Consider the following 279054-nt stretch of genomic DNA (forward strand, 5'->3'; position numbering starts at 1 on the left):
TGGGAGGTAAAAGCAGGCTAGAACAAAATTTGGCTTAGGCACTTAAAGCAGTCTATCACAAGAAGGCAGACTGGGAAAAAAAGGGTAGTGCCATGCCAATGACATCCACCCAACTAGGCATGTCAGTTTGTTGTCATTCTATGCAGACCAGATGCAGATTCCTGCTGGAGAACTTTCATATGGGGAAAATTATTTGTGTTGCTTTACGCAATTCAAGCAAATTAAAAGGAATACTATAGAGTTAGAAATAAAAACACGTATTCCTAAAACTATATTGCTGGAGTGCCTGTTTAGTGTCCCAGTTCCCGTTACTCCCGAGTGGAGTAAAACATTGTTTTACTTACCTTTTCGTAATCGCTGCGGCTGGCACTGTGTCCAGTGGCTGAGGTCATCAATTGTGATGATCCCTGCCAATTGGGCTATTGTGCATGCATGGGAAAATGCCATGTTGCGCCAATCAGCATCTCCTGATAGAGATTCATTGAATCAATGCACCTCTATGATAAGAGTTCAGTCTCCATTCAGAGTATAATAATAATTTGTGGTTTTTATAGTGCTTTTCTCCCTGTGAGACTCAAAGCACTTTACAAATATACAATCATAAAGACATGAAAGTTAGGAGTTTCTGCAGGTCAGCTGAGCAGACTGGAAGCTCCTGAGGAAATCGTTACCAACGAAACGCGTTGAGCACCGAGCACCTGCAAGAACCCCACAATTTTGGTATAGCAGTCTAGTTTTACATGCTTTTTTCTGTTAAAGTATTTGTGCATTCTTTTGCTTAAAGAAAATATCATTGACACTTTGTATGTCCTGCACTTTAGCATTTGGCACTTTACTCAAGCATTGTATAAGTATAGCTGCTACCTCTAGGGGCTCTTGATCCTTTTGTGCATGTTGCACTTTTAGATATTGTCCTAATAAATTGGATTTTATATTTTCACATATGGTATTTTTATGACATTATTCTGAACTGTTCAGTATCATCGTTAACTAGATCACCACACATCTTAATGCTTGTGGCGCCCTGTAGTCTGTACTAGAGTCCAGACTTTGTGTTTATTTTTGAGCAGACTGGATGCCTGATGGAAGAGGTGGGTCTTTAGCTTTTTTTTTTTAAAGTATGTAAAGACGGTGCCTCTCTGATGCACAGTAAAGAGTTCCAGAAGGTAGGGGCAGCGTGGCTGAATGCCCTGGAACCCGCGTCTGTCTTTATTCTTGGCACTGACAGGAGGGTTTGCTGGCTGACCGAAGTGAACGGGATGGAATGTAGGGTGTCAGGAGCTTTTTCAGGTTTTGTGGGCCTTGATTGTTTAAGGCTTTGAAGGTAAGCAGGCCAATTTTAAAATATGTTCGCCATTTAATTGGAAGCCAATGCAGGGAGTGGAGAACAGGTGTTGTGTGGCGAGTTTGATTGGTCAGTAGTCTGGCTGCTACATTTTGTACAGTCTGAAGGTAATGGAGTTATTTTTCTGGTAGGCCCAAGTAAAGTACATTGCAGTAATCTAGCTAAGAGGATACAAATGCATGGATTAATGTTGGCATATCATCCGGTGGAATTAAATGTTGTATCCTGGCTATGTTTTTCAGATGAAATTAGGCAGATTTTATTACAGAGGAAATCTGCTGTTTAAATGAAACTCCGAGGTTTCGTACCTTTGAACTAATAAGTTCAGAGCCTCCAAGCTCCAGGCCAGTTAGGTGATCGTGGGATATGTTTGTTGCATGGGGTCCCCTCACCAAAAGTTACTCTGTTTTGTCCGGGTTCACTTGAAGCCAACTAGCATTCATCCATTCTATAAGGTCTGCTAAACAACTGTTGATGCGGCATGTTTGGTCTGTGGTATCTGGAGCAAAGGAGAAGTAGAGTTGTGTGTCATCATCGTAATACCTTAGGCCATGATAGGCAATGATACCTTAGGCCATGTCGCCTAATGATGTCCCCCAGTGGTAGCAAGTAAATTGTGAATAGCATGGGAAACAAGATGGATCCTTGTGGAACTCCGCAAGCCAGTTCTGTTGGTGCCAATGAGCTTGATCCTGATGTTACTCTCTGTGATCTACTAGTGAGGAAAGATTTAAACCAGTTAAGTACTCTGCCTCCAAGACCACAGATCTACTGCAAGCGCTCTATTAAAATCCTATGGTCAATGGTGTCAAATGCAGCTGAGATATCCAAGAGGATTAGGATGGAGTAATCACCTTTGTCTCTCGCCATAAGGAGATCATTTAGCACTCGGACTAGTGCTGTTTCAGTGCTGTGGCAGCATCTGAAACCTGACTGGAAAGGATCAAAGATGTTCAAGCTTGATAGATGGGCCTCTAGTTGAGTTGCCACTACTTTTTCAATTATTTTCCCCAGAAATGGAAGGTTGGATACTGGTCTGTAATTAGCCATGCAGTCTGGGTCTAATAAAGGTTTCTTTAGAAGTGGTTTTACCACAGCTTCTTTTAGAGGTTCTGGGAAGTCTCCAGCTTTTAGTGAACACTGCACTATTTTCGTGAGGGCTGGGGCGAGTGTTTTAACGCATGCAGATATAAGCTAAGTTGGAGCAGGGTCTAAGTCACACGTAGTAGGGTGTAACCTTTGCATGGTTCTTTTAACTCCCTTTATATCCACATTTGTAAAAGTCGACCATAAACTGGGGCAATCTGGAATTCCATTGTAGTGGTTCTGGTGTGTAACTGTTTGGCCTCCTGCGATAGAGGCTCGGATTGAGGAAATCTTTTCTCTGAAGAAGGTCGCAAATGCTTCATACTTATCCTGAGAAAAGTTGGTTAGGATATGCATGCATGCTGGTTTGCAGAGCCTTTTTTTTTTTACTGCAGTTGCCTGGGTCTATTGTGGGAGAGTGCAATTTTGTGTGAGAAAAATTAAGATTTTTTTTTTTACTTATCTTGAATTGATATTCATTTAGATGTTTGGTAAGAGCGGCTTTATCCTCTGAATCATGTATCCTGCGCCACTTTCTCTTAAGGTTACGACCGGTTCTCTTAATTTCTCTGATGGTGCTATCAAACCACACTGCATTGTTGTGGGTTTTGAAAGTGCGTATGCGTGTTGGTGCAATGCTTTCTAGGGTGTCTCTCATGATTTTGTTGTAGAGTCGGACTAAGCAGCTTGGGTCTTAACAGGTGCCCATTAGTTCACTAAGATCCATATATGATGTTACATCCAATGGTGTCACCCCTTTAAATGAGCGGTGTTTGACCAGGTTCTGAGGCTGGGGTGTGGTACAATGGAGAAGTGAATGGAGTGATGGTCTGACCAAACAACTGGATTTACAGTTACTGGAAACACTTCTAGTCCAGACTGGAAAACTAGATCAAGTGTATGGCCTTTGCTGTGGGTGGAAGTGGCGAAGATTTGTGTGAAGCCAAGTGCACTTATCAAGCTGAGGAGATCCTGCCCAAGCAGGGATAGAGTGTCATCAATCTAAGTGTAGAAGTCTCCCAATATAAGCATCTGGGGTGTTCAAGGATTAAACCTGTCAAAAGGTCTGAGAGTTCCTGAAGAAATTTGTTCCCATCTCCTGGGAGTCTGTATATTAACAGTATCCGGAATCCTCTATCTATTGAGAGGCTGGCAGCTACACATTTAAAAGATTGGGGTTTGTGAACTAATTTTGGTCTGGGATTTAAAGATGATTTCACACAGATCATAACTTCACCTCCCTTGCGATCCTGTCTTGGGCGGTGGAACACTGTGTAATTGCCTGGAATAGCTGCCTCTAGAATCGGCTCCGCATTTTCATCTAGCCATGATTCTGTAATGGATGCTAATTCACATGTTTCAATAACGTCGGCAATAATATCTGTTTTGTTCCTTATTGATCTGGCATTGCACAGGATTGATCTGATAGAACAATCTTGGGATTCTGAGTTTTTGCTCTGTACTTTGGAAACCCTGTTTCTTCTAGTGGGGATTTCCTTGATTTGATGCGGTTTTTGTGGCTTTTAGGTTGAATCACTTCAATTGAGATTGCAGGTAGACAGGGTGGTGGAGCAGCTGTGATAGTGTCAGGAGATTGAACTTTAAGTTTTAATTTTCCTCCACGACAGTCCCTGTCAGTCCCTTTGAAGATGCCAAGTGATTTTAGGGTATCCACTAGCGAGGGACTGAGTGCAGATTTAGCATTTCAGTCTGCATTGTAGATAACATATAAGAAAGCATGCAGGCAGGTCAGATTACAGGAGTTCAAAACCAATGTGTTTTAGTGAAATAATTTTCATCAATTAGTTTTCTTGGTGTTTAGAAATGAAATCTGAGCTTTGCTGAATGGATGATCAAATATAAAACCCAATATACAAATGGAGGTGAGTTTTTTTTTTTTTTTTTAGTTTAAATGTACCTTGTTTGTGGTGTTCAGCTGAAGGTATCTCTTTCTAGTAGTAAGATGATCAAGTGGAATTATATTTCAATCTGTTGTGTATCTCAGTTTAGTAATCCAATCCGTTCAATTTTGGTAAATCCAGTTGTGTGATATGTGGAGTCGATATTGGTCCTTGAAATATTTGTGATGAATTATGAGTTACATAGTTACATAGTTACATAGCTGAAAAGAGACTTGTGTCCATCAAGTTCAGCCTTCCTCACATTTTTTTTTTGCTGTTGATCCAAAAAAAAGGCAAATAAACCCAGTCTGAAGCACTTCCAATTTTGCAACAAGCTAGGAAAAAAAATCCTTCTTGACTCCAGAATGGCAGTCCGAGTTATCCTTGGATCAAGCAGTTTAACCCTACATTGAAAGATTATATACTTGAATATTCTCTTTTTGCAAGTATGCATCTAGTAGCTGTTTGAACATCTGTATGGACTCTGATAAAACCACTTCTTCAGGCAGAGAATTCCACATCCTTATTGTTCTTACAGTAAAAAAAAAACCTTTCCTTTGCCTTAGATAAACTCTTCTTTCTTCTAGTCTAAACGTATGACCTTGTGTCCTATGCAAAGTCTGGTTTGTGAATAGATTTCGACACAATGGTTTGTATTGGCCCCGAATATATTTGTATAATGTTATCATATCCCCTCTCAGGTGACATTTTTCTAAATTAAATAGGTTTAAATTTGTTAACCTTTCTTCATAGTGGATATGTTCCATTCCTTTTATTAATTTTGTAGCCTGCCTCTGCACTTTTTCTAGTGCCATATCCTTCTTTAGAACAGGTGCCGAAAATTGCACAGCATATTCAATATGTGGTCTTAGCAGTGATTTATAAAGAGGCAAAATTATATTCTCATCCCGAGAATAAATGCCCTTTTTCATGCATGACAATACCTTACTGGCCTTGGCCACTCCTGATTGACATTGCACATTGTTGCATAGTTTGTTGTCTATAACAATTCCCAAGTCCTTTTCGTGTGTTGTTATCCATAATTCGCTTCCATTAAGGGTATACGTTGCTTGTGTATTCTTTACTCCAAATTGCATAACTTAGCATTTTTCAACATTAAATTTCATCTGCCATTTGAGTGCCCAGTTCCCCAGTCTATCTAAATCCCTCTGCAGCAAAGTAATATCTTGCTCACATTGTATTATTTTTCAGAATTTTGTGTCATCTGCAAACACTGAAACATGACTTTCAATGCTTTTTTCAAGATCCTTTATAAACATGTTAAACAGAGTGTAATGAGGTTAAAGATAGGGGGTGCCTGGGAGAAAAAATTTTTAGTGGGACGAGACTGCCCTCTATAGACCAAATACTTAAATTGCTATCTGGAAGGTAACCACACCTCCAGTTTTCTATTGGTCTATCACCTAGTGACGAACAGAGAATTTTTCCCTTTAAAAGTTAAGACAAAGGGAAGAGGAAAAAAAAAGGAGTAAGCAAGGAGAGAAGAAAAGGAGGCAAAGGAGTGAGCAGTCGGGGGCAAGAGAGTCGGAAGCAGGCTAAGAATGAAAAGCAGAGTCAGAGCGAGAAATAAACATTCCTTGACACTTAGCTACCTGAGAACATCTGATGAGAATATCTACTCAACTGGTAATTATACTGGTTTCATTTAATTAATCTAAATTAATTTAAACATTTCTAATAGCATGATATATGACTGGATAAATCACGATCAGATTTCGATATTTAGAAATCTTAGTTAACTAAGAAGTATATGGTTATAACGATTCCATTCTGCAGATTGAATTAGAATAATTATGTATTTATGTGATTTATCACATGTTAGCATATCGTGATATTTATGCAGGTGTATTGATTTGCTCTAAAATAAGATAAAATATCTGTTTAGGCAAGTTAAAATTCTGCTTATAGAACATGGTAGATTACTCTTATTGGATGGTTCCAGGAAATGACTAATGAGCTGGTTTAAATGTTATTTTATTTAAAATTACATGAGAATAGGTCTTAATTACCTAGGAGGTCTAACCAGCATTGAAAGGGTTATTCTAACTGTTAGCTAAAGTTTTTTATGGCCTTATGCTGCAAGCGGTGTGAAAGAAAATGTCTCTGTGAAGCCCATCATAAATCATTGTCTTGACAATTGCTGTGTTAGCCATTGGAATGTGTATTGCCATTGTATTGCATAGTCATGTTATACTGAATATTCATTGATTATTATCACGCATGTTACATATTATTATTATTATCTAAATTTTTATAACAAATTGTGATTTTTATTTAAATGGAATACATTTCACTTACACGATAATGATCTTTGGGATCTGAGAATTGAAATAGTGGGCAATTCTCAACTGTTTACTATTATTATCCCATAAATATCCCCACAGGTTGGGCGCTGCAGAACTTTAAGAGCACGACCGGGACCCTGTGGTATCGGCCGGCTAGGAGAAAGTGACAACCAGTCACCATCCAATATCCAATATGTTTTCTATTCCATTGCTATTTTATCATTCTTTTATATAATAATTAGAAAAGCATGATAGTGTCACGTCCTGCTCTGTTCTGTGAAGATTTCTGGTATACACTACTCTTGTTACAATTCTTGTTTAGTTTTTCTTGGTTTTTGGTTTTCTATTCTATGTCTGGTTTTCTTTATGCTGGGATTTCTGGGTTCATTCCTGTAATCCATCCCTGGGATTCCCAGTCTCCAGGTTTCATTTACATGTTTGTTTTATGTTGCCACACCCGTTTGTTTTCCATTATTAGGTCTGTTTCAGTGTTCCTGCAGGCAGCTCCTCAAGGCTTCTGCCCTTTCTTGCAGGTAAGTGCTATATATGTATTTTGGTTGTTTTAGTACATCATTAGGCAGTGTAGGACCTGCCAGATATGGGGCACATTGGCGTTGTTGGCAGGCTTATGCAATGCATGATGATATAGTGTGACTAAATCCCCATGATTTCCATATGTAGTACTTAGTTATTTCTCCTCTTGTTTTGCCTATGTTGTCTTGTTTTAGTTTGTATACCCAGTCCATGTACAGTCCTGTCCAGTCTTGCCCAGTCTTGCCCATGTTATGTTCATGTTTTCCTTGTGTATATGTTCTGGGTTACTATCCTTCTCTGGTTCTGGGTTCCCTTAGTTTTGTCTTGTTTCCTTGTTTGGTGCCCATCTTTAGTCTAGCCTTGTTCCTAGTACTGGATACAATCATGCTGCAGAGCCTCCCTATTAAGCTCCTGGGAGATCTGCTTAATTTCTAAGCTCCTAGTTCCTGGTATCCGCTGAAGCTGATTCAGGGTCTTGGTATGTTGCTGCACAAACGCTGGTGCTCAACACCAGGGGGCTTGCGGTTACCCTGCACCAGACCCTGCTAATCGACCTCCACGCTGAAGACTCCCACTTAACATCAAGCATATTGGGTCCCGGTCCACGTGCCGCCGCCTGGACACTATGTCAGGGTGGTAGTCCGGTGCCCGGAACCCAGACACAATGTCCAGGCGGCGGCGCGTGGACCAGGACCCAATATGCCTGATGTTAAGTGGGAGTCTTCAGCGTGGAGGTGGATTAGCAGGGTCTGGTACAGGGTAACCTCACGCTCCCTGGTGTTGAGCACCAGCGTTTGTGCAGCCACATACCAAGACCCTGAGTACCTCAGGGATCTGTACTTGGACCTATTCTCTTTAATATTTTTATTAGTGATATTGCAGAAGGTCTTGATGGTAAGGTGTGTCTTTTTGCGGATGATACTAAGATATGTAACAGGGTTGATGTTCCAGAAGGGATAAGCCAAATGGCAAATGATTTAGGTAAACTAGAAAAATGGTCAGAGCTGTGGCAACTGACATTTAATGTGGATAAGTGCAAGATAATGCATCTTGGACGTAAAAACCCAAGGGCAGAGTACCGAATATTTGATAGAGTCTTAACCTCAACATCTGAGGAAAGGGATTTAGGGGTGATTATTTCTGATGACTTAAAGGTAGGCAGACAATGTAATAGAGCAGCAGGAAATGCTAGCAGAATGCTTGGTTGTATAGGGAGAGGTATTAGCAGTAGAAAGGGGGAAGTGCTCATGCCATTGTACAGAACACTGGTGAGACCTCACTTGGAGTACTGTACACAGTACTGGAGACCATATCTTCAGAAGGATATTGATACCTTAGAGAGAGTTCAAAGAAGGGCTACTAAACTGGTTCATGGATTGCAGGATAAAACTTACCAGGAAAGGTTAAAGGATCTTAACATATATAGCTTGGAGGAAAGACGAGACAGGGGGGATATGATAGAAACATTTAAATACATAAAGGGAATCAACACAGTAAAGGAGGAGACTATATTTAAAAGAAGAAAAACTACCACAACAAGAGGACATAGTCTTAAATTAGAGGGACAAAGGTTTAAAAATAATATCAGGAAGTATTACTTTACTGAGAGGGTAGTGGATGCATGGAATAGCCTTCCAGCTGAAGTGGTAGAGGTTAACACAGTAAAGGAGTTTAAGCATGCGTGGGATAGGCATAAGGCTATCCTACCTATAAGATAAGGCCAGGGACTAATGAAAGTATTTAGAAAACTGGGCAGACTAGATGGGCCGAATGGTTCTTATCTGCCGTCACATTCTATGTTTCTATGTTTACCAGGAATTAGGAGCTTAGAAATTAAGCAGACCTCCCAGGAGCTGAATAGGGAGGCTCTGCAGCAAGATTGTATCCAGTACTAGAAACAAGGCTAGACTAAAGATAGGCACCAAACAAGGAAACAAGACAAAACTAGGGGAACCCAGAACCAGAGAAGGATAGTAAGCTAAACCCAGAACATATACACAAGACATGAGGAAAACATGAACATAACATGGGCAAGACTGGACAGGACTGTACATGGACTGGGTATACAAACTAAAACAAGACAACATAGGCAAAACAAGAGAAGAAATAACTAAGTACTACATATGGAAATCATGGGGATTTAGTCACAACATATGATCATACATTGCATAAGCCTGCCAACAACGCCAATGTACCCCATATCTGGCAGGTCCTACACTGCCTAATGATGTACTAAAACAACCAAAAGACATATATAGCACTTACCTGCAAGAAAGGGCAGAAGCCTTGAGGAGCTGCCTGCAGGAACACTGAAACAGTGTGTGAACACTGAAACAGTGAGTGAATAATGGAAAACAAACGGGTGTGGCAACATAAAACAAACATGTAAATGAAACCTGGAGACTGGGAATCCCAGGGATGGATTACAGGAATGAACCCAGAAATCCCAGCATAAAGAAAACCAGACATAGAATAGAAAACCAAAAACCAAGAAAAACTAAACAAGAATTGTAACAAGAGTACTGGATACCAGAAGCCATTGCCAGACATCTTCACAGAACAGAGCAGGACGTGACAGGTAGTTTATTCACCATGGTTTGTTCAGTTTTAGATGCTCATAGATAATAAAAACTAAATTGCAAAGAAAAAAAAAAGCAGCTGGCATACTAGCTGGTAAAACAAAAAAAGTACAAATCATGGCTTTTTCTTGGAGCACATTGAATCAAAACCATTATTTACTTACACAATGATGTCCAGAGATTGGATTACACTCACTCCACAATAGACACAGTGTTAAATGCACAGTATGTGTTATTTTAGTAAATGGCAATGTAGCGGTTTTCATGCTGCACTGTATACTTGTCTTTCAAAACTGCCTTTTTGATGACATCACAAGATGTTCTATGCAGTGTGTAAAAATGCCTTTTCGACAGGTCTGAAAGTGCGACCGAAATGGCAGATAGATCTATTGGTTATGCGAGGCTGTGTAACTGACCTTGTGTCCAGCCATAAAGGTATACATGCCTGGATAACAAGCTGCCCATATGCTAACAGGGTTATTCACTAAAAGAAAGAGATTTACTTGAATTAAAAATTCAAGTTCGAGGGGGGCGGGGCCGAACCGCAGAGCTGAGCGGCAGCAATTCTTAACAGCTCCTGCGAGCAGCATTTTAAAAAGCGTGATACCCATACTGAAACGGCACCCAAACGCCAGCTAAGAGCCACCAAGCGATGGGGGACGTCGGGACACACAAAACGGTACATTCCAAGCGACAACCGACCCGACGACCGCCGTTCACACTGGTGAGGCCTACTGGCATGGCGGAAGCAGGAGAGGCGGCCGCTCTCCTGCTGCCAGGATCAGAGGGGAGACAGACTCAGAGCCCACGCTCCCCCCCTATCCTGGTCCTACCCCCCAAGCTTAACCGGTCACACAAGACCCAAGCGACAGGACTACAGAGTCCGGAGGCTGCATACGAGGGCGGCAAAATGGCGGCCTGCCCACGCACCACTGCCACATATCTGATCAGAAAGGAAACTGAGCGCCGGTATGACCTTATATTCCAGGCACTAGGGAAAAAGCTGGAAACCCTCCTGCGGTCCCCGCAAGCGGAAGCCTCACCTGGTGTTATACTACAGAGGCCAAAACGAAGGAGCACTGAGATGGATGGGACACCCCTCGCCCTCAAAATGGCCACTCATAAGAAAGGGCCTGGCCCAACTGCACCCGAAAGGAGCAAAGCTGCGACCAAACCCAGACCGCACAGAGCCCGCAAAGCTAAGCGGACCCCCAAGAATCCACACCAAAGGCAACCTCGCCGAAAAGCTGTAGTCCAACACGGACTCAAGAGGAGCAAAGCTCGCCCAGACGGACCGAGGGGAGGGCGGATGGCCAAGCCCACATTAGCAGAAACCATTACACTGCCACATCGAGCCGGCAACAGCAAGCGACCGCACCGACTTGCGCAATCCACTGCCGGGACCTCAAGACACTCACCAGGCGAACCTGTGACCCTCACCGCCACTCCACTCCTCTGCACACTCGGAACGCGGAACGAGAGCCTCCAGCGCAGGGCGCAGGCTTGCGCTCTGCCCACACGAGGCATCGGCTGAACGGTAACGCGAGAGGGGGACTCTCCCTAGGGTAAATGTGAAGCCAGATACCCACACCTGATTGCACGCTAGCCTGCTTGACTGTGCAGCTTCCCCATAGGAGACTCACATAGGCTGGCAGGACTGCCATTTTTCGCTGACCACCCAAACCCCTTGATAAGCATTTCACACCATCCGTCTTAGTTAAAGGCCCATACCGACCCACTTCTGTCGAGCAGATGACCCTTCGAACGGACCCTCTTTACTTTCCTAACCTGGTATTACCCATGCTATGACTTCCACGGATGGACTCTGAGCCACCTCAGCGGGGTATTGGCTACCCTTCCGGGACCAGCATCATGCCACTACTCCAACTGTGACTGTGGGGTGAACATCTATGTTTTATAGTTATGTTTCTAGCTGCTTATATATTCTTAAGACACATACCCTAGCTGACAGCTATTACATGCATTATTCCAGCATAGATTGTTTTTCATAGTTCAGCCTTGAAATGCATAAACGCTTATGTCTCGAATCACCTAATCGCCACTAACTAACCAGACACGGCAGATTATTGATAAACTCCACAGGGAGCTCCTGGTAAATCAACTTATGTGAATTAATCAGGGATAGGAACACCCCGCTTCAGATTTAACTTCCAGCGGAGTCTTAAGCTAAGTTGCTCGATATGTAACCTGTCCGCTTCATTTAGAATAAGAATAATTTAAGATTTTTCTGCCTAGCATCTGACACAGCATATTAACCCACTATGTAAAAACCAAAACGTTGTTTTTCTTTGTTGTGTTTTGCAATCTCACTAAGCAAAGTTCATTATTACTGTTTATCTCCTTACTTTAAAAAAAAAAAATTTGTGTGCAAGATCTCATGTCTACCCCTATGTACAAATGTGCCTAACGTGCTAGAGGATTGCCTTTGGGGTATCTCATAAGCAACTGTTATCACTGTGCGCACTTCAAAAATAAAGAATTAAAAAAAAAAAATTCAAGTTCGAAAATTATCCAAGTCAATTTTGTGTTCAGTCTGGCTATTTTGGCATTACATTTGACATTCAATTTGAAAAAATACCGTATTTTTCGCTCCATAAGACGCACCTAGTTTTTAGAGGAAGAAACCCAGAAAACAATATATTCTGAACAAACTGTCCCATAGTGTTTCTTACTATGGGACAGTTTGTTCAGAATATTTTTTTTCTCCCCTGTCCCATAGTGTCCCCCCTCCCATAGTCTTCTCCCCCCCCTCCCCATAGTATTCTCCCACCCCTTCCCCATAGTCTTCTCCCACCCCTTCCCCATAGTCTTCTCCCACCCCCTCCCCATAGTCTTCTCCCACCCCCTCCCCATAGTCTTCATCCCCCTCCCCATAGTCTTCATCCCCCTCCCCATAGTCTTCATCCCCCTCCCCATAGTCTTCATCCCCCTCCCCTCCCCATAGTCTTCATCCCTCCCCTCCCCTCCCCATAGTCTTCATCCCCCCTCCCCTCCCCATAGTCTTCATCCCCCCCTCCCCTCCCCTTCCCTCCCCTCCCCATAGTCTTCATCCCCCCTCCCCTCCCCTCCCCATAGTCTTCTCTTCTCTCCCATACTGTCCCCCTCCCCTTGTCCCATAATTACTTACCTGTCTTGTAGCGTTTCTCAGCAGCACAGGGCGCACCGCGGTACTGGAACTTGAATTTCATGTTCCGGTTTCCGGCGGGACTGAAAGGAAGTGCGCACACTGAGCTGAGTGCGCACTTCCTTTCAGTCCCGCCGGAAACCGGAACATGAAATTCAAGTTCCAGTACCGCGGTGCGCCCTGTGCTGCCGAGAAACTCTACAAGACAGGTAAGTAAAACTTCATATTCACTCCATAAGACGCACAGACATTTCCCCTCACTTTTGAGGGGAAAAAAAGTGCGTCTTATGGAGCGAAAAATACGGTACTTTGAATTCCAAGCAATTTTCAGTTTATTAATATTTTTGGCATTTATATAGTGCAAACATATTCCAGAGCATTTAAATGGATACTATAGGCACCAAAACAACTTTAGCTTAATTAAAGGCACCCAGGCACCCAGACCACTTCTGCCCATTGGAGTGGTCTGGGTGCAAACTCCCACTACCCATAACCCTGCAAGTGTAATTATTGCATTTTTTATAAACTGAAATATTTACCTTGCAGGGTTAAGTCCTCCTCTAGGGGCTGTCTATCAGACAGCCACTAGAGGGGCTTCCATGTTCTTAGAACACATAAAGTGTGTTATGCGATGCTGGACGTCCTCACGCTATGTGAGGACCTCCAGCATCAGCAAAATCCCCATAGGAAAGCATTGAATAATGTTTTCTTATGGGGAGGTCTAATGCGCATGCACAGCCATTGCCGCGCATGCACATTAGGTCTCCCCCGGCGGCTAGGGCGGATAGTAGGCGGACCCTGACCAGCACAGCCAGGGACATCGGCGCTGGACTCCGGTAAGGCACTGAAAGATCCTGCAGTGCCAGGAAAACAACTATAAGTACTTTTGCTGTATAGATCTTGCCCCTCCAATCTCAATTCACTGCCATTTAGGAGTTAAATCACTTTTGTTTCTGTTTATGCAGCCCTAGACACACCTATCCTGGCTGTGACAACATGCATGAAAAAAAAAAGTTTTATTTCTAATCACATGTTAACTTCCTTTCAAAGTTTTTATCTCCAGTAAATCTCTCAATATCTTCCAATGAACCTTTGAATGGCTTGTAACCCATTAGGTAATGGCCAGTGTAGGACGGCTTCCAGTTTACAAGGGTCCATCTGAAAACCAGAGGCCGAAATATTATAACCCAAGAACTGTACCTCCGTCTGGTCAAATATGCATTTTTCAAGTTTGCAATAAAGCCCATTTACAAGCAAAGTTTGCAATACTTGTTTCACATGCTTATGATGAGTCTGGAGATCGGGGGAGTAAATGAGGATATCATCCAGATATACTAATACAAAAGTATAAATGTAGTAAATACCTTAGTGCCCTGGAGTCTGTCAAACAATTCTGAGATAAGGGGAATGGGATGAACATTTTTTAGATGATCTTGTTCAAGGCCCTATAGTCAATATAAGGTCGTTAATTCCCCATCATTCTGGGATACAAAAAAGAACCCCGCCCCTGCAGGTGAAGAGGACTTACGTATGTGACCCTTAAGTAGAGATTCTTTGATGTATTCCTCCATAATCCTACTCTCCTGAGGTGATAAGGCATATGCTGTCCCCTTAGGGGTATAGTGCCGGTTAACAGATCTATGGAGTAATCATAAGATCTGTGGGGAGGTAGCATATCGGTGTGATTTTCTGAAATGTAATGATCTCTTTATGTAATGCTCCTATAGTCATAGTCATAGGCGTGCGCAGCACACACACACATACATACACACACATATATATATATATACACAAATATACATAGGTGCAGTGTGTGATTGTGAGCGGTGCAGCGTGTAAGGGGTGCAGTGTGTGTGATTGCGAGGAGTACAGTGTGGTGTAATTGTGAAGGGTGCAGTGTGTGATTGTGAGGGGTACAGTGTATGTAATTGTAAGGGGTACAGTTTGTGTAATTGTGAGGGATTCAGTGTGTGTGGGGTACAGTGTGTATGATTGTGAGGGGTGCACTGTGTGGGCGACAGGGGTTAGGAGGGTGGAGGGGCAAAGACAGGGGTTGGGGGTAGAGGGACAGGAGGTAGGGGGGTGGAGGGGCAGTGACAGGAGGTAGCGGGAGTAGACGGTTAGTGACAGGGGTTAGGGGGTAGAGGGGGAGTAACGGGTTAGGGGGATAGAGGAGTAGTGACAGGGGTTAGGGGGATAGAGGGGTAGTGACAGGGGGTGGGGGAGTGGAAGGGCAGTAACAGGGGTTAAGGGGGTGGAGAGGCAGTGACATGGGTTAGGGAGGTAGAGGGGCAGTGACAGGTGTTAGGGGTAGAGGGGTAGTGACAGGGGATAGAGGGGTAGTGACAGGGGATAGAGGGGTAGTGACAGGAGTTAGAGTGGTAGAGGGGCAGTGACAGGGGGTGGGGGGGAGTGGAGAGGCAGTGACAGGGGTTCGGGGGTGGAGAGGCAGTGACATGGGTTAGGGGGTAGAGGGGCAGTGAGAGGGGTTAGGGGGGTTGAGGGGTAGTGACAGGGGTTAGGGGGGTAGTGACATGGGTTAGGGGGTTAGAGGGGTAGTGACAGGGGTTAGGGGGGTAGTGACAGGGGTTAGAGGGGTAGTGACGGGTCAGGGGGTAGTGACAGGGGTCAGGGGGTAGTGACAGGGGTTAGGGGGTAGTGACAGGGGTTAGGGGGGTAGTGACAGGGGTTAGGGGGTTAGATGGGTAGTGACAGGGGTTAGAGGGGTAGTGACAGGGGTTAGAGGGGTAGTGACAGGGGTTAGGGGGTAGTGACAGGGGTTAGGGGGTAGTGACAGGGGTTAGGGGGTTAGAGGGGTAGTGACAGGGGTTAGAGGGGTAGTGACAGGGGTTAGGGGGGTAGTGACAGGGGTTAGGGGGGTAGTGACAGGGGTTAGGGGGTTAGAGGGGTAGTGACAGGGGTTAGAGGGGTAGTGACAGGGGTTAGGGGGGTAGAGGGGTAGTGACGGGTTAGAGGGCTAGGGACAGGGGTTAAGGGGGTATGGGGGCAGAGGCAGGGTGGGGGGGCAGTGAGTGACAGGGGACAGAGGGGGGTGGAGGGGCAGTGATTAGAAGGGCATGAGTGAATGGGGTGGGGGGGCAGTGAGTAGAAGGGGGAGGTGGGCAGTGAGTGACAGGGGGTAGAAGGGGGGTTTCTAAATACCTGCCCTGGTGGTCCAGTGGGCGCCCTCTCTCTTCAGTCTGCAGCTCCGCCGGGAGTGAGCTGCAGACCACACGGTGAGTCTCGCGATCTCCAGGCAGAGCGTTGCCGCAGCAACGCTCTGACAGGCTGGAGATCGCGAGACACCTCAGTCTGCAGCTAACTCCTGGCGGAGCTGCAGACTGAGGCTGAATCTCCATCAGGGCAGACGGACAGGAGGGGCCTCTCACCCGGCGGCATTGTGGGCACGCCGCCGGGCCCCCTCCTGTGTCGGGTCCTCGGTCATAGACCGAGGACCCGACATGTCAGTCTGCCCAGAGGCAGTGCAGCACGGAGGTGTGATTAGGGTGTGCCCAGGCACACCCGGCACACCCCGTGCACACGCCTATGGTCATAGTTTCGTGGGTAATTAGAGGTTGAGAGAGAGGTCTCCCATCAACGGCCTCGACGGCCCAGGGTGATGATCTCTCCTTGATAGGTAGAAGGTGTTTCCTGACAAACTGTATGTTGATAAAGTTTCCTGCAGCACCTGAGTTCATCAGGGCTTTACATGAAAAGCTCTTATCGTAGCATAGGGCATTAATGTCAAGGAGAAATCTACTTTGGGTAGTACCAGGAGACATATCCATCACACCTAAGACCTGTCCCCTTATGGTTCTTAGGTGCAGCAGTTTTCTGGACGTATGGGACAAGCATTTCTCTTATGTGCATTCTTGACACAGTATAAGCAAAGGCCCTCTCTTCTCCTGAACAGTTTTTCTGCCTCTGACAGTCTCATAACCCCTTACTGCATAGGTTCAGTTTCAGACTGCACTGGATGGCCAGAAACAACAGGACTAGAAAAACGAGGCACCAATGACATATTCATACGTCGGGTCCTATTTCTATTTATCTCCCTGTTCCTAAGTTGATTACCTATATGCATCACGTAAGTGATGTATTAATTTAATCTCCCTGGTAGTTCTTTGGCTGCAATCTCATCAAGGATAGTTTGGGGTATTCTTTCTGAGAATGCAGTGATTAATCCGTTGTTGGTCCAGTCTACCCTAGAAGCCAGGGTGCGGAATTCTATGGCATACTCTGAGACAGACTGGTTCCCTTGCTTGATACGCATTAGGGCAGTGGAGGCATGCTCTCTCTTCCCAATGGTTCAAACGTAGTTTGAATTCCACAAGGAATGCCTGGTAATTATGGGCGACAGTCTTATTACTCTCCCATAATGGATTGGCCCAAGCTAAGGCTTTACTTTGTAGTTGGTTCATTAAGTACCCAATTTTAGCTCTATCAGTGGGGAAAGACCCAGGTGAGGCTTTAAATGGTATTAAATTTGATTAAGGAATCCCCGACATTCCTGATTATTACCGCAAATGCCAGGCATCATGGCAGAGGGCTGCCTAGTGGCCCTCCTCTTAGTCTTAGAGGGGTAATTATCCTTGTGTTTGCGTGTTTGTCACATGGAGACGAAGGGTATGTGACAGCATGATCTATACACCGAAACTGCTTCATTAAGCTAAAGTTGTTTTGGTGCCTATAGTGTCCCTTTAACAATAATACATTGGGTATATAAAACAAGTACAGATATACTAAGAAGTGTTGACAAAGACAAAAGGTGAAGAGGGGCCTGATCAAACAAGCTCACAATCTTAGTGATCAACCCTGAATGTGTTGCTGAAAAGCTTGCATATGTGCTTAAATGTCCTGTATTTTACTACTAATACAGTGTAAGCATATCTAGAAACCCCCGTGCACCTCTGATACTGGGTGATTGGGAGTACTGATACCTACCTCCCAATATTTAAAATAGACAAAGAGGGACAATTTCATTTTAAGGGTGTGAGTGGGGTATGGTCAAGGGCGAGGCTGTCCTGAGAAATTTTAAGTGACTTTCTATTAACAATTTAGAAAACTAAAATGTAATTTAGAACAAGAACCATGTATCTTATTTAGACATACTGATGTCTGAACACATTTATTGTAGTTTAAAGACATATAATTGTGTTTTATTGCTGTGGAGCACTGTTATATACTCTGGCACACACAGAATAATACAAAAGAGGGACTTGAATCCAAAATAGGTACTGTCCCTTCTAAATATGGACACTTGGGAGGTACGCTGTTAGGTAATGTTGCAACTTGACACATCACACACAGGTAAACTGCAAACACATTACACTCACTCTATACCTAGTAACGGTAAACAACAAAACATCTTAAGGAAAACAGAATAGACATGTCACATCCAAAATACCAGATTACTATTATTTTTTCCTTAAGATGATTTGTAGTTTTCCCTTACAGACCAGGCAGGCAACAGGAAGTAACTGGAAATTCCAACACACTAATTATATGGAACAAGAGTACGATATGAACTTTTAAGCATGTGCATGGGGAAAATTTTCGGTTTGGCATTCCGAAATTCGGGACTTTCGCAATTCGGAACTTCGACACTTCGGATATTCGTCAACTTCTGCAAGTTCGACACTTCAGAATTTCGGCACTTCAGGACTTCTCTTGAAGCCGCTCAGTAGATAACTCCCTAATTCCCACGGTAAGTAAAAATGACTTAGTATTAGTACATTTTGCCCCTACTCGCTATACCGCGAGTAGAGGCATGTCTAGTAAACAGTGAGCAGCTGTCCCCCCCCCTCCCGAGCCCCCACCCGCGATGCGCGAGTGGGGGCTTCTAAACTAAAGGGACCTATTGCCTCCCCAGCCCCCACCCTGAGCGGCGGGTGGGGGCCCTAAAGTAAAATGATGGAGGGGAACCTATTGTCCTCCCCCCCCGGCCCCCACCCCTGAGCGGTGGGTGGGGGCCCTAAATACTTATAAGGGGGAGGCCTAATGTCCTCCCCCCTGGCCCCCGCCCCTGAGCAGTGGGTGGGGGCATGGGCGTAGGAACCCAAAAAAATCTGGGGGGGATGGCATTTTTACTCGCCGGGTATATTCTTATTCCGTAAACTAGGAGTTGTTTATCCCATTGTACAGCGCTACGGAATTTGCAGTCGCTATATAAATGATTAAATAATAACATTAAAGGGTCACTACAGGGAAGGGGTTTTACTTACCCGGATACAGCGCCGGGATCCTCCTGATTAGAACCACCCCTACCCCTACCATGAAAATTAGAACCACCCCTACCCCTTCCATGCACAAAAGAACCCCACCTACCCCTTCCACGCATATTAACCCCCCTACCCCTTCCATGCATATTAGTACCCCCCTAACCCCTTCCATGCATATTAGTACCCCCTAATCCCTTCCATGCATATTAGAACCCACCCTACCCCTTCCATTCATATTAGTACTCCCCTAATCCCTTCCAATAATTTTTCTACCTCCCCCCTCCTCCCATCCATATCAGTAGCCACCCTAAACCCTTCCAATTATTTTTCTACCTACCCCTCTCCCCATATCCTTATTAGTAGCCCTCCTAACCCTTTCCAATAATTTTTCTGACATGTTAACTAACGCCAGTGCTGGAGTGCCGCCGTGTTTACATTAAAAGGCCTGCAGGGACAGGCTATAAACACCAGAACCACTACATTAAGCTGCAGTGGTTCTGGGGACTATAGTGTTTCTTTAATGTGAGGTAAATTAGAGATTAGTGCCACGAATAATATGCTAGATTGTCTACTTACAACCAGATGAGGATGATGATGGGCTCTAGCTGCAGTCTGGCTCCACTGGTCTGGTGTAGAACAGGCTCTCTGGAGGCTGTTTGTAACTGTGGTCACAAAAATCAATGTTCTGGGAGAACGGGAAGCAGCTCTATTTTTTGGGGGCCCTTTACACAGCTCAAGCTCTGGGTCCCAGGGTCCACCTTCATGTTCCACCAATGAGTTTGTTCGCAGGGGGTGGAGTGTGTAGGGGATGTCCTGATATGTGTGTAAGGAATGCATTGTGTGAATCTGTGTTTGTATGTGTAAGGGCTGCAAGGTGTGTTTCTGTGTATGTACGGGATGCAGTGTGTGCGTCTGTAAGGGGTGCATTGAGTGTGTGTACGGGGTGCATTGAGTGTGTGTAAGGAATGCATTGTGTGTTTCTGTGTGTGTAAGGGTTGCATGATTGTGTGATTGTGTGTGTGATGGATGTCAATCTCTCTAGCTCCCTTGTCACTTTTTCTCTCCCTCCCTCCCTTGTCACTCTCTCTTTCTCCCCCTCCCTCCCTCCCTTGTCACTTTCTTTCTCCCCCTCCCTCCCTCCCTTGTCACTTTCTTTCTCCCCCTCCCTCCCTCCCTTGTCACTCTCTTTTTTCTCCCCCTCCCCCCCTCCCTTGTCACTCTCTTTTTTCTCCCCCTCCCTCCCTCCCTTGTCACTCTCTTTTTTCTCCCCCTCCCTCCCTCCCTCCCTTGTCACTCTCTTTTTTCTCCCCCTCCCTCCCTTGTCACTCTCTTTTTTCTCCCCCTCCCTCCCTTGTCACTCTCTTTTTTCTCCCCCTCCCTCCCTTGTCTCTCTTTTTTCTCCCCCTCCCTCCCTTGTCACTCTTTTTTCTCCCCCTCCCTCCCTTGTCACTCTTTTTTCTCCCCCTCCCTCCCTTGTCACTCTCTTTTTTCTCCCCCTCCCTCCCTTGTCACTCTCTTTTTTCTCCCCCTCCCTCCCTTGTCACTCTCTTTTTTCTCCCCCTCCCTCCCTTGTCACTCTTTTTTCTCCCCCTCCCTCCCTTGTCACTCTCTTTTTTCTCCCCCTCCCTCCCTTGTCACTCTCTTTTTTCTCCCCCTCCCTCCCTTGTCACTCTCTTTTTTCTCCCCCTCCCTCCCTTGTCACTCTCTTTTTTCTCCCCCTCCCTCCCTTGTCACTCTTTTTTCTCCCCCTCCCTCCCTTGTCACTCTCTTTTTTCTCCCCCTCCCTCCCTTGTCACTCTCTTTTTTCTCCCCCTCCCTCCCTTGTCACTCTCCTTTTTTCTCCCCCTCCCTCCCTTGTCACTCTTTTTTCTCCCCCTCCCTCCCTTGTCACTCTCCTTTTTTCTCCCCCTCCCTCCCTTGTCACTCTCCTTTTTTCTCCCCCTCCCTCCCTTGTCACTCTCTTTTTTTCTCCCCCTCCCTCCCTTGTCACTCTCTTTTTTCTCCCCCTCCCTCCCTTGTCACTCTTTCTCCCCCTCCCTCCCTCCCTTGTCACTCTTTTTTCTCCCCTCCCTCCCTTGTCACTCTTTTTTCTCCCCCTCCCTCCCTTGTCACTCTTTTTTCTCCCCCTCCCTCCCTTGTCACTCTTTTTTCTCCCCCTCCCTGCCTTGTCATTTTCTGTAGTGTGGCCGAGCCCTGTATGATCTGTGGGTACCCGAATGTCTGAATTGCCCGAAATTAGTACAAAATTCATATTCGGACCGAGACGAATTGCACATGTCTATGAACTTTCCTGAGTTTTGCTACAGATAATTCAGTAAGATTTTCATGAGGGTTTTCTGTTGCTTTCAGGGGAAGACTATTAATGTTTTGACCCGGGGCTCAATTACAAATAATGGCCTTTTATCTGCTCGCTATTCACACATTTCATGCTATTAACATGCAATTTATGGATGTAGCAGACACAGACACTAATCTCAGTGACTCCATTACCACCAATGACCTCCACCTTGTGTTATGAATGTCATGAACACTGCCTCATGTCACCTGGCAGTCAGTTGTAAATACCTACAGGGACATCAAACGACAGTGGCAGCCTGGTTACCCCTGGATACTACAGCATCTCAGGAAATATTCTAGTGCAGTGGTTGCCAAACCAGTCCTGACGCCCCCGCTACCAGTACAAGATTAAGTGTTATCCTATTGTGTCTAAGATGTTTTAGAAAAGAAATAAAAAAAAAAAAAACACGTTACAAACAACTGGTTAATCTCTAACTCCTGGACAGGTAGCGGAGGCGTGAGGACTGGTTTGGAACCACTGTTCTAGTGGGGCAGTCCGGATTAATAGACCTCTGAGATGGCCATCCACCAGCCCATACACAAACCTAAATATTACATGGTTGCAACAGTCCTGGAAAAATTGCCTGCTGCCTCGCTCCACCAACGAACATCATAACACACTTCCGGCTCTTAATCTACAGAAGAATTGTGTGAGGCTGTAGTCCGCAACCCTTGTAAACTAATAAGCTTGAAGGCAATTGCCCCACTGCTCCCTGCCTGCCCTCCTTTGTTTGATAATCATGGAACCAGCTAGCACATTTATAACAAGTAGTATATTACAAGTACTGTATACCGTAACTTCTTCAGGGCCATTGACCCATTACAGTCAGCAAAACAAGGGGAATTTCATACAAAATGAAGGCCCATTAACAGTTTCCAACTGAAATGTTCAAATGTGGTAACAAAATAAAAAATAAATACATAAGTTTGTGTGTTTAATTTCCCCAAAAAACTGCTACTCTATTGCCACCTGTTGGTCAGCTGTATAAACAAATATACAGTACTGTGAAACATATCAGAACATTTCACCACTTCGCAGGGTTTTTAATATTACCACCTTTAGTTAAAATATCTGTCAAAAATAAATGCAGAATAAAATGCACACGGCTTTGTCCTAGAACGGAGTGCCTCTTTCTTGGTTCCTAACCTCTCATTGTTTCAAATGCTGTCCTTTGCAGCTGGCAATCAGTATAGAAAACAGAGAAGAAGAGAAATAAAACGGTTTCCTTTTCTCCTCTTTTGCAGTTTGTGCCCTGACCTTTTAATGACTGAACTGGATTGTAATGTCATTTCCTAAATGTTTTTTTTTTTTTTTTTAAATGAGTGCTACTTATATGCTCAGTACTCAACATTTTACCCAATCTTCTTTCATATTGCAAGGTTTTTTTTAAAAGCTCTTACTAAAGCACTAGTCCTCCCCCCTCCCCCCCATGCTCATCTGGTGGGGATACTTTAAATTTTAAGGTTAGACCTAGTGTCCCCTCCTCGGCCCTCACCCATGCTTGTGGATGGGGGCTCAAATATGTATAATAATGGTCGACTGTCCCCTCCCTGGTCTCCACTCATGCTGTCAAATGGGAACTCAAACAGTTATAAAATGGGAGGGAACCTAGTGTTACCTACCTTGGCCCCCATTCATGCTGGCAGGTGGGAGCCCTAATATGTATAATAATGGGGGGTCCCTTCCCTGCCCCCCACCCGTGCCAGTGGGTGGAGGCCCTAATAATTATAAAGTGCGGGGTCCTAGTGAAAGTAATATGTATAACATTACATCTCCACCCCTTACAATTTAATGCATCCCCCCATCCGATGCCAATTAAGATATAGGTGATTACTGTTTTATGAAATGGTGTCATTTTCTCAAAATTCATAAGCTATTGGCAGTGGCATACACACAACCCCTGGGGCCCGGGTGCAAAACTGATCCATGTGGCCCCACCACCACCCCATACAGACAGACACATAATATTGTAAAGCGCTACGGAATCTGTTGCCGCTATATACATGGCAATAATAATAATACACACCTGGGGTCCAGTGGCTCAGGTTGATGGGAGTCAGACTTCCCACTCTGACTCCCTCTCCTTCCTCCCGTGCGGCTCCCGGTGGTTGTTGGGAGGAGTGGCCAGTGCAGTCACTTCCTTCCAGCGTCTGACATCAGAGGGGGCCCTGTCGTGCTGTTACCAGGCCCACTCTTATGATATTTATTTCCATTGGGTGGCCCTAACAGCATGGGCCCTTTCACGTGCGGCCCCGGCAATTATACCGCGCAGCCGGGGCCCCAACACATGGCGTCGGGCCTGGTCGCAGCTGCGAACCCTGCGACCACGCTATGTACGCTACTGGCGTTTTGGGCAGTTCCAACTATCCTCATCACAATAGGTGAGTTTTATTTAATGTTGTGTTTTCCAGAGAAGTTACAGTTCCCCTTATTTGTAAATATTCCATGCTAAGTGTACAGCTATGTGGATCCAGTATGCAAAAGAGAAGGAAAGTTCACACAAATTGCAGAAGGTACAGAATAGGTTTATTTCACAAATTGATCTTTTACATAAAAAATATTTAATACATAAAAAATAGCATGCAATAACCGTGCATTGTTTTGTGTGATACATAAGTTTCATTAGTGCCAAGTTGATGTAATTAGTCACTTTAACCTTTACAACACATTGCAATAGTTTTTCTTGTCCATTGATCGTCATTAATGGCAGAGAGCATGAACCTTGCCACGTCTCCACGAGCCACAGTGTTTGTTATTGGGTAACCTTTTTCATCAGGAACAAAATAGCCTTCATGAGTGATTATTTCTTTTTCTGTAGAAAGAAGACGATGTATCATACAATCAGGACTGTAAGCTCACTGAGCAGGACCCTCAACCCCTCTGTTCCTGTGCATCCAGCTTTTCTGGTTACAATTACATGTCTGTTAATCCACCCATTGTACAGCGCTACAGAGTTTGTTGGTGCCTTATAAAATAAATTAATAATACATATTTTTACAGGCACTGTGAGAAAGTGTGCCCATATTACAGCTCTCAAACTACAAGGTTGACACCTCTAATTAACTAGCTTTCAATTTTTTTTGATAGTCTCTGGAAACAAAAGGGTACTTTAAATGTATTTAATAACATAATGCCTATGCATGTTTCGATAATGCCTAATCTCTCCCCTCCATGCGTGTAAAATTAGCAGGGTTATTCACTAAAAGAATTGTTGGTAAAACAAATGTAATTTCAAAATCAAGGCCAAAATAGAATAATCAGAACGCGTTTATAAATACTTACTGATCATTTTTTTATTGGTATGATAGGCCTTAGTAATGAACTATATACTCTGCAGTTCAACAGTTTGAAGTTATCCAGAACCTTTGACCTCAATACAAATTACAGAAATGTTTGCCTGGCTGAGAGTGCTAAAAGTTATAGTGCACAGCATCTCCATTGTGCTCCATTATACCTTGAGCTGTAATCATATACACAATTATAAACAGTGTTCTAATCAATATGGTTGTCTTTTGAATTAGGCCATCATTATTCTGACACCTGACATTTTAAACTTGAATTTCTTAAATGCCCACAATCTTTTCTGTTGCACTTTCTATACTGAAACATTAGATTACCAATGTTTAACACTCCTGGAACTTTCCCAAAATCATACATTAATTAAAAAGGATCAGTGTATATATAAAGCTGGTGGTCACTCTTGCTTACCCGTGGCAGTAATATTTTGGAGTCCAGGTGGCCGTACAACAGTCCAGTTGAGATCAGAGCATTCCTTTTCCAAGTATTGCTCCATCTCACGCATATTGTTAAGCACACTTCTAATGAGAGGTATAAGTACATTGCGCACAAAAAACGAAGAATTCTGAGCCGAGCTTGCTGTGAAAATAAACACAAACGTGTGAGTTATAGTTAATGGATATATACTACAGGATACAGAATATCAAGTTTCAAAAGTTGTTTGATTAGCACACATACATATACACTATTTAAAGCTTGCTATATTATTTTAAAACAAGACACGGAGGCTCATATTGCATAACCCTTTCTTTACTGTCCACCAATAGCAGCAAAGAATACAAACAGAATGAAAAAATAATGAACATACATTAACATAAGCCCCTCCCTGCTCAGGTCCCAGTATAATAGGCAGCACTTCCTTTCCACTTCCCTCTTTCTTTGCTGCTCCGACACAAAGATAAGAACAGGTCACTTTTGTCATATTATTTCCTATTGACATTTGTTTAATACTATCATTTTCTTATTGATTTTATTATTATTATTAATATTTATTATTCTAATTGCTATTGTACTATATAGCTTCTTTTCTTTATTTTATTTATTAGTTACTGGTATCATTTTTTTCTATATTACCATTATCTCTTGCTTATTCTGTTTTAATTAGAATTCCTTGTTGCATACTTATTTGCTTACTGTTTCCAGGGTCCAGACCTCCCCTGTCATGTTCAGTTGCTTATTGCCTCTGTTTACCTCTTATTCCTGCTAATTCTCTTTGTCCTTGAAACCTTCAGCGCCATTTTACGCACGTTTTTCTCCGGTTTTCGGCTGTGTGCGCATATGAATTAAGCCCACTCGTCTGATTCGTAGCACACACATACCGCTCACCATTCGGCAGATAGGGCTATTCGGCGGTTTGCCGCATTCGCTTATTTTTTGCGAACGGCCCATTCGATAGATTTTACGTTTTTTCCTATACTTACCTATTGTACCCACGAATTCGTCTCTTTTACCTGCCGAACGTTCGGTTTCTTCTATTACTACCAAACTTCACATTTTTTGCCGCGAATCTCGCAAGATTACTGGCGGCCATTTTCTGACTTCCTGTCTTCTTCCCTACCCTCTGTCAGAGAGTGCCACTGGTCTGGGCCCTGGTGAGTTTGTTTTTTGCTTTGTTGCTACCTGTTTGGGTGACTAACCCACACTATTCTTGACAGCTTATTGGGCTTAATTTACTGTTATCCCTAACACCCTACTGTATTATATCCTGCCTAAACCCAGACTAACTTCTGGTTCCCCTCCCTCTGGGGAGTCTGATACCCCACTCAGTAGGGGTGAAGCCCGTCACCTCGGGTAATTCACCTGCTCGCTCAGATAGAACTACCCACTCTGATGGGGCGCAGTTCTTAGCGCTACAGCGCTCTGTGACAGACGCCATTATGGCAGCCATGGGGTCCATGTCATCTACCCTCTCCCACACCATTTCTCAGGCCCTCCTGCCACGTCCTTTGGACGAGCACTACTCGGGCTCCACAACGCCTCTGTCGCGTCCACATGTGGACCCACAGGGAGAAATACCCAAGAAGGCTACCCATAAATCTAAACATCCCTCTGCCTCCAGAAACACCATGACTGACGTACCTACGGTCGCCCCAGAAAGCGTGTCACACCCACGCAAAAGAGCCTTTCCGCGCCAGGCAGAACGGGCGTGGCTATGGAAATGTGCCAGAGCACAGGTAGAGAGCGACTCCGACTCAGAAATCGGGTCAAGCGAGGAGTCTAAGATTGAGTCGGACAGCAACTCTGATGTGGATGCCGCTGATACGGGCTTTGACCTCCTTTCCTCTGCTTCGGCAGAGAAGTCCGGAGGCGAGCCAGGGACTAGGCACTGCGCAACTGCGGACTCCACCCTCGTGGATCCGTCAGGCGTTCCACTCTTCGACCCGGATGACTTACACCATCCGAGATTGGCAGAGTGGCTCCCGGCCAACCACGTTGCCACGTATCTGGAAAATTGGGTGCGACGCCCACTTAGCAAAGCGGCCTGCAACAAATTGAGGGCGGAGTGTCCAAGGCCTGTGGTGCCTAATAAAGTTTGTGACACTCCCAAGGTAGACCCCAAGATGATTACATTTCTTACAAAACTAGGCTGGAACCCCCGTAAGGGGCTTGAATCTGCCTTAAAATCCTGCCAGGATAAACACCTGGATATATTCGGCCCATTGGCAAAATTTGATTTGGCGGAAGACGCCAGAGCGGAGAACCGCATGGTTGACCATGAAGACCTACGTGGTTGGGTCCAGAGAGCAATCTGTATCGCCGGGAGCATTAACACCTCCCTCTCGATTGAACGGCGTAAATTTACGCCATTCTATTTAAGATAGAACCAAAACTGGCCAATCTCGCCCTCATGGAAGCCGGTAAGGACGCCCAAGGTCTTCTCTTCGGCTACTCCTTTATCAAAGATTTGGGGCATTTACTGCCCTGGATAAGGCACAAGCCTCTTGAAGGCGAGTTTTCCAGGGGCGGGTCTCCACCAGGGCCGGCAGATCCAGGAGCCGTCTGTCCGGCCGTAATTATTTCCAATCCCGTGGCACGGGACGAGGCTCTTTTCAACAGCGAACACAGTACCAGGAGACTAACACCCGTCCCTCCTTCTTCCCATCTCGCGGACGCCCGTGGTGATCCAGAGGCTTCCGAGGCCACTCCAGTTCCAGACGACCCTACGGTGAGTTACCTCATACCACATATTTCTTCTTCTGTTTGTGTAGGGGGAAGACTCCGACATTTTTTCCCAGCATCGTCACAAATCACATCAGACCCCTGGGTCCTGACCACTATTCAGGGTTTTTCACATAGAACTGATAGAACACCTTATACACACCCCCCCCCCCCCCCCCCCTCGACTGATCTGCTTTTCACTCCAGGATCGCAGATGGTTCGACGAGGAACTCTCCACCCTTCTTACCAAAGGGGCTAAAAAACGTGCGCCCCTCAACCCCGCATGGGTCATAAGCAACATTTTCCTAGTGGAAAAGAAAGGCGGTCAATTGAGACCCGTCATAAATCTGCGCCCCCTCAATGCCATAGTCCGGTACCGTCATTTCAAGATGGACGGTATTCACCTGTTACGGGATCTTCTCCTTCACGGAGACTGGCTAGTAAAGCTAGATCTCAAGGACGCGTACCTGACGGTACCGATTGCGTTGAGTTCCCGAGACCTCCTACGCTTTCATTGGCAACACGAGACTTGGCGGTTTACATGCCTACCTTTCGGCCTCTCCTCGGCACTGTGGTGCTTCACGAAGCTACTACGTCCGGTGATGGCATGGTTACGCAGTCGGGGAGTTAGTCTAATCGTATACCTAGATGACATCCTCCTCATGGCCCAAGATCGCTCCACTCTCCTTACCCACCTCCAACTGGCCATAAACCTCCTTTCCCGCTTGGGTTTCGTTATCAACTGGGAAAAGTCGTGCCTGACCCCCGCCACTCGCATGGAATTCCTAGGATTCCTCGTGGACTCGGGAGCGGCGACTCTGAGCCTGCCGAAATCCAAGATCCGTTCCATCCACAAAGAGCTACGCAGAGCCCTCAAAATCGGCCCCAGCTCACTTTGCGACAGCTTGCACGGCTAATCGGCCTCATCGATACAGGCGGTATTCCCGGGCCCGCTCCACTACCGAGCATTGCAACGCCTGAAGATTGCACACCTGAGAGCCGGTGCATCCTACGCAGACCTGGTGTCCCTGGACAGCGAAACGAAGGACGAACTGCGATGGTGGATTATCAACCTGACCGCATGGAACGGCAAAGCGATCTTCGGCTCCCTACCGGAGTTCATGATCGACTCAGATGCAAGCCTCCACGGCTGGGGGGCCCATTGCGAAGGAATTTCAACGGGCGGCCGTTGGTCGGTAGCCGAGTCCCGGCTACACATCAACGCGCTGGAACTCCTAGCGGGTTCCTTCACCATCCGCAGCTTCGAAGGACCGAGCCTTGACTTGCATCCGTCTCCGCACGGACAACGTCTCAGCGGTGAGGTATGTCAACCACCTGGGAGGTACGCAGTCGGCAGTGTTGGCCACCTTAGCGAAAGATTTTTGGGAATTCTGCCTAGAACGGAACCTGATGGTCCACGCGGAATACTTACCTGGTCTACACAACGTTCAGGCGGACTGGGGGTCACCTTATCTTTCAGACACCAGCTACTGGAAGTTGGACACGGAGGTGTTCTCCAGTTTATCATCTCTTTGGGGTCCCTTCACTATCGACCTCTTCGCTTCCCGACTCAACACCCAACTGTCTCGCTTCTTCAGCTGGAGGCCAGACCCGATGGCGGAGGCGGTGGACGCCTTCCTGCAAGAATGGAGCGGGGGCCCCCTATACGCTTTCCCCCGTTTTCCATGATCCCACGCTCGCTCCTGCAGACCTGCAGACACCGGGCGGAGTTGGTCATGGTGACCCCCTTCTGGGAAACGCAGTCATGGTTCCCTCAAATACTCGAGATGGCGATGGACTATCCCCGACTACTGCCGTCGTTCCACGACTTACTGCTGGATCCGATGGGACGAGGTCACCCACTCCGGCTGGACGACTCCCTCCCACTCCTGGCGTGGCGTATCTCCGGGGACCCTGGGAGATCCAAGGAGTTTTGGACGCAACTAGATGCCTGTTGGCGGAAGCATGGGCTCCCGGAACTAGACGGGCATATGGGTCAGCTTGGTGAGCTTGGGCTGGCTGGTGCCTGGCTAGGGACGAGGATCCCGTTTCGGCCCCTGTAACCACGGTCCTACAATTCCAGACTTCCCTCTTTGAGGCGGGGAAGGCTTACAGGACTATCAACCTCTATCGGTCGGCCATCTCTGCGATTCATCAAGGCTTTGACGGATGCCCTGCGGGACACCACCACTTAGTATGCTGACTCCTCAAAGGCTCTCGATTCTCCCGTCCACCCAGGCTTCGTTACTCCACGACCTGGGACGTCTCCGTTGTGTTGTCCTTCATCTCATCCTGGCCCGCTAACCCAGCACTCTCCTTGAAACAACTATCTGCCAAGTTGGTTTGCCTGCTCTGCCTTGTATCATGCAAGAGGGTCTCGGATGTCAGAGCTCTGGACTTCGACGCCTGGTCATACACCCCGGACGGGGTAACGTTCAACATCAGTCGACGGACGAAGACCTCTATCAAATCTGTGTCCTATCCAAGTTTCCCTACCCCTCCAGCATTGTGCCCAGTGGCTTGCCTACGCGAATACGAAAATCGCACCAAACTTCACCGTTCAGCTGTATCCCCACAACTATTCTTATCCTTTCGTCCTCCTTTCCGCCCAGTCTCTAGCACCACATTATCACGCTGGGTGAAATGGTTATTGGCCCAGGCGGGCATTGATACCGCGGTCATCGGCGCCCATTCGGTCCGGGGGGCCTCGGCCTCCTCGATGATGACTGCAGGTGCACGTCTGGAGGACCTTATGAAAACAGCCGACTGGTCTAGGGAGTCTACTTTCCGAGAATCTTACTTTCGCCCGGCCCCACATACTTTTGCTGCAGTAGTTGACCAGCTTTAAACGTGCAATATGAGCCTCCGTGTCTTGTTATAAAATTGCATGATTTTGCCATTACATGACGAAAAGTCATGATTTTATTAAAGACACGGAGGCGAGTATTGTCCCACCCACGTTCTATTACTAATGTTATATCATTTCCCTACCCTGTTTTCGAATGTTACCACGAGTTCACATCGAATATATGGTACGGTAAGTGGGGCCGTGTAGTATGGTAAGTGCATGTTGGTTACTTGCTAATCACCCTGTAGTGTGGGACTGTATATATGTGGGATTTTTCCTCAGTTTGAAACTTGACACTAGTTGCAATTATCGACTTTAACCTGTCGGCTCCTGTTCCTTTATGTTTTCACAGCCTGATCTGACAAGATGGCATGCTGTTATCGAGCTTGAGAGGACTCCCCCCGCTGATACTCTCTGGTCCTACAGTTCATTCGGTCGTACTTCCCTGTTGTTGAATTATCCTCTTCAGTTATAAGTTGTCTACTTATTGGACATTATTACCGTTCTTGGTTGGACATTGTCACTACGGTCACATCTTCAGTAAGACGGAAATGGAAGGGAAGTGCTGCCTATTATACTGGGACCTGAGCGGGGAGGGGCCTATGTTAATGTATGTTCATAATTTTTTCCATTCTGTTTATATTCTTTGCTGCTATTGGTGGACAGTAAAGAAAGGGTTATGCAATACTCGCCTCCGTGTCTTTAATAAAATCATGACTTTTCGTCATCTAATAGCAAAATCATGCAATTTAGCTACTATTCTATGGAGATTTTGTAATTCAAGGGACACTGTAGGCAACTAGACCACTTCAGCTCATTGAAGTGGCCTGGGTGCAATGTCCCATCACACATAACCCTGAGCATGCAATTATTGCAGTTTTTATAGACTGCAATAATTACCTGCTATGGTTAACTCCTCTTCTAGAGGCCGTCTACCACACTATCTGGTGTCCCCCACCTGTGGCGCAGAAGGGGTTAAAAACCCCTTCTGAGTCAAGTGCAGATGTCCCTGGCGCTAGCTCAGGCTCCGCTCCTCCGGATGTCAGCCGGCGGGGAAATCTAATGCCCATGCGTGATGATGGCCGCGCTTGCATTAGGGATTTCCCCATAGGAAAACAATATACAATGCTTTCCTATGGGGTTATGGGTAATGCTGGACATCCCCATGCATAGCGCAAGGACGTCCAGCGTCAGTTAGGTGACCAAAAGTCACACAGCGACCCTGGCAGACAGCCCTAGAGGTGGAGTTAACCTTAGCAGGTAATAATTGCAGTTTTTTTTATTAAAAGAACTCGAGTTCCCCCATCTGTTACACCTCACTGCAACACTTGCAATATAGAGACTGATGCTTGTATAAAAGTACAATACAGATACTTACTATCAGTATACCAAGAAGTCATTGTTACAATCCTATTCACTTCACTCTGGCGCATGGCTGCCACGATGGCCGCCATTGAGTCAGTGTATCCACTGATTGACGAAAACATTTTATATGGAAAGCCCAGACAGGAAAGGACAGCATCTTGACCTTTAAAGTGCTCAGCCAATGATTCTGATGAAAATACATTACACTCCACAACCTATGAATCAAGGAGGATAATTGTTAATCAACTAATTTACGCAAATGCGAAAAGACTATAAAGAAAAATATAAAAGTAATCTATATAAAAATATTGTGTTTATTTTTTTTTATGTACTGGTATATTATTTTACCTTCAGTTGATCATTTCTCTAGAAGATTGTCAGCTAATCTATATTTAATGGACACACGCTACTTCATGCTGGTGTGCAGCGCCATGGCCACCATCAGGAATTACAGGCTTTACACAGAGAAAATCTCCAGCTATATCTTTGGTGGGAATTATACCACCACCACCTACGCAATTGGGATTGAGCAAAAAAAAAAAAAAAAAAAAAGTTTTCTGTTTTTGCTCCTACTTTGTGAGTACCTTTTAGTTATTTGTATCTATGATTTTATATCAGTGAGCACTATTTGCTGTTTTATTCCTTTTTATATATCTCTACAACGGTGACCCACTGCTTTTTAGTTTGTAAGTGTGTTTTTATACTCCTTTCAGAGACTGTCAGAAGATACTGATACCGCCCCACCACCTGCTCCCTAGATCCAATTCCCTCACATCTCATCCGTACTCTGTCTTCTTCTCTTTCTCCACCTCTCACTAATATTCTCAATCTCTTTCTCTGCTCTGGTATATTTCCATCGCCCTTCAAACATGCAACTGTAACCCCAATTCTTAAGAAGCCCAATCTTGACTAACTCCCCATCCAACTATCGTCCTATCTTGCTACTGTCTTTTGCATCCAAGATCATTGAAATAATTGTGTATGTGAGATTGAAAGACTTCCTCGAGTCCAACTCTCTGCTAAACCCACTTCAGTCTGGTTTCTGCGCTAAGCACTCTGTGGAAACGGCACTGACCAAAGTATCCAATGATCTACTCGCTGCAAAATCTCGTGGTCACTACTCTATCCTAATTCTCCTTGACCTGTCTGCGGCTTTTGACACTGTTGATCATCAACAGCTTCTTCTCATCCTCCGCAATATCGGTCTACAAGATATTGCTCTCTCCTGGTGCTCCTCCTACCTCTCCCAGCGCTCTTTCAGTGTTTCTTTCTCTGCATCTTCTCCTCAACTCCTCTCTGTTGGTGTCCCCCAAGGTTCAGTCCATGGTCCCCTACTGTTCTCCATCTATACTGCCTCCCTTGGTAAACTCATTAGCTCCTTTGGCTTCCAATATCATTTCTATGCAGATGACACGCAAATCTACCTGTCCTCTCCTGATCTCCTATGCCTCATCCTTCTGTCAGTCCCTACATTGGCTTCCTATAAAATATAGAGCTCAATTTAAAATTCTGGTTCTTGCTTTCAAATCTCTACATAATGCTGCTCCCACCTATCTATCCTCCCTTATACACAAGTATGTCCCGTCTAGGCCCTTATGATCTGCTGAAGACTTACGTCTATCTTCTGTCCGTACTCCCACCACTGATGCTCGCCTTCAAGATTTCTCGAGGGCTGCACCATTCCTGTGGAACTCGCTTCCCTCCTCCGTTAGATGCTCACCCAGTCTCCACTCCTTCAAAAAATTGTTAAAAACCCACTTCTTCATAAAAGCGTATCAATTAAACTGTTAATAGCTCCTGACTGATTCCTCTTTTGCAACTGTCACCAGTCTAATACTATCCTTACCTTTTGTGTCATTTTACCCCACTCCCTCTAGCATGTAAGCTCATTGAGCAGGGTCCTCAACCCCTCTGTTCCTGTGTGTCCAACTTGTCTGGTTACAACTACATGTCTGTTCGTCCACCCATTGTAAAGCGCTGCGGAAATTGACGGCGCTCTATAAATATAATAATAATAATAATAATAATAATAATAATAATAATAATAATAATAATAATAATAATAATAATAATACTCTTGGGTTTTTTCTTTCCACATATCCACTGACCATCACTTGGAATTAAGACTATCCACCAGGCGCTGCTTCTCACCTTTAAACCGTACAGTGTTATAAAGTCTAGACTACCTGGACAGCATTTCAGAGCAGACTCCCTGTTTTTGCAAAAATATCCCGTAAGGTATAGAGTTAAATCCAAGGATCGCTAAATTCTGCTAGTAAGTAAAGTTTCATTAAGCAGAAGAGAAATGTATGTGCACATTTCATAGATAAGATATCCTCTTAGCAGACATAAGTCCTTTTGGTTTATATTATGTTTTAGCCTAGTGACAGGAGTGCAGCAAGAGAGGAACAAGAAACAGGAACTATCTGGACTCAAGATCTTGCAGTGCTTAACTTAATCACTGAATTTAAAGGAATTCTCCAAGCACCAATAACCAAGACAGTGCCTTAGTGAGTTGAGTGCAATAGAAGATTTTATTATGGATTTGTGCCTTGATTATTATATGGCTAGTCAAGAATTCCTGGGAAGAAGATCTGGATTGTTGGTCATTGGTTATAACAATAAGAAACCAAGGTAATGACTATATAGAAATATTTGAAGAACAGTCACTAGTTGCCCAATGAATAATCATAATAGGACTTCATTATTATCGTCCCTGTTTCAGCATGAAGGGTCTAAGACTTTAAACCTAAACAGACCTATATGGAACGGTTAGGGCTGAATAAGCACCACTACATGATTACACGTTGTCGTTAAGTATCAGACTGTCATGGTGACATATTGGGCCATAAGCAATTAAAGGGACAAGCGGGACACATGTGACAAGGTTATACAATTGTTCCAAACCTTTAAGTTGTCATGCTGAATGGTGATTTTGCTGACATTTCGTACAAGAGCAGTCACTGCATGACCCTGTTCCAAGGCTTGGTTTACCAAGTAAAGTCCCGTCTGGCCTGTAGCCCCAAGAATAGACAGCTTCATCTTGGGTTCTTAGCAAGTTAAACCACAAAGTCGAATGTGCCTGGTTTAAAAAAAAACTAAAAAAAAAAAAAACAACAACATAAGAATGAGATACAAGAATGAGATTAAATGAATTGTAGTAACTATAGCAAAAACAACAGTTCGGTATGTTAACGAGTATCAGTCTGTTCTTTGTACCAGCTATTAGTAAATACTGCACCTAGAAATCTGTGTTAGGATAATGAATCATTTATGATGAGGGCTGGAGCGCACTTGCTAGCATAAAAAGGACTTGTTTTATTTATGCCATCTATTCCCATGATACCCACCAGATGGGGTAGCACAGAGCTAAATGCTTTCTAATTTTTGTTAACATTTCAACCTGGAAACAGGACAGGATGCCCATCAATAAATAACCTACTGAGAGAAAGCATTAGAACAGCAAGAGGACACTGCCACAATATTTGCAATCCATGCAAAAAAAAAAAAAAAAAAGTGGGTTCTGAACCCCAGCTTAAGTGATTGATTTTCAGTGAAAGCCTTGTAAATTAGTGCAGATTCTACCAGTCTCTTTCTTGCATTCGTTTGAAATATATATTTTTAATCTCCATCAATGAGCCATTATAGCATTACAGTTATAATCGCAGATTGGATATTTATTGACATGTTAACAGCTGCCAATTAGCACTTAAAGGTCCACTAAGGTCACCTAGGCCTCTTCATCTTAAGAAAGTGATTGGGGGGGGGGGAGCCTGGCTTCCTAGCAGGGTGGACGTGCTACACGATAGCTCCTGCAAACCAGCCACTAAAACGGGGGATATACCCCGAATCACCGCACGCACACCGCTGGGAAGGTGACTACAGAGTGGGGAGACCCAGGACAACGTTTTGATACCACACATGTACCCGCAACTCACCGGGTCCCCACGATTCCAGCTTGAGGCCTCACTGCGATCGAGCCAGGGAGAAGCGGACGCTCTCCTGGTTGGTAACCTTGCAGATGACAACCCTCAGTACTCACCTCTAACCCCCCCCCTCTGGACCGGCAGGGGTCACCCCCGGTCCTCGCTGGGGCCGATCACCCCCACACCACGACCAGCACAGGAGACAAGACCTCAAGCGAGCCGAAGCAGCCCAGGCCCAAACAAGATGGCAGCACAGACACAGTCTATAAAGAACTGCACACTCAACAAGCCTCCCAAGTGCACAGGGGAGTTCTATGACAGACTGTGTGCCAGTCTGTGGACTAGGCTTCACACCCGGAGACATGTCTTCGAGAGGGCGATAAAAGTAGTAAAGGCATGGATCCGCCCGGCAACACGGCGCCAAATAGGCGGGAATACCCCCCGTACCTCCACAGCAGTCCCTCGACAGAGCAGAAACCAAAGACCTGCACGGTGGGCAATAGCGCCAGGTCCCAGAGGCGCCAGCACCCACACCCTCATGCTTTGGAAGGTGACTCACCAACAAGCACGACCTGCTCGCTCCTCAGCGGCTCCAACAACTCTCATCAAGCTGAGCGCTGCCCCACACGCGAGAACCCACAGAGCCGGCCACGACACTGACCGGGAGACAGTACGGCACCACGCCAGCTGGAAACACAGGCGGAGTTCCCCCCCACAGCCCAAAGGAGAGAAAGCGTGGACTATTGGGAGAGAGGTGCTACCAATGAGTCCCTCACAGCGGGACTTTGTGCTGACCTTTTGCAAACCCATCCACAATGACCACTTACCACGAACCGGCATAGGGTGAGAGAGACTGGCTCCCAGACGCATGACCCCCCTTAAACATACCCTCTCCTTCAGCGTAAAAACTCTCAACTGTTGAAATGTCTTGCCCCTAATTATAGCCTCAGCAAAGTTATCATCTGCCACAACTCATTCTATAATACCAGTTTAACCTGCTTGTTTATAGATGTTTCTCCCTAACATTGCCATAACTGCACAGTTCAAATGAAGTTATTCATGTACACAGCAAGCCCCAGTGGTCTTTCACTTTAAGTTTACATAGCTCTTGTCACAGCATTATGACATAGATATATAGCTTGACAGGAGTGAATTGTTTTACTTTAATAAGCATTATGGTGACCATAGCTCACGATTTATACATGCACCTACGAATGTGTGCCTAGACATTTAAATGTATTAACCATCATTGATATTACCTATATAAGCCTGCCTAGCTTAGATTATCAGTTTGTCAATGTATAGAAGCAATTTTAACTGCTGTATGATGTGTCTAAGCTTAAATACACATAGTGTAACTTTTAAATGTATTATTACATTAAGTTACTGCTAACTGCAACCGTGCTTATACAATATGACTACGAATTTAACCTGAAGCCACTATTTAAGCATTTGACTGCACCGATCTCTAATGACAGCTAATATAATCTGTTGATGTTCATACTATATGCTGTTAATCCCCTGTCATAATTCAATAAGCATGTTTATATTGCCTATACCGTAAACAAAAGTGTGCTACTACTTTAATGCCATGCCTGCGAATTACAGTGAAGATGCAGTACTTACCTAAGCTGTCGTGGCATCGACCGATATCCTTAGCTAGTTAGGCAATGTTTAATCATATCCAACCACTACTATATACGCTAGAACCACTGTATGTTTACTGTCTCAAGCTTGAAACCCCCATCGTGACCCACCGTAAAAGTCATACAAAGCTAGCCTGTATATAGCATGTTTAAAATCTTTAAAAGTGTTCCCAGTCTGTTATTTTTCTCATAACAAATGTGCTGTTTATTTCTGCCATGACAATGTATGCCATTGAAATGCCTGGAACTGCTGTTGTGGCGCTGCAGGTACCTCTGTTATGTAATCAAATGCACAAGAAAAATAAAATTAAAATTATAGAATTAAAAAAATAAAAAAAGAAAGAAAGTGATTTGGAAGCAGTGGGCCTTTAGTTTTAACCCTGCAGTGAAAAATGGTGCATTATTTTGGAAGTTGCAATGCTAACATTGCAGGGTTAAGTCCACTCTAGTCGCTGCCATACTGATAATTTATGCAACTAAAATGTAATTTAGAACAAAAACAATGCATTATATCTCTGCAGACTGATTTCTAAACATTTATTGCGGTTTAAAGAAACATTGCTGTGGAGCTCTGCTATATGCTCAGACACACCAACAATATTGATATCATAGAAAAGAGGGGTAGGGGGATAAGTGCCCAAAATAGGGACTCTACCTCTTAAATAAGGACACTTGGAATGTATGCTATGGAATAGCATTTCTTAAAAAAAGCCAATCAGCAGGATCTTCTGCTTAATTCTGGTATTCAAAAAACGCCAACATATTGTGCAGCGCTGTACAAATGGGAAAGAGACAATACAGCATAAACAGACCAATACGAAAAAGGTAGAGGGCCCTACCCATGAGTTTACAATCTAAAGGATGGACATAAATCTAGGAAAATGCGCATTTCTCTAAATTTTGTCATTCAGATTTCAATTTGCGGCCATTTGTAACAAAACCTATTTTTTTCTGTGGTTTACTGTAGTGCCAATATTAGGGAACTTCACATTTTTGGTCAAAGAAGGCAAACTGGAAAAAAATATTTAAGGTCTTAAACTTCAAATTGGATCTAGTTTCCCACATTTGTGAATAATCCTGTTTATGTCTTTCTATTTGACCATTTTCATACTAGCTGCCTGTACAGGAAGTGGGTGACGTGAGCTTTTTTTTTTTGCCAAAAACACAAACACATTAAATAGGAGGTCATTAGGTAACAATTGTGTGTTTAGAGCATGTCTGAAATTCTATCCTCTCTACTGAATCCAAACATTTCCTGTTTTGTTCTGTAGCTGACAGCAAACTACTACGTGGTTTAATCACTTGACCGTGTATTTAAAAACCTGCAAAATGTAGGCTAAAATAGCCAAATTTTAAATAAAAAAAATTATTAAGTCACAGCTTTGCCACATTAGCCTGAATGTTTTAATCTATTTAAATAGTGAATACATCCTTGAGATGTAAATAAGCGTTTTAACCCCTTAAGGACACATGACGTGTCTGACACGTCATGATTCCCTTTTATTCCAGAAGTTTGGTCCTTAAGGGGTTAAAGGTTATTTTCAACTTTTGCATCTGAATTTCTATAGACAATACTTAAATTGAAAGTTCAAAATAAATTTGAGAATTAGCCTTGCATTTTGCTCCGCTAAGGCAAATATGGAGCAAAGTTAATTACCCTTATATGTGCTAAAGAAACATGTCACTTAAAGTACTTGATATATTGTAATTTGGTAAAAATCTAGAGTGTGCCATTGTCATACCTGATACTACAAGCAGTTCATCTGTTTAGACTCTACCCCTTCCTATTATATAATGAAGACAAAAGCTCAGTGCAAAGGAGATTGGCTAAAACCTTGTGGAAGTGGCCTAAAAGTGGTCAAACTGCTTCTGAAATGGGGTGGAGTGATGACAGTCTTGATGTATATCCACTTAGTAAAGGTGGAGCTAAATCATCTTTCCCTTGTTAACATGCACATGCTAAAAACAAACATTTAAATAGTGGTATACAAATCAGGCAAAAATTAACACAAATAATAGTGTGGTTAAAGGGACATTTTCATACTACTGTAGTGGTTATGGTGCAAAATCCACGTGTGTTTAATAACCCAGTAAATCTCTTCCCACTGACATCATTTGGAGAATAAACCATCCAAGTATATGTAAGGTATAAGAATGCACAGCAACTCACACCATCCTAGCCAGCCTTCTCACTTGCAAGATTGTGCTATTATAGTGCATGCACATGCATTGTCCCTACCTGGTTCTGAGCACTGTGTTTTCATGGATGTGTGGAGTTTGGATGCCACAGATTCAATAGAATTATGCAAATGTGAGAAAAGATAACAGGAAGTTTGCATAGATGGCTTCCTTGCTTAAAGGCACACTATAGTGTCAGGAATGCAAACATGTATTCCAGACACTATAGTTTTAAAATCATCATTTAGGCCCCCGACCCCCCTGCTTACTTTAAAAAAGTGTTTTTGCTCACCTTTCTTTGAAGCGCCGCAACGGTCGTGTTGCATTTGGCTCCACCTTGCCTCCTTGGTTGAGATCATCAATCTTGAGGATCAATCTCAATCCAATGCTTTCCCATACGAAAACATTGGGGGGCAATTTTGCACGCTGCAATGTGCCAATCAGCATATTCCTCATAGAGATGCATTGAATCAGTGCATATCTATGGGGAGCATTCAACGAGTGACTGCCACTAGAGGTGTTAATAGGCAGTAATGTAAACACTAACTTTTTCTCCATGTGCCCAGGCCGATAGGGGAGATCCGATTTTCTTGCCATGGGCCCTCTCGGGCCGGTGAGGAGATCAGAGATCTCCCTCACCGGCTCAAAGGCCCTTCGATCGGGTAGAGAGAATGAGGCAGGAGGCATGGGGAGGGACCAGGGAAGCAGTTCTTCCCGTGAGCAGGCTGTGTGGAGCGTTGCTGCACGTTACCATGGCAATGCCCCACACAGCATAATGCGCGCGGGAAGATAGGAGACAGCCTGTAGCCAGACAAGTTGCAGGCTATACAGAACTCACCACCACCGGACCACCAGAGCTGACATTGATTTTATTAATGTAGAGTATTTAATTTATTTTTTAATGTGCTACCTGCACCCCTCAAACTTTGCAACACACACAGCACCCCACACACAGCCACAGCATCTCTCTCACACACACACAGCACCTCCCCCCCCCCCACACACACAGAACCCCCCCACAGCACGTGTGTTTAGCAGTCGGTGTGTGAATGTGTCAGCAGTCTGTGACTGTATTCAGCAGTCTGTGTGTATGTATATATTGCATATGTTGGAGGTAGTAATAAATATAAGCTTAATTTTATCTATAATTTGCATTTTTATTCCTGTGAAGCACGTTATGGGCCCCCGAGCAAAGCAGTGACTGCGGAGGCACGGCCCCAGTGCACCGCTTTGCCCGAGGGCCCATAACGTTGTTAAGATGGCACTGAGTAGAATTAGCTTATAGTGCCTGAAGTGTCCCTTTAAACATAAGTATATGCAAGATGTGTGTCAGCTGTGCCCACAAACACTATAATGCCTGAACAAATTGCATCATCTATGGATAATATAACAGCAGTCAATCTAGAAAGCATAATTAAAACCCAACAACCAATCACAAGGGGAGGTCGGGTGTATGCTGTCTAATGAGTTGGTACATACAAGCAGTGGTGATGTAAAATATAAATGTGTTATTAACATTGTTTAAAAACTGCTGAATCATTTTCCACAATGTTAAAACGACATACAGGCTTTAATGCATGTTAAATGTCAGAAACAGACATCTCTGCCGCAGCTGATATACAACAGTACTTCATTGCCGCCGACATTTGCTGCAAATTAATTTGAGATGAATGGTGGTTTTACAAATGCTTTAACTAAACATCCAAATATAGTGAACTAAAAACACAATTGCAAAACGTAGACAAAAAGTGCTGCTTTGGAAAACAATCTGCAACTCGGGTATAATCAATGCGTAGCTATTCTAGCCTTCATTTTGCAATTTAGTTTTGCAATTCAATACAATTCAGTGTTTAGTGAATAAACTACAAAGTGTCTAAAAAACAAACATTGTGAAAGTGACCATACCACAAGTTTCGTTCAGGGAGCCAACGGCGACATACAACATGCATAGCTGTAAAGTTAACATTCCATTTTTCAAATGGAAAACTCTACAAAACAACCAAAGGAAAAAAAAAAAGCCAGAAGGTAAAGGAAAAAAAACACATGTATTGCTGAATATGTGTGAGCACAGAAAACAGAAAAGCCAAGTTGACATATGTACGCTGAAATCTGACTCAACTTACCTGGAAAAGGTTGGGAGGAAGCCGAGTACTTCCTCGTGAACGGTGGTATCTAGGATATTTTACACTGTCCAAGTGAGGTAATCGTGCAGTAGGAGGGATTGTTACACAACTGCAGTAGGAGAGGTTGTATTCCAATGCTAGACTGTCAGCAACTGTACAGAAACACACCCAGCTCTCTATCTGCAGCTGTTAGTTACACTTCATGTGTCTAATCAATACATCAGGAAAATAGAAAGTGTTGCATTCAGATTTATTTCCTATGTACTATCTCTGTTCTAAAGTGAGAATTCAAAGTGAATTTCAAATTTACAATTAAAATAGCCAAACGGGAAAACTAAGATATGCTTTCACTTCTGCTTCACTGGACTTAAAGGGATACTGGCCAATAAAGGGTTAAAACCCTTTGTTTACTTACCTGATCCCAGCACTGATGTCCCTCGTGGTTTGGTGCTCTGCCTCCTCCGATGTCATCAGACGGGGGACCTAATGTGCATGCGCAATGATTGACTCAATGCTTTCCTATGGGGATTTAACTGAGACTGGATGTCTTCATGCAGAGTGTGAGGACATCCAGCGTCAGGCGACCAAAAGTCGCCAAGGAAGCAGGGAGTGCCTTTAGTGGCAGTCTGGTAGACAGCCACCAGAGCAGACATAGGGCTGCAATGCAACATTGCAGTTTCTCATGCTGTATAATGTTTTGCAGAGCTAAGGGGACTCTGACACTGCACCTAGACCACTCTAATGAACTGAAGTGGTCTGGGTGCCTGTAGTGTCCCTTCAAAGGAACACAGCAACAATAGCTATACAAACATGTATTCCTAAATCTGTAGTGTTCTAGTCCCTATTTAGAACCTGTTTTAGATTAAAGGGACACTATAGTCACCCAGACCATGTGGTGGAATCTCAGTAAAAATAAATTGACTAGGACAAGATTGCCACATGGTATGTGCACTTGCATATGTTGATGTATCGGTCGGTTGGTTACACATAGCTAAGATACAATCAACAGTGTACTGAGCAAGTGTAGGAATACAGGATATACGAGTATTTCCCCTCCTCCATTGTGCTGGGCAAGCCATGAGATCAAACAGGAATTTAGTCTCTATTCGGTTGATGGAAAAGAGTATGTGTAGGTTGAACTGATTATGGGAGGAGCTACATGCCTATATAAGGGACCTACACTGTCTGATAAGGGCTCAGACTTTGCTGTTTTTTGGTGACATTAGTCCCTCTGAGTCCCGGTCGGTGAATTGAATAAAGAATCTCTTCCTTCCTGAAGAAACCTGTGTCCATCTCTCTGTGCTTGGCTTCTGTCAGTTTCTCCGGTATCAACCACTTCAGCTCAATGAAGTGGTCTGGGTGCCAGGTCCATCTAGAATTAACCCTGCCTGCTGTAAACATAGCAGTTTCAGAGAAACTGCTATGTTTACATTTGGGGTTAAGCCAGCTTCTAGTGGCAGTCTTCCAGACAGCCACTAGAGGCGCATCTGCGACGCTGGAGGCATATTATGCCTCCATCACGCAGAGCGTATGGACACTTTGAATGCGCGCGCGGCACTGTCGCTGACGTCAGACGGGGAGCTGACGTCGGCGGGTGAGGAGAGGTAAGGGAGCCCGGCGGTGGAATATGGTGAGTAACTGAAGGGGTTTTAAAAGTTTAAAAGTTATCACTTTAGTAAACAAAACATAATAGACATAATTGCTCAAGTATAAATTATACACTGAAAAAAAAAACCTTTAAACATGCTATGTCCGTCTGAAATTAAATTTCATGTAATTACTAGATATGAATTTCCCTCTTGATTTTCAAACCTTTCCTCAAATCTAAAATGTACGTGTCATGGGTCTGCTACTATTTTATAGGGGAGAGCATGATATCTAAATATTCTAATGCCAAATAACAAGAAAAAAAAATAAAGTTATCACTTCATCTAAATTATGTTGTTATGGTGCAGCGAGGCCCCCAGGGGACACTTTTACCTTAAGAGGTTACACCGTTCTCTGACAGTTAAACCCCAAAGTGAGCCTTCAGCGCCAATCCTTAGGTTCCCCCAGGTGGCATCCGTCTTTTGGAATCTCTGAGCTGACGCTCTCAGCCAATCGATGACTTCCCATTCACAAAACTGGCTTGTGAATGGGGTGTCACTAATTGGCTGAGAGGTTCAGCTTACTGCTCTCAGCCAGTCAGTTGCGCCTATGACCAGCGGCTCTCCGCGTTTCCTGAAACTGAAATTTAAGAAGCCAGGGGGCAGTTATGATTGTCGCTGGAGGCTCAATTTGGGGTTAAGCTGTTTGAGAACAGTTTAACTCCTGAAGGGAAGTGTCACGATCTGACCCTCATCTGTGCCGCCTGACCTGACCCTTGGCTTTCCTCGACTACGAATTTGGTTTACCCTTTGGTACTTCACCTTGGCTGATTCTTGCCTCCTGGACTCCTCCCATCAAATATGTAACAGATGTAACAGTAAGAATACGCCTTGTGGAAGTTGTTATGGTGCCGGAGTGACCTTAAAGGACCACTATAGGCACCTAGACGACTTCAGCTCAATTAAGTGGTCTGGGTGCCAGGTCCTTCTAGTTTTAACCCTGCAGCTGAAAACATAGCAGTTTCACTATAGTGCTCCTTTAACCGTTCAACTTTAGAAATATTTAATCAGTGACTCTATGAAGAAAGTTTAGTGTCTCCATGCAGAGTGTTGAGACAGTTAATGGCAGCACTGCCCCAGGAAGCACCTCCAGCAGCCATCTGAGGAGTGGTCACAGGAGGTATCTCTAGGCTGTAATTTAAACACTGCATTTTCTCTGGAAAGACCGTGTTTACTGCAAAAAGCCTGAAGGGAATGATTATACTCACCAGAACAAATACAATAAGCTGTAGTTGTTCTGGTGACTATAGTATCCCTGTAACTTTCCTCATCCTTTTCTATTTCTTAGCTTACTCTTTGTATATCTGACCCACTTTTGTCCTCTCTTTTTTCTCTTACCTCCTTTTGTGTCTCTTATACCCCTTTTGTTATATCTTTTGCCCCTTTTGAGTCTGCTCACCCCACTCCCAATTAGCACGTCACTGCTTTAGGCAATATCTTCCGGGAGAAGGTTTGGCAGGTGTAACGGAGTGCCTGTACCCAGAGTGGTACCTCCGTTGTAGTTCTCTACCAGATCCTGCGAGGCAATAGTGTATTATAGCTCCTGCATACTCAAACATCAGTCGAGACTTCTGACTACGGCTAAATTCATCTTCTACATCAGAACACTACTCCTAAGATTGGGTTGTATCCATGTCTCGGGTCTTTCATTTAGAATAGGGGCAGCTTCGGTCTCCTTCAACACTGACACTCCAGTGCATATTATTAAAAGATGGAAATCCTCAGTCTACAACCGATATATTCCTCATCCCGAGAAAGAAATGAGAAAAGCTTTTAAAAGTTTGGCTTTGTAGGGGGGCGGGGCCGGACCGCCGAGCTGGATGGTCGCAAGCAACTTCAGCTCCTGCTCTTTCCCACTCTATAAGCCCTTAAAACATGATTTATCCTGGGATAGTAGACCAACAGCACAGACCCTCAGTGTGCTGGGACCACTGGACCCAGGGAGAGGCTGACTCCCAGAGTTACAGTCCCCCAGATGGGGCCTTCTTCGGCGGAGAGCGGGGCGGACGGCCGCTGCCCCGCTATCCTGCCTGACAGGGCCCGGCCGCAGGAGATGACCGGCGTGGACCTGGCCCTGTCCCCCCCTCTGGACCGGGGGGGGGGGGTTATCCCGGTCCCCCCCCTCGGGACCCGACCACCGCAAAACATCTAAGGCGTAGCAGCAAGGCCGCCAAGACCCGCAAGCCAGGCACTGAAACCAAGATGGCGGAGGCCATGTGCGATGGCGCCAAAACCAGAGCCTCCACAGGCAGCACAAAAGGCAGACTGTATGCACCCACGGCACAGATAATTACTGCAGTCATCCATCTGCAAGCACCCTCGAACCCCAACAAGCCACCTACCTCCACCCGGCACTTCCTCCCTCGGGCAGGGAAACAAGCCGTCCTACTGATACGACAGTCGCAACCACTATCACACCGAGGGGTTTACCGGCCCAAGGAGAAGCAGACAAGCAACCGCCCAAACCCCTGTTGTCCGGGAAAGCCTTACACACAGCAGAGAACTAGCCCAGCACCCAGCAACAGGCAACCTGACAAGAATCTGCAGCTGAAGGGGATATCTTCCACCCATCTCTAGAGTGACTACCTTCAACCAAGACTGTCTAGCCTTCAACTATTTTACCCTCAGGAACTCTGCGCCATTATCGAATGAGAACTGCCACCTGGTGATACACTCCATCCACAAGCTTGCCAAAGATCGCCCTATAAACTTGAGTACACATTTTGTCAAACTAACCAGCCTGTCATTAGATAACTGTCTCTCACTGGACTCACAAAAGCATATCTAAGCCTTGTTTACCTACTATAACCAATGCATGCTTATTTAACTCATCTCATTAATGCGATTTAACTAATGATTGCTGCAATATTTGACATATGAACCAAAGGTGTCCTTTCTGTAGGATAAGATTAGCTGGACGGGATGTTACTGGGCGAAATATATATATCCCTCATCTAAGCATAGTTTAGCGTAACTATACCAAGGGTCCGAAGCTAAAACAAGGACGCTCACTATAACTTTTAACCTTAAGCTATTGTTACCAAGCGACAGAATATTTCATTATAACTAACCAGCATGTACCTAGCCTGTTGTATTAATCTAAAAACATGTGCATACCCTCTAAATGCTACCTGGCAGTCAAAAACATGTATGTTCAATGTGTCTAAGCATGCTGTTGTGGCTTTACTGCCATGCGAATGTTACCCATGCACTACAAAAATAAAGAATTAAAAAAAAAAAAAAAAAAGTTTGGCTTTGTAAATTTGATGCAATAAGTGTGTTTTTCTTTAATACCTTTTCACCCTCTTTGCATGAACCCGATTTATATATATTACTAATATGTTTCTGAACATATATATTATATTATTCACTCACTCACTCACTCTCTGGGCCGGCCTAAGACATCATGCTGCCTAGTCCAATGATAAATGACTATGGGGTATAATGTATAATAAACACAGGTTACTGGCTATGGGAGGGATAATGTATAATAAACACAGGTTACTGGCTATGGGAGGATAATGTATAATAAACACAGGTTACTGGCTATGGGGGGATAATGTATAATAAGCACAGGTTACTGGCTATGGAGGGGATAATGTATAATAAGCACAGGTTACTGGCTATGGGAGGGATAATGTATAATAAACACAGGTTACTGGCTATTGGAGGGATAATGTATAATAAACACAGGTTACTGGCTATGGGAGGGATAATGTATAAACACAGGTTACTGGCTATGGGGGGATAATGTATAATAAACACAGGTTACTGGCTATGGGGATAATGTATAATAAACACAGGTTACTGGCTATGGGAGGGATAATGTATAATAAACACAGGTTACTGGCTATGGGAGGATAATGTATAATAAACACAGGTTACTGGCTATGGGGGGGATAATGTATAATACGCACAGGTTACTGGCTGTGGGAGGGATAATGTATAATAAGCACAGGTTACTGGCTATGGGAGGATAATGTATAATAAACACAGGTTACTGGCTATGGGAGGGATAATGTATAATAAACACAGGTTACTGGCTATGGGAGGATAATTTATAATAAACACAGGTTACTGGCTATGGGAGGATAATGTATAATAAACACAGGTTACTGGCTATGGGAGGATAATGTATAATAAACACAGGTTACTGGCTATGGGGGGGATAATGTATAATACGCACAGGTTACTGGCTATGGGGGGGATAATGTATAATAAACACAGGTTACTGGCTATGGGGGGGATAATGTATAATACGCACAGGTTACTGGCTGTGGGAGGGATAATGTATAATAAGCACAGGTTACTGGTTGTGGGGGGACAATGTATAATAAACACAGGTTACTGGCTATGGGGGAGATAATGTATAATACGCACAGGTTACTGGCTATGGGGGGGATAATGTATAATAAACACAGGTTACTGGCTATGGGAGGATAATGTATAATAAACACAGGTTACTGGCTATGGGAGGATAATGTATAATAAACACAGGTTACTGGTTGTGGGGGGATAATGTATAATAAACACAGGTTACTGGCTATGGGAGGGTAATGTATAATAAACACAGGTTACTGGCTATGGGGAGGATAATGTATAATAAACACAGGTTACTGGCTATGGGGGATAATGTATAATAAACACAGGTTACTGGCTATGGAGGATAATGTATAATAAACACAAACACACAAAAAAATAAATAAAAAATAATAATAATAGTAATCTTTACATGAAGATGATGGATACGTGACATATACTACTTAAATGGCTCACCATGATAGTCTTCTATATGCCCCCAAAATATTAATATTCAATATGATGTTCTTTTTAAAAATATACATTTTATTCTAGTCACATTGCAAACACCAGTACAAATTTAAAAAATAAATAAATAAAAACTTGACAGATGGTCCAGCTTAATGATGTTACAGAAAGAGAGATCGTTGATCGAGAGCAAACACTTTTGTCAAGAAAGTCAGGGAATAGACCATGCAGCCCTTTGTCCACTGTTTTATATTGTTATAATGACGTCAGAACCTTTGACTAAACCTCTCTATAAATAAGGAGACCCTCCTAGTATACACCCACTTTCCCTACTTCTTATGGAACAAGATAGTAATTAACCATCTCTTCTTTTTAACCCATTAGACATCCATACCTAATATAAATAGGAACATATGGGCTATGTTATATTCTACAGCATCTTTATATTATGACTGTGTTTTTTGCATGGCTGTATACCCTGGGGGCTTGATTTACAAGTTGCCTGAAAAAAACGTCTATTTCATAAAGTATGACACAGAAAGAGTTAATTTTTTGTTTTTACCAATTGCAGACATGCTCAGTTACATTATACTAGGTAGCTGCACTTGCATGGTACATTTAATAAGACCTAATGCCTAAAGTGTAGAATTTATGTCAAAGATAATGAGCTTTTTAGCATCTCAGAAACCACAATGCACTATCTAATGTTGTTGATGTTCCTACAAATGTGTGGTTTTTGGTCTGGCTGGAAGTTGATTTTAATCTAAGTAGTTTTTTATTATTCTGTAATGATGTAACCGAGATACAGATTTTTTTTTTTTAATTTTTTATTTTTATCGTGCAGGGTGTTACATTATTTGGAACAGCGCCACAACAGCGCACACGCAGACATACATGTTAAACAGTGGCATAGAAACTAGCAAATTTTTTAGTATAAGGTTAAGCTGGGCTTCGTTGGCACAACACGTAATTGAGGCATGGGGTCATCAGCGCTGGGTTAAGTGGGTGTAGTGCACATGGGTGGCCGTCCTTATGAGAGATAGACGCTGTGCACATTGTGCCCATGTCCCATGTGTCCTGCCTCTTTATCGAAATGAATAAAAAAGGAGCGAATGAGTATGAAGCGGCTGTTAAGTGCACCTTGTGAAAGGTAGAATCCGCTTAACTATCGCATTTACCCAAGCTGGAGTCATGTCAGCATGTGTACCCCCTCGAGTGAGTACCGAAGTGTAGGTAGGTGGTGTCATGTAATACGGGAGGGGGGTGGGGGGGGAGGTAGTAAAATTAGCTATACTCTGGGCAAAACTATGGACCTGCATGGTACGAGGCTCCGCAAGGCCTTCCCCCTCTGTGTGTAAGCAAGCAGTATAGGAGCGGGGGAGGCTTGTGGCCCTGTCACATAAGGTGTTGTGAGCTTGGCAATAGTGTATGAGCCAAAAGTAACTGCGGTCGGTTGTGAGAGAGTTGTAACATAAACAAATTAAAGCAAACGTAAAATTAAATCAACAGGTTTTAGGAGAGGTTAAGTCTCTGTGGTGTTAGGGGCCTGATTGGCAGCTCCAAGTCCTGTTCCACGTTCAGGTCCCTGCTTCGGACGTCGATGGAGCATGTGTGGATCTGGGAGTAAATTCTTTTATTCCTACTGGATTTAGTTGAGACATGGACGCTGTGGCCGTTGCGGTCTGGGTGAGCAGGCCCATCCTGTGGAGGATGTCTTCCAATTCCTGCGGTGTGCTTATGCGTCGAGTTTCTCCCTGGGCAGGAAGGGTCAGGGATCTTGGTGGGCCCCAACGATAGGGAATGTCCTTTGCTCGCATGAGCTGGAGGAGGGGGCGCAAAGATCGGCGCCAGGCCAAGGTGTTTTTGGTTAGGTCTGGGAACAATTGCAGGTTAGCTCCCTCAAACTGCAGCAAATTTTGGCCTTTAACAGCCGACAGGAGTGAGGCTTGGTCCTGTAAAGACTGAAATCTGATAATATCTGGCGTGGAGATCCATGGCGCGGTCGCAGGTTTAGGGATGCGGAATACCCCATCTAACTTCACTGCCCTGGCCTGTTTAGGCGGTAGGTTGACGGCCAGAAATCGTCTTATAAAGTGTGGTAGATCCGTTTGGCTCACCGCCTCAGGCACTCCCCGAACTTTAAGATTGTGCCTCCTCCGTTGATCCTCCAGGGCATCCACTCTTTCTGCGGTTGCTTTCTGCTGCCGCTGGAGTTCCTCTAGCTGTTTCTCCATCCCGGAGAGCTTGGTGTCCTGTTTGCAGTGGGAGGCCTCCAGGACTGCGATTTTTCCCTGTGCGCCCTCCACTGCTTTCTGGAAGTGGGCCATGTCACTGGCTAAGTTAGTACGGAGCTCCGTCAGCATTTTCTTTAGAAGTGATGCCGTGACAGGGTCACTGTCTGCTGTCGGAGGTAACCGGGGACCCGTCTGTATGTTGGGTACGGTTCCCTCATCCGTGTCTAGCAGGTTTTCCGAGGAGCACGAGGAGCCTCCATCGAGGTGCGCCATGCTGTCCCATGCGGCCCTCTGGGAGTTACGGAAAAGTTCTCCAATGTCCCGGGCTGGCAAGCCCTTGTCTGATCTGGGTTTTTTGTTTTTCCGTCCCATTTCAGCTTCCCCGAGGTGGGTAAGTATTTTGTCGTTTGTTTTGCTGGTGTTTTGCTCGTTTAGGTAGCTTTGTCAGTATATCTCTCACGGAGCTTGTGGGATCTGCCACAGAGATACAGATTTAATTATATACTTATACTTATATAGCACTCTTTTCCAGACCACTTTACAATTGTGCAAAAATAACATTGGTAATTATACAAACAGTGGATAAATATATAGACACATCTAAAGAAAGGGAGAAAAGAACCCTACCATCAGACTACAGTAAATTAACCTGTAAATTCGATTAGAAACTAACATGGTTTTTTTTCTTCCCAAATTAAATTGTGAAATGTTTCATGTTTTCAGGTTTTGATTGATGCAATAATGATGTGTTATTTTCTTACGTTACCATGGAAGGAACCTCGCCCGTATTGATTTTTTGTTTTAAATAGCCCTTGGTTAAAATTGCAAGAAGTGATCGCTGAAAAGCTCAAGTATAAAAATATGGGAAACATAATGGAATTGTGTATTAGAAATTATGTTATTCGCTAGCTAGTTATATTTCAGTGAACATTTATTTTCAATATCACACTGAAAGAAGTCTAAGCAGTGATTTACAATTAATTCCTTTCAACCTTTAAAACAATTCCTGACCAAGCACATGCTTTATTTTAAACTCAGTTTTATTAATAGAGTGCTAGGGATAGGCTGAGAGCTCTTTGTCTGTTTGAAATGCTGGGAGGTATGGATTTACTGGCACTTGTGTCATTCAGAAGAATACCAGGCCTTCTTTCAGAGAATAGAATAATACATTACTGGCAGAGGCATAACTAGAAAACACGGCGCCCCGGTGCAAAAATTTCCCTGGCCCCCACCCCCCCATACGTCTACCCTCCCCTCCCATACGTTGCCTCCCACACATGCAGACACACATATAGACACACACATACATACATACATACATACATACATACAGACACACACACACACACACACACACATACAAATACACACATACAAACACACACACATATACAGAAACACAGACAGACACACACACATACATACATAGTTATATAGTTACATAGCTGAAAAGAGACGTGCATCCATCAAGTTCAGCCTTCCTCACATATGTTTTTGCTGTTGATCCAAAAGAAGGCAAAAAACCCAGTCTGAAGCGCTTCCAATTTTGCAGCAAATTAGGAAAAAAATTCCTTCTTGACCCGAAAATAGCAGTCAGATGTCTCCTCGGATCAAGCAGCTATTACCCCACTAATTAGAAATGATATCTCTGTATGTTATGTTTTTGGAAGTATTTATCCAATTGCTGTTTAAACATCTGTATAGACTCTGATAAAACTACCTCTCCAGAAAGAGAATCCTTACAGTTCTTACTGTAAAAAAAACAAAAAAACTTTCCTTTGTCTTAGATTAAATCTCCTTTCTTCCAGCCAAAATTTATGTTTATGAATAGATTTCCAGATAATGGTTTGTACTGGCCCCGAATATATTTGTATAATGTTATCATATCCCCTCTGAGGCGTCATTTTTCCAAACTAAACAGATTCATTTTTTTTAACCTTTCTTCATAACTAAAATGCTCCATTCCTTTTATCAATTTTGTAGCTCGTCTCTGCACTTTTTCTTGTGCCATTCTTTAGAACAGGTGCCCAAAATTGCACAGCATATTCAAGGTGTGGTCTTACCAGCGATTTATAAAGAGGCAAAATTATATTTTCAGCCCGAGAATTTATGGCCCTATTTATACATCACAAAACCTTATTGGCCTTAGCAATTGCAGATTGACATTGCATATTGCTGCCTAATTTGTTCTCTATAACAATTCCCAAATCCTTCTCGTCTGTGGTTATCCCTAATTCACTACCATTTAGGGTGTAAGTTGCTTGTGCATTCTTGACCCAAAAGTGCACAACTTTGCATCTTTCTACGTTAAATTTCATCTGCCATTTTAGTGCCCAGTCCCCCAATCTATCTAAATACAAACACACACACACACAGACACACACACACAAACATACGAGCACATATACATACGGACACAGAGACACATACATACAAACAAACGCACACACATACAGACATACACACAGGCAGACACACATACATACACATATACAGAGAAACATTCATACAGGCACACATACATACAAACAAACAAACACACACATATACAAAATGCTTTAGTCACCCTCCTGTTTATTACCTTTTAGATGCAGGAGGGTGACTTTTTCTGGGGTCCGGTGGTGGCTCAGGCTGATGGGAGTCAGCTGATGGGAGCCAGAGGGCACTATAGTGTTAGGAAAACAACTTTGTATTCCTAACACTATAGCTTTGCTTTAAGAGAGTGTGAGCATATATGAAAGTGTTCCTGTGCCTGTAATGCAAGGTAACCTTTGTCATGGAAACTGTTCTACCTGTCTCTATTAGCATGTGTTATTATTACAAAGTCTGTGTGTAATATGCTGTCCCATTTGAAGAAAATACTTTGATAGGTAAGTCATTTAGTATATATTGGGAATTCTCAGCTCCTAACAACTTTGACTGATGAGGAATTGCGTGCAAATAAACAAGGCTGTCAGTGATACACCAGAAAGTCTTTGCTTTTAATATCTGTTATCTAACCACACCTGTTTCTTGGGGATAAGCCTTGTAGATTTTATTAGTCACCTCAGGTGCGTTGCATGGGTTACCGAACCATGTGATTTGTCCCTCCCATTGTAGAAGGGGTCCTGATATCCAAAATATCAGGTCAGTAGATTTCTGTTGATTTAAATGCCAGTATAGGTTTCAGCGCTTAGTTGATAATCCCCTTATTGGTAATAAGGGTGTCAATATATGATAAAAAATGAAACAATGTAAATAAGGTCAAAATAAGATGAAAGAATAAAATAAAAACAACTAAAGTTCAAAATAATTGTGGTAAAATACCAATACAAAAGAAAGTCCAAAGTCTGCAATATCTGAGTGCAAGTCCTGCAAAAAAGAGTCCAATAATGTGGTGGAAGGTGGGGGTCCAAATGTATGCTGAAATACCTTGGATAGAAAGAGACAAAAAAGGTATATAGTGTAACTCTATTATAAATGTATTGCTCCAAGTATAAAAAGGTCCCCGCCAACATAAAAAGCTCTTACACGAATAAAAATATGATACTCATCGTGGAACAGAAGAAAAAACCCATGCTCGCTCGTTGTAAGTCCACACTGAAGCTCCGGTTCCCCAAAGAGGACAGCAGCTGCCTGGTGCACTCAGGAGGGCTGTCTGTGATGGCACTGGCGGGGAAACACTTGCGGTAAATGCGGCTTCTTTCAGGAGCTTATGGAGAAGGGTATTCTGCAGGTGAGATCTTCAGTAGCACCCTATCAACGCGTTTCGCCCTTCTTCCGAGGGCTTTTTCAAGATAGGTGCTCCATACCCAGCTTATCGGTTATATACTTTGCCGGGCAAACGGATTCAAATTTTTAAAGGTATACACCTTTCTAGGACATCAATAAAAAACCAATAAAATGATAAGGAATGGCTACTGTACAGGAAAACCCTGTGATAATACAGTGCTAAATAAACAGATCCTAAGAACTGTAATACAATGTCATCCTTATAAAATTAAGAAATTCTGGTATAATACTAATATGACATAGATATACCAAACTTAAAACAGTACCACCCAGGTCTAATTGAGAGGGCAATCTGAAATAACTTAGAGATACATACATAAAGATACTTATAAAACACATAGGCTCTGAAGCATGCAGATGTAGCAATAATTGGAGTTGCAGTTGGTACATTTGTACATCTTGCTCTAACATTGTAATAATTTGTGAGCTTTCTTAATAAGTGTACAATCATGGCAAAAATGTTTCACTATTGGTAGTTTAGTACATGTTCTTGATGTACAAAATAAATACGTGGTCTTACCTTGAAGGTAGCATTATTGGTAACAAAACAAAATAGATTGTCCAGTAATCCCACCTTTTATCCTTAGGGACACCCTAGAAATCGAACACAATCTAAAGATAATGATTTTTTAGGACCAAGAGGCCAATACCTCAGTCGGTACCAACCAGAGCCCCCACAATCCAATGTCAGAAAAAGAGGATGTGGGGGGGGGGGGGGGGGGGGGGGAGAGATACCGTAGGAGAAAAGAAAATGAGAAGGTAGAACAGATAGGAATTTTCAATTTGTCTGATGCCAATTTAACTAAACAACAAATTAAAGTCCTCAATAGAGGCTTAAAGTATGCCCCCACGATCACATCAGATCCATTTACAGCATACTTAGAGGTACAAAAATATATTAGAAAATTAACTTTCAAAAAATTATTTTTAAATAACCCGATCCCGGTGATGCAAAAACCGGAACACACTATCTTTCATCATACAACTCTGAGAAATAAGTCATCCTTTTGTCCGGCAAATCAGATAAGGGGACCCATGTCAGCTTTCAACCTGGCAGTAGCTGCAGATATAGATAAACTACCAAAAAAGTAGCTAAGCATAAACAAAACTTAAATGTATGGGAAAGTAAAGCACTTAAGGAGCTCAATGACAATATAGATATTACTATAAAACCAGCAGACAAGAGAGGGGGGATTGTGGTCCTGAATACTGAGGACTACAACACAGAATGCAAAAGAATTCTGAATGATCCCCTTACGTATAAGCAGATTAAAGGGGACCCCACCTCCGACACTAAAAAACTTTGTTTGGTATATTGGAGAGATGGAGTTATTTGAATATATTGAGTAAAAAGGAGTTGGAGTTCGTGATGGTTGTATACCAGAAAAAAACAGTATTTTACCAATTACCGAAAATACATAAGAGTCTTTTAAATCCCCCGGGTAGACCCATTATTTCTGGGATAGGGTCCCTGACATGTAATCTATCTCAGTATATAGATGCCATATTACAACCCTTTGTTAAAAGGCTAGGTCGTATCTAAAAGACACTGGAGAATTGTTAAGAAATATAGAAGGCCTGAAATGGGAGCAAGATTACCTAATGGTAACATGTGACGTTACGTCACTGTACACTGTTATTAAACACGATCTGGGATTAAAAGCAGTAAGAAAAACTCTATATGAGGATCCCACCATGTTAGTGGAACAAGTAGAATTTTTGATTGAATGTATTGACTTCATACTTAATAACAACTTCTTCTGGTATGGTAACGATATTTATCTACAAACCAATGGTATTGCTGTGGGGACCAGGTTCGCCCCAAGCTATGCTAATATTTTCATGTCCCACTGGGAAAATATGTTTATTTGGCAAGGGCACCAGTGGGGGGCGAACCTGGTCTTCTATAGACGGTACATTGATGACTGTTTCTTTGTAGGGAGAGGGAAGGAGACAGAACTTATGACGTTTCTCACATATATCAACAGAAATGAATATAATCTATCCTTCACATACAAGTACAGTTCCACCAGTATAGATTTCTTGGATCTGGTCCTATATACGGACCAATACAATACTCTAAAGTCTAAAACTTTTTTCAAAAATGTAGACGTGAACAGCTATATTCTGACGTCCAGCTGCCACTATCCATCTTGGTTATCAGGTGTCCCTTTTGGTCAATTTTTAAGGGTAAAAAAAAACTGCACTGACCCTGATATATGTGACCAACAACTACTGAAAGTAAAACAACTATTTATAGAAAAAAGGTACGACGAGAAAGCACTAGATACAGCCCTCCTTAAAGTTACCAATATAGAACGCTCAAATATCCTACACAAAAAGCAGGAGAAAGCCAAGTCAGACAAAAACACTGAGGACTTATGCCCTTTGGTGTTTAACTACAGTGCTCAAGCATACAATATAAAAAAAAGCATACAGAAACATTGGCACCTACTGCAACAGGATGCCGCTTTAGCCATGCTTTTACCTGCAAAACCAAGAATAATTTTTAGGGGGGCTCCCACGTTACGAAACAGATTAGTGCACAGTTTTAATAAGCCTATAAGACCTAACCATTTCTTGAGTGGCAAAAAAGGGTACTACAAATGTGGCAATTGCTACATATGCAAACTAAGTACTAAAGGAAAAAATTATACAACCTTTCAGTCCTCAATAACTAAACAAATATTCAATATCAAGGACTGCATCACATGTAACATTAAACAGGTTATTTACAAGCTAGAGTGCCCGTGTGGCCTCCAGTACGTGGGTCAAACTAAAAGAACACTCAAGGTTAGACTCAGAGAACATGCCTACAATATAAAAAGAGGATTTGACAAATATTCACTCTCCAATCACTTCAGAACACATCATAACAGTGATCCCACACTTCTTTCGTACTGTGGTATTGAAAAAATAGAAGTACCTTGGAGGGGAGGTGAATTGAGCAACATTTTGACATACCGAGAAATGTTCTGGATCTATAATTTGAAAACTCTTACCCCCTCAGGCTTAAATGCAGAACTGGAACTAGCAAATATATTATAGTTTCTATATGACCTTTTATACGTATTTCCTTTTTAATATATATATACCTTATTTTATATATATACCATTAGCACACATACCTATTCCCGTTGGTTAGGAATCTAGAAATGTTATAATTCACCTGTGATGTGTACTTTTAGAGTAAAGCCTAAGGATATTATAAATTCCAGCCATTATCCAAATACTCTGCTTCTAGGGGAAGTGTGTTTTAGATTTCAGTTTCAATACAGAAAATGATAATGTCCTTTTTGTATTTTTGTTTTTTTTTGTATTTTCGGTCATTTGGGGTGTTTTGAGCATAATATTAAGTACTCTCCCTTTAAGAGATAAACTAGTTACTAAATTTCTGTCCCTAAGGATAAAAGGTGGGATTACTGGACAATCTATTTTGTTTTGTTACCAATAAGGCTACCTTCAAGGTAAGACCGCGTATTTATTTTGTACATCAAGAACATGTACTGAACTACCAATAGTGAAACATTTTTGCCATGATTGTACACTTATTAAGAAAGCTCACAAATTATTACAATGTTAGAGCAAGATGTACAAATGTATCAACTGCAACTCCAATTATTGCTACAACTGCATGCTTCAGAGCCTATGTGTTTTATAAGTATCTTTATGTATGTATCTCTATGTTATTTCAGATTGCCCTCTCAATTAGACCTGAGTGGTACTGTTTTAAGTTTGGTATATCTATGTCATATTAGTATTATACCAGAATTTCTTAATTTTATAAGGATGACATTATATTACAGTTCTTAGGATCTGTTTATTTAGCACTGTATTATCACAGGGTTTTCCTGTACAGTAGCCATTCCTTATCATTTTATTGGTTTTTTATTGATGTCCTAGAAAGGTGTATACCTTTAAAAATTTGAATCCGTTTGCCCGGCAAAGTATATAACCGATAAGCTGGGTATGGAGCACCTATCTTGAAAAAGCCCTCGGAAGAAGGGCGAAACGCGTTGATAGGGTGCTACTGAAGATCTCACCTGCAGAATACCCTTCTCCATAAGCTCCTGAAAGAAGCCGCATTTACCGCAAGTGTTTCCCCGCCAGTGCCATCACAGACAGCCCTCCTGAGTGCACCAGGCAGCTGCTGTCCTCTTTGGGGAACCGGAGCTTCAGTGTGGACTTACAACGAGCGAGCATGGGTTTTTTCTTCTGTTCCACGATGAGTATCATATTTTTATTCGTGTAAGAGCTTTTTATGTTGGCGGGGACCTTTTTATACTTGGAGCAATACATTTATAATAGAGTTACACTATATACACCTTTTTTTTTTTTTTTTTTTTTTTTTTTAATGCACCTCTTTCCCTTTTATTTTAATTCTTTATTTTTGTTGTGCACAAGAATAACAATAAACTTTGGTGCGCCACAACAGCGACATCAAATTAGAGTAGTAAACAATTCGTATAAGTTGTAGCATGCGGTAAGCTGGCACATTTTTGGTATATACATAGTTATGTTGCAACAGTGTTCTCGATTAGCTCAAGCAGAGGGTTAGTAATCACAATTTTATATAAACAATTTGTGTTTAGTGAGGCATTAATTATAAAAGTAAAGCTTACATGTTGACCGGCCTATATATGTCTGCTGTTAATCCAATGACAGTGTTAGCAGGTCGTGTTTGAGGCAAAAATATACAGTGTCGAAGCGTCATGTTAGCAATCGTCGAAGTGAATGTCATGTGGTCATATGGGGCATCGTATTAAGCTTGCATAATTGTACGGTAATAGGGGTAAGGATATAAGTAAAGGTGGACAAGAGTTAGGCCGTCTGGGTTTTTTTCTCGATAATAGTCCGGTTTGAGTTTAGTATGTCGTAATCAGGAATGTGTGGACAATGCATAGCAGAAGCAAGTGTCGCGCTAAGATGTGGTCTATGTGCGGTGGTGTACTGTATTGCTATGGGACAGATGGGAGGTCGATACTCCTGTTGAGGCGGACATATAGTGTGGGTGCTAAACCTTATGTATGTGGGCATCCCATACTCTTAAGCGTTTGGCATGTGTCGAGCTAAGGGCGAAGCCTAGCCTGTCAGTCAATCCGGTGAGTGTCTGTTGGGTTCGTGAGGCTGTGTTGGCTGTATGCATTGCCTGGGCGAGTAGCATGTCAATGCGCTACCGTGCACCTGTAGTTGGGACAGTAAATGGGATCACATTATATAGGCATATGGGTGGGCAATAGTTTTGCAAACAGTTGGAACTATGTACATCAGATAATGTCCCGGTATTGGGGCCGACATGGTTGCAGTCCGCTTCAGGATCGAACACAATTCCAGAGTAGTCCGTTGGCTGCGGCGTGGATGGTAAGTCTGGCGTCTCGACCACCCACAGAAATCTATTCCCTTTGTGAGAGTCTGTGGCTGGTTGGCTGGAACGAGTTGTGGTCTCTTGATAGCCGCGTTTGGGCCCAGCAAAGGGCGGGATAACAATCTGGACGGTGATCAATAAAGTCCCAGAGGTTTTAGGTTGCTCGATGGTGGTGGGTGGTGGGGCCCGGTATTGTCAGGTGAGGGCTCTGTCGGGGTTGAGGTGAATGCGCCTCATTTCGGTTTAGGTGGTAACTGCAGCGTATGTAACTGGCGTGAGGTTTCGAGGTACAAATGGGGCACTGCCCGCTGGATTCCAGCTGTGAGCCGGTGTGGTGGAGGCTGCGGGGCTCGCCTGAAGGATTGAGTCCCATGTGAGACCCAAGGTCTGTAGTAGTTCTGCTGAGTCTTGCGGGTCTTGGATCTTGTGGGTTGTCTCCCCGTGCATTACACGGAGTGAGTTGGGGGTCCGCCAGCGATACGGAATGTTGTGTTGCTGGAGTGTGGTGGTGAGGGGTCGGAGTGACCTACGCCACGCCAAGGTGCCCCCTGACAGGTCCCCGTAGAAGGTCAGCTTGGTATTCTCAAATTGTAAGGGGGTCTTTCCCCTGAGTGCGGTAAGGACCGTCGCTTTGTCCGCTCCGTTATGAAAGGTGAGGATAGTGTCCTTCGTGGCTGAGGTAGGGGCTTTGGCAGATTTTGGGATCCTGAAAATAGCTGCGGGCACGATAGGTGCAGTATTACCTGGAGGTAGTATGCTGGTCAGAAGGCGTTTGACCATGTGCGGAACTTCTGTCTCCGGTAGCTCCGCTGGCAGCCCCCTGACCTTGATATTAAATCGTCTCTTCGTGTCCTCCTGGGCGTCCAGGCGCCGCTCCAGCAGCGCATTTTTGCGGTGCAGTTCCCGCATTTCACTTTGCAGAGTAGCAATGGTGCTCTTGTGTTCCTGAGAGGAGGCCTCTAGCTCAGTGATGCGGCCTGTCAGACCTCGCAGTTCTCCCCTTAGGGCCGTGACGTCCGTGAGGATATTGCTTTGCAGGTCTGCCAGGAGGGCCTTAAGCACCCCCGTGGTCACTAGGTCGGCATCAGGGTCTTTTCTCGTATTGCTGGAGGTTTTCTTTGGTTTCGGGTCCGGAGGTGGGAGGTATTCCTCCTCTGCTTCCTCGGAATAGTCGTCCGAGAAGTCCGTGCAGCCGCCATGGAGCGCCGCCATATTGGCTTCACTCGGGCCGCATGCTCTCCTCCACATTTCCCCGATTGTGAGCCCCGGGGTTGTTATATCTGCCGCCTTCTTCTTATGCTTGCGTCCCATTTGGCTTGTGGGGTACTTGCGTGCAGGCAGCGGTGAGCGGTGGCGGTTATGGCGATATTTAGGCGAGATTTCTCAGATTTTGTCACGGAGCCCCTGAGTAGTGCGTCTGATCACCTCGAGTTGTCGACCGGAAGCTTACACTATATACCTTTTTTGTCTCTTTCTATCCAAGGTATTTCAGCATACATTTGGACCCCCACCTTCCACCACATTATTGGACTCTTTTTTGCAGGACTTGCACTCAGATATTGCAGACTTTGGACTTTCTTTTGTATTGGTATTTTACCACAATTATTTCGAACTTTAGTTGTTTCATTTTTTATCATATATTGACACCCTTATTACCAATAAGGGGATTATCAACTAAGCGCTGAAACCTATACTGGCATCTCTACATAGGAATTGGGAAATTTCTTCTGTTTTAGCTGCTAACATTTCCAGAAATAGTTACAATACTATTTCTATTTGTTATATTTCGACTATACATTGGTTATTACGTTAGTCTGTTATTTATTTAGTACATGCGTTCTCTTTCATATTTTGTATATTGCGTTCTGTTGATTCAAACTACAAAAAACATCTTCCCAACAATCTGAATTTACATGAAGATAGATGGTGTCCGAGAGTTTTAATTTACATGTAGTCTCTTCTTGGGTCAGGGAAATGTATTTTTGCAAATACCGCCGATGGTGACACATCAGCCTGGGAGTCTGGAAATTTAGTGGAGTTATAACTATCAGTTGCTGGGAACCCCCATCTTTGATCTTCAGCTCCTAACGATTTATTGCCAGTAGCCTACATCAGTGCTTTGCACCACATGCATGAGAGTATGATACTGACATTTTTTAAGGATCCTCCAAGGACAAGGACAAAGTAAGTCTCAAGAAGTGATGAAACTTGGAAGTAGTAGCTCTACATTTGTCAAGTTTTGTTGAATTAGGGATTTATCCTTATTTTGTTTTATTATATCATTGACTGCTTTGGAATTGAAGTGAAGTTCCAACACAGTCTTTATGAGAATTAAATCAAGATTTTATCTTCATGACAAAGACGCTTTAAGGATAGCAAGAAGCCTTTTAAAACAGTCTTCATTCAACCCATGTGTCCATTATTCCCACATGGGTTTAATGAAGACTGTGATTTCAACCCCTTCAGGTAATTCCCCTGGATCCATGTAGGTCATACTTTGCAGTGAATTTTCTATTATCTTCCACTTGTAAGTTTTGAGAGTCATTGAGGATGCTTCTCAAGTTCTACCTCTGCCTGTATTGTTTTACATTTATTATTATATTACAATAAATTATTTTTCTTTTCCTTTTTTAGCTGCATCTTCCTTTATGTTTTTTTCACGTGTGGGTGGCCCTCGGATGATATGACTCCTCCTACCATGAGCGATCAACTTTCAGTCCAGACTCCATTATTCACTGAGGATGAAATATGACTACACATAAGCGATACACTGTGTCCTGATACTTGGAATAATAATGTTTTGAATCACATGTCTGTTTTTCTTTATATATTATGTTTCTATTAGTATTTTTCTAGATTGTATATTATTGTTTTTGGGTGAACAAGCAACATACATGACACTTCCCTTTTTGGGGGTCCAGCAATTTTATATCAGTCATGAGGAGCATTGACTGGTTTTGCATGCTTCCCTGATCTTGGGGTTTTTAGGTTCTATTTAATGCCACTGCTTGGACTTCTGATATTATAGTAGGGCAGATTACTGGCTTTCTTCTATTACCATACCCTAGTTCATGACTGGGATGTTCACCATTTATCAGTGTGGTTGTTTCTGTGGGTTATGCGTGTGGGAGTTTATGTGTTTCGTGGATCTGTCATGGTTTATTTTATTTCCTTTTGTTTATATTATTCTTTTTTCCATATTATGTTTTATATTCTATATGTACCTTTGGACACCTCTGGGACTTCCACATATACCTGCTCAGTTGGCGTGGGCACTGATATGTGGGACTTCCATGAGTGTTGATGTTCGTTTCTTCTACATTTGTTCTTTTCAACTTTTGTGTCTTATTTTTATTTAATTTTTTTCGCCCGCTGGAACGCATCATGCGTTCCAGGCGCCATTTTCGCGCATGCGCACTACATGGTTCAGACTTCTCGGCGGTCGACCTGGGTTGGAACGCATGAAGCATTCCACTGGGTGTGTGCCTCCTGTACTTCCGTGGTTGTGACACACGGCGGGGTTCAAGCCTCGTTTTCGATTTACCACCCTAGCGCGGATCTGGGTAAACACTTAGTAGTATTATCCCTATTTTTTTAATATTTTGCTGATCAGTCCTTTGCCATAGTGAAGGGTTACTTTGGTCTCTCTTATGGTCAGGTAAGTTCCCTATATCTCCTTGAGGGACTTATTATATATTACAATCTTTTATATATAACTTTGTTGCTAGATGTGACCTTTTTACTCACTACACAGAATTATGTTTATTTATATACATACAGTTTATGTGATATCCAGCTCTGTGAACTTGGCTCTAAGTTTGAAAGGGTTTTATAAACTTCTGATTTTTCTTTTTGTTTATGTTTTGTAAATTGATTTCCTTGGTAACCATAAGTAACAGCTGTTTATGGTTGGGAGGATTTCAATCTTGATGGGTGGCCACCCATTCTTTCAGGTGTTTTTCATTTTGTTTTCTATTTAGGGGTATATAAGGGTGTTATTCACTCTTTTATTACAGGCTCCCTTGATAAAGGCATTTTGCCGAAACGTTGGGGGTCTATTGGTTAACTCTTGTCCTTCTTCTCACTAGGTCTGGTATATTGTTATTTTTGTGGTTACTTTTGTGTGATTAATTCCTTTTTTGGGGGGGTTTCTGAACTTGGCATCTCATATAACCATTTAGTACACTTACATGTAATTATTTATGCATTATGTAGTTTGCTTACATGCAACTCAAGAATCTATTGATATTACATTGTACTCTTTACTGGGCATTTACTGTCCTTTCTATGCATTGATACTGTGTATGAGAGCCTATTATTTTGACCCATGTAATAAACTTTAATCATATACGCAGTGGAGCGCTGATTCAATAGGAATAGATGAGATTAGGGTAAATAGATAGGAAACCTAACAACCTATATGATAAAAGGCAGATGCATAAATAAAATAAAATAAACCCTTCTCTCTTAATAGGTCATGGAACTGACCTTACTCATACACTCAAATTGAGTAAAAATTAATTTATTCATAAAATGCAGACAAATATATAAAAGAAAAGAAACAATAACTTTTGCATATGATAATATGTCTATGACGAATAACTAAAAAACAGCCACATAAAAAATAGAGTCCAGACCTTATTTGGATGCTCGGCGTCCCGAGTCAGCAAAGATGTATAATGCTGAAAAAAATATGTCAAATAACAGTCCTCTTTGTAATCCAGATGATGGCTGATATCAATGGGAGTCAGACCTCCAGATGATGGCTGATATCAATGGGAGTCAGACCTTTGTAATCCAGATGATGGCTGATATCAATGGGAGTCAGACCTGAGAGAGGTCTGACTCCCATTGATATCAGCCATCATCTGGATTACAAAGAGGACTGTTATTTGACATATTTTTTTCAGCATTATACATCTTTGCTGACTCGGGACGCCGAGCATCCAAATAAGGTCTGGACTCTATTTTTTATGTGGCTGTTTTTTAGTTATTCGTCATAGACATTATCATATGCAAAAGTTATTGTTTCTTTTTACTATATATTGGGGCTGATGTGTATTGTAGTCATTGCAGCTGGTCCAGCATGGGACTAAGCGCAGGACTTCTCTTTTTGTATTTGTATTTACTTTGTATCACACAGCCTGGTTACAATGCTGCTGCCCATCCCATGTGTTCCCTATTAAGGGTTAATAGGTATAGGGGTGTATATAAGGAATACCCCTTTCTGTCTCATTAGAGATATTTTTGCCAGAAGCTCAAGGAAGCAGGCTGAAGGGTCAGTGTTAGGACCCGCTTAGGGGGGTCTGCCTTGACGTTGGCAGGCGGGCCTTACCTCCAATGGCCATTGGAGCAACTAAATGACCTCCATTTGTCTAAATATACATAGGGATTAAGGAGAAAGCGCAAGTAACATTTTCTTTACTTTGGTTTTTACTATATATTGGGGCTGATGTGTATTGTAGTCATTGCAGCTGGTCCAGCATGGGACTAAGCGCAGGACTTCTCTTTTTGTATTTGTATTTACTTTGTATCACACAGCCTGGTTACAATGCTGCTGCCCATCCCATGTGTTCCCTATTAAGGGTTAATAGGTATAGGGGTGTATATAAGGAATACCCCTTTCTGTCTCATTAGAGATATTTTTGCCAGAAGCTCAAGGAAGCAGGCTGAAGGGTCAGTGTTAGGACCCGCTTAGGGGGGTCTGCCTTGACGTTGGCAGGCGGGCCTTACCTCCAATGGCCATTGGAGCAACTAAATGACCTCCATTTGTCTAAATATACATAGGGATTAAGGAGAAAGCGCAAGTAACATTTTCTTTACTTTGGTTTTTACTATATATTGGGGCTGATGTGTATTGTAGTCATTGCAGCTGGTCCAGCATGGGACTAAGCGCAGGACTTCTCTTTTTGTATTTGTATTTACTTTGTATCACACAGCCTGGTTACAATGCTGCTGCCCATCCCATGTGTTCCCTATTAAGGGTTAATAGGTATAGGGGTGTATATAAGGAATACCCCTTTCTGTCTCATTAGAGATATTTTTGCCAGAAGCTCAAGGAAGCAGGCTGAAGGGTCAGTGTTAGGACCCGCTTAGGGGGGTCTGCCTTGACGTTGGCAGGCGGGCCTTACCTCCAATGGCCATTGGAGCAACTAAATGACCTCCATTTGTCTAAATATACATAGGGATTAAGGAGAAAGCGCAAGTAACATTTTCTTTACTTTGGTTTTTACTATATATTGGGGCTGATGTGTATTGTAGTCATTGCAGCTGGTCCAGCATGGGACTAAGCGCAGGACTTCTCTTTTTGTATTTATATATATATATATATATATATATATATATATACGGAAAAAAATATTAACAATATATAGTGCAGACTATCTGTAAATCTTTCTTTTATTATGGCATATGCGTTATGGGGTACAGAAGAGAAAGAGGAGGCATTGTGGGGTAACACAGGTTGGTGGTAACAAGGTGGTGGGCAATACACCTCTAAGAAAGACTGCCATATTTTTTGTTTTTTAGAACGTCGTGTACAGGCTTGGTCAATAAAATAAAAATTAGAATAATAGACATTTGTCGCTTAAACAGTTGTCGCTTAAACAGTTGTCGCTCAAACAATTGTCGCTTAAACAGTTGTCGCTTAAACAATTGTCGCTTAAACATTTGTCGCCTAAACATTTGTCGCTCAAACATTTGTCGCTCAAACAGTTGTCGCTCAAACAGTCGTCGTTAAAACAGTCGTCGCTTAATCAGTCATCGCTTAATCAGTCGTCGCTGAAACCTTTGTCACTTAAACATTTGTCGCTTAAACATGTGTCGCTGAAATAATTGTCGCTTAAACATTGGTCGCCTAAACATTCGTCGCTTATTCATGTAGTAGGTTACATTTGTCACTTCTCGTAGGCATAAAATAAAATTAATAGTTTTTTGAAAAGATAAAACAAGCTAGGTACAGTTTTAAGGCTTATGAATATATAGGCAATCGGTTAACGTAAGCATATTATACACATACACAGCGTCTGTCTAGATAGCCTATGTAATGCAAGGTTTGTGATCTGTAGAAGTGTGGTTAAGCAAGTGGCAGAGCGTTTAATGTGAACACATGCAAGTAAGACGTAGCCTAAGATATATATTTCGCTGCACGTATATGTGAAAATTCTAGATGCAACATTCTAGGCACAGGTTACTACACGGCTATTGAAACTATGCAAGCAATCGTCCGTCCACATGCCATTCAATAATGCTAGGTGTCGTTTAAAAGTCTGCCATAAGCTAAGAGAAAATAAAATATAATACAATAAAGAGCTAGTTAATTCGCCTACTAATTGAGCGATAAGGTTTCAACATTACGCTTTGAAGAACATGTATGCTATAACTAATTACCCAAACCAACAGGTAACTTAGAAGTGAGGTTACAGACGAAAGCCCAGCAAAGGGAGGTCGAGAGGCCGATCAGGTTATGTCCCAACAGTCCTTAACCAGGGGTGGTGGTAGCGAGACCGTCTGTTAGTGGGGTTGGTTCAACCTATCCCGCTGCTGGGTAGAGCCGTCGCTCGAGTCTGAGGAGTGGGAAGGATGGCCTCGGCAACTGGTAAGTTCCACAGGGGTACGACTTGGTGCAGACCGGTGGCCGCTGTCTGCCAGCCCCGAGCCTCTGTGAAGGCCTTCACCTGTGATCCACCGACTCGGTTGCTCAGAGAGGCCGGGTCGTCCCGTCTTCGGGCGCCATGTGGGGCTCGGATGTTCTGCCGCCGCCAGCGGCGGGAAAGCCTCCGGCGGAGTGGTCGGTGCCTTGGAGTCTGACTCCATGTGGTCTTCGGCCCGGGAAGGCATTGTGGGCGGCCCTCAGTACCGCTTCCTTGTCGTTGTGGGCAAAGCTCTGGGCCTTGAGGCGCATCGTTGTGAAAGGAGTAGTGGTCTGTGTTTTCGGGTTCTTGCCCAGGGGCTTCCCTGGACCTCTCCCGCTGTCGCTCCCTTGATGTCCCTGTGTGCTGTCACTTGCCTGCATTCGTGTCCTTGCAGCAGCTTGGCGCTCTTCCACCTTTGCCCAGAAGTTTGCAAACAGTTTGTTCAGGCGAGTATCTAGTGGTGCGCAGGTGGAGAGCTGGGACTCTGGTGCCGCGTGGCTCTCATCAGGCTGTGCGTCCGCCATTTTAGTGCAGCTATCGGTCTGCTGGATCAGTGTGCGGTTTAGGCTGTTGCTATCTGTTGCTTTCCGTGTAGGCTCGCTGGTGTCGATTAGTGGGACCGGGATAACCCCCACCGGTCCAAAGGGGGGAGGGTAAGCCCAATACTTCGGGTGCTGCATGCTTTGGTGGGATGGGAGAGCGGCCGTCTCTCCTCTACCCTGCGTGGTGTAGGCCCCGAGTCTCTGAACCGGTAGCCCAGCGGGCTTTCCGAGTGTGTGAGGTATCCACCCGTTCCTCAGCATTTGGGTTGCAAGGTGAGGTAAGTAAGGGTTCAGGATTGAGCGGGGTTCCCTCGTTTTTTGCCGAAAATCGGGTCCAGGCTCGGGAGCTCACAGATATCGTGTCTGTTCAGCTCCCCGGTCAGGCTCCGCCGGGGGACAGGGTTTTAATGCAGCGTATTAAAGGCTTAAAGGGACCCTATACTCCAGTGCAGACTATCTGATAACACAGCAGGGGAAATACAAGAGTGTGTCTCGGAGTAAACTCACATGTACCAAAGCCCTATCTTCCCTGGCTCTGGGTCTGAATTGCTCCACTTGAGAGGGATATTTCCCACAGCTTACATCAGGACAGGTGACTCCCTTTCATCAGGTATAATACCAGGAGCTTCTATGCAGTATAAGAGAATAGAGAGGCAAGGACCCCAAATTGAATAGGATCTTAGCACAATTCATTACTATCAAAGGTTAAAAACTCTTACTTTAAGTGGTGGGTTTGCCAGCAATACACCCACAACTCGGCAAGCAGAAATAAAATATACACAAACGGTAGCAGCTTGTAGTTACTTCCGGGTTTCGGCAGTGTTCAGATCAAGTGACATCTTGGGACCGCCTCTCGATGACATCAAACGTGATGCATTTCGCCCGCCTACCCGGGCTTCTTCCTACCGTCGGAAGAAGCCCGGGTAGTGCAGCTGCACTGCATATATTCTCAAGCGCTTTGACATTATTTGCTTCTTGTATTCACCATTGGACTGCTATTTTTACATCAAAATTGCTGTGTTTTTCCAAATCCTCTATATAGCTTAAAATGGTAAATTCTCTTTCCATTTCCTAAACATTCCTGATTTGGTAGGTAACCTTGGTTGAGCAGAGTCAGACTTTTTATAGTATTTTGCTGAATAAAACTGTTGTGTTCGTATAACAGGATTAGACTGAACACGAATCTCTGATAATGGTACTCACAAGAGCTAACAGCCCTGACTAAAGTCATACTAGGCTGTCATTTTGTAGCTCAGGAAGTAATTCCTAAACAATTATTGAAATTGCAAATTATGCTAACTATACTAACTGCACTCATACATTGAGTCTAATGTTCAAATCTGATCCAGGGTTAATTGGAAGAAGACATTCCAATCCATAGGAGAAAAAATCGGCCAGGTTTTGGTTATCTTACTTACGTGCATAATCACCCAGGCCACCATTTCTTCAATTTGGCCACTGTTCTTTGTAAGTAGCCAAGGAGAGCATATGAGAGTGGTAAAGAATGGGGTACCAGTAATCGTGTGAATTTACTTATAGAGCAAGGTCTGTCCTCTGCTAGAACTACCAGATGTGCAGGAGAGAACACTGAGATTGATTGCATCTCTAGCCTTGCTGTTGGTGTGAGGCCAGTCTCTAGTTTCCTTTCCCATTGTGCTGTGTTAGTTGAAGAAGGGGCTTCACTGCCTTTCATTGATTTTATTGTGGTAATTTCAACTTTATTTGATATATACACTGATCAGACACAACAATAAAACAATTGAAAGGTTAAGTGAATAACATTGATTATATTGTTACAATGGTAACTGTCAAGGGGTGGCATATATTAGACAGCAAGTAAACAGTCAGTTCTTGAATTTCATGTGTTTTGAAGTAGAAATAATGGGCAAGTAAAAATATCTGAGTGACTTTGACAAGGGCTAAATAGTGATGGCTAGATGACTGGGTCAGAGCATCTCCAAACTGGCAAGTGTTGTGGGGTGTTCTCGGTATGCAACGGACAGTACCCATCAAAAGGGGTGCAAGGACAACCGGTGAACTCATTCAAGCATGTGGGAAGCGAAGGCTAGCCTATCTGGTCCGATCATACAGAAGAGCTACTGTAGCTCAAACTGCTGAAAAACGTAATGCTGGCCATGATAGAAAGGTATCGGAACACATAGTGCATTACAGCTTGCTGCCTATGGGGCTGCGTAGCCGCAGACCTGTCAGAGTGCCCATGATGATCCCTGTCCACCACAGAAAACGCATTCACTGGATTATGGAAGAAGGTTGCCCGGTCTCATGAATCACATCTTTTTTTAAAAGTCAGGTGGATAGCAGGATGCCTGTGCATTTACCTGAAGAAGAGATGGCAGCAGGATACACTATGGGAAGAAAGCAGACTGGCAGAAGCAGTGTTATGCTTTGGGTATTATATGGTTTGAGTATTGTTCTGCTGGGAAAAATTAAGTCCAGAGCATTTGTGTATTATAATAATGATAACAACCATGTTCTATTATGTTGATATTTGTTCATTCCTCTTTTTGTATTTGTAGTATTCCAGAGAGCCACTAGAGGGAGCTTTGTTAGCTTAAAATATGTGTAAGGTTATTGTAACTTTTTGATTTTGTCAAACGTTGAATTGTAAATGGTATTTTTACTCCATTTTTTCCTGGGGTTAAAATCTAATATTTAACATGTATAATGAGTGAGCATTCGGTTTTTCCCAGACTGTTATATGAAAGACCTACTGCTGTGGCAGATATTACTGTTGACTTTTTTTTTTATAATATGAAGTAAAGCCGATGACATTTAGAAATATTGCTGAAAAAATAGCTGTGTTTTTTTACTTTGACATGTACCACCTACCCAGAGGTTGTTGCAGACCACGTACTCCCTTTCATGGCAATGGTGTTCCCTTATGGCAGTGGCTTCTTTCAGCAGGATAATGAACCTTAAATCAACAATGAAAACTTAAGTTTTCTTGAGTGTAGCGCTGGGTGTGATAGAATAATACAACAGTGAATAGTGCTCTTGATTGCACTTACCCTCTTTTACACACTTGTATACATGAAAAAAAAGGGGAAAGTAGACAAATAATTGTGCAGTATATTAAGGTGAATCAAAATTTTTTTAGTGAATTCTGAAGATAGAGTCAAATTCACTCACATTTTTTAGAGCCTTTTACAGATATAAGGCTCTAAACTTCCTGGTATCTGTGTCTTTTAGGGTAGACCACACGACCCCCCTCTCACGATATACGTATACGTGTTCTCCTCCAAGTTTAGATAGAAAAAAGACACAGGTAATCTAATCTGAGCGTAGTATTTTCAAATACTATAAATACCAATGTAAATGAAATATAGTATTGCTCACCTTTTTTAGAGCCTTTGATAACCGGCTCTAAGTATATTGGCCTAGTGTCAATTTGTGGGGTGACACTACCCCTTTCTGGAATCACTTCAACAGGATGCAGCAAAGAAGGTTAAGTATAAAAATATATTTATTATAAAATGAATATTCTAAAATTATGTATACAATTTACTAGAAAATAATAAAATTTGAAATATCATATGTAAAATACAAATGTTGTTGCAAAAAACGCGTTTCGCCGTCACACGGCTTCCTCAGTCGGCTCCTGATCTTCTTCTGAATGAAAACGCTTATATGTCTTTAAATCGACCGCCAAAATCTCCTAATTTTCAGTCCGGTGTGTTTCCAGTGGCTCGGGTTGATGTCGTCGCGTCACTTCCGGTCCTTCGTACTACATCTCCCATGGTGCTGTGCGGATCTCGGCGTCACTTCCGGTGTGCGTCAGCGGTGTTATGGGGAACTGAGTCCAAAGTGATATCGTTGAATAGTTCGTTTTTAGTCCGTGATTGCATTTCAAGCATATAGATCATATGTTCCGGGTAGAAGTAGAACGAGATAATTGTAACGTTAATATTCAAGAACAATTAACAGCAATGTATAAATATTAAGATGATGGATATAAATAAAATAACAATAAATAGAAATAAAAATAAAAATAAAATTAAAATTGAAAATGAGAAAAAAGTGTGATATATCAGAGATTTGTCTATATTTGGTATGTTGGTTACTTAGTTTAGTATCATATTTCCACCCCTGCAGGTTTGGCTGTGGGCTGTTTTTATCCTTAAAATTAGACAATAGAAGTAGAATACAATAAAGATGCAATAGAAGCAATTGGACTTCCTTATATTTCTAGCAGCATAGATTCTAAAGGTTCTAAGGGTCACAAGTTATTTGTGTTTTAAATAGTATGAAATTCGTGATTTGTTCTGACATTAAAAGTCCCTGAGTCTTTTCAATATGGGTTGTGATCATGTAGATGTCCTTAATTGTTATTAAGTCAGGGATAGGGATGAAAAGTGGATATTAGTAATACAATTTATTAGTAATAAAGTTTATAGAAAATACAGTCTATTGAAGGAATATTTGACTTTGGATTGCTCGTTGAGTTTATTTTAAAGAAATTTTGTTTGGTTGTGGTGCAAACTACTGTAGGCATAAAATTCTTAGAAGGGTTTAATTTTTAAAAAATTCTTTTATATAAAAATATGAACTGGACCTCATCTTTAAAATTAATTAAAAAGTCTAAAAGGTTGAGAAGTTAAAGGAAATGGCAAAGTTCGAAATCCGCATTCAAACCATGGGGGGCTAAGGTGTTCAAATTAAAAATCCACTTTGTCTCGATTTTTCCTAGCTTCTTTATTTCATCCTCCCCTCTCCAATTCAAGGTGATTTTCTGTATAGCTGAAAAACTTAGAAATTGGGGATCGTTGTTATGTACCTCTTTAAAATGATTTGAAACGCTATGTTTATCATACCCTCTCTTTATGTTTCGTATATGTTCGTTTATTCTTACGTATAAAGGACGCTTGGTTCTGCCCACATATAGAAGATTACAGGAACATTGTAGTAGATATATCACTCTCTTTGAAAAACATGTAGTCATTTCTCGTATTTTGTATTTGTTTTCTTTCTTTGAATCCGAAAATTCTGTAACGTGTCTTTTCACACTCTTTGTGTTTTTACAGGCTGAGCATAGCCCACAGCCGAAAAAACCTTTATTTTGAAAGAAAGGGGTGGGTTTTTTGTCTTTTATATGGTTGTGTACCAATTTTTGTTTCAGATTAGGTGCTCCCCTGTATATAAATCTAGGCTTCTCTGGTAGAATTGAGTACAGCATTGGGTCGTTCCTTAACATTGGCCAGTGTTTACTAATTATTCGTTTTATTCTATTGCTCTCTTGATTAAAATTACTGATAAAAGGTAAGATATTGTGTTCTTTTGTGGTTTTCTGTTTATATTTCAATAAAGAGGATCTATCCATTTTTTCTATTTGTTTAATGGTGTTCACAAGGGATTTTTCTTCATAACCCTTCTCTATGAACTGTTTTTTTATTCTTATGGCTTGGGTTTCAAACGTGCTTGTGTCTGTGCAGTTTCTGCGGATCCTCATTATCTGTGCTTTTGGGATATTTTTTAACCAGGGTGAAAAGTGACAGCTGTTTAAAAAAATGTAATTGTTCACATCTACTGATTAAAAAAAGGTTTTTGTCTTAATTTGGTTTTCTTCTATAAAAATTGTGAGATCTAAAAAATTTACGCTTACTTTACTGTATTCTGTGGTTAATTTAATTCCCCAGTCATTGGTGTTTAAAAAAGTTAAAAATGACTTTAAAAGATCCTCTGAACCCTTCCAGATAAAAAATATGTCGTCTATGTACCGCTTATAGGAGACCAGGTTCGCCTCCCAGTCCTTGTTGTTATTTATGAATCTCTCCTCCCAGAATGCCATGAAGAGATTTGCATAGCTAGGAGCGAACCTGGTCCCCATAGCAGTACCGACTTTTTGTAAAAAGAATTCGTTGTTAAACCAAAAATAGTTATTATTTAAAATGAGTTCTATTCCCTCTGTTATAAAATTAATTTGTTCATCAGGATAAAAGTCATCATTCTTCAGAAAAAATTGTGTGGCCTCTATTCCTCTAGTGTGTGAGATGATTGTGTATAGTGAGCTAACATCTGCGGTGACTAGAATGTAGTCTGATTTCCACTGTATTTCATGTAAAATTTGAATAATATTGAGTGTGTCTTTGAGGTAGTTTTTAGTTTTTTGTACGATTGGTTGTAAGCACTTGTCCAGGTATTCCGATAGTCTACTCGATACCGAGCCTATGCCTGAGACTATCGGTCTACCTGGAGGATTGGTAGCATTTTTGTGGATTTTTGGTAAGTGATAAAATACAGGGATTTTTGGTTTCATGATGTTGAGGTATTTGTATTCTCTTTCATTTAATATCTCTATTTCTCTTCCCCTCTGTAGTAAATTTTCAAATTTTGTCTTAATGTTAAATGTTGGGTTTCCTGATAACTTTTCATATGTGTCTCCATCTCCAACTAGTCTTAGGCCTTCTTGTAGATAATCTTCCGTTCTCATAACTACAATCCCACCCCCCTTATCGGCTGGTTTAATTACTTTTTCTTTATTCTTCTGAAGTGCTTTTAACGCTAACCACTCCTCTTTGCTTAAATTCATGTGTCTCTTATCTTTGGGTTTGATTTGATTTATTTCCTGCATGACCGCATTCTCAAACGAAATCATCTCTTTGGATACAAAATTATTTGGAAAGAAAGTGGACTTTTCCTTAAGGTCAGTGTGTATATATCTTGAAGGTGAGGTCTGATGTGTTAGTTTATCTGTTCTCATAAAACATTTCTTTAGACACAGTTGTCTTTTGTATTTATTCAGATCTATAAAAATGTCAAATTTATTTAGGGGTTGTGTAGGAACAAATTTTAATCCTTTGTTTAGAACCTTTTGTTCGGCCAATGGTAGGGGGTTCCCCGTTAAATTAAAAATAATTGATTGTGATTGTACTGATGTTTTCCTTATCTTGTTGTGTGTCTTTCCTCCTCGTGTACCCCTCCCCTTAAATTCCTTTGTCTTTTGGGGGGGGGGTATTCTGAGGGGAATTTGTATTTTGTGGAGATTGTGCTGCTTTGTATTTCCCTTTTTGGCGTCCCTCCTGAGCTTTGTTAGCTTAAAATATGTGTAAGGTTATTGTAACTTTTTGATTTTGTCAAACGTTGAATTGTAAATGGTATTTTTACTCCATTTTTTCCTGGGGTTAAAATCTAATATTTAACATGTATAATGAGTGAGCATTCGGTTTTTCCCAGACTGTTATATGAAAGACCTACTGCTGTGGCAGATATTACTGTTGACTTTTTTTTTTTATAATATGAAGTAAAGCCGATGACATTTAGAAATATTGCTGAAAAAATAGCTGTGTTTTTTTACTTTGACATGTACCACCTACCCAGAGGTTGTTGCAGACCACGTACTCCCTTTCATGGCAATGGTGTTCCCTTATGGCAGTGGCTTCTTTCAGCAGGATAATGAACCTTGCCACACAGCAAAACTTGTTCAGGAATGGTTTGAGGAACATGACAAAGAGTTCAAGATGTTGCCATGGACTCCCAATCCCAAATATCTCAATCCAATTGAGCATTTGTGGAATCCAATCCAAATCCAATCCACGGAGCCCCATCTCACAATTTGCAGGACTTAAAAAGGATCTGCTGCTAATATCTTGGTGTAGCATGAGGGGGCCCTACACAATACTAGGCAGGTGGTTTTAATGTTGTGACTGATCAGTGTAGTTGCATAATAATATAGGCTTAACAAAAAAAAAAAAAACAGTTGAATCAAGTTGAGACTTTTCTCACAGCTATTATGCTGTTAGGAAAATGAAGACATAAAAACACAATTCGAATCGATTTGCAATTTTGTCACAAAATAAAAAAGTCAGATTCCTAATTAGATCAGCAAGATGTTATCCACATATTAACTATTATATCTTGAATGTGCTGTTTCTCCGAAACAAGCATACTTAGAATTTTTAGATTGATCTGAATTAGCACACCATAGGGGGTTACCCTTCATTTAGAAGTGGGCACAAATATGTGTATGTAAGACTTTTGAAAATGAATGTGCTACTCCTGGAATTTAAATTTTGCATCTAAATGCTTGATTCAAGACAACTATTGATTTGAAACTTTAGTTCATATAGTTGAGTAATCTGGTTAATTTGTTTCCTTCTGCAAAGGGAATGTAACAAATGCGTCATATCTCAAAAAAGAAAAAGAAAAAGAAAAAAAAGAATGTAATAGATGTGCCAGATTTAGAACATGTAATACTTATTATGTGACATTGCTTTTAAAATAAGTAGGTATTCTATAAAAAAAAAAAATATTATCTGTGCAAAAATTAATCTCTCAAAGTCCATCTTTCATAGCGATTTTATTCTTTGGAGTGAAAAAACAAAACAAAACAAAAAACAGTACTTTGCTGGAATTTTTGTGAGAACATTTTTGGATTAGTGTTCTTTAAAGATTTATAAACTGCACATATCTAAAAAGACGTTATTTAACCCCTTAAGGACCGGCCTGTTTTTGCGATGTTTGTACGTTAAGGACTAGAGCAGTTTTAACACTTTTGTGGTGTTTGTGTTTAGCTGTAATTTTCCGCTCTCTCATTTACGGTTCCCATACAAGTTATATATTGTTTTTTTCACGACAAGAAGGGCTTTCTTTACATACCAGTATTTATATTATGTCATATATTGTATTTAAAAAAAATAATAAAATATGGTGAAAAATAAAAAAAATACATGTTTTTGGACTTTTACTTGAAAAATCTTTTACTTATCTACAAAAGCTAATGAAAAAAAATGCTAAATAGATTCAAAATTTTGTCCCGAGTTTAAAAACACCCAGTGTTTACATGCTTTATTGCTTTTTTTTTGCAAGTTATAGGCCTATAAATACAAGTAGGAAATTGCTGTTTCAATATATATATATTTTAAATGTATCAATAGTGACATTGTTACACCGTTATCTGTCATAAATCCCCGAAACACACCTAACATGTACATATTTTTTAAAGTAGACAACCCAGGGTATTCAAAATGGGGTATGTCCAGTCTTTTTTAGTAGCCACCTAGTCACAAACACTGGCCAAAGTTAGCATTTATATTTGTTTGTGTGTTAAAAATGCAAAAAACGCTAACTTTGGCCGGTGTTTGTGACTAAGTGGCTACTAAAAAAGGCTGAACATACCCCATTTGCAATACCTAGGGTTGTCTTCTTTTGCAAATGGTATGCCATCATGGGGCTAATTCTCATTCCTTGGCTACCATACGCTCTCAAAGGCAACCTAACCAATCTGACAAATTTCAATAAAAAAAAAAAAAAAAGTAAAATCAAGCCTTATATTTGACCCTGTAACTTTCACAAACACTATAAAACCTCTACATGTGGGGTACTGTTATACTCAGGAGACTTCGCTGAACAAATATTAGTGTATCAGAACAGTAAAATATATCACAGCAATAATATCCTCAGTGAAAGAGCTGTTTGTGTGTGAAAAATGCAAAAAACTTCACTTTCACTGACAATATCATCGCTGTGATATGTTTTACTGTTTTGAAACACTAATATTTGTGTTCAGCGAAGTCTCCCGAGTAAAACAGTACCCCCATGTACAGGATTTAGGGTGTCATAGAAAGTTACAGGGTTAAACTGTCAGGGTACCTGTGGTCTCTACCACCGAAAGAGGTAGAGACTTAGCAGTTCCTTCATCCGGACGGTCTGATGGCTTCCTTCCTCGCGGTCTGTCCGGTCGTGCAAAGCCGGCTGCGAGGGAGTGACTGCCTTTTACAGCTTCTCGTCCGGAAGTCGTCAGGAGACTACCGGAACGACCTGTCAGTCAAATGCTGCAGGACCAATCAGGACGCCTCAGAGGCGTGGTTACTTTTCGGAACAGGGTATTTAACGGAGCTTCTCTCGTCAGCTCATTGCCCTGTCGTGGTTCTAGCTTGTTCTAGTCACTCAGTGCTTGTGTTCTGCTTATTCCCTTTGGTTTTGACCCGGCTTGCTTATTCTACTCTGCTTACCTCTGTATCCTTGATTCGGCTTGTCTCTCGCTCTCCTGCCTTCTGTTACCCTCGACCTCGGCTTGTCTTTGACTATTCTCTCAGTACTACTTACGTTAGTCCGGCCATTCTAAGGTCCGGTATACGTATCTGGCTACTGTTTGTACTCTGCGTGTTGGATCCCTGTCCCGATCCTGACATTACGACAGGGCCAATGGATCCTGCAAGTACAAACAGTCAGCTTGCTTCCCCTGATCCTAGGTTTGAAGCCATGGATCACAGAATGGATCAGATGGCACTTGCGCTACAGGCATTATTATCTCGTGCCAATAACCCACCAGAGGAGATACGTAATACCCCTATTTCTCCTGTCAGTTCTGGTTTAGAGGTAGCCACAGTGGGTGCTTCTTCTCACATTACCCCCCCAGTACGCTATGGTGGGGCGCCTGAGAAGTGTCGTGGTTTTTTAAACCAAATTAGTATCCATTTTGAATTGCAACCTCGCTCTTATCCTACAGATAGGGCAAAGGTAGGATTTATTATCACCCTACTTATTGAGAAGGCTCTGAGATGGGCCAATCCACTATGGGAGAACGATAACCCATTAGTATATAACTATAACGCATTTGTAGCTGCTTTTAGAAGAACATTTGACCCTCCAGGTAGAAAGGTTAATGCAGCCAGATTACTGTTGCGCCTGAGACAGGAGAACCGAACACTTGTGGATTATGCACTAGAGTTCAGGTCTCTGGCGTCAGAAGTCAAGTGGAACGAGCCGGCGTATATGGATGTATTTTTGAATGGTCTATCTGATGTAATCCTTGATGAGGTTGCTACTAGGGAACTCCCTGAGAATTTAGAAGATTTAATTTCGTTCATCTCTCGTATAGATGAACGTTTAAGAGAGAGACAGAACACTCGAGAGAGGAATCGGAGACCTTCTTTTAGGTTAGCTCCCTCTTTTCCAAGTCCTGACTCCACGGTATCTTTGCTTCCTGAACCTATGCAGATAGGGTATACCCGCCTCTCTGAGGAGGAAAGACAGTACAGAAGAAGAGAGGGTTTGTGTATGTATTGTGGAGCCAAAGGTCATTTACTCTCGAACTGTTCTAACCGTCCGGGAAACGCTCGCACCTAAGTCTTTCTAGAGGACAGGCCTTGGGTGTTTCGATTTTGTCCTCTACTCCTAATTATAAAGATCACAGGCTTCTGCTACCAGTTTCCTTGACTTAGGAGAGGGAAGTAGTAAGGGCTATGGCATTGATAGACTCCGGTGCTGCGGAGAATTTTATCGACCAGGCCTTTGCGAGTAAAAACAACATCCCAACCCAGCTAAGGGAGACACCCTTGGCCGTTGAGGCCATAGATGGTAGACCACTACTAGACCCTGTTATCTTTCGTGAGACCATACCCATTGATTTAAATGTTGGTATCCTACACGTTGAGAATTTATCTCTTATGCTCATTTCGTCCCCTTCCGTTCCCATAGTTCTAGGGTACTCATGGTTGAAGAAACATAACCCTATTATTGATTGGGAGTTAGGGGAGATACTCTCGTGGGGCCAGGGCTGCCAGGAGAGGTGTTTAAGCAAGGTTTCTCCCTTAGCTAATATTAACATACCGGAGAATTCTACTCAGTCCACAGAAAGACAAATACCAGACCTTTACCTAGACTTAAAGGCAGTATTTGACAAGAAGAATGCCGATTCTTTGCCGCCACACAGGTCATTTGATTGTAAGATTAAGCTTTTACCAGGGACGATGCCTCCAAGGGGCCATGTATATCCTTTGTCTGTTCAGGAAAACTCGGTTCTGGAGGAGTATATTTGGGAGAATTTAGAAAAAGGATTCATTAGGAGGTCTTCTTCTCCGGCCGGGGCTGGGTTATTTTTTATTAAGAAAAAGGATGGTACGCTGAGACCTTGTATCGATTACTGGGGCTTGAATAAGATAACTGTCAGAAATGCCTATCCTATCCCACTGATTACTGAATTATTTGATCGTCTTAAGGGCTCCAAGATCTTCACCAAGTTAGATCTTAGAGGGGCATACAATTTGGTGAGAATCCAGCATGGTCACGAGTGGATGACGGCATTCAATACCCGGTATGGCCACTACGAATACACTGTTATGCCATTTGGACTTTGCAATGCTCCTGCAGTATTTCAAGATTTGATTAATGAGGTACTTAGGGAGTTTCAACATGATTGTGTTATTGTTTACCCGGACGACATACTAATACACTCTAAGGAGATTGAGACTCACCATAAACAGGTCAGAAAGGTATTACACAAACTTCTGCAACATGGCCTATACTGCAAATTGAAGAAATGCAGTTTTGATCAGTCTCAGACAGACTTTCTTGGGTACGTGATTTCTGGGGAAGGTTTTAAAATGGACCCTGGAAAACTCCAATCTATTTTAGACTGGCCTTTGCCCAAAGGACTCAAGGCTATCCAGAGGTTTATTGGTTTTTCCAACTACTATAGGCGCTTCATTAAGGGATACTCCTCTATCATTTCGCCTATTACCAATATGACCAAACAAGGGGCTGATACTAAGGTCTGGTCTAAGGAGGCTCTTGTTGCTTTCAAAACTCTCAAGGAACTTTTTGCCTCGGCTCCCATTCTAGTTCATCCTGATACGACTCTGCCTTTCTTGCTCGAGGTCGATGCCTCTGAGACAGGAGTTGGGGCTGTTCTATCTCAAAGGTTAGGAGTGGATAAACCGTTACACCCTTGTGGTTTCTTCTCTAAGAAATTATCTGGGCCTGAGAGCAGATATGACATCGGGGAGAGGGAACTGTTAGCAGTCATTAAGGCTTTAAAGGAGTGGAGACATTTACTCGAAGGGACATTACACCCTGTTACTATATTAACGGATCATAAGAACTTGTCTTATATTGGGGAGGCTAAGCGCTTATCCGCCAGACAGGCTCGCTGGTCCTTGTTCCTCACTCACTTTAATTATGTACTTACTTATAGACCTGGTTCTAAGAACTCTAAAGCCGATGCTTTGTCTCGTCAATATGAACCATCCACTATAACCGAACCAGTCCTGTCCTCCATAGTTCCCAAGGGAAATATCATCGCAAACACGAATCTTAGGATTCACTCTCCATTGCTTTCCGAGATCATGAAATCTCAGCATTTGGCACCCAAACAGACTCCTGGGGATCGACACTTCGTTCCTGCCACTCTCCAACTGGAGGTGCTACGCTGTCTCCATAACCGCAAAGTGGCGGGGCATCCGGGCATCCGCAAAACATATGCTCTGGTCTCTAAAGATTTTTGGTGGCCGGACCTACGTAAGGATATTAAAGAATTCATAGGGGCATGTGAGGTTTGTACCAAGACTAAGCAACCTCATTCGCTTCCATGCGGATTTCTGCATCCTTTAGAGGTCCCTGAAAAGCCATGGTCCTGTTTGGCCATGGACTTCATTGTTGATTTGCCTATCTCTAAAAAGCAGACTGTTATCCTCACTGTGGTGGACAGATTTACTAAGATGGCTCACTTAATTCCCTTACCTAAACTCCCATCTTCGCCTGAATTAGCGGAGATATTCGCTAGGGAGATTTTCCGTTTGCATGGGATACCTTCCCAAATTGTCTCTGACAGAGGCTCTCAATTTGTTTCCTGTTTTTGGAAATCTTTCTGCTCCCAACTAGGCATCAAATTGAATTTCTCCTCTGCCTATCATCCTCAGTCCAATGGAGCTGCTGAACGTACTAACCAAAAAGTTGAACAATATTTACGTTGTTTCGTTTCTGAACACCAGGACGATTGGGTCGGTTTGATTCCTTGGGCGGAGTTTGCACATAACAATCTCATTTGTGATACTACGCAGTCTAGCCCTTTTTTCTTGAATTATGGCTTCCATCCTTCCATCCTTCCTTCGGAGTCTTCTTCTCAAGGGATACCGTCGGTGGATATTCATGTTGCCAATTTAAGGAAGTTGTGGGATCAGACTCGACAAATCCTTCTGCACAATTCCATGCTGGTTAAAAAACACGCTGACAAACGTAGAAGGGCAGCACCGGTGTTTGTTCCAGGCGATAGAGTTTGGTTAAGTACTAGAAACATTCGGTTAAAGGTGCCGTCCATGAAGTTTGCTCCTCGATATATTGGACCTTACAGGGTACTGTCTCAAATTAACCCAGTTGCGTATCGTTTAGCGTTGCCTAATGCCTTGCGCATTCCGAATTCGTTTCATGTTTCCTTGCTAAAACCACTAATATGTAACAGGTTCTCCTCCGCAATCGCCCCTCCTCGCTCTGTGCAAGTGGAGGGTCAGGAGGAGTATGAGGTCAATTCCATCGTTGACTCTAGAGTCTCCCGAGGGAGACTGCAGTATCTGGTCGATTGGAAGGGTTATGGTCCTGAGGAGAGAAGTTGGGTACCTCAGGAGGAGGTGCATGCTCCCCGTCTCCGCAGGGCGTTCCACTCTCGCTTCCCTTCTCGCCCTGGTGTCTTCCGCCCGGTGGGCGTATCTGAGAGGGGGGGTACTGTCAGGGTACCTGTGGTCTCTACCTCCGAAAGAGGTAGAGACTTAGCAGTTCCTTCATCCGGACGGTCTGATGGCTTCCTTCCTCGCGGTCTGTCCGGTCGTGCAAAGCCGGCTGCGAGGGAGTGACTGCCTTTTACAGCTTCTCGTCCGGAAGTCGTCAGGAGACTACCGGAACGACCTGTCAGTCAAATGCTGCAGGACCAATCAGGACGCCTCAGAGGCGTGGTTACTTTTCGGAACAGGGTATTTAACGGAGCTTCTCTCGTCAGCTCATTGCCCTGTCGTGGTTCTAGCTTGTTCTAGTCACTCAGTGCTTGTGTTCTGCTTATTCCCTTTGGTTTTGACCCGGCTTGCTTATTCTACTCTGCTTACCTCTGTATCCTTGATTCGGCTTGTCTCTCGCTCTCCTGCCTTCTGTTACCCTCGACCTCGGCTTGTCTTTGACTATTCTCTCAGTACTACTTACGTTAGTCCGGCCATTCTAAGGTCCGGTATACGTATCTGGCTACTGTTTGTACTCTGCGTGTTGGATCCCTGTCCCGATCCTGACATAAACACAGTGCTAGCAAATTAAATTATCTGGACTTTTGGCCTGGGTTGGCAGGCAGGTCCCTCAAATTGCAATCATTAAAATTACTTAATTAGGTAAAAATATTACATAAATATGCACGTAGAATTTTAATATATATACATATTTATGTATTTGACGTCTACGTGTATATTTATGAAATTATTTATGTAATTATGTATGTGGACATATGTATATTTTGTATTATTTTTATTTATTTATTTATACATAGATATATATATCATTACATTCAAAGTGTATTTTGATATAAATATATATATATCAATATCAAAATACTGTTAGAATAAAATTGAATATATATATATAATTTTTTTTTAATTATTAAAAATTATTTTTATTTTTTGTTATTTATTTTTATTAACATATTATTTGTATTTTATAATAATATATATACCATATATATAGTTATTATATATATTGTATATATTTGTGTGTAATTTAAATATAAGTGTATTTTTATATTAATATACGTATATATAAATATAAAAATACACTTAGTGTGACATTATATATATTATATATATACATATATTATATATAGGTATATATAGATATAATACATGTATATATATCATATATATATACACATATTATTATTTTTTTTACACTGATTTCTTTTTTTTTACACTTTATTTTATGATTTTTTACTTGCAGGGAGACTGCCTGTCAGCACAGACAGTCCCCCTGCAGGCAGATACACAGACCCCTATTGCGGTCATGTGATCGAGTGATCACATGGCCGTGGGGTCCTGATCTGCCGAGGGGGGACTGCCCGGGCAGACAGGCAGTCCCCCTGGACCGGGAGGAGAGCTGATCGCCGCCGTGGGACCGACGGCGATCAGGTAAGTTGCCCAAAACCGTTATGACGGTTCAGGACCGTCAGCGGTCCAAACACACGTTTTACCGCTGACGGTCCTGAACCGTCAGCGGTCCTTAAGGGGTTAAAAGAGGCATGTTTACTGGTCTACATTGAATACCTTATTGTTAAATATCCAGTATTCAAAAACTACACACTGTCAGAAAGAATTACATGATTATTCACTAAAAGTGTGAATTGTTGGGAATTCAAAGTGAATACGTTTTTTTTTTTTTTATTCAAACAGCCAAACAATCATACAGCTGACTTGGCTATTAGTGTAAAAATCAAATGGAACAATTTAGGCAGTGGTAGTTGATTTGGCAACATTATCCACCCTTCTCTATAATTACAGCTGGCCTATTTTACCCTACATGTCATAATTCTGTTAACAGTTAACCACATTCCTAAGTTTAACAAATAACTACATTTAGCGAATAACCATGATAGCAATGTATTACTACATATCATGTACCTAGATATTGCATGGTGTATTAAAAGATATAGCGTGCGTTAAAGAATTGCTACAAGCAGTGCAATGCTGTCTTATTAGCTGAGAGAAACCCGACTAGGATTTAGTCTTAAGTTTTTGACGTTTCATTAATAGTTTTAGTACAGATTTTTAGTCTTTCTTTGTTGCACTTCGGAACTGGGTTCCAAACTGGACATCTTGCATCTTGTTTAAAGTATTGATAACGCGCTCCGGAAGAAACCTAGAAAATGAAATATAATACTTAGCATATGCAGAAAAAATTACATATTTGTTTATATATTGACTTAATTATACCAAATTGCTGCCTTTAAATTCACTTACATGATGTCATAGCTCTACATTAAGTATGCCTGAATCAACACACATTAGTCTATTTGGCATACCAAAGACAACTAAATTGAAACATACCTTTTGATGAGTGCATTGATAACAGGGGAGGATCTCTATTGCAGTATAGATTATAAATAACCAAAAACAAATCACATAGCAAAGCAAACCAATTGGTTTTCTAGTAGATGATTTCCCTTAAGTTTTTGTATTAAAGAGATACTATAGGCACTGTAACTTCTAGATCTCATTGAAGTAGTTATAGTGCCTGAAGTCCCCTGGTGCTATCCTTCCATTTAGTGTTGAACCATTTCTAATGGTATAATGCTAAACAAGAGTCCCCTTAAGCCCATCACCCCTGCAATGGGCATTGAGATATTTTAAAAGCCGTTAGCTTACACTCTCAGAAATTCACAGCCACCCATTGCTCCTCGGAATAATGCTTCCTCATTAGTCAAAGCAGCTGTTGGGGACTCGTTTAGTGTTAAAACATTAAAAATAGTTTAATGCTGAATGGAAGGATGGTGCCATGGGACTCCAGACAATAACCACTTAAATGACCTGAATCAGGTGAGTGCCTACAGTCTCCCTTAAAGACTTTTGTACAAACTATTCACATTATCAGGTGTTCTTTAGTAATGTGATATCCCCTCTTCCCAAACTATTATGCCTTTTCTAGTCACCATAACCTCTCCCTAGAAAGGTTCATTTCTGTTTCCTATGTATGCAAACATATGTGAAACAAATAAACATTGTGCTTTACAGTGACCAAAACACAACTAACTACGGTTGAGTGCTAGATATTCAAAGGTATGTGAAACACACCCTTCCACATATAGAAGATGTTCTCAAGAACCACAAAAGGAAATAAAAGAAAAAAAACTAAACACCAAAATCTAGTGTAGTACTGTTGGACAATAGACACACAGTATATTTCAATGCAATGGCGAATTGCCCTCTCATATAAATAGAGCTTATGAGGATTGGCTAAAATCAAAAGAGCTTCTGCCTCTTTTGTGGCAGTGCACCATCTGTTTTCACTAATGATGGTCCCACATTACCAAAAACAAAAGATCATAAGAGAAATCACCAATCATACAGTATATCAGATGTAGTAATAGAGCAGATAACCTATATTTGTAGTGCTCACCTTATTTGGGGACTTGTAAGACCTGTTCTAGGCTCAATTGAGAGCCAATAAGGGGTGGCACCTAGCCCGTCTTTTATCTAGATGTAAATGCACATGCAAGATCCACTTACATTGTTACCATAGGCGTGCGCAGCCTATTGCATTAGGGTGTGCACCCCAAAGCACAAACACACGCCGCATGTATATGTATATGTATATATATATATATATATATATATACACACACACACACACATATATATACATACACTGCTGTGTGTGTGTGTGTGTGTGTGTGTGCTGTTAGTGTGCTATGTGGGTGAGGGTGTTTGTGTGTGTGTGTGTGAGGGTGCTGTTTGTGTGTGAGGGTGTTTGTGTGTGTGTGTTAGGGTCCTGTTAGTGTGCTGTGTGAGGGTGCTGTGTGTGTGAGGGTGCTGTTTGTGTGATGTGTGTGTGATGGTGCTGTGCGTGTGAGGGTGCTGTTTGTGTGATGTGTGTGGGTGTCATGTATTTCTGAGGGTGCTGTTTGTGTGTGTGTGTTTGCGAGGGTGTTGTTAGTGTGCTGTGTGTGAGGGTGTTGTGTGTTTGTAAAGGTGCTGTGTGTGTTTGTGAGGGTGCGGTTAGTGTACTGTGTGTGTGAGGGTGCTGTATGTGTACTGTATGTGTGTGGGTGCTGTTTGGGTGCTGTGTGTGTGAGGGTGCTGTGTGTGTGCTGTTTGTGTGAGAGTGCTGTATGTCTGTAGGGGCTTTTTGTGTGTGGGTGCTGTATGTGTGTGTGTGTGCTGTATGTTTGGACAGATTGTGGAGGTGGGGGCAGACTAGTAAATATCCCCCCTCCATTCTTACCTTATGTAGGGAGGGGGGATCCTTGCTGCCATGTGCCATCCCTGGTGGTCCAGTGGAGAGTGAACTCTAGCCTGCGGGGCTAGAGTTCACTCTCGTGAGATGAGCGTTGCCGCGGCAACGCTAAGATCTCGCCAGAGGAACCTGGCGGAGCTGCTGTCTAGAGCTCCCCGGGTCCTCTCCTGCCTCCCTTCATGCTGCTGTGGGCCGGTGAGGTAGATCTTTGATCTCCCCGCCGGCCCATGGAGGCTTAGAGCAGAGCCGACACTCAGCGCTGGTTCTGCTTGAGCCGACAGGGGAGAATAAAGTCCTGGGGAATAAAGTGTGGGAACCAAGATTCCCAACCTCCAAAAAAAATAATATACACTCCAGTGTGTGTATGTATATGTGTGTATGTATATATATATATATATATATATATACACATATACACACACACACTGACACGCATACTCAAACACACACACATACACTCACAGACACACACACACACACTCATACATTCATGGACACACACATTCACAGACACACTCATACATTCACAGACACACATATTCACATACACTGACACACATACACATTCACAGACACACATACACATTCACAGACACACATACACATTCACAGACACACATACACATTCACAGACACATACACTCACACACACACATTCAGACACACACACACACTCACAGACACACACACATTCACATACACACACACATTCACAGACACACACACACACAGACACACACACACACACACTCACATACACACACACACACACACACAAACACACACACACACACAAACAGACACACACACACAGTCACAGACACACACACACACAGTCACAGACACACACACACATTCACACACACACAAATTATTATTTTTTTAATTAAAAAAATGTCCACCCAGCCTCCCTACCTGGAGTGCTGGCGTGGACTTGTCCCTGGGGTCCAGTGGGTCGGGCGGCTCTCTCAATATCAGCCGCGGCGAGGGAGCTGTGAGCTCTCTGCTCCCTCTCGCCGCGCGGGCTGTCTGCTGTAGCTGGGAGCCGGAATATGACGTCATATTCCGGCTCCCAGCATCAGCAAGCAGCGCGCGGCGAGAGGGAGCAGAGAGCTCACAGCTCCCTCGCCGCGGCTGATATTGAGAGAGCCGACCGGGGGGGGGTCCATAACCTCTTGCCCCCCCCCCCTCCCATCCATGACAGGGGGGACATGGGGGGAGGAAGGGGGGCGCTGAGTGCCTGCAGGAACAGCGTTCCTGCACAAAAAAAGTGCAGGAACTCCATTCCTGCAGGACTCAATCCATAGGCGTGCCACGGGGATTAGGGTGTGCCCAGGCACACCCGGCACACCCCGTGCGCACGCCTATGATTGTTACATAGTTACAAAGCTGAAAAGAGACTTGCGTCAATCAAGTTCAGCTTTACTCACATATGTTTTTGCTGTTGATCCAAAAGAAGGCAGAAAACCTAGTCTGAAGCGCTTCCAATTTTGCCACAAACTAGGAAAAAATAATTTCTTGACCCCAAAATAGCAGTCAGATGTCTCATTGGATCAAGCAGCTATTACCCCACTAACTAGAAATTATATATATTTTTTTATAAATTACATATATATAATTTTATATGTATGTTATGTTTTTGAAAGTATTTATCCAATTGCAGTTTAAACATCTGTAATGACTCTGACAAACCCACCTCTTCAGGCAGAGAGTTCCATATCCTTATTGCTCTTACTGTAAAAAAAACTTTTCTTTGCCTTAGATTAAATCTCCTTTCTTCCAGCCTAAATGTGTGACCTCGTGTCCTATGTATAGCCCTGTTTATGAATAGGTTTCCAGATAAAGGTTTGTACTGACCCCGAATATATTTGTATAATGTTATTATATCCCCTCTCAGGTGCCGTTTTTACAAACTAAACAGATTTAATTTTTTAAACCTTTCTTCATAACTAAAATGTTCCATTCCTTTTATTGATTTTGTAGCTCGTCTCTGGACTTTTTCTAGTGCCATAATATCTTTCTTTAGAACAGGTGCCCAAAATTGCACAGCATATTCAAGGTGTGGTCTTACCAGCGATTTAGAAAAATGCAAAATTATATTTTCATCCCGAGAATGTATGCCACTATTTATACATGACAAAACCTTTATGGCCTTAGCAACTGCAGATTGACATTGCATATTGCTGCCTAATTTGTTGTCTATAACAATTCCCAAATCCTTCTCGTGTGTGGTTATCCCTAGTTCACTACAATTTAGGGTGTAAATTGCTTGTGCATTCTTAACCCCGGAGTGCATAACTTTGCATTTCTCTACGTTAAATTTAATCTGCCATTTTAATGCCCAGTCCCCCAATCTATCTAAATCCCTCTGCAGCAAAGCAATATCCTGCTCACATTTTATTACTTTACAAAGTTTTGTGTCATCTGCAAACACCGATACATGGCTTTTAATGCCTATTTCAAGATCATTTATAAATATGTTAAATAGAAGTGGTCCCAAAACAGAACCCTAAGGGACACCACTTACCACTTTTGTCCAGCCTGAAAATGTACCATTAATGACAACTCGTTGTACTCTATCCTTAAGCCAATGTTCTACCCAAGAACAAGAATATTCATCTAGACCAATTTCTTTTAGTTTGAAGACTAACCTAGTGTGAGGAACCGTATCAAATGCCTTGGCAAAATCCAAGTAGATCACATCCACTGCAACACCCTGATCTATACTTCTACTTACTTCTTCGTAGAATGCAATACGATTAGTTTGACATGACCTATGTTTCATAAAACCATGCTGATTATTGCGAATAACAAAGTTCTTCCAAATGAATTCCTGAATAGTATCCCTTAATAGCCCTTCAAATATTTTCCCAGTTACAGAAGTTAAGCTCACAGGTCTATAATTTCCAGGCAAGGATTTTGAACCCTTTTTAAATATAGGAACAAGATCTGCCTTCTTCCAATCCTCAGGTACAATACCTGAAACAAAAGAATCTTGAAAAATTAAACACAGAGGTTCACTTATTTCCCCACTTAGCTCCTTAAGTACTCGTGGGTGAATACCGTCAGGTCCCGTAGCTTTATTTACATTAATTTTCTTTAATAGCTGTAGCACCTTGTCTCGAGTTATCCAATCACAAGTTATTTGCAAGTTTTTTGCAGCAATCATTTGCATCTCTCTTGCCATAGGATCCTCATTAATATATACTGAAGAAAAATAGTTATTTAAAATTTCTGCTTTTTCCTGGTCTTCATTAGCTAATAAACCCAACTCTTTTTCCAGTGTACTTACACTACCATTTTTTTTTTTTTTTTTAGAATTGATGTACTTGAAAAAAAGTTTGGGGTTGGCTTTGGCTATCAATTTCTCATTTTCTAGTTTAGCCACTTTAATTGCCTTTTTGCAAGCGTTATTGGCTTCCTTATATCTTAAATAGGATGCCTCTGATTTGTCTGATTTAAATGCTTTAAATGCCCTTTTCTTATTTTTAATCTCTTGTTTTACTTCTCTACTAAGCCACATTGTTTTTGATTTGTTTCTTTTATATTTATTACCTAATGGCACATACTGAGAAATGTACCTTTCTAATATTTGTTTGAATAGTAGACATGTGCACCAATTAAATTTTCATTTTCTACGAAAGATTTCGTTGTAAATAAAAATTTCATTCATCAATCCCGAATTTCATCTTCAAACCATTCATTTTCGGACGAAAATTGTTAAAAAATGTGTTCGTTTTCATCCATTAGGATGAAAACAGCACTGCGCGTGCGTCATTATAACCCCCATATTAATAAATGGGAGGTTAAATCCTCCTGAATGCCCCTATTCGCGGCATTGCTGCGAGTAGGGGCATGTCAACTAAACAGCGAGCAGCCAGTGGCTGCTCACTGTCATTACACACTAATTATAAATCAATATGGGGGTCCAGGGCCGGACTGGGAAAAAAATTAGGCCCGGGCATTTTTCAATCAGAGCGGCCCCCTAAGAAGGGGGCGGGGCCAGAGAGGGTGTGTTTTGTCTTCACTAATGACAAGCACGCCCCCTTTCAAAGTGAGCATGTTAGTTCAATGCGCAGAGCCCCGCTGAAGAGCTCTAGCATTAGAAAAAGGCCCTGTATTTGTTCTGCGCAGCGCAAGCAAATGTAATAACATGCTTGCGCTGTGTTTGCTTTTAAATAGTCTCTGGTGTCTCCACAAGTGGGATACCAGAGGACAAAAGGGCCAGGAAAGTGTATGTTGTTGGAGCCTGCTTGTGGGATTGCATGTGTGTAGAGTGTGGTTTGGTATTGTGTAAATAGGTCAATTTCATTTGTGTTTGTGGTGTAATATGTGTAGCTATGGGCTGTAGAGAGTGTGTGTATAGGGGGCATAGTGTTATAGGGGATGTAGCGAGTGTGTGCATACGGGCTGTAGTGTGTGTGTATAGGTGACGTAGTGTGTGTAGGGGTTGTAGAGAGGGTGTGTTTAGAGAATGTTGTATGTGTTTGCTGACAAGGAATGTAGTGTGTGTGTAGGTGGTGCAGTGTGTGTGTGTAGGAGATCGAGTGTGTAAAGGACCCAGAGTGTGTATAGGAGATTGTGTGTGTGTGTGTGTGTGTATATATAGAGGATTAAGAGTGCATATAGGGTAAGGGATCTAGCGTGTATCTGGAGCGTAATGTGTGTAGTGGTGCAGTGTGAGGGGTGCTGTAGTGTGTGTGTGTGTGTATATATATATATATATATTTTGACGTATTGTATGTGTGAGGGGCGCAGTGTGTGTGTATGTAAGAGGGGTGCTGTGTGTGAGGGTGTTTTCATCTGCCGTCACATTCTAGCTTTCTAATTTTCTTTGTCTGTTAACTCACTGAGGGTTATTTTACATATTATATATATAATATAAAATAACCCTCAGTGAGTTAACAGACAAAGAAAATATATGTGTATATATATATATATATATATATATATATATATATATATATATATATATGTGTGTGTTTTGTGTGTGTCAGCGAGGGTGCTGTGTGTGTCAGCGAGGGTGCTGTGTGTGTCAGCGAGGGTGCTGTGTGTGTCAGCGAGGGCGCTGTGTGTGTCAGCGAGGGCGCTGTGTGTGTCAGCGAGGGCGCTGTGTGTGTCAGCGGGGGCGCTGTGTGTCTCTGGGGGCGCTGTGTGTCTCTGAGGGCGCTGTGTGTCTCTGAGGGTGCTGTGTGTCTCTGAGGGTGCTGTGTGTCTCTGAGGGTGCTGTGTGTCTCTGAGGGTGCTGTGTGTCTCTGAGGGTGCTGTGTGTCTCTGAGGGTGCTGTGTGTCTCTGAGGGTGCTGTGTGTCTCTGAGGGTGCTGTGTGTGTCTGGGGGTGCTGTGTGTGTCTGGGGGTACTGTGTGTGTCTGGGGGTACTGTGTGTGTCTGAGGGTGCTGTGTGTGTCTGGGGGTGATGTGGGTGTCTGGCGGTGATGTGGGTGTCTGGCGGTGATGTGTGTGTCTGGCGGTGATGTGTGTGTCTGGGGGTGATGTGTGTGTCTGGGGGTGATGTGTGTGTCTAGGGGTGATGTGTGTGTCTGGGTGCTGTGTGTGTCTGGGGCTGCTGTGTGTGTCTGGGGCTGCTGTGTGTGTCGTGTGTCTGGGGGTGATGTGTGTTTTGGGGTGATGTGTGTGTCTGAGGGTGCTGTGTGTGTTTGGGGGTGATGTGTGTGTGGGGTTGTGATGTGTCTGTGAGGGGTCTGTTAGTGGGATTTTTTATTTAAATGTAAATATTTTTTTGTTAATAAAAAAATAAAATAAAATAAAAAAGTGATATCCCCCCCCTCCCCTCCCTTCTTACCTTTAGCCTGGGGGGGTGCCGTGGTGCCATTGCCATTCCCTGGTGGTCCTAGTGGTGGTGGGGCAGTTGCTTAATATCCCCCCTCCCTTCTTACATTATGCCTGGGAGGGGGGATTCTTTCTGCATCTTCCTTCCCTGGTGGTCCAGTGGTGAGAGTGAACTCTAACCTGCAGGCTAGAGTTCACTCTCGCGAGATCTGAGCGTTGCCGCGGTTACCGCGGCAACGCTCAGACCTCGCGAAAGGACCCGCCAGAGCTGCTGGATAGAGCTCCGACGGTCCTCTCTCCTGCTTCCCTCACTCCTCAGCCCCGGACGGCCGCCTTTAACAGTGTCTCTGGGCCGGTGATCTCCCCACCGGCCCAAGGAAGCACACAGCGGGGCTGGCGCTCGGGAAGCGCTGGCCCTGCACGGGATGGCAGGGGAGATCCTGTGATCTACCCTGCCGGCCTCGGCCCCATGACCATCGCGGCCCACCGGGCATTTGCCCGGTATGCCCGATGGCCAGTCCGGGCCTGTGGGGGTCACTCTGCCGCGAGTAGGGACATTGGGGAGGGTTTTACCTCCTTTTTATCAATATGGGGGTCCTATTGACCCCCATATTGATTTATATTTAGTTTTATGACAGCGAGCAGACACTGGCTGCTCGCTGTCATTTAAACTTACATAAAAGTAAGAGAGTTGGTAAGAGTACCGTGGGAAAAGTAGCTATTTAGATCTAAATAGCTACTTTTTCCTATTGCAACATTGTTATAGTTTTACTATAACATTTTGTTACATGTACTCTCTCTTACCATAGCTCTCACTCACTTCTATGTAAAATACTGATTTAAATGACAGCGCTGTTTAGGCGACATGCCCCTACTGCAGGGAGGGGGGGGGGAGATGCTGGTACAGGTAGGGGCAGCAGGATTTTACCTGTGCCAGCCCCCCCCCCCCAATTTATTGCACTAGTGACTGGGCAGCAATAGCTGTCCAGTCACTTGTAATTTTAAATTTGTTTAGGCAATATGCCCCTACCCGCGAATAGGGGCAATAGGGGAGGATTTAATCTCCCTGTTATCAATATGGGGGTCAGAGCCCCATATTGATTTATAATTAGTGTGTAATGACAGTGAGCAGCCACTGGCTGCTCGCTGTTTAGTTGACATGCCCCTACCCGCGGCAATGCCGCGAGTAGGGGCATTCAGGAGGATTTAACCTCCCATTTATTAATATGGGGGTCATAGAGACCCCCATGGATTTTAATGCAGGGCGGGTAGTAATAATTTTTTTTACAAGGAGGGAGCTGGTAGAGATGCCGGCTCCCTCCTTGCTTTTTTTTTTTGCGCACGCTAATGGAAACGAAAAGGTAATCATTCAGCATTTCCACTTTCCTTTCGTTTCCATTATTGTATGTTGCTCTTTCGTTTACGTTTCTGCGGACGAATACGAAAACCACAGGAATTTCGGCCGAAAACGCTTTCGTTCGAAAACGAATGCACATGTCTATTGAATAGTTTCCATTTATCCTCAGTGTTTTTATCACTAAGGAGTTTATGCCAGTCGATATGTTGTAGAACTGCCCTAATCTTATTGAAATTGGCTTTTTAAAAATTAGATGTTTTAGTATACGCCACTTGCTTTTGCTTTTTTGAGTTTATTTCAAAATTTACCATATTGTGATCACTATTTCCCAAATGCTCCCCTACTTGAATGTTGGTTAAAAGATCAACATTGTTTGTTATAACGAGATCCAGACAAGCATCCTTTCTAGTTGGTGCTTGTACCAGTTGTGACATAAAGGTGTAATTTAACACATTCAAACGCTTGATTCCCTTTGCTGAAGTACTAGTCCCTCTATCCCAATTCATGTCTGGGTAATTAAAATCTCCAATAATTAACGTGTTACCTCAATTTGCAGCTTTCTCAATTTGCTCTAACAGCTGTTCTTCCTCAATAATATTTACATTAGGTGGTTTATAACATATCCCAACCAATTATTGATTTCCCTTTGTTTGCCCCAAGCAGATATCTACCCATAAAGCCTCCTCTTTTTCCTCGTCACACTCCACATGCCTAAGATTTGACTTTAACTCATGGTTGACATATAAACATACCCCACCACCCTTCTTGTTTTTCCTATCCTTCCTAAATAACGTGTACCCATTTAAATTAACTGCCCAGTCATGTGTCTCATCCCACCATGTTTCTGTAATGCCTATTATATCATTATGTTTAGTGTATGCTATTGCCTCTAGTTACCCCATTTTGTTATATAGGGTCCTTGCATTAGTTAGCATACATTTAATATTATCATGAGTCTTTTGTACTTTTTGTGAATTATCAATATTACCTACCTCCTCTGTTCTGAGCTTTCCCCTCCCCCCATCTCCACCCCCTTTGTTCTGAGCTAAAGCCCATCTCCTTTCCATCCTATCTCCAATTTCTAGATTGCTTTGACCCTCCCCCCCTACCACTAGTTTAAAATCTCCTCCAACCTTCTAGCCATCCTATCCCCCAGCACAGCAGACCCTCTTCCGTTTAGGTGCAATCCATCATGACTATACAGGTTGTACCCAAGCGCAAAATCGGCCCTGTGCTCTAAAAACCCAAAACCCTCTTTCCTGCACCAAGACTTTAGACACGCATTGACCTCTCTAAACTCCCGATGCCTTTCTGCTGTAGCGCGCGGGAGATTAGAGAGGTTAATGCGTATTCAGTGGTTGTTTGGGGAGGGGGGAGGGGTAGTGAGCGTGAAGGTCAGCTCCTGGTCAGCTAGAAGGGCTTGAGCCCTTATGGTCTTTTAAGTTGTTGGTATAGTAACAAACTGTAAAACTAAATATAGCAACATAAGCTGTTATATTAGGAAACTATTAAAACAGTGAGCTCGAAGGGCTATGTGAGTTCCAAGTCAGGTGGTAATGGCAGCGCATGAGTCCAAGGTGGCCCATCGCGGGATTAACGGGGTGCTCCTAGCCATGTCCCAGGTATGCGATGCTTGGGGAGCCGTGTGATTCTACAGCTGGGTAAGCAAGTCTAGGGGTAGGCTCAGGTCTTGCAGTAATGCCGCTGAACCCTGGAGATCTTGTATGGTGTGTGTTGTTCCTCTTCTGCACTAGAAGTGTACATGACAGGTGCCAGCGGTTGCGGATTTCATGCTTTTGAAGCAGGGAGGTGAGTGGTTTCATCGACCTTTGCCAGGCCAAAGTGCTGCTTGAGAGATCTGCATAGAATGTCAATGACATATTCTCGAACTGGTGCCTCAATTCCTGCACCTCTTGCTGAAATGTGGCTATTTGCTGCATGCTTGATTGAGAGGTGCTTCCCAGTGCTCCCATGCGACCTGTTAGGCCCCGCAGATCACTGCGGATAGCTGTGACGTCTGCCAGGATATTCTTCTGCAAGTACCAAGGAGGGCCTTCAGGACCGCGGTCGTCACCGGGAAGGCATCTTGGCCCAACATGGCCTTCGGCACTGGAGCCAGAGCAGGTAAATAATCCTATTCCGATAGCTCCTCGGAGAAGTCAGAGCAGCCGCAACAGAGCGTAGCCAGTAGCGCTATGCGCTTGCTTCCACATGTCACCAAGTGTCAGCTCGTAGATAGGTTTATCAGGCTTCACTTTTTTGTTTTGCGCCCCATTTAGCTCCGAACTATCAGGGTGGTACCCCTGGCCTGGTAATGAGATTAATTATTTGTAAAAACACCCGTTTTTATCGTGAATAACCAGGAGCTGCAGGCTAGTGCGATCGCTCGTTGCAGAGGTCAAGCTCCACCCCCAAGTTATTAGCTATTTTATGCAAAAGTATGTATCTGATTTCTGATAATCGGAGGGTATTTATGTCACAGCCCTGCCATAATATAACTAACAATACCTAGACTATGCTGCCCAACATCCTGACAGAATTACTGACTTGGATCCAGTTGCAGTTTTTTTTCACTGATGTCTTGCTTCTCAGAACACCAGAAACAAATATCCAGAAATCATAAGTGCAAAACTAAAGGCACTCGTGGCTGCTAGAGCCAAGCACACAGTGGGTTGACTGGCAAGGTTACTGTAGTGGTTATAGTGCTTCTTTAAGTCCTCCCCTTATTTTTTAATAAGAATAGCTGTTAAACTTACTGTTGAAGCACCAAGGAGTGTTTCACCGAAGAAGGGACAATCAGCATTTTTTTATTGGTTAAAATACCATCCATTAGACATTTTACCACATATTCAGGATTCAGCACTGGCCATAATCTGAAAAAGAGATGATTAGTTATCAGGAAACAATGTACTGTCAAGGTAGGACTTTTCCCCCAGATTTTGCACGAAAACTGGACTATTATACTGCTGTTAGAAGATTTTGGTCATCATCTGAGTATATTATTTAAGCACTGGTTTTGACTGATTTTAATGTGTACAAATGTTCACAACTGATGGAGGCACGCACAACTCACTAGAGGCTGCTGAGACAGCATTGTTTTAAATCAAAATAATATAGGCTCCTATTATGGGATCACTGGCATGGGGGTTTGCTGGTATGAAATGCATGTTTGACATACAATTACACATACTCACTTATGAGGATACCCCCTACCACATCTATAACTTGAAAAATTGCCTCTGCACTTGATCCATAGGCGGGGATTATTCCGCCCAGGCGCATACACTGGAGCTGTATTGAAGCTCCAGGAAAGTGTGAATGCACATCTTTTATTTTATTTATCACCACTACAGTTTTAACACTATTAACACTACTACACTATTATTCCTTCTCTGGTTCTCTTCACATATACCTTGTCAAGGATTACTGAAGCGCTGCACCTACCCCCTTGTTTTTGCAGTAAACGCTGTCTTTTCAGAAAATAAATGTGTTAACATTACAGTCTAGGGAAACCTCCACTGGCCACACCTCAAATGGCTACTAGAGGTGCTTCCTGGGGCAGTGACATTCAGTGTCTCCACCCTTAGCATGGAGACACTGAACTTTCCTTATAGAGATGCATTGATTCAATGCATTTCTATGAGGAGATGCTGATCAACCAGGGCTGTGTTGACCTGTGCAGGCTCTGCCCCTGATCTGCCTCCTTAACAATCCAAGCAGGCAGATCAGGGGTAGAGCCTGGAAAAAAGGTAAGATTTACTACATTTAGCGGGGGGCTAGATAGTGTTTTCAACACTATAGAGTCGGTACTACGTATTTGTGTTCCTGACCCTATAGTGTTCCTTTAAATTTCATCTTTAAAAACTGCATTACACAAGGGTGTAACATCTGGTATGGTGTTAAAATTGTACAATAAACTTTATTCCCACATTAAATTATATAATGAAGCTGAAGACCTTATCCATCACTCCTCTGTTGATACAAAACATTAACATGCTTATTATGTTTCTGATATGGAATATTATGAGGGCTTAGAAATGCAGACATCAACCATTTTAAATGAAGAGTCACTCCCAAGGATTTTTAATATTGTGTATACTTATTTGACAAATATGTATTTGTGTGATTTGAAAGCCAAAATGAAATGTAGAATTCCGAACGTCTTTATTTACCTTTGTGCAGGAAGTGGGCTTCTCCATCTTGGCTCTCTGTTATTGTTATAAGCTCTGCTCTTTGCACCTGCAAGTCCTGCAGAGAGCATAGAGAATAGGAGATAAAGAAGCAATGTTTCCGTTTCTCCTCTAATGCATTGTGTGCCCTGAATGCAGGGCCGGCACATCCATAAGGCGGCACAGGCGCGTCCATAAGGCGGCACAGGTGGCCGCCTTAGTGCGCATCGGCCCCGGGGGCGCTAGATTAGAGTGACTTGACAAAGGAAAAGTGCCCAGCGCCTTCTCCTGACAGTCACTCAGTGTAGCGTGGCCGAGCGGAGTGGACTGCAGTACAGGTGGCTTGGTTTCCTGTACCCAGCTGGACTCACAGGAAGAGCTCACTGAGAGGGGGATGGGAGGTACTAAGAAACAGGTAAGGAAGGAGAGGAAGACTAAGGGACAGGGGAGGAAAGGGAGAGGAAAACTAAGGGACATGGAGGGAAGAGGAACACTAAGGGACATGGAGTGGAGAGGCACACTAAGGCACAGGGAAGAGGACCACTAATGGACAGGAAGGGGAGAGGACCACAATTGGTACGGGGAGGGGAGAGGAGAGGAACACTTAGGGACATAGATGGGAGAGTGGCACACAGGGGGGCCTGCGTGGCGAGAAAGACACACAGAGAGACATGAGGGGGGAGAAAGACACACATATGGGCCTGGGGGTAAGAAAGCCACACAGAGTGGCTGGGGTTGAAGAGACACACATAAAGGTCTAGTTGTGGAAATACAAAGGGGATGGGGGTAAAAGAAACAAAGCGGGCCTGGAGAAGTGGAAAAAGAGACACAGAGGGGCTGGGGGGAGTTAGACACACAAAGGGGGGTTTAAGAGATACACAAGGGAGGTGTAAGACACACAATAGTGCCTGAATGTGCCAAGACTGAACTGGAGTGTGATGCCACTGCTAAAACCTTCATGGAAATTTAAAAGAAAACAGTGAAAAAAAGTTAAAATGTTATTTATGATTTATACACAAGATATACAGTTGCAAGAAAAAGTATGTGAACCCTTTGGAATGATATGGATTTCTGCACAAATTGGTCATAAAATGTGATCTGATCATCATCTAAGTCACAATAGACAATCACAGTCTGCTTAAACTAATAACACACAAAGAATGAAATGTTGCCATGTTTTTATTGAACACACCATGTAAACATTCACAGTGCAGGTGGAAAAAGTATGTAAACCCCTAGACTAATGATATCTCCAAGAGCTAATTGGAGTGAGATGTCAGCCAACTGGAGTCCAATCAATGAGATGAGATTGGAGGTGTAGGATACAGCTGCCCTGCCCTATAAAAAACACACACCAGTTCTGGGTTTGCTTTTCACAAGAAGCATTGCCTGATGTGAATGATGCCTCGCACAAAAGAGCTCTCAGAAGACCTACGATTAAGAATTGTTGACTTGCATAAAGCTGGAAAGGGTTATAAAAGTATCTCCAAAAGCCTTGCTGTTCATCAGTCCACGGTAAGACAAATTGTCTATAAATTGAGAAAGTTCAGCACTGCTGCTACTCTCCCTAGGAGTGGCCATCCTGTAAAGATGACTGCAAGAGCACAGCGCAGACTGCTCAATGAGGTGAAGAAGAATCCTAGAGTGTCAGCTAAAAACTTACAAAAGTCACTGGCAAATGCTAACATCCCTGTTAGCAAATCTACAATACGTAAAACACTAAACAAGAATGGATTTCATGGGAGGATACCACAGAGGAAGCCACTGCTGTCCAAACAAAACATTGCTGTACATTTACAGTTTGCACAAGAGCACCTGGATGTTCCACAGCATTATTAGCAAAATATTCTGTGGACAGATGAAACCAAGGTTGATTTGTTTGGAAGAAACACACAACACTATGTGTGGGGAAAAAGAGGCACAGCACACCAACATCAAAACCTTATCCCAACTGTGAAGTATGGTGGTGGGGGCATCATGGTTTGGGGCTGCTTTGCTGCGTCAGGGCCTGGACGGATTGCTATCATCGAAGGAAAAATAAATTCCCAAGTTTATCAAGACATTTTGCAGGAGAACTTAAGGCCATCTGTCTACCAGCTGAAGCTCAGCAGAAGATGGATGTTGCAACATGACAATGACCCAAAGCATAGAAGTAATTCAACAACAGAATGGCTTAAACAGAAGAAAATACGCCTTCTGAAGTGGCCCAGTCAGAGTCCTGACCTCAACCCGATTGAGATGTTGTGGCATGACCTCAAGAAAGCGATTCACACCAGACATCCCAAGAATATTGTTGAACTGAAACAGTTCTGTAAAGAGGAATGGTCAAGAATTACTCTTGACCTTTGTGCACGTCTGATCTGCAACTACAGGAAACGTTTGGTTGAAGTTATTGCCGCCAGAGGAGGTTCAACCAGTTATTAAATCCAAGGGTTCACATACTTTTTCCACCTGCACTGTGAATATTTACATGGTGTGTTCAATAAAAACATGGCAACATTTCATTCTTTGTGTGTTATTAGTTTAAGCAGACTGTGATTGTCTATTGTTGTGACTTAGATGATGATCAGATCACATTTTATGACCAATTTGTGCAGAAATCCATATCATTCCAAAGGGTTCACATACTTTTTCTTGCAACTGTAGGTGATTGTCGACGTTTTAATTAATTTCCAGGAAGTGGCAGTTCCCCTTTATACTTAATGATGGAGAGATAAATTGACAATTTTGCCCACTTTGTGTTTTGGTGTCAAAAGTCCAGGTTCTTGTTAAAGTGATTCACTGGAAAGTACTGGGATAGAAGCCAGTGCTATGAATCTTATTAGAAATATGCAATTTTATGCCAAAACAAAGAGAAATAAGCTCAAATAATGTTCCTGTCAGAACATACAAAAAAAATATTAAGGTTGCCAACAAAGTTCTCCTTAGGTTTTTCTAATTTTTTAATCAAATGGGTAATCTGTAAACTTGGTTCACTTACTAACCAGGTTATTGTTTTTCTAAAAGTACATCACTTGTAGCAATTTCAAATATGTTTGTTCTTGTTCAAGATATGCTTTCTATATGTGGTCAAAAACTGATGATGGCCCCATGGTCTATTTTTAGTTTTGTTCTCTCTTTTCTTTGAACTTGGTTTCTAAAATGTTTTACCTTTCTGCTATGTGCCTTGCCTTATTACTGCCAAGGAGTGACTAATGTTTGTGCACAATATCAATGAGCAGGCTGGGTGACCAGTGGTTGTTAAAGAACACTGCTACCCCTACATCATAATTAGTAGAACCATAGCTGCCTTACGAGCAGGATAGGGCTGCAGGTATAATCCGGTGGCATTTGGGTACAAAAAAGTTAAAGGTTATACTCCAAGCATCATAATCACTACAGCCTTCTGGCCACCTTCTGCAATGACAGGTCAAATTATTTTGAAGTGGTTTGCCCAGATACCTGGGTCCATGCCTGGTATGATCTGATGGTCTAACGGTCTGATGAAGCACATCAGGCTTTTGCAGAGCTGCAGAAGCTACATGCCGAGCCCCTCAGCTTTCATTGGCTGAGAACTTCAACTTCCCACTGTCAACCAATGAATACAATTCTGTCAATATAAATATACACAGAATTGACATTAGCTAACAACATTGAGTTCAAATAAGTTTGTGAATGTGGTATACCATCCTATTCATAAAGGTTGCCACATCTCCACGTAGAGTGGTACCAAAAATACCAAAATAGGGAGTGTCCCAGTACGGTTAAAATTCTTGAAATCATGCAGTGAGATTTAAACCCTGGAGCTGGACTTTTCCCAATATTCAACAATAAATTCAAAAACGTACGTAATAGTCCTCACATACATGGGTAATCTTCAATGAACCACAGAGAAAAACAGAAATATGAAAAAAGTGCACTTTTATTGATATAAAAATATGAACACTCTAAATACATGGCATCAAACTGTCCTGGCAGTCCTCATAGTTGCTGGAGGTTGGAAAATCGGAAAATATATATTAAAAAAAATTACAAAAAACGGTACTTCCTGCATCTGCCAGACAGGGGAGAGACCACCCACACCACTACCCAAAAGAAAAGGTTGAGTGATAAAGCCCTGGATGCGTTTCGCACCCTCTTGGTGCTTTCTCAACCTTTTCATATTTCTGTTTTTCTATGTCGTTCATTGAAGATTACTCATGTATATGCGATTGTGCAGACTATTACTTACTTTTTGGAATTTGGCATTAGCTAACTCTTGTTTCAGGCTGGCTAATGTTGCCACAATGACGCTGCAGAATGTGTAGTTACACAAAGGGGTTCAAATCAGTATGTGCAGTCTTTCATAGTCATGATGTTTGGAATAACCCTTCAAGGCTGTCATTTGTTTCAGCTATATAATTCATGGTTCCAAGGGCTATTGTCTAAGTCAGGCTTCTAGATGTTGCTGAACTACAACTGGGTATAGTGGTATAGTGCCAGGAAAAAGCAGTACAACCCTTTAAAGGTTTGCTAAGTTGTTAAAAGTCAATACTTTATTAATTCCAAAGCTGAAAAATACTTAGACTCCAACCTAGTTAATACTAGAGTAGGTAAGGTATGACTGCCAGAGGTAGAGCTGCTCAAAAGGGAACCCTGTTGCCTGCAGTATCTTCACAGGTAGCCCGAAATGGGAACCAAAAGAGTGAATATTAACCTAGTGCATATAATTAGGCAAGCAGTAAACTCCATCTATATACATTGAACAGTCTCAAAAGACCTGGTTATCTCTCTATCTAAGGCTCCATGCTGACAACTAAATGCTGCCCAGACTGACTCCTGTTACCTCAGCAATAGCCTCATGCTAATGCCTACCAAAACTACTAGATTAAATAAAAGATCGAAGTCCAAGTTCTACCACCCATAACCCCAGTGCATAGTGAAAGAAATCAAAATAAAATTAAGAAAAAAGCCCGACGCGCGTTTCAGCGTACCTAGACGCCGTCGTCAGGGGCAAATACAAAACGCTATCGCAATTCCCACTCCTTAAATAGCCGGTATGTAATTAAACATACCGAACAGCTGATTCCCATGTAGCGTTCTCGCCTATTGGTAGTCTGGACGGAGAAACCCGCCCACTCCATTCACATACGTCCCACGTGATAGCTACGTCATTGCCAAATCACGTGGACGGAGGGGGAAACGAAGGGGGTGGTGAGCTTCGATTGAAACCCCTCCTTATACACTGATAGTAACGAGTGAGTCAATACAGGGTGACAGAATACGTGAAACCCCCTCGGAAAATATATATTAAAAAAAATTACAAAAAACGGTACTTCCTGCATCTGCCAGACAGGGGAGAGACCACCCACACCACTACCCAAAAGAAAAGGTTGAGTGATAAAGCCCTGGATGCGTTTCGCACCCTCTTGGTGCTTTCTCAACCTTTTCATATTTCTGTTTTTCTATGTCGTTCATTGAAGATTACTCATGTATATGCGATTGTGCAGACTATTACTTACTTTTTGGAATTTGGCATTAGCTAACTCTTGTTTCAGGCTGGCTAATGTTGCCACAATGACGCTGCAGAATGTGTAGTTACACAAAGGGGTTCAAATCAGTATGTGCAGTCTTTCATAGTCATGATGTTTGGAATAACCCTTCAAGGCTGTCATTTGTTTCAGCTATATAATTCATGGTTCCAAGGGCTATTGTCTAAGTCAGGCTTCTAGATGTTGCTGAACTACAACTGGGTATAGTGGTATAGTGCCAGGAAAAAGCAGTACAACCCTTTAAAGGTTTGCTAAGTTGTTAAAAGTCAATACTTTATTAATTCCAAAGCTGAAAAATACTTAGACTCCAACCTAGTTAATACTAGAGTAGGTAAGGTATGACTGCCAGAGGTAGAGCTGCAGGTAACTTCACAGGTAACCCAAACGGAAAACTAAAGAGTAGATATAGACCTGGTGCATGTATTTAGCGAGCAGTAAACTCCATCTATATACACTACACAGTCTAAACAGACCTGGTTATTACTCAGTCTAAAGCTCCACGCTGACAGCCAAATGCTGCTCAAAAGGGAACCCTGTTGCCTGCAGTATCTTCACAGGTAGCCCGAAATGGGAACCAAAAGAGTGAATATTAACCTAGTGCATATAATTAGGCAAGCAGTAAACTCCATCTATATACATTGAACAGTCTCAAAAGACCTGGTTATCTCTCTATCTAAGGCTCCATGCTGACAACTAAATGCTGCCCAGACTGACTCCTGTTACCTCAGCAATAGCCTCATGCTAATGCCTACCAAAACTACTAGATTAAATAAAAGATCGAAGTCCAAGTTCTACCACCCATAACCCCAGTGCATAGTGAAAGAAATCAAAATAAAATTAAGAAAAAAGCCCGACGCGCGTTTCAGCGTACCTAGACGCCGTCGTCAGGGGCAAATACAAAACGCTATCGCAATTCCCACTCCTTAAATAGCCGGTATGTAATTAAACATACCGAACAGCTGATTCCCATGTAGCGTTCTCGCCTATTGGTAGTCTGGACGGAGAAACCCGCCCACTCCATTCACATACGTCCCACGTGATAGCTACGTCATTGCCAAATCACGTGGACGGAGGGGGAAACGAAGGGGGTGGTGAGCTTCGATTGAAACCCCTCCTTATACACTGATAGTAACGAGTGAGTCAATACAGGGTGACAGAATACGTGAAACCCCCTTCTCCAACACTGATAATATCTAGTGAATCGCTAGGATGTCACTAAATGTGAAACCTATCCATACACGTTCGTACTGTGAGGGGGAGATTCACATAAATTCAAATTCATCTTTTGAGATTAATTCCATATCAATGGCACTAGTCAAAATAGTACGTAATTCAACCAGAAAGAGTGAGGTTGGATCCTTCTTGATCACATGGTATGTATTGTCATCTAATAATAGGCGTTCTGCAATCCTAACATAACTGTCCCTGTCCATAACGACCACATTCCCTCCCTTATCGGATGGCTTAATAACCAGGTCCATCTTAGCTTGGAGCTGACTAATAGCCATCCTCTCTTGTTTCGACAGGTTACATAGAAACATAGAAACATAGAATGTGACGGCAGATAAGAACCATTCGGCCCATCTAGTCTGCCCAGTTTTCTAAATACTTTCATTAGTCCCTGGCCTTATCTTATAGTTAGGATAGCCTTATGCCTATCCCACGCATGCTTAAACTCCTTTACTGTGTTAACCTCTACCACTTCAGCTGGAAGGCTATTCCATGCATCCACTACCCTCTCAGTAAAGTAATACTTCCTGATATTATTTTTAAACCTTTGTCCCTCTAATTTAAGACTATGTCCTCTTGTTGTGGTAGTTTTTCTTCTTTTAAATATAGTCTCCTCCTTTACTGTGTTGATTCCCTTTATGTATTTAAATGTTTCTATCATATCCCCCCTGTCTCGTCTTTCCTCCATGCTATACATGTTAAGATCCTTTAACCTTTCCTTGTAAGTTTTATCCTGCAATCCATGAACCAGTTTAGTAGCCCTTCTTTGAACTCTCTCTAAGGTATCAATATCCTTCTGAAGTTTGGGTCTCCCGTACTGTGTACAGTACTCCAAGTGAGGTCTCACCAGTGTTCTGTACAATGGCATGAGCACTTCCCTCTTTCTACTGCTAATACCTCTCCCTATACAACCAAGCATTCTGCTAGCATTTCCTGCTGCTCTATTGCATTGTCTGCCTACCTTTAAGTCATCAGAAATAATCACCCCTAAATCCCTTTCCTCAGATGTTGAGGTTAGGACTCTATCAAATATTCTGTACTCTGCCCTTGGGTTTTTACGTCCAAGATGCATTATCTTGCACTTATCCACATTAAATGTCAGTTGCCACAGACCGTAATTGATAGTCACCACTCGGCAAGGAAACAATTACCCTGCAGACCATATCTAAGAATACTTCCAAATTCCTGTAGTCTTTAAACGGTGGGGGTGAATCTGCTTTTAGATCTCAAGTTAGTGTGGGGAACACTGTTCCTAATGAAACCATCATTAGATTCCAATAATTCAACAAGCATTTGGAGACAGTCTAAGTCTTTAGGTGCTAATCCCAAATTCTGAGCTTTAGCTTCTTTGCGTAGCTCATGATATTTATGTAGGGCTAGCTTCCGTACAAATAAATGGACATCCTTCGTCCAAGTGAACTTATTGAAAATAGGTGTAGGAACATAAGATAACCCTTTGGATAATACGCTCATTTGGGCGTCAGAGAGGGTGGATTTGGACAGGTTGATAATCTGCAGGGATGGTTTAGGTACTACTTCCGGCGTCTCTGGCCTCGGCCTCTGTTCCTTGTCCAAGGGCCCTGAGACAACTCTGCCTGACGTAGGCCTAAAAAATCCACCCCTTTCTTTAGGATACTTTTTGGTGGATTAGTCGATATAGGCGTATGTGAGGTGGATGGTCTATCAGATTCAGTATCAGTGGATTCATATTCTGATGTGCTCACGTAGTCAGAATCCACTCTATTCCTCCTTTTAAAGGAGTGATAAACCCTCCCCCTCTCAAAATCTGATACGTCCCGAAGATATTTCTGATGCTTTCTGACCTTAACCTGATGTGAAAATGTATCCAAATTTAATTTTAGCTTTACTTCCAAAGGTTTAAATTGGGGGTCAGCTTTCACCTGTTGGACCTCCTCTATTTGTTTATCAAGTTCTTGTTGTACGGTCTCTAATCTCATAGATTCGTACTTACAGATTATATTCATAAAAGTGTTTGAACAATTGGTAGCTGCTTCTTCCCACTCCTTATTAAATTCTTCTAAAGCCATCTGTCTCGCAGGGGGTACCTGTACTCGTAACCCCCTAGGTATGATGTTTTTAGAGAGGTATTTTTGAAGTGTGGATATCTCCCAACTCATTCTAATTTGTTGCCTGAACAATTTGTTCAGTTTATTGAAATGAGAATGGATATTAGGAGGGGATAAGTTTTGCATAGTGAGGTCATTGCTGAAAACTGACTCTACATCTGCACACCAACTATTAGCATCAGGTCTATTGGCAAGAAACCCAGCCATGATTAGAATGGCAACAAAAAATGCCAAATTGTAAATCAAAGTAACAAGGAATAGGTAATGGTGACTTATGGTGATAAACACCTGAAGAAGTAATTGTCTATAGGTAGACTCCGGTTCCGGTTGGTAACCTGAAGTCTGAAAAAGGAAAGTTACGCCTATTTTCAATAAGTTCACTTGGACGAAGGATGTCCATTTATTTGTACGGAAGCTAGCCCTACAAAAATATCATGAGCTACGCAAAGAAGCTAAAGCTCAGAATTTGGGATTAGCACCTAAAGACTTAGACTGTCTCCAAATGCTTGTTGAATTATTGGAATCTAATGATGGTTCCATTAGGAACAGTGTTCCCCACACTAACTTGAGATCTAAAAGCAGATTCACCCCACCGTTTAAAGACTACAGGAATTTGGAAGTATTCTTAGATATGGTCTGCAGGGTAATTGTTTCCTTGCCGAGTGACTATCAATTACGGTCTGGGGGTAACCTGTCGAAACAAGAGAGGATGGCTATTAGTCAGCTCCAAGCTAAGATGGACCTGGTTATTAAGCCATCCGATAAGGGAGGGAATGTGGTCGTTATGGACAGGGACAGTTATGTTAGGATGGCAGAACGCCTATTATTAGATGACAATACATACCGTGTGATCAGGAAGGATCCAACCTCACTCTTTCTGGTTGAATTACGTACTCTTTTGACTAGTGCCATTGATATGGAATTCATCTCAAAAGATGAATTTGAATTTATGAACCCTAAAGAACCTATTTTGTCTACCTTTTACTGCTTACCCAAGATTCATAAGTCTATGTCTGATTTAACAGGTAACCGATTGTATCTGGATGTGGTAATCTCACTCAGAAGGTGAGCGTGTTTCTCGATAAGGTTTTATCCCCAATGGTACAAGAACTACCCTCACACCTTAGGGACACCAAAGAATTACTTGGATTTTTGACCCAGACTGTGATCCCTAATCATGCTAAATTGTGTAGCTTAGATGTGGAGGCATTGTATAGCTCAATTCCTCATGAGTTGGGAATTGAACACTGCAGACTGTTCCTCTCGCTTGATCCCAAGTTACCTGAGACGTATATTGGGTTTATATCGGACTTATTAAAATGTGTGTTAACTCACAATATATTTCTCTTCAATGGGAAACTCTACCAGCAGATCAGGGGAACAGCCATGGGGTCACCATGTGCACCATCATATGCCAATTTACATCTGGTTGGTGGGAGAGAGTAGTCAGGGAGGACCCCAATCTCAAACAGTATATGGACTATGTCCTATACTGGAAGAGGTACATTGACAACATTTTTGTCGTTTGGTTAGGTACCACTGAACACTTTGGTGATTTCGTTGTAGCCCTTAATGACAATACCTACAATTTGCGCTTCACAAGCGAGATGGGGGGCTCTAAGTTATGCTTCCTGGATGTGTCCCTGGAAATAGGGGTAACAAATAAAGTACACACTACTCTCTTCAGGAAAAAGACGGCTACAAACAGTCTTTTGGACTGGTCTAGTCATCATCCCACCCCATTAAAAGCTGGAATCCCTATTGGCCAGTACCTTAGGTTACGGCGCAATTGCTCGTCCTTAGATGACTTTAAATCCAAAGCAAGAACATTGAGACTGTCATTTAGGGAAAAAGGGTACCCCAATAGGGTGTTGAAGAGGGCATATGCGAGGGCCCTCTCAACAGAACGCCAAGTCCTTATCGATGACAATGCTGCCAAACAGGAGACGCACGCGATAAGATGTATTGGAACGTTTGATGCGGGTTGGGAAATGATGATGGGAATTTTTAAGAAATATTGGCCCATCATATCCTCGGACAAACATATTAAAGGGGTAGTGACTACATATCCCTCCATAACCGCACGTAGAGGGCGGAACTTAAGAGATTTACTTGTTCCTAGCCATTTTTCCTCGTTGTCCATACCAGGACCCTTTAAGAATTATTTACCTATTGGCACAAACCAATGTGGCCATTGTAGTGCCTGTCCTTACATCAATAAGAACTCTAAAGTATGTGCCAATTCTACCAACTCAGAGACATTCAATCTTCGTTCCTTTATTAACTGTCGTACCACCTGGGTTGTCTATTTACTCACCTGTTCATGTGGCCTTATGTATGTAGGAAAGACCTTTCGACCTTTCAAACTCAGGATTAGGGAACATGCAAACTCGGTGAGGAGACGTCTAGAAACTCCCATATCAAGACATTTACGTCCTTTTCACAACCACTCCTCGGAGGGAATACGCTTTACAGGGATTGTGTCAGGGTGGTAGTCCAGTGCCCGGGACCCAGACACAGTGTCCAGGTGGCGGCGCATGGACCGGGACCCAATATGCCTGATGTTAAGTGGGAGTCTTCAGCGTGGAGGTAGATTAGCAGGGTCTGGTGCAGGGTAACCGCACGCCCCCTGGTGTTGAGCACCAGCGCGTTTGTTCAGCCACATACCAAGACCCTGATTCAGCTTGTGCGGATAACAGGAACTAGGAGCAAGGAAATTAGCAGACCACCCAGGAGCTGAATTGGGAGGCTCTGCAGCAAGATTGTATCCAGTACTAGAAACAAGGCAAGACTAGAGATAGGCACCAAACATGAAAACAAGACAGAACTAGTAGAACCCAGAACCAGAGAAGGATAGTAAGCTAAACCCAGAACATATACACAAGACATGAGGAAAACATGAACATAACATGGGCATGACTAGACAGGACTATACATGGGCTGGGGATACAAACTAAAACAAGACAAGATAACATAGGTAAAACAAGAGGAGAAATAACTAAGTACTACATATGGAAATCATGGGGGTTTAGTCACACTATATGATCATACATTGCATAAGCCTGCCAACAACGCCAATGTACCCCATATCTGGCAGGCCCTACACTGCCTAATCTATGCTAAAACAACCACAGATTAAGAACACATATATATAGCACTTACCTGCAAGAAAGGACAGAAGCTTTGAGCCGCTGCCTGCAGGAACTCCAACACATAATGAAAGCTGGAAACATAAGGGTGTGGCAAATAAAACAAACATTTAAAGGAAACCTGGAGACTGGGAAATCCAGGGACGAACTATAGGAATGAACCCAGAAATCCCAGCATAAAGAAAACCAGACATAGAATAGAAAACCAAAAACCAAGAAATACTAAACAAGAAATGAAACAAGAGTACTGGATACCAGAAGCCAAGTCCAGACATCAGAACAGAGCAGAGCAGATCATGACAGATTGAACATATCCCTCAGCCCCCACGGAAAGGTGGTTGGGACATTAAACTTCGCCAGAGGGAGGCATATTGGATTTTTAAACTTCAAACATTATCACCAAACGGCCTTAACGAGGGGTTTTCATACACCCCCTTTATCTAATTAATAATCTGTATATAGTAACTTTATGGGTTTTTTATTGCTAATTGTGAGATCAATTATTATTTAATCATTTTTGAAGCTTTAATTTATCATTTTTTCTGTTAGTGTTTATTATTTAGGGATCATTTAGCTATATGCACATCTCCATTGATAATCCCCCTTATGCTGTATGAGTCACTGTTATATATTGGACCATTTCTAATATGGGTTTCTTTATTGGCTTCTATATTTTATCCCTACTATATTGTAGGGGTGGAAGATAGAGTGGACCATTTTTGAACATCATGGATACATTTATACATATACACACCTTGTACATATGTGATTAATTCTCCCTCTTGGCCAGATGTAAACCGTTTTTATACTTCATGAATTAACAGTGCACTTAGTTAGTGAATCTCCCCCTCACAGTACGATCGTGTATGGATAGGTTTCACATTTAGTGACATCCTAGCGATTCACTAGATATTATCAGTGTTGGAGAAGGGGGTTTCACGTATTCTGTCACCCTGTATTGACTCACTCGTTACTATCAGTGTATAAGGAGGGGTTTCAATCGAAGCTCACCGCCCCCTTCGTTTCCCCCTCCGTCCACGTGATTTGGCAATGACGTAGCTATCACGTGGGACGTATGTGAATGGAGTGGGCGGGTTTCTCCGTCCAGACTACCAATAGGCGAGAACGCTACATGGGAATCAGCTGTTCGGTATGTTTAATTACATACCGGCTATTTAAGGAGTGGGAGTTGCGATAGCGTTTTGTATTTGCCCCTGACGACGGCGTCTAGATACGCTGAAACGCGCGTCGGGCTTTTTTCTTAATTTTATTTTGATTTCTTTCACTATGCACTGGGGTTATGGGTGGTAGAACTTGGACTTCGATCTTTTATTTAATCTAGTAGTTTTGGTAGGCATTAGCATGAGGCTATTGCTGAGGTAACAGGAGTCAGTCTGGGCAGCATTTAGTTGTCAGCATGGAGCCTTAGATAGAGAGATAACCAGGTCTTTTGAGACTGTTCAATGTATATAGATGGAGTTTACTGCTTGCCTAATTATATGCACTAGGTTAATATTCACTCTTTTGGTTCCCATTTCGGGCTACCTGTGAAGATACTGCAGGCAACAGGGTTCCCTTTTGGGCAGCATTTGGCTGTCAGCGTGGAGCTTTAGACTGAGTAATAACCAGGTCTGTTTAGACTGTGTAGTGTATATAGATGGAGCTTACTGCTCGCTAAATACATGCACCAGGTCTATATCTACTCTTTAGTTTTCCGTTTGGGTTACCTGTGAAGTTACCTGCAGCTCTACCTCTGGCAGTCATACCTTACCTACTCTAGTATTAACTAGGTTGGAGTCTAAGTATTTTTCAGCTTTGGAATTAATAAAGTATTGACTTTTAACAACTTAGCAAACCTTTAAAGGGTTGTACTGCTTTTTCATGGGAGTTGTAGTTCAGCAACATCTGGTGGGCTAGTGTTTAGGGAAGCCTGGTCTAAGTGATGGGACCCATGAATCTAACTACATTGAGGGGGTGTCAGGGAACTCCTGGCACCATAAACACTACAGCGCGCAGAGTTGTTATGGTTCTTGAAGTGTTCCTTTAATTTATTTTCTATGCCTTGAAAACCAAAGTAAACATTGTCAAAAGAAAAGAAAAGGAATACAGGTAAATAAGCCAAGATTACAAGACCCGAAATTCTAAATCATGTTAAAGAACATAAGAATCAAATTAACAACACAAGGTAAAACCAGGATATTTGTACCATATACAGAAAAGCATTATTGGACTAACTAAAACCTATAATAGGCACTGAGTGACTGGAGTACATGACTTATGCATGAATAAATTTTAGAGCTATAGCAGTAAAAATATTAAACACAGTGTCCTGAGATACTGTATTAAATGCACATTTTTTGATTTTAACCAATTTTTATGTGTATGGATAGATCAGATCCACCCAGATATTAGAAAAGGGAATATCATCCAAAAATATGCCAAAGAGACCATGTGGATGCACAATTTGAAAACATTTGGGAACATGGGTCTTAATATTGATTTAGATATTATAGCATTTATGTGTTGATAATAAAGGAACACTATAGGGTCAGGAACACAAACGTATTCCTGACCCTATAGTGTTAAAACCACCATCTAGCTCCCCTGCCTTCTTTCTCCTTCTAACTATAGTAAAATCTTAACCTTATTCCAGTCTGCTGCTGCTGGCTCTGCCTCTGATCTGCCTGCTTGGCTGACATCATCAGAAGTGTTGATCAAAGTCAATAAGAATGCATTCCCAAAGGGATGCATTGGATTGGATAAGACTGTCAAAATGGCAGATCAGGGGCAGAGCCAGCACAAGCCAAATGTAGTCCTGACCAATCAGCATCTCCTCATAGAGATGTGTTAAAACAATGCATCTCTATGAGGAAAGTTCAGTGTCTCCATGGAGAGGGTGGAAACACTGAATGTCAGTGCTGCATAATGTGCACCACAGCCCCAGGAATCACCTCTAGTAGCCATCTGAGAAGTGATCAGTGGAGGTTTCCATAGGCTGTAATGTAAATACTGCATTTTCTCTGAAAAAAGTGTTTACAACTAAAAACCTTGGAGGGACTGATTACACTCACCAGACCGAATACAATAAGCTGTACTTGTTCTGGTGACTATAGGGTCCCAGTTTTTTTTTAATTGTTTCTCATTTTGTCGCTTGCCCACTTTTTACAAATCTGTTCCAATTATTTTGCTGTATGGTTCATGGTTTATGGTTACTTGTGTGTAATTTTTATATCTATATTTATTTATTCTACACCTTTATGGTCCTTTATATGCTTTTATGAGTATATTCTATAATAAGCCTATAAAATTGTTGATAACTGTGTAGGGACGTATATTAAAGATAATGTAGGATTTTTCATTAATTGTTTTGTCATCATATCATCATTTTTTTTTTTTTTTACATTTTCAATATAATTTTACTTTTTTATTCTTTACACATCTTTATTCCCTACATTTGTTTTTTTTATTAACGCATATATATATATATATATATATATATATATATATATATATATATATATATATATATATATATATATATATATATATAGTTGGAATAGACAACAATAGCGACATGATTTGTATTTTGGTTATTTATGCCTTCCACGTTTTACTTTTTCCAATATGTGTATACATTGCCCTCATAGTTAAAATCCTGAATATGATTGTCGGCGCTAAACTGCAAGGATTTTGGTCGCCTACATGAATCCTGGTGGCCATCTTATTGGTGGACCAATGTGAGTGGAGCTGCTTAAGGTGTTTTCTGGGTATTAGATGCATCTGTATCGGCGACTGGGCTACCCAACTCCCTACCATACAATTTGATTGTCCAGGAGGTGATTTTACCGCCGGACTTTGACAGCTTTTGGGGTGGCTACTCATGTGGCTCAATTAGGATGATAAGAGTAGGTGGTAAAGAAGAGCGGTAGATGGGAATCAGATTATTACAACATTTATATTTATCCTTACTCACTTTAATTATTTATTTAATAATTTTGATTAATTTTCTTTTAATTTACAGATCCAGCAAAATTGATTTGGGTGGTGGGTCACTCCTTTATTCAAAAGCCCAGAAGAGGATGGAGGAAATAAGTTGTGGTCTAATGTTGTAGAATGTGTAATATATTGTGTAATATATTTTATACTTTTTTGTTCCAAACATATGTTCAGTTATCCGGATATCATTATTCTACATGTAGGGGCAATAATGTAGGTAGCACGAAATTTTTACCGATTGTTTAATGCTTAAAACATATTTCTTTCACAGTTCAAGTTATGTTTGAAAATATTTGTCTTATTTGGTCTTTAATCGTGCCACGTCTGGCATGGCTGCACAGACGGGAGATGCATGTTAGTGAGTACCAGGAAGAAGCATAATTTGTCAATTTCTTGATTAAAGTTTTTGTTTAATGGCTGAGTTATTGCCTGATTTGGGGGAAGGCGATGAAGCTTTATTTTATGCTGAACCGATTTATCTTACTGCTATTGGTAGTGATACCTTTAACATTGGCTTACAGTCAATAACTGATAAGGCGGTGGTGTGGACTGCCAAAATAAAGGTTTAATTCCTTTTACGGCTGTGGGGTAAGGTTATTCTTTGTCAAGGGAGAACAGACTTATCTGGTGGGTTTGCTTTAACTTAACAAAAATAAAGCCAAAATGGAGACGCCATGTGTGAAAAACTAAGTACAGGACATATTGGTTTAGTTCTGATGTTTTTAATGACCCAGGCACAGGGAGCTCACCCTATAGAATGTTTATGTTTAGGGGCTTATAGTTGACTGGTAAAGCACAGTGCAAGGTGCTATATCTGTGTGCAAATCATTTATATAAGGGAGAATGCCGCAGTGTTTATTTGTTGTACAAAGTTCAATATACAGTTTTAACATCATCACATTTATTCATTTTTAAAATTTATGTTCATTATTTATTTTGTAATTTACACATTTTTAGTAGAGAAGAGACAAAATAATAAAACTACATTTATAATTGATGTTAAATGTTGTGGTGTGCCGTTTGCAGTCATGTTATTCTCTTTCAAGGAAGAATAGAATTATTTATCTAGTGAGTCTGCAGTAAGTTAAAGCAGTCAATCTATGTAGGTTAATGGCTAGGTGAGACGTGTATTATGCTAATTAAAGTTTATTTGATTTATGTTATGTATATTTTATTAAACTGCTAATAAATTCACTATGGCCTTGTGGCAAATGGTATTATATGGTGTTATGTGTGTGTGTGTTTGTTTATTTATTTAGTTAGTAAAGTAGGCACTGCATATGGCATAAAAGGATTAAAGGGAAACTATAGCTTCCTCCTTCCTTGCACCCCCGCCCGGCTCCCCCTCCCTTGGTCCAGAAGGGGTTATAAAACCCATTTGACACTTACCTCAGTCCAGCGCCGCTGGCTTGGGTCCGCCTTCGCTCCTTCCCTACCGACATCAGCAGGTGGGGGAGATCTAATGCGCATGCGCGGCAATGGCCGAGCTCGCATTAGGATTTCCCCATATGAAAGCATTATACAATGCTTTCCTATGGGGTTGCTTGGCCCCATTTACCATCCCTTTAAGAGGCAAACTGGAAACCTGCTTAGAGTTCTGTGGGATCTTTCCTAATCTTTCTCTAATCTGAATTATCTGCTTGTGGACTGGTTTATAAGGTCCAATATGCGCGACTTGTTTTTTTCTGACTGTGACATAAACTTTTTTCCAAAATAAGATTTGTATTGAAAAAAAATGCTGTGTTGATGTAGTCAGAAACCTTGCTTAAATGAAATGCAATCTAACATTTCAGAGCAAATGTAAAAAGCTGTGAAAGCTGCTGCAAGTCATCAAATGTCAGCTTGTTTATATTTCCACGAGAAATATTCAAAACATTCAAAACAAATCTGCACAACCATCTTGGACCATATTTGTTAAGACTTTTGTCTCTATGTAAAGTATATTTACAGTGGAAAAAAGCCATGTTAATAAATTGAAGGAAAACTTTGAGGAAGATAAACTCTTATTTATATTGAATTCTGAAGAACATTTTTAATTAATCTAGTAATGACAGAGAGACATTAAAACATTTTTTGGAAAACTGACAACCAAGCTGATTGTCAAGCAGTTTCTAAGTTGGTTAAAACGGATGATTCCTGGCAATCAAGCCCACCTCTTTAGGGGTAGGCATTATAATGAGAAAGTTTCACTTACTTGTTGTTAATTCACATATACATACCTGCCAACTCTGGCAGTCCGAGAATCTGAATACTAGTGGGAGGGGGGGGTGTGCCAGTGGAGTGATTGCGTCACTGGCTTTGCACAAAAGTAGCATACGACTTAGGGCGCAGTAGGTCTGTGGATCTCATCCATGCGATTAGACATGACTTGGCTGCTGGGCGGCGTTGTTTCAAGGTTTAACATTAATTTGGTCTGACATAGTATCTAGGTCCTGTTGGTGCACGTTGCCGAATGCTGGGGGAGTGGGGCGTAGTAGGCACAAGCTAAAAGTTTCAATGGGTAAATTTGTGCGTCGCCACACAATTGGAGGGGGACAAATCTAACCTCATGTGCAAGTACCTCTCGCTGATAGGGTTGGATATCTTTAATGCCGGCCTACATGCTGGTATCGCTGTCTGCAGGGGGAAGGGGAGGGGGAGCAGTTAGGTCGTCACAGCGGTAGCGGTAGTCCTGGCCAGCGCAGTTAAAAATGGAAGAAGGTGCCCTAGCGGCTTGGGGAGTCGCAGCCTGCTGAGAGCTAATGGCGGGGGCAGGCTGCTCCGGACTATTGGTTCATGTTGTTATTATTATTATAACGATAATGATATTTATATAGCGCCATCAAATTCCGCAGCGCTTTACAATGGGTGGACGAACAGACATGTAGTTGTAACCAGACAAGTTGGACACACAGGAACAGAGGGGTTGAGAGCCCTGCTCAATGAGCTTACATGCTAGAGGGAGTGGGGTAAAATGACACAAAAAGGTAAGGATAGTATTAGACTAGTGACAGTTGTAGAAGAGGAATCAGTCGGTAGCTATTAACAGTTTAATTGATACGCTTTTATGAAGAAGTGGGTTTTTAACGATTTTTTGAAGGAGTGGAGACTGGGTGAGCATCTAATGAAGGAGGGAAGCGAGTTCCACAGGAACGGTGCAGCCCTCAAGAAATCTTGAAGGCAAGCATCAGAGGTGGGGGTACGGAGAGAAGATAGACGTAAGTCTTCAGCAGATCGTAAGGGCCTAGACGGGACATACTTGTGTATAAGGGAGGAAAGATAGATGGGAGCAGCATTTGAAAGCAAGAACCAGAATTTTAAATTGAGCTCTATATTTTATAGGAAGCCAATGTAGGGACTGACAGAAGGGTGAGGCATGGGAGGTGCGGGTGGACAGGAAGATGAGCCTCGCCGCCACATTCATTATGGACTGGAAAGGCGCAAGTTGGGAGCACGTAAGACCACTGAGAAGCGGATTACAGTAGTCAAGGCGAGAAAGGACAGTGGAATGGACAAACACCTTACACATCTGGCGTTAAGTAGGGGCGGATGCGCGCAATATTTTTGAGATGACAGGATTTGGCGATAGATTGAACATGAGGCTTGAAGAAGAGGTCGGAGTAAAAGAGAACACCTAGGCAGCGAGCCTGCATGGTGGAGCTGATGGTAGCACTGTAGACTTGGAGGGAGACAGACACAGGGGTACAACACTTGAGGGAGGAAAGACCAGAATTTCAGTTTTGGTCGTTTACTTTAAGGAAGTGGGCAGCCATCCAGTTAGGAACAGCAGAGAGGCAGTCAGATACACTAGTCAAGAGGGACGGGGAGACATCAGGAGAGAATAGGTAGATTTGGAAGCCAAAGGAGCTAATGAGTTTACCAAGGGAGGCAGTAGAAATGGAGAACAGTAGGGGACCAAGGACTGAACCTTGAGGGACACCAACAGAGAGGAGTTGGGGAGAAGAAGCAGAGCCAGAGAAAAAAAAACACTGAAAGAGTGCTGGGAGAGGTAGGAGGAGCACCAGGAGAGAGCAATATCTTGTAGACCGATATTGCGGAGGATGACAAGAAGCTGTTGATGATCAACAGTGTCAAAAGCTGCAGACAGGTCAAAGAGAATTAGGATAGAGTAGTGACCACGAGATTTTGCAGCGAGTAGATCATTGGATACTTTGGTCAGTGCCGTTTCCACAGAGTGCTTAGCGTGGAAACCAGACTGAAGTGGGTCTAGCAGAGAGTTGGGCTCAAGGAAGTCTGTCAATCTCGCATACACAATTATTTAGAGGATCTTGGATGCAAAAGGCAGTAGTGAGATAGGACGATAGTTGGATGGGGAGTTAGGGTCAAGATTGGGCTTCTTTAGAATTGGGGTTACAGTTGCATGTTTGAAGGGCGATGGAAATATACCAGAGGAGAATTTTAGTGAGAGGTGGAGAAAGAGAAGATGTTGGATAGAGCTGTCTGTTGGTGACAGAGTTTAGATGCTAGCAATAAGTTAATATTAAAGCTGTGGCCATTGCCCTTACCCATATCAACGGGTTGCTGGGTTTTCTGGTCAGCAGTCAGGTTTCACTTACTTGTTGTTCATTCACATATTTATACAGTCCATATCTGCCAACTTTGGCAGTTCAAGAATCTGGATACCAGTGGGGGGGGGGGGGGTGCCAGTGTAGTGATTGCGTCACTGGCTCTGCACAAAAGTAGCGGGTTCACCACAGATCCTGGCATGAGAACCTGCTGCAATCACACACCAGGCTGCCTGCCAATCTTGCAATGCCAGCCCATTCAAGGCAGACCATGCAAGGAGGACTCTTTCATAGAAACATAGAATGTAACGGCAGATAAGAACCGTTCGGCCCATCTAGTCTGCCCAATTTTCTAAATTTTTTCATTAGTCCTTGGCCTTATCTTATAGCTAAGATAGCCTTATGCCTATTCCACACATGCTTAAACTCCTTCACTGTGTTAACCTCTACCATTTTAGCTGGAAGGCTATTCCATGCATCCACTACCCTCTCCGTAAAGTAATACTTCCTGATATTATTTTGAAACCTTTGCCCCTCTAATTTAAGACTATGTCCTCTTGTTGTGGTAGTTTTTCTACTTTTAAGGGGTTAAATATAGTCTCCTCCTTTACTGTGTTGATTCCCTTTATGTATTTGAATGTTTCTATCATATTCCCCCTGTCTCGTCTTTCCTTCAAGCTATACAAGTTAAGTTCCTTTAACCTTTCCTTGTAAGTTTTATCCTGCAATCCATGAACCAGTTTCAATGCTCTATGCAGGGTCCTAGTGCCCTGACCATCTAAAGATGTGATTGCGCTATGCTTGTTGCGATCAGTTCCCTTGGGGGTGATTTTCGGGTCCTGTCCTGCTGAAGTTAGGAATATCGGGAGGCCTGCAGTTTGTGCATGTATTGTTGATCACTCAGTACAACAAAATACAAAATATTAATGCTCACTTGAATGCTTTCATACTAGTTATCTACATTTAGGTTTTTCTTACATCGTTATAGGTAAATAGCTGCTGTACGCTGTTGCTAATATCAGACAGTAGCTTGTAGTGGCAATAAATTACCAGTATTATTGCTCAATTTTTGTAGCCTTTCGTTAATTATGTCTGGCGCTCAGGGGCGTATTAGCCGCGAGGCAAACAAGGCATTTGCCTTGGGCGGCATTTTCCAGGGGGCGGCAAAAAACGCCGCCCCCAAATGCCCAGGGCAAATGCCTTGTTAGCCTTGCGGCTAACTGGGCTGCCGGTCGGGCTGCTGGGCTGGTTGCTGGGCGGGCGGCTGGCGAGGGAGCTCTTCCTCTGAGCTGTCTGCTCAGCTCCCTCGCGCGCCGCACAGTGAGGCTGGGAGGCGGAGCCGGAATATGACGTCATCTTCCGGCTCCCAGCCTCACTCTGCGGCGCGCGAGGGAGCTGAGCAGACAGCTCAGAGGAAGAGCTCCCTCGCCAGCCGCATGCCCAGCAACCAGCCCAGCAGCCCCACTAGACCCCAGGGAGGTAAAGAAACCCCCCCCAGCATTCCCAAAGGTAAGGAGGCTGGGGGGGTAGATTAAATTAATTATATTATATATATATATTATATATATATATATATTATTATTATATATTATTATTATATATTATATATATATTATATTATTATATATATATTATTATATATTTATTATTATATATTATATATATATATATATTATTATATATATATATTATATTATATATAATATTATATATATTATATTATATATTATATATATTATTTATATATTATTTATTATTATATTATATATTTTATATTATATTATATATTATTATTATATTATAATATTATTATATTATATAATATTATATAATATTATATTAGATAATATTATTATTATTATATATTTATATATTACATTATATTATACATTACATTATATTATATTATATTATATATTATATTATATATCAGAGAGTGTGTGTGTCTGACAGAGAGTGTGTGTGTCTGACAGAGAGTGTGTGTGTCTGTTAGTGAGTGTGTATGTGTCTGCTAGTGAGTGTGTATGTGTCTGCTAGTGAGTGTGTGTGTGTGTGTCTGTTAGCTAGTGTATGCGTATCTGTCAGTGAATTTGTGTGTGTGTGTGTATTTAGAAGACGGGGGGGAGGGGAAGTGTTGGGTGGGGGCGTCGCGCGGGGGAGGGGGCGCCTGAGTTTTGTCCTGCCTAGGGCAGCACAAAACCAGGATACACCACTGCTGGCGCTACAGATACCAACCGCTGTCAGATTAGTGGCTTGCTGGAAATGAGTATTTACACTTTACCCTGTGTGGCCTGTAGCCACATGCAAGTAGCAAAGGACCAGTTTTTGTTTCGGTAGGCTTTTTCATATGTACCCCTCTGTCACGACTACTAATGTGATCCAACACGCAAAACTATGAATCATCTACATAGAATAGAAAAATAGACAGAACGTAAACCGGTCCTTAGAATGGCCGGATTAATTCGTTAAAAGACAGAGAATGGCCAAGGGAAAGCTGAGGTCAAGGAAGCCAGAAAAACACAAGATCGATAAGAAATCCAAGTCAGGGAAACCAGAGATCAGAATAGTCAGGAATAGCCAAAGTCAGAATACCGGGTGTGGCGAAACCGACCTCGCCACGTGTCCTTGGAGGGGGCTGCTTGCCCGCCTCTTGCCTTTAGACTATGGCCCCTGTTCTTTTTCCCTGCAGAAAGGCTGGTTTGTGCCTTTCTGCGGACTGTTAAAGCCATGCTACCCCAGATAGCTATGCCATGGAGCCCAGCCGTATACTGAAAGACTGTATGAAAGACTTTGGCTACATGGCGATTGAACTGTATGTATGTGATCTGAGCGCCATCCGGTAATAATGTGCGCTCAGATCTAAGCTATCTGGGGATAGGTAGAATGTCTGTATTTTATGTAATAAATGTAACCTTGTGTATTTTATTTTATTTTTATGTCTTTGATTGTCCTTTGTCTGCCATGTGGCTAATGGAGTTTCGCCTCTGTCCTTGGAGATAATTGGATTACTTCTCAATTATCTCCAGGATAGAAGACTCTGTGGAACTGGTTTTGGGCATAAAAGCCATGCTTCATTTGGTCACAAAGGACTTAGATCTATCTTTGGAACCAATGGACCAATTTGGATGTTTTTGACATATGTTTGTATTTGGAGTATGCTGCTTATGAAAATGTATGTTTTATGTTTGTGACATGTATATTTTAAAAGTTATAAATATTGTTTAAAAACTGTATTCCTCTGCCTGTGATAATGAGATTACCCATTGTGTTCAGTAATCATCAGGCAGAGGGGAGGATTTTGTGTGGGAGTGTCTGTGTGTATTGTACGGATTGATTGGTTGTTCTGTAATACCCTGTGGGTTGTACTGTGGTTGTGGATTGGGAATAAAAGAGAATGTATGTGCCAGGACAGTCAGATTCTGCTTAACCCTCAAAACGAAGTGTCGTCTCGTTATTGGGGGAATTGGATTGTATGCTGACTGCCAGGAGTGTAACCCTTTCATATGGTTTTCCTGTTCGGCTGCTTCCTGTGTTCGTGTGTCTCTTGTTCGGGGTGAATTCGTGCAGTTTGCAGTTCGGGAGATTGGTGATTGCAGTAGCTGCTTGTCTATCTGGAAAGGGATTATCGCCTAAACGTTTTTTAACCTCTGGTGAGCAAAACGGTCCGTTACAATTGGTGGCAGTGGTGGGATCCGACCTTACAGCCGAAAAGCAGTGTTCGTGTAAATTTAAACTGCCGAACAGGAAAAGGGAATGGCAATTAGAATACGACGGAAGAACCGAACCCAGAAGTGAATGGATACAGATTATTCTACATTAAAGCAGTGGGATCATTTCCACAGCCCAGAAGGACAGCTACAGGGCAACACCATTCCTTGGATTACAAATTGAGGGCAACGTTAGTACCCGTACCCTATCTACAAAAGGAACCAACTTCAGCAGAGCAAGCATGGCGTCTGACTACACTCAGGAGGAGTTTGACAGAGAGGTTAATGAGGTCCTGTCTGTCTATGGACCCAACCCCCCCGGAGAGAGCCGTGCAGCTCGCCAGGAAACTAGTAGGAGAGTTCCTGCTTAACCCTCAAAGTGAAGTGTCGTCTCATTCTTGGGGGGAATTTGATTGTATGCCGATTGCCAGGAGTGTAATCTGTTCGTATGGCTTTTCCTGTTCGGCTGCTTCCAGTGTTCGTGTGTCTCTTGTTCGGAAGTTGGTGAATTCGTGCAGTTGAAGGGGATTATCGCCTAAACGTTTTTTAACCTCTGGTGAGCAAAACGGTCCGTTACACCGGGAATATCAATAACAAGGACAAGAAAACGCACTCTCGGGAACCAGGTACAGAAACCATGACAGAGCAATGAACTAAGGAAATTCAGGGGTTTAAATATCCCTCCTTGGGCTGTGATTGGTCAGTGCTTGGCCTCTGACCCCAGAACGTGCTTGTGCATCAACGTTGTGAGGTGGAGCTACTAATGGCCACGACCTTGTGGTTGGCGCCATTTTGGATCACGCGTGTGAAGGGGACGGACGCCCCAGTGGGTTGGCTCCCAGCTTGCTGTTGAACAGGTAAGCTCCTCAACCTGTCAGTGTGGTCGCACCAATCGGGTGCGCCCACGTGCAGCCGCGAGCCGGGGGACGTGACACCCCCATGTTGAATGTTTAATATTTTTTAAATGTTTAATTAATTGGTCTGGTTTTCATATAGTGTTTTATGAAATCATCTATTTGAGTTAAATTTTATTAGAGTTTATTAAAAATTATGTTTTACTGATAGGTACTCAAACCACTTTTTTGTTCTCTAACATTCTCAAATAATTCCTCTCTCTTTCTATATTCTTCTCATTCTTTTAAGTGGGCTTTGTGTACATAGAGAAAGTGCTATGTCCCGAAGTATATGTACCTTTATGGCTTTATTTCTCTATTAACCCCTTAAGGACCAAACTTCTGGAATAAAAGGGAATCATGACATGTCACACATGTCATGTGTCCTTAAGGGGTTAAATACCTTGTTAGCACACTTTGCACCAGCATTAACCACTTGCATCTGAGTTTTTGTTTGCACTCATTGTAACACATTCACATTGTCTAAAGCAAACAGTGTGCTAACTATTTGGCAGCAGCGGGTAAATACCTATTAACTTTTCGATACAGCAGTCACCTACTCCCACTTATTTTTTATGCCTGCTTTTAAACACTAATGGCTTCCTATATTGATTTATATTCTATTTCTCACATTATGATCATTGGTTTTGCTCATCAATAACAGTTAATTAATTAAAAATTAACAATAAGAAATCCAAACAATGTATATATGAAAGAAAGAAGTTGTGTCAATAAATCATGCTCAATATTGGAATTGTACAAATATACCTGGCAAATAGGTCATAGAAAATGTTCCCTAGAGATAGAAATTTGTTTTTTTTAAATTTTAATCTAAAAATGGCTGAAATAAAAATTCTGAACAGTGTTCGAGAATTTGTGTACTCAATTTTCATTTCCCATTTCTTACCTTGTGCTTGGGTTTTGAACAAATCCAGTATTTACAAACACGGGACACAAGCAAGTGGTTTTAATGCCATGATACCCCAGAGCATGAAGTTCTTCTGTTAGGGCTGTATGAAAACCAACTGCCCCAAACTTGGTGGCACTGCAATGCAATAAAACAAATATATATAATATTATCAGTAGATAATTGAGATTATTTATGTAATTAAGTAAACTAATTAAGCAGGGCCCTCCACCCCCTTTGTTCCTGTACGTCCAGTTGTCTGGTTACAATTACATGTCTGTTAGTCCACCCATTCTACAGCGCTACGGAATCTGATGGCGCTATATAAATAATAATAATAATAATTAAGTGAGAACCATCAAAATTTTTGAGTGAAATAGTAAAATGGAAAGTCTTTGTTTTTTTTCTCCCTTATTTGGTGGAATTGTCCAAAAAATATGCAAGTGACCACGTTTTAGCTAATATAATCATTTGAAGTTTAATAATGAGATTTTAATACAACTTTACAGTGAAAGTGTGCTAAAAGAACAAAATGTGTATATGCTATAGATATTCACAGCCTCGGACATTGTGTAGATTGGGAAGCTGTAATCTTTATTGATGGAATAGCGTATACCCATTTGAGTACCAACCTCTTGATGTAGAAAAGGACTCAGGATTTTTTTGATGGCATCAGATAGAAAAATAAAACAATTACAATGTTTCTTCACCTCAACAATCATGTTGACCACAAATGCTACTAAACCTTGGCATTTGAAAAGGCGGTTGTTTGGTGCAGAGAAAACTTTGGTTCCAACTACAGTAGAAGTATATTAAACCTCTATTTCTTCCTTACCATGGCACTTTTTTATGCCCAGTCACATAACCTCTTATCACTCCTCACTGAAACTTAGGAGACTAGATGGTAAACAATGTACTTTTACATTTGATCCTACAAAATTAAAGCACCACTATAGTGCAAGGAAAACAAACTGTCAGTGAGACAGCAACTAGAGGCTGGATTAACCCTCAGTCAAACAAAGCCGTTTCTCTGAAACTGCTATGTTTTCAGCTGCAGGGTTAAAACTAGAGGGACCTGGCACCCAGACCACTTCATTGAGCTGAAATGGTCTGGGTGCCTATATGACATGTGTGACATGTCATGATTCCCTTTTATTCCAGAAGGTTGGTCCTTAAGGGGTTAAGTCAATTCTTACATAACACACTGTTTTTACAGAGCATGTGGGATCTTCCCTAGCATGCTGTGAGTTTAGGCTCATACAAACCTGGCCATAATAAAAAAGCATCCTCGAGACAGGGACAGGCTGTTATTCCATTACCTTCCTAGACCACTTCACTTTCAATTGACATTATTTCCCAAAATGCTTAAGCTTCCTGAACCATTAACCTTCACTTACACAATTTGAAAAAGAGTAAAAAGGTTCTGAAAAGGTGTCACTATTATATATTCCAAATTTTAATTAAAGAAACACTGCAAACACCCGTAGAACTTAAGCTTGTTGAAGTGCTTTATGTATGAAGAGTGGGTCTTCATTTTACTAAAAGTGCAGATTCCAATAGAAATTGCCACTTTAATAAATGAACCTTGTTACACACCCTGGCTGTCAATCATGAAACTGTTCCTGTTACTTCCCAGTTTGTTTAACTCAGTGGAGCTTAACTCAAAAGGCAGGAATTGTCCACAGCACCTGCCTTACAAAGACTTATCTGTGCTGCATTGGGAAGTCTATGATTGGACAACCACAGAATGTCTGGGCGGAGTTAGAAGGGGAGGGCAGATATCTTAATAAGGTGGTCTCGTGGAAAATTGTTAAGATCACCATTATTCCCTCCTGAATTGGATATTTGGGAAATAGCTCAGCTCATAATATGCTCCTGATTAAATAATTCACTACATCTTCAAAGCTACACAGGGCACTGGAATATGCACTCTTTCATATCACTGATGTCAAATGAGTTTGAGTAAAGCTATAAATGAATTAACAGGGCAGTTAAAGGAACATGCCAAACTTGTAAAACACTTCAGCAGAGTGCCCTCTCTTTCACACTTTATTAAAGTGCTGATTTCAAGAAAAATGTGGCACTTAAAAAATTTGAAAAGCAGCTATCTCCCAGCTGTCTGATTGACAGTGCTCTTCTGGATTGCTTTGCGCTCCAGTACTAGAGACACATTGCCGGTAAAGCACCATAATTACCTTTAGGAGATACACTATTTGAAAATGGTATAACCCCAAAGTTGGAACATCTGTGACTTGTGCTTCTACCTCCTGGTTTTCATTACTCTAGATGGGTGACAGTAGGGTGGCAGTAGATAAGCTGAGAGCATCGAATGGCAAGGGTATGTGCCATTTTTCTCAGTGGGTGCCAACTGGCAAAACTACTGAATTTCATCCTAACAGAATGAGTACAGTTTGTCTATTTGTGTTAGGACGCAATTCGGTACTTTTTGTTCAGATCGGAATTTCATTCGAATGAATAAAATACTAATCCTATTCGTGCCGTGGCTGCATCTTGCAGCCGCTTACTAGATAGCTCCCTAACTCCCACGGTATTACGGAGCTATCTACTGAAATTGGTCTTTCAGCTAAATTTACTAATGCTAAGTAAAAACTACTTAGTATTAGTAAATAAGGGAGATTAACATTGGGCGGCACTTTGCAGGGGGCGGCTTTTTTTGCTTGCCTTGCGTCCTGGGGAGGTGGTGGGTGGCGGGCAGCGGGCAGTGAGGGAGCATACTCACCTGAGCACTTCCTGCTCAGCTCCCTCCGCACCGCTTAATGAAGCCGGGAACCGGAATATGACGTCACTCCGGCTCCCTGCATCACTAAGCGGCGCGCGAGGGAGCTGAGCAGGAAGATTAAAGCTCCCTCGCCGCCTACTCTGCCTGTGCGCCCCTTGCCTGCCCAACCAGCAGCACCACTGGACAAGTAAGCAATGGTAAGCAGGGAGGCTGGGTGGATTTAAAATAAAATAAAAATAATAATTTGTAAGTTTTGGGAGAAATGTGTATTTGTCTGTAAGTGTGTGTGTGTGTGTGTCTGTAAGTGTGTATGTCTGTAAGTGAATGTGTGTGTGTCTGTAAGTGTGTATGTCTGTAAGTGAATGTGTGCGTGTCTGTAAGTGTGTCTGTAAGTGAATGCGTGCGTCTGTCAGTGTGTGTCCAAGTAATAGTGTGTGTGTGTATGTCATTGTTTATCAGTTTATATGAGAGTGTGTGTCTGTCAATGAGTGTATGCGTCTATCAGTGAGTGTGCGTTTGTCAGTGAGTGAGCGTCTGTCAAAGTGCGGCCTTGACAGGAAGGGGTGGGGAAAATTTAAATTTGGTGGGTGGAGGGGGGGAGGGGGTGTCCGAGCACCGTCCTGCCTAGGGCAGGCCAAATCCTAAATACACCATTGCTTCTCCCCTATACAGGGAATAAGCCTGTGGCTGCTCACTGTTGTAAAAAAAGAAAAGACCCCCCCCCCTTCCAATAAAGTGCACCATGGTGCCACGGTGGGGCACCTATTAAAATAACTAGCGGGAGAACATAGTATCCCCCAGCCCTGTGAGTGGGGTCTATTCAACTAAACGGAGTCCCCCTTGGCTCCCACCCATGAGCAGCGCGTAGGGGGCCTAAATGACAATAGGGGAGGACCTATTGTACCCATGGGGATGGAATTGTTCCTTTAAAAAGAAAAGTACCCCCCCCCCCCCCGTCCTCCTTACTCCTCTTTCTCCCTCCTCTAGTTTCTATTTTTTCCAAAACAAAGGGCATTCATGGTACTATGATTTTACCTATTTGTGCACTCTGTTCTTTAGTGGCTTTACTGTTCTGTGCTATTTGCATTTGTTGTATTAAAAAAACACTCCACATATGACAACAAAGCAGTATAATGGAAAAAGACGAACCGCTGAAAAGGCTATTAGAAATAAGATTCAAATTAAAGTTTGAAGTGGATGAGAAAAAACCCTGACAAAAACTGTGTGAGCACCAACGAATACTTCTGTGTCTCACTTTGTGTGCCAATATTAATTGTTACACATTTACAAGAGTGTGCAAAGATGCTAACAACTATTTGCAGAGTTTTGTCTCTTTCTGACAGACTTGTCACTCATGTTATACAAAAAAGATATTCCAGCATCACAAAAATAGTTACATAGTTACATAGTTACATAGCTGAAAAGAGACTTGCGTCCATCAAGTTCAGCCTTCCTCACATATGTTTTTGCTGTTGATCCAAAAGAAGGCAAAAAACCCAGTCTGAAGCGCTTCCAATTTTGCAACAAACTAGGAAAAAATTCCTTCTTGACCCCAAAATAGCAGTCAGATGTCTCCTTGGATCAAGCAGCTATTAGCCCATTAATTAGAAATTGTATCCCTGTATGTTATGTTTTTGCAAGTATTTATCCAATTGCAATTTAAACATCTGTATAGACTCTGACAAAACCACCTCTTCTGGCAATGAATCCCATATCCTTATTGCTCTTACTGTAAAAAAAAAAACCTTTTCTTTACCTTAGATGAAATCTCCTTTCTTCAAGCCTAAATGTGTGACCTTGTGTCCTATGTATAGCCCTGTTTATGAATAGATTTCCAGATAATGGTTTGTACTGGCCCCGAATATATTTGTATAATGTTATCATATCCCCTCTATGGCGCCGTTTTTCCAAACTGAAGAGATTTACATTTTTTAACCTTTCTTCATAACTAAAATGCTCCATTCCTTTTATCAATTTTGTAGCTCGTCTCTGCACTTTTTCTAGTGCCATGATATCCTTCTTTAGAACAGGTGCCCAAAATTGCACAGCATATTCAAGGTGTGGTCTTACCAGCGATTTATAAAGAGGCAAAATTATATTTTCATCTCGAGAATTTATGCCCCTATTTATACATGACAAAACCTTACTGGCCTTAGCAACGGCAGATTGACATTGCATATTGCTACCTAATTTGTTGTCTATAACAATTCCCAAATCCTTCTCGTGTGTGGTTATCCCTAGTTCACTACCATTTAGGGTGTAAATTGCTTGTGCATTTTTAACCCCGAAGTGCATAACTTTGCATTTTTCTACGTTAAATTTCATCTGCCATTTTAGTGCCCAGTCCCCCAATCTATCCAAATCCCTCTGCAGCAAGGCAATATCCTGCTCACATTTTATTACTTTACAAAGTTTTGTGTCATCTGCAAACACTGATACATGGCTTTCAATGCCCATTTCAAGATCATTTATAAATATGTTAAATAGAAGCGGTCCCAAAACAGAACCCTGAGGGACACCACTTACCACTTTTGTCCAGCTTGAAAATTTACCATTTATGACAACTCGCTGTACTCTATCCTTAAGCCAATGTTCTACCCAAGAACAAGAATATTCATCTAGACCAATTTATTTTAGTTTGAAGACTAACCTATTGTGAGGAACCGTATCAAATGCCTTGGCAAAATCCAAGTAGATCACATCCACTGCAACACCCTGATCTATATTTCTACTTACTTCTTCGTAGAATGCAATTAGGTTAGTTTGACATGACCTATGTTTCATAAAACCATGCTGATTATTGCTAATAACAATGTTCTTCCCAATGAATTCCTGAATATTATCCCTTAATAGCCGTTCAAATAATTTCACTTACCAATAATCCACTAGGTAACATATGCCAACGTGGCCCGCTACGGAAGCCACTGTAACGATGTGCCCTCGATTTTTCTTCATCATTGCAGGCAGGAAACATTTTGTGGTCTTACATTTAAAAGAAAAATAATATGTTGCACAATTAACCATGCACAATACCACTCTAAAATACGTCCAGATATAATCTTTCAACTCTTTCTCACTGGCATCCTCCTCCTCTTTCTTCAACTCCTTGTGCTTCACCTACCAAGAGTATTGTCCTACCCCAACAATAGAAGCATTGTTTAATTTTGCCTCTTCTCTGTATGCGTTCTCTGCGCTGACTGCCAGATGCAGAGGGCAGAGCAAACAACAATGATTGAGAGGGAGCTAAGAAGGAAGAACTCATTTGCCCAATAAAGACATGTGGATTTCAAAAATGTATTTGAATGTTATTTTCACACCTCACAGATACATATTTGTTAAATATATAAGATGTCAACATAATATTAAAGGGACACTATAGTCACCAAAACAACTTTACCTTAATGAAGCAGTTTTGGTGTATAGCTTATGCCCTTCCCTGTTAAGGAAAGGAAAAGCTACAACTAAAACAAAGTATTTGACTTGTGCTACCTATAACACTCAATTGCCAGATAAATATAAAAATAAGCCCTGTAGCACAATTGCCAACGATATAGATGAGTTAACCCAAAAAGCTGAAAACTTTGTTTGTGAATTGACTTCAGGAGAGTCTGAAGCAGACCTTTGCAGACCTAAATTCTATAAAAAGGAAAATACAACCTCTATGAAATTTAGCTTATTGAAGCAGTTTTGGTGTATAGATCATTCCCCTGCAGTCTGACTGCTCAATTATCTGCCATTTAGAAATTAAATCAATTTGTCACTTAATCACTTATGCAAGCCAAGGCACACCTCCCTGTATGTGACTTGCACAACCTTCCTAAACACTTCCTGTAAAGAGTCTTCTAATGCTTATACTTCCTTTATTGCAAATTCTGTTTCATTTAAAATTTCTGCTCTGTTAATAGCTTGCTAGATCCTGCATGAGCCTCCTGTATGTAATTGTAGATTATGCTAACGTAGTGTACCTATAATCTTAATTTTAATAATGACAGGAGGCGAGTATTTTGCATAACTTTCTTTACTTATGCCTCCAGCAGCACAAGACAATCAATCAAAACTTTTAACAAATCATAGGCCAACATAGCCTGTATATAAGTCCTTGATGGGCGTGTCTATTCCTCTTTCTTTGATGTGTTAAATCCTGTAATGTCAGGGATATGATGACATTTCTAAACTTGAACACTGTTAACTTGAACGACCGTAACTTGGATCGAAGCTTGAAGGGGTCCTTTTAATCCGACTCCCGAATCATTTTATGCTGAAAAAAACAGAAATAGGTGAAAGGTGGTGGAAATTAACTATTGTCCAGGGAACACTGGTAAGACTAGTGGATGGTCTTGCGACAGTGCTAGTAGGTCTGGGAACCATGCTTGGCTCTTCCACAATGGTCCGATCAGTATCAGCGATGTCCTTGATCCGCGTAGGTGATGGAGGACTCTTGCCATCATTGAGAATGGCAGGAATGCGTACGCACCTTTCGGTGGTCATTGTTGTAAGAATGCATCCACCGCTTCGCTCTGTGGGTCCGGGAGCCAACTGTAGTACCTCGGTAGTTGTGTGTTCGTCCGTGATGTGAAGAGGTCTATGTGTAGGGCACCTCTTAGCGTTCTCACCCTGTGGAAGATGGCGGTGTCTAGGCACCAATCGCTGCTGTCTCTCCAGTGTCGAGAGAACCAGTCCGCCGTGAGGTTGTTGACTCGAGATATATAGATATTTTGCCCTGATCGTGATGTTGCGGGGAAGGCAAAACCGATAGATGTCCCTCGTCGCTTCTGTTAGGGCTCGCGCCCAAATGGTTTATGTACTGGACTGCTGATATGTTGTCCATGCGTAAGAGTATGCAGCAGTTGGACATGTGCTTGGCCAGACTGCGTATCGCAAAGGAGCCTGCTATCAACTCCAGGCAATTGATGTGTAGGAGTTTTTCTTCCTCTGACCATGGGCCTCCGGTGGATGCCTGCCTGCAGTGGGCTCCCCAGCCCCATAGGCTGGCGTCCGACTCCAGAACAAAGTCTGTTTTTTGTCCAAATATGGCTCTGCCGTTCCAGTCCTCCATGTGGGGGAGCCACCACTGGAGTTCTGTCCGCACTTCTGCTGACACTGGAATCCCGTGGTCATATGTACGCCCCTGTCTCAAGTGGTGGGCCTTCGCTCGTTGCATGGGCCGATAATGGAGTGGTCCCGGGAAGATCGCTTGTATGGAAGATGATAATAGGCCTACCATTCTGTCCAGAAGGCGGAGTGGTATTGAGTCTTTTCGGAGTACCCGGCATATCTCTTTCCGTATTGTCACAATTTTTGTCATGAGCAGTCGCAGGGTGCACGTTCTCGAGTCTATTTCGGATCCCAGAAATTGTACCACCCTGGCTGGATGGAGCGAGGATTTTTCTCTGTTTACGATGATTCCAGCAATTTCGTTTGAGATCGAAGTCTGGATGCAGTCTCGCAGAATATCAGAATGTCGTCCAGATATATTAGGCAACGGATGCCCTTCCCCCTCAGGTATGCCATTACCAGCTTCATGAGCTTTGTAAAGCATCATGGTGCTGAGCTATGGGAGATAAGTAAATTTGCAAGTAAGGCTTTTCCAGGTGCAACGGAGGAAAGGTCGGCTGACGTGGGCAATCGGTACCGATAGATAGGCGTCTTTTAAGTCTAGCCATGTGAACCAGTCGTGTTTTAGTAATAGGTCTCTGAGGAGGTGGATTCCTTCCATTTTGAAATGCCAGTAGGTAACGAATCCGTTCAGTTGTCGTAGGTTGATGACCGGTCTGTAGTCTCCCGTTTTCTTTTGGACCACGAAGATGTTGCTGAAGAAGCAACTTTGTCGAACAGGGCCTGGATCTCATTGTCTATGAGTTCGGTGTGCAATGCTGACGCTCTTATTGGTGGTGGACGACTGTTCTGCACCGGGGTGTCTGAAAACTCGATCTCGTAGCCCGCTACCGAATGTAGGATCCAGTTGTCCGAGGATATCTTTCCCCATTCCTGTGAAAAGAGAGACAGTCTGCCTACAGTCATATGAGAGTATAAAAACGTTGTGTTGGGAGTGTTCACCTGCATTGAAGCGTCCGCGGGTCCGCACCCGCGGACGCTTCAATGCAGGTGAGCACTCCCAACACAACGTTTTTATACTCTCATATGACTGTAGGCAGACTGTCTCTCTTTTCACAGGAATGGGGAAAGATATCCTCGGAGTCACGTACCTCTGGAACGGAATGACCCTCGCGGGAAGTTGGTTCTTGAAGACGGGAAGAACGCTTGAGGCGTCTGGTTTCTGGGGCCTGTGGGCCAGAATCGGCTTGTGGCTCGACCCCTTTGGCGACCAGCCCTGCCAAAAACTCCACGGTGTGGTGTGGTATTGCGAAACACTTGTTTGATGGACGTCTGTGCCTTATTTAGTGTAGTGAAGAGGTTCACGTGCTTTTTTAGCTCTGTTATAAATGAGTCCCCGAAGAGCTGGCCGTTCGCCAGTGGTCCCATCTCTTTCTTTCCCAGCTCCATTAGTTTGGAGTCCATTTTCAGCAATGCTGCTCTGTGGCGTTCTGCGCACATTGCCGCGTTAGTGTTGCCCAGTATACAGATAGCCCATTGCACCCATTCTCGTATAATGTGGGCATCCAGTGCGGCGCCCTGGGAGAGGGCTAGGTCGGCTAGGTATAGTATCTTTGCCAGAGGGCCTAGTATGTCCAGGAGCTTGTCCTGAGATTCCTTCAGGCCCTTCTCTATACCTTTCCGTGGGTCTCGGCCCGCGCGGGACATGAACAGGAGCACGGTAGTGTCGAATTCTGGGGTCTGTACAATTTTGTCCGGCAGTATGGGTCTTTGGCATTCTGCCCGTAGCCTTGCCCTCACTTCTTTTTCCATCGGTTTTCTTAGCCAGAAATGGATGAACTGGGCCAGATGTTCTGGTAAGCCCCATTCTGACGACCTTGGATGTCGGATCGTGCGGGGATCGAACATGGTTGCCCCTTGGGGGTCTATAAAGGTGCCTTCTTCTTGTTTGTCCCGTGAATGATGAGAACTCTCTTGTTCGAAGTACGTGTCTTGGTCGTACGCTGTATCATCCATTGGGATGTCCTGCCACTCCTCGTCTTCCGATAGCAAAGCCTCCGCTTTCCACTCGTCCATAATTTTGAGTGATGGCGGAGGGTTGTGGTCGTCGTCCTCCGAGGACGGGGTGTGTGGAGGGGATGGTCCCCTTCTGTCTGCCTGATGGCTCCTTTTCAACTGAGCTTTGCCTTTTGGTTTTTGGGTGCCTGAGCCGGCGTCCTTCCATTGCCGCTTTATGGCGGGGAAGTCTCTGGGGAAGGCAGGCTCTTTCGATTCCGTGGTTGTTTTCGGTGGCAGTGTCCGTTTTGGGGTTCTGCACCAGTAGTTTGGCAATAGCCTTTTCCACTGAGGCGGCCACCGCCGAGTTAATCATTGACTGTAAGTCAGACGATGGTGAGTGTGGTGAGTCACTCATTATGAGGCAGTGGGGTAGTCTGTCTGTGGAAGACAGGAGAACGTCAGGTACCGAAGTACGTGAAATTTAATACATTCCACTTAATTTAGGCTTCCACTTACGACTGGGGGTCACCCAGTGTTACTTGCCCCGAGTGGTTTGGGGAGGGGGTCACCCTCTGTGCGACCGGGATGAGCCGTCGTATAATTAGGCCGTACCCGTCAGGGGTGGAGGGCCTGTATGATTAGGGGTCAAGTGGTATGAGGAGGGGGTCACCCTCTGTGTGACCGGGATGAGCGGTCGTATAAATGGGCCGCACCCGTCCGGGTGGAGGGCCTGTGGTTTTGGGGGTCACCCAATACTGTTTGAATTGTGGAGCCTGTTTACTGCCAAATTTTCCACCCTCCTCGGTAAGGAGGTATGTGGACCACCCCAGCCGTATTGGGGGTACCATGCATAGAGTCATATATATATAATGATATAGCAGGGTATGAGCCTGCTTGCACTACGACTCTTGAGCCTGTGGGGGTCGCCCCCTATGGAGGGGTCCCTCTGGGTAAATTCTGCACTGAGTGCAATATGGCTCCACTTGGGGGTCACCCCTGTAATAATGGCAGTAGTGTGAGTGGGGGGTCACCCCTGAATGAGAGGTGTCACCTCTGTATAACCACTTAGTAGCAGTGCCACATATATTCCAGGTTTGTTCACAATAAAGTTCCAGTGCAGGATGGTTGAAACTGTTTTATGCCTTTAAATATACCAGTGAATGTTGAGCGGATTGTGTGAATCACGACCGCTAGGGGCGCAAATGGCCGCCGTGGGTCTCGCGGGTGCGAGATCCAAGATGGCCTGCTTTCGCGCCAAAACGGCAGCGCGGTTCGCGAACACGATCGCAGCCCGCCGCCGTGAATTAGAGCCGCACAGTGAGGTATTCTAGCGGCCAAAACCCTCAATCTCCCATTCCCACCTCCCAGGGAACCCCTATGCTAACTCAGTGCCCCGAAAAAATGTTTGCGGTCGCGGTAAAGTGCCGGGATCGCGGGTAGGGCAGATAGATAGAAGGAGGATACAGTACAGGGATGAGAGGATAGGGAGAGTAGAGGGTGAAACAATTGATTAAGATATGGAAAACAATGCAGTATTATAAACAGTAATAGGTAATAATTCTGAATGAATCACTCTGACCTGTGTCTGTCTGGAAGCAGCAAAGAAAGAGGAATAGACATGCCCATCAAGGACTTATATACAGGCTATGTTGGCCTATGATTGGTTAAAAGTTTTGATTGATTGTCTTGTGCTGCTGGAGGCATAAGTAAAGAAAGTTATGCAAAATAGGAAGCCTCCTGTCATGTGGTAAAATTACAGTTGTATTTACAGAGGAGAAGATACAAACTTTTACAGTAATGTCTCGTTTCCACTGAGCAGAACGGTTCGGGTCGGTATAGTTTGGAAGGGTTAGAATGGTCCAGCCTATTCAGGTGAGCGTTTCCACTGCAAGCCAGACTGCCAGCGGGCATGCACGGTTTATTTTTTTTTTTTAAATATGTGTTTATTGAAGTGATATGTTCATTTAGTCAACTTAGAGTAGGCATGCACGGTTTAAACCAAATGCCTAGTGTGTCATTTTTCGTGAGCATTGACGTTTTCATGTCAATTAATGGATTGTATAGTGTGACACTAGTAGCTCCACCCTAACCGTATCGTACCATTTCCTATAGACCTTCATCTGAAAGTGTGCCACTTTCATAATGGAAACACTCAAAATAGCGTACCAGACCAAACTGACCCGAACCGTACCGCTCAGTGGAAACGGGGCATAAGTTACACCTGATTGAAAATAAAACCATTTTTTTTAATGCAGCTTGTGTCAATCACAGCCACAGAAAGTGTGGCTAGGGCGGCATAAACAGAAATAAAAGTAATTTAACTCCTAAATGACAGTGAATTGAACAGTGAGACTTCATGGGCAAGATCTATACACAAAAACTGCTTCATTCAGCTAAAGTTGTTTTGGTGACTATAGTGCCCCATTTAAAATCAGTGAGAAGTGACATTTCCCATTTAACTTGCTTTGGTGATGCCAACAGGATTGGGGAATCAAATGTTAAAAATATTGTTTTCATCACTTGCCACCTGTGTGCACCTCTTCTTAATAATGAATAGGCATCCAGATACAGTGTTTCTAAATTAGTAGTATGAGTATATCACTGGGTATTTCTGGCAGGGCTGCGAGAAACCTGTTCAAGAGGGTTACAATGTTTGGCAAGAAACTGTTGCTGTTAGAAATACTTGTCTAAAGAATGGGTGATATCGTGGGTACTCAGGTTTGGCTGGAGAAATCTACTGTGAGAAGACATGAATATAAAAATAGTTTTCAAAAATGTACTAGACAGCCATTCTAGAAAATCCAATTGTTTCACTTTGCTGTATTTGCAATACATAGGTCCCAAATGACAAAAAGACTTTACTAGTTCCTAGATTGTTTAAGTAGGTTTGTCTTCAGTTCTTGTTTCTGTCAACATTATTTTTTATGTCAATACTTGTTATTTTATGTCCCATCTGTATAATTGTAAATTGCTGCATAAAATAAAATGAATATATGGACGCTATATAAATGCTGATAATAATAATAATGATAATAAGATAACTAGAAGTATCTAAATCTGTTATGAGACTGATACACAAAACATGTGAAAGCAGTGCACATAAACACATTCAATAAAGTGAAGTAGATACATATTTAATATAATATCTTGATTATGTCTGTTGCGTTTACCCAGAAATGAGCCAGAATATTGACGTCAAATATCTTCTCGATTTGGTGATCCTGGAGCTGCATGAATTCTGTTCCAAATACCACTCCCGCATTATTTACTAGAATGTCAACATCTCCAACCTCCTTCTTAACCTTTGTGAAGCAAGGAGAAAAAAATATATAGATATGGAAACATGCTGGATGTTTTTTGAATAACAATGTTGCTATTAGAGACCTAAGACGGCAAATGAATATGTTAACATGACTATAAATAAATGGTAGGGTATCTCCCTCGGTTTAAAAAGGTCACTAGAGGTATGAAACTTTCCCAATGCTTGAGAGATGGGTAATAAACCATTGGCTAAAATAGGAGCTTACAACTAAAATGTTCTTCATATCAACTAAGTAAAAATAGGGAAAATTTACTCAATACTTACCGTAATATTCTTTTCCTGGCTATTCTTCATGGCAGCATCACTCATGGGTGGCTCCTCCCCAGCCAACACAGGACAGGAAAAATAAACTACCGGTAATTCAATTAATCAGACTTTAGGTATAAAGCCCAGTCCAATTATAAAGCCAATAATTCCTTTATAGCCCAGTCCAATTAGAAAGCCAAGGAACATTAAACCATGAAGAATAGCCAGCAAAAGAATGAAGAATAGCCATGAAGAATAGCCAGAAAAAGAAAATTACAGTAAGTATTGAGTAAATTTTCCCCGTTCCTCGCCAATCATGGCATCATCACTCATGGGTAATACCCAAGCAACAGCTTCTTGGAAGGATTGGGGAAAAAACGGACTTATAAACCAAATTTCTGCAGAATTATAGCAAATTTAATGGATGGACATTACTGAAGACAACACAACCCTGCCAAGTTTACAGTTGCAAGAAAAAGTATGTGAACCCTTTGGAATGATATGATTTCTGCACAAATTGGTCATAAAATGTGATCTGATCATCATCTAAGTCACAACAATAGCCAATCACAGTCTGCTTAAACTAATAACACACAAAGAATGAAATGTTGCCATGTTTTTATTGAACACACCATGTAAACATTCACAGTGCAGGTGGGAAAAGTATGTGAACCTCTAGACTAATGACATCTCCAAGAGCTAATTGGAGTGAGATGTCAGCCAACTGGAGTCCAATCAATGAGATGAGATTGGAGGTGTTGGTTACAGCTGCCCTGCCCTATAAAAAACACACACCAGTTCTGGGTTTGCTTTTCACAAGAAGCATTGCCTGATGTGAATGATGCCTCGCACAAAAGAGCTCTCAGAAGACCTACGATTAAGAATTGTTGCCTTGCATAAAGCTGGAAAGGGTTATAAAAGTATCTCCAAAAGCCTTGTTGTTCATCAGTCCGCGGTAAGACAAATTGTCTATAAATGGAGAAAGTTCAGCACTGCTTCTACTCTCCGTAGGAGTGGCTGTCCTGTAAAGATGACTGCAAGAGCACAGCGCAGACTGCTCAATGACGTAAAGAAGAATCCTAAAGTGTCAGCTAAAGACTTACAAAAGTCACTGGCAAATGCTAACATCCCTGTTAGCGAATCTACAATACGTAAAACACTAAACAAGAATGGATTTCATGGGAGGATACCACAGAGGAAGCCACTGCTGTCCAAACAAAACATTGCTGTACATTTACAGTTTGCACAAGAGCACCTGGATGTTCCACAGCAGTACTGGCGAAATATTCTGTGAACAGATGAAACCAAAGTTAAGTTGTTTGGAAGAAACACACAACACTATGTGTGGCGAAAAAGAGGCACAGCACACCAACACCAAAACCTCATCCCAACTGTGAAGTATGGTGGTGGGGGCATCATGGTTTGGGGCTGCTTTGCTGCTATCGAAGGAAAAATGAATTACCAAGTTTATCAAGACATTTTGCAGGAGAACTTAAGGCCATCTGTCTACCAGCTGAAGCTCAACAGAAGATGGGTGTTGCAACAGGACAATGACCCAAAGCATAGAAGTAAATCAACAACAGAATGGCTTAAACAGAAGAAAATATGCCTTCTGAAGTGGCCCAGTCAGAGTCCTGACCTCAACCCGATTGAGATGCTGTGGCATGACCCGAAGAAAGCGATTCACATCATACATCCCAAGAATATTGCTGAACTGAAACAGTTCTGTAAAGAGGAATGGTCAAGAATTACTCCTGACCGCTGTGCATGTCTCATCTGCAACTACAGGAAACGTTTGGTTGAAGTTATTGCTGCCAAAGGAGGTTCAACCAGTTATTAAATCCAAGGGTTCACATACTTTTTCCACCTGCACTGTGAATGTTTACATGGTGTGTTCAATAAAAACATGGCAACATTTCATTCTTTGTGTGTTATTAGTTTAAGCAGACTGTGATTGTCTATTGTTGTGACTTAGATGATGATCAGATCACATTTTATGACCAATTTGTGCAGAAATCATATCATTCCAAAGGGTTCACATACTTTTTCTTGCAACTGTATAATGTTTTATAAAGGTCACTGAGGAAGTCCAGGTTGCTGCCCTACAGAAATCCTCGTATGGCACCTCTGCCCAATTAGCCCATGACGTAGTCAGTCTGGTCGAGGTTACAGCTACCAGGAATAAGGTTTTCTATGTAATCAGAGTAGAGGTCAGACTTTCTAAAGGAGAAAAAGGACTTTCAGTCAGGGCGTAAAAAAAAAACCAGAGGAAGATCCCAAGGATAAAAGCAATTCCTTTTAGGAGGTCTGATCCTTAATGCGGCCTTAAAGAATCTTGCAATTAAAGGGTCAGAAGACCACGAAATTTTGCAAAGAGCTGACAAAGTCGAGGATTGTACCTTTAAGGTACTAAGGCTCAGACCCCTATCAAGTCCTTCTTGGAGAAATTCCAAGACTTGCAAATTTGTGGGATTGTTAAATTCAACATCTTCAGAAGATGCCCAATTCTTAAATGTATCCCAAACTCTGTGATAACATACCTGTGACGGAGCTCCAGTACTCTTTCAGGCTTTCCACCAAGTTTTCTCTGTGTACTCCCCTCTCAATATCTTCTTCAAGGTTTTCCAGCCAGACCTTGAGAGCTCTAGAAAAAGTAGTCAAGGCTACTGCCGGGTGTAGAGATGAACCCAAAGACAAGTAAGCTTTAATCAGGTCTGCGGCTAACCGTTTCTCCATTGGCTCACTCAGGTATGCCATTAATTTAATTGGTAAGGTTGTTCTTTTAGCCATTCTTATGACTGCAGCATTGATTTTTGGAATGGAATCCCAAGCCTTACAGTCGCCTGAAGCATACGGGTACACCCCTGGAGATCTTATCCTACAGAGTGGATTTTCCATTCTTGAAAAATCACTTCTTTGATTGCAGAATGGACTGGAAAAGTAGGTCTGGTTGATTTCGACTCTTCAAAATATCTGTCCGCTTCCTGCGTATCAGGTCTTTCTTCCTGAAGTCTTAAGGTCTTCCTCAAGAGCGTACTCAGCAAGGGACGTAGCATCTAAGGATTTTGGAGAATGCGGGGACTCCTCTTCCTCATCATCTGAGAATTCCAAAACATCTGAATCTTCTTCTGATTCTGATGACTGGTGTTCAGTTCTAGATCTTTTACTGGACGGTCTTTTCTCAGTCGTACTTGTAAAGCCCTCAGCTATAGCCTGAGATATCCACATCTTCAGATCTTCCCGAGGGCATCTCTTACTTATTACTTAGATTCTTCAGATACCTCCACCAGGCATGATCTACACAGCTTTTTCCCTTCAGGAGCAGAGAAATTGCAATTTATACATCTATTGGAATTTTCTTTGCACTTCCTGGGTGGAAGTGCAAAGCCCAATTTAGCACTCTTTTAACCCCTTAAGGACCAAACTTCTGGAATAAAAGGGAATCATGACATATCACACATGTCATGTGTCCTTAAGGGGTTAAGAACGCCCTTATGGAAAAACATTTTTGGCTCACCTATTTGTTCTAGAGTCAGATCTTCTAGAGGCAGAGGGAGAAGCTATACTATAATGAAAAATACTAAAATAAGAATCTTATATAGCATTCCCATAATTACTTCTAAGATTTAAGATCAGAAAGGAATTGAGCTCACAATACCTGAAAAGTTGATACCAATGCCCAGGGCAGCAAAGCCGCAAGTCAATCAAGCTGGAAACAGTCTCTGAGGCACACAGGAACAGTCTGCTGAATTTCTTAGCCAAAACTAGCAATTTTTAAATTTGGCACGATATAGTTCTGTGCGTTCCAGCACAGAACTAATCGTGTCATAACCCCGGAACCAGTCGGGAAGCCGAGCTGCTGAAGCAGCTCCCCCTTGTCTCCCCTTACACAGGTTACTCTCTTGATGCTACTGCCTTTACAAATTCAAAGATAGGAGAAATAATCCCTATTGAAAGAACTAACACAGTTATAAGTAAAAGTGAAAGGATTTTGGCTCCCATGGACGAGCAATCTATGAATCAAGAATGTTTATGGCTTCCCCAAAACTGCTGCCCTTAGAGATATTATTACCAAGATGGAAAAAGAAGGGAATAAGAAGTATTTTTTGCAGGGGTAATTTTTAAGGTAGTCACCAACCCCTTCTGCATAAGTATTAAAATGATATGTATCCAATCTCTTATGTGCAGTGGTTCAGGTCTATCCTGAGCCTAACTCAGTTAGTACTGCCCGTGCAGGCTGTTCAAACGAAGAGAGGCTGAACTCTGTTTGGAATACCCACGGAAACGCAGGAAGGTGGCCTGAGGACAGGAAAAAAAGACTGGGGTATGAATGGAGGACGGACCTTTATACCTATAGTCTGATTAATTTAATTAGTTTATTATTGCTGTCCTGTGTTGGCTGGGCAGGAGCTACCCAGGAGTGATGCTGCCATGATTAGCCAGGAAAGCCAAATATCTGGAGTAGGGCTGGTAAAACTAACCATTTATCCAGGATCGGTCTTGCTTGGATGTTTTATTCAAGCATATTTTCTATATTTTTTTTTATTACACCGAGGAATTTACATTTTAGTAAGTAGTAAATAATGTTGAATCAGAAATGTGATTGATAAATCGTTTCCCAAACAACCAAGTTAGAAATATGTAAAGTTAAAGATGTTTTCAAAAGCAGTTGTTTTGGCCTTAATTTGCAATAGAAATTGATCTAATTTCACAGATAAAATACATTTATAATAGTGTTACAACATTTCTACGTATAGCCATTATTTATTGCCGATTAAATCCAATCCAATTAAACATCAGATTATCTGAAACTCTAAACTGTATTGAAGATTATATATAACAGGTATTGTGTTTACTTTAAATATTTTTTTTCTTTCAAATATTTTTTATTACATTTTGTTTTTAACATATTATGTAACAAAAAACCCTGTGAAGAAATAATAATTAAATGGGGAAATACATGCATCCAATATAGGAATATACATATATAATAAAAATACTTTTGCATTAGCAATACAATAAATATTGTCTCAGAATAACAGCATTAGAGTGATAATTTGCTCTAAAAGTATGTTACAGGTCGGGCCTTACCCAATACATCCATTAATGTGCTACAACAGGTCAACATTTTAGAGAAACCATAACATCTTTAAATTAATACATCCATTAATGCGCTACAAAAGGTCAACATTTTAGAGAAACTATAACATCTTTAAATTAATATTTAAATGAACATAGCCTTGGTTAGACTGAATATGCTTTCTGTATCTAATCTTCCCAAATGTTCCAAAAGATTTTAAGTTCATCATTCACCGGTGAATATTGTCTTAGTACTATCTTACAATATTTGTTTTCTAATACCAAATTCGACAGCACTTTAAAAGATGGAATCTCATCTGATTTTGAGTATTCAGTGATACAAGAAGATGAGGTTCCATCTTTTAAAGTGCTGTTGGATTTGGTCCTACCATGATTTTCTCAACCTTCGACATGTTGTTTGGAAATCTTTTAAAAAGAGATAATTCTGGAGACAATTCTTGGAGTTTCCGGACTGGACCACAGACTTAATAAATTGTAGATGACACATTTAGAAAATATATATTTCTGCAATCCAGGGTGAAAATATCCATATCTGTTTGTAATTTAACTGAAAACTTCAAGTCTACTGTTAAGATGGATTTAATGATAGTGTGGGAGAGAAATATTAAAAAAAGAATACGACCTGGAAGACAGGTTTGTTTTTTGTTGAATTTAAATATATATCCATATTTGTTCAGGTGCTTCTTCATATTTTTCCCATATTATTTCTCACTTTGCCTCGTTCATCATTTTTTTTCATTCTATATTTGTTCTTTTTTGGGGGGTTTACAAATTTAGTTGCTTCCAGTGTAGAAAAAGAGACAAACCTGAAACCATACATTTTTTCCAACACTGTCAGAATAATGGGTTTTATGAGAAAGGTTAGCGGACTCCATTTATTTCTGCTAACCTGACTCATAAAACCCTAAAAATGATTCTGACAGTGTTGGAAAAAAATGTATGGTTTCAGGACATTAGCATTGATAAAGGGCTGCTGCCCGAAAAGTTTGTATTTCGTCCTTCAAATAAAATGTGGTAGCACCAGGGGGTGCACATTCCTCTCTTGCAACTGTCATTAGTCTAATACTATCCTTACCTTCTGTGTCACTTTACCCCACTCCCTCTAGCATTTAAGCTAATTGAGCAGGGCCCTCAACCCCTCTGTACCTGTGTGTCCATGTGTGTCCGTCCACCCACTGTAAAGCGCTGTGGAATTTGTTGGCGCCATATAAATAATAGCATATTAATAATAATAATAATAATAATAATATCAAGTTGCGCAAGACTCCTATTTTTTCTTGTTTGTAATTATAATCTGAGGTAAATTGTCAGGAAAAAAAGAGGCCTCAAAAATCTAAAAGAGGAATAAAAAGTGTTTGAAAGATAGATTATTTTGTAACAGTATAGAGAAGGCAGAAAAAAAAGTTGTAAACGTATAAAGGACAGTGTAACAAGTTTATGCGTAAGAAAGTTGTGCATGCACAGAAAATTGTAAATATGACTTTTTTTTTTAAACATAACCTCCTCAGTTGACATTGACATCAGTATTTGCCAACCTTCTCAGCAGCACTGTAAATCTCCAGTCGCTTACTACAGTCCACCACATATACATGTACTGTAGCTCCTAGTCTGCGGCAATCTTCAGCTGTTTCGTCTAGTCCTTGCTGTAAAAAAAAAGATATAGTAAGTAGTACTTAAGTCTGTGACGAAATCTCAATGTCATATGCAGACTGTTACATGTCAGCCTGGAAAGCAGGCTATGAAAGTAAAAAGAAAAATGTCCAGTTACAGGGTTCACACAGTAAATGATCATGTAGAAAAGTAACAAATTTGAGATATTATAGATAACTACTCAATTACATTGATTGTTTAAAGATGACTGGAAATAGACTATACATGTCCTTCCTTTGAGTGTACTATGGACAAAATAATTAAATATTGCTGTTCTGCAAAACGTGAAACTTTATCATGGTATCACACATTGTCAGGATAGGATATTAAAGACCAAACTACAGGACAGAGGCAGAAGCGTAGATGATAAACATGGTCTTGTGATCAGCCTTCCAAATAACAAGATGCATAGCACTCTCACCAGTAATGCTAGTTCAGCTTTATTTAACAAAACTATAAAAACATATACCTATACAAAAACATAAAAAGACAAACAACAAAGTGATAAGGCTAGAGAATATATTGGGAATGACTATTGATAATAATATTAATATATAATAATAATAATAGGAATGACTATTAAAGATGAGTACACCGGTCCCCAGTTAAAGGATGGCAATGTTACATTGGATTTTATGATAGAATTAATGCAATTTTATAAAGATCAGAAAATGCTTCACAGGAAGTGTGTATACCAGGTAAATACATGTATCCATGTCTGCTTTTGTTGTAGTAAGACTCTTCAGATATAAACTGTCAACATTACCCCTACTTATACCCTTTGTGTCACTAAACCCCACTCCCTAAAGCTAAAGTTGTTTTGATGACTATAGTGTCCCTTTAAGAGAAAACAGAGCATCACATGAAAAACGTTAACACAAGTTATAGATCATTTTCAATGGTGTATAAAATAGAGTAATTTCCAATGAAGTATCAGTTTTGTTTTACACTCTAAATATATTCTCACCAGATTGTGTAACCATAAGAATCTAATTAGTCACCTGGATAATTCAAGATCAAATCCTGAGAATTCCAAAGTATGGACATTTGCAAGTGCCTCAATATTTTCAATAGTTTTTATGACTTTCAATTACTTCCTCCCTCGGGCTATCACAGTGGGCTAATTCTCCCACCCATGTAGCTGGCAATACCCTTGACCTCATTTTTTCTTATGCATGTACAGTATCTAACATCTGCATCACTCCATTTCCTCTCTCTGATCACCACCTCTTATCGTTTCCTCTCGTGTACCCCCTCACCCAACAACCTCAGCCTAACCCCCTCAACTCAGGAGGAACCTTAATTCTCTTGATCTCCAGCAGCTGTCAGTTGATATTGATTCACAACTGCTATCCATCCCTTCCCTCTCCTGTCCTTCACTGGCCATCTCCGCATATAACACTACCCTCACCTCGCCTTGAAGCTGCAGCACCGCTCCAAACAAGCACCTCGAGGAGGACACCCCCACAACCATGGCATACTAAATCAACACGCTACCTGCAAAGGTCCTCCCTTTGTGCTGAACGCTCCTGGAGGAAGTCTCGCACCCAGTCAGACTTTCTCCATTTTAGATTCATATTGTGTTCATACAGCGCAGCCCTTGCCCTCGCCAAACAGTCCTACTTTTCCTCTCTCATTAGTTCATGCTCCCGCAATCCCAGGCATCTCTTTGACACCTTTAATTCTCTTCTTCGCCCTGTTGTGGCCACCCCCCAAACTAACCTTACTGCTGATAGCTTTGCATGTTACTTTACCTTGCCATTCTCTTTCTCAACTACACGTAGATCATGCCTTTCTTACCCTTTAGACGTTCTCCCCGGCTACTGACCAAGAGGTGGCTGCCCTTCTCTTTTCCTCTCGCCCCACCACTAGCCCGCTCGATCCTGTCCCATCTCATCTTATCAGATCTCTCCCCACTTGTCTCGTGCCTTCCTTAACGCACATCTTCAACTGCTCTCTCTCTTCTGGCGTTGTCCCTGCTGATCTTAAACATGCCACTGTAGTACCTATCCTGAAAAAAACATCTCTTGGCCCATCCACCCCCTCTAACTATCATCCTATATCCCTGCTCCCTTTTCTCCTCAAAGCTTCTGGAAAGACTACATTGAATACCTGTCTCCTACTCTCTCCTAAAGGGCAGCACTCTACTCTCTCCTCCAGCTCTGCCTCACTCCCCTTATTTGATTGCAAATTCCTGTCCTATTGTGTTTTATAGAATGTAAGCTTGTTTGAGCAGGATCCTCTTCAACCTATCATTCCTGTAAGTTTTTTGTAATTGTCCTATTTATAGTTAAATTCCCCTTCTTATAATATTGTAAAGCGCTACGGAATCTGTTGGCGCTATATAAATGGCAATAATAATTATAATGATAGTTAGTAAATGACAAAACTACATGCACCTGACATTTCTCAGATTATCATTACTGTAATCAAATTAAATGGGTGCTTAAAGGGTGCTTAAAGACTCAAGGTGTGGACTTTATATTCAATATCTACCCATGATTGCATGCTTATTAAATGGTGAAACAACCAAAAGTTTTACCATCAATAAAAAGATGTATTTAATTTTAAAAGGCTGTAATCAAGTAGGTTCATCAAGGACAAGCAGGAAGTTTCAGTTTAATGCTTTAAATCCAAACCAAACAAATTTCACAACAGACCGATTAAATATCTTGAAAAACTGGCATTGTACAATTGGTTTTTAGCTGCTTTGCTACATACTGGATGTATGATTAAGGCAGTTTGAAACCTGATCACAATTGGTCCTGCTCCATATTTCAAGAACAAATATGCTTTCCTAATCTTCTTACAGAACGTGTGAGCAAAGAACAATGAAATGGACTCTGCTCTCACAAGCATATGTGTATGCAGTTAAAAAAACATATGTGTATATATATAAATGTAATTAGTTGCATTTGTATTTATGTCTCTAAATTAATTTAAAAAAAATGAATCCAATTAGGTGTTTGACCTTCATATGGTTTCATTAAAAAAAAAGAGGAGTCACTGCATTCAAAAAGGGGCAATGCTGTCAAGAAACTAAGACAAATACAATTTTGCTTGTTATAATTGGAGAGATTTATCCAGGTGTTCTGAATAGTGGTGGACACATTTTGCCATTTATATTTGAAAAGTGACCTATTATATTTATTAAAGTGATCTAAAATGATCTAACGTCATGATTCTCTTCATAGAAACTAATGCTTTTTCTATGCATAGATTTCCATTTCAGAAGAACACCAAAAGTAGATGAAAAAAAATCTAAAAGATTTGAATAGATGAGACCAATAATTCATCAAAAAAATATAACTGAAGCGTGAGTGAAAAGTGTTGATGGCACGCAGATAAATTTTCCTCATTGCCTTCAGACCCACCATCCTCTGAAAATGAATGTAGAGTTATATCTTGGTCTATTCCCCTTTTGGAGCATCTTTAGATAATGCAAGTGGATTGGTAGCATACATAGGTGTATATGAAGGACATAGTTGGGCTAAAAGCAGCAAATTATGTGGATCAAATAAATATTATATATAAACTTATTTCATTTGGTCTGGACGTGATGCAAAAGAAGATATATGGCTGGGGATTTAAATGCATATGGTTTATGTTGGGTTTTTGTTTTTTTTATATCAGTGGACCTTGTGATTCCCTAAGGAAGTCAGACCTAATGGTGAAATTGTGTGGAGAGGATACATTTTTATTGCATATGGTGACCATACTGCTTTTGAACTCCTCCCACTGGAAGTGATATCATCCAACAACTTGAGTTGTTGAGTTGTTTTTGCCGAGTTCCACAAGATGGAGGTTATGATCACTGATCATGTTGTACTATTATTAATTTATATTTTTGAGCAGTATTCAAGCAAATGCCCACTGGAGATAAAATATTGAATGTAATAAAGCCTCACTGCACTAGATTTTGTGATGATTAAGGCCATGCAATATTTGAAGGTCTAAAACTTTACCAGAACACATTTTCAAGATGCCCGATGCTTGCATATGATGTCAGGATCACTTGCATGCTTTGTGGTCAAATAAGCCATGCTTTGAACCAAAGAGGCTTAAAGATGGCTACTTCCAAAGAACAAGGGATAGCTAGGAGGTAGAGAAATGAAAATAATGAATTAGACTCTCCAGGAAAGGAGGCTCAAATCTGGTTTTGAAACAAGGTCAAGGACAATAATGATTAATGGTAAATGGTAAATCAGCACGGAGTGGTATTACTGGGGGTGACCTGACCTAATTGATCACAAATAACCATTCCAAAGAGGTGCCAAAATTAATAGACGCTTTATTATGTAGAAAAGAGGCACTATAGATGGAACAAATTCAGTGAAACAAAAGAAGGGACAATGATAGTGTCTATATAGAATTATAAAGTATAGACCATGGGGCAGTTACACATAGAATAAAGGTAATCCATGCCAGTAAAGAAATTGGCTGGTAAGAGAAAATCTGCTAAATGGTAATAGTACACATATCAAAGTCTATAAAGGAGGTAATGGGCTCATATAGTTAAGGACGCTGTAGAGGTTAATTAGGAAAGGGAGGCTCTAGACAAAATACTGCAGTGCTACAATCCCTGTCAGCTCCTAAATAGAGCACCTTAAGGGGTGTATTATGCTGTCATAATGAGGCTCTAAAAACCCACTTGGCAAAATAAAAGAAGTAAGCTGTCTGCTCTTGAATCGGACACCTTTAGAAATCCTATATACTGGTTGTGTAGAAATCTTGTATACTAGAACAGGCTCCAAAAACAAATAGAACTAAGCTAAACATGCCTGTCAACTCCTGAGACAAACATCTTCAAGGGTGTTCTATACTTTCTCTAATAAACTGAGAAACTTTTCTCAAATCATCCCCCAAAAAACTGAATAAACTCCGGCATTAGAGAAAAAAAATATAGAAGTGCTAAACACCTAGTGCTACCATCAGTGAAAAAGAAAACAAAACAAGAAAGTGTTTAGCACTTCTATATTTTTTTCTCTAAAGCCGGAGTTTACTTTTTTGGGGGATGATTTGAGAGAAGTTTCCCTTATTTTGTTTCACTGAATTTGTTCCATCTATAGTGCCTCTTTTCTACATAATCAGGGCCGGCGCGTCCATAAGGCGGCACAGGCGGCCGCCTTAGGGCGCACCGGCCCGGGGGGCGCAAATGTCGGGGTGACCGGCAGGAGGGAAGCGCACAGCTCCCCTCTCCTGCCGGTCACTTCTTGTAGCGTGGCTAAGCGGCAGCAGCATCCCCACAGACCAGTTTTTCTTCCTGCCGCGGACTGTGTGGAGGGGGCGGGGATATGAACACGTCATATCCCTGCTCCCTCTGTAGCACACAGCGCGCCCAGCAGGGGCGGTGCTACCGCTGGCCACCTTCATGTGAGCATGGGAGGACTTCCTCCCAAGAAGACTGCAGATAGGAGGGGGGCTGGGCAGGACTAGCTCCAACTCCCAACTACCTGAGCCAGCAGTCCCCAGGTAAGCCACCCTCCTGTCTTTGGCTAGAAAAGTGTATTTTTTGATCAGCATGTGTGTGTGTGTATGTCTGTCTGTTAGTGTGTATTTGTGTGTGTGTGTGTGTATGTCTGGCAGTGTGCCTGTATGTCTGGCAGTGTGTCTGTGTGTTTCTGTCTGTCAGTGTCTTGTGTGTTTCTGTCTGTCAGTGTCCATGTGTGTATGTCTGTCAGTGTGTCTGTGTGTGTCTATATGTCTGTCAGTGTGTCTGTGTATGTCTGTCTGTTAGTGTGTCTTTGTGTGTGTGTGTGTATGTCTGTCAGTGTGCCTGTATGTCTGTCAGTGTGTCTGTGTGTATATATCTGTCTGTTAGTGTGTCTTTGTGTGTGTGTGTGTGTGTATGTCTGGCAGTGTGCCTGTATGTCTGTCAGTGTGTCTGTGTGTGTTTCTGTCTGTCAGTGTGTCTGTGTGTGTATATATCTGTCTGTCTGTCAGTGTCTTGTGTGTTTCTGTCTGTCAGTGTCCGTGTGTGTATGTCTGTCAGTGTGTATCTATATGTCTGTCAGTGTGTCTGTGTATGTATGTCTGTTAGTGTGTCTTTGTGTGTGTGTGTGTGTGTATGTCTGTCAGTGTGCCTGTATGTCTGTCAGTGTGCCTGTATGTCTGTCAGTGTGTCTGTGTGTGTTTCTGTCTGTCAGTGTGTCTGTGTGTGTGTGTATATATCTGTCTGTCAGTGTGTCTGTGTGTGTTTCTGTCTGTCAGTGTCTTGTGTGTGTATGTCTGTCAGTGTCAGTGTGTGTATGTCTGTCAGTGTGTCTGTATGTCTGTCAGGGTGTCTGTATGTCTGTCAGGGTGTCTGTCAGGGTGTCTGTATGTCTGTCAGGGTGTCTGTATGTATCTGTATATGTGTGTCTGTCTATCTGAATGTGTATCAGTTTGTGTATCTGCATATGTGTCAGTGTGTGTATCTTCGTGTATGTGTATCAGTGTGTGTGCGTGTGTGGCAGTGTATGTGTATATGTGCATACATCTCAACATTCAAACACCAACACTACACACAAATAACCACCTGCATGCAAACTTCAACACTACATACAAACACACCCCTGCATTCAAATGTCAACACTACATACAAACACACGTCTGTATCAGACACCAAAATTCTATATAAACACCTGCATTCAAAAACCCAACACTACACGTAAATGCATGCTTGCATTCAAACGCAAACACTACATACAAACTCACCCCTACATTCACACAAACATACTCTATACAAACACATGCTTACAGTCAAACACACAAATACTGCACCGTGCTAAATACAATCCTGCAAGCATGGGGAATCAGTAGAGCCCCAGCTTTCAAAGCATTGTTGAAGTTGCACGACAGATGGGGATCTATCTTTTAGCCATCCTGTGTACATACACAGACCGTCATACAGTCTGTATGTCTCTGTATGACGATCTGTATATGTATTCAAAAGGAATAAACGCAGGCAACACTATAATAGTAATAATGGTATATTTATTGATAGGTGAACCACCCCAAAGAAAGTGCAACGTTTTGGCTCAGCAGAGCATTATTGCATGATTAAGGCTCTGCTGAGCTGAAACGTCACACTTTCTATAGGGTGGTTCACCTATCAATAAATATACCATCCTTACTATTGGAGTATTGCCTGCGTTTATTCCTTTTGAAGACTTTACCGGTGGATCCAGCGATGACTGCCTGACACGGAGCATCTATCACTGTGGATGGCCGGAGCATTTACACGGTATCAGTGTGCAGGGTTCTTTGTTTGTCTGTGTATGTATGTCTCTGTATGCCTTGTCCGTATGTCTCTTTATGACTGTCTGCGTATGTATGTCTCTGTATCACTGTGTATGTAATTCTCTATATGACAATCTCTGTTTCTTTGTCTGTGTCTGTATTTTTGTGTGTGCCTGTGTCTGTATGAATGTATGTTTGTGTTTGTACGACAATGTACCTGTATGTGTAAATTTATTACTGTGTTTGTTTGATTGTGTGCCTTTTATGACTGTGTGTCTGTATATCTTTGTGACTGTGTGCCTGAATAATTATGTCTGTGTGCTTGTATGGCTATGTGTCTGTATGTTTGTGTATTTGTGCATGTATGTATTTTTGCCTGTATCTATGTCTATGTCTATATGGGAGAAAAAGAGAGATAGAAAAGGACTGGGGGGAAGAAAGGGGCTGACGGGGAAGAAATACATAAGATGGGTTGTATGAGACACACTAAAGGGGGGTGCAGGCACAAAGGGACCAGAGGGGTAAGAGAGTGGATATGCAACACTAATGGGGGTAACATTCAAAAGGGGGGCTACGAGACACAGAGGTGAAGATGCATTGGATTTTTTTGGGTGCGGGGGAGGGGGGCATCAAAATGCATCTTCGCCTGTGTAGTCAAAAATCCTAGCACCGGCCCTGTACATAATAAAGCGTCTATTAATTTTGGCACCTCTTTGGAGCGGTTATATGTGATCAATTAGGTCAGGTCACCCCCACTAATACCACTCCGTGCTGATTTACCATTTGCCTATAGTATATATTTATAATCATTTTTTTTCTTGACCTTGTTTCAAAACCAGATTTGAGCCTCCTTTCCTGGAGAGTCTAATTTATTATTTTTGTTTCTTTACAATATCTGGGGTACAAGCCCCTTTTGGTGGATCTGGAACCACCATACTGACCTCTGTGCGTTCGATTCCCACATTGTGTGAGATCGATACACACAGTCTCTTTCTTTTCTCATACTGATAGCTAGGAGGTACATTGAAAGTATGTAGTTATATTTAAAGGGACTCTATAGTCACCAGAACAACTACAGTTTACTGTAGTTGTCCTGAAAAGTATAGTCAGTCCCTGCCGGCATTTTAATGTAAATACAGCCCTTTCATAGAAAAGGCAATGTTTACATTGCTCCCTAGGGACACATCCAGGGGACAATCCTCAGACAGCCACTACAGGTGCTTTCTGGGTCAGTGCTGCACAGTGTGCAGCACTGACATTCAACGTCTCCACGCTCTGCATGGAGACGCTGAACTTTCCTCATAGAGATGCATCGATTCAATGCATCTCTATATGGAGATGCTAATTAGCCAAGCCAACTTTTGGCCCTGCCCTACCTCCTTCACAATCTCAGCCAATCAAATGCTTTTCCTATGTGAAAGCACTGGATTGGCTGAGATGATCAATTCTGATGATGTCAGCCAAGGAGGTGGATCGTTGGCAGGGTTAGCGCATGTGAAGCCGTGTGGTGCTGGAAATAAGGTACGTTTTCTTACTTTTTAAGGGGGCAAGGGAGGGCAAGTCACCTAAATTATGGTTTTAACACGATAGGGTGAGGAATACACATTTGTGTAGCTGACCCTATAGTGCTCCTTTAAGCATTTCCAAATAATACACATATATGTAATATTTTATTTCCATTAACAATAACAAATTATGACAGATTTCCTTTTTTTTTTTTTTTAATTCTTTATTTTTGATTGTGCAGATGGTTACAAGATTTCCACGGACGCCACAACAGCGTATTACAAGCGTAATAAAAGATAAACAGTGGCATGATGATTCGCACATTTTTATATTTTGCATGCTTAACTAAACAGTTAGTTTGTAAGAGTAGGATAAAATAAAATAAAGATGTTAGATGCGTAACCTTGCTAGTTCAACTGTTGTAGAATTATTAGGCCCCATACATTTCTGCCTTAGGCCTCATAGTTCAAGTCTTACAAGAATGCTTTGTTCGTAGAAATTGTGTGTCAGCGGAAATGTTAGGTTCCTGTTGAGTGAAACATTGTAGCAGCTAGTCTTAATAAAATGTGAAGTTACTAAAAGCCTTGAGAAACTAACCTTGAGACTAACGTGCCAACTACTCAAAATGGCTGCCAAAGCCCCCCTCCCATCGAGTGAACTCCTCGTGCTAACAAGATGGTGCTGGAATCCGGAGGAGAACTTCATGACGACAGTAATGACATAAGATGGTACACCCAGTAGGGAGGGAATTTAACTAACCACTTAACACCTAAACCAATTAATAATGTTTACTTGTTGTTATCTTGAATTCTATAGTGATGTAATTATGCCTTTATAAGGGTCTGCGCAACCACTTTTTAACAGATGCCATTAAATTTCCTGAAGTTCTTTCATTAACCTGAACCTTGTGTCTCAGTGTGAATTTACTTCTGCGTGCACGCAACTTTATTATTTTTAATTTGGACAGGAACAGATAGTCATTCAAACTTATTGGTTTGCATAAAAGAAATCCACTACAATTTGGCGCCCAACCGTGAGGCTCTGGGTTATGCCCTACTAGGGCAGCCGTCCAAGAAGACGCTGGGTGGATGAATCCTGGGGGAAGGAAGGAGTCTGATCACCTCTGAATACACGGTAGAGATTGCTGCAGCACCTAGCCGGTATGTTACCACCCCTGTGATTAACCTGCCCCAGTGTCTGAGACTGCTGCCGAGAGGACATCAAAGTCAGGTAATAGCTTGCCCAGAGACCCTACATCTTACCTGTTAATACTTAATTGACCTGCAACTGTTGGCTGTTACCTGGGTGTGTTTGTATTGGTTTGTCCTTAGCTTAGTGCCCGGGTAGAGTGATTGCCTGTTTACCCCTTTTAGGTGCCACGTGGCTTTGGCAGTAAGGAAAGAGGGGGTGGATCTGTGGAAGTTTTCCTGGGGGTCCTCTATTGCCTGTTTACCTCTTTTAGGTGCCGAGTGGCTACGGCAGTAAGGAAAAAGAGGAGGGGGGATCTGTGGAGGTCGGTGTAGACTCACTGCTTCCTGGGGGTTCCCCATAGTGTCGCTTTGACAGCTTAGCTAGCCTCATTGGACACTACTTTACTCTGCTTGCAGAGAGGTGGAACACTTCAGCCTCGAGCGCTGAAGCTGGTAGTGTTCCGAATGTGGCGTGTGGATTCGGGCAGGCATTGCTGTCTCCATCACCACGTGGTAGTGAGACTTGCGGGTGGGTCCGCAGGGACACTACGGGAGTGAGGGAAGAGGTGGTTACGGGTCCGAACCACTGTAACGAGGGAGGCGTACGGAACTCGGGCTGGTGTTTGCTGTTTTCCGTCGCCGCCAGGTAGTGGGACATATAGACGTCATTCCCCGAGCGGGGCCACTACGAGGTTGAGGGAGGTGGCTTCGTCCACACGAGTAAAGGAAAGGGATTACTGTTGATTTTATTTGAACTGTGATGCATGCACTGTATTTACACTGAAATGTTGTCTTAATTGTCTGTCACACAGATTTCTGTGCTTACTTTTATCTTACTCTCTGTACTATTTACACTTTCCCCTCCTATTTCTCTTTGTTGAGAGAAGTGATTGGTCACACACTTCTTGCCACGCTCCAATCCGCGGCTACCTCGGGTAGGCGGAATTAGTGACTAGTCTACGTTTTGGGAAGACGTACGTAGGAACCCACTCTTACATAGCAGTCGAGCACTGTAGACCTTCTTTTCCGTTTTTCTTTCCCTATATCTGGGACGCCTTATATAGGGAGGATGGGACAGAAGTTAGATAAACCCAATAAGGGTTGGTTAGCATGTGATTTGGTAGAAGATAGAGAAGGAGAAGAGATGGTTAAGAAAGTTGATAAAATTGCTAAAGTGTGTGGAATTACCGTACCTCCGTGCGGCAGATAGCAGCCAGAAAGCTGGCGTAAGCTACTGACAGAAAAGAAAGGGAAGCTGTTGGACCATGATTTAGTCCGTACAGCAGAAGCCTGGTACCGAGTAGCAAAAGCTATTCAGCAAGAGGGATGGATTGAGGAAGAGGTTAATCACAAAGGTTTAAGATTGTTTGTATACTATAAAAACTATGTTGCCGGGAAGTTCTCCCAGCCGGCGCCCAGTTATGGCGCACATGAGGTGGCCACTCCCAGCATCACGTCAGCAATGACTGAAATGCAGCTGACCATGGCTCCCACCCCTGGTCCCTTCCCTATTACTGCCCCCGTTTGCCCAGTCCTGAATGCTGATGGATCCGTATTCTCCCCCCCATCAGTCCCGCAGCTCCCATCATCCTCATCCCATCCTCTACCCCGCCCATCTCCCTCCAGCCCATTTCACCCCTCCAATATGCCCTCCTTCCGCCCGTCCTCCCTTGCTGCATCACCTGCATGCCACCTTGCCTGCCCATCTTCCTCATCCCCTCCCATTGACCCATCCCCTCCATCCGTCTCCCCTCCTACTGCTCCCTCACTTTCCCCTCCTGCATCTCCGGCTCCTCCTACTCCACCTTCTCCTCCACCTACTCCTCCAGTCCCTCCTACTCCACCCTCTCCCCCTCCTACTCCACCCGCTTCCCATCCCTCCCCTTCCCCGTCATCATATCCGTATCCTCTATATCCTTCCACCCTTCCTAATTCCTACCCATCGCCACCGCCCTACGCCTACTCCGCCCTGGCGCCCGCCCAAATGCCTTGGCCTCTCACCTATCCTCACTCCCGCCCTATTCAGCCATCTCCCCTGTACCTCCCATAGTCACGCAGCCGACCCCGATCACACCTACCCACACCGTGCCCACATCCAACATGGCCGCCACTTCCTCACTTAACCCAAACGCCACTTCCTTCCACGCCTCCAATATGGCGTCCCCCAGTAATCCGGCACCTCTCATGCCAGTCCTTCCGAATGATCTGCTACCACCAACTCATAATTCACCAGCAGCCCCGGCTGGTGGTGTGCCTCTTCTACCTCCAGCCTTGACACCACAGGTAATACACCCTCCGGGAGTCCGGGTGACACGTGCAGATGAGTCTGACACAGTTAGCTCTCATGGTTACCAGATCCCGCCAGAATCCAGGGAGGTATCGCCCCAACCACCCCGTCGTTCTATAAATGACCCTTTTGGTCGCCGGACTCAGGGAGACAAGGCTCCTATAATGTATGTCACTTTTAACCCAACGCAGGCCAGTGCCCTGATGAAATCACTTCCTGACCCTGAAAAGCAGCCCATGCCCTTCTACAGAGCAGTAGTTCAGATTCAACAAACCTATTCCGCCGCATGGCGAGATTTATTGAGCCTCTGTGCCATTAAGGCTGGAGATGCCTATTGGCCTAACATTGCCCGCCACCTCTGCACTAATTGGCTAGTCAGTGATACTGATTATATGTCTGGAATTGAGTTCTGTGACCAACTGAGAACCTGGGCTAAAGATAAGCTTGCGGACCTAGCAGCTGGCCTTAATGACATTATCCAGGAAAAAGGTGAATCCGTAGAGAGGTTTCATGCTAGGCTTTTCCAAGTATTCACAGACCTGGGGTTTGACCTCAGCAACAAAATACACGCTCAAATGCTTTCTGGTGCCTTTGTTCAGGGCATCAAAGACTCTATACGCAAGGGTATTATTGCTGCACGCCCTGAGTATAGAGGGGTTCCCCTTGATAAGCTACTTCTGGTTGCCAGAGGACTAGAGTCAGCACAGATTCCAAGAAGATCTAATTCCACTCCTATTATGGTATCACGACCACCGGTCCCTAAAGGCACCAAGCCTGCAGATGGATTCTGCTTTAACTGTGGGGAAAAGGGCCATTTCAAGAGTGATTGCCCTGCACCCATTAAATACCAAAAAATCATATGCTGACAGGGAAGTATCCAGGCCTACAGCTACCACAAAGGCCCCAAAACCTCCTTCACCTGATTCAGCCCAAGAAGACTAGGACATCGGCAAGCCTGTGTCATTAACCCCTGTTATGGCAGTGTCTTCAGGGGAACAAGGGGGGCCTCTAGCTACTGTAACTTTACCCATTGAAGATCACCCCACCACTTTCCTTGTTGACACAGGTGCAGCCCGAAGTGTTCTGCGAGAACAAGACCTGCCTGACACCTCATTCCTTTCCAATATTGATGTCTCCTGTGTAGGAGTGGATGGCCTTCCAAGGCAGAGTCCCCTGACTACTCCTCTACGGGTTGGCAACTGCCCCAGTCTGCTTGCCCCTTTTGTGGTGTCATCCACATGCCCCATTAACCTGTTAGGTGCTGATGTTCTCTCTTGCCTGCAGGCATCTATCACCTTCACACCAGACGGCCAAGTGGAATTATCCTCTGCTCTGTCTGATTCAGACACCTCAGCACTGTGCTCCTTACCTTTGATGCTTCATCTAGAGAAACCCCATGGTGATACAAAGGCTCTGCGGGACAACTTCCCAGAATCTTTAATGAACAGTGTCCCTAAGACACTATGGTCTTCAGGCCCAGAGGATATAGGCCATCTTAAAGTCCCACCCGTGATGGTCAAGCTCCTTCCAGGAGCCAAACTGCCGAGGAAGTCTCAATATCCATTGAAACCTGCTCAAGCTGCAGCTATCACTAAACAAGTCCAGGCACTACTAGAGAAGCAAGCTCTTGTCAAGTGTGAATCACCGTGCAACACTCCATTATTTCCTGTTAAGAAGAAAACACCCAAGGGTGAACCAGAGAAATATCGAATGGTCCAGGATCTCAGAGCAGTAAATGAGGCCACAGTTCTGGACACCCCAATTGTGCCAAATCCACACACACTCCTCTCTGGCGTTCCACCCTCTGCTAGATACTTCACGGTGATTGACCTGGCCAATGCATTCTTCAGTGTTCCCCTGGACCCAATCTGCCAGTATCTGTTTGCCTTCACACATGAAAAGCAACAATATACATGGACTGTTATGCCCCAGGGGGCACAAAACTCTCCAAGCCAGTTTGCAAAAGCAATGTGTTCCATCCTTGACCCCTGGCAATCTGACCACCCTGAGGTTGTCCTACTCCAATATGTGGATGACCTACTCCTTTGTGGAGACGACGTCCCCACAACAGAAAAATGTTCTCTGGATCTCCTTTGTTATCTTGCAGATCAGGGATGTAAGGTGTCTCTTGTCAAGCTTCAATTTTGTCAACCTACTGTAATTTTCTTAGGCCATTGCCTGTCCCATGGCACCAGACATCTCACCCGTGATCGTGTCAGAGGAGTTTTGGCCATTCCACCTCCAAAGACTACAAAATCCCTTCATGCCTTTCTAGGCCTCATCTCATATTGCAGAGCATGGATCCCTGAGGCTTCTCTGCTCATGCAACCCTTGTATGATTCTCTCAAATCAGACCCGTTCTGTCTGTCATCAGAAGCATATGACAACTTCTATATTCTTCAGCGTGCAATTGCCTCTGCCCCTGCTCTTGGCCTACCAAACTACGACAAACCTTTCAAATTATTTGTGTCTGAAAGAAAAGGCCATGCTACAGGTGTCCTCACTCAAGCACATGGTCCTGGCGGACGCCAGAGGCCTATTGGATTCTTCTCCTGCCAACTGGACATCGTGGCTAGAGGAACTCCCTCCTGCCTTCGCGCTGTCTTTGCTGCTCAAGAACTTATTGAATGTACTGGGGACCTGGTTCTTGACCACTCTCTTACTGTTTTGATATTGACTGTATTGATATTTCGGCCATAATTAACCAGGTCCAGATCAAACACGTTACTGCTGCCAGACACCTTCGTCTCCAATGTCGTCTACTGCTACCTGACAACGTCACCCTTCAACGATGCCAGGTTTTAAATCCGTCCACTCTTCTGCCACTCCCTGAGGGGGTAGCTATTATGGATTCATCATGGACGAAGGATATGTCCTACTTCTTACACACACCATTGGAAAAATGCACCCCAATTTGCTCTCCTGCGACGGGCCAGAATATGCCTTCTGCACCATGTGGTACAAGCCAACCATCAACCCCGACCCTCATTACGAAGATGAACTTTATCAATTGGTTGAGGTAATGCTCATCTTACAAGATTTTTACTGCGATACTGAAGGCAACAGTATGGCTTTAGTCCAATTACCACATGAACTTGAACATCTGTACCATCATTGGGACACAGCCATTCCACATGTCCGTGTAACCAAGTCAAAGACTAAGTCATGGGGTGATCTTGGGCCTATGGCGAAACTATGGGCCACCATGAACGATTCACAGCTCCAGGAAATAGGCGTTGTCAAATATCCATCAACTGAACCTGAACATGTAAAGGCATGGCCACGCTACTTTCTGGAAGAAGAATTTGAAGATCTGGTCATAAAGCACGACTATGACCCAGAAACACCCCATGACTGTTTTGAACAGATGAAAATGGAAACAACACATCTACCAACCGTGCATGAGGATCCACTAATAGAACCTGACTTCACCCTGTTTGTGGACGGCTCGAAGTATGCTGATGAAGAAGGAAAATACCACACAGGATATGCCGTCACCACAACAGATGAAATTATTGAGTCATCATCTTTACCGTCAACAAAGTCTGCGCAAGAAGCTGAATTACAAGCCCTAACTTCAGCATGCAAGATCTCTGAAGGAAAGCGCGCCAATATCTACACAGATTCAAGATATGCACTGGGCGTGGCTCATGACTTCGGACTAATTTGGAAAACAAGAGGATTTCTTACCACTGCCGGTACACCAGTCAAGCACAGTTCTGCAATCAAGGAGCTGATGGACGCCCTCCTACTTCCAGAAGAAGTGGCTGTTTTGAAGATAAAAGCACATGGGAACTCGGATGAAGCAAAGGGCAACCATCTGGCTGATCAGGCTGCAAAACAGGCTGCAAGAGAACCACAGGAAGTGGAAAGAAGAGTGTCCGGAAATGAAGAAACTCCCATATTTACTCTGCAGACTCTTCCAACTGATCTAAAAATCCTACGGGAACAAAAGGCTGCAGTTGCCCCTGAGGAAATACAAAAATGGAAACAGAAAGGGGCAGTTCTAAAGGATGGAGTGTATTACAACAACCTCAGATTCTGCCTCCCTAAGAATATGTACCCAGCAGTTGTTCAATGGGCACATGGTCCTGCACACTTATCAAAAGACCTAATGAATGCTCTGGTACAGAAGTACTATGAAGCTCCTGGGATTACTACACTAACCAATAATTACTGCAAGGCTTATGTCATCTGTGCTAAATGCAATCCTGGGAAAACAGCCAAAGTCCCTTTAAAACACTTGGCTAAACCCATGTATCCATTCCAAAGAATTCAGATAGATCATATCCAGATGCCAAAGAGTGGTTGCTATGAATATGCACTAGTGATAGTTGACATGTTCTCAGGATGGCCAGAGGCCTATCCGGTGATCAACATCACCGCTAAGACAACGGCAAAACGTCTGCTTACAGAGATTGTATGTAGATTTGGACTCCCCGAAGTAATTGAAATTGACCAAGGCCCAGCTTTCACCGCATCAGTAACCAAAGAAATTTGGGCTGCTTTAGGAGTAACCCTTGCCTTCCATACACATTATCACCCACAGAGTAGTGGCAAAGTGGAACGTATGAATGGCACCTTAACAGCTAGGATGTTAAAAATGTCACAAGAAACAAAGATGCCCTGGCCAGAAAGCCTGTCAATAGCTTTATTCAGCGTCAGACATACACCTAGAGGAAAACCCTCATTGTCCCCATACGAGATTCTATTCGGGACCGCACCTAGGCTAGGTTGCTATTTTCCTCAACAATTACAACTTCAAACTGACGTTTTAGTAGATTATGTGACTGAACTTGCAGGTGCTTTAAACAAAATCCATGCCCAAGTTTTCTCTTCAATTCCAGATCCGGACTCTGACACAGGAAATCACAGTCTGCTTCCCGGTGATTGGGTCCTAGTCAAGAAATTTGTGCGGAAGCATACCTTGGAACCAAGATTTGACGGACCGTTCCAAGTTCTACTGATCACATCCACCTCTGTCAAGTTGGCTGGAAGAACCAACTGGATCCACGCCTCCCATTGCAAGAAGACACCTGACCCAGAGGAAGCCGACTCTGTACAACCATGTACTTCTGGTAGATTATCCTCTTGATTGGCCTCCTTAAAGCCCAGCAAGTGGCCATTACTAAAGATGCTAGTGGGTACACCTTCTGGTATAATTCAGCATGTACCCGTGTAGCCACATTCACCTTTGATTACTGTGACATTGTAGATTGCCCATTTCCCAAGTCACAGATCCAAACCATTTGTAAAGATATACCACAAACAAAGGACCCCTATGTTTGTGTGGTTGACAAGCAATGGGGGCACAATTGTAACCATTGGGGGGCTGCAGGATGGAATGCTGGTCCTGCTTGGGGTTACAAACCCAAAAGTGCCTTATCTAAGGTAGATGACCATGGTAGATCCCTCCTTCAAAGAATGACTTTAAGAAAGCCTGGAGGAGGTACACCTATGAAATTGATGTTAAATATTGAACATCCTGCCCAAAGGATGCTGACCAATATGTAATGGGAATGTATTGGAAGAGAGGTTCCTATAACAAGTTAGGTCATTTCTATCTTAAAGATATGTGCCACTCTCCAGAGTGGCAAGGGGCTGATCATATGGTCCCAAATCCGCTGAAACCACATATCCAGTCCTTTAAGGACATGATGGCCATTGCTAACCCCACCTTCGAAGATACTATGGCAGCTGAAACTGGCTTTAATGATATTAATTTGTGGTTAGAGTGGATGAGATATAATGCTAATAAGCATAATAGAACTGCATGCTATGTATGCGGTGGTGCCCGACCCCATCTTGGCACCGTTCCCTTAACTATCCCATTGGAAATAGAGAATTGTTTTCTAAGTCTTTTTGCCAATCACTATGATTCTAACCAGTCCCTCTGCAAAACATGGACAGCAGAGTACCCTCTCTTAGTTGGAAATGTCAAATCCCCAGATGGAGTTACGATTTACAAAGGTAATTACACTTGTTATACTAACTATGACAGAACTGGTAAATTTGTGGGTAACTTTTCCAATGGTTATTGTGCCACCTACAGAACTGTTCCTATGCACCTGCTACAACACCATACCAGGTCACTAGGGGATATTTACTGGTTATGTGGGGATTTACTGATAAGATCCAGGCTAGAGATTGAATGGTGGGGTGAATGTGCCCTAGCTAAAGTTATCATGCCCATTCATATTATTTCTGATAATCATTCCGACACACCCGGTCCTCCACATACACCAGCCAGAGTCAAGCGTGAAACCCCAGTAAAAGGCAGTTTTGACCCACACATTTACATAGATGCCATTGGGGTGCCTAGGGGGGTACCCAATGAATTTAAAGCCAGGGATGAAGTTGCAGTAGGGTTTGAATCACTGTTTACCATAGTCACTGCCAACAAAAACCTTAATTGGATAAATTATATCTATTACAACCAACAGCGCTTTGTTAACTACACCAGGGATGCCCTCCAGGGCCTGGCCGAACAATTACAGGCCACATCCCAAATGACCTTCCAGAACAGACTGGCCTTAGACATGATTTTAGCCGAAAAGGGGGGTGTATGTAAAATACTACCCGATACCATAACTTGTTGCACTTACATTCCAGAGAACACAGGTCCTAATGGTAAGGTCACCCTGGCCATAGAAAAATTGAATAAACTCTCAGAAGAGTTGAAAAGGAATTCTGGGGTGACAGATCCCTGGGAAAGATGGTTTGGTTGGATAACTGGTTGGCAGAAAGTTTTAGTCCATATTGGTATGGCTCTACTAATTTTTCTTTTTGTTCTCGCTCTTCTCGTTTGTTGTGTCCTCCCATGCCTCAGAAAATTCCTACAGAAGACTGTAGACCAAACAACACCAACCTTTACTCATCTGGAGATTGGTGATCAAGATCTCACATCGCCCTGTATTCCGCTACAAACTCTCCCTTATGCCGATGAAGTGCAGAAATTCTAGGAAGGGACAGCTTCCGTCTGTATGGGTTAATCTACCATGTGGAGATGTGGTGGACAAGCCACTGCGGGATACCCATGGAGTGAAGTGTTCGAGAGCCATACTGACGGATGAGCTGCAGCCTGTTAGGGTCAGAGAAGGGATAGACTTACACTTTGCACTAACACCAAGCTAGCGGCCACAGGGTTTCTGTGTCTTTGGGTTAACAAGTTTTCTGATATTAACAAATACATTTTATCTTTTAGTAATTAACATTTAAGGGGGGACTGTTGTAGAATTATTAGGCCCCATAAATTTCTGCCTTAGGCCTCATAGTTCAAGTCTTACAAGAATGCTTTGTTCGTAGAAATTGTGTGTCAGCGGAAATGTTAGGTTCCTGTTGAGTGAAACATTGTAGCAGCTAGTCTTAATAAAATTTGAAGTTGCTAAAAGCCTTGAGAAACTAACCTTGAGAGTAACGTGCCAACTACTCAAAATGGCTGCCAAAGCCCCCCTCTCATCGAGTGAACTCCTCGTGCTAACAAGATGGTGCTGGAATCCGGAGGAGAACTTCATGACGACAGTAATGACATAAGATGGTACACCCAGTAGGGAGGGAATTTAACTAACCACTTAACACCTAAACCAATTAATAATGTTTACTTGTTGTTATCTTGAATTCTATAGTGATGTAATTATGCCTTTATAAGGGTCTGCGCACCCACTTTTTAACAGATGCCATTAAATTTCCTGAAGTTCTTTCATTAACCTGAACCTCGTGTCTCAGTGTGAATTTACTTCTGCGTGCACGCAACTTTATTATTTTTAATTTGGACAGGAACAGATAGTCATTCAAACTTATTGGTTTGCATAAAAGAAATCCACTACACATCTATGCTAAAGTCAGTATAGTGTGAGCACGTTTAGAATCACAGGCGAAGAACTGTAACATTATAGTAGATGTCAGTATTTGAGTAAAACAATAGTAGTGGCTCAAGATATGGGCACCGTAGTGTAGGCAAGCGCAGACTATTGTGTCGGTAACATGGAGCTTGAACATATATAGGCTGGTCAAACCGACAGCGGGGTGAGTGAGATTAACATGAGTAACAAGTATGTCACAGTCATGCACATTGACATGTATGTAGTCATCTAGATTAGGCATAGACATTTAAACTGGCCTACCCTGCCTGTTGTACAGTGTAGCTAGCTAGGTTCAGGCTTAGGCAATCATTTGAGGATCATTAGAATAAACATGTTAAGCAATGCTAGTAGGCTTAGTAGTACTATTACCACTGGATGCCTCTGGTATTGGAAGGTAGTGAGGCTACATGTGGCCTTTCCCTGCAGTAATGAGGTGATTTTATAATATTAGAGTCCATGGCTGCAGGGGAGAGATGTTATGTGCTGAGGTGTGCTCACCCTACACCTGTAGACTGTGTGCTGTGTTCTGCTGGGCTGCAGTGCAGGACAGCTGCTGTTGTGCATCGTCTCTTGAGGATGTACGTCCTTGCTGACCTCAGCCGCGGAGTCTCCTGGGCTCCACTCCCCCAGTCGCCATCCTCCCCAGGTTGCCTCTTTCCGGTGGCATATTCTGCTCCCGCATGGGTCGCTTTTACCGGGATGCTGCGTGGATGTGCATCGGCGGAGCCGGAGGGTAGGCCCTGACAGCTTCAGCCCTCAGTTGCTCCGCTTCACTGCTGGAGTTGTCCGCGAGTCAGACCGTGTTAGCCAGCGTGGAGGAGGTGAGAGGTTTTTTTTCCTTGGGCGGCACTCTGCTCAGGTAGGCGTGCTCGTTGAGCGATGTGAGCTGGGCTATTCGGGTCACCCTGAGGGGGTCCCCCGTCACCCGGTGGTAAGCTTATTTTGTCCCTCTTGTGCTGGGGTCGGTGGTGCAGCGTGGTCCGCTGCGGTGGTGAAGTCTTCCTTGTGGTTGCGACCCGCTGAGCCTCTTTTCGGGTTGAAGGCAATTTCTTGGCAGGGAGGCTTCTTGGCTGTTGTGAGGCAAGTGGCTGTGTTCTGGCCTCCAGCTTGCGCCAGAAATTGGCGAATATTGCATCCAGCCTTTGTAGGGATCTATGCTGTGGATTTGTATGATCAGGGTTGCTCGTGGCATCCGCCATGTCGGGTGTTGCGCTGAGTTGTTGGCGTGTATGTGTTGTCTTACTCTGTGCTCCCATTAGTCCATGTCTGCCTCCCTGGTGTGGACCGCGATCACCCCCGACGGTCCAGGGGGGGGGAGTAACGGGGCTCTTGCTTGTCATGTGTTGGCATCTTGCGGCCCCTGCCCGGGAGATCGGCCACTTCTCCCGCCCGGTTGGCATTAGGCCTCATGTTGCAGTTAACGCTGTCTGCAGGCTTCAGATGGGTCAAAGATCACGGTATCGGTTCCTTTCCCAGTCGTGGGTCAGGTAAGTCGATTTTTGTCGTCAGTTACAGGCTTTTTAGGGCTAAAATCGACATTAGTTGCCCTGTTTTCTGAGGAGCTCTGTTGAGGCACGTCTGTCCTCCATGCTAGTTAGGCCCCGCCCCCGACAGATTTCCTTTTAATTGTTACTATGATAATTAATCATTGCACATTTTGCTCAGTATCATAGCTATTTTTAAAATAAAATTAAAATATGTTCAATATGTTTACTTTCATTTTATAATGTTAAAGCACACTTTCCCATGAAATATGTTAAACTTTTTGTTATTGTTCCTGGTCAAACAATTCATAAATAAATAGTGTATCCCCGTAAGGACTGAGCCAATTGTACAATTTGTGATCAAAACAAAACGTAAGCAAAACCTGGAATTTGAGCTATAATTCACCTCTTTCATATTACATGCACCCACGCTTATTATATATAATTTTGTTCAGGAGAAACAGGGCTTTAATTTCATATCAAATATTTATATATAACATAAAGTATGAGAAATTAGGAAAATGTGTTATTTTTCAAATTCTGCAAGCAGTGTTGTATTTAGGATTTGTGCTGCCCTAGGCAGGACGGTGCTCGGGCACCCCTCCCCCACTAATTAAAATTTTCCACACCCCTTCATGTCAAGGCCACACTGTGACTGATAGACGCTCACTCACTGACAGACGCTCACTCACTGACAGGCGCTCACTCACTGACAGACGCTCACTCACTGACAGACGCATACACTCACTGACAGACGCACGCACTCATTGACAGACGCACACACTCACTGACAAACGCACGCACTCACTGACAGACACAAGCTCTTACTGACCGACACATACACACTCACTGACCGACACACATACATTCACTCACATAGACACACATACATTCACTCACATAGACACACATACTTACATACACACACACACACACACACACATTCACTTACAGACACACACACACACACATTCACTTACAGACACACACACATTCACTTACAGACACACACATACACACTTACAGATACACTTACACACACACACACACACACATGCACACTTACAGATACACTTACAGACACACACACATACACACTTACAGATACACTTACAGACACACACACACACATACACTTACAGACACATACACATTTCTCCCAAAACGCACAAATTATTCAAAAACAAAGTGTCAGCGCTATATATGATAACTTTGCATTTAGGCAATCTATAAAAAATGTGGAAATCAACAACTTATCTCTGTGAATTAGTGATATATATATATTAACACCTATATATCACAAAAAGTTAGATCACACACATAAAAAATATTAAAACTTGCTTAAGAGTCCAAAAGTTCCGAGTGGGAGTCTTTAGAGGGTTAATCTTGTGCTGCAGCAGAAAATGTAACATCCATGGATACACTGTAGCTCTATGCAGATTGTACCTTAAAAGGATACAAAAAAGCCTTTCATAGTGTAAAATTGCTTTTATTAATAAAAAAAGATTCCCTTCCTCCAAATAGAAACCCTTACATTAGCAAGTTGTGATACTTGTCTCCAAGATATCACAAACACATTTTGACAGAATCAGAGTCTGAACAACCGTTTACCGTCCACTGGTTTCAGCAGTTCAAAACTCCCGCCCGATCTCAGCGCTGATAAGGTGGAGTATAGCATGTGAACTGAAAATCTCGTGGTCGATGGAAATCAGGCTGCCGTCATCAGTCCTCTGTATCCTGAATGCCAATAGCACCTCAACGCGTTTCGCCCGCTATACCGGGCTTTTTCAAGATAGTGTATCGGCTGTGGGGAATGTTCTTAAATACGTTCCTGTCTGATCAGTTCATAATAGACCGCTGGTGATATCATGCTTTATACACATTGAATACAAAGAGCATCTTCTATTTAAAACATAATACATTCTGACAAGTTATATTCTGTCTTAATAAATGTATCTTATCAATAAGTTATTTAAATAGTCATAAAATACATAAAATACATGATATAAAAATAAAGACTATTATACATAGACTTGGCAATTAGCATATATACTAATACAAATACAACAGGATACACTGTTATAAATTTACAAAATGAAACATAATATTCATAAAACTGTTATAGAAAAACGTTATTACAGGCATACATTACTGACACTGCAGGTGAGCTGATTAACTCTTTCATTCACATTATATGAATGTAATGAGATATGAACATTTTCAATATTAGTGTTAAATAATTTATACCTATTCATCTGTTGATTAGTGCAGACTATGAACGTCAAACGATGCTACCATGTATATCATCTAGTTAACTCTCTAGTGTCCGTGGTATATAGTCAAATATGTATATTCTCCACATTGGTGCTTTATATTCATCTGTCTATTAAGGCAGAGTGTGGAAATTATCTAGTATAGCCCACACTCCGTCCCTACTTTACAGGTGAACCAAAAATCCCACATTTTACAAACAAAGAGCAAAAAGAGGAAGAGTCAGTGTCTGCATGCCATCATTTGTCATATCAGTGCCCCCAAACATAGTGAAGAGCAAACTCCCTGGAAAAAGTCATCATCAATCAAGGGATGGGTGATGCAACTAATGTGCATATTAGGGCAAATATCCCATGTTAACCCTTGCAACTCAAAAATTCATTCATAATACTGAAAAAAAAAAACATTCAGAGTGGTAAAGAGAAAATTGCCCCCCAAAAAATCAAGGGATGGGTGATGTATTTAGTACATAAATTGGGTCAACTGTCCCATATTAACCCTTGTAACTCCAGGGTTCATTCATAATAATGTAGAGAACATAATAATGCATTCAAAGGGATGAAAAGAAAATTGCCCGAAGAAAACCAGGGATGAGTGATGTAATTAGTGTGCACATTGGGGCAAATGTCCCAAATTAACCCTTGCAACTCCAGGGTTTGTTCATGATAATGGAGAAAACATATCAGTGCATCCCAAAGTAGTGAGGATAAAACTACCCGAAAAAAATCAAGAGATGAATGATGTAATCAATATGCAAATCAGGGCAAATACCCCATATTAACACTTTTTTTTTCTTTTATTCTTTATTTTTGCACACGATAGGCAAGGCAAGAATAATACAACTTTGAGGCTTGCGCAGAAGCCAAAATACAAAAGATCAGTCTTGTAAACACAATAATTGACATCAGCCCATATGACAAGCCACTTTATAAATTCTATACAACTTGCCTCCCATCGAGGATTTTGTGTTTTTTTATATCCAGTCTATGTGACCTAAAAAGGGGCCCAAACGCTGACCCTGTATGATTGTACTTTAGGCTCCCCCAATTCTCCTCCAATATGATCAAACCTGAGTGAGAAAAAAAAACAAAAACAAAACCTAAGACATTTAAAGTAAATGAAGGCTAGTAAGAACAAGACCCTAAGATACCAAGGGTATAGCAATCAAGGCGTGCAAAGAAAGGAAACAAGGCAGGAAAAATAGAGGGGAGAAGAGAGAAATTAGGAAAAAAGAGAAAAAGGATGCAAGAAGAGAGGGCAGGAAAAAAGGGGTGAGAGGGGGGGGGAGGGGAAGGGTGAGCGGGGCTAACGGGGTCCACTCCGACACTAGTCCGCGCAGTGCCAGTTCACCACCCATACCAGATACCCAGCTCCTCAGCCACTACCGGAGCCCATTACGCTCATATCCCATGGTTCCCAAATCTTCTGGAAATTTGCGGTTGTTCCTCTTGATCTTGCGGTCAGGTCTTCCATGAGCCTGCCCTCCCTCACTCTGGAGATCAGCCCCCTGAACTCTGGGCCTTCAGGTGAGAGCCACGCCGCTGCTACCATTCTGCGTGCACTTAAAGTTATCGCCCGTACCAGTTTCTGCTCTCTTCTCGTCCATCCCTCAATACTTCTGTTTAACAAGTAGATCCATGGGTCTAAAACTAGGGATTTGCCGAACGTCTGTGTCAAGAGGTCTTCAACAGATTTCCAAAATCCTTGGATTTTCGGGCATTCCCACCACATATGGAGGTACGTGCCTCGCGATCCACAGCCCATCCAGCAATCGTCCGTATCTATCTTAAGCATTTGATACAAAGTTACCGGAGTAGTATACCACCTGAGCAAGGTTTTCCATGCCTGCTCCTGTTGCGTGACGCATATGGAAGCGCTCTTGGCTGCTTCCCAAATCTCCTGCCACTCAATCCCTTCCAGTTCCTCCCCCAGGTCTGATTCCCATCTATCAGTGTACTTTAGTCTACCCCATTCCTTAGTTTCAGTGCTGATATGAGCATATAGAAGCGTAATCTTTTAAGACCGGCCGCGGCGGGCCGGTCCTAATGCTGCAACCGCCTGAGCACTCTGTAAAAAGCCTCAGGCGGCTGCAGTTGCTTCTCCCCTCCCCTCCCCTGTAGCGTGGCCGAGCTCCTCTCCGGTTCGCGGAGCCCGGCCGGGGTGATAGGAAGGTGACCACTCAGTGTGCACTTCCTGTCAGTCCGGCCGGTTACAGGAAACAGAAACTCCTGTTCCGCGTGCCGTTTCTGTTTCCTGTAACCGGCCGGACTGACAGGAAGTGCACACTGAGTGTGCACCTTCCTATCACTCCGGCCGGGCACCATGAACCGGAGAGCAGCTCGGCAACCACGCTACAGGGGAGGGGGTAAGAAGAAGGGAGGGGGGAGTAAGAGGGGAGGGGGGAGTAAGAAGAGGGGAGTGGGGGAGTAAGAAGAGGGGAGGGGGGAATAAGAAGAAGGGGGAGTAAGAAGAGGGGAGGGGGAGTAAGAAGAGGGGAGGGGGGAATAAGAAGAGGAGGGGAAGGGGGGAGTAAGGTGAGGGGGAATAAGAGGAGGGGGAGTAAGGGGAGGGGGGATAAGAAGAGGGGGGAGTAAGAAGAATGGGGGAGTAAGAAGAGGGGAGGGGGGAGTAAGAGGGAAGGGTGGGGAATAAGAAGAGGGGGGGAGAGTAGGAAGGAGGGGAGATAGGAAGAAGAGGGGGAATAAGAATAGGGGGAGGGGGAGTAAGAAGGAGGGGAGATAAGAAAAAGAGGGGGTAAGAAGAAGAAGGGGTGAGTAAGAAAAAGAGGGGGGAGTAAGAAGAAAAAGAGGGGGGAGTAAGAAGAAGAAGAGTGGGGAGTAAGAAGAAGAAGGGGGTAAGAAGAAGAGGGGAGAGTAAGAAGAAGAAGGGGAGAAAGAAGAAGAGGGAGTAGTAAGAAGAAGAAGGGGGAGTAAGAAGAAGAGGGGGGAGTAAAAAGAAGAGGGAGTAGTAAGAAGAAGAAGGGGGAGTAAGAAGAAGGGGGGATTAGAAGAAGAAGATGGGGTAAGAAGAAGAAGGGGGAGTAAGAAGAAGTAGGAGGGTTAAGAAGAAGAAGGGGGGAGTAAGAAGAAGAAGATGGTGGTAAGAAGAAGGGGGGAGCAATAAGAAGATGGTGGTAAGAAGAAGGGGGGAGCAATAAGAAGAAGGGGGTAAGAAGAACAGGTGGGGGAGTAAGAAGAGCAAGGGGGGAGTAAGAAAAACAAGGGTGGGAAGTAAGAAGAACACAGGGAGGAGGGGGGTAAGAAGAACACGGGGGTGAGGAGAACACATAGAGGGAGGAGTGAGAAGAACACAGGGAAGGTGGAGGGGGGATGAGAAGAGCACAGGGAGGGTGGAGGGGGGAGTAATAAAAACACAGGGGGGTGAGGAGAACACATGGAGGGGGGGGTGAGAAGAACACGAGGAGGGTGCAGGGGGGAATGAGAGGAGCACAGGGGTGGTGAGGAGAACACATGGAGAGGGGGGAGTGAGAAGAACACAGGGAGGGTGGGTGAGTGTGAGAAGAGACCGCTAGGGGAGGGTGGGCGAGAGGAGAGACCACTAAGGGGCAAGGGAGAGCTCTAAGGGACAGAAGGGACAGCTCTATAGGACAGGGGGCAAGACAGGGAGCTCTTTCACACTACGCGCACATACACACACAATGCATCCCTATACATACACAGAAACACACAATGCATCCCTATACATACACAGAAACACAACATGCTTCCCTTACACACAGAGAAACACACAATGCATCCATTACACACACTCACAATGCAACCCTTACACACAAAGACAATGCATCCTTTGCACACATACACAGAAACAGACAATACAAACCCTTACACACACATGCAAACACACACACACTGCTTTTCTTACATGCACGCAGAAACACAATGCATCTCTTACACTCAATGCACACACATACAGACACACACCTTGCATCCCTTATGCATACAAATACAGATTCACACAATGCATCCCTTACACACAACCAGAAACACATAATACATCCCTTATACACAAATACACACTGCTTCCACTATACACAAACACACTGCATCACCTGCACAAACTGTTATCCCTATACACTACATACCATAAGCACACATATTAGATCCTCTACAATAACACATAACACATCCCCTACACACTCCACTCCCTGTGAGCGAACTCATGGGTGGGTGGAACATATAAGTGGACTTATGAGTGGGCCTTATGGGCATACTCACCGTCAGGCCCTGGGGCCCAGACCTTGAGCTGTGTAAGGGGCCCCCAAAAATGGAGCTGCTTCCAATTCTCCCAGAACATTGAATTTTGTGACCACAGTTGCAAACAGCCTCCAGAGATCCTGTTCTACACCAGACCAGTGGAGCCAAACTGCAGCCCATCATCATCCTCATCTGGTTGTAAGTAGGCAATCTAGTATATTATTAGTGACACTAATCTATAATTTACCTCACATTAAAGGGACACTATAGCTTAATGAAGTGGTTCTGGTGTCTATAGCTGGTCCCTGCAGGCTTTTTAATGTAAACACACACTGTGTGCAGCACTGGCGTTAGTTCATATGGCAGATCATATGGGTGGGGCATTGTGATGTCACATGGGGTGGGGGCGGCAAATTTTTATTTTGTCTAGGCCGGCAAAAATCCTTGCACCGGCTCTGATCCTGGGCAGGTGCACCAGTCTACTGGTGACCCACAGGAGGGGAGTGCACTAATTGCACTGCACTCTCCTCCTGCCCAGACCCGTCTTTACCGCAGTGCAAGTGCCCTCTGCCCTCTGCCCCTAATTTACAGTGGCTCACACTCAAAACAAGCAGTGCCTGGAGCCCTTTGCAGAGACGGGAACAAAGAGGTTCTGCGGCAGCTGGCCGTCCTGCAAGCATTACTTTAAACAGCTGTTCCCCATGCAGGTCACAGGTGGCGCTGCATTGGAGAATGTGATTACTCTTCACTTCCTCCCAGCCTACAGTCCAGAGCATGGGAGAGAGAGAGGGGGAGACATGATTTCATCTTACAATAAATCCTCTAAGCAAACCTTTATAAATTTGGGGGGATCAGCTCTGTTTCCACAGTTTATTGGTGTTTACTCTGATGTCTGTATTAATATTGAGGGATGTCTAAGTAGAAACATCAGTGTGTGTCAGCAGGGCCAGCCACTGGGGTGTGCAAGCTGTACGGTCACGCAGGGTGCCATGACAACAGAGGCACCCGGCGGCCAACACAGCTCACAAGTTGGGTACACCAGCATTTTCAATGTAAACAATTCGCTGGTGGTCCACTGGTGCACACCAGCAGTAGGTGCAGTCAGATCAAATCCTCTCCCTTGTGGTTCCGGCGCTCAGATAGTGAGTCAGAGCACAGGCTCTGAGATTCTCAGCCTGCGCTCTGACAACATTGAAAGTCAGAACCGTGAAGGAGCGGGTATGGCAAAAAGCTACTGATTAGCATAACATCAATATCCGTTATAAAACCAGGAAAAGGTGGGCATGGATGGTGAACTGATTTGGTGGTGCAATGGGCCACTTGACTGGTTTTTCCCCCCCAGGCCTAGGGCTGCCAGCCCTCCCCTGAGCGTAATCATACCTTTGGGGGCAGAACCATCCCTACATAATCTCTCAAAGAAAGTAAACTGGCCCTGTGCTGCTGCTTTAATACAGGGTTTTCTGGCGAAGTCCCTGATCTGGACATATCTGAAAAAATCGGCAGGAGTCAAGTGGTTATTTTGTTGGAGGTCTTCAAACGGTAAGATTTCCCCGTTTCTATACAGTTGGTAAACACGTTGCAACCCAGACCGTTCTATGTTTCGGAAGTTCCTAGGTGCCATACCCGGTGGGAACTCTCTGTTTCTAAGTATCGGAGCCAAAGGGGAGGGGGAAGAAGCAAGACCAAATTTGACACAGTTCGCATCCCATAATCGAAGAGAGTTAAGGATGGCCGGGCATGTCGCCCTTATCATTGGCCTATGTTCTCTTGGTACCCATAATGTGAATTGAGGGACATCGAGGCCCACCATCAAGGATTCAATTTCCACCCATCTCCTTTCCCCAACAGGGGAATGCCACATGGCCACCTGAGACAGTTGGGCCGCTAAGTAGTAATAATACAGGTTTGGTAGGCCCAGCCCCCCTCTATCTTTACGCCTATACAGGATTTGTCTGGCTATTCTATGTCTCTTATTGTGCCACACAAAGTCACGGATTGCCCTCTGCAACGGCATCAGTTGAGATTTCGTGACCCGGGCAGGGAGAGCCTGAAAGAGAAATAATATGCGCGGGAGGATATTAATTTTCACAGAGTGAATACGTCCTAGCCAAGAGATAGGTTTGTCTGACCATTTTTCCAAGTCACCTATCAGGGTCCGCAACATGGGGTCATAGTTGCTAGAGTATAATCGACCCGGATCTGCCGTCAGATGGACCCCTAAGTATTTTAAGGAGTTCGATTCCAACCGTATTTGGTACGTGTCCTCTTATCAGAGTTTCCTCGGCCGCCTGTAAGCCCACAGGCATCGTGCTAGATTTCTGGAGATTCGCCTTGTATCCGGACAGTCCCCTGTACTCTTGAATGACTCCTTGCAATACCGCCATCGACTCCATCGGATTCGTGACAGTGAGGAGGACATCGTCTGCATAGGCAGATACAGTGAAGTCCTCCCCTCCAACCCTAACCCCCCCCTATGTTTGGATGCCTGCGTATCGCCTGTAATAAGGGTTCCATAGCCATTACGAAGAGGAGGGGGGAGAGAGGGCACCCCTGTCTGGTTCCATTGTGCAGACTAAAAGGAGTCAATGGAGCCCCCGCAATCCGTATCTGCGCCCTCACATCATGATACATCGCCCTCGTGACCTGAATGAAGCCTTCCGGAAAGCCGAAGTGTTTCAATACCAAGAACAAGAATTGCCACCGAACCCTATCGAAGGCCTTCTCTGCGTCGATGGAGATCACTAAAGAAGGCGTTCCGTTTGTAACTTGTTTCCAGGTGAGGTCTACATTCCGTCTGGTGTTTTCGAATAATTGCCGTCCCTGTATGAACCCGACTTGGTCAGCGTGGACCAGCGAAGGTAAAAGCGGGTTCAGTCTAACCGCCTGTACCTTAGCCAAAATCTTTAAGTCATGATTAATTAACGATATGGGCCTGTAGTTCTCAGGGCAGAGCAGGTCCTTATCTGGTTTGGGTAACAGTACGATCGTAGCTAAAGCCATCTCTGGACCTAGGCGTCCCCCTTGCCTTAAGTAGTTGAAGAGTGCCATCTGTTGGGGCGTGAGCTCTTCTCTAAAAGTCTTGTAGTCCCATCAAATCCGTCTGGACCTGGCGTTTTGTTAACCTTCAGATTCGATATTGCTCTGTCGACCTCTTCCTCACTAATTTCCGCAGCTAGGCTTTCCGCTGCCTCCCCCGTCAATTTGCTCAAACCCAAACCGTCCAGGTACCGCAAGACGTCGTCTTCCCCTTGCCCCTCCCGGACTTGTCCGTCCGGTGTGTGATTGTACAGTTGTTTGTAGAAATCCTCAAAGACCTGCGCGATATCCGTCGGTTTTGTTTTCGTCGAGCCATCGGTGTGTCTGATGGCCGTGATGTGGGGCCTATTTGGCCTGGGCCGCAACGTCCTGGCCAGGAGCATATCCATTTTGTTGGCCTCATCGAAATACGTACGTTTGGACCACGTCATGGCCCGAGCTGTGTCATCCAACAGAAGGGTACGTACATCCCGCCTAACTGCCTGCAGGCGGCCGAGGAGCTCATCGTCCGGGGCAGCTTGGTGTTTCTGCTCAAGGTTCCTTAGTTGTTTCAGTAGGGTTTCCAGTTGGTGATGCTTCAGTTTCTTCTTCCTCGTGGCAAATTTGATCGGGTTCCCTCTTATCACAGCTTTATGCGCCGCCCATACTGTGCTAATGGTCATGTCCGGGGTGACGTTTTCGGCAAAATAATCAGTTATAGCCGTCCGAATGTTTTCGGTTATCGTCGTATCCCGCAGCAATGACGTGTTCAGTCTCCAGGACCAGGGACTCGCCACATATAAGTTACCCAGAACGATAGAGACATCCGCATGGTCTGACCAGGAAATGTTTCCAACCTCCGATCTAACAATCCTGGACAAGCCCGTTGCTTTAACCAGGAAGAAGTCTATCCTGGAGTAGGTTCCATGAGGGGCCGAGTAAAATGAATAATCCCGGGGCTGCGTTAAAGTCTCCCCCCACGAGGATCATACCATGTGGCAATGCAGCAACCTTGCCTCGTAACATAGTCCAGAATCCAGCGTCCGGTTGATTCGGGCGTATACATTTATCAAATGGATGGAATGCGAATGCAGGGTTCCCGATACTATAATGTAACGACCCTCCGGGTCAGCATCTTGGGCATACATCTGAAAGGGGCAAGTACGGTTAACAATAGCCACTCCATTCCGTTTACAATGTGATCTAGCTTCAAATGAGGTCGGATATGTATGGTCCCGCAGTCGAAAATTAGCCTGGGAAGGTGGGTCTCTTGTAAGTAAGCTATTTCCGAATTCATCCTTTTTAAGGTCCGAAACATAAGACGTCGCTTCTTAGGAGCGTTAAGGCCCTTAACATTCAAAGTGGTAAGCTTAATCTCCATCTCGAAGCATGTTGAACTCTGCTAAAACTGTTTCGCCCTTGCATATAATTTGTGGATGCGTTCGAGCGCTATAACCACCCCCCGGAATTAACAATTTGTTCGCCACCTCCACAGCCCCCGAAAGGAAGGATACAAAAGGACAAAGTAGGGAGAGAAAGAAAGGAAAGCAAGAAAAGAAGAACAAAAATGGCATCCAGACAACGTCCGATGCGGAGAAGATTCTGGTCTTACTAGTCGCCAGAAAGTAGTGGGTAGCGTGCGCCCACTTCCCAAACACGATCAACGTGCAGAGGGAACTGAGGGATCCTAAAGCCCCACCTCCCACATGACCTAAACAAATTAAGGTGACCTCGAGATTCCGCTGCCAAGCATCCCCCCATCCATCCCGGAACCTAACTACGGTGTAAACTACTGTGGCGTCCTCCGTAAAATGGCCTGGGAACTGAAACTTAGAGTCCCCTCCGAGTTCAGGGTACGTGAACACTGGGCATTATTCTAGGGCCAAAGGGAATCACAGCACCACAACCACGACGGCCCCTGTGGGGTGGCCTGCCTCTGCCTGTCATTTTTTTTTCGATGCGTGCAAGCTACTGTGACAACAGATATGAGTGGCACTGTGCACTGGCAGAAGTTGGCAGAGTAGAAGCTGTAGGCCTGACACACAAGCTTGCAGACAACTAACTGCTATTCAATCTATTACAGTCAAAATTGTATATATTTTTTTTAAATGTACACTACTGTTACACCAGATATGAGTTCCACTGGTGTGACACTGTGCCCTGGCAGGCCCTGAAACGCACACGTGTGAAGGAAACTGACTGCTATTATATTACAGTCAAAAAAGTTTTTGTTTTTTTAAATTCAAGCTATTGTGACACCAGATATGAGTGGTGGCACTGGGCAAGTGGGCACAGTATACGCTGTGAGCCTGACACACACGCTGGCAGGCAGGCAACTGCAATTAAATTACACAGGAAAAAAAAAAAAGCAGACTGATGTTCTAGCCCTAAAAAGGGCTTTTTGGGGTGCTGTCCTTACAGCAGAGATCAGATGAGTCCTTCAGGACTGTAGTGGACACTGAATACACTAGCCTAGCTATCAATTTCCCTATTAAATCAGCAGCAGCTACACTGTCCCTCCTCTCACTAAGAATGCAGCTTCCGGGGGGCGGGGCCTAGCTGTCATGGAGGAAAGATGCACTTTGTGTGAGCTCCCTCAATATCTCACTTTAAGCAGCTATCAACAAGCGAATTTCACCCCTGAAGCAATGTTGCTCCTACCTGACCAACCCGACATGCTTAATAGCGGTCAGCAACTCGACAGAGTCTTACTTACCTCCGCGTGGCAAGTGTGGCCTGGTGCTCACCGGGCGGGAGAGGCGGCCAATCTCCCGATCCTGGGATGCCCAGGAGCAGCTACTTCCCGGCAGGAGCTCCGTTACCCCCCCTCAGACCGGTGGGGGTTATCCCGGTCCACCCCTGAGAGGCTGTCTGGAGCTAATGGACGCACAGAGCACAGCCGCCCAGCATGGCAGGATATTGAGTCTAAGCTGGACAGACTCTTTAATCAATTTTGGAAGCAAATAACAAGCAGGAAGCCCCAACAAGCTCCACCACAGCCCCAACAAGCTCCACCACAGCTAAGCGAAGCAGTCCCCATTAAAATCCACCAACGCAAAAGGCGTCGAAGACGGGACCGGAGGCACAAACAGAAATGCAGAGCCTGCCCCACGTCAAGCACTCGCCTCCACCTTAAGCCACCACAATCCCGCACCGGACGTGAAGCACCACCGGGACAGATACGACCACCCGACAAAACAAGCTTCCACCACCTCAAGCTGCGAACCCGGCACTCAGCCAGAGACTTGCCTTTGTTGTTCCAGGTATCAGGGACTCCCAGGGTCTGCACCTGGCACCCAGAAGGGATCGGATGAGCACAAGCAGTAAACAGCAGCCTGACAAGCATGTCCCACTATAGCCGATCCTCCACACCATGCCTTTGATCACATGAACTGCTCTCTGCACATTAACTAATCGTAAAGTAGCAAGCGTTTAAACATGTCATTATTTCACCTCCTAAAGAGTTTATTGTCGTAGTTCCGTAGAGGGTGGTGAGGCTGAGGGTGGTGAGGGGCTGAGGGTGGTGGGGAGGGTGGTGAGGATGGTGGGGGGGTGAGGCTGAGGGTGGTGAGGGAGGGTGATGCTGAGGGTGGTGAGGGAGGGTGATGCTGAGGGTGGTGGTGAGGCTGAGGGTGCTGAGGCTGAGGGTGGTGGGGGTGCTGAGGCTCAGGGTGGTGGGGTGCTGAGGGTGATGGGGAGGGTGGTGAGGCTGAAGGTGGTGGGGAATATGGTGAGGTTGAAGGTGGTAGGGAGGCGGAGGGTGGTGAGGCTGAGGGTGGTGGGGAGGGTGGTGAGGCTGAGGGTGGTAGGGAGGCGGAGGGTGGTGAGGCTGAGGGTGGTGGGGAGGATGGTGAGGCTGAGGGAATTGGGGAGGGTGGGGAGGCTGAGGGTGGTGGGGGTGGTGAGGGTGGTGGGGGGTGCTGAGGCTGAGGGTTGTGGAGAGGGTGGTGAGGCTGAAGGTGGTGGGGAATATGGTGAGGTTGAAGGTGGTAGGGAGGCGAAGGGTGGTGAGGCTGAGGGCGGTGGGGAGGGTGGTGAGGCTGAGGGTGGTAGGGAGGCTGAGGGTGGTGGGGAGGGTGGTGAGGCTGAGGGTGGTAAGGAGGCTGAGGGTGGTGGGGGTGGTGAGGCTGAGGGTGGGGGGGCGGTGAGGTTGAGGGTGGTGAGGGGATGAGGTTGAGGGTGTTGGGGAGGGTGGTGAGGCTAAGGGTATTGGGAGGGTGGGGAGGCTGAGGGTGGTGGGGGGTGCTGAAGCTGAGGGTGGTGGGGAGGGTGCTGAGTGTGGTGGGGAGGGTGGAGAGGCTGAGGGTGGTAGGGAGGCTGAGGGTGGTGGGGAGGGCGGTGGGGAGGGTGGTGAGGCTGAGGGTGGTAGGGAGGCTGAGGGTGGTGGGAGAGCGTGATGAGGCTGAGGGTGGTGAGGCTGAGGGTGGTAGGGAGGCTGAGGATGGTGGGGAGGATTAGGGTGGTAGTGATACCGGAGAAACTGACGGAAGCCAAGCACAGAGAGATGGACACAGGTTTCTTCAGGAAGGAAGAGATTCTTTATTGGATCACCGATCGGGACTCAGAGGGACTAATGTCACCAAAATACAGCAAGTTCTGAGCCCCGGACAATAGTGCAGGCTCCTTATATAGGCACATAACTCCTCCCATATTAAGCTCCACCCGCACATTCTCTTGACCAATCAATACAAATAAGAATTAACTTCCTGCTTGACCGCATGGCCTGTCCAGCACAATGGAGGAGGGGAATACTATATCCTGTATTCTTGCACATGCTCCGTACACTACTGATCGTATCTTGCCTCGTGCAACCAACTGATCGATACGTCAGCATATGCACGTACACATGCCACGTGGTAATCTCGGCCTACTAAATTTATTTTTACCGAGATTCCACCACATTCCCCCCTTTGATGCCTCTTGATATTTCACAATTACTTGAGGCATCACTTAACCTTGGTTTGCATACACCGCAAGTTACCTTGAACCAGACCAGACTTATCTATGATGTGAATCTTCAACACTCATCTTCCTGCATTGGTTCTCCCTGATCTAGAGCCTTATATTTATAAATTGCCATTATCTGTGCAGCAGCCTTCCTCTCTGCTATATTTTCTATCAGGCTTTGCACAGACCTAACTACTAAGGGTATAAGACATGGCAGGAGTAGACACAACATTAAAATTAGTAGGACTCCACCTACCACTGCCTTAAGCCCTCCGAGCCACTCATACCAGCTACCAAACCAACTACTTGGATTATACCCTTTCCATACCTGAGTAGGCACATGCGCTAGTTTAACCATATGGCTAGTAAGCTCAGCTATTGCTTGCCCTTCGTCATCTATTTGAAGACAGCAATTGCTCAGGTTAAACTTCCCACATACACCTCCCTCTACTGCCAAAAGGTAATCCAAGGCTAATCTATTTTGGTATACTGCTGTCCTCATCCTGGTATTGTGCTTCGCTAGAAGATTGAGCGCTTGTGATGTCTCGTTAGTAATGATCTCAACCACTGCCTGTAATCTTATAATACGGTTGAGCATATAAATTGGGGTTCTATAACCAAAGGTACCGTCCTCTGCCCACGTGGCTGGCCCATAGTAATCTATAATACGCTGGGGAGGCCATTCATTATCTTCCCAGGCGCCTATCTCTATGGGTCCCCTTTTCTTCCTATGATTCACATCATACACTTTAACACCTAAAGTCTCACCTGTTTCAATAGGTAACAAGAAGAAGGATGGTTTGAGCATACCCAACACACATGCCCCTTCCCAGTCCTGTGGCAACTCCGAATAGGCTTTCTTACCACAGACCCAGTACAAATTTGCTGGGGCTCTCCAGGTAGATGTGATGGATAGATCAAACCACACATCCTTTAAATTGGCGTATCTAGCAAACGGGTTAGATGGTTCTGAGACATTTGAAGCCGACCACCAAGTTGTATTCTTTGTATCATCATCATAAGCTTTTTGCCCTAGACAAGTTAATTCTCCTACAGAAGTATTATACATCATTCCTTTCCTCGCTATGCAAACATAACCTATGATGGAGGTCTTTAATCTCCACTCAGATTTACCTCTAACACTCATATGATAATCGGCTTGTGTAGATATTAATTGGTCAACTGCCTCAGAACCGGACATTACCTCCTTTGCTTCCCAAGGCCATTGGTCTCCCATGTTAGTACCTCCACACACATAGCAGTTGGTAACATTAAGACTACCGGCAATACTTTCGGCTAAATCAATGAACAGGTTTTTAGCATTATGGGGGATCTTATTATCTATGCTCATCTCTTCATAAAAGGAATGGTATACTTGATGAGTTTGGGAGGATACCGTATCAGTCTCTATCCCTATAAACAATACTGTCCCAGGATCTAAACCCGTCCCATATATTTGAAACCCAAATAAATTACCATATTTATCTAAGAACTTGTCGGGGTTATTTATAAGTATATGGACTGGATTGCATTCCATAGACTTACAATATGGACTAGTAGGCAACTTAGTCACAATCATGTCCTTGTCTACTGTCTGTCCCCAAGTTGCCCACCCCACACAAGACCAATATGGGCAAAAGTTATAATCTCTATTTGGGCATCTAGGGCTCACATACTTATTTTTACTACTGGGACAAATATATTTATCGTTAGACCCATACGTCCTCTCCCATCTAAGATCCCCACATACATTCCACGGCTTTCTACCACTTGATATCGCCTTACACGCATCAAATAGCAGAACACCCGAAGAATGTACGGATTCTAATACCGTCTTATTAATTAGGGTCCCCTGAGGATCTCCATTCCTGAGAGTCAACCAAATTGTACGAGGTTGATACTCTGGACTGAAGCACTTAGGTTCTCCTACTCCTAAATGGCACACACTATATTCTATATTTAGGTATCTACATCTTGATACATCTCCTTTACACTCGTATTGCGAATGCCAAATTAGGGTTTGTGAAATATGGTTACCTGTTCTTGTAGTCTTAATGCATACCTCACAGCTAGGGGTGTCGGTACCTCTACCTTCCTGAATATAAAAATACACATATAAAAACATTATCAGAAACACATCTTTCGTCGTCATCCTCAGTCTTCGTCCGTGCGAAGGCACCTCAGCTTCCAGGATGTAAGGGCTGCAGGGAATGGAGTTCTGCTCGTCTTCACAGGGGTCCCTTCGGGACTTTTCCTGCCTTATACACTCGTTGGTGAGCGGACAGGCTTTATTATGGCCTTCTCACTCACTTACCAAATCTCTGAAACAATAAAATTTGTAATCCACAAGGTTCCTCGTCACTCCGACTGAGTCGTGCGCTTTAACCGGATCTTGCAGGGATTCTCTGGATCTGCTGTAGCTTGCCAAGAATCGACTGCTGCTGGTTTAACCCTGGAGTGATGTATCCACGGAGTCACTTCGGCTACTTTTATCGCTGTAGGGGTAGACAAAAGAGCAACATAAGGACCTCTCCACTTGGGCCCTAACGGTACATTATTCCACTCTTTAATCCACACTTGGTCTCCTGGGTGGTAACTATGAACTGGGGGATAAATATTCACAGGTAATCTATCTTGTACCCATTTCTGTACCTCCTCCATAGTCTTACCCAACTCTACAACCTGCTGCCGGGTAATTCCTTCTCCCAACTGACTCAAATCCCCCCTTAAGTTACCAAGTACGGGAGGTGGTCGCCCATACATGATTTCAAAAGGAGAGAGGCCCATCCTTCTGGTAGGTGTACTGCGGATTCGCAATAGAGCTATGGGCAAGAGAACGTTCCACTTAAGTTGGGTTTCCTGACACATTTTAGCCAACTGATTCTTAATAGTTCTATTCATTCTCTCTACCTTACCAGAACTCTGGGGTCTATAAGCCGTATGAAGCCTCCACTTTATACCAAGCATATGAGTCAGTTGTTGTAGGCACTGATGAACAAAAGCTGGACCATTGTCCGATCCTATAGAGCAGGGTAGTCCATATCGGGGTATTATTTCTCGTGGCAGGAATCTCACAACTTCCCCTGCTTTCTCTGTACGAGTAGGACATGCTTCTACCCAGCCTGAATAGGTACACACCACTACCATCAGGTAGCGATGTCCACCAGATTTAGGCATTACTGTATAGTCAATTTGTAAATCGGACATGGGGAGTCCCCCCATAAACTGGACTCCTGGTGGTTTTACTGGTCCTTGCCTTGCATTATTTTTAGCACACGTTACACATCTTCGTACAATGGCCTGAGTCAAGTTGGACAATCTTGGTATGTAGAAATGTTTTCTGAGAGATTCTTCTGTGCTGTCTCTCCCAGAATGTGTCCCGTTGTGATAGTTTTGGACAATTTCTACCGCTAGTGATGCTGGAATGACTATTCTTCCATCTTCTAACTGATACCATTTGTTCTCCAAATACTTTCCAGGTTCAGTCTTTAACCACTCCTCTTCTTGAGCTGTATAAACTGGAGTCCATTGAGACAGTGGAGTTGGTATAAGAGCAGCTATATGCCCCACATACTCCTGTCTTCCCGATTCAGCGGCACGCTTAGCTGCACTATCTGCCATCCGATTTCCTTTGGTTACATCACCATCTCCTCTCAGATGCGCTCGACAATGTATAATACCGACTTCTTTCGGCTCCCACACTGCTTCCAATAGTTGTAGGATTTCAGCTGCGTACTTGATTTCCTTGCCTTCTGAATTCAATAGTCCTCTTTCTTTATACAAAGCTCCGTGGGCATGAGTGGTTAAAAACGCATACTTGGAGTCCGTGTAGATGTTCACTCTTAAACCTTCAGCCAATTGTAACGCTCGTGTCAGTGCTATCAATTCTGCCTTTTGTGCTGATGTTCCTTTTGCCAGTGGCCGAGCTTCTATCACCTTGTCTATCGTTGTTACTGCATATCCTGCATAGCGGATCCCTTCTTTCACATAACTACTGCCGTCGGTGTAATATTGAACATCGGGGTTCTGGATGGGAAAATCACGAAGATCTGGTCTCCTTGAAAATACTTCATCCATTACTTCCAAACAATCATGTTGACTTTCAGTAGGTTGTGGCAAAAGGGTAGCTGGATTTAAGGTATTTACAGTCTCTAAATGCACTCTTGGGTTTTCACACAACATTGCTTGATACTTGGTCATACGGCTGTTACTAAACCAATGATTTCCTTTGTAATCCAACAACGTCTGTACTGCATGTGGGACTCGTACATAAAGTTCTTGACCCAGAGTGAGTTTATCGGCTTCAGCTACTAGCAGGGCGGCTGCAGCTACGGCTCTTAGACAAGGTGGAAGTCCGCTGGCCACTGCATCCAGTTGTTTAGACATGTAGGCAACAGGTCTTTGCCATGATCCCAAGTACTGTGTCAATACTCCCACAGCCATTCTTCTTTGCTCATGTACATACAGGTAGAATGGTCGTGTGTGATCAGGTAGACCTAATGCTGGGGCACTCATCAAAGCCTTCTTCACATCTTCAAATGCCGTTTGCTGTTCTTGAGTCCATAAGAAGGGGTCGTGCTCTGTACCTTTGATAGCTGCATACAGAGGTTTTGCCAGTATCGCGTAGCTGGGAATCCATATCCTACAGAAGCCTGCTGCCCCCAAGAATTCTCGCACTTGTCTTCTATTCTTGGGTATCGGTATTTGGCACACAGCTTCTTTTCTCTCTGGCCCCATAATTCTTTGACCTTCAGAGATATGGAATCCCAGATATTTGACAGTTGGCAAACACAACTGAGCCTTCTTTCTAGACACCTTGTATCCTGCCTTCCAGAGAATGTGTAGTAGATCGTGCGTTGCTTGCTGACATATTTCCTTTGTAACTGCTGCTATCAACAAGTCATCTACATATTGTAACAATACACACTCTCCTGGGATGGACTCGAAATCCAGTAGATCTTGACTTAGAGCTGAACCAAATAGGGTAGGTGAATTTTTAAACCCTTGGGGCAGTCTTGTCCAGGTCATTTGGCGCTTTGAGCCCGTTACAGCGTTTTCCCATTGGAAAGCGAAGATACATTGACTTTCTGCGGCAATTCGGAGGCAAAAGAAGGCATCTTTGAGGTCTAGGACTGTTAAGTAAGTAGCCCCGCCTGGAATTAAAGCAAACAGGTTATATGGATTGGGTACAACTGGATGTATACTAACAACCGCATCATTGACTGCTCTCAAGTCCTGCACAGGTCGATACTCATCTGTACCGGGCTTTTGAACAGGCAGCAATGGGGTGTTCCAGGGGGAAGTACAGAATTTTAGGATACCATACCGTATGAACTTATCCAGATAAGATTGGATGTTCTTCTTAGCCTTCTGCGGGATGTGATATTGTCTTAGGCTCACTGGATAAACCCCAAGTTTTAGTTCGATTTTAATAGGTGGAATATTGCGGGCCAGTCCTGGTGGGTTGTTCTCTGCCCAAACTCCTGGTATGTTGAATAAGGATTCATCACTCCTAGGGTTTTGGATAGTCAACGCTGTATAAAGTCGCCACTCTTCTTCCTTTGGTACGGATAATGTCATAATACCTGAAGGTCCATTAAACTTTAAGGATGTTGTTCCATTTGGTAGGAACGTAATCTGCGCTTGTAACTTAGATAGCATATCACGTCCCAGCAATTGGACTGGACATTCAGGCATATAAAGGAATTGATGTTTTACTACGTGGCCTCCCAATGTACAGAGTCGACTTTTAAGAACCGGTTTTGCAGCACTTCTTCCAGTTGCTCCTATTACAGTAATAGTTCTTCCAGATGGAGGACCAACTAGGTCAGTCACCACCGAATGTTCAGCACCAGTGTCGATCATGAACGCACTCCTTTTTCCCCCTATTGATACATCGACCATAGGCTCCGCTCGACCAAGGGGGATGGAGCCCGGTCGGTATCAATAGTACTCCATGACCGTGTCAGCCAATCCTACAAAGTCCCTACCTTCTCTATCGCGGGACCTTTGCGCTGCTGGATAGTACCTATCTTCCCTTACACTTCCTCTGTTCCCATTACTCCCTCTATTACCATTGCTCCCTCCGGGGCCTCCTCTACCTCTCGCTCTGCCTCTAAAGTTTCCGTAACCTGCCCTGGGTAGGTCTCTCTCGTACTGCTCTCTTTGCGGACACTCGTTTCTCCAATGCCCTTCTTCCTTGCAATACGCGCACTGATTCCTACTCAAAGACTCCCTATTCCATCTACTATCGCCTCTATCTGGGCCCCGTCTATCTACGCCTGCGATCGCTACCGCTAGCATATCAGCCTTTTTACGCATCTTGCGCTCTTCCTCTTTCTTTGTCTCTGTTTCCCTGTTCATATATACTTTATTTGCTACCTCCATTAGTTGGGTGATAGACATTCCTGCAAACCCTTCTAACTTTTGTAGCTTGCGCTTAATATCTCCGTAAGCTTGGCTGACAAAGGCGGAGTTTACCATTCGGGAATTATCTGCGTCTTCCGGATTAAAGGGGGTATACAAGCGGTATGCCTCCAATAATCGGTCATAAAAGACACTGGGCGCTTCATCACTTTTCTGAATCACCTCAACTGTCTTCGACATATTAATAGCTTTCTTTCCTCCGGCTTTCATGCCAGCAATTATAGCGTCTCTATAGGCTTTGAGTTGAACCATATCTGCGCCATTAACATTCCAATCGGGATCGGTATTAGGGTAATGTGTTGCGGCCCATGCTGCCGGATTGGCTTGATTTAAAGCACGGGCTCTATCCTCTAGCGCTTTAATGGCCGCTTGGTTAATCCTTGTCCTTTCCTCATTATTAAACAATGTCATTAATAACTGCTGGCAATCAGCCCATGTCGGATTATGTGTCTGAACTATCGAGGTGAACAGATCGGTCATAGCTTGTGGTTTCTCAGTGTACGAGGAATTGTGGGTCTTCCAATTCAAGAGATCGGTAGTCGTGAACGGGACATATACGAAGACTGGGTCAGCATGTGCCATTTGACCTGCGGCATCTAGATAGGCTGACCCAGGATTCAGACGAAGAGGCATCTGATAATGTCTAAGTTGTTGGGTACCGGTCAGTTGTCGGGTTAGTATAGGGCTACGTGGAGGGGCGTCAGTTATGGGTTCCAGTCGGGAGGTAATAAGGCATGAGGATGCGGGAGCTTGATTTTGGGAAAAGCTAGTAAATAGAATACTCCCAGCCGAGCTAGAAGAAGCTTGACCGGAAGTTTGAAGTGGCGCCAAATCAGGATATTCAGATCTAACGGGGGTTGGTTCTGGTTCCGGAAGGGGAGGTTTAATACGAGGGGGGGTGGATTCTGTACTGGAGGAGGAAGCGGAAGTAGATGAGGGCAATGAGGGGAGGGGTATAGAACTTCCTGCACTCGCGTCACCTCTTCCTGTAGGGAAGTAAGGGGGCGGCAAAGGGATCTCGGACTCAGGGGGCGTGTCCAAAATGGGCCTAACCACAGTCCTAGTGGACAAACAAGTCCTGGCCACCATGAGGCGACATTGCTCCTCGTGGCATATCTGAATCCATTTTGGCGAGTCGTTTACGGCCTGTCTCCAACAATCAATATATGGAAACTGTCCGTAAAGTTCAGGCCTACCTGACACAGCCACGTGTACACGCTGTATCAGGGTTGGATCCAAACTACCACGTGGCGGCCATGCCGCAACCAAAATAGGCCACTCCCTAGTGCACAAAGTGACCAAACGTACAGGAGACATTTTAACCCCAAAATCACATGTTTTAAATCCCTTTTTAAAATGCTTTACCATACAACCTAAGGGATCCAAAATCGTTGACTCCGACGCGCCCATACTTATCAATGGAACGTCGTTGACAACGAATACTATGCACGCGTTCTATTCAACAGTCACACCCGTTTCCTCTGGCAACAGCACCACGTGGTACGTTTACCAAGTGAAACGTACACAATAACACAATAAACACTCAGGGAATTCCCGTACACACACAGCTGTTACACCAGTCACTAAATAATCAATATTATGCCCTTTGGCGAAACTATACAGTCACCCACGCTATAATTCTCTATATACGAATTACCCGTCTATAACACACCCCAGTAACATCGTCTTTTACAAATAGCGGTTACAGTACGGTTAGCATAGGTCAAAGCACAATTTAAGGTCACAATACAATTATTAGTGGTTATGGTGTTAAACATGCAATGGACGACAATGATTAGTACTTATATACAGTGTCAGTAAATATACAGGGTTATGGTACCGTGCACTATGATACAGCAACACACTATTAACACTCTCGCTAGACGGCTGAGCTCGCGCTATCTAACAAGATATACACTTTACTAACAATCTTTAACACATTTACAATCCCAACTAAACTATTGGCCAGTACCTTGAATGGACTACCTAAAACTATGTACACCCGTTTTGGTTAGCCACACTGCACAAGCACCACATATAGCGAACTAGAGGGCGGAATTTACAACAGAACCCTCTTAGTCTATTTACTCTATCAAAAATCTAGTGGGTTCCAAATTTACACGCCTTCCCACTTAGCCAAGATAGGTTGAGATCTAGCGAACCGAATTTACACAGGCGCCGCTTAGTCTCCCGGTCCCTCCGACCTAGCGAACGTAATATAACCCTAGAACGCTAGTCTAGACAAGACACCGGTGTCCGGCTAGGGCTATTTACACAGGACCCCGCCTGACTCCAAACCAAATCAAACGGTCTTACTAAAGAGCCTTCGCTCCTTCCCTCCGACAGAGGGGGCAGATTCCATACACAATTCAAACCCCTTATGGGCCTACCGCACAATCGGTATACCCCTAGTGGGTCTGCCGTTTAAAACAGCAGTTGTCTTACCTCCTCGTTCCTGAACCTGAGTTCACACTCATCGACGGGGACACCCCAGCACTTCTTACGTAGAGGCCGATGATCTCCTGGACAACAGACCAGTGGCGCCGAGACGAAGGGAGGTCCACGCAGAAGTTCAGGGGTGCAGCCGTAGAGAACGTGGGCAAAGATAGACCGTCTCACGCCTCTGCCTCTCAGCTACCGTTGAACGATGAGCTTCCCGGCCAATGCACCAAATGATACCGGAGAAACTGACAGAAGCCAAGCACAGAGAGATGGACACAGGTTTCTTCAGGTAGGAAGAGATTCTTTATTGGATCACCGATCGGGACTCAGAGGGACTAATGTCACCAAAATACAGCAAGTTCTGAGCCCCGGACAATAGTGCAGGCTCCTTATATAGGCACATAACTCCTCCCATATTAAGCTCCACCCGCACATTCTCTTGACCAATCAATACAAATAAGAATTAACTTCCTGCTTGACCGCATGGCCTGTCCAGCACAATGGAGGAGGGGAATACTATATCCTGTATTCTTGCACATGCTCCGTACACTACTGATCGTATCTTGCCTCGTGCAATCAACTGATCGATACGTCAGCATATGCACGTACACATGCCACGTGGTAATCTCGGCCTACTAAATTTATTTTTACCGAGATTCCACCACAGTAGGGAGTCTGAGGGTGGTGGGGAGGGTGGTGAGGCTGAGGGTGGTAAGGAGGCTGAGGGTGGTGGGGGTGGTGAGGCTGAGGGTGGGGGGGGTGGTAAGGCTGAGGGTGGTGAGGGGGTGAGGCTGAGGGTGGTGGGGAGGGTGGTGAGGCTAAGGGTGTTGGGAGGGTGGGGAGGCTGAGGGTGGTGGGGGGTGCTGAAGCTGAGGGTGGTGGGGAGGGTGCTGAGGGTGGTGGGGAGGGTGGAGAGGCTGAGGGTGGTAGGGAGGCTGAGGGTGGTGGGGAGGGCGGTGGGGAGGGTGGTGAGGCTGAGGGTGGTAGGGAGGCTGAGGGTGGTGGGAGAGCGTGATGAGGCTGAGGGTGGTGAGGCTGAGGGTGATAGGGAGGCTGAGGGTGGTGGGGAGGATTAGGGTGGTAGGGAGGCTGAGGGTGGTGGGGAGGGTGATAAGGCTGATAGGGAGTCTGAGGGTGGTGAAGCTGAGGGTGGTGAGGCTGAGGGTGGTGGGGGTGGTGAGGCTAAGGGTATTGGGAGGCTGAGGGTGAGGCTGAGGGTGGTAGGGAGGCTGAGTGTGGTGGGAGAGGGTGATGAGGCTGAGAGTGGTGGGGAGGGTGGTGAGGCTGAGGGTGGTAGGGAGGCTGGTGAGGCTGAGGGTGGTAGGGAGGCTGATGGTGGTGGGGAGGGTGATGAGGCTGATAGGTAGGCTGAGGGTAGTGGGGAGGGTGGTGAGGCTGAGGGTGGTAGGGAGGCTGAGGCTGGTGGGGAGGGTGATGAGGCTGAGGGTGGTGGGGAGGGTGGTGAGGCTGAGGGTGGTAGGGAGGGTGATGAGGCTGAGGGTGGCGGGGAGGGTGGTGAGGCTGAGGGTGGTGAGGCTGAGGGTGGTAGGGAGGGTGAGGAGGCTGAGGGTGGTAGGGAGGCTGATGGTGGTGGGGGGTGGTGAGGCTGAGGGTGTTGAGGCTGAGGGTGGTGAGGTGATGAGGCTGAAGGGGGTGAGGGGGAGGGTGGTGAGGCTGAGGGTGGTAGGGAGGCTGAGGGTGGTGGGAGAGGATGATGAGGCTGAGGGTGGTGGGGAGGGCGGTAAGGAGGCTGGTGAGGCTGAGGGTGGTAGGAAGGCTGAGGGTGGTGGGAAGGGTGATGAGGTTGATAGGGAGGCTGAGGGTGGTGGGGAGGGTGGGGAGGCTGAGGGTGGTAGGGAGGCTGAGGGTGGTGGGGAGGGTGGTGTGGCTGAGGGTGGTAGGGAGGGTGATGAGGCTGAGGGTGGTGGGGAGGGTGGGGAGGCTGAGGGTGGTAGGGAGGGTGGTGAGGCTGAGGGTGGTAGGGAGGGTGATGAGGCTGAGGGTGCTGGGGAGGGTGGTGAGGCTGAGGTTGGTGGTGAGGCTGACGGTGGTAGGGAGAGTGATGAGGCTGAGTGTGGTGGGGAGGGTGATGATGCTGAGGCTGGTGGTGAGGCTGAGGGTGGTAGGGAGGGTGATGAGGCTGAGGGTGGTAGGGAGGGTGATGAGGCTGAGAGTGGTGGGGAGGGTGGTGAGGCTGAGGGTGGTGGGGAGGGCGTCAAAGGGATCTCGGACTCAGGGGGCGTGTCCAAAATGGGCCTAACCACAGTCCTAGTGGACAAACAAGTCCTGGCCACCATGAGGCGACATTGCTCCTCGTGGCATATCTGAATCCATTTTGGCGAGTCATTTACGGCCTGTCTCCAACAATCAATATATGGAAACTGTCCGTAAAGTTCAGGCCTACCTGACACAGCCACGTGTACACGCTGTATCAGGGTTGGATCCAAACTACCACGTGGCGGCCATGCCGCAACCAAAATAGGCCACTCCCTAGTGCACAAAGTGACCAAACGTACAGGAGACATTTTAACCCCAAAATCACATGTTTTAAATCCCTTTTTAAAATGCTTTACCATACAACCTAAGGGATCCAAAATCGTTGACTCCGACGCGCCCATACTTATCAATGGAACGTCGTTGACAACGAATACTATGCACGCGTTCTATTCAACAGTCACACCCGTTTCCTCTGGCAACAGCACCACGTGGTACGGTTACCAAGTGAAACGTACACAATAACACAATAAACACTCAGGGAATTCCCGTACACACACAGCTGTTACACCAGTCACTAAATAATCAATATTATGCCCTTTGGCGAAACTATACAGTCACCCACGCTATAATTCTCTATATACGAATTACCCGTCTATAACACACCCCAGTAACATCGTCTTTTACAAATAGCGGTTACAGTACGGTTAGCATAGGTCAAAGCACAATTTAAGGTCACAATACAATTATTAGTGGTTATGGTGTTAAACATGCAATGGACGACAATGATTAGTACTTATATACAGTGTCAGTAAATATACAGGGTTATGGTACCGTGCACTATGATACAGCAACACACTATTAACACTCTCGCTAGACGGCTGAGCTCGCGCTATCTAACAAGATATACACTTTACTAACAATCTTTAACACATTTACAATCCCAACTAAACTATTGGCCAGTACCTTGAATGGACTACCTAAAACTATGTACACCCGTTTTGGTTAGCCACACTGCCCAAGCACCACATATAGCGAACTAGAGGGCGGAATTTACAACAGAACCCTCTTAGTCTATTTACTCTATCAAAAATCTAGTGGGTTCCAAATTTACACGCCTTCCCACTTAGCCAAGATAGGTTGAGATCTAGCGAACCGAATTTACACAGGCGCCGCTTAGTCTCCCGGTCCCTCCGACCTAGCGAACGTAATATACACCCTAGAACGCTAGTCTAGACAAGACACCGGTGTCCGGCTAGGGCTATTTACACAGGACCCCGCCTGACTCCAAACCAAATCAAACGGTCTTACTAAAGAGCGTTCGATTGAGCGGTGCGCCTTCGCTCCTTCCCTCCGACAGAGGGGCAGATTCCATACACAATTCAAACCCCTTATGGGCCTACCGCACAATCGGTATACCCCTAGTGGGTCTGCCGTTTAAAACAGCAGTTGTCTTACCTCCTCGTTCCTGAACCTGAGTTCACACTCATCGACGGGGACACCCCAGCACTTCTTATGTAGAGGCCGATGATCTCCTGGACAACAGACCAGTGGCGCCGAGACGAAGGGAGGTCCACGCAGAAGTTCAGGGGTGCAGCCGTAGAGAATGTGGGCAAAGATAGACCGTCTCACGCCTCTGCCTCTCAGCTACCGTTGAACGATGAGCTTCCCGGCCAATGCACCAAATGATACCGGAGAAACTGACGGAAGCCAAGCACAGAGAGATGGACACAGGTTTCTTCAGGAAGGAAGAGATTCTTTATTGGATCACCGATCGGGACTCAGAGGGACTAATGTCACCAAAATACAGCAAGTTCTGAGCCCCGGACAATAGTGCAGGCTCCTTATATAGGCACATAACTCCTCCCATATTAAGCTCCACCCGCACATTCTCTTGACCAATCAATACAAATAAGAATTAACTTCCTGCTTGACCGCATGGCCTGTCCAGCACAATGGAGGAGGGGAATACTATATCCTGTATTCTTGCACATGCTCCGTACACTACTGATCGTATCTTGCCTCGTGCAACCAACTGATCGATACGTCAGCATATGCACGTACACATGCCACGTGGTAATCTCGGCCTACTAAATTTATTTTTACCGAGATTCCACCACAGTAGGGAGGCTGAGGGTGGTGGGGAGGGTGGTGAGGCTGAGGGTGGTAAGGAGGCTGAGGGTGGTGGGGTGGTGAGGCTGAGGGTGGGGGGGGTGGTAAGGCTGAGCGTGGTGAGGGGGTGAGGCTGAGGGTGGTGGGGAGGGTGGGGAGGCTAAGGGTGTTGGGAGGGTGGGGAGGCTGAGGGTGGTGGGGGGTGCTGAAGCTGAGGGTGGTGGGGAGGGTGCTGAGGGTGGTGGGGAGGGTGGAGAGGCTGAGGGTGGTAGGGAGGCTGAGGGTGGTGGGGAGGGCGGTGGGGAGGGTGGTGAGGCTGAGGGTGGTAGGGAGGCTGAGGGTGGTGGGAGAGCGTGATGAGGCTGAGGGTGGTGAGGCTGAGGGTGATAGGGAGGCTGAGGGTGGTGGGGAGGATTAGGGTGGTAGGGAGGCTGAGGGTGGTGGGGAGGGTGATGAGGCTGATAGGGAGTCTGAGGGTGGTGGGGGTGGTGAGGATGAGGGTGGTGAGGCTGAGGGTGGTGGGGGTGGTGAGGCTAAGGGTATTGGGAGGCTGAGGGTGAGGCTGAGGGTGGTAGGGAGGCTGAGTGTGGTGGGAGAGGGTGATGAGGCTGAGAGTGGTGGGGAGGGTGGTGAGGCTGAGGGTGGTAGGGAGGCTGGTGAGGCTGAGGGTGGTAGGGAGGCTGATGGTGGTGGGGAGGGTGATGAGGCTGATAGGGAGGCTGAGGGTGGTGGGGAGGGTGGTGAGGCTGAGGGTGGTAGGGAGGCTGAGGCTGGTGGGGAGGGTGATGAGGCTGAGGGTGGTGGGGAGGGTGGTGAGGCTGAGGGTGGTAGGGAGGGTGATGAGGCTGAGGGTGGCGGGGAGGGTGGTGAGGCTGAGGGTGGTGAGGCTGAGGGTGGTAGGGAGGGTGAGGAGGCTGAGGGTGGTAGGGAGGCTGATGGTGGTGGGGGGTGGTGAGGCTGAGGGTGTTGAGGCTGAGGGTGGTGGGGTGATGAGGCTGAGGGGGGTGAGGGGGAGGGTGGTGAGGCTGAGGGTGGTAGGGAGGCTGAGGGTGGTGGGAGAGGATGATGAGGCTGAGGGTGGTGGGGAGGGCGGTAAGGAGGCTGGTGAGGCTGAGGGTGGTAGGAAGGCTGAGGGTGGTGGGAAGGGTGATGAGGTTGATAGGGAGGCTGAGGGTGGTGGGGAGGGTGGGGAGGCTGAGGGTGGTAGGGAGGCTGAGGGTGGTGGGGAGGGTGGTGTGGCTGAGGGTGGTAGGGAGGGTGATGAGGCTGAGGGTGGTGGGGAGGGTGGTGAGGCTGAGGGTGGTAGGGAGGGTGGTGAGGCTGAGGGTGGTAGGGAGGGTGATGAGGCTGAGGGTGGTGGGGAGGGTGGTGAGGCTGAGGTTGGTGGTGAGGCTGACGGTGGTAGGGAGGGTGATGAGGCTGAGTGTGGTGGGGAGGGTGATGATGCTGAGGCTGGTGGTGAGGCTGAGGGTGGTAGGGAGGGTGATGAGGCTGAGGGTGGTAGGGAGGGTGATGAGGCTGAGAGTGGTGGGGAGGGGTGTGAGGCTGAGGGTGGTGGGAAGGGTGATGAGGGTGGTAAGGAGGCTGAGGGTGGTGGAGGGTGAGAGAGCCTACCTACTCCCTGGTGGTCCGGTGGCCACTGCTCAGTGACCGAGGACCTGACAGTCTGCCCACAGGCGGTTTAGGCGGCCGCGAGGCCCCAGCCAGTGCGAGGCCTTAGGCGGCCGCCTAAACCGCCTAATAAGAGAGCCGCCTCTGCCTTTACCTTAACCGTTCATGTATTATGTTATTCACTAGTCTCATCTCTTGGGGCGACTCACACTTGATTTATAATTAGTGGTGGAGCTGCTGATATAAATACAAAGTTGATAACGTGCAAGCTACATCCTAAACATGACAGCCATCTTTCACAACAATGTACTGCTATATACTCATACCCTCAGTGCAACTAGCCATGATATACGCACGTTCAGCCTAGCATGCTCAAATATAACACACTTTAGTCTAAAAAAAATAAAAAAATAAATTTAAAAAAATAATAATGCAAAAAAAAAGAATGCAGCTTCCGAATGAATCTAAAATGGATGCTGTCCAGGAGGTGGGATGGTCTGGGAGGGAGGGTCTGCTGCTGATTAGCTGGAATGTGTCTGCTGACTGTGAGGTACAGGGTCAAAGTTTACTCAATGATGACGAATAGGGGGCGGACCGAACATCGCATATGTTCGCCATCCGTGGCGAACGCGAACAAGCTATGTTCGCCAGGAACTATTCGCCAGCTAACTATTCGGGACATCTCTAATTAAGACAATTCCCCCACCCTTGTCAGCGGGTCTGATTATTAAATCTTTATTGTCTCTCAGTTCTTTTAAGGCTTTTCTTTCTTCCACTGTAAGATTGTGATGCCTATTAGGGATTTTGTTGGGGATTCTTTCTAAGTCTTCCAATACCGCTATATTGAACGCATTCATATGTGCACTCAATGGGTTTGGAGGACAGAATTTAGATTTCTGCTTAAGAGCTGTATGCAGAAAATAATTATCTTGTCCACTATTGGCAATATTAATGGGGTTATTCAAAAAGAAGCGTTTCAAATTCAATGTCCTCATAAATTTCTGGACATCTAAAAAATTGAGAAAAGGGTCAGACTTCGTGGCAGGGGCATATTTCAGTCCTTTATTTAAAAGTTTAATTTGATTAGGTGTCAATGAGATGCCTGATAGGTTAAAAATACCCACGGGTTCTACCATTTTGTTCTCTTTCCTTCTCTGTACTCCTCTGCCTCCTCTGCATCCCCTCTGAACGGTCTCTTGAGCCGTTCTTTTGGTTTTGTGTTGTGAAATCGATGATTTGTAAACATTTGGCGGGGTCCTAAAAAATCCTTCTCCCCAGTGTGATTAGAGTAGTTATTGGATTTGTCATGTGAGACATCCTCTGTTTGTGCCAGTACTTCAAATCTATTTGACACTCGTCCTGTTTTAGGAGGTTTTTTATGTTGTTGTTGTGGTGTTTTATAGTGAATGTTGGATGAATTCCTACGCTTCTTGTTGGTCACCAACGTCCAGCCCTTCTCTCTAGGTGTCTTTGGGGTGGGGTTAGATGATCTAAATTGAATTTTCTCCTGATGATAATGATCCATATTAGATCCATTATCTATCCTGTTAGGATTATATACACCCCTATTTCCATTATTTTTACGTCTATTATGGAAGGTTGAGAATTGGGTATTACATGTTTGTTCCTTTTTATGGTAGTTCCTTACCCTATTCTCCTGAAAGTCTTGTTGATCACTCTCAAATTTATTTTTCTTAATATTGATCGTTTCTTCAAAGGTTCTATCTAGCTTTTTTTCTATCCTTTCTATTAGTTGAATGCATTCTGGGAGTTCTAGATATGATGTTAAAATTTCTTTCAAGTTGACTATTTCTTCATCTAGTTTAGATAGCATTCTCTTCCTTTTGCAAATAATATGATTAATGAGTTAAAATGAGCAGTGATCTAGAATACGATCCCAGACAACATTAAATTCAATGTCGTCCTTATCAGCTGCTGATTGAAGCATCAATCTCAGGCCCCTTGGTATAATACGATTATCCCAGTATTTTTCCAAGGCTGCTATTTCCAGCTTAATTTTCATCTCTTTGATGATACATTTCTCCAATAAAAATACATGCTTTCTCCAATGATTATTGTCTCTACTAGAAAACAGTACTCCATCTTGCTTTAAAGCCAAGTCAATCTTACATTGATCCCTAAAAGTAAAATGTATATGTATATACATACATATACATACATATATATATATATATACACAAATATATACAATTACTGTATGTATATATTATATATATATATGTAACTCCATAACCATAATAACTATCAATATAAAAATACACTTATTATGGGATATATATATATATATATATATATATAATAGCAATGATGAGGTGCACTCCTGGATTGAAAATAAATGCTCAATTTATTGTGCAAAAAATAAAAGTTCAGAAGATCGACGTTTCAACCTACATAAGGTATTTTTCAAGATCAGAACTGGTTCTGATCTTGAAAAAGACCTTATATAGGTCGAAACCTGCAGGTAAGTTGCTTGGGTCTGCTCTGAGGGGACCAGGACCGGTCGGGGGGGGGGGGGGAGGGGAGGTAGGAGTGCTGCTGGCACAAGCCCTGAGTTGAAGCACGAGGGGATCGCCCACTTTCCCCTCAGCCTCATCCCAGTAGGCCGCAGGCTCCCAGCCTCAAAGTGTAGGGTAACACTTGGGTGAGTCAGCAATCGATTAGCCCGAGGTCTCCTGACCAGAGGTACAGCGAGGAAGCCCCAAAATCAGGTACAATACCCTAGAATTAGTAAAAAAGTCAGGAGCTCAGGCTTTCCACGTTTGGTTAGTTCGGAGGTCAGGCTCCATCCCCAGGTGTACCCACTTTTCTGAGCTACTGTATATATATATATTTTTTTTTTCCCTCTGATTGCTTGACTAACATTTTTTTCACTTTTTCCACCAGCAGGGGGACTGCCGGTCAGTTTAGGCAGTCTCCCTGCAGGCAGCTATGCCTGCCATGTAATCGATCTTTGAGAGTGACCACAAGGCCCCTGGGGGCCTAAATTGCCGAGGGGGGCTGCCATGCAGTACCCCAGAAGCAGATCGCGGCGCAGGTGAGTACACCTCGGGCGCTGGGGCTCAAAGCTGTTAGGGCATTCTATGCCGCTGTAACAGCTTGAAAGCCTGTTACAATGGGGACAGCATAGAACTCAATAACGGCGTTAACGGGTTAATATAAATTGAGCTGTAACATTACACGCAACAAGTCATATAGCTTAAGCCTAGATTAATCTAAATCCCAATTATTTAGATAAATTCAAAAATGAGTGCATAACACCACAAATGTGTAAACAGTATATATTGTAATGCATACCTTTCATGTGTCCCTGTTTTCTGCAAAAACTGTTCCTTCTTGTCCTCTCTCGGTAGGCAATCAATATCGCAGCCACCTCCCACCTCATTCAGCCTTAAGGTAGTTCTTAATACAGGGTGGCCCGTAAGTAGGTTAAGAGCAGGCCCGTCGCTACCGGGCAGGCAAACCAAGCAATTGCTTGGGGCCCCCAAGCTGGCCCGGGGACCCAAGCAGAGCCGGCGCTTCCTATAAGGCTGCAGCCGCATGAGCGATCTATATAGAGCCTCAGGCGGCTGCATCACTCCTCTCTCGTCACCTCCCCTTCCCTGTAGCGTGTCCGAGCTCCTCTTCCTCCTGGCTGTCAGTCCGGTCAGTCACTGAGTGCTCACTTCCTTTCAGTCCGGCCGGGAACAGGAAACTGAATCTCCTGTACCGCGCGGACTGACAGCCAGGAGGAAGAGGAGCTCGGCCACGCTATAGGGAAGGGAAGGTGACTGGTGAGAACTGAGAAGAATATAGGGGGGTAGAGGGGGAGTAAAAAAAACATGGGGAGGGGGGGAGTAAAAAGAACATAAGGAGAGGGGGGAGGGGAGTAAGAAGGACACGGGGGGAGGGGAGTAAGAAGGACGGGGGGAGGGGAGTAAGAAGGACACAGGGAGGGAGAGGGGGGAGTAAGAAGGACACGGGGAGCAGTTTTAGATAATTTGCACATGTTTGTGAGAACTGAAAATGTTTAATGTGAGTGTGTGTCTGTTAGTGTGTGTGTCTGTTAGTGTGTGTCTGTTAGTGTGTGTGTGTGTGTCTGTTAGTGTGTGTGTGTGTGTTTTAAGTATGTTGGATTTAGTTATTATGCACTTTTTATGTATATTTGATTTTATGGTACAGTGGTGTTTTTTGCAAATGTTCAATTAATGAAAATGTTCACATTTTATGCACATTATATGCAACAGCAGTATTTGCACTGTAAACATTTTGTATTTATGTACAGTATATGCAACATCAGTATCTGCACTGTAAACCTTTTTTATTTATATAAAGTGTGGGTGAACTTAAACTGTATGGCTATGCTGTGGTTCCTGTAGGCTTTGCGTGCGTGTGGGGTTGGGGGGGCCTCCATGTCCATTTTGCTTGGGGCCCCCAAATTCCTTCAAACTGCCCTGGTTAAGAGTATTGTTTATTTGCATGTTATTATAGTGTTTATTATTTGTTTAACACTATTTAATCTCATATGTGCTTAAAATGTCTTGTCCAGTAAATGGTGACACACAGTACGACACAAATTCCGGTCTGCATCAATGTCCATAAATGCTTCTGAGATGAACTCTTTTAATTCGTCCATTGTCGGGGGCTTCCTCTCAAAATGCTTATTCTTTACTACACCCCCCAAAAAAACGGATGAACATGGGCGCCATTCAATGTGGATACGTTGTCCGATCCAATGCTGTGGGAAGGTGTTGTAAAGGTGGTCCCTTACTATAAAAGCATAATGAGAAGATGCCCCATCTTGTTGGAAGTGCAGTTGTGTTTGCCCTGTTTCTGGGTTGTGGCACTGGCAATAACACGTCATGCAACAAGTTTTGGTAATTGTTACTATCCACAGTTCTATCGAAGAAAACCGGTCCTACAACACCTTCATTATGTCGCATTATGTGTCAGTGTGTATGTGTACCCATACAATCTGTTGTGATTAATTTAATTGATTCTACTGTATACCTACTTATGGGCCACCCTATATCTAGGTAGAATCCTGGCTCCCCCTCCTTCTGTCCACTTTCTCCGTTCATTCTTTATTACCACTCTCATCTTGTTCACTTCTTACTGGTACATATACTACATCCATGGTTTCTCTCGCTTCCTCCTACATACCTCCAAAGTGTCCCTATTTTGACCCAAATCCCTTTGTCCCTCTTTTTTATCCTATTGTCACACTGTTCTAGTAGTTCAGTATTCTTGGTGTGTCTGAATTTATACCAGAGCCCTACATCAATAATACTCACAGTAGTGTGTCTTTAAACTATATTAGAAATCAGTCCGTGTAAATAACATATTTTGTTTTTGTTCCAAATTACATTTTAGTTGCATGAATTGTTATTAGTAAGTCACTTGAAGTTTTCTCAAAAAAATCTCACCTCTGGCTACACCCACACTCTCACCCTTAAAATTAAAGTGCCTTTCTTTGTCCATTTAAATTTTTTAAAAGGTATGTTAATGTAAAGCTACACACATGTTACATGCATGTCATTCTGCAGATTTTGCATCACAATACTAATACATAAAGTAATGTAGAGTAGAAGTAACAAAGTCAAGGTCCAAGGTCAAAAATATTCTCAAACGACAAACTACAATCTGCATTCTTAATATTTACTTTTCGGTTAACTTTTTCTTGGCAGCTCAACAGAGCAGATAGCAGCAAGGCAATGTCCTTCAAGCTATTGATTTGTTGGAAATTCAATTAGACTGACTTTAGAAGAAATGCACAAAAAATTCACTCCACAATGCATTATTACTGTGTATGAAACATGCACTAGTCCCAGTACATCAAAAAGTATGCTAAATAACAGAAATGCACAAAAAATTCACTCCACAATGCATTATTACGGTGTATGAAACATGCACTAGTCCCAGTACATCAAAAAGTATGCTAAATAACAAAATGCAAACATTGGTTCAGGGGTATGAATTAACTGGTCATATGAGCTTATACTCAAAATGGTAACAAGTCAGGATGATTCATTTTATTGACACAAATAATGTTTTTTGTAAACTGTTTTTGAGCCGTTTAAATAAAAAACACTGTTCTTTGCAGCATCCAGATACTGCTGTCTCCCAGCCATGTGGAAAATATAGAATTTACACTTTTAATCTATCATCAGTATCAGTTTCATTCAAATTGGATGTAGACAAACATTGTAAGGAGGTAAGGAAGATGAGTCTGGCAGCAAATGGTATTTGCAGAAAATGTTCCTGAGGAGGAGCAAAGTCATTCTATGCAGCATACTTTATAGGTACCATTTAAATCAATGGAAGGACATTTGCTAGAAGGGAAAACTTACCCTTTCCTGGCTAATCATGGAAGCATCACTTATGGGTAGCTCTGCCCCTAACCAGATCAAGACAGGACCAACCAATACAAAAAAAGAGAGAAAGAGACTGGAGGCATAAAAGGTCCTTCCTTCTTCCATACCTCAGTCTTTTTTTCCTGTCCTTAACCGGACAGACAAGTTAAAATTTCTGACCTAAGAAGTTGTTGTTTTTTTGGCCACCTTCCCATGTGTACTGTCAGTATATTTATCCTGGCAGACATTTTGTTTTAAGATAGAAATTAAAAGTGTATACTGTAAGTCACCATCAGAAAAGAGGTGACTCCATTTTGTAACAGAATGCTAAGACAGACACAAAATATATCTATCTGTAACTCTATTCATTCACGTTTGAGCTAAGAAATGTGACTTATGAAAACAAGACAAGAGCATGATGTTTGCAGCAAACGGGGGGTTGAATGCTACAACCTAGAGAGAAATATATATATTTGTCTAAATATATATATTTGTGTATAAATATACACACAATATCCACATATAACTTACTATATTATCTTAATTATATATATATATATATATATATATATATATATATATATATATATATATATATATAACTAAGTTAATAATATAGAATATTCATGGATATAATATCAATGAAGAAATGTCCTGTTATTTACTAATGTTAGTGGAATATGTGTAATCTTAACTACAGACAGGATCACATAATGATAGATAACACTAAGTAATTAATTTTACTTTCTAAAAACTAATGAAATTTTACAAAGCTGCATTGTAAGGAAAGGTGAGATTAAGGCTACATATGTCAATTCTAAAATGATGACACTAAAATGCAGATGCTCTGGCTGGTTAAAAACCAACCAAAGCCTTTGAAGATGACAGCTTCTGTGATGTATAGTAGCCATAAGAGAAAATTAGGTCAAACGCATCACGAAATACTGTTAACCCATTATACAAAATGGTAAATGGACCCTCTGACAAGAATTTTCGGTGATGTAATTGCACCACCTACTGATTAAAATCTAGATAATAGTCTGTAGGGAAGACATGCCCACAGTTTGCTATTGGTTACTATTAACTAGTGACATGTAGGGAACTAGTCCTTTAAAAAGTAAGGACATAGGGAATCTCAAACACTCTCATGGACACATTCTGACTCTTGGACTGGACTCAAGACTCCCACTCTCAAACTCTCAAACACTCAGACTCATGCTCTCTAGACACTCTCACTCTGAGAATGCACTCACATCTAACAGCTAAGATCTGACATCTGGATCCAAAGCTGGACACACCTAATTATTTATATTTTCCAACTAACACAACTTCAGAACTAAAAACTTTTGTATATTTACATAAAATTATCTAATCATACTTGCATTCAAAATTCCTGGGACATACCTACACATATGATAGAAAATCTACAACCTAACTGGTAATTATGCTGGTTTTGGAATAAAGATAACAATATATTAAAGGACCACTCTAGTGCCAGGAAAGCATACTCGTTTTCCTGGCACTAGAGTGCCCTGAGGGTGCCCCCACCCTCAGGGACCCCCTCCCGCCCGGCTCTGGAAAGGGGAAAGGGGTTAAATCTTACCTTTTTCCAGCGCTGGGCGGAGAGATCTCCTCCTGCTCTCCTCCTCCGATCCTCCTCTTCTCCTCCCCGTCGGCTGAATGCGCACGCGCGGCAAGAGCTGCGCGCGCATTCAGCCGGTCACATAGGAAAGCATTCATAATGCTTTCCTATGGACGCTGGCGTGCTCTCACTGTGAAAATCACAGTGAGAAGCACGCAAGCGCCTCTAGCGGCTGTCAATGAGACAGCCACTAGAGGACATAGGGGGAAGGCTTAACCCATTCATAAACATAGCAGTTTCTCTGAAACTGCTATGTTTATGAAAAAATGGGTTAACCCTAGAAGGACCTGGCACCCAGACCACCTCATTAAGCTGAAGTGGTCCGGGTGCCTAGAGTGGTCCTTTAATGGTAAATTTGCCAAATGTTAACATTCCAAATTTTTATCAAGAGGTATTGACTTGTTCTGATATCAAGGGTAATGAAGTTAAAAGTCTGCAAACGTAAAATCTGATTAGAATTATTCTTATTGGATGGACATAAGAATGGTGAATGATCTGGTATGAGAATTATTGTAGTTGTAAAATAGCAATATAATAGGATATCTTGCCTATGAGGATTGCAGCTAGCAGTGAAGAGTTAATTCAGCGTGATTTGACTGTCAGCCAAAGTTTTATTGCTTTACGCTGTGCTTCTGTGTTCTGTGCTATGCTGATTTCTAAGTGAAGTGTCCTGTTGTAAATCTTAAACTGCAAACAACTGTTGCATATATAACTGTTGATTTTAGCTGTCTATATTGTGTTAAAACCACTGCCATATTGTATATGTATGTTATGCCTAAATATTCACTCATTGTCACGCATGTTACATATATTATTTTTATTATTATTGTCACAACAAATTATATTTTTATCATTAATTTGTGATTGATGTGTGGAATAAAATCTTCTAATGAAAACTTACTCTAGGATCAAATTAAAATAGTAGGTAATTCTCAGCTTTAAATAATTAATCGGGGAAACAGTGCCAATATATCAATGTTTGATATAATAAAAATGACTAAATTAATTTTTTGATAATTTTTATGAAAATATTATTTTAATATTTATCACCCCATAAATATCCTCACAGTATTATGTGTCTCCCAGGCACAATTCAGCCTCTCTGTGCCTGAAGGACCCAGTAAACAGCCTGCATAAGCAGGACTAACTGGGTCAGATTCAAATTAGTGATTTAAATCTGCTTTGAGCATAAACATTCTACATGCTGAGGACTATGGCTCCATTGAATCTTCAGAAGCCTTATTTATTCCCCCTGCAGAACTTAGGTCTATCTCCCAGATTGCCTCTTTCTCCTCTTCACATACCTGAGGAAATTCAGGAGTTTTTTCTTCTAATTATATATTTTTTCCACAGTTCATGTACTCACGGGTTCAGTAAAATTTAGGGATGTGCATGTGCAAAAAATTCGGTTCGGCATTCCGAAATTTGGCACTTCGACAATTCAGCACTTCAGCAATTCAGTTTGGTTCGGCGCTTCCGGAATTTGGCACTTTGGGACTTAGGGTAAGTGTAGGGTTAGGAGTAGGGTTAGGAGTAGGGTTAGGGTTAGGTTAGGAGTAGGGTTAGGGTTAAGAGTAAGGTGAGGGTTAGGAGTAGGGTTAAGGTTGGTTAAGAGTAGGGTTAGGGTTAGGATTAGGGTTAGGAGTAGGGTTAGGGCTGGGTTAGGAGTAGGGATAGGGTTAGGGTTGGATTAGGAGTAGGGTTAGGATTAAGAGTAGGGTTAGGGTTAGGAGTAGGGTAAGGGTTGGGTTAGGAGTAGGGTTAGGGTTAAGAGTAGGGTTAGAGTTGGGTTAGGAATAGGGTTAGGGTTGGGTTAGGAGTAGGGTTAGGGTTGGGTTTCGTTTAGGGTTAGGAGTAGGGTTAGGGTAGGGTTAGGGGTAGGTTAGGGTTAGAGGTACCCTAACCCTACCCCTACTCTTTACCCAACCATAACCTAAACCCTACTCCTAACCCTACCCTAACTCTTACCCTACTCTTACCCTACTGTAACGGCACCCCGGGCATAAAAGGGGTTAAAAGCCGTTTAGTAGACCTTCCCTTCCAGAGACACAGGCACAGCTACTGCAGAACACCAAACTCCCGAACTGAATACAAGGGAATGCTCCAAACTCCCGAACTGCATACAAAGTAGCACTCCAAACTCCCGAACTGGAACCTCACGAATAGCTGCTAGCAGACGAATAGGAAAAGCACCCAAGCGGCTTACACTCCTGGCAATCAGTCTCTAACAGCATACAGTAAATCCCCACAAAGACGAGACAGAGCTCTGTGTGGAGGGTCAAACAGTGGTCTGGTTTAATGTGGGCTACCTGCCCGGTATTTATGCAGGTCTTCCACCTGGTGGACACTCCCCTAGGGGACCAGATGGAAGACTGGGACACAAATGGTAAAATGACCAATCACAGGTCTACAGGGTTAAAACACTCCCACCGTACATTAAATCCCTCCCCTCTATCCTGGAGATAATTGGGAAGTAATCCAATTATCTCCAAGCACAGAGGCAAAACTCCATTGAGCACATGTTAGTAAAAAGACACAAAAATACCCAATGTTGCAAATAATGAATAAAACATATACATTCTACCTATCCCCAGATAGCTTAGATCTGAGCGCACATTATTACCGAATGGCGCTCAGATCACATACATACAATCGCCATGGAGCCAAAGTCTTTCCCATAGTCTTTTGTTATACGAATAGGCTCCATGGCATGGCTATCTGGGGTGATGCTGTTCATACGGTTAAACTACCGAATGAACAGGCATTCGGTTAAATGACCGAATGCAGAAGCAAGGAGGCTGACGGCTCAGCAGTGTTCGCGCAAATAAGTGTCCGTTTTCAGTTCCATAGTTTGGGCGCTGAACACCGCTGGCCGTTCGGGACTAAAATGGCCGCCGCCATGTGTTCGGCAAACGAACAAAGGCCACCCAGCATTCGTCAATTAAGCTGCGGTTAACCGCAGCTTCTGGGAGGTCAATTGTTGGCACACTCCAGCTCCCCGGTGGTCCAGTCATTCATGCATTTGTTTGGTACATTGAATTTACCGAACACCATGGCAGAAAGGCATGAAGAAGCCTTTCTGCAGGGGAAAATACAAGGTTTATCATGGGGCCATAGTCCAGAGGCAACAGGCGGGCAACCAGGCTCCTCCAATGCAATGTTGCGAGATTGGTCTCGTCACATAGCCCAACCCTAACCCTACTCCTAACCCAATCCTACCCCTACCCCTACCCTAACCATACTCCTAACCCAACCCTAACCTTACTCCTAACCCAACCCTAACCCTACTCCTAACCTAACTAGCATCAGTTAGATTATACAGTTTTCTCATAAATTGGCACGAGCTGATCTAGTAAAATGGCGCGACGGCTCCGCGTTCTCCTGAACAATCTGCACACACGCAAAGCTCCTTAAAGGGACACTATAGTCACCAAAACAACTACAGCTTATTGAATTTGTTCTGGTGAGTAGAATCATTACCTTCAGGCCTTTTGCTGTAAACACTGTCTTTTCAGAGAAAATGCAGTGTTTACATTACAGCCTAGTGATAACTTCACTGGCCATTCCTCAGATAGCTGTTAGAGATCCTTCCTTGGTCATGGCTTCCTAAAATGCGTCCAAACATCCAGTGTCTCCTCCCTCTGCATGCAGACACTGAACTTTTCTCATAGAGATTTATTGATTCAATTCATCTCTATGAGGAGATGATGATTGGCCAGGGCTATGTTTGAATTGTGCTGGCTCTGCCCCTGATCTGCCTCCTTGTCAGTCTCAGCCAATCCTATGGGAAAGCATTGTGATTGGATCAGGCCACCACTTCTGATGATGTCAGCAGACAGCTTGTTTTTTCTGAGGCAAACAGCATGCAGATCTACAGCTCAAGGCTTGAATACAGTAAGATTTTGCTATATGTATGGAAGCATGAGGGGCCCAGGGGGGCTAGATGGTGGTTTAACACTATAGGGTCAGGAATACATGTTTGTGTTCCTGACCCTATAGTGATCCTTCAAATATACATATTTTTTAGTCAGTTATTAAAGTGACAAGTGCTTCTGTTCCTAAAGAAATATCTTTTTCATTACTGCCAGTATAATTAATTTCCTTAAGGAAAAATTTTATTTTTCTGCTCACGACTGGATGCTAACTCCGCACCTTTTATTATACCTTTTATTATTTATAGATGTCTTCTCCCTCTGCCTCCCACTGCTCAGGTTCAAAGAAACATAGGTGAGACAAAGTTTATAGGGGAATAAAAGAGTGCCATATGGGCCCCATAGTTACTTGCATGGCCTTTATTTTTTGCAGCCCAAGCATGAGCTGGGATAGATCCCCCAGGAAACACAAGGAAAAATCTAATCGCTGCTTGACCTGCAATAAGACTGCTCTAGCGGGTAAAAACCTATGCCTCATCTCTATGACAGAAGTGGCAGACATACAGCCCAGTAATAGTTCTCCTCAAGAAGAACTTAAAACATTGATATCCTAAGCCATTGCTGAAGGCTTTAAGACTTCTAATAAAACACCACCTCACAAAAAACATCAAAGCGCTGAATCCTCTTCTCCCTCATCTGAGTCTGAGCTGGATATTACTGAGGATATTACTGAAGAAGAGGATGAGGATACGGAGTATGAGCCTAAAACCTTAGACTCCAAATCTGTCGAAAAACGTATCTTCCTAATAAGAAATACCCTAAACTTACAGGAAGAAAAGACAGAACCCTAGAATCTAACAAATATTATGAAGACCTCAGACCTTCCAAACCCTCGTTTCCTGTGCATCCTTCAATCAAGGATATGATCCTTAATGAATGGGCCAGCCAGAGAAAAAAGTTACCCTAAAAAATAAGAATCCTAGGATCTACCCCTTCGCCTCCAAGGGTTGCAAAACTTGGACTGCAATCCACAAAAATTAATGTGGGTGTGATAAAAATTGCGAAACGTACTACGCTTCCCATTGACTCCATGGCATATTTACGGGAACCTATGGAGAAATGACTGGATGCTAACTTAATAAAAGCTTATCTGGCTCTTGACTCAGCTTTACACCCAGCCATTGCTCTTACCACCTTGTCCAGATCCATGAAGGTATCCTTAGACAACCTGGAAGAAGATATCGAAAGAGGTGTGAGAAGAGAACACCTCCTGGACAACATTAGGTATTTCAGACTCACAGCGGACTTCAGCTCTGAAGCATCCCTGGATATCTCTAAGATGATTGCCAAGAGCATGGCATTATCTGTCTCAGCCAGAAGAGCCCTGTGGTTACACTCTTGGGGAGCTAACTTCTCTTAAAAAATCTCTCTTTGCTCTCTTCCCTTGCAGGGTGATCTTTTTGGGAAGGTCCTAGATGAGGCTATCCAAAAAGCAGCAGACAGCAAGAAAGCTTTTCCACATGGAAAAGAACTCCATACTCAACCTCCTGAAAAAACAGGTTTCGTGACAGGTCCTTTTGAGACAATCATACCGTTCAGGTAAAGAATACAACAGATATGCATCTTGGAGAAATCAGCCTCCTTCATCTTCATCTAAATCCAACAAGGAAAGGGAATCAAGAGTCCCTACTAAAAACTTCTAATGGTTTACAGGCCCATACAGACTCCCTGGAAGGAAGACCTCATCATTTCCGATCTGTCTGGGCCACAAATTCATCAGACTCCTGGGTCATATCTATCCTTAATCAGGGCTACAGAATCAAATTCGACTCCTTTCCTCCAAACAACTCCTTCATAACGTCAAGAAAACTTTAATGGGGAAAAAGGGTAAGCCATGATATCCGGTGTCAGAAAACTACTTCTCCAAGGTGTCATAGAAGAGGTGCCTCTTTCAGAAAGATACAAATTTATCTATTCAACAGTATTCTTGTCCCCAAAACCCAACGGCAAATGGAGACTGATTATAGATCTGAAGAAAACCAACATATTCCTGAAACACCTTTCAATCAAGATGGAATCTATATTCACTATTATTCCCAACATCAACAGAAAGGATTGGCTAACGTCCATAGACCTAAAGGATTCATATTACCACATGCCCATCTACCCTCTTCATCGCACGTTCCTCCGATTTCCTATTATGGGACAGCATTTTCAATTCAGAGGCTTCCCTTTCAGCTTAAGCCTTGCTCCAACAACCTTCTCAAAAATCTTAGTGGTCCTGAATGCACATCTAAAGAAACAGGGGCTAGTTATCTTACACTGCCTAGATGACATTTTAATAGTTGTGCCATCTCTTCAAAAAGCTTCTCGTCACACTGTATGGGCCCTGGACTGTCTACAAGAACACGGTTGCATTATCAACAGGGAGAAGAGTGCCCCTACTCCATCTCAGCAAGCTTAGATGCTTATTTTGGCACCGTAAAAGCAAAGGTCTTCCTATCACAAGAAAGGATAAGCAGAGTGAAATACAAGATTCTCTCAGCCCTCCCCAAACCTTCCATCACAGCCAAGGAGTACATGAGCATTCTGGGCTCACTAACCTCAACTATAGGATTAGTCCGCTGGGCTCAATAAAACTCAAGAACAATCCAATTCAAATTCCTGAATCAGTTCAATCACTATCGCAACAAGTGGAAGCAAATTATTTGACTTCCTCGAGTAGTAAAAGATCAGTTGGTGTGGTGGTTACAGCGAGACAATCTTCAGAGAGGTTTTCCTAAGAAGAACCACCATAGCAAGTTTTCACCACAGATGCGAGCATGACAGGATGGGGTGCTCACACAGAATCAATTTGGATTCAAGGCACTTGGAACCCATCAGAAAGATGCCTTCACTTAAACTTGCGGGAATTGAGGACCATTTACATTGCAATACAGAAACTCCACAGAGCTCTCAAGAGTCCTTGGCTATCAATATGGACGGACAACAGAGCAGTGGCTGTATATATCAATCACCAAGGAGGCACAAGAAGCAACCTTCTCTTACAAGAAATAACTTCACTGATGTCCTGGGCGCAACTTCATATCAAGGGTATGAAAGCGATCTACCTAAAAGGATCGGAAAACATTCTGGCAGATTTCCTCAGCAGAACTCGCATATTGCCAGGCAAGTGGAGCTTAAATCCAAGAGTTTTTCAGGTTCTGACAAAGAGGTGGAGCATACCCCAGGTAGACCTAATGGCCAACAGATGGAATGCTCAGGTAGCAGCCTACTTTTCCCTCTCCAAGGACCCTCTAACTTTGGGTCAAGTTGCCCTTTCCGATCCTTGGAACTTCGACCCTGGGTATGTGTTCCCTCCTCTGCCTCTGATTCCCCAGGTACTGTGGAAAATTTGGAAAGAATGAAAGATGGCCCAAAAGAGACCTTGGTATTCCCTTCTACCGAGAATGTCTCTGACCCATCCTTGGTTACTTCCAATCTCCCTGGACCTTCTAATCCAGGGATCCAGGAACCAGCGACCCATCAGTTGGAACCTGTGGGCCTGGCTGTTGAAAGGAGATCCCTCCTTAACCAAGGACTATCCAAGGCAGTAATTAATGTTCTCCTAAAAGCAAGGAAACAGTCTACATATTCCTGCTATTAAAGAATTTGGGAAATCTTTCAAAAATGGTCAGTAGCACAATCTTTGGATTCTCAACACTCTACTCACCTCCATATTCTGGAATTTCTACAAGGCCTGGACAAAAGCCTCAGCACTTTGAATGTGCAGTCCTCAGCTCTATCTGCCCTTTGCAATACTTAATGGGCATCTCATCCTCTCATCTCAAGGTTCTTTAAAGTGGCTTTACACTTACGCCCTCCAGCCAGAAATACAGCTCCTCCATGGGATTTACCAATGGGCCTGAATGCCTTAACAGAATATCCATATGCACCTCTGGAGGATATCTCTATTCAACACCTCTCTTATAAAACAGTGTTCCTGGTGGCGGTCTCCACGGCCAAGAGAATCTCGGAACTCCAGGCATTCTCTAGTGATGAGTCAAACACGCATATATTTCATGACCGGGCGATCCTGAGACCTAGTGAAGACTTCCTTCCAAAAGTCGTATCTAGATTTTATCTGCTCAAGGAAGTGGTTCTCCCCTCTTTCTGTTCCTCCCCGTCTTCTCCAGAGGAAGAGCGATGCACTCGATGAACTCTATGTGAGAGAACTTCTAATCAAGTAAAAAACAGAAAACACACACACACTAAAGACAACAATATGGAATACGTAAAACTAAATTTGTTTTAATTGACTGTATTAAGCTATGTCCTGTTTGTTATTATTATAGATCTGGTATTGGTCGTATCCTGGTTCATATTTCCAGGTTGTTAAAAAAAAAAATTATATACGTATACTGGGTGCTTTTTCCCACTTTTCTTTGTTCTGGACTTCTAATCAAGTACCTAGTTGTTATTTCTGACAATAGGAAAACCAAAAAGTTATTCATCCTTCTTTGGGGCCTTCGCGAGGGCGAATCAGCCTCTTCCTCTACCTTAAGGAGATTGATAGCTTCGGTCATAACGGACTCCTACCTGCGGAACAAGCTGACTTCTCCAGTCAAAATTAGAGCTCACTCCACCAGATCCCTGGCTACATCTTCAAAATTTGCAGCAGGATTTCTGCTTCCAGTGCGGATCGGTGAGCCAAAGAGAGCGAAGTGCAGTTTTCTGCACATTCGGCTAAGTTTTAGAGGATGGTAAGACTGGTTTCCCTGCTCCAGGGTCGTGAGTATGCTTGCACTCACACTTATGATGCGCAGACAGAGCCAGCAGGAAGCAGTGGGTCTCAAAGGTAAATAGTGAAGTTGCTCATGGCAGTGTTAGAGCACTTCCCCCCTGCGCAGGATTCAGGGTCTACACCGGGTCCACAGGAGGGTCCCCTCCCTGTCCTGAGATATGCCTTACAGGAGTTATGGATTCAGGATCAGAGTCCTGAGTTATGGATTCAGGACGGTAACCTTTGGTTGCTTTGGTGACTCCGTGTAGCCCAACCACTTTTCACCGAAGAAGTGTTAGAAGGTCACAAGAAGGGCATCTGTAGGTGATGTAGCAGCTGTCGATTTAAGCACAAGTGTCCCCATTGTAGGGGAGCAAACCCGGCAGTGCATTGCTTCAAGCTGCATAAGTCCCTCCCAAGAAGACGTTCCTCAGAGCAAGGACCCCAGTGAAGGCAGAAAGGCTGCTCACATGGCTCGTTCGGTACCCCAAGTGTAGGGATGCTTAAATTTTATGGGAAGGTTTTAAAGATGGTTTCCGTATTCTGTTGGTTGTGTCACAGGAGGTATAACTTGCGCCTAATTTGTTATTGGTTCGGGGTAAGTAGAATATCTTGTCAGAGAAACTTCAAAAGGAAGTTAGGCTTTGATAATTGGCGGGTGTCTTCTTTGGGCTTGGTTCCAAAAAATGAACCAAGCACCTTTCAGCTCATTCACCATTTATCATTCCCATTTGGATATTCGGTGGATGATGGCACTGCTAAAGAGGTCTGTCAAGTACGGTATGCATCTCAATCTACATTTAGTTTCTTGCCAAGTAATTTGGGATTATTTTCATTTACTGGGCTGTCAGTTTAATAGAAATTTATTTTATGACATGTACCTTCTGATGGGCTGTTTGATTTCATATTTTTACTATTATTATTATATTTATATTTTATAAAGGGTGGTTTAGCTGGTAGTGGTTTGTTCATCTCTTCTACATTATCTTGACTATTTTTGCTTGTGGGTTCGTTGGGTTCTTAAGTTTGTACAGACTTGTTGTTTCACTTTCATAGGGTTATGGCGGATTTTGGTGTTCCAGGCGCTGAGGAGAAAACGGAGGGCTCCAGTATGATTATTTCTTCCTGGGGATTAAGATACAGTTGGTTAATAAGGTGTTTCAATTGCCGGAGGAGACGCTTCAGGTTGTAATTTCTGGTGGTTCAGGTTCGAGGGGCTCCCTATTGGGCCATTTGAATTCGGCAATCCCTACTGGGCCACTTGAATTTTGTCTGTAAGTCATGCCCACAGGGCATGCTTTAAGTCACTGACTTTCCTTGGCTACCTTTTAACTTTACTCGCCTTTTGGGAGTTTTAAGTTTTGTTCTTTGTGGGTTACAATGGTCACACATTTTGGCGCAGTTACACAGTGTCTAACATAGCCATTGAGCTGTTCACAAAGGCTTCAGCTCAGTTGGTTTTGGTGCCATTTTCCAGGGGCTATGATGTGTGGGTATAGCGAGGCATCGGTTTGGATAAATTTAATATGGGGTTACAATCAGTACACATCCCCCCCTTCCCGTAGTAGAGGTGGTGGTCTGCGGTGGCACCTTTCCTGCGCCAGCAAGCTTGTCAATGAATAATGCTTGGGGAGTCACAGTCTGAATTTGGTTGACGACGAAGGACAGGCTGAAGAAGCTCTGGAAAAACTTTAAAGTGTACCTGTCTGCTGGGTAAACCAGCAGATGACAGTAATTGGTTGTGCTGGTTTAAATAAAGCTGTAGCTGTTGCCCTTACCCACTTAACATGGTGTTGCGTTACTTATTGGGAATAGAAGGATAACGGGATTTGGTGATCGAAGGAGTCAGCATTTATGATCCCCTTTTCAGATATCACTAAAAGTTGCATCAATTCTGCCTATCTTTGGAATGCATTAATTTGCTAGTAGCATCTGCAGATATTCTCTGTCAATTAATTTATATATCTGAAGCAAGGGGGTCCCTGATTACAATGTGCTGTGGTGGTTATGGTGCCAAGACTGCCCCTTTGATATGTATAAAAAAGTACATGAACAAAAGCAGACATTTAACCCCAAATAATCAAATTGAAGAAAAATATGTAGAGTTTGGGTAAAACATTAGTAAGTGATAATAATACTGTAATGATATGCAGATAATTACATAATTTTTTGATGCAAACCTAGGATATTGACATATGAAAAATATGTTTATTCCCTAAACAGATAACTATGGAGAATTTAAACGATAATTGCAATTATTCTTTACCAAAACTTTTTTTTCCTCGCTTTGCTATTTTGGCTCAAAATTTGCAGTTTCTTCATAATTAAAGGAACACTATAGGGTCAGGAACACACACATGTATACCTGACCCAATAGTGTTAAGCCCCCTTGTAAGGTAATATAACTTACCTTATTTCCAGTGTTGGTGCTGGCCCCACCCCAGATCCGCCTCCTTGTTGACATCATCAGAATTTCCCATAGGATGCCCACTGGTGCTGTCCCTAGGGGGCAATGTAAACACTGCCTTTTCTCTGAAAAGTTTACAGTTACAGTTTTACAGTTAAATACCTGCAGGGAATGATTCTACTCTCTTGAACAACTACATTAAGCTGTAGTTGTTCTGGTGACAACAGTGTCCCTTTAAGGTAAGGTTACCAAACACATTCTCTGTATTATTTAAATAATCAGAGCACACATGAAACTAGCTATAATTTAGTACAGACATGTGAATGGAGTAGCCTGTAATGGTTAGACATGTTTGGTTAAAGAGGAAAATTAAATGCTTCATAAAGAATCTTACTGAAAATGATAGGAATTCTTTGAAGGTTTAGTTAGAGTCGGCGGGGGAGGAGAGTAGGCTGAGCCTGACCCAGCGCCGAGGGACATCCGCGCTGGACTCAGGTAAGTCACTGAAGGGGTTTTAACCCCTTCAGCAGCATGGGATGGGGGGTGGGAGGGAGAGGGGCACTGCAGGGCCCTGCAGTGCCAAGAAAACTAATATGTTTTCCTGGCACTGGAGAGTCCCTTTAAGCATGAAAAACAGCATTCCTGTTTCCAAATATATTAATGAAAACTGCAGTGGACTTGTGCATGTGCTTTCAAACGAACCACAATTTGTCCAAATTTAGGGGGGAAAGTTTGTAATTATGAATCGCCATATGACTGAATCACGAAACAAACTAAATGAGGAATGAATGAGCCGTTTATGTCTTTTATGATTTTGAGTTCAGGGTGTACCAATAAAAAAATATATGATTGATGGGAAAAAAGATGACCAATGATTTATATATGTAAGGTGTTGGTAATAATCGCAAATGCTTAATAGGCATGTGTTGGAGGACTTACTATTTCTGGTGACATTTTGTTGTCTATTTGCCATCTGTTCTCTACGGTCTCTTTGGTGTTGTAGATATGTGTTAATCATTTGCTTAATCTTCGAGTCCATGTGTGACTCGGGGAGCATGCCAAGGGGACTCATAACACGGCTATACGCGCACCTATGCTCTGAATCCCGGGAATGGGGAGAACTGGCATACATTGCACAATGGGAGCGAGACTTGGGGGAAGAACTTGAAGGAGTAGAGTGGCAAGAAATATGGGAGGCAAGCAGGACAACCTCGGTATGTGTAACATTACAGGAACAATCTCTAAAAACAATGTTCCGGTGGTATACGACCCCAGTCAAATTGTTTAAGATGCGCAAAACCACCACAGACGATTGCTGGAGGGGGTGCGGGGAGAGCGGGACCTATCTGCATATGTGGTGGGAGTGCCCGAGAGTCACAGGATTCTGGGGAGCCATACGGGACCTTCTGACGCAAGTTTTCTCTAGAGCCCCGGATCTGGACCCGTGGGTGTATCTCCTAAACAGGACTATAGACGGGTGGACGAGAAGGGAGCAAAAATTGATCCACAAAATTACACTGGCCGCAAGGCGAGCGATTGCATACACATGGTTGAAACCGGACACACCACATATAGCGAGCGTTACTGCGCGAATTAGGGAGGTACGCCTGATGGACGACCTGACGGCAAGGATTAGGGGATCCCTGGGAGCATTCAGTAGGCTGTGGGAGCCGTGGGACGAAAGTCCGCTGAGCGCGTAGCATACGAATGAGGACCTTTGAGGATGTGGGGGTCGGTCGGGGGGCCCGGGGCCGCCCCTCTTCCCCCCCTCCTCCCCCTTCCCTCCTCTCCCTCCCTCCTCCGCGGCTGCCTTCCGCGCGCCTCCAAGCCCCGTTCTTGCCTATTCTCTATACTTTTCTTCTCTGTTCTTTCCACTTACACTCCTTATCATATCGGCACCGAGGGCCTTCTCCTATAAGGAACGGTGCTGAGGCTTCTTAAAGTAAAGTGAACCTTGCCTTTGCATCAGGTGATACTATACTCTGTGCCTCAGACAGAGTGTTGCACAAGAGAACATATCAAACAGGCTCTGGTTCACACATTGTTGTCAAAGATGTTTTTTTTGTTTTTCTTTTATCTTTTCTCTTATGGATAACATGTCATACGCTACTACAGGAATGTTCATGTACTATATCGAAACATGTAAAATATGTTGTTTTCACGTGGCGAATTGTGATAATACATTGCACAACAACAAAAATAAAGAATTAAAAAAAAAATCATTTGCTTAATTGCTAATAACAACACTGTTAAATTCCAATATTTGGGTTAAGGGCCCAGAGTAGAAGTTACAAGAATAGCCACGAACACTGGAGCTGTAAATGGTGTGTGAGTTGCTGTGCCTGTTCCTACATCTGGAAATTACCTGGTATGGAAGTTGAGAATGCAGAATGAACTTAGTAGAAAGGGTGTACGGGACGGAAGAGGAAGAGTCCCCACCAGAAACTAATGCAGAAATAATCCATTTGGAGAAAAATAATGCTGAAAAACAAGAGCTGAGATATGCATTTATGTGAGTACTAGTAATTTATACCACATTGAAAACTTTGAGCCATGGAGGTATGGGAAGGAATAGTTGGACTGTATCTAAGTACCAGTCTAAATGAAAGGCTTTATTTACCAAGAAATCTCTTCAATATGAAGTTGGCTGAGGGAGGAGACCTAAAGAAACATCCAATCAAATGTCAGAGTCAATTATCTTTTAGATGCAACAATGCAAGAAACTGCTTTAAAAAAAAAAAAAAAAAAGGCTACCATAGACAAGAAAAAGCCTATACATGGCAGAACACATTAAAAATGCTTTTATTGTTTAATGTAAAGGCATATATAGTTATCAAAAAACTTTGTATTATTTATTCGGGTGCAACATCGCACATGAGGACCATGCTGTTTGCAAGGACATAGTACCCTGTGCAGTCAAAGGATCACAGTATGAATGGTGCATTGTTTTTTCACATACCCGGCACACGGTTACACAAAACTTAAGGTTATATATTGCGCCTCCAGGAGAGCTTTTTTTTTTATACCTGATGCTGAAGGAAGCAAGGTGAAGTGTTAGTGTAGGACTCACCTAAGAGGTTTTCCTTGATGTGACCGGTGGACTTACACCTAATGGCCATTAAAGTGATACTAAAAACCTCCAGTTATTCAAATATGAATAGGGATTTGGGTAACTCTTTTCTTTGGTTTTTATTGTATGTATTGAGGATGTGTACTATGGTCATTGCTGCTGGCCAGAAGTAGTGGGAGTCTTAGTGCAGGATTTATTTTAGTGTATTTGTTTTACAGTTATGCCTTGTGGTTTTGCCTCACCAACCTATGCATGATTTCTATGCCTACATATGCATCCTTTTACTGTCCACCCTATGTTCGGTTTCACTGTACGCGCTTATGTAGCGGTTTACCATGGGACACTCTCTGTGTAGGTGCTACAACACACTCTGCGCATGCTTTATTGTGCCGTATACACAATTTCTAGAGCCATAAGGATAGTTTGATATAAGCTCCACCTCTGGTCAGGCATACTGGTTTTCCAGCCTTGGCTGTCAATTAGGCTGGTTACGTAATTTTAGTACCCATTTCACTGGATACTGACATTTCACCAGAGGGATATTATTGGATACATTGTTTAGGTTTTTTATGTTTGTTACACTGTGCAATTAAAGTGTTGGTCTTTACAGAAGACCAAACTATACACATGACCCACTGCTTGTGTGAGGATTTCTAGGTGCTGAGTTTGGTTAAGTATGTTGAGGGCTTAGGTATGGGTTAGGGAAACGTAGTTCAGAATTTTGGTCATTTTAACATAATTTACTATTACATAGTGGTGTCTGCACACAGATCACTATTCAGCTCCAAGTTCAACTGATACGTCACTAGTTTTGGGCATTTTTCTTTCTCGCACCTGGTCAGGGAACTGGTCCCTAGCTTTGGTTTGTCTTTTATTTCAAAGGTCAGGCACTCATTCAGCTCACTAAGTACACTAATGATTCATTCATCCTACCGTTCCCTTGAAAGCTAACCATCTGCTCATGCAGTTGGATACAGACTTGGGTGCCCTTAGTTGTCCACAGGTAGTGTTTCAGCTTAATGTACCATTAGATAGGGGATCCGCGAGGCCATGTCCCATCCTCATTCTACTGAGGTTTTTGCCCCACATTCCAAACCATAGTTAGTGCTTGCACCTTATAATTGTCATTGAGAGGCCAACTCCCTGCCACAATGATGTTGGCATAAAGAGCCATAACACAAATTCATAGGTAGAGCCTCTCAATGCTGCTTGGCAACTAGTTAGGTATTAACAATCACCAGGGAAGGAGTGGCTGGGGAGGAGGGGGGAGGAATGGCTGGGGAGAAGGATTGGACATTAGTTTGACTATTCTCACACAGTTAGGTACAATCAGAATGCCACATCTACACTGCATTCATATTTTTGCATATTCTCCCATTTTGTTCTCATGCTTTGTGGTTGTTTTGCCCTCTTTTATATTCATATCTGGGTCTCCCTGGTGTGAGTAGGGTGCGTGTATCTGTGTGTGTAAGTGCCAGTGTGTGTATCTGTATGTCAGTGTGTGTATGTGTGTATGTGCCAGTATGTCTATCTATGTGTCAGAGTGTGTGTGGAAAGCGAAAAAACATATGTTTTTCAGCACAGACATGCAGAAATTTGCACCTCACTGTACACCCACACTATCCTCTACACACACACACACACACACACACACACACTACACCTTGGATTTGATTAGTGTTGTAGAGTCAAAATTATCACCACCTAATGTTACTATGCCATCAATTTGTTTGCTACCCATAATTCAATTTCCATTAGTGAGTATTGTAACTTCTATTAAACATCTTCCTTATCCTTCTCAGGTATTCCCATTCATTACCCACTACTAACTCAGATAAAACCTTTCATGCTCTAAGACTACATTTATCACAATTTCCCTACCTCTATTAAATAAATTTAAAAGGTGAAAAATTCCTCATCCATTTCCAAGTGTTTTCCTGTAATGCTCCCTACCTCATTCCCCTTTTCCTAGTTCTTATCTCCCACAGTCCTAGGCATAAATTCAACTGATATCATCACATTAATTACAATGACGTAGCATGTCCTCGAACTATCTCTTTACCTCTTCCAGCTTCCACCATCTCCATACCTCTACCCTACTACTGTAAAATTGTCCTTCTCACTTTGGAATGCAATGTGCTTGTGCAATAAGACCAGCCTCATTTTTCATTTATGAAAATAATGGAAATATTCCTTTCATTACTACAACACCTGCTGCTCTTGTTTCATATTTCTACTTTTTTCTCCACACTCCATGCATAACTAAATATGGAGGTAGAGTTGGCCTTCTGACATCCTGCTCTTGGACTCCTGCACCCAGATCAATCACCATACCTTCTCTTCCTTTCTCATACTTTGAAATCCACATCTCATCTTTCTTTGGACAACATGCCATTACTAGTAGTGCTAAATACTGCCCCCAAGGGCCACCCTCTTGCTTTTCTGATGAAATGTACTGTTTCCTTTCTGACTTCACACTTCTTAATAACCAGTGCTGCCCTATCCTCTCTTAATAATGCACTCTTTAATCTCTCAATGTACTTACCCCTTTTTATATGGTTCCCCCAAAAACTCAACCAAGTCCTGGCTCAAAAATGGCCTTTGCCACACTATGTTCTGCTTAGTATTCCTGGAAATGTTCACTCTCTCCATCCACCTTAGCAACCTTCTCTTCCTTTTTAAAACAATATTCTCCATTCCCTGATGCTTGTGTAAAGACTTAGTACAATTAATTAATCACTCTACTTTCCCCTATACACATCAAAGATTTGCTACTTGAACAAAGTTTTTTGAACAAAGTTTTTTGACTTTCCGCTAATAATAACTAGTGATAACAATAACTAGTATTTATATAGCGCCTTTCTCCCAGCGGGACTCAAAGCGCTTTTCAGTGCACACTCTCGGAATTAACCAAATCGGCAGCTGAATAATAATAGATGTTATTATTACCCAATTGATGCTACTCATTTTATCGACCTCGGAAGGATGAAGGGCTCACCCTGCCGGCATTTGAACCTGTGATCTTGCATTTTGAACAGGCTCTGTAGTCAGGGAATTTGCCAACTGGGAAGGGAAACAACAGCCCTAACTTTTACCACCATCACCCTTACCCACATCTGATATAGCTTCTCAAACAAAAAATCTCAATATTAGATCCTCCTTATGCACCCAAAACCCCACTAAATTCTCCCCTCCCCCCCCCACTTCAACAGCTTTCTTCTCTTACTTCACTTTGTTTTCTTTACTAAAGTAAAACCACCTACCACCACCACTGCTGACCCAATCCTGCATTCTCTTCTACACTCCCACTGTAATGTTTCCCAATTTGTCCTCTATTATCAACCATCCTCTCTTCTGGTTGTTTTCCTGTTTCCTTGGGATTTGTAAATAAAAATAAAACTTTAAAAATCCCTTGATCTTGCCCTACCTAGTAGCTTCTAACTAATCTCCTCTCCCAACCATCCAATCTGGATGTCCGCTTACCCACTGAACTGAAACTGCAATTCTTTATGCTCATAATTTCCTTGGCCAATGATAGCATTCTAAGCTCACTTCTATAATTATTCTCCTTGATCTCTCTGCTGTGTTTTTTTTAGGCCCTCATCCTACCTTTCTGTCTTATCCTATCTTTCTGGTCACATCTATGCTTTCTATTCAACAATACATCTACACCACCCATCCCTCTTTCAGTTGGTGTATCACAAGGCTTGGTGCATCCCCCACTCCTCTTCTTACTGTACACCGCCTCTCTGGCAGAACTTATATCCTCTCTTGGCTTCAATGCTGTGCAAATGACATTCAAATCTTCTTTTTTTTCCCCTCCTTCACACCTGACCGCTCCTCTTGCATTTCTTCCTGTCATACATCAATATCCTCCCACTAATGCTGTGGTAGAACCCCTGCCTGTTCGTGGATTCCTTTTTATATTATGTGTATTTTCCTATGTTTTCATGTATTGTGCCCGCTCCCCATTCGGGAGTGCTTCCACAAAGGGAATTCATTCCCCTTCCGAACCAGGGAATAACCCTGATATCTCATTTGGAATGTTAGGTTAGAATGTTCTCACCTTGCAACATAAGCGTCAAACCACAAGGGAAACAAGTAATGAGCACTAACCTGGGTGGCCGCCCTTTCGTTAGACGTACACCCAACAGGGGGAGCGTTCATGGGTTGTTTCCCGGCCCGTTCGTTCCCCGAACGAGGACTTCTCCAGTGCCCTATTAGAACGTTCGCACAAAATAATCAGAACTTTTCACTTGCAACATAGGTGTGAAAGCGCAAGGGAAATAATTAATGAGTGCTTCCCGGGTGGCCGACATTCATACCGACGAAGGGGGAGCATTCATACCCCGAAAGGAGAAGATTCCCTTGTCTGGGTTCCACACCGGAAGCTCTCGAACGGAGGATAGTCGAAAGAGGAGCCATTATGCGGGTCCCTGAGATTGGTGTGGACGCTTTTGGAGCACTGACTGGTTTGGCGGGCTTACCTGTGGCCGAGAGACAGAGAGACTAGCTCTTTTTCCACAGGCCGGCTTTTCTGTGCCTGGGAGACAAAGGCACAGAGGCTTCTGGGAGGAAGATCACCTGGCATCTGGGGTGAGAAACCCTGTGTTGTGGTGGCGGGCTTTAGGGAAATGGGAACGGAGTCCCCTTCCTGCGCTAGGGCCCCTGGGAGGGGGAGCATCGAGGGATGTGACCTTGTACAATTGTGTGGGACACCCCTTGCATGGGGAAATGCATAAAAGCCATCTGTGGCCAATAAAATTGTGTTGTACCTCCAGAGCTCAGTCTCGTCCAATTACTGGAGGGGAAATGGGTCTCTGTATATTCTAGAGTGGTTCCTGAGCGGCTGAAGAAAGGGAAGTAGCGGAGGTAACCACTCGGGTTACCTGGGGTCCACTACAAATGCAAATTAACCCAATCCAAAACAGAAGTTGTGGTCTTCCCTCCTCCATCTATTTCACCAACCCTTCCACCACCTTCTATTATCTTCGCTATCCTGGCCATTTCCTCCTCACTCACAGCCCACACCCTAGGAGTCCTCTTTGACTATTTTTTACCTACCCTAGCCATAAAAATTCAGTTTTGTAGAGGAAAATATATACCATAGCTGAGTGGAATTTTGACTGTTCTATAAACTGTTCTATGTAACATTACTGTCACTGAATGCCATGTAACATGATTTATCCTCTATACCTAACTATAAAAGAGTGAACAGGTGTGTCGGAGCTTCAAATAAATTATAATACACTGTATGTGTAAAAAAATTGAAAACATAAAATTAAAATCATGCAAAATTTACACCCATTGTATACTTGTATACATATGTATTAAAAGATACTTAATATCATGACTAATTCCAATGATTTGATTGAACAATATCCAGAGCAAAGACAGATGTATCTAGAATAAGAAAAAAACACACATAGTGTAATCTTTATATAAATATATAAATAATATGGTGTGGGAATTCCACTCACACGATTAAGAGCTGTATCATGCTCTATAAGAGGAGCCCTGGAGGTTCCTATTCAGGTCTTGGCATTCACTGCAGTCTTTAAACATGCACCATTCAGAAAATATGGTATTAAAAAAAGTTTTATTTATATAATATAACAATATGTAAACTATAAAATGGCTGGGGAAATTGCCCCAAAACGCTACATATACAATATCTATTGTGCAATAAATAATCCCCATTCCAAATATGGAACACTCTCTGTAATACATTGAGAATAAATTATTTGCATTGACGGAGTATTAATTTCGTTGTCTATCAACCGGTCTTCCTGTGCAGTTCATACTATATAGCATAACAAATGAGAAATACTTAAATAGATTTTGTTTAGTTGGTCTGAAATAAGCATTTTAATAGCTTTGTTACCACAACATTTATTCACTAAAAATCTATTTGTGAAAGCTGGGTAAAATGCGCTGGTTTAAAAAAAAACCAAAAAAAAACAAGAAAAAAAAACTCATCTATAGTGACAACTGAGCTATTTTAATCTAACTCTTGCAGTTAGTTTTTGAGTTGTTAAAATAAGTTTTAAGAGAACAAACTGTGATGACGACATAGTCCCACAAGGGGTTACTTTTAAAAGTAAATTATTCGAAATGATTCCAAAAGGAGTCTTTCATATCTATATATAGAACACACTTGAATATACCTGGTTTCACATAACTGACAATTACAATTGATGATTTAATTAAAATGTAAAATACAATTTTAACTACAGAAAATTTATAAATAAAAATCCAAATGGTAGGAAATGTGATTTTTTTGTAAAAAAAATTTTTTAAAGAGGTTATAAATCGAAAATATTAAGTTTAACTGCAGGCATAGGTATTGTAGTTTATAATATTTTAGTGCAGCTTATTAGGCAAAAAGTTCTAACTTTATATAAACGTAGAAGAATGCCTTATTTTCACAATAGATAGAAAGAAGAAAATGAGTTGGATCTGGATATGAGAAGAATTATAAAAAATAATAAAAAATACGTTTTTCAAACTTTACCTTGTTGATGTCCCACAACACAACAATGCTCTGGCGTTTGGCAAATTCACAGGCGGTAATTCGTCCCATGCCATGACCAGACCCTGTAATCAGCACAATATCTCCACTAACAGATTTCCTCTTCAATGGGATAAAACACTTGACTATAGCCTCTAGATATGAGTAAACTGCAATGGCAAAAAGAAGCAAATAGTCTAGAATGATATTCATGTTTGCAGTTGGAGTTCAGCTTTCCAAATGCCCATGTGGCCAAACAACAGCTGCATTTATGTCTAGTGAATAAACTTGTATAGATGCCAGCTCAGCTACAGACTCAAATATCTTGTAATTTTATTGCACTACGGATTCTGAAGTCACTGACATTTATACAATTAAAGTAAGGGCACCTATATGATACTCATTTACATTAGGTGTAACTTCCAAAAGAGAAATGTGCAACCTCCTCACCCTAGTTAGTTATCAAGGTTTGTGTTTATGTTGGTAATGTGCAGGTAAACAAACTCTTGAGTGATACAATTTTAACTGGGTTACTTCTATGAACAGAGATTAAGAAAAATTGCCATTGTTTTTTTTTATTATTGAAAATGAGATGATATGTTATATGGCCTCTACACGTGTTATTATGTAATGCATGCATATTGGTTAATAAGTCTTTTCAGTGCAATCTCCTGCTTTATCCTTACTTTTGTGGAGGACCACCTCTTTGGCACCCAAAGACCATCACAATTTAAAGGGCTGAAACTAGGTCAGAATGTGGTTTTGATGCTTGTGTATGACATCAGCACTCATGATAGACGTGTGTTGGTTTGTAATAATGTATGTCTTTGGCGAAATAAGTGGTGCTTCTGCTGAAAGAGGGCTTAAAGATATCAGCTTAAAATGTACCTTTAATATATTTACTCACATGTATACATATATAATTAGATTGCTTGAGGACAGAACAACAATAATAATATGGGTGCTAGCCTTTGATGTTTTGAAAGGGTTACATCAACCACCTTGACCACTTCTGCTTTTATAAGTAGTCATGGTGGTTGGAGTTTGTATGTGCAATGTTTCTGCTTGAAATGCTGCAGGTACTGAGATATTGGCACTTTTGTTATATTGTGCAAATGCTCCTCCATATTCACACACACACAATGTCACGCTACACACATACTCCCCCATATTTCCATGCACTGTCCACATACGTATACATTTTATCTTACATTTTACTTGCATGCTTTTTAATATTTCATGTATATGTTTTATTTGCATTTTTTTTAAATGGGGGTTAACTCCATCATGAATCATGCATTTGTGGCCTTTTGAATCCCGGTATGGGACTTACCCCTTACATAATATGTGGTTTTCAAATTGTTGAAACATAAAATAGAAAAATAAAAGGAGATATATAGTCCAATATTGTATAAACCAACAAAATAGATAGAAGTGAGTGAAAATTAACTCACATAGATTAGAGCCATTTCAGGGTGTAGAGACACACGGAAGGCGGGAATTAATTTTTCTAACGGTGGTTTTTGGAGTACTGACAGAGTGTTTTCTCAGCTGCTATACTATCTCAATAACACAATATCACAAATAAGTGTCTATATCACACTACAGTTTTTTGTTTGTTTTAGATTTGTACCTTGCTCCTTACTTCCCTATACAGCACTGACACAGGAGAGAATAAAGGGACACTCTGGACCCCTAAAGCACAGCAGTTTCCTGGAATGCTTCATGTGTGAAGAGTGTGTCCTTTAGTTTCATTTTACAAAAAGTGCAGATTTCAATATAAATTGGCACTCTTATAAATTAACCTTATTATACCCCCTGGCTTTCAAGCAGACAATTAATCCTGTTACTTCCTGGTAGTGTAGCTCAGTGGAGCTAACCTCAAGAGGCAGTTGTGACGGACCACCTGGCACCCCGACCGGGTACCTCCATCAATTGCTGCTTCCTAGTACTTGCGAGCACCATAAGCACTGCACTGGAACACCATAACCGCTGTAAAGCCCACAAACCGCCGCAGCTTGGTTGGGGTCTCGCTGTCCTCCACCCACCCTGGACCAAGACCAGGATCCAGCTTCCAGTGGGTAGACCTCTCCTAGTTACAGAGAGTGCAGCAGGAACAGCTCTTATAAGAGCTAGTGATTATACTCAGGGGAGTATAGTGATATAGCAATCCCCAGAGTGAATATAGTTCTCCAATACCCCAAACATGAGCCAAGACTTCATGAAGGGGTAAACAAATCTCAGTTTAATGGGAGCCACACTTGACCTTATATGACAATCCCCATGCAAGGGGTACGCCCACATGGACCTGATGGTAGACTGATTTGCAACGTCACAGACCAATAACAATAAGGTTACAAAGCACGACACTCCCACACACAGCACACAATCCCTCCCCTCTGCCTGGGAAAAAATTGAGTCAGATACTGTACTCCAGGAAGATAAAAACACACATTTCAATAAAACCCTAAAAATACCCCAAACACATAATATCCCCACAAATGTTACATCCCCTGATAGCCCTGATCTGGGTGACCAACAAAAATCACCCAGATCAGTTCAGGGGTTAATGAATTCTATGGAAGCCACATTTTGACCGACCGCATGCATGGTCCCATGCCCAAAACAGTTCCAGAGTATCAGGTTGTGTATTCAGTCTAATTTGGGAATTTGAAATAAAGTCCAAAATACTGAACGTAGCCGTTCGTGAGTAAAGTCAGTTTATGTCTCTTGTTCGGGAGTTTATTCTTACCGAACGCCGTTCGACTCCCGTTTAGTGGTGTTCATGCCGTCGAGTGGCCGATTTGAGTTCCATTAAGTCGACGGCCAAACACCGCTCATTGTACTTGCGGCTTAAGATCAAATGCCGCTTCAAACCACTTCGACCATTCGGGAGTTCGAAGTGCTGCTTTGAACCACTTCGGGAGTTTGAAGTGTTACTGTACCAGTCCAAAAAGGCACAAGCAGTGGTTTCAACCAGGGTTTAACAAAGGGGCCATAGTCACAGGGTAGGAGGCTGGCAAACAGGCTTCTCCAATAACCAGTGACGAGGTTCAGTTCGTCACAGCAGAAATTGCCCAGACCACCTGCCTTGCAAAGACTTCTTATTGAGCTGCATTGGGAAGTCTCTGAATGGACAATGTCTGGTCAGCGTTAGAAGTGCAGGGCTTACAAAGGCTTCAGACAAGAGATCTGCAGCATGTGCAAGATGTTTTTAGATATAACCCCAATTAAAAAAAAGCATAATTAAAGTGTCAAATGTAAAAATTAAAAGAAGCACACACATTGCCCACAAATATTTTTTTTTGCCAAAATGCACATTATGTAGCATTAAGTAGTATAACATATGACTATCCATAACCCTAAACCTACACTCTAACACTTACTATTCCTGAAACATACTCCAAATCCTCACCCTAACCTTTACTCAATCCATTCCCTAATGCTAGAATTAACTTAATTAATTAATGTTGCTTGCCCATGTCATTAGGTCGGGGAGGTGTTGGTGCAGTTCATTTTGCACAAGCACAGAACTTAGAACTATTTCTGTTTATTTGTAAGAAAAGTTTTTCGTGTTCCTATTAAATTGCTGCAAACTCCTCTTCTACAGGTGTCTGACCTCCGTAACCCAAATGTTTAACATATTTTGAATTGCGCATTTTCACTGATCGGATATTTTGTTTTCATGTTTTTTTCACAGCCATTGTAGACATTGTTACATTTGATGTTGTATCTACTATTGCATTTTGTAGCTTTTGGGCTAAATTATGAGCTTTATTTACTTGTTTAACCTTTTATAGTTTTAGCAACAAAAACAGAACATTTTTATAGAACTCTGCATCTTTTTATAGCACTCTGCTTCTTTTTATAGCACACTGCCTCCTTTTGCTTACATTCATATTCTAAAATATTTAAATTTGAAAGCTTTTAACTTTATCTACTCCGAGAAGTAGTATGGCCAATCAGCACCTTACTAGTATTGCATATGGGACTAAAATGTTTATCACACTTAGCTTGGAGTACTGTTTACAGTGAGCTTACTTGTATAATTTGTACAATTTTTTTGATTAACTTTGTAATGCTTGTTAAATATTTCAATAAATAATGTAATAAATAGTGAACTAGTATATCAGACTTAAAGCACACTCTAGTGGTATGCCTAGTTATTACATTTGTGAAAGTTTTTTTTTTTTTGCGTCTTTTAACCCCTTAAGGACCAAACTTCTGGAATAAAAGGGAATCATGACATATCACACATGTCATGTGTCCTTAAGGGGTTAAAGCAGTAAATGTTAACATTAACGTAATTAGTAGCATGCAAAGGGAAGGTGGGGAGAAGTTAGGATAAGCAACCTCCCTGGGAGACAGATTGGAGGGGTAACAGGATGGAAGGCGAAAACACAAAATTAAGTAATAGGAAAGCCTCTCTGTGTATTTTTGAAGATTCACTCTGCTTTATAATTATAATTATTATTTATTTATTTTTAAACCTTGTAATCCTAAACTTTATTAGCTTAATTCTTGATCACTGAAATGTAAAATTCTAGGTGATGTTTTAACCCCTTAAGGACCAAACTTCTGGAATAAAAGGGAATCATGACGTGTCACACACGTCATGTGTCCTTAAGCAGGGGTGTATCTATCACGAGGCAAACAAGGCATTTGCCTAGGGCGGCACTTGCCAATGGGGCGGCAAAATGCCTTGTTTGCTTAGTGATAGTTCCAATAATATGCCAAATATATATATATTATTATTTTTTTACGGAGTCCGTTGCTTCACTATGCGAGCGGCATCGCCGGCGCCGCATAGTGAAGGAGTTGCTCTTCCTCCTCCTCCTCCTGATTTCCTTCCGACCTCCCCTGCCTTTTACGGATGCGCGTTGCCGTCGTGACGTCACACGGAGGTGAAGTCACGGGCCGGCAACGCTAGGGTGAGCCCTCCTCCTGCTGCAGAGCGCACGGTCACCGTGAACACTGAGCCCAGGCCCCAATTGCCTGATCGGAGCCTGCTGTCTACCTGTCTTCAGAACTGTAAGTACTTAAATTACAGTCCTGTCCTTCACTAAAAGAAATTGCTTAGTTGTTTTATGGGGTAAGGTAAGGGGGCTGGCTGGTTAAAGGGGGGAGGATTAGGTAGGGGTTAATACTGATCTCAAACTGCTGATTGTTTAAAAAAAAAGAAGTAATCTGTAATACAGTATTTATATAACCATTTGATTTAATGTATTTGTATTTATTAATGTATTTATTTTTTTGGGGGGGGGAGTGAAGGGCAGTATTACACAATATTTATATTTTTTTTAAGGGGGGGGGGGAGTGAAGGGCAGTATTACACAATCTTTATATATATTTTTTTATACATGTAAAGATTGTGTAATACTGCCCTTCACTCCCCACCAACCAACACAGAAATTAGCACAAATACATTAAATAAAATGGCTGCCTGTATCATTATTCTAAAAATTAAAAAAACACAACTTCTGACATAAATACTTTGTATTTACAGATTACTTTTTATATATTTGTTACGCATATGCAAGTAATCTCCAAAATACAAAATGTTTGTCAGACGCTAAAAATCAAACTAGGAATGTGCATAGTTTTTTTTTTGTTTTTTTTTAAGTAACTTTTAGATGATACAGACATTTTATTTATTTGTGATTCTTTTTCTTCTCTATATTCAAGGGACACTATAGTCACCAAAACCACAACAGCTAAACGTAGTAGTTCTGGTGTCTATATCATGTCTCTGCAGGCTTTTTAATGTAAACACTGCCTTTTCAGAAAAAAGGCAGTACAGTGATACCTCGGTTCACGAACGCTTCTGTTCACGAACAACTCGGTTCACGAACAGAAAAGTTCGTAAAAATATGCTCCGGTTCACGAACTCCGCCTCGGTTCACGAACAGAAAAGTTCGTAAAAATATGCTCCGGTTCACGAACTCCGCCTCGGTTCACGAACCATTTTAATGCTAATTTCAGGCTGTCACATGGTCGGGACTTCCTGTAGGAAGACCGTGGAGAGAAGAAGCAAGAATAAGAGACACAGAAAGAAGTACTCTGCAAGCATTATAAGTGATTATACTGTATTTTATCACATACAGTACATACTGTACACAGAAAGAAGTACTCTGCAAGCATTATACAGTACAGTAAGTGATTATACTGTATTTTATCACATACAGTACATACAGTACACAGAAAGAAGTACTGTACTCTGCAAGCATTATAAGTGATTATACTGTATTTTATCCCATACAGTACATACTGTACAGTTCACTGGACACCCAATATGGCTCCCAAGAAGCATAGTGGAAAGAAGAAAGTGCGGAGCAGCAATAAAGGTGACAAGAACAGCAATGCAGGTGACAATGTGCAAAGTGGAAATGCAAGTGACAATGTGCAAAGTGGAAATGCAAGTGACAATGTGCAAAGTGGAAATGCAGTTGACAATGTGCAAAGTGGAAATGCAGTTGACAATGTGCAAAGTGGAAATGCAGTTGACAATGTGCAAAGTGGAAATGCAAGTGACAATGTGCAAAGTGGAAATGCAAGTGACAATGTGCAAAGTGGAAATGCAAGTGACAATGTGCGAAGTGGAAATGCAGGTGACAATGTGCAAAGTGGAAATGCAAGTGACAAGAATGTGCAGCGCAAGCATGGTGGCAAAAAGAAAGTGCACAGCAGTAGTAAAGGTGACAGCAAGGTTGTGAAGAAAATAACCATTGAGCTGAAGAAGGAAATTATAGAAAAGCATGACCGTGGTATTCGTGTGACTGATCTGGCTTCGGAGTACAAGATGGCAAAGTCAACAATTTCGACTATTCTGAAAAACAAAGCCGCCATCAAAGGAGCTGATGTTGCAAAAGGAGTAACAATGTTAACCAAGCAGAGGACACAAGTGCTGGAAGAGGTGGAAAAACTTTTGTTGGTGTGGTTGAATGAGAAACAGCTGGCAGGTGATAGTGTAAGTGAAGCTATGATCTGTGAGAAAGCCAGGAAATTGCACAGTGATTTACAGCAAAGAAGCCCCTCTACAAGTGCAGCAAGTGACGAATTTAAAGCCAGTAGAGGGTGGTTTGAAAAATTCCGCAGGAGAACTGGCATCCACAGTGTGATTAGACATGGTGAGGCTTCCAGTTCTGACAAGGCCGCAGCAGAAGCTTACAAGTTAGAATTTGCAGAATTCATGAAGACAGAAGGATACGTCCCTCAACAAGTGTTCAACTGTGATGAAACAGGGCTCTTCTGGAAAAAAATGCCGAACAGAACCTATATCACACAGGAGGAAAAGGCCCTACCAGGGCACAAGCCCATGAAGGACAGATTGACCCTTTTGCTGTGTGCCAACGCAAGCGCCGATCTGAAAATTAAACCACTACTGGTGTACCATTCTCAGACCCCTCGTGCATTTAGGGAACAAAATGTGAACAAGGCCAGACTGCCCGTCATGTGGAGAGCCAATGCCAAAGCTTGGGTCACAAGGCAATTGTTTATGGAATGGCTGCACGAGGTGTTTGCACCCACCGTCAGAAAATATCTTTCTGATAACCAGCTGCCTGAAAGGTGCCTTCTTCTGATGGACAATGCCCCAGCACACCCTCCAGCCTTGGTGGATGATATGGATGCTGAGTATGACTTCATCAAGGTAAAGTTCCTCCCCCCCAACACAACACCACTTCTGCAGCCCATGGACCAGCAAGTCATCTGCAACTTTAAGAAGCTGTACACAAAGGCGCTCTTCACTAGGTGTTTTAATGTCACTGAAGAGACATCCTTGACTTTGAAAGAATTCTGGAAGAAACATTTCAATGTTGTCCACTGCATTAACCTCATTGACAAAGCCTGGGAAGAGGTCACTTCCCGAACCCTAAATTCAGCCTGGAGGAAACTGTGGCCAGAATGTGTCGCTGAACGTGAACATGACTTAGAAGGGTCTGATGCAGAGGTAGTGGAGGAAATTGTGTCCATGGGCAAGAATATGGGTCTGGACGTTGATGGTGCTGATGTGGAAGAGCTTGTTGAGGAACATAGGGAGGAGCTGACCACGGAAGAACTTTATGAACTCCACAGTGAGCAGCAGAAGGCACTTCTTGAGGAGCATTCCACTGAGGAGGAAGAAGAAAGGGAGGAGGTTAGCAGTGATGCCATAAAATCCATTATGCAAAAATGGAATGAGTGCCATGATTTCTTTGAAAAGCACCACCCCAACATTACTGTCACTGTCACAGTACTGTCAACAGAGTGTTAAATCTCATGAATGATAATGTGGTCTCTCATTTCCGGAGGGTTATGCAGCGCAGAAAGAGACAAGTGACATTGGACAGATTTTTCAGACAAACTGAGCCTGCAGCTAGGAGACAAAGGAGAGAGGAAACCCCTGAAGAAGATCTCCCTGATGTCCTTATGGAGGGGGACTCTCCCCCCAAACAATAACTGCCTCCCACCTTACTGTCCTCTCTTAATAAATAACTACAGTATACTGTACTTTACTAATGTGTATTGTCATTTGTTTCATATTTTTGGGCTTCAAAAACCCCCCAAAAAAAGTCAGCACGGATTAACCGGATTTACATTGAACCCTATGGGAAAATGTGCCTCGGTTCACGACCAATTCGGTTCGCGACCAGAGTCAGTTCACGAATTAAGTTCGTGAACCGAGGTATCACTGTATTTACATTACTGTCTATGAATACCTCTAGTGGCCACTCATCAGACGGCAACTAGAGGTGCTTCCTAGTCCAGTGTTGCACAACGTGTAGCACTGGCATTCAAGCTGAACACTCCTCATAGAAATGCATTGATTTAATGCATCTCTATGAGGAGATGCTGATTGGTGCAGCACAGTGTTTTGCCACACATGCGCAATAGCCTCCCAATGCTTTCCTATGGGAAAGTAGTGGGTTGGCTGATATATACTGAGACACTGCACATTTTTGTGTGGGAAGCCGGGATCCAGGGGGCCCAAGTAAATTCTTGCCCAGGGTCCAATCAATAATAAAGACGGCCCTACCCCTTGCCGCTCTCTCTCTGCTCTGTCCCTGCTTCCTGATTAATGTCTGACTGTTGCCACGGAGAGCAGACAGCAAGCCGACCTCCCACAAGAAGCAGCATGCTCCTTCAGAGCCTCCTTCCATTATAGCCGGGCAGCACGTGCTACGTCTGTTGATTTTCACTGACGCTATTAGGTTTATTTTCATTGACGCTATTAGGTTTATTTTCATTGACGCTATTGCGGTTTATTTTCATTGACGCTATTGCGGTTTATTTTCATTGACGCCATTGCGGTTTATTTTCATTGACGCCATTGCGGTTTATTTTCATTGACGCCATTGCGGTTTATTTTCATTGACGCCATTGCGGTTTATTTTCATTGACGCTATTGCGGTTGATTTTCATTGACGCTATTGCGGTTTATTTTCATTGACGCCATTGCGGTTTATTTTCATTGACGCCATTGCGGTTTATTTTCATTTACGCTATTGCGGTTGATTTTCATTGACGCTATTGCGGTTGATTTTAATTGACGCTATTGCGGTTGATTTTCATTGACGCTATGGCGGTTGATTTTCATTGACGCTATGGCGGTTGATTTTCATTGACGCTATGGCGGTTGATTTTCATTGACGCTATGCTGGTTGATTTTCATTGACGCTATGCTGGTTGATTTTCATTGACGCTATGCCGGTTTATTTTCATTGACGCTATGCCGGTTTATTTTTATTGACGCTATGGCGGTTGATTTTCATTGATGTTATGTCGGTCGATTTTTACTAATGCTATGTCAGTTGATTTTTACTGATGCTATGTCAGTTGATTTTTACTGATGCTATGTCGGTTGATTTTCACAGCATTGGTACTATTCTTAGCAGCCATGAGTGACGGGCGAAAAAGGCTAAGTGGAGCAGGTTACCGAAAAAATGCCAAAATTAGGCGTGAAAAACAAGCCAGGGAGCTTGAACAGACAGGAAAAATTGAACTATTTTTCTCAAAACCTGTGGCTTCTTCTAATACTGAGCAGGGTGAGGAGGTAGTTGAAGATTTAACTGCTGACATCTGTGAAACTGATGTAGTTGCTACATGCAGTTTTGATACTTTACTAGCTACCAGTAGTTCTAGTATTGCCAGAGAAACTGAGACTTCTGAATCAGGTCCTTCGAGTTCAGTAGAATTTGATGATCCTGTTGTACAAATAGGAGTGAGCTCTGACCCTGCTGAATGGGGTTTAAATGATTGCACCAGAGACCATGTGGCTAAACATGGAATAATTCAAAATGAGAATCTGGACTTTACACAGTCGAGAAGGCTTTATGCTGACCATTCTAGATTGCTAACCAAACACCTTTTTGAAAAAGAAAACTTTAATGGAGAGAAACAAAAAAGGAGCTATTTGGTTTACTCCAAAAGCAAAGGAGTAGTGTTTTGTGCTCCATGTCGTTTGTTTGGTGGCAAATCCCAGTTGGCAGAAAGTGGCTTCAATGACTGGAAAAATGGCACGGCTCGATTAAATGAGCACGAACGTTCAGCTGAACACAAATCCTGCGTGCTATTTTTAAAATCAAGAGCATGTACACTGGGGAGAATTGATGAAAGTCTTACCAAGCAGCGTTCTGATGAAATTCAATTTTGGAGAAATGTTTTAAAAAGAGTTGTTGCTGCAGTTAAGGCACTTGGCACTCGAGGACTTGCTTTCAGAGGGAAAGATGACCGTTTTGGTTCCACACACAACGGAAACTACATGATGATGTTCGAATTTCTGTCAGAATTTGACCCATTTTTAGCAGAACACATTGCCCGTTACGGCAATGCAGGAAAAGGAGTCACATCTTACCTCTCATTCGCTACCTGTGAGCAGTTTATTCAGCTTATGGCAGATTCTGTTACAAAGCAGATGGTTAAGGAGGCAAAGGCTGCTAAATATTACTCTATCAGTGTTGATTCAACACCTGATAGCTCCCACACGGATCAGCTGGCCTTCATCTTAAGGTATGTCAAGGAAGATGGCTTACCGGTTGAGCGTTTTCTACGTTTTATTCCAAATCCTGGTCATAAATCGGAACAACTGGCTGAAGTGGTCCTCACCACTCTGAAGTCATATGATCTTGATATTGCCAACTGTCGTGGTCAATCATATGACAACGCAAGCAATATGTCTGGCCATTATAGAGGATTGCAAGCCAGAATTCTGGAAATAAACCCACTTGCTGTGTATATTCCATGCTCTGCACATTCTTTAAATCTAGTAGGGAAGCATGCTGCTGAAAGTTGTCCTGAAGCCTGTTCATCCTTTGGTCTCCTACAATACCTTTACATTTTTTTTACTGCTTCCACTCACAGATGGGAGATTTTACAAGAACATCTATCATCTGTGCCAAACACTCTAGCGGTCAAGAGATTATCTGACACACGGTGGTCAGCCAGGGAAGATGCCTGTAGAAGCTTGAATCGAAATTGGACTCAAGTAATCGAAGCCTTAACAAAAATTAAGGAAAATACCTCAGAGGCACCGGGAACATGCAAGGAAGCTGAAGGTCTTCTGAATAAAATACGACGTCTGGAGACTGCACTTATGAGTGGTTTGTGGGGTACTATCCTGGATAGATTTGGTGCAGTTAGCAAAAAACTCCAAAGTATTGGCATTGATGTTGGAATTGTAGGGGAGCTGTATGAGTCACTGATCCAGTTTGTTCGAGAAACCAGAGATATATTCCCAACTTTCGAAGCTGCTGCAATAGAAAAATCCGTTGTGAAGTATTATGAGAATAAGAGGAAAGGTGCACAAGCAAGGAAAGGTTCAGCAACTTCCAGAAAGACACAGGCAGAGGAAGCCCAAGAACATTTTCGCATTAACACCTTTTATGTTATTTGTGACAACTTGGTTGCTGAACTTATGAGAAGAAAAACAGCATATGACTCTTTCTTTGGAAAGTTTAAATTTATTACTGATTTATCAAAAACTGAGCCATCAGCAATATTACAGTATGCAAACAACCTTTGTTCTTCTTACAGCAAAGACTTGGAACAGGAGTGTTTTTTTGATGAGTGCCTCCACTTTCGTTCATACCTAATAAGTTCTTCTGCAGAAGATACCTCTGTTCTGGCAATGTCCCGAATGATAAGGGAGAGAGGATTGCAAAGCATTTATTTAAATGTGGACATTGCTCTCAGAATGTTTTTGTGTACTGCAGCAACTAACTGCTCAGCTGAGCGTTCTTTCTCAACTTTGAAGCGAGTTAAGAACTACTTACGATCCAGAATGGGAGAGGAAAGATTGAACTCCCTGGCAGTGTTGGCAATAGAGTCTGAACTCACAAAATCTTTGGACTATGAAGAGCTCATCAACAGCTTTGCCACACAGAGAGTAGGGCGAAAGCCACTTTAGTTTAGTTTACAAGTATGATTTAGATCTAATAGTCTAATATTCAACAGTTTGCACTTATTTAAGTCAGAAATGTTTACAGTTTTATTTGTTGTATTTCAGTTTAATATATTTATATATTTAATTAAAGTTATTAAAAACCTCATCGTGTCAGTTTCAGGATGGATTGATGTAAGTAAATGGTGTGTGAAAGTCTGTGCTATGGCTAAAGTAGTGTAATGGACTGGATGTGTTGATATGTACAGTGGCATTGTCTTGTATGAATGACACAAATTGTGTATGCATGTCCAGTAACAGCTGTTGAAGCCTTGGTGCTGTTACTGCTATTATATGTAAAGATTCTCTTAAAATAATACATGCAACATTTGAAATGGTACAGAAAACACAAAATATTGGCCTTCGTTATTCACTTTTAAATACAGAAAGGAAGATGTGAAGCTCTAACCGGAGAGGGTGGAGCCTAAAGAGGAAGGGTGGGGTTTACACAGGAAGGGGTGGCTCTTAAACAGAGGGGTTTGGCATTGACAGGAAGGGGTGGGTCAAATTTATATTAGGGGGGTGCCTGAGTTTAGTCTCGCCTAGGGCAGCACAAAACCAAGATACACCACTGTCCTTAAGGGGTTAATGTTCTGTGAATCTCGATTTGGAATAAAAATTTTTGGTTGGTACAGGGTCCAACCATAAACCCCTATCTATGTGTAATGATCTAGAATGCACAGGGTTACAAGTACAAAAATGCCTAACACATTCATCTGTCAAAATTCTGTTTGAAAACTTAATAAATGAGTAGTTCTATAATTTAGTCCTATAACATTGTCAAATGTATTAATTTGGGCATTGGTGTAGTTGAGAGATGTTGCTCAACAATAATTTGAAATTATTTTTTTTTGGAATGCATCCTATACACAAAATCTATGGATTAAATCCAACACATACAAAAAATGCAGGTCCTAATTAAAATGATTATTCCTACATTGAAATGCAACGGGTTTACAGTCCTGAGGCACATATACAATGTGTACAATGTGTGCCGGACCACCACTATTAAGAATAAAATTGGAAGGATATAAAGAGGGTGAGCTATGACTCCTTTGTAGAGTTTAGCAGACACCTGGATGTTCGGGTCCGGCGGGTTCGTCCGAACTTCGGAAAAAAGTCCGGGTTCAGGATCGAACTTGACCCCAACCCCATTGAAGTCAATGGGGACCCAAAGTTTTGGGCACAAAAATGGCTCTTAAAAAGTCCTGGAAAGGGCTAGAGGGCTGCAAAAGGAAGTAAAATGGGGGTAAGAGAAGGACAAGTGCCCTGCAAACAAATGTGGATAGGGAAATCACTAAAAATAACATAAAATACATAAATAAGCAGCCGCTTAGTAGATAACTCCCTAATTCCCACGGTATTAGGGAGATATCTACCAAAAGGCTGAAAGACCTAAATTGGTCTTTGGAATTTTGGTCTTTATAAGCCTTGCCCCGCCTTGCAGAGCTCAGTCTGCGCGGAGCCCTCCATGGGGTAAAATGGATTATTGTTTTTTGCGCTTGTTTTTTTTTTTTTTTTTTAAAGTGTGTCGGTTATTATGGATTTTTATTTGGCCTTTTTTGGGGCTGAAAAAAGAAGAGTTTAGAAGAAAGAAGACTTTAAATGGTAAGTCTATTTTTTTTTTTTTAACAGGTATTTAGATAAGGGTCCCCCCTCATTATTTTTTTTTTAGGATGAGGTAGGTAGAGGTTATTTTTTGGGGGGGGTGACTAGGGGTCTGGGGACCCCTAGTCTCCTGGGGGGGTTACATTTTTATTTAGGGCACCCACCCGCCGCTCAGGGGTGGGGGCCAGGGGGGAGGACAGTAGGTCCCGCCCTTTATTGTTATTTAGGGCCCCCACCCGCCGTGCAGGGTTGGGGGCCAGGGGGGAGGACAGTAGGTTCCCCCCCCCCCAATTTTTATTTATCGTCCCCACCCACCGCTCAGGGGTGGGGGCCAGGGGGAGGACATTAGGTGTGTTCCCAATTTTTATTTATGGCCCCCACCCACCGCTCAGGGGTGGGGGCAGGAGGGGAGGACATTAGGTCCCCCCCAATTTTTATTTATGGCCCCCACCCACCGCTTAGGGGTGGGGGCCGGGGGGAGGACATTAGGTTCCCCCTTATTGATATTTAGGGCCCCCACCCACCGCTCAGGGGTGGGGGCCAGGGGGGAGAACAATCCTCCCCTTTATTGGTATTTAGGGCCCCCACCCGCCGCTCGTGGGTAGAGGGGCAATAGGTCGCCCCTTTAGTTTAAAAGCCCCCACTCGCGCATCGCGGGTGGGGGCTCAGGAGGGGGGAATGTTTTGTTTTTTTAACAGTGAGCAGCCTTAGGCTGCTCACTGTTTAATAGACCATGCCCCTGCAGCCTTTCAAAACGCGTCATTAAATCGCCGAACACCGAACTCCAACCCGAACATACACTGAAATGGCCGTGTGCGGGGTCTAAAAAGCGCAATTTTCGGTACGAACCCGAACTTTGCGGTTCGGGTTCGCTCAACTCTACTCCTTTGCAATGATCACCTGCACTCCTTGAGATTACAGGGTGAATGTGACATGGTATGATATGTTTTCTCTGTGCTTCTTGAATACAAGGGTATGAATTGGAGAGTATCTGATTAAGGGAGCTAATCCAAAGAATAGTACAGGCAGCATGCAATCTATAGTAAACAAATAGTGCAAAATTTGAAGTGTCTAGGTTATAGTTAAAGCACCACAAAGAAGAGAATTTATTTTCTGCAGTGTAAAAATTCCTAATGCTACTTTCAGCTACAGGAACCATCCTAGATAAACGCTTGACAGCAACTGGAAAAGAGGTCCAGTAGCCAATAGCTACACTGTGGAGAGATTAAGTGGAAATTGATGCAATTAGAGCGAAATTTATGAAGAGAACACAGAGTAATAGAGGTGGGGAGACTTTGGAGTGCATGCTGTCCAATGGGGAGTGTGAATGAGAATGGAGATTGTGAGGAACATGTTACTCCTGTTTAGGTGAGTTTGGCTGTACGTATTGAGATAAATTGGTCTGCAAGTAAAAGTGAATGAATGATACATGAAAGTGAGAGAATAGGGAGAGAAGTGCATGAATGTGAGTGTGTGAATGATGTAGACAGTAATAGAAATGTAAGGAAGGAAGGTCATGGGAGAGGTGGGGGAGGAACACAGGTGCAAAGACAAACCAAGTAACCATTCAGGCACTATACACAAAACCAAAATAATTATAGAGGATAAAATTTATAGAACCCCTGAACTTACAGACATGATTACTAAACAGTCAGGGCTAAACTTTCCTCAGTTAAGATTTTCTAGATTGTAAGCTTGGGGGCGCGTTCTTCTCCCTTTGTTTTAGTATGTCTACTTTATGTCCTTTTTGTATAATTATCAATTGTTACTTTTGCATAGTGGCTGCTTGACAGGTGTATAGTCGCCATATGGGCAGTCGTAACCTAGGACAAAAACCCCACATCCCTAACCCAATAAGACGCTGACACTAGGGTATATGGGTAAAATTGTCCACAGCTTTTATTAACCATTATAACCATTTGTTTAATAATAAGTTATCATCAATAATAACAATCATAAATATAATAATAATTTAACATATAAATATGGGTCATTGCCCCCATACTCCGCCCTCGCAACCGCATCCTTCTTTTAATATAACAGGCAATGACCCACAACATACCAACACATAAATATATCTTTAACAATTTTCAACCTTATTCCAACATAACCATTTAAGTGCCAACCATAAATAACCACGGTAGGGGTATACCCGGATACCCCTACCCCACCAGGTTCTGAGCCACCTCCAGGACTCGAAACCTACCAACCACCAGTGACCACAATTTCCATGTCCGTGACGTTCCTCATGGGAGCCTATTTCCTCCTCCTCGGCTCCCTAACCCGCCGCTGTGACAAAACGGGAAACCATTAGTGATCTTAAAAAACCCAAGGGAGGGTGGGCGGGACAAACTCGGCTAGGTAAGAAATTAAATGTGCTCTGCCTAAAATGGCTGCCTATTTAAGTAGACCAGCCCTATTACCCACAACCACCCAGTCCTGGCCGGCTCCTCCTAAGCCCGCCTCCTAACCCCTGTCAAGGCCCTCCTCCGCTAAGCTGCGCTTTGGCTCCTTGGGGCTACAAGACGATTGAACCATTTCTCAGATCCCATGAAAAGGTTTGCAAATTAGGTTCCTTCCTCTTAAGTCAAACATCCAGGTGTGAACATTTGCACTTATTGTCAGGCTTCCTGGCAGAATTTACCTTTCCCTGGGCACCAGTGGCATATATGAGGCCACTGTAGTCCTGGCTTCTGATGCTCCCTTTGCCAGTTCAGCCATATTCTGCCATGGTGCTCATACAATCCAGTCAGTATGGTCTTCAGAGGGCTGCCCTCCAAATGAATTTTTTTTTTTTTTTATGCAGGCTGTGTCAGTTACAGCCAGGGGAAGTGTGGTTAGACTGCATAAACAGAAAGAAAAGTGATTTAACTCATAAATGGCAGAGAATTGAAAGTAATACTTCAAGGGCATGATCTATACACCAAAACTGCTTCATTAAACTTTGCTTAATATCTATAGTATCTGTTTAAAGGAAAACTCCAATGCCAGGAAAACAATCCGTTTTCCTGGCACTGCAGGTTTCCTCTCCATCCCACCCCCCAATGCCCAGTTGCTGAAGGGGTAAAAACCCTTTCAGTCATTTACCTGAGGCAGCGACGATGTCCCTCGTCGCTGCCTCCTCCTCCGCGCCGCTCCTCCTACTGACTCCGTCGGCCGGTGGGCAAGACTGATCCCGCCCACCGACCGAGGAGACCTAATGCGCATGCGCGGCAATGCAGCGCATGTGCATTAGGTCTCCCCATAGGAAAGCATTGAAAAAGATTTTCAATGCTTTCCTATGAGGAAATGAGCGACGCTGGAGGTCCTCACACAGCGTGAGGATGTCCAGCGACGCTCTAGCACAGATAATCTGTGCTATGAGTCAGGAAGTGACCTCTAGTGGCTGTCTAGTAGATAGCCACTAGAGGTGGAGTTAACCCTGCAAGGTAATTATTGAAGTTTATAAAAAAAACTGCAATAATTACACTTGCAGGGTTAAGAGTAGTGGGAGTTGGCACCTAGACCAATCCAATGGGCAGAAGTGGTCTGGGTGCCTGGAGTGTCACTTTAACCCCTTAAGGACACATGACATGTGTGACATGTCATGATTCCCTTTTATTCCAGAAGCTTGGTCCTTAAGGGGTTAAGGATGAGTTGGATAGAAGTTTATAACCAAAAGTATTTACTGTTAGTTACCCAGCTAGATCGGCACTTCTGTGAGGGAAGACTGGAAAGACAGCGAACCATAGCTGTACCCAAACAATCAGAGGCTTTAACTCCAGCAGCCCCAATGGTATCTCTGAGGAACCAATGCAAATAGGCTCAGGTTACCGTTCTTTATCCAAGAAAAAAAGAGGTGTTGCTCCCAGTGGCTCTTCTTATAGTGTGGTAAACCTGATCATGTACTGCAGAATTGCCTTGTTTGCCCTATGTCTTCATCTAGCAAAGGAGACATATTTCACCTCTCCTGAAACGCGGCTACTGCCTCCATATCCTCATACCTGTCTGTTTCTCTTTTCCTAGAGTGACAAAATAAAAAAAACATCTTGGTACAGCTGTCATAGATTGAGGAGCCGGCAGATACTTCATAGACAGAGTTATGGTACTAACACAAAGCTCTATCCATTGCTGTTGTACATAGTTGATGAAACACCCATTAAGACTGGACCTGTCTACTATGAAACCATTCCCATCACCCTGCTCATCAGAGAACAGCGTGCTAAAACACTGAACCTGGATGAAGTTTCATCTTACATGTTTCCATTAACCCAAGGGCCTGCCAGGCTTTGAGACAATCACCCGTTTTATTGGTTTTGTTTCCTCATCCTGTAACTCATCCTGTGGTAACCCTGGCCAAAGTCATATGCTCTCCATGCCCTCTCCAGTGGAATTCCCTAACAAATATGCAGAGTTCCTAGATGTGTTCTACAAAAGGAGTGCAGAACGCTCCCCCCAAAGCACCCATATAACTGTCCAATTGATTTATTACCTGGGGCTCTTATTGCTTACATTGCATATTTATGATGCAGAGCTTTGGCACTTAAGAATACATTTTAAGATAATACATTTCAGAGATGCTGGCTAAGGTGTTCATCAGGCACTCAACATCCCAAGCTAGAGCTGAGATCTTTTTCATAGGGAAAAGGGAGGGGGAGTGAGGGGCTCCCCTGCATTGATAACTGTGCCTTGAACAATATCACCATCAACAACTGGGACATTTTGCCATTAATACCTGAACTGCTGGACCATCTTAGAAGCGACTCCATTTTCAGCAAAATATATCTCCAGAGAGCTTAAAATCTTGACCATATATGTGAGGTAGGTGAATAAAAGACAGCATCAGAACCCTTTGAGAATCTAGTTATGGCATCTATTTTATGCGATGCCCTAGCTACATTCCAAAACTTGGTCATGTTTTGGGGTTTAGTGGACACATTCTTGGTTATGCACCTATACTCCATCTTGGTTATATTTTCATATTATAACCACATATTATAATTATAGTAACCATCCAGTCATTTTTCTTGACTTACCCTGCCACTCATCTGTACCAAACAGGGTCTATCATCTGTGATGGCAGAGATAACACTACATAAAGCACTGGTTGCAGCTCAACAGAAGTACAAGGGACATGCAAACAAAAGAGATTCTTCAGCACCCTCCTATGCTCCTGGTGATAATGCCTGGCTGTCCACACAGAACCTGCATATAACTTGTCCTTATAGAAAGCTAGGCCCACGCTGCATTGGTCCCTTTCATATCACCAAGATAATCGGACCTATCTACTACGTGCTGTTTACACCTGGTCTTTCGTGTGTTTCTCATAAAACTCTGGAGGCCTAATTGCGTGACACTATTGCTCCTGACCCTGTCATTGTCAACAGCTGTGACTCACAGTCCTTTTCAGTCATCTCCTCAGCATGGCACAACGTGGCTCCCTCCTGACAACATCTGCTGACCACATCAGTTCCTTGACACTCAAGGCTTATGGTACCACAACTCACAAGTCTATGTACCACCCCCTGTTGAGCCTGGTATGCTTTGCTTGTTTCATGCACCCAAACTGCTAGAACCTGAGAGAGTATTTGCAGTTACCTTTGCTGGCCAACATTCACTAAAGACACTATGGAATACATTCTCTCCTTTGAGATATATGTCAAATCCAAGACAGACCATACCAAGTCTCTAGTCCTATGCCATTCCCTTAAGTTCATGGACAGATATCTCAATGGCTTTCATTGTGGACCTACTACCTACCTACCTATTCTACATGGTAGTTATAAACAGATTCACAAAGATGGTCCATTTAGTTCCTACTATCAGGCTACTTACTGCAGCAAAAGCACCATCCATATTTCTACAAGATGTCGATCACTTCTGCAGAATACCACATTACTAATAGAGGAGCACAGTTCATTTTTCAATTCTGGACTAATTTCTTCCCATATTCACTGGATTCAATACTGTTTATCATCAGCATCTCATCCACAAACAGAAAGCACCAATCAATCCCTAGTGCAAAACCTTCAGCTCCCTCCACAGATTTTCTGTGGGATTAAGGTCTGGGTACTGGCTAGTAATACTTATTTCACTCCTTGACATGCAAATCAATTTATAAAGTTTTTGAAATGCATTTTTCTGGATTTACTTTTGTTATTCTGTCTCTCACTGTTAAAATACACCTACCATTAAAATTATAGACTGGTCATTTCTTTGTCAGTGGGCAAACATTCAAAATCAGTAGGCGATCAAATACTTTTTCCCCTCACTGTAGAGGTCATCTAGAATACCTTGTACACTGGAAGGATTATGGCCCAGAGTAGCAATCAAGGGAATCTGCCAGGAATGGTCAGGGCTTTTCATTGGCGACATCTGCGGTGGAATTCTTCTGTTCGCATCTTGAGATTTCATATGGGGGTACCCTGTTGCATTGCCAGGCAGAACTTAATTGTTCCTGGGAGGTAGTTACATGGTTATTCTGGCCTCTGTTGCTCCTCGTTCCTGTTCAGTCGTCTTCTCAGTGTGGTACAATGGCATGGTAGCTGTCATGCAGGTCTGCCCTCCAAAGTGCTGTAGATAATTGTGGAGCAAAATAGTACAAATAATATTTTGTAAAAATTATGAAAAAAATATTTTATTAATATTAAATATGAATAATTAATATTCATGTTAATCTGAATATTAATGTGCTGATATAAATTATTATAGAACCATGCCCACAATTTTGATTTAAACAGATAATTACTGTTATCCCTGAGCCTAAATTCTTGCAATTCAACTTAATTCTATAAACAATACAATATATTAGTATGCAATAATATTATGTAGAACAAACCAATAAAACAATATCACGTTTTCAAAATAATTACTTGGAAGATTTAAAGTGACCTCTGTATCTGCACTATGCAAATTATACAAGTATTTATGAGATAATTGATTTTGATTAATATGTGAATTCAACAAATGTATCAATAATGACAATAATGACAGGTTTCATACTGTCATGGAGTAACACTTCTGGGTTCGGCACTCAGGTGTGAGGAGCTGGACCCCGCCCCCCTCTGACACAGCTCTGACAGTATTTAGGGAGACTGGGCCAGATGGAGGGTGCTTGGTGATTGATTGTTTGAGCTAACGTGTGAGCTGCCTCCGTGGGCTCCACAGGCTCAGCTACTGGGAACTGCTTCCACCAGACTTATCTCTCCACAAGCTCAGACAAGCCCTTCTAGCCTTTGAGCAAATGCAAGGATTGCTGCATGCCATAAAGGATTACTGGAGAACGGATACTTTGCTACTTTACAAGTGGACCATATCTCTGAACTATTGGAGGACTACCCATATTAACCTTAAGTTTATATTTCAGCTATTTGTCTACAATATCATTTATTAATGAACTATTGCTTGCTTACTCAAATCTTCATTGCTATGAAGGACAACTCCCATCATGCTCATTCACTATGAACTGTTTCTTGCTTTGCAATTACATTCAGTGCTTCAAGTTACTAATCTCCTGAAGGACAACTCCCATCATGCTTATTCACTATGAACTGTTCTTGCTTTGCAAATATCCTCAGCTACTTGATTATTGTTCCTATTGAAGATTATTCTCATGAACTAATGTTACTTAATGCATCTCTGAAGAAATACTTAATACTGAACTTTGTGTTGTTGAATACTTGCACTTCTTATTATTGGATTATTGCCTAAATGCAATTCATTTAAGTTTAACACTTATTAAAACTTCGGTTGAATCAAGATACCAGAGATTCTCTCTTTTCTTAAAGCTACAGTATTGATACTTAAGGATTCTCCATTTCTTCACTATTGTAATTAGGGAGTTTACAAGCTGCAGTTGAGTTCCAACCCAAATCACCCCTAGTAGCGTAACACATACCTTGAGAATTATTGCATATTTTCAATCTGAGTTGCAGACAGAGATTACTTCCCCAAAAGGCATAAATTATTCTAAATGTTGACAATTTTCATACCTATACAAAATATAAACATAATAGAATTTATAATTACTGTAGAGGATGGTACTAGGGCTGTCCTAAAAGACTGTGGTAAAACTGCAATTCGTGTGTTGTTTTCTTCTATATGGTTAAACTGTATGTAGGATTCGTATGAGTTTTCGGTAGTTTCCATACGAATGGAAACAACCGAACCAATAGACCACCCCCGAGAGAAGTGTGTACCTTATTAGACTTCACACTTCTCTAACCGCAGGTTAATTGGTACTTTGTGCATGTATCTGGGTGAGGGGTTGCATGTATCTGGGTTGAGGGCCCTGCTCGATGAGCTTACATGCTAGAGGGAGTGGGGTATAGTGACACAAAGGGTTAGAGTAGGGGAATTGCATAGTTTGTTAGAGAAGGGTTTATTGAGTGCTTGGTATGTCATTTTTGACAGTTGCAGGAAAGTAGTCATGGGGTGGGGGATGAGAAACCTGCTGACAGTGTAATTGATACGCTTTAATGAAGTGAGTTTTCAAAGATATTTTTAAGGAGTGGAGGCTGGGTGAAAGTCGGATTGAGGAGGGAAGGGAGTTCCACAGAAGAGGTGCAGCCCTGGAGAAGTCTTGAAGGCGAGCATCAGAGGTGGGGATCCGGGCAGAGGATAGGCGTAGGTCTTGGGCTGAGCGCAGGGGTCTCGATGGGACATACTTGTGTATGAGGGAAGCTGGGTATGTTGGAGCAGCATTATGTAGGGATTTGTAAGCAAGTGCCAGAATTTTGAATTGGGCCCTATATCTAACTGGAAGCCAATGCAGTGACTGACAGAGCGTGGAGGCATGGGAGGTGCGACCGGACAGGAAAATAAGCCTCGCAGCCACATTCATTATAGATTGCAGCGGTGCAAGCTGGGAACATGTAAGACCGGTGAGAAGGGGATTGCAATAGTCAAGGCGAGAAAGAACAACAGCATGAACCAGTACCTTAGCCGCGTCCGGCGTTAGATATGGCCGGATGCACGCTATGTTCTTGAGTTGGAAGCGACAGGATTTGGCTATCGATTGGACATGAGGAGAAAAAGAGAGGTCAGAATCAAAAAGAACCCCTAGGCAGCGAGCTTGCGAGGTAGAAGTGATAGTAGCGCCGTTGACTTGGATGGAGACAGACACAGGAGTAGCAGCACTTGAGGGAGGAAACACTAGAAGTTCTGTTTTGGACAGGTTGAGTTTAAGGAAGTGAGCAGCCATCCAGTTAGAAATAGCAGAGAGGCAGTCAGAAACACGAGTCAAGGTGGGTGGAGAGAGATCAGAGGAGGACAGGTAGATTTGTGTGTCATCTGCATATAAATGATATTGGAAGCCAAGGGAGCTGATGAGTTTACCAAGGGAGGCAGTATAGATAGAGAACAGTAGGGGGCCGAGGACAGAACCTTGGGGGTTGGGGAGAAGAGGCAAGAAAGAAACACTTAAAGAGCGCTGGGAGAGGTAGGAGCAGTATCCCGTAGACCGAAGTTACGGAGAATGTGAAGAAGCTGTTTATGATCAACAGTGTCAAAGGCGGCAGAAAGATCAAGGAGGATTAGGATAGAGTATTGGCCGCGAGATTTAGCAGCAATTAAGTCGTTGGATACTTTGGTCACAGCAGTTTCGACAGAGTGACCAGCACGGAATCCAGACTGAAGGAGGTCAAGCAGAGAGTTGGATTCGAGAAAGTCAGTCAATCTGGCGTACACAACTCTCTTGAGGATCTTGGAGGCAAATGACAGTAGCGAGATAGGGCGGTAGTTGGATGGGGAGTTGGGATCAAGGTTGGGCTTTTTCAGAATCAAGGTTACGGTTGCATGTTTGAAGGGTGAGAGAAAAGTGCCAGAAGAAAGGGAGAGATTGAAGATGTTAGCGAGAGGAAGAGCAAGAGAGGGAGACAAAGTGCGGATGAGATGCGAGGGAATAGGATCGAGGGAGCAGGTGGTGGGGCGGGAGGACAGGAGCAGAGCAGAAACCTCTTGTGCTGTAGCAGGTGCAAATGAGCATAGGATGGCAGGGGGAGTGGGGTTGGGTGTTGTATTGATAGGGGTAGGAGAGAGGTTAGAGATCTCTTTCCTGATTGTAGAGATCTTCTCAGTGAAGTGAGATGCAAAGTTTGTGGCGGACAAGGTGGTGGAAGGAGGGGGAGTCACAGGGCGAAGCAGAGCATCAAAAGTGTGAAACAGGTGTTTAGGTTGATGGGACAGTGTGCTGGATATTCGTGGATTACTTGGCTTGCGGGAATTATTACTTTAGGGTATTTTTACTACTTGTTCCTGAGCCTCACTGGGATCTTTAGTGGAGTTAACCTGTGGAATACCAGGCCTCCGCTACATTGGTTGGCAGCGCTGGGATCCAGACTCACAGAGGAACAAGTACCAATGGAGTACGGATGGAGATTGACTGTTCTACACTAAAACGCTCCACGCTAAAAGACCTCCTGGAAGCAAGGGGCATTCAAGCCAGCAATAAAAAGAAAGCGGTACTTATTACCGAACTAATGGCAGAATACCGAACGGATGGCAGTTCGGTTCCCGAACATAGTGATTCGGCAGAAAGACAGGAACAAATGGAGTTCCAGAGACAGCTACAATTTAGGCTGTCTTTTTATGGAGAGAACCCACCGGCAGAGATCATCTCCAAGACAATGACGGAAGTCCAGGAGTTTGTACTGAGGCAAAGGGTAACGACAACTCCAGAACGTAACTCAGCAGTAAACGGGAGGGTAAACAGAGGGTAAGCCAAAAATACCTTACCAGGAATTTAAAATGTGGAGGCAGAGGAAGATATAGATGCATTCCTCCAAGATTTTGAAAGACTGTGTACCTTGCATAACATCAGCTCAGAAGATTGGGTCCCCATTTTAGCTGGGCGACTAACCGGGCGAGCAGCAGAAGCTTACCGTACTGTACCCGACGAAGAAATTCGGGACTACAGTCGGGTAAAGGAAGTTATATTGGCTTGGTATGCCATCACACCAGAGGCATACAGAAGGCGGTTCAGGGAACTAAAGAAGGCGCAAAAAGACTCCCATGCAGAGTGGGCTTGTAGATTACAGCGGGCGGCTCTCGGACGGGTACAGGCTAACAAAGCACGGTCCATGGAGGACATATTACAAATGTTGCTGTTGGAACAACTTTTTTGATGGGGTACCAACAGATGTCCAGGAATGGGTAAGGGACTGCAACCCCACATCCCTCATGAAGGCAGCTAGGAAAGCGGATGACTACATGGATGCTCGCAGACAACAAAAACCTGTAGTCCTTAAGACCGCTGTAAGACCCCCTAGGGGGGTCGAGCTACCCCACAAACACAAAAGCACCACCCCGACAACTACCACCACCACCAGCCACTGCCCAACCGAGATTCTGCCAGCCTAGCTCTGGGCCATGTCACCACTGCCAGAAATGGGGACACTGCAAACGAGAATGCCCGCAACTCCGAGACCGATCCGACCAGGACCACCACCACCGAGAGCAGCAGCCCACTACTACCAGGACGTGATCACGACACCCTATGGCTCAGCAGTTCCAATCACCACCGTGGAACAGTGGGAAGTGCTACATGAGGCAGATCCCGTACAGGCAAATGCGGATGACCGCCAGCATCACAGACAAACCGTATACCTGGAGGGTAAAGCTGTGCAAGGGCTCCGCGACTCAGGAGCCACTATAACTTTGGTCAAAAGCCACCTAGTCTCGGATAAAGCCAAGACAAGCAAGACTGTAGCCGGGGGAGCAGTATACCGGCTACCTACAGCAAGGGTTCATCTACATTGGGGAGCGGGGTCAGGAGACGTGGAAGTGGGGTTGATGCCACAATTGCCCGCGGAAGTTTTGCTGGGAAATGATCTGGGAAGGCTCACGTCTGCTTTTGAGCCCCAGACCCCAACCACAGGGGAAGCCCATCCCGTGGTCACCAGACAACAGGCCCGCACCCAGGTCCACAACACACTGCCGGAGGTTCAGGTAAGAGATCTCTCCCCTTCATTAGATTGTGTCCCCTGGGCCCCTCCTAACGAATTTGCAGCCGAGGTGATAACTGACCCTACGTTACAAATACATAGGGACAAGGTCGCAGCTGACCAACCCGGGGGGGAGCTCAAGAGATTTATCTGGGATAAGCAGCTATTATACAGGGAGTCTGACAAACAGCCGGGTCAGACCCGATAGTTATGAGGCAGCTAGTGGTGCCGCAGCGGTACCGAGCCAAGTAACTCCGGATAGCGCATGATATTCCTCTATCCGGAAACTTAGGGGTCAGTCGAACCATATACAAACTTACCCAAAGTTTTATTTGGCCGGGAATCAGCCAGGAAGCTCGCAGGTATTGCAGCACTTGCGATATGTGCCAGAGGGTAGGAAAAAGGGGAGACCGATGAAAGACAAAACTACACCCCCTACCCATAATCGAGGAGCCTTTTAGCAGAGTAGCAGTGGATTTAATAGGACCCCTCCAGAAAGCTAGCCCTTCAGGCAAGAAATATATCCTGACCTGTTGTGGACTATGCCACTAGATATCCAGAGGCGGTGGCTCTGACTAATATCCACACTGAAACAAGTGGTGTATCCTGGTTTTGTGCTGCCCTAGGCAGGACAAAACTCAGGCGCCCCCCCCCCCCCCACCGCGCGCCACCCCCACCCAACCTTTACCCCGCCCCGCATTCTAAATACACACACACACACACACACATTCACTGACAGATACGCATACACTAGCTAACAGAAACACACACTCGCTAACAGAAACACACACACACACACACTAACAGACACACTCACACTCAGTAACAGACAAACACACTCACTAACAGACACACACTCACTCACTAGCAGACACAAACTAGCAGACACACACACTCACTAACATATACACACACTCACAGGCAAACACACACACTAACAGACACACACTAACAGACACACACAGTCAGACACACACACACTCACTAACAGACACACACACTAACAGACACACACACTAACAGACACACACACACACTAACAGACACACACACACACACACACTAACAGACACACACACTAACAGACACACACACACACACTCACTAACAGACACACACTCACACTCACACTCACTAACAGACTCACACTCACACTCACTAACAGACACACACACATTCACACTCACTAACAGACACACACACATTCACACTCACTAACAGACACACTCACTCACTAACAGACACACACACTCACACTAACATACACAGACACACACACTCACACTAACATACACAGACACACACACTCACACTAACATACACAGACACACACTCACACTAACATACACAGACACACACTCACACTAACATACACAGACACACACACACTCACACTAACATACACAGACACACACACACTCACTAACAGACACACTCACACTAACAGACACACACTCACTCACACTCACTAACAGACACTCACTCACTAACAGACACACACACTCACACTAACATACACAGACACACACACTCACACTAACATACACAGACACACACACTCACACTCACTAACAGACACACACTCACTAACAGACACACACACTCACACTAACATACACAGACACACAAACTCACACTAACATACACAGACACACACACTCACACTAACATACACAGACACACACACACTCACACTCACTAACATACACACACACTCACTAACAGACACACACACTCACTGACACACACACACACTCACTAACAGACACACACACACACTCACTAACAGACACACACACACTCACTAACAGACACACACACACTCACTAACAGACACACATACACTCACTAACAGACACACACACACTCACTAACAGACACACACACACTCACTAACAGACACACACACTCACTCACTAACAGACACTCACACTCACACTAACAGACACTCACACTCACACTAACAGACACTCACACTCACACCAACAGACACTCACACTAACAGACACACACACTCACACTAACAGACACACACACTCACACTAACAGACACACACACACTCACTAACAGACACACACACTCACACTAACAGACACACACACTCACTCACTAACAGACACTCACACTCACACTAACAGACACACACACTCACACTAACAGACACACACACTCACACCAACAGACACTCACACTAACAGACACACACACTCACACTAACAGACACACACACTCACACTAACAGACACACACACTCACACTAACAGACACACACACACTCACTAACAGACACACACACTCACACTAACAGACACACACACACTCACACTAACAGACACACACACTCACTAACAGACACACACACTCACACTAACAGACACACACACTCACACTCACTAACAGACACACACACTCACACTCACTAACAGACACACACATTCACACTAACAGACACACACACTCACTAACAGACACACACACTCACTCACTAACAGACACACACTCACTCACTAACAGACACACACTCACTCACTAACAGACACACACTCACTAACAGACACACACACACTCACTAACAGACACTCACACTCACACTAACAGACACACACACTCACACTAACAGACACACACACACTAACAGACACACACACTCACTAACAGACACACACACTCACTCACTAACAGACACACACACTCACTCACTAACAGACACACACTCACTCACTAACAGACACTCACACTCACTCACATTAACATTTTTTTTATTTTTTACTTTAACCCCCCCCCCCAGCCTCCTTACCTTTGGGAATGCTGGGGGTGGGGGGGGCGGTCATCTTTCTCTCTGGTGGTCCAGTGGCTGCTGGGCGGTCGGGCGGCACTGGCAGGCGGCAGGCTGGCGAGGGAGCACTTCCTCTGAGCTGTCTGCTCAACTCCCTCGCGCGCCACAGAGTGAGGCTGGGAGGAGGAGCCAGAATATGACGTCATATTCCGGCTCCCAGCCTCAGTGTGCGGCGCGCGAGGGAGCTGAGCAGACAGCTCAGAGGAAGTGTTCCCTCGCCAGCCTGCCGCCCGCCAGCGCCTCCCGACCGCCCAGCAGCCCAGCATGTCTGTTAGCCGCAAGGCTAACAAGACATTTGCCTTGGGCATTTGGGGGCGGCTTTTTTTGCTGCCCCCTGGAAAATGCCGCTCAAGGCAAATGCCTTGTTTGCCTCGCGGCTAATACGCCCCTGGCTGAAACGGTGGCTGAGGCCCTCATGCAGATCTTCTCCTGGTTGGGGTTGCCCAGGGAGATCATCTCGGATCAGGGTGTCAGGATCGGGACAGGGATCCAACACGCAAAGTACAAACAGGACAGGGTACGTATACCGGACCTTAGAATGGCCGGACTAACGTACGGAGAGTAAAGAGAATGGTCAGAAACAAGCCGAGGTCGAGGGAACGAGAGGACAGGTGAGCGAGGAACAAGCCGGGTCAAGGATACCAGAGGGAAACAGAGAAAGTCAAACTAGCCGGGTCGGAACCAAAGGAATAACTGAAATCGCCAGAGCACTGTGTGACTAGACAGGCTAGAACCACGACAGGGCAATGAGTGAATGGGAGAAACAGGTTTAAATACCCTGGTTACAGTGAGTATACCCGCCTCCGACGAGTCCTGAGTGGCTTCCAGTCACTTGAGTGACAGATCGGTCCGGACTAACGTCATGACGTCGGGCAGCGTGCGTGACGTCATAAAATGAGACGGATCCCTCGCGGCCGGCGTGAGAGTGTCTAGGAGAGCCGCGAGGGATGGAGGAAGCCGACCTGCTGGAGGAGTAAACTACTAAGTCTCTACCTCTTTCGGAGGTAGAGGCTTCAGGTACCCTGACAGTACCCCCCCTCTCAGATACGCCCACCGGGCGGAAGGAACCGGGATGAGACGGAAAGCGTGAGTGAAACGCCCTGCGAAGGCGAGGAGCATGAACATCCTCTTGTGGTACCCAACTTCTCTCCTCAGGACCATATCCCTTCCAGTCGACCAAATATTGTACTCTCCCCCGAGAGATACGAGAATCAATGATGGAGTTAACCTCATACTCCTCCTGACCCTCCACCTGAACAGAGCGAGGAGGGGCGATCGTGGAGGAGAATCTGTTACAAACTAGGGGTTTCAACAATGAAACGTGAAAGGAGTTAGGGATGCGTAAGGCAGCTGGGAGAGCTAGACGATACGCCACTGGGTTAATTCGAGTCAAGATCCTGTAAGGGCCAATATATCGAGGAGCGAATTTCATGGAAGGAACTTTAAGCCGAATATTCCTAGTGCTTAACCATACTCTATCGCCTGGAACGAAAATCGGAGCCGCCCTTCTACGTTAATCGGCGTGTTTCTTAACCAGCATAGAATTGTGTAGAAGAATTTGTCGAGTCTGATCCCACAACTTCCTCAAATTGGCAACATGTACATCAACCGACGGTACACCTTGGGAAGGAGAAACCGAGGGAAGAATAGATGGATGAAAGCCATAGTTCATGAAGAAGGGGCTTGAATGAGTAGAGTCACAAACAAGATTGTTGTGCGCAAACTCCGCCCAAGGAATCAAACCGACCCAATCGTCCTGGTGTTCGGAAACAAAACAACGTAGATATTGCTCAATCTTTTGGTTAGTACGTTCAGCAGCTCCGTTAGACTGGGGATGATAGGCAGAAGAGAAATTTAATTTAATACCTAGTTGAGAACAAAAGGATCTCCAAAAACGGGAAACAAATTGGGACCCTCTGTCAGATACGATTTGGGAAGGTATCCCATGTAAGCGAAAAATCTCCCTCGCGAATATCTCTGCCAACTCTTGGGAGGATGGAAGTTTAGGCAAGGGAATGAAGTGGGCCATCTTGGTGAATCTGTCAACCACGGTGAGGATAACAGTCTGTTTTTTAGAGATAGGTAGATCGACAATAAAGTCCATGGCCAAACAAGACCATGGTTTCTCTGGTACCTCTAAGGGATGCAGGAATCCACTTGGGAGCGTATGAGGTTGTTTGGTCTTAGTACACACTTCACACGCAGCGATGAAATCTTTAGTATCTTTACGTAAAGCAGGCCACCAGAAGTCTTTAGAAATCAAAGCATACGTCTTGCGGATACCAGGATGTCCCGCCATCTTGCTGTTATGGAAACATTGCAACAGCTCCAGTTGAAGAGTAGGAGGAACGAAATGTCGACCCTCAGGAGTCTGTTTAGGTGCTAGATGTTGCAGCTTAATGATCTCGGCCAGTAACGGGGAATGAATCCTGATATTCGTATTAGCAACAATCTTGCATTTAGGAACTATAGAAGAAAGAATCGGTTCAGATACAGTGAAAGGTTCGTATTGTCGAGACAAAGCATCGGCCTTAGAGTTCTTAGAGCCAGGTCTGTAAGTAAGTACATAATTGAAATGAGTCAGGAATAAGGACCAACGAGCTTGCCTAGAGGACAAACGCTTAGCCTCCCCAATATAGGACAAGTTCTTGTGGTCCGTCAAAATAGTAACCGGATGTAGGGTGCCCTCCAATAGATGTCTCCACTCTTTCAAGGCTTTAATGACTGCTAACAATTCCCTGTCTCCGATGTCATACCTGCTCTCAGGCCCAGAAAGTTTCTTGGAAAAAAAACCACAAGGATGTAACGGTTTATCCACCCCCAACCTTTGTGAGAGAACGGCACCTACTCCTGTCTCAGAGGCATCGACCTCAAGTAGGAACGGCAAGGATGTATCAGGATGGACTAATATTGGAGCAGAAGCAAAAAGTTCTTTGAGATTTTTGAAAGCAACGAGAGCTTCAGTAGACCAAGTCTTAGTATCAGCCCCTTGTTTGGTCATATTGGTAATAGGTGCAATAATAGAAGAGTAACCCTTAATGAAGCGCCTATAATAATTGGAGAACCCAATAAACTTCTGGATAGCCTTGAGTCCCTTAGGCAATGGCCAATCTAGAATAGACTGGAGTTTGTCAGGATCCATCTTAAAGCCTTCCCCAGAAATCACGTATCCAAGAAAATCTATCTGGGTCTGGTCAAAGCTGCATTTCTCCAATTTGCAGTATAAGCCGTGTTGTAGAAGTTTGTGTAATACCTTTCTGACTTGTCTATGGTGGGTCTCAATCTCTCTAGAGTGTATGAGAATGTCATCCAGGTATACAATAACACAATCCTGTTGAAATTCCCTAAGAACTTCGTTAATTAGATCCTGGAATACTGCCGGTGCGTTACAAAGGCCAAAAGGCATGACCGTGTACTCATAATGCCCGTAGCGGGTATTAAACGCCGTCTTCCACTCGTGACCTTGTTGAATTCTCACCAAGTTATATGCCCCTCTGAGGTCCAACTTGGTGAAAATCTTAGAACCTTTTAGCCGATCAAAGAGCTCGGTAATCAAGGGGATCGGATAGGCATTCCTAATGGTTATTTTATTCAAACCTCGGTAATCAATACATGGTCTGAGTGAGCCATCCTTCTTTTTAACAAAAAAAAATCCAGCCCCGGCGGGAGAAGAGGATCTCCTAATGAATCCCTTGTCTAAATTCTCCTGAATATATTCCTCTAAAACAGAATTCTCTTTAATGGATAGAGGATATACATTACCCCTGGGGGGCATGGTGCCGGGCAAAATATTAATTTTACAATCAAAGGTCCTGTGTGGGGGTAGTGTATCAGCGTTCTTCTTATCGAACACTGCTTTCAAGTCTATGTACAGAGGAGGTATCTGTCTCCCTGTAGACTGGGTAGAACTATCTGGTGTGTTAATCATAGCCAATGGAGACACCCTGCGTAAACACCTCTCCTGACAACCCTGGCCCCATGAGATTATCTCCCCTAATTCCCAATTGATAATAGGGTTATGTCTCTTTAACCATGGGTAGCCCAGGACTATGGGAACAGAAGGAGATGAAATGAGCATAAGTGATAAGTTCTCCTCGTGTAAGATACCAATAGTTAAGTTAATGGGTATAGTCTCACGAGAGATAACAGGCTCAAGTAAAGGTCTACCATCTATGGCCTCAACGGCCAAGGGTGTATCCCTTAACTGGGATGGGATAGTGTGTTTAGTAGCAAAGACTTGGTCGATAAAATTCTCAGCAGCTCCGGAATCTATCAAGGCCATGGTCTTTAGCATTCCCTTCTCCCACGTTAAAGAAATTGGTAGCAGAAGCCTGTGATCTTTATAATTATGCGTAGAGGACAAAATAGAAACACCCAAGGCCTGTCCTCTAGAGAAACTTAGGTGCGGGCGTTTCCCGAGCGAGTAGGACAATTCAGACGCAAATGACCTCTGGCTCCACAATACATACATAAACCCTCCCTTCTCCTGTACTGCCTCTCCTCTTCAGAGAGGCGAGTATTGCCTATCTGCATAGGTTCAGGATACAGTGAGGTATTGGAATCAGGACTTTGAAATGTAGGGGCTAATTTAAAGGCAGGTCTGAAGTTCCTCTCTCTAGTATTCTGTCTCTCTCTTAAACGCTCATCAATACGAGAAATTAACGAAATTAAGTCCTCTAAATTCTCAGGAAGCTCCCTAGTAGCAACCTCATCAAGGATAATATCTGATAGCCCGTTCAAAAATACATCTATATAAGCCTGCTCATTCCACTTGACTTCTGCCGCCAGAGACCTGAACTCTAGTGCATAATCCACAAGTGTTTGGTTCTCCTGTCTCAGGCGCAACAGTAATCTGGCTGCATTAACCTTCCTACCAGGAGGGTCAAAAGTTCTTCTAAATGCAGCTACAAAGGCATTATAATTATATAACAATGGGTTATCATTCTCCCATAGTGGGTTGGCCCATCTCAGAGCTTTCTCAATGAGTAGGGTGATAATAAATCCAACTTTCGCCCTATCTGTGGGATAGGAGCGAGGTTGTAGTTCGAAGTGGATACTAATCTGGTTCAAAAAACCACGACACTTCTCCGGTGAACCACCATAACGTACAGGTGGGGTAATACGGGAAGAGGCACTTACAGTGGCTACCTCTAGACCAGAACTTACAGGAGAGATGGAAGTAGTACGGGTCTCCTCAGGTGGGTTATTGGCACGAGATAATAGCGCCTGTAGTGCTAGTGCCATCTGGTCCATTCTGTGTTCCATGGCGTCAAACCTGGAATCAGAGGGACCAACCTGACTGTTTGTACCTGCAGGATCCATTGGCCCTGTCGTAATGTCAGGATCGGGACAGGGATCCAACACGCAAAGTACAAACAGGACAGGGTACGTATACCGGACCTTAGAATGGCCGGACTAACGTACGGAGAGTAAAGAGAATGGTCAGAAACAAGCCGAGGTCGAGGGAACGAGAGGACAGGTGAGGGAGGAACAAGCCGGGTCAAGGATACCAGAGGGAAACAGAGTAAGTCAAACTAGCCGGGTCGGAACCAAAGGAATAACTGAAATCGCCAGAGCACTGTGTGACTAGACAGGCTAGAACCACGACAGGGCAATGAGTGAATGGGAGAAACAGGTTTAAATACCCTGGTTACAGTGAGTATACCCGCCTCCGACGAGTCCTGAGTGGCTTCCAGTCACTTGAGTGACAGATCGGTCCGGACTGACGCCATGACGTCGGGCAGCGTGCGTGACGTCATAAAATGAGACGGATCCCTCGCGGCCGGCGTGAGAGTGTCTAGGAGAGCCGCGAGGGATGGAGGAAGCCGACCTGCTGGAGGAGTAAACTACTAAGTCTCTACCTCTTTCGGAGGTAGAGGCTTCAGGTACCCTGACACAGGGTACCCAATTTACCGCGGAAGTCACCCAACACCTCTGGAAGTTCTGTGACCTTAAGCCTATTATCAGAGCCCCTTACCACCCCCAGACTAATGGGCTCTGCAAACGGTCCAACGGTACATTGAAACAAATGCTCCGAACCTTCGTAGAGACCCACAAGGACTGGGAGCGATTCCTGCCGCACCTCTTCTTCGCTTACCGGGAGGTGCCGCAGGAGTCCACCGAGTTTTCCCCGTTCGAATTATTTGGGAGAAGGGTAAGGGGGCCACTAGACCTGAGTAGAGAACATTGGGAGGGAAACCGGAGCACTGACGGCACTCCCATCATACCATATGTGTTGAAATTCCGAGACTGCCTAGAAGCATTGACTAGGACGGTAAAGGAAAACCTTCAGGCGGCTCAGACCCACCAGCGCACATGGTACGATCGAGGCGCCAGGGACCGTAGCTTCCAGGTCGGACGGAAAGTTTTAATTTTAAAACCTGCCGTCATGATAAGCTACAGGCCGCCTGGCAAGGCCCTTATCAAGTGGTGGAACAAAGATGTGACACCACTTATATAATCGGCTCCTGCGCTGGAACTGGAGGGCGACGCATGCTCCATGTGAACATGATGAAGCCCTACCAGGAACGCTCCGAGGAGGTGACCGCTATATGTGCACCCAACTCTGACGAGTTTGACAGCCTTCCTCTCCCAGACCTGCTGGGAGACGGTCAGTTGTCTGGGGATTTAGGCGAGGTTGCACTGGGAGACCGGCTGAGCCCCCAGGAGCGTATCGAGGTACAACAACTGTTAAGAGAGAAGCAAGACACCTTCTCTAATGTACCTGGATACACTCCTCTGGCCACTCACCGGGTAGAAACCCCAGGACAACTTCACATGTGCCAGACTCCCTACCGCATCCCTGAAGCGGTACGGGAAAATATGTGCAAGGAGATCGAGGAGATGCTCCAGCTGGGGGTGATTAAGCCCTCAGACAGTCCCTGGGCTTCTCCGGTATTTCTCATGCCAAAATGGGATGGTACGACCCGTTTTTGCGTGGACTACCGGAGGTTGAACGAGAAAACCGTGTCCGACGCTTATCCCATGCCCAGGATAGACAAACTGCTGGACAGGATGGCCAGAGGCCAATACCTCACTACCATTGAAAGGGTAAGGGGTATTGGCAGATTCCCTTGGCCCCCGGACGCCATCCCTAAGTCGGCCTTTGTCACTCCATTCGGCTTGTACCAATTTAAGGTCATGCGGTTTGGGATGAAAAACGCCCCAGCTACCTTCCAGCGGATGGTGGACCAACTCCTAGATGGGTTCCAAGACTACACCTGTGCATATCTAGATGATATTGCCATCTTCAGCAATACCTAGCAGGAGCACTTGGCCCATATAGGAGCGGTTCTAGACAGGATTAGGGAGGCCGGTTTGACGCTGAAACCGGCCAAATGTAGTATAGGGATGGCCGAGGTACAATATCTGGGCCATCGGGTGGGCTGTGGGAAACAGAAACCGGAACCAGCCAAAGTAGAGGCCGTAGCCCAATCGCCCACCCCTAGGACTAAGACTCAGGTGCTAGCATTTCTAGGGACAGCAAGGTATTATAGGAAGTACGTCCCCAACTATAGCGCCCTGGCCAAACCCCTTACCGACCTGACCCGTAAGAACCTTCCCCGCTATGTAACCTGGACCCCGGAGCGTGAGCAGGCATTCCAACACCTGAAAAATGCACTGATAAATGCCCCTGTCTTGGCAGCTCCGAATCCAACTAAACGTTTTCTTGTTCACACGGACGCTTCTATGTTTGGATTGGGAGCAGTACTGAGCCAAGTCGGGGCCGATGGCGGAGACCATCCCGTAGCTTACATCAGTTGCAAGTTACTACCCAGAGAAGTAAGCTACGCCGCCATCGAGAAGGAATGCCTGGCTGTGGTGTGGGCCCTGAAGAAATTGCAGCCGTGTTTATATGGACAGGCCTTTTCATTGCTCACGGATCACAACCCGTTAGTATGGCTGGGGACAATGCCAGGCTGCTGCGTTGGAGTTTGGCGCTGCCTTGGAGTTTGGCGCAGCCCTTTGACTTTAACATTCAGTACCACCCGGGGAAACATAATGGGAACGCTGACGGGTTGTCGAGACAAACAGACCTGGAGAAATGATCCCCAAGTCGATCCGTGTTGGATCAGACTGTGTATGCCGGCTTGTGGGCAAGGGGGAACAGTGTAGCGGATGGTACTAGGGCTGTCCTAAAAGACTGTGGTAAAACTGCAATTCGTGAGTTGTTTTCTTCCATATGGTTAAACTGTATTTAGGATTCGTATGATTGTTCGGTATTTTCAATAGACCACTCCCGAGAGAAGTGTGTACCTTATTAGACTTCACACTTCACACGTTAATTGGTACTTTGTGCATGTATCTGGGTGGCCGCAGTTCGGCATTCGAACACGTGGCGGCGGCCATCTTAAGCACGAAAATCTCAGCGGTGTTTGGTTGTCGAGTGTCTGGAACTCAAATCGGACACTCAATTACCCGAACACCGCTGAGACTTCCAGGGCTCCGTAACTCCTGAACGGGAAGGCTAATCAGCGCCCCGTTCGGTAAGTTTAAAGTACCGAACAAGGGGATTCATACGAATGTAATATTAATCGTGGATGGCAGTTTTTTATGTGTGTTTTACCTTGCGAACGGAGACTGACCGCAGGGCCAAAACACATGGAACCCTTTTCGGATACCACCTCGTGTGTGGTCGGTCAAATTACACCCTCCACCTAACTCCCGAACCCCTGGTCCGATCTGGGTGAATTTTGGATATGTGTCATGGTAATATACCCCAACACGCAAGAATAATCCAGATAGTCTAGAGACAAGAAAAGAAGATATATCTTACCGGACCTTAGAATGGCCGGATTTAGACGAGTACAAGAAAAGACAGAGTCCAGAACAAGCCGAGGTCAAGGGAACAGAGAGACAACGTAAAGTAGAACAAGCCAAGGACTGGTACACAGGAGAGCAAACCGGCGGACTAGACAAGCAAGGATAAAGAGAAAGCGGAGTCAGGAACAAAGCCAAGGTCAAGCACCAAAAAGCCAACTGAACGATACAAGCACTAAAGGGAACTAAACAGAAACCACGATAGGGCAAGGTACTAAGGGACAGGTGAGTATAAATACCCTAGAGTTCACTTTGATTGGCCCCTGTCATATCCACGCCCCCAAAACGTGAGTGTATGGGGAATGTGGCATGACAGGGGCCAATGGGAGACCGTTTCAAATTTCGGCTCCCACTGTCCCTTTAAGAGCGCGCCCGAGACACGCGGCGCGCTCTTAGAGTCAGACGGGACACGTGACCGCTTCTCGCGGTCACTGCCTGCCTTCCTGATTTCGCCGTCGGATGAGCAGCGCGGCTCGTGCAGAAGCAGGACCGCGCGCGGCGAGAACAGAGGACCCCGGCGGGGCCCCTGGAGAGGGTAAGTACCGCTACAGTACCCCCCCCTGAAGACACGCCCACCGGGCGGGGAGGACCAGGCCTGGCAGGAAAACGAGAATAGAAAGAACGCACAAGGCGAGGAGCGTGAACAGCGTCAGCGGAAATCCAACTGCGTTCCTCAGGCCCATAGCCCTTCCAGTGTACCAGATATTGGAGGCAACCCCGAAGAAAACGAGAGTCGAGTACAGCAGCCACTTCAAATTCCTCATGACCCTCCACAGAAACAGGAGCGGGAGGAGGAACATGCCGGGTATAACTGTTGCACAGGAGGGGTTTTAACAAGTAGGTGTGAAAGACGTTAGGAATATGCAGATTCCTAGGAAGATCCAAGGCATACGAAACAGGATTAACCACATGTAAGATACGAAAAGGACCAATAAAACGAGGAGCCAACTTCATAGAAGGCACACGAAGGCGAATATTGCGAGTGGAAAGCCAAACCCGATCCCCCACGGTATAGGATGGAGCCACCCTGCGATGCTTGTCTGCCTGAACTTTCTGACGAGCAGCGGAATCCACCAAAGAACGCTGAACCTGCTCCCAAGTAGTACGTAAACTAGCCAAATTTTCATCCAGAACTGGCATGCCCTGTAAGGAGAATGCAGCCGGAAGAACAATGGGATGCCGGCCATAAATAACGTAAAAAGGGCTCTTACCGGAGGATTCATGAGCAGCGTTATTACGAGCAAACTCAGCCCAAGGAAGAAGGTCAGCCCAATTGTTTTGATGGTGGGATACGAACAGGGGCGGGCTGGGCCGGGGGGCAGGGAGGCAATTGCGGCGGCGGGCCGGCCCTTTAAATGCTGCAGCCGCCGAGCGCTCTGTAAAGAGCGCTCAGACGGCTGCAGCAGCTTTTCCCTCCCTCCCCTCCCCTGTAGGTGGCCGAGCTGCACTCCATCCGCGGTCCCGGCCGGAGTGATAGGAAGGTGCACACTGAGTGTGCACTTCCTGTCAGTCCGGCCGGGTACAGGAAACAGAAACTCCTGTTCCGCGCGGAACAGGAGTTTCTGTTTCCTGTACCCGGCCGGACTGACAGGAAGGTGCACACTGAGCACCTTCCTATCACTCCGGCCGGGCACCGCGGACGGAGTGCAGCTCGGCCACCTACAGGGGAGGGGGTAAGAAGAAGGGGGGGAAGTAAGAAGAGGGAAGGGGGGGGAAGTAAGAAGAGGGGAGGGGGGGAAGTAAGAAGAGGGGAGGGGGGGAAGTAAGAAGAGGGGAGGGGGGGAAGTAAGAAGAGGGGAGGGGGGGGAGTAAGAAGAGGGGAGGGGGGGAAGTAAGAAGAGGGGAGGGGGGAAGTAAGAAGAGGGGAGGGGGGGAAGTAAGAAGAGGGGAGGGGGGGAAGTAAGAAGAGGGGAGGGGGGGAAGTAAGAAGAGGGGAGGGGGGGGAAGTAAGAAGAGGGGAGGGGGGGGAAGTAAGAAGAGGGGAGGGGGGGGAAGTAAGAAGAGGGGAGGGGGGAAGTAAGAAGAGGGGAGGGGGGAAGTAAGAAGAGGGGAGGGGGGAAGTAAGAAGAGGGGAGGGGGGGAAGTAAGAAGAGGGGAGGGGGGAAGTAAGAAGAGGGGAGGGGGGGAAGTAAGAAGAGGGGAGGGGGGGAGTAAGAAGAGGGGAGGGGGGGGAAGTAAGAAGAGGGGAGGGGGGGGAGTAAGAAGAGGGGAGGGGGGGGAAGTAAGAAGAGGGGAGGGGGGAGTAAGAAGAGGGGAGGGGGGAAGTAAGAAGAGGGGGGAAGTAAGAAGAGGGGGGGGAAGTAAGAAGAAGGGAGGGGGAGAGAAAGAAGAAGGGAGGGGGGAGAGAAAGAAGAGGGGAGGGGGGGAGAGTAAGAAGAGGGGAGGGGGGATAATAAGAGGGGGGTAAGAACAAGAGTGGGGAGTAATTAGAAGAAGGGGGTAAGAAGAAGAAGGGGGTAAGAAGAAGAAGGGGTAAGAAGAAGAGGGGGGTAAGAAGAAGAGGGGGGTAAGAAGAAGAAGGGGGGGTAAGAAGAAGAGGGGGTAGTAAGAAGAAGGGGGGGTAAGAAGAAGAAGGGGGCTAAGAAGAAGAATGGGGTAAGAAGAAGAAGGAAGGGGCAAGAAGAAGAAGGCGGGGTAAGAAGAAGAAGAGGGGGTAAGAAGAAGGAGGAGGGTTAAGAAGAAGAAGGGGGAGTAATACGAAGAAGGGGGTAAGAAGAACAAGGGGGGGAGTAAGAAGAACACAGGGAGGAGGGGGGTAAGAAGAACACAGGGGGGGTGAGAACACACAGAGGGAGGAGTGAGAAGAACAGAGAGGGTGGAGGGGGGATGAGAAGAGTACAGGGAGGGTGGGTGAGTGTGAGAAGAGACCGCTAGGGGAGGGTGGGGGAGAGGAGAGACCACTAAGGGGCAGGGGAGAGCTCTAAGGGACAGCTCTATAGGACAGGGGGCAAGACAGGGAGCTCTTTAACACTACGTGCACACACACACACACACAATGCATCCCTATACATACACAGAAACACACAATGCATCCCTATACATACACAGACACACACAATGCTTCCCTTACACACAGAGAAACACACAATGCATCCATTACACACACACACAATGCAACCCTTACACACAAAGACAATGCATCATTTGCACACATACACAGAAACATACAATGCAAACCCTTACACACACATGCAAACACACACACTGTTTTTCTCACATACACACAGAAACACAATGCATCTCTTACACTCAATGCACACACATACAGACACACACCTTGCATCCCTTATGCATACAAACACAGATTCACACAATGCATCCCTCACACATAACCAGAAACACATAATACATCCCTTATACACAAATACACACTGCTTCCACTACACACAAACACACTGCATCACCTGCACAAACTGGTATCCCTATACACTACATACCATAAGCACACATATTAGATAACACATAACACATCCCCTACACACTCCACTCCCTGTGAGCGAGCTCATGGGTGGGTGGAACATATAAGTGGACTTATGAGTGGGCCTTATGGGCATACTCACCGTCAGGCACTGGGGCCCAGACCTTGAGCTGTGTAAGAGGCCCCCCAAAAATGGAGCTGCTTCCAATTCTCCCAGAACGTTGAATTTTGTGACCACAGTTGCAAACAGCCTCCAGAGGTCCTGTTCTACACCAGACCAGTGGAGCCAAACTGCAGCCCATCATCATCCTCATCTAATTGTAAGTAGGCAATCTAGTATATTATTAGTGACACTAATCTATAATTTACCTCACATTAAAGGGACACTATAGCTTAATGAAGTGGTTCTGGTGTCTATAGCTGGTCCCTGCAGGCTTTTTAATGTAAACACACACTGTGTGCAGCACTGGCGTTAGTTCATATGGCAGATCATATGGGTGGGGCATTGTGATGTCACATGGGGGGGGGGGCGGCAAATTTATATTTTGTCTAGGGCGGCAAAAATCATTGCACCGGCTCTGATCCTGGGCAGGTGCACCAGTCTACTGGTGACCCACAGGAGGGGAGTGCACTGATTGCACTGCACTCTCCTCCTGCCCAGACCCGTCTTGACCGCAGTGCAAGTGCCCTCTGCCCCTAATTTACAGTGGCTCACACTCACAACAAGCAGTGCCTGGAGCCCTTTGCAGAGACGGAAACAAAGAGGTTCTGCGGCAGCTGGCCGTCCTGCAAGCATTACATTAAACAGCTGTTCCCCATGCAGCCACAGGTGGCGTTGTGCTGGGAGACTGTGATTACTCTTCACTTCCTCCCAGCCTACAGAGCAGCGCATGGGGGAGAGAGGAGGAGGCATGATTTAATCTTGAATAAATCCTCTAAGCAAACCTTTATAAATTTGGGGGGATCAGCTCTGTTTCCACAGTTTATTGGTGTTTACTCTCATCTCTGTATTAATATTGAGGGATGTCTAAGTAGTAACATCAGTGTGTGTCAGCAGGGCCAGCCGTTGGGGTGGGCAAGCTGTGCGGTCACGCAGGGTGCCATGACAACAGAGGCGCCCGGCGGCCAACACAGCTCACAAGTTGGGTACACCAGCATATTTAATTTAAACGATTCGCTGGTGGTCCACTGGTGCGCACCAGCAGTAGGTGCAGTCAGATCATATCCTCTCCCTCGTGGTTCCGGCGCTCAGTTAGTGAGTCAGAGCACAGGCTCAGAGATTCTGACAACATTGAAAGTCAGAGCCGTGAAGGAGCGGGTATGGCATAGAGCTACTGATTAGCATAACATCAATATCCGTTATAAAACCAGAAAAAGGTGGGCATGGATGGTGAACTGATTTGGTGGCGCAATGGGCCACTTGACTGGTTTTGCCCCCCAGGCCTAAGGCTGCCAGCCCTCCCCTGGATACGAAACAACAAAGATACTGCTCTAGTGATTGGTTGGCACGTTCAGCAGCTCCATTAGACTGGGGGTGGTAAGCGGAAGAAAACGAGAGATAAATACCCATCTCTGAACAAAAGGCTTTCCAGAATCTGGAAATAAACTGGCTACCCCTATCGGACACGATCGAAGTGGGAATACCATGCAATCGAAACACCTCCCTGGCAAAGACAGAGGCAAGTTCCTTGGATGAGGGCAACTTGACAAGGGACACAAAATGAGCCATCTTAGAAAAACGATCCACTATCATCAGGATGACAGTTTTACCATTCGAAGGGGGCAATTCAACAATAAAATCCATGGATAGATTGGACCAAGGCCTCTCGGGTATGGGCAACAGATGCAACAACCCACAAGGAACTCTGTGGGAGGACTTCATACTGGCACAAGTAGTACAAGCATGTACATAATCGGTGACGTCCTTGCGTAAGGAAGCCCACCAGAAATATCTAGAAACTGCTGATAATGTTTTAGAAATACCAGGGTGTCCAGCAGTTTTTGTGTCATGATACAATGACATAATGTCCCGTCTCTCGGGCACATCAACGAACAGTTTGTCAGCAGGCCTCTCTCCAGGTGCCATGTTTTGTTTACAAATGCAAAAAGAAAAGTCCTGCGCTCAACTCCCATCACTACTGGGCGGCTGCAATGACTACAGTACACATCAGCCCCAATTTATAGTAAAAACCAAAGAAAAACAAGTTACATGCGCTCTCTCCTTTATCCCTATGTATTTTTAAACAAATGGAGGTCTTTTAGTTACCTCCAATGGCCATGAGAGGATGAGCCCACCTGCCAACATCAAGGCAGACCCCCCTAGGTGGGTCCTAACTCTAACCATTCACCTTGCTTCCTTGAGCCTCTGGCAAAAATCTCTAATGCCTTGATGTTGGCAGGTGGGCTCATCCTCTCATGGCCATTGGAGGTAACTAAAAGATCTCCATTTGTTTAAAAATACATAGGGATAAAGGAGAGAGCGCATGTAACTTGTTTTTCTTTCATGTTTTGTTTAGCCTGTATAGCTTGTAAGAGGGAAGAAGAAATAGATAGAACAGTAGTAGCTATTATTCTGTCGGGGGTAATTACAGGGGTAACATCAATTTCTAGTTTGTCAGCAGTTTCGAATTGTCTGGACAGAGCGTCTGCTTTAGTGTTACGATCACCTGGTCTGTATGTGATTATGTAATTGAAACGGGATAAAAACAGTGACCACCTGGCCTGCCTAGAAGACAATCTTTTTGCTTCACTAAGGTAGGAAAGGTTTTTGTGATCCGTAAAAATGAGGATGGGATCCTTAGTACCTTCTAGTACAGGGGTAGGCAACCTACGGCACTAGTGCCATGCACGGCACTCGAGGTGTCTTTCCACGGCACTCAAGGCTGCTAGAGCCAAACAGGCTCTGGCCTATCAGGAGTCTCAGTGAAACTTCAGATATCTGCTAATACGAAGAGGTAGCGAAGGACAATACTCAATTTATGCATTGCAGAGCGTATGGGAAGTAGTTCCTCCAAGCACTTGTGCATGGGAATCCACACTGTAGTAGAGCAGCCTGCAGCTGCTGTTGCAACTCCTGTCCTTGACCTGTACCTGGCCAGCCTGGTCCCTACTGGAACCCAGGGAAGCCACCCACACTGCTAGATATACACAGACCTGCAGAGTAAGCCTCCCCTCATACAAATAATACGAACAGCCCACACACAAACATACACACAATCCCCACAAACGCAACACCACTAACAATCCACATACATGCACACAATCCCACATGCAGCCTCTCACATGCAATACCCCAAACAGCCCCCACACATACACACACACAACCAAACACACAATGTGACATATCCACACACAATTCCACGAGCAGCCCTCATACACAGCCCACATTCATATGTATCATACACAATACCATAAACTACTAATGAACATATACAATATAATAGCCAGTGGCGTACTAAGGGGAGGCGGAGGGGGCGGTCAGCCCCGGGTGCCACTGGGTGGGGGTGCATGACCCTGGTGTGGGGGCTGTGTGAGCAGTGGCCGCACAGTGCCCCATTGTAGTTATGGTGCCGGGCGGCCAGAACAGCTCACACACGCAAGGAGCAGCTGCGCTGGCCGCACAGAAGGAAAGTGGGGGCGGAGCTAAGCTGAATCGGGGGCGGAGTCAAATTGGCAGCGGGGCGGGGCTTAATGGGCCCTTACCCGCTGCTGTTACTGCTGCACATGGAGGTGCAGCAAGAAGGAATCCCTGCTTCTCCACCTAACAGGTTTCAGGAGAACTCCAGTGAATCCACTCCTCCTCCAGCTCCTGTCTGTAAGTAATAGTGTGTGTGTGACTGTGTCTGTAAAACTGTCTTCCTGTAACTGTGTTTGTTTGTGTGTGTGTCTGCATGCCTGTAACTGTGCTTGTGTGTGCGTGTCTGCATGCCTGTAACTGTGTTTGTGTGTGTGTGACTGCATGCCTGTAACTGTGTTTGTGTGTGTGTGTGTGTGTGTGACTGCATGCCTGTAACTGTGTGTGTTTGTCTGCCTGTAACTGTGTGTGTGTCAGTGTGTGTGTGTGACTGCATGCCTGTAACTGTGTGTGTGTGTGTGTGCCTGCATGCCTGTAACTGTGTCTGTGTGTCTGCATGCCTGTAACGGTGCATGTGCCTGTGTGTCTGCATGCCTGTAACTGTGTTTGTGTGTGTGTGTGTCTGCATGCCTGTAACTGTTTGTCTGTGTGTGTCTGCATGCCTGTAACTGTGTGTGTGTGTGTGTGTGCCTGCATGCCTGTAACTATGTTTGTGTGTGTGTGCATGCCTGTAACTGTGTATGTGTGTGTGTGTGTGTGTGCATGCCTGTAACTGTATGTGTGTGTGTGTCTGCATGCCTGTAACTGTGTATGTGTGTATGTGACTGCATGCCTGTAACTGTGTGTGTGTCTGCATGCCTGTAACTGTGTTTGTGTGGGTGTGTCTGCATGCCTGTAACTGTATTTGTGTGTATGTGTCTGCATGCCTGTAACTGTGTTTGTGTGTGACTGCATGCCTGTAACTGTGTGTGTCTGTCTGCCTGTAACTGTGTATGTGTGTGTGTGACTGCATGTCTGTAACTGTGTGTGTGACTGTCTGCCTGTAACTGTGTGTGTGTGTGTGTGTGTGTGTGTGTGTGTGTGTGTGTGTGTGTGTGTGTGTGACTGCATGCCTGTAACTGTGTGTGTGTGACTGCATGCCTGTAACTGTGTGTGTGTGACTGCATGCCTGTAACTGTGTGTGTGTCTGTCTGCCTGTAACTGTGTGTGTGTGTCTGTGTTTGTGACTGCATGCCTGTAACTGTGTGTGTGACTGCATGCCTATAACTGTGTATGTGTGTGTGTGACTGCACGCCTGTAACTGTGTGTGTGTGTGACTGCACGCCTGTAACTGTGTGTGTGTGACTGTCTGCCTGTAACTGTGTGTGTGTGTGTGACTGCATGCCTGTAAGTGTGTGTGTGTGTGTCTGTCTGCCTGTAACGGTGTGTGTGTGTGTCTGCCTGTGACTGTGTGATGTTGCCTGTAACTGTGTGTGTGACTGTAACTGTGTATGTGTGTGTGACTCTCTGCCTGTGACTGTGTGTGTGTGTGCCAAGCCCAGGATCCTTCCCGGGTGCCAAATACTCTAGGTACACCCCTGATAATAGCTCATATACGCACAAATTCAACGATTCAAAGCAATTACAGTATAAATAACACAAGCAGAATACGGCAGAATACACACCTCAATTAAAAAAAATAGGATCGGCATGCTACAGGACATCACAATCCTATATCGGCACAGTACTACTAAAAGGTTGCCTACCCCTGTTCTAGTAGATGTCTCCATTCCTTGAGTGCTAAAATGATAGCAAGGAGTTCGCGATTGCCTACATCATAATTCTTTTCTGCTTTGGACATCTGTCTGGAAAAGAAGCCACAAGGATGCAATGGCTTTTCAGGTGAATCTCTTTGAGACAAGACAGCACCTACCCCTATATCAGAAGCATCAACTTCAAGAATAAAGGGTAAAGAAGGGACAGGATGCTGTAAAATAGGGGCAGAAGCGAATTAACCTTTCAGGAATTCAAAGGCCTCAAGCGCTTCCAGTTTCCAGACATGAGTATTACCATCCTTTTTGGTCATTTTGGTTATAGGTGCTACAATGGCAGAAAACCCTTTAACCCCTTCCCGACTGCGGACGTATCAGGTACGTCTGGCAGAAAACAGTCCATAATGACCTTGAACGTACCTGGTACGTCTGCACCTATTTTGAGCTCTGGAAGCTCTGATAGTATAGCAGTGATGTACTGCATGTGATGAGTGCCTTGAGGGATCCTGGCACTCCGTGCATATAAAATAATATATATAAAAAAATAAATATAAAATAAATAAAATGATCAATATTAACTCCCCCCCCCCCTTTTTTTCTAAAGGCAGTGAATCATGGGGCTTCTGGGGGCGTCCCTAGCATGCCGCATCATAAGGGGCAGGCTGGAGTCATCCAATCACAGCTTGCCCCATTAGCAATTTCATCCCAAGTGTGTTCCCCATTTCTCTGATTAGTGTGGATCTGCCTCCCTCTCTTCACTTGTGTTTTAGTGAGAGAGAGAGAGATCTGTGGTTTAGCTAGAGAGATTTAGGTATTTATAGGTAGGGATTTGTAAAATCTTGAGACCCAAAGGCTCTTTTCAGAGCCATTAACCCCTGTCTTGCCAGTGATCACTATAATCACTGGCTCTTGCACAGCAGATCTTTTCTGCTGTTTGTGCCTTTTTTTTTTTTTTAGGGGTTCATTTTTTGTGATCTTTTTTGAGACCCAAAAGCTCTTTTCAGAACGATTAACCCCTGTCCTGCCAGTGATCACTATACAGATCACAGGCTCTTGCACAGCATCACTTATTTTGCTGTCTGTTCATTTTTTCAGGGGTTATTTTTTTTTTTTTTGTGACAGGTCACTAAGTAAAGCAATTGTGATCATGGCACACGGGTCACGGAAGACAACCTGCGCTGAGCAGTCATATGCCACCCTTGCGCTAGAGTCTGACGCGTCTATGTCAGACTCTGACCCTGATTTTGACCCTGCCAGGTGCTCAGATACATCATCACTCGATACAGTGTCTACTGCTAGTGATGTATCTGATGTTGTACTGTGCCTGCTAGTCCCCCTGCCAGAAGGAGACGTGCTGCTCCAGCTGGCAGAACTGCTGAGGAGTGGGTAGTGCCTCATCGCCAGAGGCCAGACATCCCATCCTTTACTGCAAATCCTGGCATTAATTTGGATGTCACAGGATTTAGCCCTCAGCAGTTTATGGAGGTGTTTCTGGGCGATGATGTATTGGGGAACATTGTCGCCCAAACTAATTTATATGCCCATCAATTCCGAGCTACAAAACCGGACTCTTTTTTGGCAAAGCAGCAATGGGCCCCCATCGATGTGCCAGAATTTAAAAGATTCTGGGCATTGACTATGCTGATGGGCATCATAAAGAAGCCCTCCATCCGCTCCTACTGGAGCAGTAGCCCCATCTGCTCTACCCCCATTTACTCCCAATGTATGTCGAGGAAGAGGTATGAAATGATTCTGCATTTCATGCACTTCAGCGACAACAGCCTGTGTCCTCCTAGGGAGCATCCCCAGTTTGACAGGCTGTATAAAATCCGCCCCCTGATTACCCACTTTGCTGCCAGGTTTGCAGAGGCTTATACACCTGGAAGGAATATATGCGTGGATGAATCCCTGATGAAGTATAAGGGAAGGCTGGGATTCAAGCAGTATGTTCCTTCCAAGCACTCTAGGTATGGTGTAAAGATGTATAAGCTCTGTGATAGCGAGACTGGGTATACTCAGGCCTTCCGGGTGTACGAAGGAAAGGATAGCCACCTTGACCCTCCAGGTTGCACAGAACATATGGGAACCAGTGGCAAGATTGTCTGGGACCTGATATTCCCCCTGCTGAACAAAGGGTACCACTTGTATACTGACAATTTTTATTCAAGTGTCCCTTTGTTCAAGCTACTGTACTGTTTTGATACAGTAGCTTGCGGCACAATTAAAAAGAACAGCACAAGTTTCCCAGGACAACTTGCACGCACCCGGCTACGGAGGGGGGAGACCTCAGCTCTGCGCCAAGAGGAGCTGTTGGCAGTTAAGTATAGAGACAAGAAGGATGTGTACCTTTTTACCACCATCCACACTGAGGGGACTGTGGAGGTCCCTGTACGTGGCAGAGCTGAGAGAACGAGGAAGCCAGTGTGCATCAAGGCCTATAACCGTCATATGGGTGGGGTTGATCTGGCAGATCAGCTGCTGCAGCCCTACCTAGTTATACGAAAGACAAGGGCCTGGTACAAAAAGGTTGCAATCTACCTAATGCAGATTGCAACCCACAACGCTTTTTTGTTGTTCAAAAAAGCAAACCCCGGGACGCAACTGAGATTTTTACAGTTTCAGCTCCAGATCATTTCGGGGATTTTGTACCGTGATGCACCTGCTCCCCGGGCGGTGATGGGAGAGAGCAGAGTTGGGGCTACACATTTTATTTTTAAAATTCCCCCTACTGCGGCAAAACAGAATCCCCAAAAAAGATGCAGGGTCTGTTCTAAGAGGGGGCAGAGAAAAGACAGTGTATATTACTGTCCTGATTGCCCTGGGCAGCCTGGACTCTGCATTGGAGACTGTTTCAAACGATACCACACGCTGGCCCATTTTTTTTTTTTTTTTTTACATTTGCCATTCAGTTTTTTTTTTGGTGTTGTTACATTTACCCCATGCATGGGGGGCATGGGTGTCCTTAGGAGGCCTCGCAGAAAACAACCCGAGGTGTGTTCCACAGTCAAAAAGCGGAGTGCGTGTCTACGTTTCAAGTATGTACCCTTTTGTGGCGATATATAAAACTGGGGTATGTGATAAGCCCCAAGCTAAAGATAGGCCTATCAGAAGACATACTCTCAATTTCAACTCAAATGGCAAGTCATACAATTGTAACCGTACCTTCCCAAAATCCTGGCAGACCTATGCATGGGGGGGCATGGGTGTCCTTAGGAGGCCTCGCAGAAAACAACCCGGGGTGTGTTCTTGCAATAACCAACAGCGGGCTCTCCTAAATCACAGTCAAAAAGCGGTGTGCGTGTGTAAAATTGAGGATTGAACAGTTACCTCCACACACGTTCTTCAACTTGTTTTATCTTTTGTCTGGCTAAAAAAAAGTTGCATCAAAGCACTCCACATACATGCAATACCTCGGGGTGTCTACGTTTCAAGTATGTACCCTTTTGTGGCGATATATAAAACTGGGGTATGTGACAAGCCCCAAGCTAAAGATAGGCCTATCAGAAGACATACTCTCAATTTCAACTCAAATGGCAAGTCATACAATTGTAACCGTACCTTCCCAAAATCCTGGCAGACCTATGCATGGGGGGGCATGGGTGTCCTTAGGAGGCCTCGCAGAAAACAACCCGGGGTGTGTTCTTGCAATAACCAACAGTGGGCTCTCCTAAATCACAGTCAAAAAGCGGTGTGCGTGTGTAAAATTGAGGATTGAACTGTTACCTCCACACACGTTCTTCAACTACTGTGGGGTGTAAACTTTTCAAATATATGCACGCTCATGGCAAGAAAATACATTGGGATATCTGATAAGGCCCTCAAAAGCAAGATGGGCAAACGAGATATATAAAATTTGAAAAACGCATATCAGACATTTCGCTTTGCACCCCCCCAGTGTTATCGCTGTACTCGGGAGATGATGCCAAGTACATATCGGGGTGTCCTTTGGCAGTAACACCTAACAGGAGCTTAGAATCTATGCACAAAGTAGAATGTGTGAGTGAAAAATAACACCACAAAAACGTTTGACAGAGACTGGTGGTAGAATTAGTGAATGTAAAGTGTTGAAATGCCATGTGAAATGCCCTAGGGTGTGTACTTTTCAAAAACATACAGTTTGACGCAGGTGAATTACATTGGTCGGCTTCAGACATGTTCCAACTGGGACATGGGTGCATGTTGGCCAGCTGTGTTTTTTTTTTTTGTTTGTTTGTTTTTTTATCATATTTTACTTTGTTTATTCTAGTAAATTATATGATATGATGAAAATAATGGTATCTTTAGAATGAACATTTAATAGCGAGAAAAATGGTATATAATATGTATGGGTACAGTAAATGTGTAAGAGGCAAATTACATCTAAACACAACCACTGCAGAAATGTAAAAAGAGCCCTGGTCCTTAACGGTAATACAATTGAAAAATGGCCTGGTCACTAAGGGGTTAATAAAGCGCCTATAATAATTAGAAAAACCCAGAAAACGCTGAATGGCTTTCAAACCCTGAGGTAGAGGCCATTCCATGATAGCAGAAAGTTTCTTGGGATCCATACGAAAACCCTTAGCAGAGATTATATAACCCAAGAATTGGACTTCTGATTGATCAAATGAACATTTTTCGAGTTTACAATATAGACCGTTAACAAGAAGAGTCCTCAAAACTAATTTAACATGCATGTGATGAGTATGTAAATCAGGTGAATATATTAATATGTCGTCCAAGTACACTATTACGAATGTGTGTATGTACTCACTTAGGACATCATTCATAAATTCTTGAAAAACTGCTGGAGCGTTACAAAGACCAAAGGGCATCACAGTATATTCGTAATGGCCACTCCTGGTATTGAATGCGGTCTTCCATTCATGATCCTTTTTGATACGTATGAGATTGTAAGCACCCCAAGGTCCAATTTAGTAAACACCGTGGCATGTTTAAGCCTATCAAATAGTTCCGTGATCAAAGGTATGGGGTACGCATTTTTGACGGTGATTTTATTAAGGCCCCTATAGTCGATACAAGGTCTTAAATCGCCATCTTTCTTGGATACAAAGAAGAAACCAGCCCCTGCCGGGGAAGAGGATCTTCTTATAAATCCCTTTTGTAATGATTCTTTAATATATTCCTCCATAACAAGATTCACAAAGGATACACTCTCCCTTTGGAAGGTATAGCACCAGGTAGTAGATTAATAGCACAGTCGTAAGGTCTGTGAGGTGGCAACTTTTCAGCCTCCCTTTTTTATCAAAAACAGATTTAAGAGACAAGTGCTGAGGGGGTATAACAGTAGACACAGGAGGAATATTAGTAGAAGGGGTGATTTTAACAATACAAGACTCTTGGCAAGCATCACTTCAAGATACTATTTGTCCTGACTCCCAGTCAATAGGGGGATTATGTGTACGCAACCAAGGATACCCTAATACGAGGTGAGAGGAAGGGGAAATAATGATCTGAAATCGAATGGTTTCAGAGTGTAACACCCCTGTAGACATATGCAATGGTACAGTTTCATGTGTGATAACTGGAGAGCATAATGGTCTACCATCTATGGCCTCAACGGCCAAGGGTGTCTTCTTCTCTCTAGTGGGTATGTTATTTTCCTTAGCAAAACCGGAATCTATAAAGTTTTCGGCCGCACCGGAATCAACCGGGGCTAGTATATTCCCTGCTATGCAGTTTCTTCCAAGGTGCAGGGAAACAGGGAGAAGCAATTTATTAAGAGGCAAATGTGAGGACTCTGATGTCACACCCAAGGCCTGTCCCCTATACGGTCTTAGGTGCAATAGTTTTCCGGATGCACTGGACATTCTTGTCTCATATGGCCCCTCCTACCACAATAAAGGCAAAGTCCCTCTTTTCTCCTATAAAGTTTTTCGGCATCAGTAAGTTTAGCAACCCCTAACTGCATGGGTTCCTCCTCTGACCCTTTAGATTCCTCTGGAGTTTCAGCTCTAGGTGAAAACAAAGCATCTATTTCTAGACATGGTATATAGCCTGTCACGAATCCTGTTATCTATATCGATGAGATAGTCGATAAGGTCCTCTAAGGGTACAGGAAGATCCTTAGCTGCTACCTCATCCAACATAGTTTCAGATAGGCCTTCCATGAACGCAGTAGTAAGCCCATTGTTAGTCCAATCTACCTGTGAAGCAAGGGTACGGAACTGAATAGCATAATGGGCTACAGACTTAGATCCTTTCTTAATTCTCATTAACGCCCTGGCGGCATTCTTTGACCTTTTAGTCGTGTCAAATGTTCTACGAAAAGCCGTGAGGAAGTGTCAGGGTACCTGCTGTCTCTACCTCTGTGGAGGTGAGACACTTGGACGTTCTTCCTCGCAAAAGGGTTGAATCACTCGTTCCTCGCGGTTCCCGTTTACACGCCGGCCGCGAGGGATCCACTTCCTTTTATGACGCGGCGTTCAGTAGCCGACGTCATGACGACAACCTAACCCGATCTGTCAATCAAGCCCCAAGCACGAATGAGGATTAGTCGGGGGCGTGATTACCTGTTTAGAATCAGGGTATTAAAGAGGGCTTTCTACGTTTGTTCATTGCCCTGTCGTGGTTCTAGCTTCTCTAGTCACTCAGTGCTCTTGTATTCTGTTAGTTTCTTTGGTTTTGACCCGGCTTGTCTGTTCTACCTCGTTTACCTCTATTACCCTTTGACTCGGCTTGTCTCTCGTTTGTATGGGTACAGTAAATGTGTAAGAGGCAAATTACATCTAAACACAACCACTGCAGAAATGTAAAAAGAGCCCTGGTCCTTAACGGTAATACAATTGAAAAATGGCCTGGTCACTAAGGGGTTAATAAAGCGCCTATAATAATTAGAAAAACCCAGAAAACGCTGAATGGCTTTCAAACCCTGAGGTAGAGGCCATTCCATGATAGCAGAAAGTTTCTTGGGATCCATACGAAAACCCTTAGCAGAGATTATATAACCCAAGAATTGGACTTCTGATTGATCAAATGAACATTTTTCGAGTTTACAATATAGACCGTTAACAAGAAGAGTCCTCAAAACTAATTTAACATGCATGTGATGAGTATGTAAATCAGGTGAATATATTAATATGTCGTCCAAGTACACTATTACGAATGTGTGTATGTACTCACTTAGGACATCATTCATAAATTCTTGAAAAACTGCTGGAGCGTTACAAAGACCAAAGGGCATCACAGTATATTCGTAATGGCCACTCCTGGTATTGAATGCGGTCTTCCATTCATGATCCTTTTTGATACGTATGAGATTGTAAGCACCCCAAGGTCCAATTTAGTAAACACCGTGGCATGTTTAAGCCTATCAAATAGTTCCGTGATCAAAGGTATGGGGTACGCATTTTTGACGGTGATTTTATTAAGGCCCCTATAGTCGATACAAGGTCTTAAATCGCCATCTTTCTTGGATACAAAGAAGAAACCAGCCCCTGCCGGGGAAGAGGATCTTCTTATAAATCCCTTTTGTAATGATTCTTTAATATATTCCTCCATAACAAGATTCACAAAGGATACACTCTCCCTTTGGAAGGTATAGCACCAGGTAGTAGATTAATAGCACAGTCGTAAGGTCTGTGAGGTGGCAACTTTTCAGCCTCCCTTTTTTATCAAAAACAGATTTAAGAGACAAGTGCTGAGGGGGTATAACAGTAGACACAGGAGGAATATTAGTAGAAGGGGTGATTTTAACAATACAAGACTCTTGGCAAGCATCACTTCAAGATACTATTTGTCCTGACTCCCAGTCAATAGGGGGATTATGTGTACGCAACCAAGGATACCCTAATACGAGGTGAGAGGAAGGGGAAATAATGATCTGAAATCGAATGGTTTCAGAGTGTAACACCCCTGTAGACATATGCAATGGTACAGTTTCATGTGTGATAACTGGAGAGCATAATGGTCTACCATCTATGGCCTCAACGGCCAAGGGTGTCTTCTTCTCTCTAGTGGGTATGTTATTTTCCTTAGCAAAACCGGAATCTATAAAGTTTTCGGCCGCACCGGAATCAACCGGGGCTAGTATATTCCCTGCTATGCAGTTTCTTCCAAGGTGCAGGGAAACAGGGAGAAGCAATTTATTAAGAGGCAAATGTGAGGACTCTGATGTCACACCCAAGGCCTGTCCCCTATACGGTCTTAGGTGCAATAGTTTTCCGGATGCACTGGACATTCTTGTCTCATATGGCCCCTCCTACCACAATAAAGGCAAAGTCCCTCTTTTCTCCTATAAAGTTTTTCGGCATCAGTAAGTTTAGCAACCCCTAACTGCATGGGTTCCTCCTCTGACCCTTTAGATTCCTCTGGAGTTTCAGCTCTAGGTGAAAACAAAGCATCTATTTCTAGACATGGTATATAGCCTGTCACGAATCCTGTTATCTATATCGATGAGATAGTCGATAAGGTCCTCTAAGGGTACAGGAAGATCCTTAGCTGCTACCTCATCCAACATAGTTTCAGATAGGCCTTCCATGAACGCAGTAGTAAGCCCATTGTTAGTCCAATCTACCTGTGAAGCAAGGGTACGGAACTGAATAGCATAATCGGCTACAGACTTAGATCCTTGCTTAATTCTCATTAACGCCCTGGCGGCATTCTTTGACCTTTTAGTCGTGTCAAATGTTCTACGAAAAGCCGTGAGGAAGTGTCAGGGTACCTGCTGTCTCTACCTCTGTGGAAGTGAGACACTTGGACGTTCTTCCTCGCAAAAGGGTTGAATCACTCGTTCCTCGCGGTTCCCGTTTACACGCCGGCCGCGAGGGATCCACTTCCTTTTATGACGCGGCGTTCAGTAGCCGACGTCATGACGACAACCTAACCCGATCTGTCAATCAAGCCCCAAGCACGAATGAGGATTAGTCGGGGGCGTGATTACCTGTTTAGAATCAGGGTATAAAAGAGGGCTTTCTACGTTTGTTCATTGCCCTGTCGTGGTTCTAGCTTGTCTAGTCACTCAGTGCTCTTGTGTTCTGTTAGTTTCTTTGGTTTTGACCCGGCTTGTCTGTTCTACCTCGTTTACCTCTATTACCCTTTGACTCGGCTTGTCTCTCGTTTTCCTGCTCTCTCGTTCCCTCGACCTCGGCTTGTCTCTAGACCATTCTTTACTACTACTTACGTTAGCCCGGCCATTCTAAGGTCCGGTATACGTACCCTGTACCTGTTTGTACTCTGCGTGTTGGATCCCTGTCCCGATCCTGACAGGAAGCTACCATA

At 43.7% G+C, this 279054-nt stretch overlaps 3 protein-coding genes across 4 annotated transcripts; 1 reads left to right on the top strand and 2 right to left on the bottom strand.

Annotated features, from left to right (window-relative positions):
- Nucleotides 1-23959: 23959 nt before the first annotated feature.
- LOC134565713 (uncharacterized protein YwnB-like) lies at nt 23960-42113 on the bottom strand. Of its 2 annotated transcripts, none has more exons than XM_063425354.1 (5): nt 41998-42113; nt 35032-35206; nt 32138-32339; nt 25164-25331; nt 23960-24267 (listed from the first exon to the last, which is right to left on the bottom strand). In XM_063425354.1, exons 2-5 carry the CDS (start codon nt 35164-35166, stop codon nt 24107-24109), a joined length of 666 nt encoding a protein of 221 aa, XP_063281424.1. In that variant the 5' UTR covers nt 35167-35206; nt 41998-42113; the 3' UTR covers nt 23960-24106. The 2 variants fall into 2 exon arrangements, with proteins under 2 accessions (XP_063281424.1, XP_063281425.1); XM_063425355.1 differs by lacking the exon at nt 41998-42113 and adding an exon at nt 39439-39536.
- Nucleotides 42114-84105: 41992 nt separating this feature from the next.
- LOC134565714 (17-beta-hydroxysteroid dehydrogenase 13-like) lies at nt 84106-223716 on the bottom strand. The gene is made up of 7 exons (XM_063425356.1): nt 223495-223716; nt 143961-144068; nt 136928-137059; nt 129580-129686; nt 123965-124102; nt 96568-96684; nt 84106-84570 (listed from the first exon to the last, which is right to left on the bottom strand). The coding sequence occupies exons 1-7, from the start codon at nt 223702-223704 to the stop codon at nt 84480-84482; spliced, it is 903 nt and encodes a 300-aa protein (XP_063281426.1). The 5' UTR covers nt 223705-223716; the 3' UTR covers nt 84106-84479.
- Nucleotides 223717-229783: 6067 nt separating this feature from the next.
- LOC134566135 (tigger transposable element-derived protein 1-like) lies at nt 229784-231742 on the top strand. The gene is made up of 2 exons (XM_063425839.1): nt 229784-229856; nt 230100-231742. Exons 1-2 carry the CDS (start codon nt 229784-229786, stop codon nt 231740-231742), a joined length of 1716 nt encoding a protein of 571 aa, XP_063281909.1.
- The last annotated feature ends 47312 nt before the right edge of the window (nt 231743-279054 follow it).

The sequence above is a fragment of the Pelobates fuscus genome, chromosome 6, assembly GCF_036172605.1.
Source record: "Pelobates fuscus isolate aPelFus1 chromosome 6, aPelFus1.pri, whole genome shotgun sequence".
NCBI lineage: Eukaryota > Metazoa > Chordata > Amphibia > Anura > Pelobatidae > Pelobates > Pelobates fuscus.

What these genes read in the sequence shown, in the direction of transcription:
- LOC134565713 (XM_063425354.1), bottom strand. Translation starts at nt 35,166, where the DNA reads ATGAAGCTGTCTATTCTTGGGGCTACAGGCCAGACGGGACTTTACTTG. An exon ending in TTCAGCATGACAACTTAAAG is followed by an intron (nt 32,340 to 35,031) that starts GTTTGGAACAAT and finishes CTTGATTCATAG; the next exon opens with GTTGTGGAGTGTAATGTATT. An exon ending in GACTTCTTGGTATACTGATA is followed by an intron (nt 25,332 to 32,137) that starts GTAAGTATCTGT and finishes TTATTTTCACAG; the next exon opens with CAAGCTCGGCTCAGAATTCT.
- LOC134565714 (XM_063425356.1), bottom strand. Translation starts at nt 223,704, where the DNA reads ATGAATATCATTCTAGACTATTTGCTTCTTTTTGCCATTGCAGTTTAC. An exon ending in TTTACAGTGCTGCTGAGAAG is followed by an intron (nt 137,060 to 143,960) that starts GTTGGCAAATAC and finishes TGCTTCACAAAG; the next exon opens with GTTAAGAAGGAGGTTGGAGA. An exon ending in GTTCAAAACCCAAGCACAAG is followed by an intron (nt 96,685 to 123,964) that starts GTAAGAAATGGG and finishes TCTCTTTTTCAG; the next exon opens with ATTATGGCCAGTGCTGAATC.
- LOC134566135 (XM_063425839.1), top strand. Translation starts at nt 229,784, where the DNA reads ATGGCTCCCAAGAAGCATAGTGGAAAGAAGAAAGTGCGGAGCAGCAAT. An exon ending in TGACAAGAACAGCAATGCAG is followed by an intron (nt 229,857 to 230,099) that starts GTGACAATGTGC and finishes GTGGAAATGCAG; the next exon opens with GTGACAATGTGCAAAGTGGA.